Consider the following 288,358-nt stretch of genomic DNA (forward strand, 5'->3'; position numbering starts at 1 on the left):
AATCTTAAAAAAAAAAAAAAAAAGAAATAACAGGATCGCCGGGGATTGCTGCGAGCCTCCTGAAGGCCACTCCAGGTAAAACGTGCTGGTAGTCCCAGGAGTCCTGCTTAGGGCAGAAGCAACCCAGAACTTCTGTGAAAGAACGGACAGGGGATCGGAACAGGAAGTGGGGACAGTGAAGCAGAGAGGGAGACACAAGTCCACCCTAGGGACAGAAAACTGTGCCTGCTTGTCAGCCTGGGCTCAGGGCTCCGGACACCGCCGGAAGATTGAGTAATCATGGCTCCTTGCGAGCTCGGAGCATTTTACAGATAAGAAAACTGAGGCCCACGAGGGACCCTAGGCAGTGATTAACTGAATCAGATTCAAGCCTAGGACTGTCTGACTCCGGCGTCCAGGCTTTCCTACAACTCTGTGGTCTGTCACGAACGGCCTCAGAGCTGCAGGCAGCCCTGCTTTGGGTCCACGCTGGACCCAGGCCGGCTGTTCGTGACTTGTGATTTTGAAAATAACCGTCATGCAAAAAAAAATGTTTTAAATCGTAAAGTTAGGTTGATATCTACGGACAGGGTAGATGAAACAGGAGCCCAAGTCACAGTGGTTTAAAGAACCGAAGTTTCCGGGCACCGGGGTGGCTCAGTGGGTTAAGCCGCTGCCTTCGGCTCAGGTCATGATCGCAGCGTCCTGGGATTGAGCCCCACATCGGGCTCTCTGCTTGGCAGGGAGCCTGCTTCCCCCTCTCTCTCTAGCTGCCTCTTGTGATCTCTGTCTGTCAAATAAATAAATAAATTTAAAAAAAAAAAAAAAAGAGAAGTTTCCGTCTCTCTGGGAGCCATCCTCGGTCTCCAGGATCCTGGCTCCTTCTGTCTTGTTGCTGTCCCCTCCCGAGGGCATGGCTCAAGGCGGCTCAACTGGCAGCAGAAAGGGAATAAAGGGGAGGGGGAGGCACACGTTTCCCGAGGGCACAACCCGGGGGTTGAACACGTCATTTCTCCCCACATTTTATAGATCAGACTGTAGTCATAACAGCCACACATCGGGGCAAAGGGACGACGGGTGAGTCTGAAACACTGTGGAGAAGCCAGGGAGGCCGGGTGTGGCAAATGTCTCCCACCCCAAGCAGCCTGCTTCATCTCCCCAAATTTTCTAGGGGTGCCTGATTGGCTAAGTCTGTGAAGCGTGTGACTCTTGATTTTGGGGTGGTGAGTTCGAGGCCTACGTTCAGCATAGTTTACTTAAAAAAAAAAAAAAATCAAAGGGGGACGCCTGGGTGGCTCAGTCGGTTAAGCGTCTGCCTTCGGCTCAGGTCATGATCCCAGCGTCCTGGGATCAAGTCCCACATCGGGGTCCTTGCTCTGCGGGGAGCCTGCTTCCCCCTCTGCCTCTGCATGCCTCTCTGCCTGCCTGTGCTCTGTCTCTCTGACAAATATAAAAAAATCTTAAAAAGAAAAAAATCAAAGGTATGACATTCTGTCTGTATTATTATGTGCAAAGGTTGGGCTCTGCTGACCTATAAGACCAGAACTGAGTGCCCAGGGTCTGGAAAAAGGCGGGGAAATACTCCCATGGTATTGTACGGAGGAGGAACAGATACCAAGGACAAGAACATCAAGGGGAACTCCATCACCTCGCAGAGAATCATCAGTGGCACAAGGACATTTCTTCCAAAACTAACCACAACTGGGGAAACCCTTCCTTTAGTTGGCTAGAAAATAACAACAGATTTAAACATCTTAACAGTGTATTTGCCAAATGAATTTACTGGGGAATAAAAATGAAATTAAAAGGATCAAAGGACAGGCGCCTGGGTGCCTGGCTCAGTCGGTTAAGTGCCTGCCTTTGGGTCAGGTCATGATCCTGGGGTCCTGGGATCAAGCCCCTTGTTGGGCTCCCTGCTCAGCGGGGAGCCTGCTTCTCCCTCTTCTTCTGCCCCTCCCCCATCTTGTGCATGTGCTCTCTCTCTAATAAATAAAATCTTTTTTAAACTAAAACAAAAAAATGATCAAGTAAGATTTATCTCTGGACTTCAAAGATTATTAAACATCAAAATTATAATAAGAGCCTTGCTGGACATTTGCCTCTCCAAATCCGCTCTTCACCTTCCCCCATCCTTGCTGTCTGTCCTTGGAGGTTGTCCTGTCAGTGGGCCATCCTGCTCTGGCTTCTGATAATCTCAGCCAATGGGGCGCCAAGAGAAGAGAGGAGGCAGGGAGGAGCGCACAGGTGGGGCTCTGATTTCTGCAGCAGCCTGCAGGCTTGCCACTGGGCAGCTGCATCCCTTGCCAGAAGGTCAGGTCTCCTATCAGACCTCTCCACCCCTGAATTTCAGTGAGCACTCCTGCCCTTCCCCCTCAGGCCAGACATGGCAAAGAAGGCATTCCACTGTTCCCAGCTTTGGCATTCTGTCCTATCCCTTGTTGTTTTTCTCACCTTTCCTCTCATCAAACTCTCCTCCCGTTGCCCAGTTTGAATGTGCACCTGTTCCCTGCTGGTAATTGGGATCAAGGGCAGCCCCTTGGTCCTACAATCTAATCCCGAGATTAGATGCTCATATATTTGCGGAAAGCAGCCACAACCTCCTTGTACTCCCTGGGAGCGGCAGACACAGGATGGGTCCCTGTGAAATCCGTGGCATTTTCATCGCTCAGCTTATCGGCAGTAGCAAGGAATGAGGGGCAGGTGGAGGATAAGGCACTTGGGTTCGGAGTGACTTGGGCCCTTAGTTACGATAGCAATTCTGGTCATTTCTCCAGTTGTGGTCACTTGGCCTCTTCTGGCAGCCCTGGACAGGACACACAGGGAAAAGGAAAAATCGAAAGCCACGGGTGTCACACTAAGAAGGCAGTGGCCAGTGAGAAAGGCTTGGTGGCAGCTTTGAAGAGACCCTTGCCTTCTGTCCTTGCAGAGTAGATGTGGTGGAAGCCTGAGCCCAGGGCCTCACTGTACATGTAGCAGAGATCCTTGAACACTCAAATTCCCCTGAACCTCTCCTATCAGCACGGGTGGTCCCTTCCCTGTCTGGGGGAACGGACTTTTCCCTGCCTTGGAGGCCCTCAGTGACTGCACCCAGGAAGGAAATCTCCTCGATCTCCCAGGCCTGAAGGGAGAGTTAGATCCCAGCACAATCCAGATGGGGAAGTACAAATCCCCAGAAGCTTCAGAAGGCAATGGCCTAGACACAGAAAGAGTTCAGGACCTTTCCAGTTCAAATCAGGAGTCTTAGGAGCATGTATGGGAATGGATTCTACACACCATAGCACAAGGAGGGTAAGTAAAAGCTTCCTTGGACTGAATTCACTTGATGTGAAGATACTCAACCAGATTTGGGCTTTGGAGTTTGGGATGAATAATCTCCTACAAGGCTAATTCAGACCAGATTCAATAGCGACCTAAAGTTAATGAGGGTGAGGTGCCAAAAAGTCCCTGGCATGCTGAATGTGTAGAGGAAGGAGTCTGAAAGCCCAAAGGAACAGGAATGTTCTAGCGAATGGGTTATGTGTGACCTCTTGGCCACTCCCAGCCATATCTCCCCTCCTTCACCCTAAGCCCTGGAGGGCATTCTTTTCACCAAGATGTTAACAAATGCATTCTGTCAGAGGCACCACTGTCTTGCAGGAGCTCTGTGGTGACTGTCACTGTAGGCTGGAGATGAGGCCTGGGATGCTACGAAGACGAGTCCTTGATCTCAATGAGAATAGCCAAATTCCAGAAGGGCAGAGGTGGGGGCGGGGGGGTGTTTGTCAGACATGACCTGGCACAATTTCTTCGTAAACAGCAGAGAGGAGTGGGAATGAGACTGTACTGACCAGTGAGAGCCAAGTGATCACAGGGTTCCTGGGAATTACATAGAAAAGCACCGGTAAGATGCCACTTGACACGTAAGGAGGAAAAATTCTCTAATTTGGGGAGCGGAACTCTAACTTATGTTGCCATGATAGGGATTCACGGCTTCCTATGCAGTTCTCAGATCGACCAGGTCACACACCCAAGTCCCACTGACAGAGGGAGAGACTGAGACCTTTGGAGGAGAGATCTGCAAGACAGTCACATGTATATACTGTGACTCTTTCCCCAAACCCTCCTAGAGAGTCTCAGGGCCACTTACCAGAGTGGCTGTGCACTGGGGAAAAGGAAACACCCAGATTTTCTAGGGGTTCTTAGATACTGGGTCTAAATTGCTATCTCTAGAGACTGAAAATACCACTGTGGTCTACGGGTCAGAAGAGTTTCTGGAGACCAGGTGCAAATGGAATCTTGCCCCAAGTCTGGTTTCCTGTGGTTATGTCCCTAGTCCTGGAATGTACACACGAAGACACACTTAGTGTGGAAGGTGGAATAGAAGTCCCCACAAAGATGTCTACGGTCTAATCCCCAGAACCTGGGAATATGTTACCGTTCATGGCAAAGGAGAATCAGGGCAGCAGATGGACGGAAGCCCACTAATCAGATTACCTTCAAATAGGGAGATTATCCTAGATAATGTGGCCCCAATGTAAACACAGGTGCCCTTAAATGTGGAGGCGAGAGGCAGAAGAGTCAACATCAGAGTGACGGGACCTGACGTGCCCAGCCATTGTTGGCTTTGAAGATGAAGAGGTCACAAGCCAAATAATGCACATGGCCTCTAGGAGCTACAAAAGGTAAGACATGGATTTCCACAGGGGTGACTGTCTGGCTCAGTCGGTAGACCGTGCAACTCTTGAGCTCAGAATTGTGAGTTTGAGTGCCATGTTGGGTGTAGAGATTACTTAAAAATAAAATCTTTAAAAATAAAAGAAAAAATTGGGACACCTGGGTGGCTCAGTGGGGTAAGCCTCTGCCTTCGGTTCAGGTCGTGATCTCAGGGTCCTGGGATGGAGCCCTGCATCGGGCTCTCTGCTCAGGAGGGAGCCTGTTTCCCTGTCTCTCTCTGCCTGCCTCTCTGCCTACTTGTGATCTCTCTCTGTCAAATAAATAAATAAAATATTTTTAAAAATAAAGTAAAATAAAAAAATAAATAAAACCAAACTTTTTTTGGAAGGAAGGAATGGACTTCCCTTAGAGCTTCCAGAAAGAAATGCAGCCCTATCAACACCTTGATTTTAGCTCAGTGAGACCATCTCACACCTCTGATCTCTAAAACTGTAGGAAAACAAATATGTGTTGTTTTAAGCCACACAGTTTTTTCTTCAGCCACAGAATATTACACTCAGCAAAGGGCAGAATCCCCACATTGGTGCTCTGACCTGTGCAATGAGGATATTCGGATAAGAATGGCTGCATAGATGGGGCACCTGGGTGGCTCAGTGGGTTAAAGCCTCTGTCTTCCGCTCAGGTCATGATCTCAGGGTCTGGGATTGAGCCCCGCATTCAGCTCCCTGTTGCTTCCCCCTCTCTCTCTGCCTGCCTCTCTGCCTACTTGTGATCTGTCAAATAAATTTTAAAAATTAAAAAAAAAACCCTTAAAAAAAAAAAAAAGAGAATGGCTGCGTAGAACTTCCCCCGTTCCCAATACCCCACCAAGATATCAAACCCAAACCAGCTCTAAACCCCCAAAGAGAGGACAATAATCATGCTTCCATCAATGACCTGGAAGACGCCGGGACAGCTGTTCTCACCCCAGGCCCATGCATCCTGTCTGAATGGCATAAGCCCCCTGTGGTCGCCGAGGATGTCTGGAGACGAGCACGTGCCAGTTGTGCCCATCACAGCTGCGACACTATGCACCTAATACACGGCCACTCAGCAGAGGAACACTTTAAAAAAACAAAAAAAACTGAAGTTCAGTCGACCTGCCGCGTTATATTAGCTTCAGATGTACAACATAGCAGTTCAACAATTCTCTACTCAGTGCTCACGGCCACAAGTAGGGTCACCAGTGGTCACCATATGACCCTATTACATTTTTGATTATGTTCTCCATGCTGTACTTTTCATTTCTCTGATGGGTTTATTTTATAACTGAAAGTTACTACTTCTTTTTGGCGGGGGGTTGGGGGGGAGCAGCAGAGGGAGAAAGAGAAAGATCATCTCAAGCCCAGCACCGAGCCTGACTCAAGGCTCAATCTCATGACTCTGGGATCATGACCTGAGCTGAAATCAAGAATCGGACCCTTAACTGAGGGGGCCACCCAGGCGCCCCTGGAAGTTTATACTTCTTAATCCCCCTCACCAATATCATCATCTTCCTACCCCCTTTGTCCTCTGGCAACCACCCCCTCTGTTTTCGGTATTTATGAGTCTATTTCTGGTGGGATTTTTGTTGTTGGTGTTTGCAGGAAAACTCCCCCCCCCCCCCATGCCCATCAGTAAAGAAACTTAGAAGCAGGGGTGGATACAGACGATCTTTACTGTTTTGCCTGAGGGCTCCACCAGCTATGTGTCTCCCATCTTCATCTAGTCCAGGAGGCTTTCCTTATCTTGATAACCTACAGAATGTCGTGCTGGTCCATGACAGAGGTGAGCCCAGATAGCCCAGTAAGCTCAGCCCAGATAGCTCAGTAAGCCACATGCCTCCGACGGGGTGGGAGAGGAACCCCACAGACGCTCAAAGCCTGCCATACTGGGAAGTGTTTAGGACCCAACAGAACATCTCTTCCAAAGTAAGAGACAAGTTGTTGTGCTTTGCTTTGCCCACCCCATGAAGAAAAAGGAGCAACCCTGGTGGGCTGAACTTCTGAATATTGGAGATGGCATAAATCACGTGTGAGCATACTCTCCTGGGCGACCGGCAAGGCTGCTGGTGTTGATGGGGACTGGAGAAAGAAGGGGCTCTGTGGCCGTCCAGGCCACCTTGCATAATGCCCAGTCTTTGGGCATTTTGACCTACCCCACCTAATGCCACCAGAAGTATCTCTGGCCAAAGCAGACACTAGAAGGAGTGCTGACAAGGCCCGACAAAAGAATATTATATGTGCTGCCGAAGCGAGCACGACCGACAAAAGAATGACACATTGGAGAAGGTCATGCACTCATTGACCAATAAATCAACCTCCATTTGAAAAGCAGGTCCTGTTTTGTTCCTGAGCCCAAGTACGGGGTGACCAGCTGACCACAGCACACCAGATGACATGGACAGCAGCTTCCCAGCGTCCTGTTACAAAATGCAGTTGGTACATCTGGGTCCAGGCCCGAGACGATCCAGAAGGCACAGGCAAGCCATACAAGCAGGTGACCAAGAGCTCCTACCGCTCCGCCCTCTCTCCCTCTACCAGCACCTACGGACTCACAGCAAGTCCCTCATGACCGGTTAGCAGTGGAGGAAGAAGAACCCGTAGGCCTGGTTCCTGGCTGAGTCGTGGGGGGGGGGGGGCGGGGGGGCAGGCTGACGTCAGCAGGAAGCAGAGAACACGGCGCAGCCTCCCGCCCAAGCACGGCTCTGCCCCACGGTGGAGAAGGACAACCTTCCCGGTGGGCCGAACTCCACATCAAATACGTGGTTGTCCACTTTGTGCGGCACGGAATGGAGCATGGAGTGTGGTACAAATCCACGCTGACTCACTGGCGGGGGCTGATGGGTTGGCTGGCTGGTCAGGGGGCTTGGAAAGAACAAGACTGGAGAACTGGGGACAAGGAGATTCTGGAGGAGAGAGAGATGTGGATGGACCCTTGGAATGGGCCTCGCACGTGAAGCCATCCATGTCCCACATGTGTGCCCGTAAACGAGGTAGACGGGATGACTCATCCCATGGGTTTCATTTGGGCTCTTTCCCGAGCGTCCCAGGACTTCCTGACTAGACCATAGCCAAAGGGCTCGAGGCCAAAGGGCTGACAAAGCCATGGCAGCTGGGCTGGAGACCACGCATGGGCTCAACAACATCCACGTCCCCTTCCCCAACACACTGATCTGGCTACTGCCCCTGCTAAGGAAAGGTCCCTTCCGCAAGCAGAAGTCAACCCTGACCTTCTGACACGGCATCATTTCCAGGGTGGAGGGACCAGCCAGCCACCTGGCAACGTGTTAAGGACATGGGCCTCGTGGACAGAGCTGTGCTTTGTCCTCACAGGAACAGGTGCCCATTCCAGGTCCAGATTATCTTCCTGCTCGCGGTTCCGCTGCCAGCACCATCATCTGTGGCTCTGCGGAGAGCTTATGCATCACTATCTAGGACACACAAGGGCGTCTTCAACCAAGGCACCCTTGTAAGAGGCTCACATCCACGGAATTCACTGGCCTTAACACGTTCCACTGCCCAGCAGCAGCTGGCTTGGAGGAGGGTGGAACGGCCTGCTGAAGGCTCAGTTACAGGTCAGCTAGGAGATAACGCCTGCGGGGTTAGAGGGCTGCCTACGGGATGTGATTTTTAGCTTTAAAATCTATCAGATGACTACAGTTCACCCTGTTGTGTAGTATATTCGAAAGTTGTTTAGGGGCGCCTGAGGGACTCAGTTGGTTAAGCATCTGCCTCCAGCTCAGGCTGAGATCTCAGGGCCCTGGAATCGAGTTCCGCATGGGGCTCCCTGCTTAGCAAGGAGTCTGCTTCTCCCTCTCTCTGCTGCTCCCTCTGCTGTACTTTCGCACTCTCTCTCTCTCAAATAAACAAATAAAAAAATTTTTTTTTAAGTTGTTTAAATAGTAGATCCAGGGGCACCTGGGTGGCTCAGTCAGTTGAGAACCCGACTCTTGGTTTCGGCTCAGGTCATGATCTCAGGGTCATGAGATCCAGCCCCAAATCAGGGCTCTGTGCTCAGCAAGGAGTCTGCTTGAGATTCCCTCTCACTGCCCCTCCCCTTATGCTCTCCTCCCTCTGTAAAAATAAATAAATCTTAAAAAAAAAAAAAAGGTAGGCCCAAAGAGTTCGCATCACTAGGGGAAAAAAAAAACCTTCTTTGCCTTTTTTTTCTATCTATACGAGATGGTGGGTGTTAACACACTTACGGTGGTGACCAGTTCCCAATGTCGAACTAAGTCATTCTGCTGCACTCCTTCCATGCATACAGCGCAACACTAGCTCTAAGATACTTAAGCATAAACCTAACAAAATACATTGAAACGCTCTATGGAGGAAAAAAATCTCCAACCACTATTGAAGGACGTAAGGAGACCTATATCCAGAACCGGTTCAGAGATAGGAAGACTCAAAATTGTAAAGATGCCATTCCCCCCCCCCACCCAAATTAATTTATAATCTATAATGCAACTTCAACAAAAATCCAAATAGGTTTTCTTCCTTTTTTAAAAAAGATTTTATTTATTTATTTGAGAGAGAGACAGAGATCACAAGTAGGCAGAGAGGCAGGCAGAGAGAGAGAGGAGGAAGCAGGCTCCCCACTGAGAAGAGAGCCCGATGTAGGGCTCGATCCCAGCACCCTGGGATCATGACCTGAGCCGAAGGCAGATGCTTAACGACTGAGCCACCCAGGTGCTCCCCAAATAGGTTTTCTTATTGAATTTTATGAAGAACAAAGGCTAAGAAATATCTGAAGAACAAAGTAACAGCAACTGCCCTTGCAAATACTGTCATACTATTATGATAAAGACAATGTGGTGTTTGTGCACAGAGAAGCAGAGATTAAGGGAACGAATGGAAGAGAGAGGCCAGAAACTGCCCGGGCCTTATGAAAACACTATACAGCAGAGGGAACATTACAAATCCGTGAAAAAAGTTAACTGGACTATTCAAATGTGGGGCTGGTAGGATCAGTTACCCACGTGGGAGAAAAGAGTTAGATCCTCACTGCATAGTATACACAAATATAAATTCTAGATGGATTGGAGACCGACCTGTGGAAGCAAAACTTGAAAACTTTTAGAAAAAAAAATAGGATTATTTTTATAGCATTGGGTAGAAGATTTCTCAACTAAGACACAAATAGGAGAAACTATAAAATTTAAAAAAAGAAAAAACCTTCTGTACCAAAAGAAAGAAAATAAGAAAAGAAAACAAAAGACTGTATTCACAGAGGAAAAAGAACCCCACAGATTTTAGGATTCATTTTCAGAAGATATAAAGGACTCCTATAAATGCAAGAAGAAATGACAAACAACCCAAAGAGAAAATGGGGAAAGGATTTTAACAGGAAACCCAGAGAATGGTCAAAGGCATGTGGAAAGAGTCCCCAGACTCATTAACGGGGAAACGCAGATTGAAACAGTCCCAAGAGACCACTTGACATCCTTCAGGTTGGCAGGAACTTAAAAGCCTGGCGACATCAGGCATTGGCAAAAGATGGGCAGAAATGGGAACAGAGGAGTCTTCTCACACTTGCCCAGAGAGGGATAAATGAGAATGCCCATTGCCACTCTGTCTCGTAAGAGCAAAAAGCTGCAAACAACTTAAATACTCATTCAACTGTAGACTGGATAAATAAATTGTAGCAGAAATAGCATACAGGAGCTTAAAGAAGAAGAAGAAGAAGAGCTAGAGCTACATATATCACTAGGGAAAAAATTCAAAAGCATGAATTTGCAAGCATGTTGAAGCATAATTCATATACATCATAATTTTTTAAAAAGATTTTATTTATTTATTTGGCAGAGAAAAAGACAGCAAGAGAGAGGGAACAGAAGCACGGGGAGTGGGAGAGGGAGAAGCAGACTCCTTGCAGAACAAGGAGCTCGACGTGAGGCTTGATCCCAGGACCCAGGGATCATGACCTGAGCTGAAGGCAGACGCCCAATGCCCAACGACTGAGCCACCCAGGTGCCCCTACCATTGTCATTTAAATAGAGTTAATAAATAACCTAAACATCAACTCTAGGTATTATTTGCAGATGCCGTACATATTGTAAAATTATGAGGACATCCTAACTATTCAGGAGAGTAGTTTCTCTAGAGAAAAGAAGAAGATTGGTGAGGGTTATCCAGCAGGAGTAATGGTGGGGAATTCTCTCTGCAATGCTTCATTTCTTTAAAAATAAGCAATAACACAGAAGTAAATATGTCAAAATATTAAAAGTTGCTCAAATAGATGATGGGTGCAAAGGAGGCTATATGTATTAAATTCTCAACTTTTGCTTGATATATTCTATGATTAACAAAACAGAGGGACTCCTGGGTGGCTCAGTCGGTTAAGCATCCAACTCTTGATTTTGGCTCAAGTCATGATCTAAGGGTCATGGGATCGAGCCCCACATCAGGATCCGTGCTGGACAGGGAGTCTGCTTGTCTGTCTCCCTCTGCTCCTCCCCCTGCTCTCTCTCTCAAATAAATTTTTTTAAATATTTTACTTATTTATTTGACAGAGAGAGATCGCAAGTAGGCAGAGAGGCAGGCAGAGAGAGGAGAGGAGGAAGCAGGCTCCCTGCCGAGCAGAGAGCCCGATGTGGGGCTCGATCCCAGGACCCTGAGATCACGACCCAAGCCGAAGGCAGAGGCTTAACCCACTGAGCCACCCAAGTGCCCTCAAATAAATTCTTAAAAAAAATCTATTCTCATAAAAACCTGTACACAAATGCTCATAGCAGCATTATTCATAACAGTCATAAAAGCAGAGAAGGCCCAAGTGCCCATCCGCTGATGAATGGATGAACAAAATATGCTCTATCCATGTCATAGTATTTGGCAATAAAAATGAACCACGTGCTGGTCCCTGCTACAGCATGACTGAGCCTAGAGAGCATTTTGCGAAGTGAAAGGAGACAGACATGACAGTCCACCTAGGACATGACCCCATTTGTATGAAACATACAGAATAGGCAAAGCCATAGACACAGAGAGCACATGGTGGGGGCTCTCTGTGGCCGGGGAGGAGGCGGAAATGGGGAGAGACTGCTGGTGGGTGGGTATGGTGTTTCTTTCTGGAGTGATGAAACGTTCTGAAATTAGGGGTGGTGGTTGCCAAACTCTGAATAATACTGAATAATACAAATTCCGAATATACTAGAAGAATTGAATCATATGCTTTTAAAGGGTCAATTTTATGGTGCATGAATTACACTTCAGTTAAATCCACACAAACACACACACAATGAAGACGCTACAACGAGGGTGTGGCCAGCTCCACCCCACCCCCATCCTCTGCCTGGAGGAGGTTCAGGACAGTGTACGGGAGCGTGACTCGGAGACTGCTCAGCTGCTTGTCCTCCCACGACGACCAGAGAGCCCTGTGTCAGAAATCCAGTTCTGCCGGCTGCTGTGTGGCATCAAGAGTGTTTACCACTTTATCCTATAGCCAAGCAAAACACATGCTTGACTGCCGAGAACAACTGAGCTCTGGAGTAAATGGGAGGCTTTCAGAGGCTCCTCCATATTTGAGACCTGCATAATTGCTTCAAATTGACTTAGAAGACAGCCGTCGTCACGGCATGATAACCGGTCCTTGGATGCGCAATCATTTCCGCTCCTTTTGCAAAGAGACAGGAATACGGGTCGTATTTCAAATAACTAAAATATGTGTAAACAAAAATCGGTGTCTTTTATACAGTCGTTCATTTATCCACCCAACTAACAAACAGATGCACCTAACGAATGAGCCCCCACCACTTGCCAGGCACTGTTCTAGGCACTGAGGAGTCAAGAAGAACAAAATAGAAAAAGCCCCTACTCTATGGGAGATTACGTTCCAGTCACAGAGACCAAAAATGAGCATAGAGCGCAGAAGGCAGATGGTGACAAATGCTGTATTGACAAGGAGAGCAGGCCCAGGGGGTCAAGTGTCTGGCTCACAGGTAGGACATTCACGGTAGGGTTCTCCAAGAAGGAGACACCGAAGCAGAGATCCAGAGGAGGGAAGGGGAAGCCAGTAACATGCTCTGCATACACCAAACAAACATAAATATCCAGAGGTGGGAGCAAGCTGGGGGTAGGAAGTTGAGCCAGAGCAGAGAGAATGAGGAAGAGATGAGTAGAACATGCTCCAGCCATGCCTAGATGCCAATGTCCGCACTGGCATAAATACAAAGTGAGATGGGAGGCCCATGGAGGGTTCCAGGCGGGGAAACCAGATGTTTTGCTTTGTGTTAAGAGGCCTCCTGTGCAGGGACTGGGGTACGGGGTGCGCAGGAATGGAGAGGGAGACACAGCCTTCCGTGTATAAACACAGATGACGATCAGACGGGTCCCCTCAATGCAGTTCCTCCAAAGAACATGTAACTTTCAATTCTTACGGTTCGGATTATTATAATGGGTATGCATTAATGTGGAAGTTAGAATAAAGATGTTTTCAAAGGAACCTCTCCGGGCATCTAGGGCACTCAGTTGGTTAAGTGTCCGAATTGATTTCCGCTCAGGGCATGCTCTCAGAGTCGTGAGATCGAGCCCCATGTCAGGCCCTGTGCCCTATGTTTAAGATTCTCCCTCTCCCTCTCCGTGCGCTCATGCATGCTCTCTCTCTTAAAAAAAAAAAACGTGGGGGTGGGGGCACCTGGTTGGCTCAGTGGGTTAAAGCCTCTGCCTTTGGCTCAGCTCATGATCTCAGGGTCCTGGGATCGAGCCCTGCATTGGGCTCTCTGCCCGGCGGGGAGCCTGCTTCCCCCTCTCTCTCTGCCTGCCTCTCTGCCTACTTGTGATCTCTCTCTCTCTCTCTCTCTCTGTCAAATAAATAAATAAAATCTTTAAAAAAGGGGGGGTTACAAATATTTATCCTACTCCCAGGAAACAGATAATATAGAGTCAACTGTTCCCCTGCTTATACAATAAAGGTGATTGGTAGACTCCAGCATGATAACATAAAGCCAGAAAGTTCATTCAGTTAAATGTCTGATTGAATCTACTTAACACTAAAATGCAATGTGTTAAAATTGTAGTGGTAGGTGGGGCGCCTGGGTGGCACAGTCAGTCAGGGACCCAGCTCTTGGTTTCAGCTCACAGAGGGAGCTCAGATTCATCGCCCTCTTCTCCAGGAAAAAGAAAAAAGCCTCAGAGCCACCTGTCACTGACTTATGGGTATACAGACCCCAAAGGACAAATGGTTATACTTGCTGTGTACAGAGATTTTTCTCGCAGGCTCTAAGAGGATATTTCTCAAAGGAAGGAGCTCGGAGCTTCCTTGTTGATGAATTTTTCTTTATTTTATTGAAGAGCCTCGGCTGTTTCCTGACGGTGCACAAACGGAGACTCGGGCCCCAGCGGGGCTGACCACGAGCCAGACCCGGAGTAAGCTTCATCCCACGCTTCCTGTTGAGTCCGGCAGCCTGAGCTTCCTGGTGACCCTTCCCTGCACCCAGCTGATTCAAAGGCCTGGCAAGACCCAGTGCCAGCCAAGAAAATCGGAGGCAGCCAGGTTTGTTATTTCAAACCTCTAACCCTGCAGACCCTGTATTTGGCCAATAAACCCAAAAGTTGAGATGAGGATACGTGGGACACCATTAGAACTCAAGGGGCAGGGCACCTGGGTGGCTCAGTCGGTTGAGCCTCGGACTCTTGGTTCTGGCTCAAATCAGGACCTCAGGCTTGTGGGATTGAGCCCCACGTCAGGCTCCGTTCTCAGCACAGAGTCTGCTTGGGATTCTCTCCCTCTGCCTCTGCTCCCCGCCCCCCATACATGCATGCTCTACCCCCAAAGAAACAAATAAGTAATTGTGAAAAAAAAAAAGAATTCAAGTAGGCAAAAATCCCTGTGTGACCAGCTTTCAAAATGTCAGCCCAATTTCAAAGTCAACTAATTTAGTCAATATAGTAAAATCACAAAAATGACAAACAGCAGGAATGTAAAACGGCACAATTATTCTAGAAAACAACTTGGCAGTTTCTTCTACAATTAAACATACACATACTACAAGACCCAGAATTGCCCTCCTGGGTATTGATCCCAGAAAAATGAAAATTCACATTTATTCAAAATCCTGGATAACAGTATTTACTGCAGATGTATTTTTTTAAATATTTTATTTATTTGATAGAGAGAAATCACAACTAGGCAGAGAGGCAGGCAGAGAGAGAGGAGGAAGCAGGCTCCCCGCGGAGCAGAGAGCCCGATGTGGGGCTCAATCCCAGGACCCTGGGATCATGACCTGAGCCGAAGGCAGAGACTTTAACCCACTGAGCCACCCAGGCACCCCCTGCAGATGTATTTTTAATAGTCACATATTAGGGTTCTCCAGAGAAAAAGAACAAATAGGATATGTGTTGGTTTATATTGATTACAAGGAATTGACTCACGTGATCATGGAGGCTGAAAGTCCCAAAATCTGCAGTCCGTAGGCTGGAAACCGAAGAGAACCAAACGTGTAATTCCAGTCTGAGTCCAAAGTCCTGAAACCCAGAAAGAGATGATGCTTTAGTTTGAGTCTGAAGGATGGAAAAGACTGATATCCCACCTCAAGGCAGTCCAAAGAAATTCTCCCTAATTTAGGGTAGGGCCAGCCTTTTTTTTTTTTTTTCTCTTAAGGCCTGCTTGGCTTGGCCTTGGATGAGGACCACCCTCATAGGGAGAGTGATCTGCTTCACTCAGTCGATTTATTTATTTATTTGTTTATCAATTAAAGAATTATTTATTTATTTGAGAGAGAGGAAGGACAAACAGGAGGGGCAGAGGGAGAGGGAGAGTCTCAAACAGACTCCCCGCTGAGTGTGGGCCCTGACAAGGGGCTCGATCCCAGGACCCTGAGATCACAACCTGAGCCAAAACCAATAGTTGGGCACCCAGCTAACCACACCACCCAGGTGCCCTCAATTGATTGATTTCAATGTTAACTCATGGGGCGCCCAGCTAGGTCGGTCAGAAAAACATGCAACTCAATCTTGGGGTCATGAGTTCGAGCCCACGTTTGGTGTAGAGATTATTTCAAAATAAATAAATAATAAATAAACTCTAAACTCATTCAGAAATACCCTCAGAAAAATCCAGGATAACATTTGCCCAAGTATCTGGGCAACATGTGGCCCAGTCAAGTTGACATATAAAATTAACCACCACAAGTCAGAAACTGGAAACAAGTCAAATGTTCTTCAACAGGTGAACGGATAAAACAAACTGTGGTATATCCATACAAGGAAGTATTACTCAGCAGTAAAAAAGAATGAGCTATTGCTACTTGGGACAGCTTGAGTGGATGTCAGGGCTTTCTGCTGAGTGAAAAAAGCCAATCTCAAAAGGTTACATGGAGGTGAGGGCTATGTTCACGTGGGGTGTGCTAACTTCACAGTGTATACACGTATCAGATCATCACAGTGTAGGCCTTAAAACATACAACTTTTTAAAGATTTTGTTTATCTCTTTGATAGAGAGATCACAAGTAGGCAGAGAGGCAGGCAGAGAAAGAGGGGGAAGCAGGCTCCCTGCTGAGCAGAGAGCCCAATGCAAGCCTTGATCCCAGGACCCTGAGATCATGACCTGAGCCGAAGGCAGAGGCTTAACCCACTGAAACACCCAGGCGCCCCAGCAATTTTCATTTGTTAATTGTACTTCTATAAAGCTGTGGGGTGGTTAGAAATAAGATTAGACCCTGCTCAACGCTGTTTTTGTCCCTTTTTTCCTGGTATTGATACACATTTTTAAAATAGCGCCTTTTTTTGCATAAAAAATAGTAATATATGTTGATTGCAAAAGAAAAAAAGGGTTGCGTGCAACTTGATTTTTGAAGTGACAGAATTATAGTGTTGGACAATCGATCAGTGGTTGCCACAGGGTTAGGGTTTGGAGAGGGTGTGGCTAGGAAGGGGTAAACCAAAGGGTTTCTTTTTTCCCTTTTTAAAGATTTTATCTATTTATTTATTTGTCAGAGAGAGAGCACAAGCAAGGGGAGTGGCAGGCAGAGGGAGAAGCAGGCTCCCCACTGAGCAAGAAGCCCAAAGCAGGACTTGATCGCAGGACCCTGGGATCATGACCTGAGCCAAAGGCAGACGCCCAACAGACTGAGCCACCCAAGCGTCCCAAACAAATGTTTCTTAGTAGTGATGGAACAGTTTTGTATCCAGTTGTGGGGATAGTTACTTGACTCTGCACATGTGATAAAATTTCATAGAATTATATACCAACAAAACAAAAAACAAACAAAAAAGGGTGGATTTAAAAAAAAAAGTTTGCTAAGTACCATGTTCCAAACCAAAGTCTTGGAACCTTATGTACATAGTACCGGATATTGACAGCAACCTTGTGATTAAAATCCATGGCCCCCATTTGAAAGAGGAGCCCACACACACCTGAGGAGGGTAATTAACTACACACACTCACATAGCAGGTAAGTGGCAAAACCAGGACTTTACCAGATCTGACTCCAAGTCTTCTGCCCCTGCCCTGCCTCACGAAACCTCTGAATACACAAACAAACCCCAAAGCATGGAGCCTCCATCGCTCACACGCTAGGCCATTCTGGCCCCAATGTCACCTAACATCACAGCTGGGTGCCCTGCACTTGTCCCTCTCACACTTTCTGGAGCCTCTCACAGCTGCGGCGGGGTCCCGACATAAACACAGAAAAGGAGAAGCTATTGGAGAGAGGCAGGAAAAATTAGCAGAGAGATGAAGCCCCATTAAAAGTCAACCACAGGACAAGTCCAGACCAACAGATGGTTCAGCCAGGGGCCAGGGGTCCCAGAGTAAAGAAAGCAGCTTTCCCCTAAAAACCTCCCTTGAATTTAGAGGGTGAATTCAAGGATACGCGTCTCCCACAGGATACCTCCCCTGACTCCCTCCAGGCTGAGCTAGGGGGCACTACTTCAACACTCCCACATCAACAGGATTTATCTTAGCAAGGACTTCCCATGCAGTTCTAGAATCACCAGGGTAGATGCTGTTGATCTTGGAGTCCGGGAGAGAACGGGGTCTGGGTCAGGGGCTCAGTCAGGGTAGCATGAATGAATGACCTGCAAGAATCTAACAGAATTGTGGACTCAGATGTCCCGCAAGCCCAGGCAGACGATACAAATGAATGGGGCTGGGGAGAGTAATGTAGGGAACGGCAAGAAAGAGAGTGAACGGGCGCACGTGTCCACGTTTGAAAGCGACAGCCACTACTCAGCCCTGGCCATTTGCTGCCATGTAGGAATGTTTGCCCATCCGATTTTTCAAGAGAGGCCCAAATCCGGCTCTTACGGTGAGCTCCTGATTTTTTCATGTTGTGAACTAATTTTAAACTTTTCCAGACAACACACATATGCTGGTTGACCGCTGCCCGGAAGACTTGTTTGAAACATTCACTCTGAACGTTCAGGCTGTTTCGGGGTTTCTGAAGCAGGGATTTCATTGATAACTGCTAGGCACAGAGCTCAAGAGCAGGCAAAGGGAAGTCAGCGTCACCAACATCCATAAGCTAATTCCCTTTGACCGCCTCTTCTGTAAGCAAACCACCGGGAGAGGCCCAGAGAATAGGCAGGAACTCTGGAGGGGGGTTATGGAGACAGATGACCACATGACTGCTAGCTGGTTTGGTGATAGGATTCTTGTATAACTTGAACCCTTATGAAAAACGCATCTTTTTTGAATTATCAGATTATTTCCATCCCAGGCCTAGAGGCACAGAGAAGACAGTCTCATCTAATGGACAAAAGATGGTCTTGCCAGATCTATTTGAAGAGGAGCCCTCGTTGCTGCTTGCACAAGACAGAGGGAATTTAAGACAAGACTGGACAGGGTCCCGGGGAAGAGGCCACGGGTGGTGAATCAGCCCTGGCCCGAGGACATCATATGGACGTAAAGTCTCCCCACCGTCCACCCTTGACTTGAACACCAGGGGCCTTTTGTCGTCTTCTGTACTGGCCAGTCCTTCCTCTCAAACTCAGGAAATCGGTGCAAGGCTCAGAGACCAGCCCAGCTTCTAACCCTCCCTCGTCAGTGACAGCTTTGGAAACTCAGTTTCCCCATCTTTTTTTTTTTTTTAAGATTTTATTTATTTGACAGACAGAGATTACAAGTAGGCAGAGAGGCAGGCAGAGAGAGAGGGGGAAGCAGGCTCCCCGCCGAGCAGAGAGCCTGATGCAGGGCTCCATCCCAGGACCCTGGGATTACAATCCGAGCCAAAGGCAGAGGCTTTAACCCACTGAGCCACCCAGGCGCCCCCAGTTTCCCCATCTTTAAAAGGTAACCAGCACATGGTGACACCACACTCCCCTTCACATGATTGAATGGAAAGGGCACTTTATCTCTTTGGTATTCCTCCCCAAAATCTATATCCCCAGTCTAGTCATGAGAAAACATCAAATGAGCTCAAATTGGGCGCCTGGGTGGCTCAGTGGGTTAAGCCGCTGCCTTCGGCTCAGGTCATGATCTCAGGGTCCTGGGATCGAGTCCCGCATCGGGCTCTCTGCTTGGCGGCGAGCCTGCTTCCCTCTCTCTCTCTCTCTCTCTCCCCGCCTGCCTCTCTATCTACTAAAAAAAAAAAAAAAAAAAAAAAAAAAAGAGCTCAAATTGAGGAACAGTATACAAAATATCAGAGTATACTCTTCAAAAGTATATCAAGATACAGAAACACAAGGATTGATTCAGAAACTGTCACAGGTTGGAGGAGACTGGACAACTCAGTGCAACATGGTATCCTGGATTGGATCCCGTGATGGAAAAAGGCCAGTGGTCATCTGATGAGAACTGAATGAAGTCTGTATCATCTAGTTTAAAAATCATGGGACTGGGGCGCTTGGGTGGCTTAGTTGGTTGAGTGTCCCACTCTTGATTTCGGCTCAGGTCATGATCTCAGGGTCTTGAGATCAAACCCCGAGTTTGGTTCCACACTGGGCATGGAGCCTGCTTAGGATTCTCTCTCTCCTTCTCCCTTTGCCCCTCCCATGCCGCGCTCTCTCTCTCTCTCTCTCAAATAAATAAATAATTCTTTAAAATGATGGGACTAATAGCTCTTCTTTATATCCCTTTCCCCTTCTCCTTCCTTTCTGGAACAATTCAATCCTAAACCTTAGGTGAGACAGAGCTAGGTTGGTATCCCTAGTGGAAGGGGGTGGGAGCCTTGATGACCCTGAGTGGGTGCCCACACAGTGTGCGGGTGGCCTGACATATGGACTCAGAGCCCGAGAAGGATAGGAAGACTGTCCGTGCAGGATACAGCCTGGAGTAGAGAGTCAGAGCCCATGCGGGGAGGGGAAAGCCTCACTGTCCAAGAATAGAGTTATAAATACAGAAAGGGAAGAAGGCTGGGACAGAGCCTGTGAACTCCTATTGGTGTGACACGGTGTGAACTCATATTGGTGGGAACTCTTTCAGTATATGGAGACGTAAAAGGAATTATAGAGATGAGCATTTACTAGATAGAGTTTTGGTGTTGCAAGATGAGATCTGGGAAGGGATGGTGGAGAGGCTTATACAAGGGTTATACAAGAGGGTTCTTAATGCCCCTGAAAATGGTTAAGATGGTAAACTTTATGTTCTGAGTATTTTTCCGTAATTTGTTTAAACAAGTAGATGTCAATATACCTGGTTGTCATGTCGTATGTGTTCTGCTGTGTCTGGACGTGTATACACACCTACATTCCCTCGTTTTCTCCCCCAAGAGGGACAAAGAGGCCTCACCCTGGCAGCAATGGCCACACCCAGCACTGAGATCTCGACTCCTCAACACCATCCGCCCTAAAATGAACCAGGGTCCTTGGAGGAATGACTGATTTCCCAGGGCTGGGACAGGAAAAGCATGAGATGAGCCTAGAACATCTTGTGCTAGAAAGCTCAGAGAATGACAGGCCTGGCAAAAGGACACAGCAATTAGCTTGAGGGCTCCCGCTGGCCACACCGGGAATAATTATCAAAATTAGTAATGAGAGGAACAGATTACAACCTCCCCGAATCCACGAGCACATACAGACACGACATTTCTTGGCCAAGATCAAGAGAAGGTAAGGGAGCCCTGGGGAGAAGGACACTCACTCTTATTTTCCTTTTTCCTATTTTTTTTTTTTTTAAGTGCTGAGTGGAAAGGACATGACACACAGAGCAAACTAGAGGCCCAGAAAATTCCTAGAGAGACTGTCCAAGACATATGGGCTTTTGAGATCTGTCCAGGGTCATTTCCTGTTGGAGGGGAGGGAAGAGGCCGGGGGTGCCATGAGGAATGGAATTGGGGGGGGCGCAAGGAGCAGGAGGGAGGAAAAGGGGCGGGTTACCAACCGCTGCTTCCAGTGAGCCCCCTCCCCAGGTGCTGAGGGGCTGGGGGGCCGGGTGGTCAGGGGCCTCCAGGAGTGGCCTCTGCCCTGCAGAGCGGAGGTGCCCCACATCTGGTTCACATTGACGGGTAAAAGCAAATGGGTTTCTGAGCTGGAAGGAGCCCAGCAGACTTGGCCAAGCCCTGCTGCTTGGACACCGGGGCACAGCATCACCCCTTCCACGGGTCACCGGGCCTGGCCAGCTCCCAAGGGCCTGCAGAGAGGATGTGGTTGGAAGGAGGCCATCTTCTCGGCTTAGAACCACATTATCTGGGCCCAGCTCTGCCTAATGTACAAAACAGCCGTGGGTCCAGAGGGGCTGGTTCTGGGACGTGCAGATGACTCACTTCGGGCCTGGAATGAGGCTGGAGCTCCACACACAGCAGATGTAACCACCCCCGCCCACGCGGGTTGTTTGCTCTTCTCATGGTGCCTCCCTTGGCTGGGAAGGGACAACTGATTGCTGGGGAATCTTAAGCAACTTTCTTCACTTCTCTGAGACCCAGTGGCCCCACCTGTAAAATGGGAACGATGACTTCTTCCTCACAGGGCCATGGTTAGCCAATGAGAGTCACTGAATGAAAAGCAGAGTCAGCTCCAGAAAGTTCTTGACCAAAGCCTGTCATTCCTGTTGGTCATTTGGATATCAGGCTCAGCTCTTCGACACTAAAAGTCTTGGGGGTGGGGTGCGGGGGTCACAGCTATTTTTCTTGCAGGCTTTGTACCCCAGCAATTGGTCCCATCCCTGGCAGTATTAAGCAGGGGACAGACAGAGGACAGACAGTTCACTTTCCAGTATTGCTATTTGGTGGCTGTGTGACTCTAGGAAGTTTCCTCAACCTCTCTGAAACTCCATTTCTTTCTCTCTAGAGGTGGAATCCTTGCCCCTGCCTCCCAGGTGTTTGAGGGAATTGAGAGAGGTAATGCATGTCAGGGGATGTTTGTGGTCTCAACTAGTTTCCTTCCCATAGGCATTTAAAAGCCTCAAAAAACAGTGTTGGCTTAAAGGGACGCATCTCAGGGAAGCAGCTTTTTAAAAACTCAATGAGGCTCCTGAGTGGCTCAGTGGGTTAAGCCTCTGCCTTCGCTCATGGTGTGATCCCAGGGTCCTGGGATCGAGCCCCACATCGGGCTCTCTGCTCACCGGGGAGCCTGCTTCCCCCTCCCTCTCTCTGCCTGCCTCTCTGCCTACTTGTGATCTCTGTCTGTCAAATAAATAAATAAAATCTTAAAAAAAAACCACACACACAAAAAAACAAAAACGGTCAGCTCCAGTCCTTCCTCTGCCCAGCATTAGATCTTTCCTCTTCAAAATTACCAGCTGCTGGAAGAGAGCTGATTCATTCTGGGGAGAGTTCTGAGGCCCAGCATCCCGGCTAATGGCCCTCAGCTTCCCCGCCCGGCCTCCCTATTGGTGCCCTCCCACTACAGAAAGGACATGGCTTCTTCACCGGATGCCACCAGCCTGTGCTTCCCCACACCCTCCCGGGTATCCACGGGGAGCCACCCAGCTCTGCTGGGCATGCTTGTCCATTGCAGAGCCCACACCAGGAGCCAGGTCTGCAGAGCCAGAGTCTGGGCTCTGGGACACCACCTCCTTGGTCCTTTGGAGATGCTGAAACCGGAGAAGGCGGCTGCCCCTTGGCAGATCACGTGCCCTCCCTGTGCCTTCATTTTCGCATCCGTAAAAATGGACCCCACCCACCTCATAGAGTGTGATGAGGCTTTCCTGAGAGGTTCGAGTATATAATGGCTGTACTTGGTGCAGGAGAAATGCTGAGTGGATGTTCACTATAAGGAATATTAGCTCTCATTTGGAATCTCTCCAGCCCTAAAAAATTCCTGCTAAGCAGCTGAGAAGTTGCCAGGATTCAAGGTCAACCTTGATCTACCCAAGCTACTGGGGGAGAGACAGAATCTCCCACTTGGTTTCTCTCACTTCCTTTCACAAGTGCACTCCTAACAACCAGCCAACCTGTAGATGGAACCATGATCCAATCAGGTAATTAAGCCTTAATTCCTCTCCTCTGATCCCCCAGATCCCACCACACCTAATTAGCCTTCTCCTTCTCCTCAAGTGTTATCAATCACCCACTTGATCACCAGCCACGATCCAACTCCCCCCTCACCCCCACTTGGACCCTACTCAATGTGATCAACACCGAAAGCTTTCACTTTAAGCTCTTTTTCTGAAACCTTGAACAACAGCAACGACCAAAAAAAAAAAAAAAGCAGAAAAAGTAGCCTTCTCAGCTCTGTGAAATCCTAAATTTAAAAAGATAAAATTGGGAGCACCTGGGTGGCTCAGTGGGTTGGGCTGCTGCCTTAGGCTCAGGTCATGGTCTCAGGGTCCCGGGATCGACTCCCGCATCAGTCTCTCTGCTTAGCGGGGAGACTGCTTCCCCCATTCTCTCTCTCTGCCTGCCTCTCTGCATATTTGTGATCTCTGTCTGTCAAATAAATAATCTTTTTTTAAAAAAGATAAAATTGATATGTAATTTTAATGTATCATATTATATCATAACTATATTACATATAACAAGACAATTATATAAATTATTTCTGTGTGTGTGTGTGTACACTCAACCAGGGCTAAGAAGAATGCTTATCACACTCAAGAGTGAAATAGAACAAATTATACATCCTTTGCTTGACAAGGAAGCTAGAAGAAGAACATTGTGGGGGGTTGTGGCGACTCTGAAGCCATTCTTGAGATCTGCTTCATGACCAGAAAGGGATGTGATTGTAGGTGAGGACTGGGGACAGGCTCCTTGAGTAACTGTTTGGAGATTTTGAGATTAAAGCATTTTACACAGCCTTAAAAATATTGCACTCTCAAAAACAAAACAAAACCAAAAAATGCCTATCTATGCATCGACCTATTTGAATTTTTTAGCCCCCCCCTCTTAAACTCCTGCTTTTTAAAACTAATTGAGAGCTTACTTGTTAAGCTGTTTAGCTTACTCACCCTTAAAACATCCTTCGGGTTTAGATGGTAGTTTCCTCCCATTTTGCTGAGGTGGAAATCGAGGCACAGAGCAGTTAAGTAACTTTCAGGAGGTCACACAGCTATTAAGTCCTAGAGTCAGGTATCTAGCTCCAACCCGTCAGCTTTCAGAGCCCACACTTTTAACCACTGAGCTCTACTGCCTCCCTGTGGTGGTTTTTCCTTCTGGGTGGAAGCCCGGGGCTTTCCACAAACACCTCCCTCGGCTGCAACGCACAGAACTCAGTACCTGGCTGTTTTAAATAGCCAGCCCCACGCCCTGTATCCACATTCAAAATATTAACCCACCATGAGAAAAAACAAACAAACAAACAAACAAAAAACCACACGTTTTTAACCAATAACTTCCTTTTCTCTGATTTTAGACCATTATAAGAACTGCGGGATTTTTCCTCACTTCCTATGTAAAACCAAAAGAATTAATTGTCAACTCACGGTGCATCTTTAGAAGCCCTGGGGGTTGAGTCCATTTGGAGGAACGTGGTGACACGTGGCGCGGTTTGGGGGTCTGGATCGCTTTCACAGCCCAATCTGGAACCCCGAGGTAGGTGACATGTCGGAAGTTTGAAAAACGCCGTTGTTCTGCACCTTGGTGTTTTAGATGTTTCAGGGAGCAGGGAGGTGTGTTTTTTCCTGTTAAAACTTTCAGAGCTCAAGTGTCTGGCCTCAGAGGCTGGTTTCGGGGTGCAGTGAGTGAGGTGTGGGGTGGCGGCAGGTCCTGGCAGGCGGGAGGTTCGAGCCTTCTGATGGGATGAGGAACTGTAGCCCCTTTAATTGGAGAATTAGGACCGAGCTGATGGGGTCTGGGCGGGATGGGTTCAATTGAGGCCTGATTGGGCGTTTTGTTCCTGGCTATTTACTAAGTGGTGTGGGGACGGTGCCAGAAGAGTCTGAGAAGAGGACAAAGGAGAGAGTAGGGAAGATGACCCACAGCCGGGAAACTGAGGCCCAGAATAAGTGTCAGAACAAGGGCAAATGGGCTTGCAAATAAGGAAAATAAAATTATTAAAAGGACAGAGACACTTGTTTCCTTTACCTTTTGCAAACATGTCTGCCTCGGAACCCAGGCTTTCCAGAGGCAAAAGATGGCCCGACAAGGCTGATAATGGCCAAGCTCCCCGAGGCACTCAGTGGGCGCCGGGCAGTCCTCCCGTCCCCTCGCCTACAGCAAGCCCTCTGCCCCTCGCAGCAGCTCCTGGGCTGGGGATCACTGGTTGTGTTAACAGGGAGGCAGAGCGAGTTCTGGAGAGGATGAATGACCTACCCAAGGTCCCGGCATGTAGGTGATCCCGCCGGGAACCCAGGGTGTCCCTTCCAGCCCCTGCACCCGACGCCAGACACCCTCCCAGGTGCCAGTGTTGGGAATTTGTCTCCTGCAGGGCTGACTCCCTGGCCAATACGTGCCTTCCCTTCATGACTCCCAAAATGATTACAAAAATGGTAGCATTGTGTGTGTGTGTGTATGTGTGTGTGTGTTGTGTCTAGTGTGTGAATGATTACTTTGTGCATATCATGTGCCTGGCACTGTTGTAGGTACTGGGTGAGGGCAAAGTAAAACACCGTGCATGCCAATGTCTGTGTTCTCCTCTTCTTCCCGGACACACCGCTCAGCTACACTTCCCAGACCCCTGGGGAGTAAGAAGAGCCAGTCATGGAGTTCTGGCCGGTGAAATGTGGGCAGAGGTGAGGAACGGGACTGCCAGGCCTGGTCCATAAAAACCTACCTGTGGTCACCCATGTGCTTTTTCTCTTCCCTCTTTGCTTCATCAGATGAGAAACCTCTAGAAAGTGATGGAGCCAATAGATGGAAGAAGCCTGATTCCCTCCATGAGAATGTGGAGCACAACTCCTACACACACACACACACACACACACACACACTCTCTCTCTCTCTCTCTCCAACCTGCATCAGAAAGTGATATGAGCAAGAACTAATCCTTTTTGTGTTACGCCACTGAGATTTTTTTTTTTTTAAGATTTTATTTATCTATTTGACAGAGGGAGACACAGGGAGAGAGGGAACTCGGGCAAGGGGAGTGGGAGAGGGAGAAGCAGGCTTCCCGCTGAGCAGGGATCCTGATGTGGGGCTCGATCCCAGGACCCTGAGATCATGACCTGAGTCGAAGGCAGACACTTAAAAACTGAGACACCCGGGTGCCCAAGCTAATGAGATTTTTATATTTGGCCTATAAATAAGACCTTTTCCAGAGTGCCTGGGTGGCTCAGCTGGGTAAGCATCTGCCTTTGGCTCAGGTCATGATCCCAGGGTCCTGGGATCGAGCCCCACATCGGGCTCTCTCCTCAGCGGGGAGCTGCTTCCTCCTCTCTCTCTGCCTGCCTCTCTGCCTACTTGTGATCTCTGTGTCTGTCAAATAAGAAAATAAAAATCTTAAAAATAAATAAAAATTAAAAAGTCTTTTTCTAATAAGAGGAGTAAGTAGTATTGCAAAATGAAACAAAGCAGAGAGAGCGATTAGGGAAAGGGGTGATGTCATGGAAGGCCTTTGGAGGAGGTAACATTTGAGGCAAGACCTAATGAATAGAAGAAATGAGCTACAAGAAGATATGAGCAGAGAATCCTGCAGGAATAGGAAACAGCATGAGCAAAGATCCCGTGGCAACAACAAGGTTGGACAGTTTGAGGACTAGAAATGAGGCCAGTAGAGCTAGAGCAGAGTGAGCTTGGGAAAGTATGTGAGAAGAGGGAGTACACACGTACCAGATGAGAGCCAGTTTATGGACAGCCTCACAGGCTATAGTGAGTTTCATTCTAAGTGTGACAAAAAGCCATGGAAAGTATTAAACAGTGGATAGGGTGCGATTTGTGATTTAAAAAGATCCCTCTGAGGGTGCCTGGTGACTTAGTGGATTAAGGGTCTGACCCTTGATTTCCCCATGGCTCCTTGTGATTTCCTAGGCCTCTTAGCTCAGATTACAGAATGAATGAAGCCCCCAGGGGTTACCCCAGGAGAACCACCACCTCTGAGAAGGTGACCCAAGGATTTAAGGCGTTCAGCTCATCTCCCTACTGCCCACTGCCCTTATGAAAGCCCGAAGTTTTGCAGTGCAGGTCACTGTCCCCACGAGGTGGGCAGAGGAGTGCATACCAGCCCAGTGTAATGTCCCAGCTTGGGAAGTTGGCCATGACGGGTCAGGAGCCCAGGTTGTGGGTGGCCACCATCCTCCCCAGACACATCACTCCGCCTCCCAGCAAGGCCACCCTGTGCGGGGTTGGGCAGGGGCCAGTCTGTGCCCGGGGCCCTCCATCAATGTCTTACTACCAAATGGAAAACCAGGGTACCAAGAAGTCTTCATTTTTCAGAAGCAAAACTATGAGCTTCCTGGTTGAGAATGAACAACGTTCACCTCCTAAAATTCTACGTGCAGAGAGCTCGGAATAATCTGGAGAGAAGAAAAGGACCTACCTGCTGTAAAGAAAGTCAACCACAGTAGTGTTGGTTTGGGTTTTTTTTTCCTTTCAATTTTTAATCTTGAATTAATTCTAAATTTAGAAGAATAATACAAAGACCATTTTGCCACATTAGTGCAAATTATATATGTTTATAATTTATATATATAATTTTATATACTACACATAACATATAGTATATATGTTTGCTATATATGAGTATATAATTTATGATGTGGACACCAAAGACAAAAGGAATGCAGAAGAAATTAAATTTCTTTTTTTTTTTTTCATCTTAAAGATTTTATTTATTTGACAGAGAGAAATCACAAGTAGGGAGAAAGGCAGGCAGAGGGGGAAGGGAGGGGGAATCAGGCTCCCTGCTGAGCAGACAGTCCGATTCCCGATTCCGACCTCAATCCCAGGACCCGGGGATCATGACCTGAGCTGAAGGCAGAGACTTTAACCCATTGAGCCACCCAGGCACTCCCAAAATTAAATTTCTTTTGCAGCCCATTGACAAGTCCTTGAGACAAGTCCTCAAGGACCGAAATTGCCTCAATGTTGTTAGTATGTTGCTGGAGGCAAAAGGCAACCTTAGCTTGACATTAAACCAACCTCCAGGATCCTATAAAAATCCCTTTGGAAATTTCCCTTATCTCTACCCCCCAAGACACATGTTGGCAATCATCCTCCAAGCATATGGCCCACTGATATATGTCTGAAGAGTCTCAAGACTAAGGTTTTACTAGACTGTAGTAAATGATATTTTCCTAACAACACCTAGACCCTCGAGGTCCTGGGAACCTTGTTCCAAATTCCTTAGAGACTTAGGCTATCCCTGACCCCCTCCCAACTTGAAAGTACATAATGGGCTCTTTCTGCCCATGGGTCCTGCCCCTGTGCTTTAATCAAACCACCCAAGAATTGTTTCTTGATCATTGGCTTCCAAACGCCAACATTTTACATCAGTACACATGTTTATATTTATAATTTTTTAAAGATTTCTAAAATGTTTTTAAGTAATCTCTACAGTGAACATGGGGCTCGAAGTCATAACCCTGAGATCAAGAGTCACATGTTCTACCAACTAAACTAGCCAGGCGTCCCTTATAGATCCATAATTTTAACAGTTTTCCTCTGAATTACTTTAGGGTGCGAGATGCACGCTCCTTTATCCCTAAACACTGCCATGTTGTCTCCTAACGGAAGAAGACTTTTTTTTTTTTAAGATTTTATTTATTTATTTGACAGAGATCACAAGTAGGCAGAGAGGCAGGCAAAGAGAGAGGGCCGGGTGGGGGGGGGGGGGAGCAGGCTCCCTGCTGAGCAGAGAGCCTGAGTCGGGGCTCGATCCCAGGACTCTGGGATCATGACCTGAGCCGAAGGCAGAGGCTTTAACCCACTGAGCCACCCAGGTGCCCCAAAAAGACTTTTCTCTACAACCACAGTACAATTTCCAAACAAGAGATGTAACACTGATATTATCTAACACAGAGTCCATATTCAAATTTTGCTAATTGCCTCAATAATCTCTTTCCTGTCATTTTTTTTTTTCCTCAGTCAAGGATCCAATCCCAGATCATGGACTGTGTTCAGTTGTTGTTACGGGTTGAATCGTTTCTCCCCCAAAACGTCATGGAGGACCTCAGCACGCGGCTTCCTCCAGAGAGAGGGGGCCTTACAGAAGCAATCAAGTTAAAATGAGGTCATTAGAGTGGGCACGGGTCCAGTCTGACCGGTGTCATTATGAAAAGGGACAGTCAGAAGCAGAGAATGCACAGAGGGAAGCCGCCGTGAAGAGACGCAGGGAGAAGACGGCCATCTACTGTCACCGTCTCCAGTCCCGAGACATTCTCGAGAGGCCTGGGACAGACACTTCCCTGCCGGCCTCAGAAGGAGCGCACCCACCCCTGGATCTCACATCTGTAGCCTCCAGAACGGAGACAACACATTTCTGTTGTTGAAGCCACTGGTTAGTGGCGACAGGTTACAGCAACCTGAGAAATGAACACAGCTGTCAGGCCGCCTTTAGGAGCCCGTTTGTCTTGATTAACGATAGCAGGTGACCCACCGGGACAGCCACCCAGGGAAAGAGCTCCTTCTCCAAGGCACCACCGGCTGCCTGGCTTTCGGAGCGAGTTTTCAGAGTCCACAGCACCCATGAGATGAGATCTAGGTGGATTTTCTCCTTTTCAAGGTCGATGGGTGGCATGAGGCGGGCTTGCACCCAGAGCTGGGCCCCAGGGCTCACCCAGGGCGCACCAGGACTTGGAGGAGGAAGCCAAGGCGGGGAGGGTGGCAAGGGGAAGGGGAGGCTGCACGGGGTTGTCCCGGGGGCTCTCCGATGAGGTTAGGGTTTCCTAGGGGTTCCCCCCCCAAGAAAAGACAGTTGTTTTTTTGTTTTTTGTTTTTTGTTTTTTTTATTTGACAGAGAGAGACCACAAGTAGACAGAGAGGCAGGCAGAGAGAGAGAGAGGGAAGCAGGCTCGCTGCCGAGCAGAGGGCCCGATGCGGGACTCGATCCCAGGACCCTGAGATCATGACCTGAGTCGAAGGCAGCGGCTTAACCCACTGAGCCACCCAGGCGCCCCAGAAAAGACAGTTTTTAAGTTTTTAAGATAAGGAAAGGTTGAATTGAAGTTCCTTGGTATTTTTCTATTGGCTGAGCATGACTGTGGCCTTGTCCCGCGGACGACTGGACAAACAGCCACAGCCTGGGGTCTCCCTGGCAGTAGGGCCTTGAGGAGGGAGGAAACAAACAGGCACTCGTGAAATCGGAGGAAAACGAATGCCTCACTCTCCTCACGGAAGGGAAAACAGGACTTCCGAGCTCGGGGGCCCACCCGGGAACCCTGCCAAAAGTGGATCCTCGGGCGCCTGGGTGGCTCAGTGGGTTAAGCCGCTGCCTTCAGCTCAGGTCATGATCTCAGGGTCCTGGGATCGAGCCCTGCATCAGGCTCTCTGCTCAGCGGGGAGCCTGCTTCCCTCTCTCTCTCAGCCTGCCTCTCTGCCTACTTGTGATCTCTGTCAAATAAATAAATAAAATCTTTAAAAAAAAAAGTGGTTCCTCTTTTGGAAGGACCACGCGCTAGAGGCACAACGCATCTGATTGCCAGGGAACATTCGGGGCGGTGACAGGTGTGTCTCCAACCCCCCACAGCTTAGGAGAACGTCATCACCAGCAGATATATCTAGAACAGGGCTGAGCCAGGAACCCATGGTGCTCCCAGGAGCTGGGATCCTAATTTGAATGGGCTGAAAGGTCACCAACATAAGATTTAAGGCTGAGAGGACACAAGCCGACGGTGAATCATTTTGAAACTTGAGACCAGAGGTTTTCCATCTCAGACTTACTGATGTTTTGGACCAGATAATTCTTTATTGTGGGGGTCTGTTCTGCATGTTACGGAATCAAACATCCTTGACCTCTCCCCACGGAGATGCCGGCAGCATTCCTCTCCCCAAGATGTGACAATCAAGAACGTCTCCAGGGGCTCCTGGGTGGCTCAGTGGGTTAAGCCGCTGCCTTCGGCTCAGGTCATGATCTCAGGGTCCTGGGATCAAGCCCCACATCAGGCTCTCTGCTCAGTGGGGAGCCTGCTTCCCCCTCTCTCTCTGCCTGCCTCTCTGCCTACTTGTGATCTCTCTGTGTCAAATATATAAAATCTTTTAAAAAAAAAAAGATTTATTTGAGAGAAAGACAGAGAGAGAGAAAGAGCACAAGCAGGGGGAAGAAGAGGGAGGCCGAGGGAAAGAGAGAGAGAATCCTCAAGCAGATCCCCCCCCCCACCCTGAGTGCCGAGCCCAACACGGGGCTCCATCTCACAACCCTGAGATCAGGACCTGAGCCACTTAATCTTCAGAGCCACGACTAGACAAAAATTAAATCTTAACACTTGCTTTTTTTTTTTGCAATTACCTGGAATCTAGCTCAAAAGTTTTAATGACTCCGGGGCGCCTGGGTGGTTCAGTGGTTTAAAGCCTCTGCCTTCGGCTCAGGTCATGGTCCCAGGGTCCTGGAATCGAGCCCCGCATCGGGCTCTCTGCTCAGCAGGGAGTCTGCTTCCACTTCTCTCTCTCTGCCTGCCTCTCTGCCTACTTGTGATCTCTGCCTGTCAAATAAATAAATAAAATCTTTAAAAAAAAAAAGTTTTAATGACCCCATTGAAACCCCAGTATCTGAACCCCACTGGATGTGGCAAAAAAGCAAGTGAAAGGGCAGTTCATGACGTGGTGTCGGACTTGCTTTCTCCTTGCAGTGTCGGTGACCTCAGGTGGTCAGCTTTGCTCGCTGCCTCCGTTTGCAAACTGCTGTGTGCCTGCCGGACGGGCCTAAACGGCCGGTCCACCTCAGAGCTGGCTGCGGGTCCCTAACGGCCGGAGCCCTCTCTGGGGCTTTCCAAGCTTCATTAGGGCTTATTTGTAAAGTCCCTTACAAAGTTCAGGCCCAGGGGCGCCTGGGTGGCTCAGTGGGGTAAAGCCCCTGCCTTTGGCTCAGGTCATGATCCCAGGGTCCTGGGATCGAGCCCCACATCGGGCTCTCTGTTTCGCAGGGAGCCTGCTTCCCTTCCTCTCTCTGCCTCCCTCTCTGCCTACTTGTGATCTCTGTCTGTCAAATAAATAAAAAAATCTTTTAAAAAAACAAAGTTCAGGCCCAGATGCTCTGGGAAGTCCAAGTGACGAGGATTCTTGCCACCCTCTTAAAAAGAACATTCCTGAGTGGAAGGGCTGCGGGAGCCAGAGCAGGACGTTCAGGAGTGCGGCGTGTGGGGAGGTCGTGAAGGAGTCGAGGAGGGCATCTGAGACCATAAAGAAAGGGAGTTAAGACTCTCCAACTTGCTGGGCCTCCTCCTATTCTCTAGAGCAGGAAATTACGTCAAGTGTTTCCCGAACAGCTGAAGTATGTTCGAAACCTGCTAGCATTCTCCACATTATCTCCAGGAAGTAGACGCTGAAGAATTTCTTTGCAGCAAGAAACTGCGTGAGCTCTGGTTGCCCATTGTCACCTGGGAAGGGAAGACTAGGACCTTAGCTCATTTGGATGTCCTGTTCAGTGTCCTAAAGGACATATCCTGAAGACGGGGCGCTTGGATGGCTCAGTGGGTTAAAGCCTCTGCCTTCGGCTCAGGTCATGATCTCGGGGTCCTGGGATCGAGCCCCGCATCGGGCTCTCTGCTCGGCAGGGAGCCTGCTTCCCCCTCTCTCTCTCTCTGCCTCCCTCTCTGCCTGCTTGTGATCTTTCTCTGTCAAATAAAGAAATAAAATCTTTAAAAAAAAACAAAAACATATCCTGAAGAGCACTCTTCTGGGGTGTGTGTGAGAGAGACAGAGAGAGAGAACGTGAAGAACATTCTTTGCCAGGTAATTTAGCCACGTCAGCAACAGCTTGCTAGTTACCTACTTATCCTCACTTAATCCTCGGGTGGGGTAAGGATGAGGTCAGCCTCTTGTGTTTTAGGCATCATTCTAGAACACGCAACTGAGGGAAAGTGAGAGCCACAGCCCACCTCTAGAGACTCGCCCTCTCCAAGGCCGGAGCCGGTAAATCTCCCAGGGCGGGGGTCTACAGGCGTCGCGCCGCAGCCAGCCAAGTGGAAGCCTCCCGAGCACGTCCGCTTTGGGATGCCAGTGGAGTCACAGAACCACAGCCACCTGGGAGCCGCCTGCGACTCCAGCGAGGAAATTCCCCCGGTCTCCTTCGAGAAAGGGCAAGCACGATTACTGCTGCAGAAATCCCAGCGGGAAATGACGGTTGTTACCTCCAGAGCCAGCAACAAAGCCTAGAAAGGAAGCTAGCTCCCGAAGACAGTGACAGCTGATGATGCTGGTGACAGCCGCCACGGTTCCCTGCGTCCTAATCACAGCGAGGAACCATGCCCCCTGCGGCAGCGCGGCCTGGGATCCGACACTTGCCAAGTGTGGGATTTGCCTTGCAGGGATCTGGCTGTCAGCAGGGGGACGAGGACACCGCCCACCCTCTGGGGCCACAGGGAAGCTGGACGTGAGGCCAGAGTGAAGCCCCGCCTGCCATCTTCTCTCCCGGGGGGGGGGGGGGGGGGCAGCACCACGTTCCCGGTGTGCGTCATCACGCTTTTGGAATGAATGTCAACCAAATGCCATTGTTTAGGGACAGCCGTTACAACTCCTGTTCAGCACAGTCCTGCAGTCAAACCACAGCCAACGCCACTGGTCTGAGGTCTTAAACTACCGCATGAATTGGGCCACTGGCGGGCTCAGTCCATGGAGTGTGCGACCCTTGATCTCAAGGTCATGTGTCTGCACCCCACCTTGGGTGTAAAGATTAAGGGGAGGGGTAAGCCAAACTACTACATGAAGCAAATTCCGATGGTGACATTAGAAGGGGGGTGGCACCTGGGTGGCTCAGCCGGTTAAGAGTCTCACGTCAGCTCAGGTCATGATCTCAGGGTCCTGGGATAGAGCCCTGGCTCAGCGGGGAGTCTGCTTCTCCCTCCCCTAAGTAAATAAACAAAATCTTAACAACAACAAAAAAGCCACTACAGTGTGTAGAGAGTAAGCTGTAAAGATCTATACCTCAAGTATCTAGTATTTTGAAGATGGCTGCACTTCTGAGAACCCAATTTTCATCAGGCTATGAGCTCCTTTTCCTGAAAAGCTCACAAGCATGCATTATATACAATTTTCAGGGTTCATGGGCTCCATTAAGGTCTATCCTGCATTTCAGGCTACTCAGGTTAAGGATTCCTATTTGTGAAAAAATGTACAATGAAATGGTGAGATTTTATTTTAATCTACCTGGTATCCTGTATTTGTAAATTTTCCAAAATTAGCTATTACTTCTATAACCAGGAAACATTATTTTACAAAGTTACCAAAAAGAAAGAAAAGGAGAAAGCTTCATATTCACTAAATCTTTTCCCCAGAGGGGCAGACGAAATTGGTTGAGAGGATGGGCAGGAAAGGCGCCGGGTCACTAGTCACCTAAAACTTTGGTCTAAATCAGAGTTTGATTCTACAGGTTTCCTGGTTTCTACATGTTTCCTCACTTTTCTCCTGTATTCCAACAGTTCTGCCTCCCCAATTTTTTTTTTTTTTTAACTTTTGTAGCTACCATCAGGAACTACCGTCTATACATCAGACTTTGACTTCTCATTCAGTCTGAGTTCAAAGTTTAGTTCTCCATCCAACCCTTCCTCGTCTTCCCTTGTTTTTATGGTAAGTTTCCAGTATTTCTGCCTGAACCTATTCAAGTTCTAAACATCAAGACTTGTTCAGAGAAGAAAATACAGTTCTGTTTTGCTGCCTCAGTGCGTTCAAGGAGCTTCCCATTCCTGGGAAAGGCCCATCCGTTGTTTGTAGTGACAAGTTGCCAAGCAAACCATGGCCAGGCTGGACTTGGGTGGCTCAGGTGGCTGTTCTCCCAGCCAGTGAGAAGTTCCATGAGGAGGTGCTCCCAACTCTGCGAAACGGTGGGGGCAGGAAGAGAACGCAGAGCTCTCCCTGCAGAGGCTATGCGGGCTCCCCTCGGGTGGGAGGCACCGTTGGCAAAGCTAAAACCAGCCTTGAAAGGCCCGAGGGCTCATGAAACATCCAATTTTTGGATTGAATCCTATTGTTGAGTATAGAAATGTATGCATGGGGCGTCTCATGTTTGCATACAGCTGTGAACGATGAGAAACAAAACAGAAGGTTGGCTAGCTCAGTCTGTAGAGCGCGTGACTCTCGATCTCGGGGTTGTTAAGTTCGAGCCCCAACTGAGTGCAGAGATTACCTAAAAATAAAATCTTAGGGGCACCTAGGTGGCTCAGTCTGTTGGGCGTCTGCCTTCGGCTCAGGTCACCATCCCAGGGTCCTGGGATTGATCCCCATGTTGGGCTCCTTGTTCTGCGGGGAGCCTGCTTCTCCTTCTTCCCCTGCTTGGGCTCGGTCGCTCGCTCACTCTGTCAAATAAAATCTCAAAAAATAAAATAAAATCTTAAAAAACAGTAATACTAAACTCACCCTAGAAGGTAAAATCTGTTCTATGGCTAGAATACTACCTGACATGTCAGTATTAATATAGTATTCACTATCTGTAGAGAACTTATTTTATACTAGGGAGTGTGCTATTTTGATGGCCAAGGGTCACGCATTCGGAAGAGGCAGCATTTGAACTCAGGCAGAGCGGACTCCTAATGACTGGTCCTTTCCACTGCCCATCCTGGAACTAGGCTGGGGAAGGACATTCCCGGTTGTGAAAAGCCTGGGAGGAGTGCATGACTGATCGATAGGAGAGGGTTTGACGCATACAACTCCTACACAGTGTTAGGAAACTGTCCCAAATATTTAGGAGGAACTGGGCGTTTTAAGACACCAGAATAATGCTTTCAAGCTATGCCAGCAACGGGCCATTTAACATACAAATGCTCAAAATTAAATTGCTCTTCTGCCCTCGGGAAAAAAAAAACCCAAAACCCTATTTGATAGCTTGAGTGTCTTTTATCATCTTTATTAGCTGGGGTTATGAGACTTAGTGATTTTGCTAAACACTTTTCAGGACACGTTCTCTTGGGGGGGGGGGGGCGCTGCAGGATTTGGCCAGGTTTTGTTCATCACAAATTAGGTCAACAGCCTGATCTCAAAAGAAAGCACCATTAATGACATGTTTCAAGGGCTTTCCAAATTCAGCCAGCTCGGTTTTGGCAAGCTCCAGCAGGGTGGAGGGATGCAAGGAGTAGCCAGCTTCACTTTTCTTAATGGCCCTTCTGAACTTGGGGTTCTGTAATCTCACAAGGGGTCCGACAGCCCCACAAATTTAAGATTTTGCTCCTAGAACTATTGGTAAGATAAAGAGGAACATACCGCTTTGGAGAACACCATTTTGGTTTTAACTGACCTGGTTCTTGGAAGCTCAAAAAAAAAAAAAGTAATTGGAGGCCAAATGCTTAAGTAAAATCCTATTTAACACCGAAGATCTGCTGTAACAAGAAATTACCCAGTTTTTATTTTTTCAGTAATGACGCAGCCACAGAAAGATTGAGGGTGAGGAAATTATCCAACAACCTTAAGAAATGGAATGTTTATGTCCCAGTTTGTTCCAGAAACAGTAGCTTGATAGGAGTTAAAGCTGATGCAATGTAGGAAAGTAAAGAATCAACACTGGTACAGTTTTAACACTGACCTTCAACCTCCACCCGTAGTTTAACTCTTAAGGATTTTTGCAACAAGCAAAATTAAGTGCTAGATTTTCCCTTGATGTTTGCCTCATGAAAATTTAAGTGCGATCTTCCCACCCCTACTTACCTACTACAAATACAAAATTGAAAGTTAGGGGCAAAGGGGGTTTATTAAAGTTTTAAATGGGATTTAAAACTGATAGGAGCTACAAAATGTGGTGCATTAATAAAGCTGTTTAGACAACACTTTGTGAAAGAGGAAAAGGTTAGCGGCTGTAGAGCATTTTATCAGATTTTCAAAAATCAAGCTGAATATGAAACTCGTTCTCAGAAAATTTTATCCAGTTAAGTTCAATAAAAACATCCAAATGCCTCCGTGGATTTGAACTCCAAGGAAACCAGCATGCTAAAAATGCTATCTAAGATAGGAGAATGTATTTCTGGCGATCAGCTGTCTCCTGTTACTTCTGACCCTCTGAAAACGACAGACCTTACCCTTCTTACCAGCGTGTGTTCCAGTGGTCCCTCAGCCCACTAAGCCCTACGCGTCTCTTACAACAAAAACCTCCGGTCTACCTCGTTTACAACAAAAACTACCGATCTCCAGGTTTACTTCCATGTTCTTTTTTCTCACATTCACGACTTTGGGGTCCAGCATCTAAGGGACTTACCTTGGAGCAAGGGTAGGTGAAAAGGGCAGTGGGGCCAGTAGGTGGGACAGGGCAGGTGTCTGTGTAGTTCTCGGACTCCTCTTCTGCCTCCCCTTTAGGGAAGCCCTTGTATACAAAGAGCCGAGAAGATGACCAGGCCTCCCAGGAGCGCTGAGCTTGGGAGGACCAGGTGCAACATGGCTTGGTGCTCCAAATTAAAAAACTGGGCTGCAGGAGGTGTTTCAAATAAGCATTAGCCAAGGTATTGTCTATTTCTCCACCTAAGCAAGCATTAAATGGATGCATTTCGTAGCGGCCACTTTAAAAGCTTGTTACCTGCAAAAGGGAAAACGTGCTCAGGCGCAGGTTGAACTTGAAGGGGCTGAGACTATCCTTACGTTCCTTTGCACTGAGACAAAGTAAATGGATATCTGTTGCGTTATACTACCACTGACTTGCAAAACTAGCTTATTTACTGAATACAGTAGCCCTTTGTGGTCCTAACTCACTTCTCGTTTTCGTCCCAAATGCCCACCCCCACCCCCTAGCTCTGGAGCTTCTCTGGGAGAACAAGCCGGCAGAGCTGGCCCGTTTCAGCTGCGGAGGCCGGCTCCTCGCTTTCCCGCCAGCAGCGGAGGAACGGACAGGAGAGCTTTCAGGGTGCATTTCATTTGTCCTGACCTCTTGGGCACTTTGGCTAACCCTCCCTCTCCCCCGAATCCATTTCCTACACTAATAGCATAACCAATCTTTAGATTAGTGGCTTAACACCTGGACTGGACAGAAAGGGCAGATGGGGAATAGAGAGAAGCCACTTGGACCCCACCCCTTAAGCAGAACTCCTGGGTAAACCAACGTACTCCTCTGAAACCAAGTTCAGCCTTACAGTTTGGGAGAAATGAATGCTACCTGTAGCTCGACGAGACCTGCGATTAAATTTAATGTACATATATAGGGGTGCCTGGGTGGCTCAGTGGGCTAAGCCTCTGCCTTTGGCTTCGGTCATGATCTCAGGGTCCTGGGATCAAGTCCCGCACCGGGCTCTGTTCAGCAGAGACCCAGCTTCCCCCAACTCGCTGCCTGTCTCTCTGCCTAGGTGTGATCTCTGTCAAATAAATAGCTAAAGTCTTTTAAAAAAATAATAAACATATACATTTTTAATCCCATCTCTCTGGCCAGCGAGATTTAAAGATTTTTTTTTTTTTTTTTGACAGAGAGAGATCACAAGTAGACAGAGAGGCAGGCAGAGAGAGAGAGAGAGAGGGAAGCAGGCTCCCTGCTGAGCAGAGAACCCAATGCGGGACTCGATCCCAGGACCCCGTGATCACGACCTGAGCCGAAGGCAGCGGCTTAACCCACTGAGCCACCCAGGCGCCCCTGGCCAGCGAGATTTAAGACGACCCCGGCTGAGGGTTTCTAGGAATTTTTATTCATTTTTCTATGAAAACTTCTGAAAAATTCTGACTAGTGTGTACAGAATATGACACCTGGAAGCGTGCACAGCCATTATTTGCAAAGAATGGAAGAAGCCTAGAGCAAAGCCAGAACTCAGAAGTGGGCAGGAAGTCGGCATCACGCCGGTATCCTTGATGGCTTCACAAAACTGACATCAAACGATGTCTGCAACAGAACCACACCTCCGCTTACTCGAAAGGGGGTGGGTCCTGCACCTTTCACCTGCAATCTTAACTCCAAATCAGGGACTCCTGGGCAGCTCAGTGGGTTAAGCTTCTGCCTTCGGCTCCGGTCATGATCTCAGGGTCCTAGGGTCGAGCCCCACATCGGGCTCTCTGCTCAGCGGGGAGCCTGCTTCCCCCTCTCTCTCTGGCTGCCTCTCTGCCTACTTGTGGTCTGTCAAATAAATAAATAAAATCTTAAAAACACACACACACACAAAACTCCAAGTCAGAAAGCAGGACATAGGAACGGTGAAGTAAAGAAAAGGGTGGAATTTAATCTTTATTTACAGACACTGCAAGAGAGGAGATTCCACATAGAAATAAGAAACCCACTGGGAGGAGGAGCTTCATACAGTTTGTACAGTTTGGAACTGGTCAAGTAGAGTTTTGTTGTAAAAAGTGCTACAATAACAAAACACATTTAAAAAGAGTTCTTAGTAGAGAAACAGTAAGACAAACTTCTACCAAACAGAGCACACCACAAACAACGTTCTGTGTCGGCTGTACAAGCTAAAAGTTAAAGGTCCCAGCGGTGCCATCCTGAACCTGGAACGTATAGCCTTCAGAGGTAGTTTCTGGCACAACATTCTGATCTTCCTCTTCCTGGAAGTATTAAAAAACAAAACCAAACAATGTAATTCCGCAAACACAGCACATTTCCAGGCGGTAGTCGGCTGAGAAGTCTGTATTTACTAAGGTCTTCACCTGCTTATCACACCTTTGATGCTGAACCACATTTCAGTATTTGGAATAGGGGAGGGAGGGCTGCTAAAACTTGCCAATTCTGGAGCAGCTGGGAAAGGAAGATTCTGAACGGGCGAAGCAACGCTAGCACAACAGACATTTTCTTACCCACCCGGCACTTTTCAGTAGGAAATGGGAGGATGGCCTAGGCGTGGGGTGGGCCCACTTCTCCATCAACTCCTACACAAACTTACTGTGGAGATATTAAGTCACTAATAACACTATTCATTTGAAGCAGAGTGGGGATTTTAAAAAAATCTTTAAAATTTCTAGTTAAAGATTATATGACCATCAAACCAAACATTTAAGGAGCAACTATGTACACCATGTCTTACTCACACTGATATTTGGCCATATTTAACAAGGGCACAGGACTCATTTAAAAAATATAATTAAAAAAATCTTAGGGGCTTGCCTTGTGTACTTTCCAAAATCTCGTTAACGTTATCATGTCACTCACCTCTACAGAAAAATACTTCTCAATCAAGTTTAATGAAGCTTTGTACACAGACTCATTTTCATGGTTTTGTAGAGCCTCGATTTTGTCCAAACCTCCACATTCTTCGATCATTATACTAAGTTTCTCGGTTTCACCTAATTTCTCAGCAGCCTAAAAAAAGGTCCAAGTTTACTGGAATTTACTGAAAGTTCTATTTTAATAAAAACAATGTTCATGTTTGCATATTGATGTACATCAGACAAGCACTGGAAAGTTCCTCCGACAATCCTATGAGATGGTTTTATCTCCAGTTTGCATTTTCTAAAAATTCAAGATGAGATCACTCGCTCAGCCAGATCGGACAGTAGTTCTCTCATTTCTGTGCATCAGAATCACCTGCAACTTTAAAAACACCACCACGTCCAGGTTCAGTGTGTCTGTGATGGGAAGTAAAATTCCTCTTTTATAAGAGCGCCTCAGAGGCACCTGGGTGGCTCAGCTGGTTAAGCATCTGACTCTTGGTTTCAGCTCATCATCTCAGGGGTCCTGGAACTGTGCCCCACGGTGCGCTCAGCACTCAGTCCGTTGAGATTCTCTCTCTCCCCCTCCCTCCCCCACAGGCTCTGTCTCATAAATGAACAAATGAGTAAACTAATACATAAATAGAATCCTTTTTATGTATTTATTTTTAAAGATTTTATTTATTTATTTGACAGATCACAAGTACGCAGAGAGGCAGGCGGGGGTGGGGATGGGGAAGCAGGCTCCCTGCTGAGCAGAGAGCCCCATGTGGGGCTTGATCCCAGGACACTGGGATCATGACCTGAGCCGAAGGCAGAGGCTTAACCCACTGAGCCACCCAGGCGCCCCAATAGAATCCTTTTTAAAAAGCACCTCAGATAACACCAAAGTGTAGTCAAGGCAGAGAACCATCGTCTAAGGGCAAATATGGCCTAAGGCGTATAAAAATAAATTTTCCTGATTGGATTACTTGCTGATATCAAGAATGTATTAAGTATAAAAATGGTATTGTGGTTAGCCTTATTCATTTATTTTTTTTTTAAAGATTTTATTTATTTGACAGGAGTGAGAGACACCAAGAGAGGGAACACAAGCAGGGGGAGTGGGAGAGGGAGAAGCAGACTCCCCAATGAGCAGGGAGCCTGATGCTGGACTCCATCCGAAGACCCTGGGATCATGACCTGAGCTGAAGGCAGACGCTTAACGACAGGTGCCCCGCCTTTTTCACTGTCCTCAAACTTTAGGGTACATAAATATTTACATATGAAATAATTTATTTGCTTCAAAATAATTTAGAGGGTTTAAATAAGGGGGAGGAGGAAAATGGGTCAAATGCTGACAAACTATTTACACTGGGTAACGGATACACCAAGTATCATTATTCTAGACTCGACTTGACTCTTCTAGGTAAAATGTCCATAATCAGGAATTTAAAGCCATTAGGTAGGACCTACTTAACTCCAACCACTGTGACATAAGTGCCACACGCTAGCATACTCGGGTTAATAGGAAGGGAACCAGAAGAAAAATAAAATTAGATAACTAAGTCATCAAAATTTAATTGCACCAAAATTCAGTAGGACACTGGAGAATTCAAGATTTTTGGCAAAATAGATAGGAATGAATCGTGTCCACATATAGACTTGATTTCAATTCAGGTCACCCACGTGTCATCTCCTTTAAATCTCTTATAATCCCTTGTCACGTCTTACCAAGAGTGTGCCCCACATTAACAGCCTTTCTAATTCTGTGGCTACTAAATAAACTTAGCTGCCCTACCCTGAGTCTGGATATCATCAACTACCACCAAACCCCAATTCAAACGCTACCTTATGACTTACCTGAAAGATATTGGAAATGGCATCCAGAATGACCAAAATAATTTTGGTATCCTTCGCAGTTAAGAGGTTCATCAATGGTTCTATTATGCCACAATGGACGAGGTATACAATCTGTTCAACTGTCCCACCACTTGTATAGTTGGTCACAGCCCAGACAGCTTCCTTTTGTGTCTTAAAGTCTGCCTAATAAACATAAGGAAACAAGTTTACTTCAGAACAATTGTAAAAATAAGATCCCAAAAGTGCGCTTACAGAAAAACAAGGACTAAAACTACTGGTTCCTTCTAACCTTAAGTGAAAGGGGTTACCGGCCACTATTTAACAAAGGACTTAGAACCCAACACTAGTTCATTAAGAATCTTATCAAGCACAGCTCTACCAGATGTCCATCCGTAAGTACTAACAACCTTTGACTAAGTACTAAGACTTCATTACCTTAGAGAGAACACCAACGAGGAATGGGACTAATCCATGATTTACAACTTGCTGAATCTGGTCCTGGCGGCCAGCTGTGATGTTTGACATTGTCCACGTGGCTTCCTTCTGAATATTAGTTTTGGGGTTCGTTAGCAGGCTGGGAAAGACAGCAAGCGCTCCGGCATCTATTACAACCTGAGTCTGTTCATCTGTCCCAGTAACAATATTTCCTATGGCTCTTAGCGCAGGAGTCTGAAAAGGAAAAAAAAAATGTTGATGCCAATGGTTATCTTTTATTTTTTCCAGCACTGCTCAAAAACTCTATACCCTAAAGGCTCTTTTTTTTTTTTTTTTAAGATTATTTATTTATTTCACAGACAGAGATAGGCAGAGAGGCAGGCAGAGAGAGAGAGAAGCAGGCTCCCTGATGAGCAGAAAGCCCGTTGTGGGGCTCGATTCCAGGACCCTGGGATCATGACCTGAGCTGAAGGCAGAGACTTAACCCACTGAGCCACCCAGGCGCCCCACACTCTAAAGGTTTTGACAAGTCAGAGGCTCTTTGTGGCCTAAAACCGACAATGTGTCGACACTAGTATCAACTGACTGTGCTTCCTATGGTTTGTATTCTCATCTAAAAGTTACGACTTACCACAATGGGCAATTCAGTAGCTCCTAGAAGCTTTACAAGCTGGGGCACAACTCCTGTTTTCACAACCATCTCAATCCGTTCATTTGGACCATCCGTCAGGTAGGAGATGGCCCAGCAGGTATCTGCCAAGACCTCTGGATCGTCGTGATGCAGGAGACGAACTAAGGTAGGAAGAATCTGCTCGACGGCATCTAGCGGGGGTGCGGGGTTCTTATTGCGACAAAGGTTTGAAAGTGTCCAAGTAAGGTTCCGTAAGTAGCCACACTAAGGGGGAAAAAAAATGCAATGAGAGGTCCCTCTATACTTTGAGAGGGTGCGAAAAATCAGAATCAAGAAGTGAGTAACCTGACTTTAGTCGTAACTTACTGCTAACGATGACATATCAGGAACTGCAAGGAGAGCCAGAAGTGGTTCAACTGCACCATACTTGATAACCAAGTCTCGAAAAACTGAACCGTCACCTAAAACAAAGAGGCAAGGTCAATCAGAATCTACTTGTCTAGCGCCACCCATGTTCAGTGACGGAGTGCACCAGCGTCCTCACACAAAGAAAATACTCCCGGAAACCCCTTAATCTACTTATGAGATGCCACGGGCACCCCTCACAAGCACTAGAAGCAAGCAAGCTTACGTCTTAACACACAGGTCCTTATTACTTATGACAACTTCAGTGTGATTAGAGACAGAAGAATTTTAAACCCAAGTACCTGCAATGTTTCCTAGAGCCCACACAGCCTGTTCGCTGATGTGAGCGTGGGAAGATGCCAACAGGGAAATGAATGCTGGGATAGCGCCTCCATCCACCACAGCCTTGGTCTGTTCTGATGTCCCGGAAGCAATGTTAGTGAGAGCCCAAGCGGATTCAAACTGAATGGGACTACAATCGGTTCTGCCCAAGAAGGACACAAATTTTGGAATCAAACCAGCCCGGATTATGTTGTCTATGGGGGGCTGCTTTTCCCGAGAAAGCAGTTTCCTAAGGGTAAGCAAAAAGAAAAACAAAAGTTGAAGATGATTAACAAGAGAAGTCTGTTAACTTTAAAAATCAATTTAAAGTGCAATTCAAGACTTCAGAACTTGAGACAGCCTCTTAGTAACGTACTGAATGTTGAGATCTCCTGGGATTTGAGCGGAGATGAACGGACTGGTTGCACAGTGCTGCCACACGTGGTGTCCTGAACTATCTTCTTTCCAGAATTGAAATATTACCAATCATGTAAATTAGCCTCCTCTCTGCATCCCCATAAACTTTCGATCTTGCCACTTTAAAACTCTGACACAATTACACTACCATTGTTAATTTGTGTTTCCCTAACTACCAGTGAGTTGAAGTATCTTTTCCTTTATCACTTGTTAACTTGGATTTGTCTTTCAGCACACTGTCAATCTATACAAACTATTAATTCTTTGTTATGGATGTCACAAATGTTTGTATTTGACAGAAGAGTAAATGCACCATTTTAAATGAATGTGCCAACCCCACCTACTGAATAATTCTTCCATTCTCTGATGCCAAGTGGAAATGCCACCTTGACAAAAACCTTGTAATCTACCTAAAAAGCACACCAAAAGGTTAACAGCGATTATCACTGGGGGAGAGCAGGACTTCTGGCAACTGTGATTTATGCAAAATCACAGTTTCACCCACGGGAAGAGTCTAATGAAAACAGACCTATGGGCAATTAACTTTTACTTTTCCCATGCTCTCTGTCTCTTTCCCACCAAAAAAAATCCAAAAGGGCTGCTATCTTAGGTTACCCATGCTTTGGCAGAAAAGACTTACCTAGCAGCTTGAGTAGCCTGGAGCTGGCTTTCCAAATTGTTGCTATTTATGCCCTTGACAATGTCATCAACAGACCAATTTACAGTGCCCTGCGAGGACAGCAGTATTAATTTCACAAATCATTTTTAAGATTAAATACAAACAATAAACTCCCTACTTGCCATTGTGAAGACATTTTTAGGTTTATAATCAGTTACTAGAAGTTTACCCTTATGTTTAATTTTAGCTATTAAATATTTGTTCTTTCATATACGCAACAGGGCTCAAGCTTGGTGTATGACTCACTGGAATCTCCAGTTAAGGAGAACCATCCTAGCATTCTGTCACTAAGAGAGGAGACGGTGAACAATTTAGTAAATGAAATTAGAGCGGAATGAAGGTTGTTCCTATATTAGTCTCAATCATTTGCTTTCAGATATGCTGTTAGGGAGGAAGGGATGGAGTTATGTGGGCAACGTGCTGGGGATTTTCCTATCTCAGCTTACAATCTATGCATTTCCACAGTGCGGTGCTACAAAAATGTTTCATGTTGTAATCGTAGTAGAAGGGTTTAAGAATCAGTGCTATAGTTGACTCAAAAAGACAGCAGCCCCTTTTCCATAGGAAAAGTTGTTACAACTTAACAAGGAAAATGCGAAAAAACAGATAACCATAAAACAAATGGTGAATATTCATGTTCCGTTAGCATTTACTCTCCATCTTTCGTGCACAGCTGGGATGCTTTGGGAATTCTGAAAAGGGAACATTTTCCCTGCTAGGTTGACCAAGGAGTGCTATAAGAAGACAGGATCTGAATGTAATACTCTAGAAATAGCACTTAGGTACTATTCAGTGGGGAAAAACAAATTGAGGCACTAAAGGTTCCCAGTATCTCTGAAAGATAAAAAAGATAAACTGAAAATCTAAGATTGATCTAATTTACAAAAAAAATTGTTTTTCAAACAATATGGATTTTTAAAAAAAGATTTTACTTAGTTATTTGACAGAGAGAGATCACAAGTAGGCAGAGAGGCAGGCGGGGTGTTGGGGGGGGGCAGGCTCCCTGCTGAGCAGAGAGCCCGATGTGAGGCTCAATCCCAGGACCCTGGGATCATGACCTGAGTGGAAGGCAGAGGGTTTAATCCACTGAGCCACCCAGGCACCCAAGAATATGGATTTAAAACTACCAAAGTTTTTAAGCAAAGAAGAGGTCTAAAGCAATATTTTGTTTTATTTAAGATTTTATCTTTTTGACAGAGATAACAAGTAGGCAGAGAGACAGACAGAGAGAGAGGAGGAAGCAGGCTCCCCACAGAGCAGAGAACCCGATGTGGGACTCGATCCCAGGACCCTGAGATCATGACCTGAGCCGGAGGCAGAAGCTTTAACGCACTGAGCCACCCAAGTGCCCTTAAAGCAGTATTTTAAGACTATATTTAGGTAAATAGTATGTAGCACAGAACAAAAGGAAAAGATAAATTAGAAGAACACTGAAAATATTTCAGGAGGGAAAGATTTGAACAGAGCTGGTTGACAAGCACAAAAAATAGGGTACACCAAGGGGTGCCTGGGTGGATCCATAGATTAAGCCTCTGCCTTCAGCTCAGGTCACGGTCTCGGGGTCCTGGAATCGAGTCCCGCATTGGGCTCTCTGCTCTGCGGGGAGCCTGCTTCCCCCTCTCTCTCTGCCTACTTGTGATCTCTCTCTCTGTCAAATAAATAAATAAAATCTTTGAAGAAAAAAAAAAATAGGGTACACCAAAAAAAGCCAGAAAATGATTGGTTCCAGACACACTAACTTTCAGTTAACACTGGAATGACCAGTTGCGGACTAAACTGGTGGCTAGAAATGCAGGGAAACCTGAAGGGAGTTTAGAGCTAAAGGAGACCTGGGAATCAGCTTCAGCAGATTATGGAGAGTGGGCAGGAAAGAAGACAACATAACAGAATTATTGACTGGGAACATAAAAAAAGCTCTTCACAGAGTCCATAGTTAAAACCATTAGGCTAGGAATGTTATTTAAATTTCTTTCTTTTAGTAGGCTCCATACCCAGTGTGGAGCCCAGTGCGGGGCTCGGGGCTCACAAGCCTTAGATCAAGACCTGAGCTGAGATAGAGTGAGATTCTTAAGAGGCTGGGCCAGCCAGGCATCCTTTATTATTTAAATTTCTAAGAAAAGCACCACATTGATTTTGTGGGTTTGCCGTAATTCATCATCTAAAGTATATATTTACCTGGTTGTTGCGGTTTTCCTGCAGTGGAGAGGTAGCATCATCGGGAAATGAGCTTACGTTTCTCCTTTTCAGCATCTGGTCATCCTTCTTAGCTTTCCTCAGCTCCACATTAACTTCTATTCGACGCCGCCTCATTTCCTTGGAGAAAGATAAACCACTTCACCTACTGTACCAGTTTTTGTTGCCAAGTGAGGACATTTATTTCAAATTTCCTCAAGGTTCTGATCCCTTCCCAAATAGCTTTGCATTTAAAAAATACCACAGGAAAGCAACAGAAGGTACTCACTGTACTGTCTTTCCCCTTGTTCTTGAATCTATTAAGGCGGGCAGCTGGTGAATTAGCATTCTCGTTGGTGGACATGGTTATGAGACAAAGGGAGAAAGCTGTAAGATGCAGAGAAAAAAAATTTCCCTTTTATCATTCTGCTTTGTCAATAAAAGCATTCGCAGAATTATCAAGCATATACTGGACCCACACTTGTCTATTAGAGGAGCAACTTTCTTTTTCAGCACCACGAAATAGTGAACTGGCCAGACAGTATTCGCCCCCTCCCTTCTGAAGGACTTTACTTCCTGGAGCAGTGCTGTCCATCAGAAACAGAAAGCACACGGTATAAATTTAAAATTTCCTAGTAAGCACATTTTCCAAAAAAGCAAAAAGAAACTAGTGAAACTAATTTTAATCTATTTTATTTAACCCAACACATCCAATAATGTTCTCATTTCAACATGTTATAGTACTTGGAGTTACTGAGATATTTTACACTTTTTTCATACTAATTCTCTGAAATCCTGTGTGTACTTTAGGCTTATAGTATATCCCAGTCCGGACTAGCCACATCGGCTGGGTGACTACCATACTGGACAGTGCAACTGGACTATTTCAATTAAGTAGTTACTTTTAGGAAAAGCGGGGGAACTGAGCTCACAGTTAAAACCTATGTCCTAGCAGCAATAAATCCATATCCCGGAGGCTCTCTCTATTGTCTTTAAATGGCCAAAATAGGTAGGTTCTCCACGCCTGAAAATGAAACATTTGACTCATCATCACATTATGGAGTCTCCCCCAACATTTTGTGTCAGCACTGAAAACTCGAGACACAGTTCTGCATCCGCTGCATCTCGCCAACATCTTCATTCGCAGGAATTTCGAGCGAATGCATTTAATCAGACTGATGAGATCAACTGTCCTTCCTTCAGACTGAGATCTTTAAGAGCGATCGCCAAAAGGGGACAAAGTACAAATCCTCCTTTTAATTCGTTAGCTTTCATTCCGTGATGTTCTTTTCCGACGCTGTGTCACAGCCAGCCCTGGGCCTACGTGTTACGAGACAGTTCTTCCAACTGCCACCACCCCCCCATCTCCAGGCCCTTCCCCTGCCCCCCACCCGGGAAGATGCAGCGGGGAAACCGGCGGAGGACGGGCCGGAGGGTGCCGGGCCGCCTCCCGGGACTCTCGCCCTCGGGCCTCACGGATTTTCCCGGTCGCGACGCGCCAAAGGTCTCGCCGCTGTTCGCAGAGCCTCGGCGCCCTAAAACCCAAGCACTCGCACCGCGGAACACCCGCCTCGTCAACGAACGACGCCCCCGGGGCCTCGCCAACCAGGGAGGCCGGGAGCCAAGTCGGGCGTGTGCTCCCGGCCTCCCCTCCCGCCACCCGCGAGCCGAGGGCGGCCTGCACGTCTGCCGTTATCACTCGGGCCGGGCTCCGGCCTGAGTTCGTACCTACACGGCCGGCTCAGGCTTCCACGGGAGGTGGTCCGGGACGCGCAGGCTGCAGGTCAGCTGCCCTCAAAACGTCCACCACGGATCACCCCAAAGACGGTGTGGCTCGTGCAGCCGGCCGGCGCGATTTAAATTTCCCGGTGTCCCCGCATTCGGATTGGCTAGTTCGAGCCTACGCTGCATGCCCATTGGCGAATTTAAAAAACACGTTAAGTTGGGGGGGGTTACAGGGCCAAGAAGAAGAGATGATAGCATCGCGAGATAAGGGAGCGGCCGGGCAATCCCAGAAGGCTTTGCAGTTGGGTGAAGAAAGACTCCAGATCCCGGCATGCAGCGGGTCAGTTCTCAGCATTCCCTGGGGCCTAGGAAGAAAGCTTCTGTTAGGGACGTCGCTTGTAGGTTCTTTGCCTAGGCGGCTGCTTTAACCACAGCACCACAGCTGACTTCCAAAATAATTCTTAAAAAATATTGATAAAGAGAAGGTGGGTTTAAAAAAAAAATCTTGATATGGAAACATATTGGTAAGCGTTTTCTCCCTGAGAGGACACAGTAGGAACTTGGTAGGGGTTTCTGGGCCATTATGGAAGGAAAGGTTAAGGCAGGTTTGTGTTGCATTTTTTAGTTCTTTTATTTTTTTTAGCTTGTGTCATAAAAGACTGCATAGAAGCCACAAATCTGGTAATAAAAAGTTTCTTATGCCTGTTTCTCCACTCTTATTTTTAAATACTTTCAAATACAGAATAGCTGCAAATCATTACCCACATTTGCCAAATGTTAACATTTTGCCACATTTGCTATTTCTCATGTATACACACACATACACACAAGCGTGGGTGTGTAAAAGTATTATGTAAAAGACCTATATGTATATACATTTGAACCAACTGAGTATAACTTGCAGAAATTCTGTCCCTTAACCACTGAATACTGCAGCGTGTATCTTCTGATGACATTCTCTTATATGACCAACCACAATCATCAAATTCAGGACAAATGTCCTTTTTTTTGTTTTAAGTATTTTTTTAAGGTTTTATTTATTTACTTGAGAGAGAGAGACCACATAAGGAGAGGTAGAAGCAAACCCCAGCTGAGCAGGGAGCCTGTTGCAGAACTCGATCCCAGGACCCTGGGATCAAGACCTGAGCTGAAGGCAGACGCTTAACTGACTGAGCCACCCAGGTGCCCCTTTAAGGATTTTTTTTAAAGGTTTTTTGTTTTTCTGTGTGTGTGTGTGTGTGTGTGTGTGTGTGTGTGTGTGTGTGTGTGTGTTAGTAATCTCTACACCCATCCTGAGGCTCAAACTCATGACCCTGAGATCAAGAGTTGCATGCTCTACTCACTAAGCCAGCCAGGGACCCTAAGACAACTGAATTTTGATGCTATTATTTATTATATGGTCTGTATTCAAGTTTTGCCAATTGCTCTTATATGTTCTATGCTGTATTTTACACTTTTCTGAAAATGTTTGCATTTTCTTGCATCACAAATGGTTATCAGAACTTCAGACTTAAAGATCTGTTTGTTTTCTTTCTGCAATTTTTCTGTATTCTAAAAATGGTATTTTTAGAAATGTATTGGTTGTATTTATTACTATAAATAAATTCAAACACTGAACTTTGTCCATTATTGTAGGCATTTTTGCAAGCCTCACTCATTGTGTAGCAGCTGTGGGGCTCACTGGGAATTGATTCTACTCCCACATACTCAGTATGATCCCATCCCCCTAACTGCAAAACTGTGGAAAGAATTCACTCCTAAACCAGTCCTTGCTTGGGATTCTCTTGGCTACTATGAATGGTTCAGGGAAGCATATGACCTAAATTCATTCAGTTGGGAAGCCTATGTCTTTTGTTTAATGACTCGAGATAGGAAAGCAGGCTCTGTTCTTCTGGGCTGGGGGATGTGAGTCCTAGAAATTTGAATAGGACAATTGTAGAGAAACCATGAAAGCTCTGATCAACAGCCTGCCCTACCCCTGAAGGTTGTAATTACATAACTTTGCAATTATGTCACCCGACAAACTTCGTTTTTTAAGCTAGTTATATTGAGCTTTCTTTTGCTTGAAAATGTGGAGCACTATTTGCCCAGAAGTGTTCTAAGTGTTTTACGTATATTAATACATCTAATCTTCACAACTCTGTGTTGCAGTATTATTAGTGCCTGTACCATTTCACAGAAGAGAAGACTGAATTAGGAGTGGTTAACTCACTTGTCCACATTCACACAGCCGGGAAATGGCAGACAGCAGTCAGACCCAGGCTGCCATGCTCTCAGCCACTATTCTGTACCCTCACCTGAAAACACCTGAAACAGAAATAAGATGTCCAAAGTGAAATTTGCCTTTGAAAGACACAATGTTGTCCTGGGGGTACCATAAACCCTCTACTCTTAGCTATTATAGTTTGGAGGGAGATTCAGGAGAGGGCCTAGGCCAATCAGTACATTCCATCCCCAGACCCAGGGATTAGTTTGGTGATGAAGACGGAACACAATAAAATAAAATGTTTACTGAGGCCTTCGTGTATGAGATATCATGTCTCTTCCATAGGACTGTGTGTGCTGGTGGCTCGAGCCTGAAACTTTGCTGCTTTCAGAGAAGGAAATCCAAGTGTGTCTATGGCTAAATAATCATAGTTTGTCTCTCAGTCATTCTTTCAAGTAAAAACCATTTTCCACGGAAAAAGCAGTTACTTTAGCTTGCAACTCAACATCACGCAATTTCTTTCCCTCAAAAGTCTGCCATTGTGGGGTGCCTGCCTGGATCAGTCTCTGGAGCTTGCAAATCTTGATCCCAGGGTCCTGAGTTCCAGTCCCACCATGGGGTAGACATTACCTTTCATTAAAAATGAAATGTCTTTTTAAAAAGGGGGGGGGGCAGGCCCCGCATCCGGGCTCTCTGCTCAGCAGGGAGCCTGCCTCCCCCCCCACCTCTGCCTGCCTCTCTGCCTACTTGTGATCTCTGTCAAATAAATAAAATCTTAAAAAAAAAAAAAAAGTGTGGGGGACAATTCTATTTTGGTATGTGATAGAAGTGATTCATGTATACTTCCCATTTTGTCATACAAAATTATTAAAAAGATACATCCTCAATTGTTAATACAATTGACATTTCTTACAGCATCATCAAGGCCGTTCTGAAGCAAACCTGCTACCTCCACACCCTTCGCCAGTGTGCAAACATGAAGGATGACTATTACTAGTTTGTTCCACTGCCTTGAGTCACTGAGGTATCAATTTTATCCACTGTCATTTCTGTACCACCAGTGCTAAATGATTAGTGAATTGTTATTTACAAATAACGTTCTAATTTTCATTAAGAGCACTTCCTTAATGACTCAGGGTTTACAAGTACGAAAACGTGACATATGACACACAGATATGGAAGATTTGAAAGATACACACCTAAATGTTAACAGTGGAAAGCTCCACGTGGTAGAATTCTGGTCAATTTCAATTTTCATCGTTTGGCTCACGCATGCTTTATAAAATTCTGCAACGAACAGACGTTCAGTGTCTAAGGGGAAAACGAAATTATGCATTTTTTAAAATCACGAATACAGCACCTTCACATGCTGTGGAACCCAAAAGTCTCTGAGTCTTTATCCAAGATCCAGGGTAGGATAAAAACAAAATCCCTATTGTTTTGTATTGACGGACCCTTTAAACCGGAGGTAAAGAAGAGACAGGGGAGAAAAATGGACGTTAAACGAGTGAGGAAGCAGGGCAGATTTGGAGGAGGGAAAAAAAAAAAAAGCTTGCTCCCCTGGGATCCCCCAACAGTCCCCAGCATATAATAGTTTATGACAACGCTGCACGCAGAGTAACTGCGGGAAAGAAAGCGAAGGAGGGGCAGTAAGGATCGGGAAGGTAGTGGGGTGTGTAGGTGCGGAAGGAGCTCAGGCTCCGCGAGAAGGGGCAGCAGGCCGTCCCAGGAACTTTGCAAAATGAGGACGCCCGGGCTCAGATAAACAGAATTAGAACACAGGTGAGACAGGCGTTGTAATTTCGTCCAAGCTCCCCCAAGTGCGCCTAAAGCACAGCCAGGACAGAGAACCTTCCGAGGAGAACCCCGCGCGCAAAAAGTCGCCCAGAAGTTTCCGCGCGCCGACCACGCAGCCCACGGCCGGATACGGCCACGCGCACACGCACGGGGACGCGGGCGACGGGCGACGGGGTGGGCGGAGAGAGCAGAGGGGCGGGCGGAGGGAGCAGAGAGGCGCAGGCGCGCGCTGCAGCCGCTGGGGGCGGCTCCCAAATCGCTCGGCTTCCGACGCGAGGCCGCGGAGCGCGGGGCGGGGCGGGGCGAGATGATCGCATCGCGTAAGGAGACAGTGTGAGAACCCGGATCCTGTGGTGACCCAGTGGCCTAATGGATAAGGCATCAGCCTCCGGAGCTGGGGATTGTGGGTTCGAGTCCCATCTGGGTCGCACAATGATTAATTTTGGTGGAGGGAGAGGCGGTAATGGGCAATGACGGCAGTGAAGTAGATTTTGAATTGTGGTTCTTTCGCGTCCTTAACAGCGATCTTGAGAACAGTGTTTACAAATTAGGAAATGCATGTACGGGTTTTAAAAATACTACGATTGAGACCCTGCAAGTGAAGGCGGAGGTTTGGCACAAAACACGAGCGTCTAATTCTTGGCTTAACTTACACTTTTTTTTAAAAAAGTAAAAAAAATCCTTAGGGGGGCGCCTGGGTGGCTCAGTGGGTTAAAGCCTCTGCCTTCGGCTCAGGTCATGATCCCAGGGTCCTGAGATCGAGCCCCACATCGGGGTCTCTGCTCTGCAGGGAGCCTGCTTCCTCCTCTCTCTCTGCCTGCCTCTCTGCCTACTTGGGATTTCTGTCAAATAAATAAATAAAATATTTAAAAAAAAATCCTTAGGAAGCACGAACTGCCGACAGAACAGATGGCATGCCCCCATTTTGTTTACCTTTTCAAGCTTAGCTTCCCGGTGGGCAGCCACACCTGCAAAACTTTCTCCCCATCCTTGTCCTTAGGGCTGGCTCCGAACATTTATTTTCAGTACTAAGAAGAGTTTATAGGGAAACAACCATGCTGTTGCAACGGACATATGTAATAAACATATGTCTTGCTTTCTACCCTAAGGCTTCGTGAACAACACACTGTAGTTAGGATATATGGTTTGAGGGTATGCGTAGGTGCGCATGTGTTTGACTTGCAAATTAACGTAATAAAAGAAACGCAGACTTTAAGCTTTTCAGACCAGTTCAGTTGACCATCTTGAAAAGTTTAAACTCTTCTTGCAAAACTCGTGCAAGAGGACCATCCCTGAGTGAATTCCTACTCTTTAAAAACAACTAAATACAAAACGCAATATGCTATCCTGGATTTGAACCTGAAAGAGAAAAAGGACGTCAGGAGGGAAAACAGTGTGGAGCTTAGTTACTTAGTAATATGCCCACGTTGATTCCTTCCTTATGTCGAATACACATGGCGATGTAAGATGTTAACATCAGAGGACACTGGCTGAAGGGTATATGGGAGCCTTCTGTTCTGTCTTTGCAACTTCTCTGTAAATCTGACATTATTCCAAAATTAAAATTTTGTTTTTTTTTTTAAATTAAAATAGAAAGTATTTATTTGAGAGAAGGAGAGCACGTGGGAACACAGATGAGAGGGGCAGAGGGAGGGGAAGAGAGAATCTCAAGCAGACTCTATGCTGAGTGTGGAGCCCAGTGGGGGCTCGATTTCATGACCCTGAGATCAGGACTTGAGCTGAAACCAACCCACTGTGCCACCCAGATGCCCCCCAAATTAAAATTTTATTAAAAACTAAACAATCAGTGGAGAAAGGTAACTGATATCCTTACACCCTAAGATTAGGAATGTATGCTGAATTTTAATTTTTTATCTTTTTTTTAAAGTTTGACTTGTCCATCTGAGAGAGATACACATAGAGAGGGCGAACAGGGGGAGGGACAGAGGGAGTGGAGACGGGAGGCAGACTCCCCCATAGGGCCCAATCCCGAGATCTGAGATCAAAGTCAGAGTCAAAGTCAGACTCTTAACCAATGGAGCCACCCAGGAGCCCCCCTAATACTGAATTTTTAAACCAGAACACATTGAGAAATAAAGAAGATCAGGGAATAACTCAGCATCTGGGGACATTGAATAGTGACAATACCCCCCTGGTTCCCAGAGGCAAGATCACTCTCCTAACAGAATACCCATGCCCAGGACTGGGCAGGACAAACTTCTCACTGGTTCTCTGCCCTTTGGACTTTTGAGTGGCCTGCTTAGGCCTCCGGTGTGCTCCCCTGATTCTCCCACCCCACTCCTCTCCTCCAACCTCCTCAGCCTCGCTCCTTCTCTAAGGTAGATGTTTTGGGGCTCACTCACCAGGGTTCATTCAGCTCAGGTCATGATCCCGGGATCCTGGGATTGAGCCCCACATCGGGTTCTCTGCTCCGCAGGGAGCCTGCTTCCTCCTCTCTCTCTGCCTGCCTCTCTGCCTAGTTGTGATTTCTCTCTGTCAAATAAATAAAATATTAAAAAAAAAAAAGATGTAAGCCCATTAATTGCCTTCTCCCCTGTGCCTTTAGCTTCCTGTATTACCTCCACGGAGCCCAGAAACACTCTACAGTTTCTCCATTCCTTAAAAAGCTCACCCTTGGTCCTCGGCATCTCATGTGAGTCCTGGGCGTCCTCCCTCCCTATAGCCAGGGGTCTTCCAGAATGGTCTCCATGTGTCCAGGTTCTCCGTTTACCCCACCTGCCATACTCTGCTCACTCTCCTGCTGATGGGCAAACTTCTTCTCAAAAGTGACCTCTTAATTGGCACTTTTTTAAAGATTTATTTTTATTTAGTTGAGAGAGAGAGAGAGAGCACATGCACACGGGGTGGGGGGGGGCAGGCAGAGTGAGAGAGAGAATCTCAAGCAGACTCCCCTGCTGAGCAGGGAGCCCGACACGGGGCTCAATCTTACGACCCCAAGATCATGACCTGAGCCGCAATCAAGAGTTGGATCCTCAACCACCAGGCGCCCCATTTACTGGCAAATTTAAGAAACACCTTTCCCGTCCTTATCTTGCTTAACTTTACCCCAAAGTTTGAAGTTCCTGACCAGTCCTTCCTTTTTTTTTTTTAATATGAATAATTGTTTTTTCTTTTTACATAAAGTATTTGCCCAACATGGGGCTTGAACTCACAACCTTGGCATGCTCTACAGACTGAGCCAGCCAGGTGCCCCAATCCAATCAGTCCTTCCTTGTTGAAACACACTCTTTGTCCAGGCTTCCAGAAAATCCCGTTGCCTCTGTTCTCCAAACAACTTCCATTCAATCTCCTTTGCTAGTTCCCTCTAGGTGCCAACAATGGAAACAAACCAGCTCAACTGAGGCAAAACAAATGATAATTCATTGGAAAGACACGGGGGAAGGGAGCCACTCACTAAGTAGCAGGGCAAAGCTGGACAGCCAGGCTCAGGGACTGGCAAGAGTCAAGGATGCACCAAAGGCCCCCCAAGTCCCCAAGGAACTGAGAACACGGCGACTCTGAGAACCAGAAACCTCTGGTCAGGAGGCCACCACTGCTGTCATTGGGGGCACTTGTCACACAGCTAGAGCCTCTGACAGTTCTCTTTGTCCACTTGCCCCAGGATCAAGGTTCCGGCCAAACATTTACAGCTGCCCAGCTTGGATCAAGGACCTTTCTCCTGTTGACCCATGGGGCCACAGAGGAATTAACACTCCCACCAATTTTTCCCTTAATGCGAAAGGTAATTCCTTAAAAGGAAAAGAGACATGGGTGCTACATAGCCATTGAAACACCAGCACCTCTCCTCACCAAGAATTTGGTACATTTTGTTCCTAGTGATCCTTATTAATTGGTCTATCCATACTGTTGATTTTAGGTGATGAGACCAGGATTTTTTTTTTTCCTCATTGAACTTTGTTGAAGTGGATCTCCAAATCCTGTGACAGATTTTTTTGGTCAAGTTGTTTCCATTAAAAATTACTGATTTTCATGGTACCTGGGTGACTCAGTGGGTTAAGGGACTGGCTCTTGATTCCAGATCAGGTCATGATCTCAGAGTCATGAAATTGAGCCCCGCAACAGTAAAAAAAAAAAAAAAAAAAAAAAAAAGCTGATTTGATTTGATTGTAAAGATTTTATTTATTTATTTGAGAGGGCGGGGGAGGAGCACTGGGAGAGGGAGAAGCTTCAGTTATACTTCTGTTGTAGCACTGACTGCTACAAAGAGTTGCAAAGGCAACCACCATGCTAGGTTTGAAAACACCAGTGTCCACATGGCCCGCAGGGACAGGACCCATAGCCCTAGTTTTGTAGACGTCCCGAGCGGGGGCAGACACAAGAGCTCGTCAGTTGCACAAGCTGGTGACAGGATGCAGTCTGGAGCGTCAAGCATAATGGTTCTACTGGTATTGCCTTTTTACAGGGGATTTTCCATCCCTCGAACCAAAGCATGTTAGCACTTGGCTCCAGCGTGCTGTCGCCATTCTAACCAGAAACTGGCACAAAGGCCACTGTGTTAGGGTTGTAACCAATTTCCTTAATGTAGATGTAGCTTTCCTGAACGTCTTCCTCATATCTCTTCTGGCTGTCGGGAGGCCCCAGTAGAATCCACTTTGTTGACACCAACAATTAGTGGGTTTGCACTCCATGTGGAATCCGGAAGCGCTTGTGCGCGGCTCTGCCCACTCTTGGAAGTACCTGGTGCAAATTCACCAACCTCAGCAGCAGCAATCAGGGTGGCAGAGTCAGCCCATGAGATATGTCTGTGATCGTGTTTTTGATAAAGTCTGTGTGTCCTGGGGCATTAGTGATGCTAACATGCACTTGCTGTTCTTGAATATTCCACAGACAGATCAATGACAATACCACACTCAGCTGCCCGTTTATCCACGACCCAGGCAGGGTTGAAGGACTCCTTTCCCACCTCAGCAGCCTGCTTCTCAAATTTTTCATTGGTTCTTTTGTGGATCCCACCACGTTTGTAGATGGCCGGTAGCGGTACACCTGCCCAGGTCTACACATCCAGTGAAGGGGATGTTGATGTCTTTTCCTTTCCTATTGTGGCCTGGATTTAGTGGTGGATTTCAGGACATCTGTTTCCTGGCAGTGAACCTGTTGCAAATAAATAAATAGATTGTGAATTTTTAAGAATCACAGACTCTCATTACATTTCAGTATACAAAGTGTGTCCTTGACATTAAACAAAAATAATCTGGCCCCAAATGTTAGTATTGCCCAAATCTCGCCTTAGAGGCTTGACAAACAGAGATGGTCTGAATATATTATTGATGGGCCTCAAGAAAAACATTTCAAGGTCCCATCCATTGTCCTTGTTTCTATCATTTTTCCTTTGTCCCCAAGCAGTCTCAGGGACAAACTGAAGAGTATGTCAAAGGGTGCTTTCAAGTAGACACCTGGGTGCAGGGGGTGCCTGGGTGGCTCAGTTCGTTAAGTGTTTTACTCTTGATCTCAACTCAGGTTTTGATCTCATGGTCATGAGTTCGAGTTCCGTATCTCACAGTAGCTGCTGAGCCCACTTAAAAACAAAACAAAATAAGAAAACAAGAAGATCAACAATGAAAAAACCACCACCCTGAACACGCCCGATCTCGTCTGATCTCGGAAGCTAAGCAGGGTCGGGCCTGGTTAGTACTTGGATGGGAAAAAACCCAAATAGACACCTAGGGATCCTCAAGGTCAAATCAAGTGTCTGAGTCAAGTGCCTGACCCTGGAGCCCTAGCCCCGCCATGGGAGGCCGGCTGGTGTATGAGGAGACAATGACATATCCCCCAAATGCTAGAATTCATTGTACGGTGTATGGGTGTTTGTCCCCACTAGCATTGTATCACTAGGGACCCAGTTATTTGGAGAAAACCATTTTCCCCACAGGAAAGATACATTATCCCTACCATCAAAGATAGCATCCTTGGGGCGCCTGGGTGGCTCAGTGGGTTAAAGCCTCTGCCTTCAGCTCAGGTCATGATCCCAGGTCCTGGGATCGAGCCCCGCATCGGGCTCTCTGCTCAGCAGGGAGCCTGCTTCCTCCCTTCTCTCTCCCTGCCTGCCTATCTGCCTACTTGTGATTTGTCTGTCAAATAAATAAGTAAAATCTTTAAAAAAAAAAAAAAAAAAGATAGCATCCTTAATAAATAGAAGAATATGGCAAAACTCAGATATTTGAATTTTTTTGCATAAAATTCTCCCTTTTCTTTTTTTTTTTAAAGATTTTATTTATTTATTTGACAGGCAGAGATCACAAGTAAGCCAAGAAGCAGGCAGAGAGAGAGGAGGAAGCAGGCTCCCTGCCGAGCAGAAAGCCTGATGCGGGGCTCGATCCCAGGACCCTGGGATCATGACCTGAGCCGAAGGCAGAGGCTTAACCCACTGAGCCACCCAGGTGCCCCTCTCCCTTTTCTTTTAATTGAGCTAGATAAATATCAGGCATTTACCAAGGTCATAGATTTTTTTTTAAAGTAATTTCTATACTCAGTGTGGGGCTTGAACCCACAACCCCGAGATCAGCAGTTAAATGCTGCACCAACTGAGCCAGCAGGCATCCTGATTTATTTTTAATTGTAGGCTGTTTTACTTTGCGGTTAAAAAAGAAATTATTACCGATATATAACGTAGATACAGGAAAGTCAGGCGTCAGAAGCATGCAGTTCAATTATGTTCACAAACTGAACACACTTGTTAAACCAGCACCCATATCAAGAAATAGGATCTCATTCACTGCCGAAACCCCCCCTTGACCCTTGACCCCTCCCAATCACTTCCTCCTCCAGGGCGACCAGTATTTTCATTTCTAACAGTGTTGGTAGGTTTTGCCTCTCTTTATACTGGATCACTTTGGAATTTTATTTTTTTTTAAGATTTTATTTATTCATTTATTTGTCAGAGAGAGAGTACACACAAGCAGGCAGAGCGGCAAGCAGAGGGAGAGGGAGAAGCAGGCTCCCCGCCGAGCAAGGAGCCCGATGCGAGACTCGATCCCAGGACCCCTGGATCATGACCCTAGCTGAAGGCAGCGGTTCAACCAACTGAGCCACCCAGGCGTCCCTGGAATTTTGATTTTTAAAGGTTTGACTAAATACAGACATTTATTAGTATTGCATCAGTCCAGATTTTCAAAATTCATTTAAGAATGTCAGAATACGTGCCAGAATTAACATTAAAATGCAATCTGATAATATTAACATTCAGAATTGTTATACTTTGAAACTTACCAGATTCCAGTATTAAAACTACAGTAAAGTTGACATTTCTCTCTACTCTTCTTGGAAATCCCACAAAAGCAACAAGAGTAATGAGAAGTAGAACCACAAACATCATCATCAATGACACTAGGAGGAGACATCTGAAACTCCTCAAATAAAAGGAGCAAGGGCTACCGAAAGCAGGGTGGAACTAAAGGGCAGATTAGATGCTTGTGGCCGCAGATGTTAGGAAAGGCCAGCAGAGGGCGCGTCTCCAAGGGGAGGGTCATAACTCAGGGGCAAAACAATAATCCCTTGTTTGCGATGACAAGACTGGGGTGTGTGGACAGCGCCTTGTCACAGGGACAGACCCGTGTTCTGGGTATGGATTTGTCTTTCTCGCCTGGAGGGCTTCTACTAACACCACCGTTTCCAGATTTAGACACTGCCAGGACTTCCCGGTCCAGGAACCAAGGAGAGATGGGAATGGTCCTTCCCACTATGACCCTTAAAAACTCACCGGAAGAACTTTTTGCTTTCCTGGCCAGTCACCGGGGACTCAGTGGGTCCAGAGGTCCCCGTGCCCAAGGGAGAAATGTTTAGACAGGGAAACACCATCATGGATCCCTTCATTTGTAGGCTGAGACTGCCTCTTGGCCATTTGGGATTCCTCATGCTGCTGAAGACAAAGGAACCACTGTTGTGGGCTGAATGTTTATGTCACTCCAAAAATCTATATATTGAAGCTCTGACCCACAATGTTATGGTATGAGGAGGGGGCCTTTGAGAAGTAAGCAGATTTAGATGATGTCATAAAGATGGAGTCTCTCCCTCTCTTGTCCTCTCTCTCTCTCAGATACAGCACAAGGTTTCTGCAAGCCAGGAAGAGAGCTCTCATCAGAACCCCAAACATGCTGGCACCCTGATCTCAGACTTTCAGCCCCAGAACTGCAGAACTCTGAGAAATAAATGTCTATTGCTTAAGCCACCCAGTCTACGGTAGTCTGTTAGAGCAGCCCCAGCTATGACTGTCACTGAATTAGCCTGTGTGATTAATACGATTACCAAGAGGAAAATGGCCCTGCCAGACAATGTCTGGAGCCCAGGAACTTACCAGGGGCACTTCTCAGTGTGCTCTTGTCCCAACTGGTTAATGGGAAAGTACAGCAACCTGCTAAAGACAGGACTGCCAAGGGGAACCTGGGTGGCTCAGTGGGTTAAAGCCTCTGCCTTTGGCTCAGGTCATGATCTCAGGGTCCTGGGATCGAGTCCCGCATCGGGCTCTCTGCTCAGCAGGGAGCCTGCTTCCTCCTCTCTCTCTCTCTCTCTCTGCCTGCCTCTCTGCCTGCTTTTGATCTCTGTCCGTCAAATAAATCAATAAAATCTTAAAAAAAAAAAAAAAAAGACAGGACTGCCAAGAACTCGGGTCCCACAGGAAGAAAGTTTGGGGTTTTGCTACCAGGCATAGGGCTCTGTCCAGCTGTGGGTAAGGGGAGTATGGAATAAGGACTGGAGATGCAGCTATTATGGCCACTTGTAGAGGAGGCCTCTAGCACCATGTGTTATGTTAATGTGCTCTTTTTCCTTTTTTTTTTTTTTTCTTTCTACCTTATATGAAGAGCACTAGAAGTGGCTACAAGTTTTGGTATCATTTGAGTACTTGCTGACTAACCTCGGGCAAGCTGTTAGCCTTTCTGTGTCTTAGTTATTGATCTGTAAAACTGGGGTAATAAAATCATCAACTCCTAGGTTGATGTAAAGATGTAGTACTTGGAATACTGCTCAGTGGGTACCGGCTATTATTATAACTATCATTATTATTAACAACAGATGTTCTTTTTTATTTCCTTGTAACATTAGACAGGAAAGTCCCCAAATCAAGAAAGGAAATGTTTCCCAATTTTAGAATCAGTAATTTAAAAGACTATTTATTGAAGTACAAGTACCTGTTTATACCGGATGTTCCAAAATTTGGAAGTAGAATTTATTTTTTTATTTTTTTTTTTAAGATTTTATTTATTTATTTGACAGATAGAGATCACAAGCAGGCAGAGAGAGAGAGAGAGGAGGAAACAGGCCTCCCGCTGAGCAGAGAGCCCGATGTGGGGCTCGATCCCAGGACCCTGGGATCATGACCTGAGCCGAAGGCAGCGGCTTAACCCACTGAGCCACCCAGGTGCCCCGGAAGTAGAATTTAAAAAAAAAAAAACCTTCAAAATCAATTCATAAGACTTTTTTTTTTTTTTAACAATGGTAGTTGCTATAGTAATAGGAGAAAACATCCAAGATACTGATAGAAATCCCAAGTCCAGCATAAAAATTATCTCTAGGAAGGGAACAAAATTGGGTTTGGGAGGACATAAGGGCTTTGGCTGTGTAGTAGTTGTCTATTCCTGCAAGACAAATTACCCCCAAATTTGGCAGCTTAAAATGCTAAACATTATTAATGACCCATTCTGTGGCCCAGGAATCAGGGAATGCTTTAGCTGGGTGGTTCTGCTCAAGTCTCTCAAAGGTTTCTTTCAGTCAGTCTGTGGGTTGGGGCTGTGGTCTCATCTGAAGACTCAAGTGGGAAGGATCTGCTTTCAAGCCCACTTTTTGGCTGTTGACTGAAGCCCTCAGTTCCTTGTCACATGAGCTCTCATAGACTGCCTGAGTGTCCTCCCAGCTTAGCAGCTGACCTGCCCCAGAGTAAGTGATCTAAGAGAAACGGAGAATGCACACCTGAGATAAGAGTTCAGACTCTTTGAAACCGACTCTTCCATATGCCTTTGATGACTCACACCAGTCCTGCTACAATGTGAGCGGGGACCACATGGAGTATGAATACCAGGAAGTGGGGGTCATTGGGGGCCAGCCACCTTGGAGACTGACTACTACCAACTACATGTATAATTTTTAAAAATTAAATGTTTACTCTGAAATTATGGCACCTTAATTATATTGACTAACCAGTAATTTCTTTTTTTTAAAGTATTTTATGTATTTATATGACAGAGAGAGCACAAGCAGGGGGAGTAGCAGGCAGAGGGAGAGAGAGAAGCAGACTTCCCCCTGAGCAGGGAGCCCAATGCAGTGTTCTGGGAGCCCAGTGCAGGGCTTGACCCAAGGACCCTGGGATCACGACCTGATCCAAAGGAAGACATTTAGCTGACTGAGCCATCCAGGTGTCCTAGTAGTTTCTTTTTTAATTAGACCCTGTTTTGACAGTAAAATTTTTAGAATAATGGAAAAAGAGTAATTTTTTAATACTAATAAAACATGAAGCAAATACATAAAAAATGGTAAGATTTTACAAAATTGGGTCATACTTATCCAAATATTAACTCTATTATTCTCAATAAATCTCTAAATGCTTGTAATATTCATAATTAAAAGTATCTTCTGGGGCGCCTGGGTAGCTCAGTGGATTAAGCCGCTGCCTTCGGCTCAGGTCGTGATCTCAGGGTCCTGGGATCGAGCCCCACATCAGGCTCATCAGGGAGCCTGCTTCCCCGATCCCCACCTCTCTCTGCCTGCCTCTCTGCCTACTTGTGATCTCTCTCCCTGTCAAATAAATAAATAAAATCTTAAAAAAAAAAAAATCTTCCCTTAAAAATGTTCAGAGGAAGAGCACACCTCAAATAATGATGACAAAGAATACTGAAGGGAATTTCAAGAAACCGTTAGCCATTCTCAGATAAATAAGAGAAGACATGGTCCTTGCAATCAGGAAGTTATAAGAAGGGAGTAGGATGAGGTGAAAGAACAGCAGGATGAACCCCAAAAGAAGCCAACTACTAAGAATTCCTTAGCCTTAAAATCCTGTTGGAAGGAGCCAAAGGCAGAGAAGACAGTACTGAACATGAAATCAGTGACATGAAATACAGAGTCAAGAAAGTCTCCTAGGATGAAAAGGAGAAAGGAGTGCTCGGCTGGTTGAGTCAGAGGAGTGTGTAACTCTTGATCTTGGACTTACGGGTTTGAGCACCACGTTGAGTGTAGAGATTACTTTAGAAAAATAAAACTAGGGGCGCCTGTGTGGCTGAGTGGGTTAAGCCTCTGCCTTCAGCTCTGGTCATGATCCCAGGGTCTTGGGATCGAGCTCCGCATTGTGCTCTCTGCTTGGCTGGGAGCCTGCATCCCTTCCTTTCTCTCTGCCTGCCTCTCTGCTTACTTGTGATCTCTGTCAAATAAACAAATAAAATCTTTTTTTTTTTAAATATTTGATTTATTTATTTGACAGACAGAGACCACAAGCAGGCAGAGAGGCAGGCAGAGAAAGAGGAGGAAGCAGGCTCCCCGCCAAGCAGAGAGCCCGATGCGGGGCTCAATCCCAAGACCCTGGGATCGTGACCTGAGCCGAAGGCAGAGGCCTTATAACCCACTGAGCCACCCAGGCGCCCCTAAATAAATAAAATCTTAAAAAAAAAATTGTGGGGGCACCTGGGTGGCTCAGTGGGTTAAGCCTCTGCCTTTGGCTCAGGTCATGATCTCAGAGTCCTGGGATCGAGCCCCACATCAGGCTCATCAGGGAGCCTGCTTCCCCGACCCCCACCTCTCTCTGCCTGCCTCTCTGCCTACTTGTGATCTCTCTCTCTCTGTCAAATAAATAAATAAAATCTTTTAAAAAAAATTGTGTGGAGCACCTGGGTGGCTCAGTTGGTTAAGCGTCTGCCTTCAGTTCAAGTCATGATGCCAGGCTCCTGGGGTCAAGCCCCACGTTGGGCTCCCTGCTCATCCGAAGGCTGCTTCTCCGATTCGTCTGCCGTGCCCTCTGCTTGTGCTCACTTGCTTCCTTTCTTTCTATCAAATAAATAAAATCTTTTTAAAATAAATAAATAAGTAAGTAAATTGTGGGGTGCCTGGGTGGCTGGCTCAGTTTGCTAAACCTCTGCCTTCAGCTCAGGTCATGATCCCAGGGTCTCGGGGTCGAGACCCTTGTAGGGCTCCCTGCTCAATAGGGAGTCTGCTTCTCCCTCCCCCTGCTATTTTGTGCATGTTCTCTTTCTCTCAAATAAAATCTTTTTTTAATGAAACATTTGAGGTCTTCTCTATACATGAGGAAATATTAGTAAAACAAAGGTGATGATTGATTGATATTATTCAACAAGGTTTGGAAAGTTCTCGTCAATGCAATAAAAAAGTTAAAGGTTTGGGAAGAGGAGGCAAAATATTTTTTAGATTACACAGTTTCCTTTGGGAAAACTCCATTGAAAATAGTTTGGGGTGTGCCTGGCTGGCTCAGGGAAGAGCATGTGGCTCTTGTTCTCAGGGTCATGAGTTCAAGCCCCATGTGGGGTGTAGAGATAACTTAAAATAAATGAATAAATAAAAACTTAAAAAAAAAGATAGTTTGGAATATTTTGAGAAATACACAAACTGGGATATACAAAATGTATGGATATACAAATTAGTAACTTTTCTATACATCTACCAAAGCAGTTAGAAAATATAAAAGACAAAAAGATCTTTTCTACGTTACATCAAAAGTACAAAATACCCGGGGCGCCTGGGTGACTCAGTGGATTAAGTCCCTGCCTTCGGCTCAGGTCATGATCCCAGGGTCCTGGAATCGAGCCCTGCATCAGGCTCTCTGCTCAGCAGGGAGCCTGCTTCCTCCTTTCTCTCTGCCTCTCTGCCTACTTGTGATCTCTGTCTGTCAAATAAATAAATAAATAATCTTAAAAAATAAAAAAAAAATACCCAGGAAATAAATTTAACATAAAGATGTGTTTAGAGCTTAGATCAAGAAAATGATAATATCCTTATGGGGGGAAAGAAGACTCAAAGAAATATAGAGATACGCCATTTTCATGGACAGAAAGAAAATATGGGACAACTGTCAATTCCTTTACAAATAAACCTATCCATTTAACCTAAATTCAAAACATCCAACAGAATTTTTTAAATTTAGCAGAGTACGCTAGGGAAAACAAAACACTGCAATAGGCAATTTTTAAAAAGAAAGGTGTGTTATAATTACTCTAATTATAACAATGTCTGAATATAAACATGGAGTAGACAGAGGGAGTAAGAGAAAATCTAGAAATAGACCTAAATTTTTTAGAAGTTAATACTGTTTATGTCAAAGGTAACATCTCAAATTTAGGAAAGGATGGATTTATTTGGCAAATGGGTTAGACAACTTTCTAGCTATTTTAGAAAAAAATAAATTAGATTCTTACCTCATACTACGTATCCAAATAAATTCCAGATGGAATCAAGTTTTAACTACAAGCACTAGAAAAATAGAGGCTGATATATATTCAAAATTATATACACAATTTTGAGTTGGAGAACATCTAAGCATGATACAAAGACACTGGGGACGTTATTAAACAAAAGATTGATGGATTTTACTGTACAAAATTTAAAAATTTGATAGCCAATAAATCACTAACACGTTAAAAATCAACAAAATTTTGTGAGGAAATATCTGCAATATATATAATGGACAGAGAGTTAAAATTCTAAGACAAAGACTAAGACAAAAACTAAGAACAGGCACTTACTCAAAAAAGAAATCCAAATGGCCAATAAATCCATGAGAAAATTTACAATGTCACCAGCAATTAAAGAAATGCAAATTAAAACATTTCTTTCTTTATTTTTTAAAAGGTTTTTATTTTTAAGTACTCTCTGCCCAGTGTGGGGCTCAAAGTCACAACTCTGAAGATCAAGAGTTGAAGGCTCTTCTGACTGAGACAGCCAGGCATTCCAGAAACCCTTTCAAAAAGAAATAAAACTTTTTGGAACAGCAAGGATATCAAATAATGATAATTTGATACCACAATGTGGAGAAATAGGCATTATTACATACCTACATTGACTGCTGGTCAGTGTGAACTGGTACAACGTATTTGGGGGACAAATCAGCAATATGTAGCAAAAACATTGAAATTATCATATATTTGGCCCAGCAATACAATGTCTAGGAATTCAGTCATTAAGAACGACCATGGGAGTCATTTTCAGTCATTAAAAATGACCTGGCTGGCTCAGTCAGAAGAGCATGGGATTCTTGATCTTGGGATCATGAGTTCGAACTCCACATTGGGTATAGAGATTACGTAAAAATAAAAAATCTTACAAAAATATTCTAAATACAAATGTACATACATACATATGATGGAATCATGTACTGAATGAAACAGAAAAATGTTAACATATCATTAATATTTTTTTAAAGATTTTGTTTATTTGTTTGACAGACAGAGATCACAAGTAGACAGAGAGGCAGGCAGAGAGAGAGGGGGAAGCAGGCTCCCTGCTGAGGAGAGAGCCCTATGTGAGGTTGATCCCAGGACCCTGGGATCATGACCCCAGCGGAAGGCAGAGGCTTAACCCACTGAGCCACACAGGCGCCCTATTATTAACATTTTTTTTTTAGATTTTATTTACTTATTTGACAGACAGAAATCACAAGCATGTAGAGAGGCAGGCAGAGAGAGGGGAGGAAGCAAGCTCCCTGCCAAGCAGAGAGCCCGATGTGGGGCTCGATTCCAGGACTCCGGGATCATGACCCCAGCCAAAGGCAGAGGCTCAATCCACTGAGCCACCCAGCCACCCCTATCATTAACATTTTTTTAAAAAAGATTTTATTTATTTATTTGAGAGAGAGAGAGCCACAGCTCACAGGCAGGGGGAAGGGGAAGAGGAAAAGGGAGAAGTAGGCTCCCCACAGAGAACAGAGCTGGCCGCAGAACCCTGGAATCATGACCTGAGCTGGCTTCACTGAATCATCCAGGTACCCCATTAGCATTTTAAAAATCATCTTAAAAGTATCTATATACCATGCTCCCACTTTTATATAAAGAAACTATGTGGGGCACCTTGATGGCTCTGTGGGGTAAGCCTTTGCCTTCTGCTCTGGTCAAGACCCCAGGGTCTTGGGATCGAGCCCCGCATCGGGCTCTCTGCTTGGCGGGGGATCCTGTTTCCTCCCTCTCTCTCTGCCTGCCTCTCTGCCTGCTTGTGATCTCCCTCTCTCTCTCTGTCAAATGAATAAATAAAAAATCTTTAAAAAAAAGGAAACTATGTAACATATTTACACGCACATATATGTGTAGAAAAAAGTCAGGAAACTGATACACCAAAATATCCATAGTAGTTATTTCTAGATAATAAGATTGTTGTTGATTTTTCTTTTTTCTTTTGTATTATCTATTCTGCAAAGAATATGTATTATTTACACACATTTTAAAGGATTTTATAAAGGGATGGAAAATATCACAAAAAAGCAGCCAACAGATTTGACTAATAATATAAACTAGTAACATTTCTTATGCAAAATATCAAAAATTATTAGGTCAATCAATAGAACACTCCAACACATCAGAAACCACCACCCAGCCCCTGCCACACGCTTTCCAGTACCAACTCCCAAGAATATCCTGACTTTTTTTTTTTTAAAGATTTTATTTTTTTTTTATTTATGACAGAGAGAGATCACAAGTAGGCAGAGAGGCAGGCAGAGAGAGTGAGAGGGAAGCAGGCTCCCTGCCGAGCAGAGAGCCCGATGCGGGACTCGATCCCAGGACCCTGAGATCATGACCTGAGCCGAAGGCAGCGGCTTAAACCACTGAGCCACCCAGGCACCCCTGACTTTTTGCACCCTGAATTAGTTTTGTCTATTTATGAACCTACAGAAATGAAATTACAGAGTATAAGGTGTTTTGTGTCGGACTTTTTTTTTTACTTGAGATCATTTTTATGAGACTGATCTATATTTTGCTTTTGTAATTGTAACTCATTTATCTTCCTTGGTTTATGGCAAGAAATGTGGTTCACAATTTTGTCCCCAGGACACATCTCGCATTGCTGGAAGACAGTGGATTGTCAAAACCGCAGGCAGAGGGCACTACTAGTACCCAGTGGGTAAGGTGGGGGAAACTGGTCACAATCCTGCAGTGCACAGCAAAGAATCTTCTCAGCCTCAATGTTAGTAGTGCTGAGGCCAAGAAACCCTGCTCTGGGGGCATCTGGCTGGCTCAGTTGAGAAAGCATGCAACTCCTGATCTCCAGGTTGTAAGTTCAAGCCCCATTGTGGGTGTAGAGATCACATAAAATTAAAATCTGCCTTCAGCTCAGGTTGTGATCTCGGGGTCCTGGGATCGAGTCCCGAGTCCGACTCTGCTTGGCGGGGAGCCTGCTTCCTCCTCTCTCTCTCTGCCTGCCTCTCTGCCTACTTGTGATCTCTGTCAAATAAATAAATAAAATCTTTTAAAATAAACTAAAATAAAATCTTTAAAAAAACAAAAACAAGGGCGCCTGGGTGGCTCAGTGGGTTAGGCCACTGCCTTCGGCTCAGGTCATGATCTCAGGGTCCTGGGATCGAGTCCCACATCAGGCGCTCTGCTCAGCAGCAAGCCTGCTTCCCTCTCTCTCTCTCTGCCTACTTGTGATCTCTGTCAAATAAATAAATAAAATCTTTAAAAAAAAACAAAAACAAAAACAAACCAAAACCCTGCTCTGTTGTATTCCAGTATGTCACAATATATCCATTCCTCAAATGATGGGGACACAGAAAGGTTTACAATAGTTCAGATTGTGAACAGCCTGAAATGTTCACAACTTAGGGTTTGTCCAAATGACAACGTATTATGCAGTTAGGAGATTTCACATTTACAAAGAGTGTTTTTTTTAAGATTTTATTATTTATTTATTTGACAGAAAGAGTTCACAAGCAGGCAGAGAGGCAGGCACAGAGAGTGAGGGGGAAGCAGGTTCCCCGCTGAGCAAAGAGCCCAGCATGGGGCTCGATCCTAGGACCTGGGATCATGACCTGAGCTGAAGGCAGAGGCTTAACCAACTGAGTCACCCAGGTGCCCCGCAAAGAGTTTTTAATAGTATTTTGAACAGTTTTAATTGAATAAGAGCTGGATCCAAAAACTGTACGCACAAAACATAAATGGGGCAGCCTTTTTGACATGGTGTCATGCAAACAACACAGGATCTAAAGCAGTGTAGACACTGACCACCCCCGTGTAGCAATGATAGCCAAGAAGGAGCTGGGAAAGAAATATATGGAGATGTTGTAAGGATGGCGAGGCGTAGTGGTAGTGAAGCGAGGCCTATATTCTACAGTTCTTGTGTCTACCCTTTTATTTTCCAAATGTTCCGTTACAATAATGTAGAGTGATAGGAAAACATAGCAAAGAGTTAAAACAACAACAACACAAAAACCCAGCTACTCACTTCTCCTGGACTCAGCATTGTCTGTGGGAGAGTTTGCTCATAGGGCACTGAGGCTTTCCAGCACTTTCTCCCATGGGGGGGGCTTCCCTTGGGTGCCATCATGCTTCTGGGGCCTGGGTGGACTCAGGATCGCTCACACCTCCCCAGCCGTGGGTGCTGCTGTCGGCCTGCAGCGCCCGTCCTCCTTGGCTGAGACTGAACCATGGTATTTTTTCAAACCAGAGTTTACGTGGCCTCCCCTTTCTCTCTAACAGGTACAGCTTCTTAATAATTGAGCTCAACGCTGTAATTGAATGTTATTTTCCACAGTAGCCTGTGAGCCACGTGAGGGGAAGATCGATGTCCTAACATCCCAGGATGGAGTCCGGTCCCTATGGGAGTAAACCTCAGGGTTGTCTTTGAAAGTCTGAAGAATCTGGGAAGACCCTGCTCGCCATCAAGATGGTCCTGAAATCGTGACCCCGATCTACTGCATGGGAAACAAAGCAAATATTGTACTCTTGTCAAAGGATGAGTGTGACCGAGATTTCTGGCTCCTAAAACAGTGTCCAGAATATAGTATTTTGATGCCAGCTGGTGGACTAGAGTTCAGTTCTGGCCGTAACCACCCAGAGTTGGCGCAGACCCTACTGTTTAAAGGGGGCGCCCCACAGCAATACCACTCCTATTTCCTACTGCCTGGCTGCAGACCCCGGGGGTTCTCTTGATTCCCTCAGGTGTGCTAATTTTCTGTAACCAAGCACAGAACTCAGGAAAGCGTTACACTTAATGATCACAATGTTATGATACAGGAGACAAATCAGGACCAGCTACACGAAGAGACTTATAGGATGAGATTTGGGAAAGGTTCCAAATGCATAGCTTCTGTGTGCTCTTTCCACGGATTAGGCAACATCACTCCCCTAGCACGTCACCAACCAGGAAGCTCACTGAGTTTTCATTGGGATTTCCTTACGTAGGCCAGATGGATTAAATCATTGGCCATCCAATTGAACCTAATCTACAGCCTCTTTCCTCTCCTTGGAGGTCAGGTGGGCTTGAAGTTCTGCCTCTCTAATTGCATGGTTGGTCCTTTTTGTGACCAGCTCCCTTCCTGAAGCTACCCAGGAGCCCTCCAAGAGTCACCTCGCTAGCAAAACTCAGGTGTCATCCGGAAAGCTCATGAGTAACTACGACACTTCTATCCCCTGGGAAATTTCAAGGCTTTTAGAAGCTCCATGCCAGGAACCTGGCACAAATTCTTTATTCTACAACACATAGTAGACACTCAATAAATATTTGCTAAGTGGAAAGAGACACTAAAAATGCCAGAAATTGGCAGGGGAGAGGAAGGCAGTTAGGCTCTTAGCTTCTTCCACGTGACAAGTGTATATGCCTATTATGAAGACAGACACATTAGGTTACAAAAAACCAATACCGTCGAACATTCCAATCCTATGACAAACTCCTTCTGCTCTGGTTTACATTACCAAGCACCCTGATGATCATTTGACTTCCCATGTGACTTGTGTATAGGAAGACAAGGCTAGACGGGCAGACATGAGCATGCCCGTCTGCCTGAGTCAGTTTCTTGTTGCAAATTAATAAAGCGGCATTCTGGCTTACGTGGATCTGTCTCTTTGTGCCTTCCACCTCTAGTGTGGTTGCTGAGCCAGATGCTGCCCAAGACTCAACCCCGGACTCTGGCAAGTTCGTCCAGGCTGGTGCCACCCGGGAAATGCCTAAGAGCCCGTGGGAGCCATCCAGCCGGCTCTCTGCCTCTACATTTCAGGGTGTGGGCTTCGGGGCATTCACAACATTCCTGCAACAGAAGAGTTTCGGGAACACCCCACATTGGATCTGAGTGACTTGAATATAATCTCAAGCAAGCAGGTATGTCTGAGATGTGGCTGTAAATGAGACAGCTTAAGCCTAATTAATTTTATTCCACTTGACTTAAAGAAAGAGCATGTGAAAGAAGGGGATCTGAGGACATCTGTAAACTGGGCCTCGAGAACACAAGCCTCCAGAGGCTGGAGGCACTGACTCTGGCATACACACGCTTTGCAGTGACTGGAGAGTTTTACTCTTTGGAAGGAAATAGAGAACTCACTCCTCTAAAACCCGAATGAGGAAGATTAGCCCACCATGAGCTGCAATGCAATTTAGTGCTCAACAAGCAAACTTCTGGTTAATAATCAGATTGATGAATCATCTTTGCTATAGCCTCTCCATTGCAAATTAATAAGTAATGGTCTGGTTTATACATCTTCTTCTTATGAGTTTGTTTAATATGAGTCAGTCCCACAAATCTGATGCATTGACATAAGTGAGTTTCAAGCGCAAGAAAGCTGAGGATCAGACTACAGAGGATAGTGACTCCCCCCAACATAAAATCAGCCTGTGACTAGTCAGCCAGCTCCTCTCTGGATGAATATATTTGCTTCACTGTATCTCTCAAACCACAGCACACCTAATTCAGGAAACTCTTCTTCAGTACTTTTAATTAAAAGTTTTTTATTTCTAGTCATCTCTACACCCCATATGGGGCTCAAACTAACACCCAGAGATCAAGAGTTGCTTGAGCTTCCAACTGAGCCAGCCAGGCACGGCTGCCCTAGGGTGAATGACAGACATTCTCTTTGGAGCCCCACTCTGGCTCCTGTTTTCCCAAGGAAGGATACTTTCCTTCAAAGCAGCCTGCTTCCTTGGAGATCTCGGCTGTTAGAATATCTTTTCTTAAATTGGAATTAAACATGTCACCTTATAACTTATGACTGGTTCTTTCACAAAATATCTGCTTAGCCTCAGTTCCTGTGAAGGAACTTGGTGATGGAGCCAAGCCTTCTCACTCCCCTATTGTTCTCCAAGCTTTCCAGTGTCTTTCTTGAAAACATGATCCCCCCTGAATCTGGTCAGTCCACTAGCATTATTATTTTTGAGACATAAGATATTGCTGCAGCAGAAGTTTGTTATTTCTTTTAGCAGCTGCATCTCACTCTGGGCTCATATATTTCAGATAAAATGCCTTCACCTCAGTGCATTTCCCCTTCCTTTTGGGTTTGAGGCTGCTGAAATGAGATACACGTTGGTAAGGCTGTGGTGAGCTTATTTCCCCCCCTGGGTGAATGCTATTTCTGTTCAACCTCAGGAAAAGGGTCCTTCGCTCAGGACTCATATACAGAATCATTTCAAGAATTCACACCTAAGCAGTGAATGAGTTTATTTTTCTTAGAAAGAAAGAGAGAGAGAAAAACAAAAGACCTACCTTTCTCTAGGAGAGGAGCCATCACGAGAGAGCTGGGGAGGTGTTTTTCTCATTTTTATCTTCTAGCACCTGGTTGGGTAGAAGGCACTCAGCATGGGCTTGATGAATCTAGCTAACGAGATACTAATTTCAACTGAGAGAGGAAAGAAAAAAGAAGAAGGAAAGAAAGAAGGGAAGGAAGGAGAAAGAAAGAAGAAAGAAAAAATGGAAGGCAGCTATGCTCACCACTATACCACCAACGCAGAAAGAAAAAATGGGAAGGAGAAGAGAGACTACTTTGCTCAAGGCTGTTTTTCCTTCTGGTTCTAGAATATAAATTGGCATATATAGTAAAATAGCTTAGCCAGACCTAGGCTTGGTTTCTCTCAGAACCCCTGACACATTCCGGGATGAATTTTCCTGTCATCTTGAATCCCTTCCACAAGCCCAAGTTGTCTTCAGCACTAATCCGCCTATTTGTTGTTGACTTAATCTGGAAAAAACTTCCTATCACTCCTTCTCCCCCACCCTGTCCCTCAGCCCCTCAACACCCTTATTCTCTCCACTTGCCCCACCCTCCCCTCCCCCCCGCCCCACTCCAGTCCGCAAACCCACACGGGTTTCAAGTTTAGGATTTGATGTTGTCACTGCCCACAGACGTTCGCTGGGACAACTTCAAGAGGCCATGTGCTTGTCCCCCTTAGGAAGTGGGAGAAATCCCTGCAGCTCGGTTTTGTTCCAATGGTCTGTTCAGTGAGTGATTCCCGTTTCCCCAAAGGCTGCCCCTCATTAGCATGAACGGGGGTGGGGGTGTGGAGAAGGGGTGGGGGGAGAGAAAGAGCAAAAGCCCAGGCTCCGTTTTAGAGCCTGGGAACCGTGTCTACGAAAATGACAGCTAGAGCTTTCTGGCTCCTCTGTTTGATCGTTGGATCATCTCCCGAAGCCCCAGTGGCGGAGAGAAAAGGTAAGATCGGGGAAATGCTGAGTCCTGGGAGAGGAGCAGGGGTGGGGTGGGGTGGGGGACGGGGGAGAAGGCGCGCTGAAGGGCGGGACGAGAAAGGGGTCAGAGTGTGCAGGAGAGGGGACTCCGGGTCCGTGTTCGTGTTCGAAAGGAGCAAACTGTGTCCCCAAGATTTTGTGTGTCCTGGCAGCCTTTTCGGAAAGAAGCCAGTTCAGCTACTGAAATGATCTCGAGCGAGCCGGGCAGGCTGGGGAAAACTTTGCATGTTAAGTAGTTGCTCCATCACAGAGGAGGGAAAGTGTCAAAAGGGGTCGCGGCATGCCTTTCGGGCGCCGTGCGGGCCGGGCTCGCAGGACGCGGCGGGCGCCGGGAGAAGCGCGGGGTCCGCCCTGCGCCGGGGCCCGGGTCCCGCGGGCGATCCGAAGCGCTGGGTGCGCCCGCCGCGGCTGAGGGCGAAAAGGGAGCCCAAATCGGACATCTCTCCCCTCTCGCTGCAAGCTCCAGCGAATGGCCCGTGGGGGCTGGGGGTGGGGTGGGGTGTGACGTACCTGAGTCTTTAAAACACGCACACGCAGAGTTTCATGCATGAGATGAAAATAAGTTACTGAGGGAATGAAATAATGAAATCAGGGATTCTCTGCGGGGAGAGGTTTTTGTTTTGCTTTTCTTTGGATGTTCTTTCTGATTCCCTATCTCTGGGAAAAACAGCTTCCGCACCTCACAGGGCAATTTACTTTGGGTTATTTTTCCACATGGAAATTGAATGACTTCAGTGGCATTTAACCCAAATATGAGACAATCTTTCCCATGACAACAGATGGTGATATCAATGGGGAAGCAGTTGTGAGGTCAACAGTTGTCAGGAATTGGATATCTACCAGAACTTTATTCAGCTGTGAATGGGACAACGTTGGACATAATGAGTCAGAATCAACCTCTCTGCAAAAACACGAACTAGAACCAGCTATTACTGCTGGGGGAAAGCTGATTTTAAAGGAGATTGTCAATTGGGCAAGATAAATCCCTTTAAATGAAGTGTTGCAGGAGCTGCACGTGGGCAGACCCCGCTCTTCCATGCAAGAGAGAAATGAGGAAAACCAGTCGTTGAGACCACAGAAAAAGAAAAAGAAAGACAGGTTCTTGTGCCTCTTTGGAGGGCACTGGGACCCAGGCAAACGGGGAGGTGATATTGTGTAACGGGGCATGGAAAGTTGCCCAGCTTCCAAGCTGGCTGAAGTTTGCTCACCAACCTGTCTGCAGAGCTGGGGAAAATCATTAATAATTAAAAAAAAATTGTTTTCATGTCATATCATTTAAGAGATTTTTCGCCACAAGGGAAGGGGAACTCTAAGTGGTGTGCGTGTACTTTTATACTCAACCAGGGACCTCGGCCTCCCAGCCATGCTTTAAAAATCTTTCTTAGCTGTAGTTTACTAGTAAGCGGTGTCCAAGAAGCCAGATAAAAATCCACTCACAGAGACCAAGATGACAGTGTAAACACGGATGGGAAAACCAAATAGTTCTGTTGTCAGGGGCGCTTAAACAATTAGGAGAACCTGTAATATGAGACCTTTCCCCCTGGGGTTTGCTCTTGGTACTTTCTCAACAAACTGTACATAGCAAAAAGGCGGATGTTTATATATATATTAAAGAAACGGCAAAAAAGAGTTTGTTATTTAACCACAGTTGACCGTTGTGTTTAGTCCTAGAGCAAACAGGTTGTTGCGATTTTAAAAGCTTCCTTAATGAGATGTTCCCATATGGTGAGAACATTTTTTCTTAGTTGGCCTCATTTTTAGAGGGCAAGACCCTCATCTCAGTCTTCCCCCGGGGCCTAGGAAACCTGTGCTCTACTCGGACCTGAAGCTGAGGCTTCCCTCCCCTTACCACAGGGGCGCCTTCCTCTCCCCCCTCCCGTTCCCTGGCCTTCACTTCCACGTCTCCCGGCCCGCCCCCCCCCCCCCCCCCCGCCATCGCTCCTCTCGCAGGTGCTTGCTAAGTTTACATTGTCCCCATCCCCTCTCCCCTCCCAGGGCCTTTTCTTCTCCCGCCCCTCACGCCTCCCCCCGCCCGCCTTCCCACCCCTCTCAACCTCTCCCGCTTCTCCTCTCCTCCCCATTCCGCCTCCCCTGCCCTCTCCACAGGGTCTCCCCTCCCCTCCTCAAGCGTCCCCTCCCCCGCGCCTCTGCCCTCCCACTCGGCTTCTCCCCTCCCCGCCTCTCCTTCCCTGACGGCCACCCCGGCCTCTCTTTTTTCCCTACAGCGTCACCGCCCCACAACAGGAAGCCCGACCCCGGCGACGGCCCGAGTGCGGAGGAGACGCCGGGACCCCGGGCGCAGCCGGTCCCTGAGGGGCCGCGGCGGCCGCGCGCGGCCGAGGCCGCTCCCCGCGCTTGGTCCGACCCGCGACGCCGGAAGCCCCCGCCGCCCGCCGAGAACCGGGCCGGCTTCCGGGAGGCTGCGCGCGCGCCCGCCGGCCCGCCGAGCCCCCGCCTCGGGCAGGCAGAGAACCGCGCTTCGCCGCGCCGCGTGCCCGCGCCAGAGGACTCCCCGCGGCGCTCACGCGCCCGGGCCCTGCGCTTCCCCGCCGCGCGGTCGCTCGCGCGCGCCGCCGAGGCTCCGGCCGGCCCCGCCCACCCAAACCGGCCGCGCGCCGCCGCGCCGCCCCCGGGGCCCGAGCCCGAGCCCGCGCCCGTACCGCCCCCGCGCCTCAGCTCGCCGCGGAGGGACGCGGATCCCGGCGCCGAGGCCTGCGCGCGCCCCTGCAGGGTGGACCTGGACGAGCGCGAGTCCTACTGCGCTAGCGAATTCGGTGAGCCTCGCCCCGCAGCACCTCCCGGGCCCGGGCTCTGCCGCGAGCGAGCCTTTCCGAGCCCAGGAGCGGGCTGTGCTCGCAGACTGCCTTAGGGGAGACCCTAGAGAAACCCAGTCAGTCAATTCTGCGGTCCCCAGACCCATGTGGACTATTTCGTGATGTGTGCAAAACTCACTGGGGAAAGAGAGGAAATGAGCGTTCTGCATTTCTCCAAACTCTTTGTTTTTTGAAAGCAGCAGTGAACGGAATCGTGCATGACGTGGACGTGCTCGGCACAGGGATCCGGCTGGTGACTCTGCTGGTGGACCGGGATGGGCTGTACAAGATGAATCGCCTGTACATCACTCCGGACGGGTTTTTCTTCCGAATCCACATACTAGTCCTAGACTCCTCCAGCTGCAATAAGCCATGCCCAGAGTTTAAACCTGGTATTGAACACTTTATATACGGATTTTGTGCCACCACTTCTAACTTGGATGCCACAGCCTGGTCTGTTCATTATCCCAATACCGTTTTGGGCGGGGGAGTAGTATTCTCAAATGAATAGAATTTAGACGACAGGTATTTCTGCCACTCCAATTTCCACTCCGTCAGTCTCCCCGTGCCTCTGGTTTAAGGTGGGAACGCATGGATTGACACAAGCGGGCACTCAGATATTTGTTGATACATGGAGTGACGAAACAACGTTGCTAGAGGGGCACCGAAGAGGCTTTTAGAAAAAGTTTAGAATGTCTTTTGGGGCGGGGGGGCGGAATACCCACTCCCACCTCTTTCTAGAGGTGTGCTCTGGAAAATCCTCCTGATTACATTGTGGTTAGTTTAGGACCTTCGTACTGGGGCATTGGCTGGTAATAATAGGCTGATAAACTGATTATCTTCTAAAGGTCCCTAGACTGTTTCCACCTGTTGTTTGAGGGTGAAACGTCTGAGATTTAACAGGCGCAGCAAGGTAACAGATTGAAGCTTAGGCATTCCTTGACAGCCTTGCATGCGCTTACTGTTTCTTGGCATTTAAAAGACACTACGAATTTACATTTTGGTTACTTTTTTTTTCAGGAAGCAGGTATATTGTGATGGGCCACATCTACCATAAGAGACGCCAGCTTCCTACAGCTCTGCTCCAGGTCCTGAGAGGACGGCTCCGACCAGGAGATGGATTGCTCAGGAGCGGCAGCAGCTACGTGAAGAGATTTAACCGTAAAAGGAACGGGCAAGTTCAAAGTGCCGTTCACACCCAGTGCGTTTGAAATGGACTACCCTTGCGCTGCTGGATTTTAAGGGACGTGTCGCATTCAGCAACAAGACAGGAGAGGTCTGTCTTCACAGAATGGGGTCTTCCTGTGGAGGAGGGCACACAGCTCCTTCTGGAACAGATTGTGTAGTTCCAACTCTAATCTCGAAGTCGCCACTTTCTTATTTGCAAAATGCCTCTTCAGTGGTATGCTTCTGAGGTCCCTGGCAAAGTTACTGGAGTCTAGTGGCATTTATTCACACAGCTCAGATAACTGACCTGTCCAGTTAGCAGATCACTGCTTCATGTGGTTTATTTTTAATTATTTTAATTTAAATACATTCTTCAGTAGAAATAGTTCACAAAAAAGCATTTCCTTGATTTTAAATATACAACTTTGAATAGGTTATATCACATTATCAAACCAAGTTTCATCCTAAAACCATCACATTTAAAATTCTGTACATAACAGCACACTAGTCAAAAGACATGTATGAAATGTCATTTGATCAAAACACTAGGGTCAGAAGACAAGTATTCAAGTTTTACACTTAGAGTACTAACGGGCTTAATTCAAGCAAAATATTATTCAAACAAGTGTTCCTGATGTACCAAAATGTAAGAAATAGTTTATTCTCTTCCCTCCCTGCTCCTAAAAACAATGTGCCAAACTGGCTACTGTCCCAATGCTAAACACATTCTGGGTGTATCTGATGTCATTTTTCTATTAAGACTGAGTATCGTGTTTGTGTTTGTAAAGTAGTAAATCTTGCCTTGAAATCAGATCTTGGATGCACCTGGTTTTTTTAGCCTCATGGAGCTCTAAAGGTTTAGGAAAAAGCCTTTCTCAAACTTACTCCAAAAACCCTGGAATGGATATTCAATGACAGCTTGCAAGTATGTGAATTTTAAACATTTTTCCAGTTGGTTTGGAGAAGGTTTAATCACTAGCTGAATTTAAGATTCATTTTATACTTGAGTCCACAAGACAGTTTAACAGTTTTTTTTTCCCAGAAGACCAAGCTGTACATCAGTTAATTTGAAACACGTGAATAGAGACATGGATAATCCACAGCTGAAGATAATAGCCTAAGGAAAGACAAACAGGAACTGCACCAAAGAGAAAAAAACCAACCCAGCCTATCCTGGTCTCAGAGGAGAGGTGCTCAGGGAGCTCATGATGTGTCTTTAGACAGTCTTTAATGGCCACATAGAACAGAAGCACAATACGTCCTAAAAGATGTTTAGGACAGAAGAGCATCCACAAGGAAGCAAGAGTGTAAGACATGACATCTGCCTGTGATGGGAGATACTCTTACCTTATTTGCTCCAAACAGAGGGCAAAGAGATAAAATAACACGTGAGAGCTCCTGACTCTTCTGTGGTAAGGCATCACTGAGGGAGTTTTGGAGAATTTTCCAAAAATGAGTTTTGCCCAAACTTACTAAAAATCATTCTAGGATTGCTTCTTGGGAATCAATCAACTGCATTAATTATTGGCAATAGAGTAAACCGAGACTGAAGAGCTTCTGGCTTGCGTGTGTGTGTGTGTGTGTTTAGGATAAAAATTAATTTATGAGACATAAATAACACCAGTCACAAAAACCAAAGATGAATTTTTAAATGTGAAAAGGCTAAGTGGCGATCTTGAATAACACAGTGATAAAAACTGCAAAATGGCCAAATAGATAAATTACTGGTTGGATGGGTCCTGAGTTAGAATGTGAAAAGTTAAATCACTTTTACATAAGCCTGAGGGTTAGGGTTTGATTAGAGCACTTTGATGATACTAAGTTTCTGAAGAGTTTTGGGAGCACACCCGATGTCAGAATCGTGTAATCTGTATGATAGATAGAGGTCATACGGTTAGTGTGTACACATGGGGAGGGCAAACAAGCAGGCCAGCTTTACAGAAACTGCCCAGAATTATGGCCGTCATTCAAAATCAGGTCTCGATGAGAGACAGGTGAGGCTCAAACAAGGTAGAACAGTGCTGGGCAAGGGGGTCTGTGCACTGGAGTGAGCGACCAAACGGATCATCCTGCGAAAAAGGTTACAAAGATTCACATTTTCAATATTCAATCAGTAGCTGGGATACAGTCTTAACTTTATGCAAAACTGTAAGTAGCAAGTTCATTGTAGTTCCTAATCCTTTTGTCCTACTGGAAGATTTTTCTTAGCACATGGATTTGTGCTCCAAAGACCATAAAAGGCTGTGTGCACGTGTAAGTCCCTCATCAGTAAAATACTCCACTGCCTTCCAGAGGAACCCTGCAGCATCCCTCCTTTGAATTAAGCTCTTAGAACTCAAGAAAAAAAAGTACTTGTTTTAATTTTAGGCTTATAAAAACATATACTCTTATTTGGTACAAACATTTAAGTTTTTAAAGATACCAACTGGCACTGTTTATATTTCCCTTCTATCAATTTTAAGGTTGATCAAACACACGTATACACAAACATCTAAAAATTGACCCAGCAAATGCCACCCAATTTCGGGTCCAGAACTTTATCATTTAAAGCTTTACTTTAAATTTGAATTTGGTCCAAACTGGATCACATGGGGGTGTGATCATATAAGAAACATCTTTTCCAGTAGCTTACTCAAAGTATCCCAAAGTATCTCAGAATATTTCATATTATTAAAAATACTCAGCTGGCTCTCTCCAACCCCCCTGCCACCCCCCCTCCTCCCCTGCCCAAGCATTCACAAGACACTGCTCTGTCCATGAGATCGCACCATTCTCACTTTCAGGACGAGACATTGGAGGCTTCCAAGAGTGGCCTCAGTCACGGAGAGTGGGAGCTACAGTAACTGTGCAGCTAGCCCTGTCTAGCTCAGCCTGTCCGTATGTGCACGTTTAAAAGGTCACCACCAGGCTGGCTCTCTAATATCAGAAACACACACAGATGAATACAAATAAGGAAAGAACCTCAATTTACAGATTCTGGGAAAGTAGATTATGAACAACAGCAAATCTCAGGGTCTCTAAATAACACTCCAGACCATTTGAAATATAAAAAGAATTGTTTTACTTTGGAAAAGATCTCTGGAAGTTCACAAAATTTTTTTTTTTTTTTAACCTATTGCAGGACATTAACTAACATACAAATCCTGCAGACTCTGGATGGGAGAAAAAAGCTTTACCAATATTATGAAAATACTTATTAGGAAAGGTTTTCAAGGATTGTGAACTTGGCAGATGAAACATAACAAGCACCGATAAAACTTTTAGCCAAGGAAATCTACTAATGCAAATTACATGTATTTACAAGCTTAAAGACTGGGTAGAAAATCCTAAGCACGTATCACAAATATACAGTCTATTACTTGGATTATTCAAAGTAAAAGAGCTGTGATATGTTTATCTTATTGGATAGCAGGAGCTTGTCAAAGAATACTCCTTGAAAAGCAGCTTTTGAAACTCAGGTGCTATAAGAATGTTTTTCAAAAATTACTTCTGAAACAAGACTAAAGCTCTGTAGTTGATAAAACTATAAAATGTCTATACAGTGATCGAAATTGCAAAATACTTTATACTATTAAATACACATATGAAATTAGTATCTTCCTGGTCTGAGGATTCCCATAAAATTTATCTTTTTTGGTACAATTTGGCAATGCCAACGGCTACAGAAAATATATCAACCAACCAAACCACTATTTCATTAGAAACTGCACCAAATCCAATGTCAAAAACATTACTTTATTTTTCTAGGATGAAATGTCCTATTACGTACAAAAGGAATTGCTGTTTAGAATTTGCTACAATCTGTTAAAAACACAGCAATCTATTGCCTACAGGTAGGAAAGTTCTTGCCGCAACAAGTTTTAAATGATTAAGCCCATATATATCTCTATCTCTATTATGAATAAATAGTACAGAAATACTGTGACGTGACGAGATGCAGAGTGATTTTGTAATTCATTAAAATGTAGGATACTTGCATCAGCACAGTGCATACAATAGGTAACATTTTTTTTTAAAGTAAAAGGACAAAATAACCTGTATTTGACTACTTCCATGTTAGTTATTTTCAGCAAAACTTTGTTTCCATGTTTTCATATTGAGCAGTTAGTCTCTTTAAGTCTGTAAGCATAGGTTTGTAAGTGACATTTGTATGTACAAAAAGGATGGGCTTCATGAGATAAAATTAACCCAGAATAACCTGCACACCTGAGTCTGTGATAAGGAAGAACCGGGAACTGGAGCAACATTGTTCGTTCTTTTAAGAAACTAAGGTCCGGGAAAGGTTTTGCATAGCAGGGTGGTATTAAACAGAAGGAAACTTTTTAAAAACATGATTTGACAAATTCCAGAAACTGGCAGGACAAAGCTGACATGAATTAGTGCAAAATCTAGTAAAATTTTTGCAAAGCTGCATCAACCAAGTATGCAGATCTTGCAGAAGCTATGACTACAATGCGGCAGGTAACACGATGCGTAAGGTTAGAACACTGAAAGACATGCAAAATACACCATCCTCTGCTGTTTCTCCATTTCCCCCCTACTGCTTACACTACTTTTTCTTATGTGGGAAAAAAACCCACGAACAACCCAACCAACTAACAAAAAAATACAAAATGGATGAAGTCATTTAAAAAATGCCCCATATAAAGTGTAAGTAGCTGTCTGTAACTGATAATTGGCCTGGTATTATGTAATGCACAGATGAAGGCAATGTGTATTTTGCCACATTACCTTTCAGTACGATTAACTGATGCAACAGGATTAGCACCCCTGAAGATTCTTCTCTGATGTGATGACAGTGGGCTGGGAACTAGGAAATGAAGGGCCACGACTGCCCTGGGGAAACCCAGGTGCCATTAGATTCTCCAGCCTGTTATGTACCTGGCAGCCCTCCCTTTCCCCTCAAAGACTTACTGATAATCATGAGCGCACATTCAAAGACACCATCTGTGGGAGAAAAATGATCTCCATTTATTTTGTTTCATATACATCCATAGTTGAATTTTAATACAAAAAGAAAAAAATTAGAATCTGACAAATGTTTACAAACAAGATACCTTCAAATAGATTTTACTCAGTTTAGCCTGGTGCAGAGTAAATGACAAATTGTACTGTTATATTCAAGGCAACAGAGTCTGTAGTCCAGGACCACTTAGCCCAACCTTTATGCAAGCTTAATTTTTATCTACCATGAACAATAAACTCATTGTTGATTCCCAGTTGTGTGTGTGTGTGTGTGTGTGTGTGCGCACATGTGTACATAGCAGCTCCTTTCATAGAAAGAAAAGACATCTAGAGGTCGTCTTGTACTTTTACCTACAGGAATCATGATAAGATACAGAATGGATTACATGTAACCGGGGCTGGATTTTATAAGAAAAAATAATTAGCTGACAAATGAGGGCAGCAATAAAAAAGCGTCTTTTTTGCAACAATAAATAAATACAGTCAAAAGTTTTCTGTGAGACTCTAAACCAGCTTCTTCACTGAAGAGCAGACGTGGCATTTCCATGGAGTTACACTTGACCCCATATTATCTTTTTTTCTTGCTTTCTTTTTTCTTTTTTTTTTTCAATAAACAAAGTTTTCCCGCTTCTGCCACAATAGTAAAACCATTTGATCTTGACAAGATAATGGTGTCGTTGACTTTGCTTTTCCCTTGTCCGTTGGACAAAATTGGCCAAGAGTATAATTGGACTGTTATGACCAATAAAAACGAAGTTTAGGTCAAGTCTTGTCAGGATAACCTGACTAAAAACATCTGGCTCCTTACTTTAAAATAGTTCAGACAACCAGATTCTTGCTGTGTTTTATGTTAGGTTAACACGCTGAACTTTAAGAAGCTGTAGACTGCAGTTTGTTGTTATGAGACCTACAGAATACAGAAAAAAGGGAACAATTAAGCACCCTTCATTTTTTAAAACAATGATGCTTTATGTGGATGCCAAGGTTGGTTTGTCTGGGGGAAGCAGCCATGTTCTTTCATTCACCCTTGGCAAGCAAATATATGTGAAGGAGTAAGAAATTTTTAAACCTAAAATAGAAATTTTCACTGTACAAAGAAACATGATAGTTCACTGGGAAAGGCCATTATTAAAATATATATATATGTGTGTATGTATATATATATATATATATATTCATCTAATAAGATTACACATTTTTAGCCAGAGGGACAGATAGAAACACGTACAGAAGCATTACCATTGTGGTAAAGACGTGTGTGTATGTGTGTGTGTGTGTGTGTGTGGCACGCTTATTTACACTGACTTGGGGGAATATAAAGAAAAAATTATATTAAAAAAAGAGAAATAGCAGTATTAAAAATCACATTTGCCTATTAAAGCCCAGAAAGTCTCCTTTCTAGTTTCACAGTTTTATTCACAACTTTCGTTAGTAAAACCAAATTACTGTACAGTTACCAGGACTAAGTCAAAGTATGGTCTATTGCAATAGTGTATATAAATACAGTATTCCGGGAGTTTACAATTCTTAAATACATTGTTCAACATGGCTGCTAGAATAAAGTGTTCACTACTATACATATATTTTTAACATTAAAAAATTATATTAACTAATATGAACTTATAGGGGGCAATTTTGAATTAGGTAATCACGTGGTACAATAAAAGATAGAGTGACCCCAACATCCAGTTCTGATTCCAGTTAAAAATTCAGACTAAAGATATCAGAATCTGTAAGAAAAGAAAGAACATGGATGGTATAAATGAATTATAACAAAGTACAGTAATGAAAATAATGTGCAAACAATGCTGGAGATCATAAATTAAAAATGGGAAAAATATGGCAAAGAAAAAAACCCGATAAATCAATTAAATTTCAATGAATGGCTACATATGTGTCTCATTCTGCCTTAACCCTGGAAATCAACAAAAATTCCCTAAAATTTCACATTTCATAGAATTGGGCAAACTTCTCAATTTGTTCCAATATTTCTCAATGAAAATGATGTAAACTCAAATAAAATAAAAATCTATAAGAAATAACCAGATGGCAGGCTCTCCTAAGTGGCCCCTCTACTGTGCAGAGACTCAGCCCCTGGGCCTTCTCTCCTTTCCCCAATTCCCTCGTTCTGTCACAGGCCCACAGACGCTCTCCTCTCCGTCGGCAGCTGCTGCCAACCCCACTCTGAGTTCTGCCTGCAAGCCTGGCAGCGGGATGGGATTCAAATTCCCCAGCTTCCACCTCACAGTCACCAAGGGCTAAAACTTTTCCAATTAAAAAAAAAAAAAAAAAAAGCGGTTTTAGAAATTTAATTGGAGGAAGAAACGCATGAGGTACAAATAAAAAAGCAGGGGAGACTTAAAATGAGTTGTGGTCCTCTACGCTAACCTTGACCTCACCTGAAGTCCAGGCTCCCTAGGACCAATTACTTTGAACTTCTTGGGTAGGGAGATTTCTTACACTGCTATTTCTTTTTTAATCAACTTTGCATCACTTCAGTCCTGCTGTGGCAAATGAGAACTAAGCTCACATACTCATTTTCTCACCTCCTTTCTTTAATTCAAGTCTCACTTCTAATTTTAAATTACATCTTTCTGTGCTTTGTCTACAGGTTGTTTCTAAAAGCTGAAAATCAATGTACTGTTTACACTATGAGGACTGTGTAAATATTTTTCCCTTCTGGCACCTACTCGGTTGCTAAGAAGGCATTCTTAGCATTCCTATTCAACTCTAGTTTTTCATGGAATCTTGAACTGCCTTTCATTTTTCCTCTTACATTCTTAAGCTAATTATCTAATGTACGAATCACTTCTCCTCCCAGACACCTTCCTCTTGGGAGAGTTCCACTCTCCTGCTCTGGTCTGGATGGCTTGCGGCATTGGCCTACTGCACACACGACATCCTGGGTCAGAAGAACTCACATTGTTTTCTTGAACCTCTTGTTTCTTGGATCCAAGACTTTTTGTTTTCTTGATTTGCTTCTTTATTTTGCTAGTGCACATCTTAAAATAACTTGCTAAGGAAGGACACACCGGAAGGAGTGCCTTTCTGAGCCCACGACTGAAGATGTGCTTTTTCTGTCTCTGCACTGGACTGTTTGGCTGGACACAGAATTCTAGGCTGAAAATCGTGTTTCTTCAGACTTTTAGACTTATTCCGCCCAAGTCCTCTAGCATTCCATGTTGTTAGAGAAAAGGGTGACACCAGTCTAGTTCTTGTTACTTTTTAAGTTCTTCCACCTTATTTAGAAACTCTGAGAGGGGCTTCTTTCAACCTCGGCATCTAGGAATTTTAAGTGATTATATGTGGGATGGACTTTCTCCCTTTGTCCAGCTGGCTTATTATGTTTATCAACTGTCCTCATCATTCCATTCCCCACTCCATCTCCTTACTCCACAAGAATGTAAGCTCCAGAGGGATTCAGTATCGCACACACAGCAGGGTCTCAACAACCATTTGCTGAATGAATGAATATGTTTCCCTTCGGTTTGAAGTCTTGTGCCTCTCATCAGCTCAGGGAGTTTTTTTCCCTATTAGTGTTTTTTTTTTTTTTTTTTTTTTTTTTTAAATTTATTTGCGCCTGGGTGGCTCAGTGGTTTAGGCCGCTGCCTTCGGCTCAGGTCATGATCTCAGGGTCCTGGGATCGAGTCCCACATCGGGCTCTCTGCTCGGCAGGGAGCCTGCTTCCCTCTCACTCTCTCTGCCTGCCTCTCTGCCTACTTGTGATCTCTCGCTGTCAAATAAATAAATAAAATCTTTAAAAAAAAAAAATTTATTTATTTGACAGAGAGAGATCACAAGTAAGCAGAGAGGCAGGCGGAGAGAGAGGAGGAAGCAGGCTCCCCGCTGAGCAGAGAGCCCGATGCGGGCTCGATCCCAGGACCCTGAGACCATGACCTGAGCTGAAGGCAGAGGCTTTAACCCACTGAGCCACCCAGGCACCCCTCTCTATTAGTGTTTTGATGGTTTCTTCTCCTCAGTCCTCTTTATTCTTTCTTTTTGGAATTTCCACTAAGTGAATACTGGATATGCTACAGTATATTTTTTCCTTTCATATTTTTCATCTACTTGTCTTTTTGTTCTTTACATTGAGAAAGTCTTTGATTTTAACTTTCACTGCTTATAGTTTAGATTTTTTAGATTTGTTTTTCCTAGCCCCTCTTTCTGATTTTTCTTTATTTCTAATATCCTGTTAGTCATTTTGTAGATTCAAGATCTTTTTCTTCTTTTTTTAAATAAACTCTACCTCCAATGTGGGCCTTGACCCCAAGATCAAGAATTGCAAGCTCTACAGACCGAGCCAGTCAGGCGCCCCTAAATTCAATTACCTTCTAAAATTTCTCTTGGGACATGATTGAGAGTCTTGCTTTGTCTTTTTCAAGTTCTCTTTTTTGTTTTCTCTGGAATTTATTCTTCTGCTATACCCGACCTTTCTCTTTTACACTGCAAGCTTTCCTTATACATCTGGCTATCCCTTGCTAGCTGTTCACACTTAAGAAGACTAAGTTAAGGGTACCTGGAGCCCCGCATCGGGCTCCCTGCTCTCTCCCTCTCTCACTCCCCCTGCTTGTGTTTCCTCTCTCGCTGTGTCTCTCTCTGTCAAATAAATAAAATCTTAAAAAAAAAGAAAAGTAAGTTAGGTAAGTTAACGAATAAGACAGGTGCCTGCAGAGCCCACCTGCAGGGCTGACTGGCAGGTGTTGCCTTAGATCAGGGCTCCTCAGTCTCAACACTACTGACATTCTGGGGCTGCAGAGTTCTTTGCTGCAGGGGCTGTCCTGTGCCCTGCAGATGTTTAGTAGCATCTCTGACCTCTACCTATTAGATGCCAGCACTACTTCCCACCTCTCAGTATGACCAAAAAAAAGTCTCCAGGCACTGCTAAGTATCCTGTGGGGGTATGGGTGCGGGCAAATTATCCCCATCGAGAGCCACATCTTTAGGGTGACAGGGCTGTGGACCTAAGCAACCTCTAAAAAAAAAAAAATCTCATCAGCTAACTTTTACCGTGTTCTTTTCTTATTCTGAGTTCATCCCTTTTTACTTTCCTTTTTTTTTTTTTTAAAGATTTTATTTATTTATTTGTCAGAGAGCGAGAGAGCACACACGCAGGAGAGGCAGAGAGAGAAACAGGATCCCCACCGAGCAAGGAGCCCGATGTGGGATTCCATCCCAGGACCCTGGGATCATGACCTGAGCCAAAGGCAGCAGCTTAACTGACTGAGCCACCCAGGTGTCCCGCATCCCTTTTTATTTATTATTATTTTACTAGGGGCTTCACCATATTGAGTAAATCCTCTTCCACCTTAGGTTTTACAGCTAATGGGTTAACAGGAGATGATACAAATGGGAAAGTATTACAGATTTTGTAAAATCTCTTCGTCCTTGATCTAGAGGCTGCCTACCTACCTGGTTTCCTTCCTTCCTTGCCTACACTTTTTGATTGCTGAGCATGTCCCTCACCTTTACTTTATGTAAAGTGGTGCTAAAACACAGCTCTTGATCTACCTTGCTGCAGGACAAGGACAGAGACAACACCCTATGGACTGTCCTGAGAGGAAAATAATGAAGCTGAGCACCGCCTCTTACACTTTGGTATGCAGAGCTCGCTAGGTAAGAGAGATGGCCAGGTCCCAAACTAGCCAAGATCTACCTAGTCTATCTAGGGAGGGTCAAGCATGCGAGCTGGTGGATGGGGGATGGTGACCAGTGACTCTCAGGGCTTCGAGGGGTGGCAGTTATCGCCAGAAGGAGAATAGGCTTCTGTTGGAAGGAAGGATGTCATGGGCTTGAGAAGCAGGGACTGAAGTTCAGACACTGGAGGTTCAAAGGAAAGGTCTAGTTTTGCCCACAGAAAAATATCCACAGAAATAAACCATTTTATGACTTCAAAGATATAGCAAACATAAATTAAGAAGAAAGTACTTAAATCCCTCTTCCGGGTCTTCCCCTTACTCCACCCTCTACAACAGTCATTTTTATCCTTTTGCAAACTCAATGTGGGCAAGGGCTTGGGCCTACTACTACCTCTGTATGTGCCCCATGGCATTTCCTTAAATAAATAAATAAATTTCATTAAGTAGACTCTATGCCCAATGTGGGGCTCAAATTCGTGACCCTGAGATCCAGAGTCGCAAGCTCCACTGACCGAGCCAGCTGGGCGCTCCTGCCCCACAGCACCTCACATTCCACACGCATCTGATAAGTGTTTTATTTTAAAAAATAGCTTTTAAATTTTAAGCAAATCACAAACTCAACAATGTCTCATTACTGAGTCTGTCTTCTTGTCCTTGGCGGTATGTCATAATGCTAGAGTCTTTTGATTTTTTTTTCCCTTAAAGATTCTTGATTTCAAGGTTCAAATTTACCATAAACAGCACTAATTCTCTAGACAAAACAGTACAGAATTTGAGAAACTGGATTACTTTAGAACACTGAAGACACATGCTCACCTGCTAGCCTTGAACCCTTTCAATTTCTGTACAAAGAAGGACTCAAGAACTTCTGCACACTGGTAAAAAGGCGAGTCACTTGGATTGTAGTAACGACAGTTATCAAAAATTTTGGTCATATCTGCCACAAATTCCGTCAGTTTTTCATAATACCGTCTTTGTACTCTTTCTTCCATGGTGGCAAGGTCTTAAAAACACAAAATGTAAAAACATTTTCAAAGCTTTAAGGTAGATCCAATGTGAATATTGCCCACAGTTCTGACTCATGAGAATACAGATTTCCTGCCCAAATAGTCCAGGAAACCTAGTTGATACACCAATGGAAACTACTTAACAATTCATGAAGAAAATAGGAGCACTTCTCCAATTTTGTTTTTGATTGGGGATTCTAAAATATAAATCTTGGCTACTGTTAAGAAGGTACTTTTATTTTCAGTTAACTACAGAAAACAGCCCTTTATTCAGCTGGGTTGAAATAAAAGAAGCTACACCAACACCATCAATATAATCTAAGTATATTTTTACATGCAAACAATTACGTATATACACTACATGTACAAAGAGAAAGAGGGAATCCAAATTTACAAACAAAAAATCTTTGTGGTTTTTGTGGTATCTGCATATCTGTATCAGATTTTAATAACATAATTTTTTCATTGCTTATTTTTATTGTTACTGTATATTGGTAACAAGTATAATGATTTAACATTTAAGGTGGCAAGGACGTTAAATGTCTTCTTAAATTAAAGGGAAAAGTATTAGCTGATATGAATAAAAATACTATGTTAATAGTAAAGGTAGTATGCCGAAATGACTAAAATAATTCAGGTGGCACACAGGTAAGTGCTTTTGAATATACTGAACTAAATCTACCTGAAATAACATGACATCCTAGGAGAAAGTTGTGGTTGAAGGAAAATTCCATATACATATGGAATATACATATATATATATAAATATAATATATATGGATATATATTATATATAATATATATGTATAATATATATGTATAATATACACATAATATATATGGAATATACATACATATACAATCTTTTTTTTTTTAAAGATTTACTCATTTGAAAGAGAGAGAGTGAGAGAGAGCATGAGAAGGTCAGAGGGAGAAGCAGACTCCTGTAGAGCTGGGAGCCTGATGTGGGACTCCATCTGAGAACTCCAGGATCATGACCTGAGCTGAAGGCAATTTAACCAACTGAGCCACCCAGGTGCCCTCCATATACAATTTTACATAAAAAGCTGGTGATCGCAAATCAATCCAGGATTGACAAACTCATAGGTAACAGTTCTAAATAAATCTCAATAATTATTTTGGAATTTGAGAAAATGACTTTTTTAAAGATTTGAGAGCAAGAGAAAGAGAGAAGGAGAGAGAGAGAGGGTGTCTGCAAGTTGGGGGAGGGGCAGGAGAGAGAATCTTCAAGCAGATTTGGTGCTGAACAGGTAGCCCGACACAGGGCTCAATCTCACAGCCCTGAGATCTGGACCTGAGCCAAAACCAAGAGTCAGCTGCCCAACCGACTGAGTCAAGCAGGTGTCCTGAGAAAATAATTTTCAAGTCTAAGAAACACTGAACAATAAAAGCAGTAGGAGAGAAGTTAATCTATCAGACATTAAACATATAAAGCTATGATAACGGACAGTGCGGCACGTGCAGGACAACACCAATAGTAATGGAACCGTACTCAAAATGGGAACAGACCTAACTGCATTCAGTATAAGAACTGTACGTATGTTGACTGTGTCATTTCAAACAAGCAGCAGAATAAAAAAAAAATTTCTTAATGAAGTGGGTTGAGGCAACCTTCTACATATCTGAAGAAAAAATTCCAACTCATACTAATGCCAAAATAATTCTAGGTGGATTAAAATTTAAGGACAACAATGAAAACAGCTAAAAGGTACTAAAAGGGGCACCTGGGTGGCTCAATGGGTTAAAGCCTCTGCCTTCAACTCAGGTCATGATTCCAGGGTCCTGGGATCGAGCCCCGCATTGGGTTCTCTGCTCAGCAGGGAGCCTGCTTCCCCTCTCTCTCTGCCTGCCTCTCTGCCTACTTGTGATTTTTCTCTCTCTGTCAAATAAATAAATAAAATCTTTTAAAAAAGTAAAGAAAAATAAAAGGTACTAAAAGACACAACATTGTGAATGTGATTAATCATTGAACTGTGCATATTAAACAGTTTTATACATATATATATATATTTTTTAAAGATTTATTTATTTGAGAGAGGGAAAGAGAGAAAGTGCAAGCTGGAGGCGATGGAGGAGGAGGAACCAGACGCCTGCTGAACATGGAGCCTGACATGGGGCTCGATCTCACAACCCTGAGATCATGACCCAGTATCAAGAGTTAGATACTTAACCAACTGAGCCACCAAGGCTACCCCTGTTACATGTATCTTAACACACCCACGCACACATCTTTGATAATTCCAGTTTATGTAGATAAGGGAAAAAACATCTACAAATATGCTCCTAGCCTAATGAAATTTCAAGCAAGGCTTGGGCACATCTGCTGTGTGCAGTAGGTCCAGTAAGCTATACAGGGAAGAGTAAACACTTAACATAGCACTTAAGTTCTGCGTACTTACCGCCTGGCTAATTTTAATAATGTATGTGAATAGTGCTTGGACATTTTGTGATTCCAACTTAATGAGACAGCCATGAAAAAGAAATTACTAGAGGGGCACCTGAGTGGCACAGTCTGTTAAGTGTATGAATCTTGGTTTTGGCCCAGGTCATGATCTCAGGTTGTGGTGCAGAGCCTCGCATCAGGCCCTGGGCTTGGTGCGGAGTCCGCTTGAGATGCTCTCTCTCAAAGAAACAAAGAATGAACGATCTAGGAGAACATATAACTCAGTATTTATAAATCTGGGGAAGGGCAGAGGACTCAACTATGACTCCAGAAGCAGAATTTATAATGGTGAATAGATTTAAATCCAAAAGCGTTAAAAATGTTCATATGCTGGGGTGCCTTGGTAGCTCAGTGGGTTAAGTGTCCGACTCTTGGTTTCAGCTCACTTCATGATTTCAGGGTTATGGAATTGAGCCCAGTGGTGAGTTCTGCGCTCAGCAGAGTCTGCTTGGCCCTGTCCCTCTGCCCCTCCCTGGGCTCACACATTCTCTCTCTCAAAATCAATCAATCAATCAATCAATCCGTATAGGACTTCATTTTGAAGTAGGCTTCACAGTGATCTCATGATCCTGAGACCAAGACTTGAGCTCAAATCAAGAATCCAATGCCCAACTGACTGAGCCACCTACGTAAGTCCTTGGTATATAAAAGAGTCCTTAAGAAACAGTGACAACAATATGAGTATCTAGAGAAAAAAATGCAAAATACATAAGTAGGAAACTCACATAAAATTCAGACAATAAGTACACATCACTAGTTACTGAAGTCATGCAAAGCCAAAGAACCACTTTCTTTATCCAAGTTAGCAGAAATTCAAAGTGACACATCGGCCTCTCTTCAACAATTACCTCCAAGTAAGAGTATGAGTGGCAATACATTTTATACTTTCCTGAACCTCTATAACACCTGTATACTAAACATATTGTTTTGTAAATAATTTTGAAAATAAATGTAAATGTAAAATAATTTTGAAAATAAATGTAAATGTAAAAAATTTTGAAAATAAATATTTTCAAAGAAAAATTTTGAAAAAATATTTTCAAAGAAAATATTTTCAAAGAAAATATTTCCTCTCAAAAGTATAGTAATACTCAGTGTTTTCAAGAGTAGAGAGGGAAGGATACATATATATGCTATTACTGGAAACTGGTTCAATCTGCAGAAGTGATATTTGAAAATATTTATCAAAAGCCTAAAAAGTATATGTATATTCCTTGACCCAGAAATTCTAACTCTAGAAAATCTACTTCTAGGAATTTCTTCTCAGGAAAAAAACAAGTGCAGGCAAATGCATAAACAAAGATGTTCGCAGAAGTGTTGCTTACAGCAGCAAAAACTGCACACAAGTGAAAAACCCATTAACTGGGGGTGATTAAATCAATCACTTTACTGGGATACGATTAACAACGATGTAGGTCTATACCACGTATTTTCACATGGTATGAAAACATGTACTGACAAGTTTATAAAGTATGTTATAAAACTTGGTCTATTCATATAACCCCTTTTCTGTTCAGAAAATTTATAAAAGCTGCTAATCTTGTTGGCTCCCTCATTCCCTGAAAAGAAACTACGATCTTCAACTTAGCCTCTGTCTTTGTACATATATGTGGCCTAGAAAATACAGAATTGTTTGCTGCTTGAAACCCAGGTATTTTTCTGTGACTTTGATTCTCCTTTCACTAGTATGTCTTGGAGATCTGTATTATCTTTGTATACATACCTACTACATAAGAGGCTGTTTATATTTTGCTGGTATTAAAAAAAGGAGGAGGTGGGGAGAAAAAGGACAGAAAATAATCCAGCTCTTTAAGAAAAGAATTATGGTTAAATAAGTTAAGGTATATTCAATTCACAGATTACTGAAAGCCCTTAAAGTCATGTTATTGAAGGTTAACAACACAAGGAGATGTTTGTTAAACAGATGATTATACAAATATATTTTTAAGTTTATTTATTTAAATAATCTCTACACCCAACATGGGGCTCGAACTCACAACGCTGAGATCAAGAGTTCCATGCTCCTGGGCGCCTGGGTGGCTCAGTGGGTTAAGCCGCTGCCTTCGGCTCAGGTCATGATCTCAGGGTCCTGGGATCGAGTCCCGCATCGGGCTCTCTGCTCAGCAGCGAGCCTGCTTCCCTCTCTCTCTCTCTGCCTGCCTCTCTGTCTACTTGTGATCTCTCTCTGTCAAATAAATTTAAAAAATCTTAAAAAAAAAAAAAAGAGTCCCATGCTCCCCTTACTGAACCATCCAGTTGTCCCTCAAACAAATCATATGGTCTCAATTTTAATACACACACACACACACACACACACAGCACACCAAAATGGGATTCAGCAAGGAAAAGATAAAGGTACATTTTATCTTTTCTTACTTCTTTTCTTTATTTCCTAGATTTTCTATGTTATGTTTAAAAGCAGAATTATCTGTCTAAATAAATATCCCAGATACTCTCTCAAAAGAGATTATACAAATCTAAAATAAGTACACAGATTAGCTTCTTCTACCTTCGACATCAGAACAGAGGTAACGGCTACTTGTTTAATTTAGTTTTAATTAAGCTTCACTTATTTCCCCTTCACGTTTTCTCCCCCTCTTTGAAGTTGGGTCAAACACAAACCCTCCTCATTTAAAAAAATTGAGATATAACAGACATATAACATTGTATCAGTTTTAGGTGTACAACATAATTACTTGGTAAATCAATATACTGCAAAGTGACTGATTACCCAATAAGTTTAATTAACACCCGTTGCCAACCACATATAGTAAAAAAGCCCTTTTTTTTCTTGTGATGAGAACTTTTCAGGTAACTCTCTTAGCAACTTTCAAATACACAGCAAAATCCTTCCCATTTAAAAAACGCTTAGCTGGCTTTTGAACTACTTCTTTCATTAGCTGGAGCTAATCCTTACTTTGGCAATTTTAGAAGCTTTTATCTACATTTTAATTTTTATAATTTCATTTGCAGATAAACCATTTTTAGCACAAACACCTGAAACTGTTCATCACAATACAGTCACTTGTGGCTGTTACTTATTACCATTTTTTTTTTTTTTTGTCCTAGGAAATAAGGGTATAGTCTCTTGGCTCTCAGGCCCACCGAACGTGCTTTCCTTCAGGAAAAGATGAGGAAAAGGTGACAGGAAGTGATGAGAGGCTCAGACAGACCCTGATCTGTGCACTGATTTAATTCATCTTTTATACAGCTGCATAGTACTCTGCTCATGTAACATCTGATTCAGCTGTTCCTCTACAGATTTACTGATGGCCCCTGATTTCATTTCTGGTTTTTTTGGACTTACAGTCTGCGATGGACAACATACTTTTGCACATGTAAATCCTAAGAAATGAAATTGCTGGGTCCAAGGAAATGCAGATTTAAACTTTCATACACACTCCCCAGTTATCCTACAAGTTACCACACCAATTTATTCTTCCACCGGCCTTGCTCAACATATCCTCACAATATACCAGTTTCATGGATGACAAGTAACTGCTGAGATATCTGAAAACACTCCAGATTCAACTCAAGTACCTACCCATAGGTTCCTTAATAACACCGTAATAATCTGGTGCATCATTAGGATCCACTGGTTCAAGGAAAGGCCAGGCCATCTTATGGGCCTATAAGGGGGGGGGCAGAAAACAACATTATTGTCAGGTGGAAATACTCATTTCATTTAAGTTTCCCAACTGAGTTATTCTATCAATCAACCCCTAAACTCCAGAAGTCAGCTTTAAACCTGAGAGATGAAATGATTTTATAATTATTTTATACTAGAGTTTCACTCTAGTCATCAATCATCTTGGGTGAGCATACTCCGTACTAAGGGCTCTCGAAGGGTGGGCTGAGGACCTCAGTTGGGGCGAGTGGAGCACTAGCTTAGAAGTCAGAAGCTTGTACTCTCAACCCTACGTGACAACCTGTTACCTGTACAGCTGGAGGGAATAGGTTCCAAGTGTGGAATGGTTCCCACTGCTAATGAGGTGACAGAGACACGCTATTAAATAACTTCATCCACATACTGAGACCACTGTTCTCTTTTCAGTTCTCTTTTAAAAATCTCTATTTTCCTTGAAAGATTTTATTTTTGAGTAATCTTTACACCCAAGGCAGGCTCAGACTCATGACCTCAAGATCAAGAGTCGCGTGCTCTTTTGACGGAGCTCGCCGGGTGCCCCCTCACTAGAATTTAATAAAATTGTTTTTCAATTTACAGTGGTGAGGTAAACTTGTCTTTAAAAATTAAACCTAGGTTAAAAAAGTGAGTCATTTTAAAACCGAGTGTTAGATAAACAACTATGTTCCTGTGTGGCTATGGTTAACCTCATGATATCGGCATGTGAAGGACTGAAGTCTGAAGTACTTCACCAAGCTAGCCAGGAGTCAGGAAATAATCACAGACTCTGTAATGGGAAGGTTTGAACCCTAGAAACGTCTCCAAAGTCCCGCTGGTTGACTTCCTCTTCAAACGCTGTGCACAGAGCGGTTTCTCACCTGTAAAGAACGAAGCACCCTTTTTAAACCCTCATAATCTTTCTCTGTCAGCGGCGTGAGCACTGTCATGGCATCCTCTGTTGACTGGCACTGTGGACAGACATACTCGTCAATGAGCTCTGCCTCACTCTGCAAGATGCCCACGCAGCGCCCATGGTACCAATTCTGACACCGATCACAGCCAATATAAAATCTGCAAGATCCGAAATGGAAATGTGAGTTCAAAACAGATGGGACCACAGTACACAATTTATTTTAAAGAACACTAAAACATGCACCTGAAAGGACTCTAACTCTGGGTATAAAATAGTTTTAGTATTACAACTGTTTTAATACTTTTGCAGCTTGGCATTCAACTGTGTTAATTTAGTGTTTCTGATGTTAAGAACAAGCAATAAAAGTTTATTAAGAACACTGTGTAGCGGCGCCTGGGTGGCTCAGCTGTTAAGTGTCTGCCTTCGGCTCAGGTCTTGATCCCAGAGTCCTGGGATCAGGCCCGCATCAGGCTCCCTGCTCGGCGGAAAGCATGCTTCTCCCTCTCCCACTCCCCCTCTCTCGCTGTGTCTCTCTCTGTCAAATAAATAAAATCTTTACCGAAAAAAAAAAAAAAGAAAGAAAGAAAAAATAAAGAGAGAAAGAAAAAAGAACACTGTGTAACAGTGGAGAATTAATACGAAGAAAAATGCAAAATATTTAATTGACTTTAAAACTCAAAACAAAATAAACCAAAAATCTTTCAGCTAGTACTGTATCAAATGGGAAGCTGGTACTGGCCACCCAACCGGGAGTTCAAAATCCTATAAGCTAATAACAGAGTCTCAGAAATTACACCCAAATTAGTGTTTTTTCCCCCTAACCTATAGTAAGCGCCATTTCAAACACTGATAAAGTCCAAACAAGTCAGGCTATTTTAATCTCATTAATTTCTGTTACATATTGAAGAATCAAGTCGACCATTAAACCATATTTTCCCCCAATGCATCTCAAACATTCACTATGAAGCAACATAAATTTTGAAGGGGAGGTAAAGAGGGAAAAAAAGAGAAAAAAAATTGAAAAGGAATTTGTAATGTAAGTGTATAATATATGCAGAAAAAGACCTTGCTTTTTATTTTAAAATAAATAAGTAACCAGTCAGAGCAATTTGGCTTCCTAAATTATTAAATATGATGCTCTTATCAGAACTCACTGTGACTCATCATAAGGTGTTCTGCAGATACAGTACAATTCCTCACTGCTGCCCTCTTGTGCCCGTTTACAATCATTACAGATGTACACATCCATTTTCTTAGCCTCCTTTTCTGTGATGCCAACACATTCTCCATGATACCAGTTAGTACAAAGATCACAGCCAATATAGAACCTAAAAGTATTCACAATGAAAATGACAATGTAATTGTCATTTTGAGCTGCATGATACTTAAATCTGTCTTCCCTGTCCTGATTCACTTTCTTACAGGATTACTTTCTGCAATGAGTCAGCTAAACATCCTGCATCCGACCATTCTACCCCTGGCAAACTACAGCATCTGACACTATATCGAGTGTAGAAACATAAAATCACTCACATCAATTTCAACAAATACACTGTTTAGTGAAATATGGGTCTTTAAAAACATACTGGAATTTGAAAAAATAAACAACACACTGATGGTAATGTCTCCCTCTTAATGAATGTGTATAAAACTGTAACAGGCACAAAAACCAAAGCCAAAGAATCAAAGACTTACATCTGTCAAACCTATGCCACAGAAGCCATTTCAAATTCAGGGCTATTTCTTAGATAGGTTTGAAAATGTATCTCACAGTTTAAATTTGAAAACAAAGCAAAGCGCAAACACCAAGAAGTTACACTACAAGGAACATGCAAGTCAGCCAGGTGTAGAAGATAAATGGTCAAAATGTGATATGAAGAAGAAATCCAAGAAAAGTATATGTGGTTAATTCAATTTCTACGAAGTTTTCTAAATTAACATGGGAATTTAATCTAATTTTAACAGATTACGACATGGGCCAGTTTTTCAATGTAATGTATGTGACAATGTGGAGAGTGACTAGGTTAATTAACTGGTGAGGAACTACTTCAACTCAAAACGGGGGAGAGACACAGTGTGAGTGTGGTATGAGAGAGAACAGGTAGCCAAAACAGCAAGCAATTGGCGAGCTGGGGCTCTGTGGGTACGTAACTGAGGGTAATCACATGCAGTTAACCCTCAAGGCTTTTGTAATATAAGATCCCAAATGACAGAATGAATGAAAAGCATCTCTACGACAAACAGAGTGTATCGAAAAGTGCTGGCAGCGCGATGTAGGAACGCCTTGTAAAAATCACAGCAAGAATTAGCGTGGACCCTAACGGATCTGACTGGCTTGCTGATGTGGTTCTACCCAAGTCTTTCCTGGTAGATTCACCTGGAGAAATGGAACTGATCCTCAAACTAACCTGCCAACTGACTGTGAAGGAGTCATAATATAAGACTGTGTAGTTCATCCTAGTCCCACTAATTTTTTTATTTTGAGAAGTGAGACTCCTGCATGATTTTCACTAGGGACTGGGCCTTCAGGGTGTTTCTGGATATGGCCTTCACTGGATGGCAGGCAATATATTCTGCAAGTGAGCTCACGACTTGAATTTCAAGTGTTAGTCACTCTCACTAGATTCCCAAACCAGCCTAGTTTGGTACAAGAGATTACAAAATATTCCTAAAAAACACTAACTCATCACGACTACAACAGGGAGTGGATGAACTTGGTCTACTGAAATTTTAATAACAAGAAACTGAAAAATAGGAAATACATACGAGACGATGAGGCGATCACAGTAGAATGAGGACATGTTCATGCGTGCCTCATTTTAGGCAACGTAAGTATGACAAAAACATGTGTGAGGTGAATCTCTGTGATCTGAATATTTTAAATAAGCCAAAGAAGTCTGATTATTTAAATGAAGTCCACAGCGGATATTTTTGTAAAGAAAGTAAATCATGTTCTGTTTTGTTCTGTACATCGCTGAGTATTCTTGTGCTTAAAGGGAGGCGCGCTTGTTTTAGACTAAAGGCAAAATCAGTTAGCAGGCCCCACTTTCCACATTATCTGTCATTTCCAATAAAGACAATGAAAAGGGAAGACGCCAAAACTGAGGTGCTTAATTCAACACACAGCTAAATCTAGCAATAGAAAGTGTTGAACTAGCACCTGGTTATAATTTTAAATAGCACCGTCAAAGCAGCTTCAAAGTTGCAACTTAAAAGTCATTGAAAAGATCACTATTTTATTTTATAAATTGATTAGGCATCCACTGAAGGTAGATACTAAGCATGGCTAAGTCTAAATAATCATATATTTGTAGCACAAACTTCTTGGTACTGCAAAAAACACTAGTTGACCTTGACTTTAAAAAGCTGGCCTACATTTAAATACTCAAAATTAAAGCTAAATACTTCGTTGAATGATAATGATAAAAAAAAATGAAACTGCATTCATGGATTAGTGTTTTTAAAATCTTGTATATATCACCAAATACAAGTCACAACAGCCAAAAACAGCTTCCAGCTGCCATGCTTTATTATCACATTTTTGAGTGTCATTCTTGAAGACTGAGTGAAAAGAACACTCCAGCTTTTGTCCCCAAAAAGAAAGTGGGAACTTTGACAAAAATAATATTGTCAGTATTACAATACCAAAAACATAGAGTTGCTTAAAATTAAACAATAAAAAATCAAAACCACTCAAACTTGAAACCTTGTGCACCATTCTTATCAGATAGTGGCTAAGATCTGATGTAACCATAAGGTAGTGAACAGGTTCCAGAAAGGTGGCTCTCAGCTTTTGGGCAGCAGTAATAATAGACCTCCTTCTCCAGACAACATTACTAATTGATTTGGAGTTAATCCAGAGAGAAGAGGAGAAAGCAAAAGAGCAACAGAAAGCTTGTTTTTGACAGAAAAGAATACGATGAAGAACAAACATGAATCATGAACATGTAAAATACAGAAACTTTTGCTTATCTCGTGTCAAGTTTAAGAACATCAGCTACAAGACCACAGACGAAACATCATTTACTTTCCACTACTTCCACTGACACTGCTACCAATACGCTCATTTTCTTCGCAACTCTGGAAATTTAACAGCTCAACTTCTAAGAAAATAAACTAGAGCCCAAAGATCTACTCACTTAGATTCATCATAAGGCGTTTTACAGATACAGTAAAGCTTTGTGTCCTTCTTAGTTTCCTTTGAGGTAGTAGAGATCATTTTCTTCTTCTTGGACTTGGAGCTTGAGTCTCTTTCTTCTTCTCGCTTCCTCTTCTGGGAAGCCGCAGGCAGTGTGGCCGTGGCCGTGGCCATGGCCGTGGCCGTGGCCAGGGGGCCTGTGTGCTGCGGGGGAGGCGGAGGCGGGGGTGAAGGCGGAGGGGCTGGAGGCGCAGGCGGCGCTGCAGGCGAGGTGGCCGCCACTGCTGTGGCCTGCACCATGTCTTTCTCTTTCTTAATTTTCAAGTCTCTCTTGAGTTCTTCCTGTTGTCAATTAAAGACAATACAAGACTGTCATTGGACTTAATGTAAATGCACGACATGGTCAGAGGACTTTACATGACCTTCCTTCTTGCCTTACCTCCCTTGTCGGAGCGGCTCCACAGTTCAGCCTAGTGTGAGGGAGGTGAGTCATGGGTGTCTAACCAGACTCTGAACCCAATCAAATCCACGAGAAATGTAAAGGGAAGATTATGCAACAACTGGAAAGCTGCTATCTTCAAAGAAGATCTGACAGAAAGATGACCAAGTTTCTGAAAACAATGCCCCTCCTGGCTTGCCCGTGTTGTGTCTTGGTTATTTCAGTTGTTGCTCAGAATGGGTGTCAAGTGTCCTCACCCACTGGCTGCTTCCTTCCGGCTGCTCTCGGTCTGCATCCTTGGAGCGAGACCCACCAAGAACTGAGTATGACACTCACGATGTGGTCTCTGACCAGCCCAAAAACTGAATGAGAGACATTCATTCATGCCTTGTTACTATGTTCCTATGTCTAGAACTGAAGCATGCAGGGAAAGCTATTTTAGCAATAAGCATTTTGACATAAATTAATATCCTTACTTCTCTTCATGTGAAATACTTTATAGATACACCTCTGTTACCTAGTGCTACAACTTATTCTTTGAAATGTTTATCTCCCCAGAGGAAAAAAAGCTATTGTCATTGGCTTCCATGTATAAACTTGGGTGTGAATAAGTCACTGTTATGACCAAGCTTTTAAACATCACACACACAAAAATTTAAGTAATCTCTACATCCAATGTGGGACCCGAACTTCACCCCGAGATCAAGAGATCAACAGTCACATACTCCAGTGACTCAGCCAGCCAGGCACCCCCGGTAAACATCACAAAATTCTAACAAATAAATCTGAATGGTCTTGGTTTAATGAATTTTTTTTCTATCTAACATCTAGATAGTCTTGTGAGAAGGTAAAGCTGTATGACTATTCGGCAACCCTTCTCTATTTTTTTTTTTTAAGATTTTATTTATTTATTTGACAGAGATCACAAGTAGGCAGAGAGGAAGGCAGAGAGAGATGGAGAAGCAGGCTCCCCGCTGAGCAGACAGCCCAGGACCCTGGGATTATGACCTGAGCCCAAGGCAGAGGCTTAACCAACTGAGCCACCTAGGGGCTCCTCAAGTTGCTTTTTAAAAGAAATCCTTGGTAATTTTTTTTTAATTTTTAAGGATTTTATTTATTTATTTGCAACAGAAAGATGCAGAGGGAGAGAGCATGAGCAGGGGGAGAGGCAGATGGAGAGGAAAAAGCAGACTCCCTGCTGAGCCAGAAGCCTGATGTGGGGCTTGGTCCCAGGACCCCAGGATCATGACCTGAGTCGAAGGCAGACGCTCATCTGAGCCACCCAGGTGCCCCAACCCTTCTCTCTGGGTGGCTCAGTGCGTTGGGACTCTGCCTTCGGCTCGGGTCGTGGTCTCGGGGTCCTGGGATCGAGCCTCGCGTCGGGCTCCCTGCTCAGGGAGCCTGCTTCCCCTTCTCTCTCTGCCTGCCTCTCTGCCTACTTGTGGTCTTTCTCTGTCAAATAAATAAATAAAATCTTTAAAAAAAAAAAAAATAAAGCCTAAACTTCTGAGGGAAGAAAGTAAATTGTGGGTGCCATTTTCCCAGTTAATATGATGTGTTATAACATAATGAAATAGATTTTAGAAAGATCAAGATGGTGTAGTGGGGTGGGGTGCCTGGCTAGCTCAGCTGGTAGAGCATGCGACTCTAGACCTCACGGCGCTGCCCTCGGCTCAGGTCATGATCTCAGGGTCCTGGGATCGAGTCCCGCATCGGGCTCTCTGCTCAGCGGGGAGCCTGCTTCCCTCTCTCTCTCTGCCTGCCTCTCTGCCTACTTGTGATCTCTCTCTGTCAAATAAATAAATAAAATCTTTAAAAAAAAAAAAGAAAAAAAAAGTTACAGTGCTTACACACTTTGATCCCCTGCTCCAGGAACATACCGATGATAGCAAAATATAAAACGGAGAAGACTGAAAAGACAGCCCCATGCTTGGATGACATATAAACGTCTCTATGAAATGGAAACACAAAACTGTGCACAGGGCTAAAACTGCAGGCCCACGGGATTCCAGATTCAGAACTTGGATGTGGAACCCCAACAACAACCCACTTCTGTAGAGAGAAGGGGACTCGCACGCTTCGTGGGAGTGGGCCTCAAGAACAGGCTCCCGGCTTGATGGAAGGGCTGGCTGATCTACACTGGGCCTCCAGAGAGGAAACAAAAAGAAAACTCTCACTTCAGTGCCAGATGCTGTGGCACCTGGGTGGCTCAGTCGGTTGAGTGTCTGAACCTTGACTTTGGCTCAGGTCATGATCTAGGGCTGTGAGATGGAACCCCACATCGGGCTCTGTGCTGGGGGTGAAACCTGCTTAAGATTCTCACTCTCCTTCTCCCCCTGCACCCCACTAACCCGCTCCCACTCTCTCGAAAAGAGAAATAACTGAATCTGAATTCATTCTAAATGCAATTTTATAGAACAATTTGACAAAAACTTTGTAATAATTATGTTTGAGATGTTCAAAGAGCTAAATGAAGGTTTAATTTAATAAGAAATTATTTTAACTTAATAAGAAATTATTTTATCGGGGAGCCTGGGTGGCTTAGTGGGTTAAAGCCTCTGCCTTCGGCTCAGGTCATGATCCCAGGATCCTGGGATCGAGCCCCACATCGGGCTCTCTGCTCAGCAGGGAGCCTACTTCCCCACTTTCTCTGCCTGCCTCTGCCTACTTGTCATTTCTGTCTGTCAACTAAATAAATAAAATCTTAAAAAAAAAAAAAAAGAAATATTTTTAAATGGCTATAAAGTATAATGAATGCAGAAAAATGTTCAGTATATGTTGTCTCCACTGTGATTCTATTTCTGTATAAATTACGTTTATACAAGAATATATCTATTAAAAATAATATATACAAGATACATTCTAAGAATTATTTTAAAACGGTCATCTTTGGAGGGGGGCACACTGACTTACACATTATTTTTACTTGTTGGCCAAGCTAATTACTTTGAAATACAACTGAATGCACATGTCCAATTTGTTTTCTTATATGTAAAGAACACAGACTACTAGCAGAACACAGAGTGGGAATAGCGTATGACACACGTCAGATATTAAATAAAAAGCTGCTGAGTGAACTGAATGGATAAGTCACATTATACATCCAATTCCACAACCTGAATTTTTCATTTAGGCATTTATCACTGAGAATTTCCCCCAAAGAATTAAAAACAAAAAGGACCAATCCTACACACACCCTTTTGTTAGAATGGGAGTCCACTGTGTGGACAGTCCCAGACGTATTTAATCCAGGGGTTCCTAGCTGAGGTGATGCTGGAGCCGCAAGTGTGCGAGAACGTAGGTGGAGGAGACAAGGTCATTTCTTGGGCTGAAGGCGATGATACTAGCATTTAGTACCCAATCTTATACTTTCTACAATATGTAAAACTCTGGCCTGTGGAAAAGGCCTGAAGTACTTCTGCTGAGAAATACTGATTACCAATCTCTTCTCTGTGGATTTCAGACTCATTCCAAATTTCTGTTATAATGATTGGCATTCATTATGCCCTTGTTCATGTATCTTGCCTGTTTCTTAGATGAGTTTCTAGAACTGAAATTATGGAGTATCAGAATATCCACATTTTAGAGTCTTTTTTGCTACACACTGATGTAATGTTTTCCAGAAATACATGATATTTTCTCTAGAAAAAGTCTTTTCATTTCACTCCTTAGTATTTAGATTGATTATCCTTTTTTAAAAAAATCCCTCCCCCCCAGATTTTATTTATTTGACAGAAAGAGTGCACAAGCAGAAGGAGAGGGAGAAGTAGGCCTCCCGCTGAGCAGGGAATCCAACGTGGGGCTCCATCCTAGGATCACCTGAGCCGAATCAGGCACTTAACCAACTGAGCCACCCACGTATCCCTAGGTTGACTATCTTTTTATGTGTTTACTGGTATCTGGCATTTTAAAATTTGAAAACTGCTTATTTGTATGTCTTACACATTCTTGTACTAAAGTGTTCTTTTCTCTTTAATTGCAAGGTATTTAAAGTACACATTATACTAATGATATATGTATATATTGTGATAGGATTCTCCTTATCTAGTTAAGTGATATTCGTTTTCTTACTGACCTTAAGTCGGTAAGGTCAGTAAGACCTCACTCTTTAAATTTTAGTAATACTAATTGTCATCAATGTCACAAAACTTTTTTCCTGTTTGTTACCTGTTTTTCAATATTGTTTATGGTATTTTCTTTTTTCCTAAATAAAGCTTTTTCTTCTGTCATCAAATCTTTTTCCTCTGTGGCATGCGCAAAAGTGGTCTGCCCCACCCTGAGATCACAAAAATGACAATCTTGTTTTCTTCTATTATTTCTGTGGTTTCCTTGTGCACATTAGAATTTTTGATCTGAAGCAGATCTTAAGTTAGGGTGAGGGGTAATATTTGCTACTATGAATTGGCTCTTTTGTTTGACACTTTTCGCAGCGCCTATAGTCTCAACATGTCTAGTGTGTGACCACCTCACTGAAATCTCTAATAAAATTTTTCTTTTGGGGTTTTGATAATAATAATCCTACCATCTACAGTAAGAATTTTATCTCCTTTTTTTCCCTTTTCTTGACTTAATGCCCCAGAAATTTTTGGAGGTGATAACTCATGATGTTGGTTTTGGACACATCTGGTTTCTAACTTTAGTGGGAAGATACCTCATGTCTCAGAGTTTGTGTAATGTTGGTTGGTGGGCTGATCAGTTTTTAAAAAATATGTCTCATCTTCTTAAAACATACAAGGTACTTCTAGGGATGCTTTAAATAGCCTACTTCTCTTTATGAAGCTGTTCAAATATATGCGAGGAGATGTCTTCTTTCACTTTTCAATAAATCCCCTAAGGAAGCAGAGGACTAGCAATGCCTGCACCATCAGTTACACGTTAAGGAGGAACTGTCTTATTTAATGGGCAACTCCTTATTTTCCATTCTTCCAACACTCGTTTGCAGTTCTTGGTCTACGTTTCTCATGAAACATGGCTCCTGATAACTACTGGCGAGACGATGTCATAGAGCATAAAAACTATCTATCCCCAAGAGGATTCTCAAAATGTTTTTCTTTAAATCGATAGATTGACCTCTTAGAGTGGCTACATTAGAGATTACGATATACCTTCAGATATAAAACCTCTGTCCTGTTTCAAAAGACACGTCCCACTGTTTTTAGTCTCTGTACAAAAATGTAAGTTCTAGACACAAGCTGACATTTAAAGCTTAACCGAAGTTGCAGGGGGAAAAAAGAAAAGAATAAAGTTAAATGCTAAATGTTGGACACCGAAGGAAAGGAAATACCTTCTTACCTGCACTTCAATCTGTAGGTCTTTGTCCAGGAGCGCTCGCTTTTTTAGTATTTCAGCTTTGAGTTGTTCTTTGTGTTTGAAGAGCAGCGCAGAGAGCTTGGTGGCATTCTGCTTGCTACGTTTCTGTTCCACGCTCTCTTCACGCTTCCGTTTTTTTGCTGCCTGTTTTTCTTCTTTATCTATCTTATCCAAAATATACTTCATCACCTGGTTACACACAATCATTCTAGAGAGAAATATACAATCCATGTGATGCCGGGCATTTCATTCTGAAATGGCTTAAGAAATCATTTTTCTGTATCTCTATGGCTGATACACAAACTTCTATGATTGGAAAGTTTCAAGGCGTGATTCGAACCAGTTATGAGCAGCTAGTAGTGCCAAGTGTTCTCACTGAACGAACTTGAGCCAAGATTAAAAAACACAACAACTGTAAACTCAGACCTCATGTGCATGTGCACGCTAAGGAGGAAAGGCTGGTATTCAACGAGTCCCTGTGTTCCTGGGTTTTAACATTTCTCCCTACCTTTGATTCTCTTCTCTTTCGGCTGGAGTCATGGTCTTTTTCTGCTTTAAATGTTCTATTACAGCATTATGCTTCATCACCACCTTCAGGACAGAACAAAATCCCAAAGTGCACATTTTATATAATGACTGCAAGTTGGTATACAGAAAACAACAGCAGAAATCTGAGCACGTGTATGTTTCCCAAAGAAACTGTAAGAATTTTATATCCTAATACAAATAAGATTAGAGCTACAACAACATGGCCTGGATGCTTACCGTGTACTGGGCACTGTGCTAAGTAAGCACTGGACATTACCTCAATTAGTCCTCCTAACAACACTGAAGGGGATCGTTTTATAGAAGAGATTCTGAGACATGAAAAACCTAATTCACTTGTTTGAGATTAAGTACTATAAGCTGTAAGTTTTACCCAGCTATCATTCTCCAACAGCCATTTTTTTTTAACATTACGCTCTCTTCCTTGGAATCAATTTCGGATTATTTCCCCTCCTTCCCATCCCACTTTGCACAGAGATTAGAATAAAGACAGACATTGTAATAATTCTCAATTTACAGACTATACAATACTAAAAGCTGGGTAATGATGCATTTGAACATATACATGACATCAAGTTGTAAGAATATTACCATACACGTTTAAAATCCCTTTGCTGTTTAAAAAGTGCTTCTAACCACGTTGTATTAGAATCACCAAACGTGCTAAGAGACCGGGTCTGAACTATTCCCCCCCGCCCCCGCCCCGCAAAATGAAATGATGCTCCTATGACGTGACAGAGTGATATGGCCACAACGGCGATCGTGTTCCAAGTATTCGTCCATCAAATCAACATATTGTACACCTTAAACTTATACAATGCTACACGTTGAACATATCCCAATAAAGAATAAAAAATGCTTCTACATACATGACCTCATTCAATCATTACAATAATCCTGTATGGCTGGAAAGAGAGGGAGTATTAATGAGGATTTAGAGCTCAGAGGGGAGAGATGAGTTTCACAGACTGTGAATGGAAGACCCCGGAACTGAACGCAGGTCTCATTGACTTGGGAACACTTGAAATCCATACTCAAACTCCTCACATAAGGCTGTCGATGCAAAGACAGTTTTCTCCAGTGATGCTAGAGGATCTTACACGTGTGACTTCGCTTTAAGTAGAATAAGTCTAACTCCTCTAAATGGCCTTATTACTTAGCTAAGACGCTACTGGAGTACGCCACTTTTTATTTAAGCTACTGAACCTTTTACGAGGGTGTGGTTAGAAATGCAAATGAGTTCCCACTGTCTATAATTTGCTTGGCCTGCATGCACACTAAGGAGCGACAATTGCAAATAACTTCAAACAAAGGGCTATGATGCCTAAAGTGGCTTTGAGGCTTGGCAGACCTTCAAGTTTTGTATTCAGGGGTACTTAACCTCCTAACTCCAGTTCTCCTGGAATACAGGTAGTTCTTCTAATAAGCACTGATTGTTTACATCCAACCAAGAGTTCCAAGCCAGGTAGTCTTTCGTTATTCCTTGTCAATCCAGTGCTGCTTCTAAATTGAACCATCAATGCCTTTGGTCTCATGTCGGAAACCTAACACAGCCAACACTAGGTCTACTGCACAGCACAACCATTCAAGCTACTGAACATGCTGCTTTTACTTAATAACTTTACCTGTTTCTGAATGATTTCACTTTGATTAGAAGCTTGGAGGGTGTGTTCCCGCTTAATTTCTATCTGTTGCTGCTTCTTCTTTTGCTGCTGATCCCTGAGTTGCTGAACCCTTTGCAACTGCTCTTGCACACTGGCTGCCTGCACTGTAACCACATTCTGAATCTGGTGAGTCTGCACAGGACTGCTTTGCTGAATGTGAATAGGTAACTGGAGTTTGATTTGCTGGGGCACACCACCTTGCTGAGCCTGTATCTGAGCCACAACCTGCGACTGGATCTGAGAGAGAACCTGGACTTGTTGCAGCTGAGGCACAGCAATGACTTGGGGCTGTGGCTGCTGTATCTGGAGCTGAGGACGGGATGGGGATGAAACAGTAACTTGACTTAACGTCTGTCCTGATGAAAGAGTTTGAGTTGGAGACTGTACCTGGGGTTGTGATTGTGGCTGGCCCTGGGAAGGTATCGGTAGAGATGTATGTGGCTGAATTGGAATCGGTTGTGAGGTTGTAGTCTGAACCTGGGATTGCTGTCCAGGAGACACTTGGGATGGAGTCGATGGACGTATTCGAGTCTGTGGTGGACTTTGGACGCGAGCAGGAGACTGTCCTTGGACATGACTTTGAGGCTGACACTGTACTGCGACCTGGGGTTTGGATGACTGTGCTTGGGTGGGTTGTGCTTCAGAAGGGACATGGGATGCAACAGTTGTTTGGGTCTGAACTTCAGGCTGAGTCTGAACTTCAGGCTGAGCTGGGGACGGGGGCTGGGTTTGGGGCTGGGGCTGAGCTGAAGGCTGAGCAGTCTGTGGCTGGGCTTCTGGAGGACTCACACTTGAGGACTGAGCTGGCGGCAGGGTTTGGGCTTGCTGCACCTGTGTCGGGGGTGATAATTTACTCTGTCTTTGTTCACTTGTACCTGTGAAAAAGAAAGACCAAATATTTCTATTACTCTAGAACACGGGACCTTGGTAAAGAAGAATTTGAAGGGGGTTTTCTAAAGGTGAGGATTCTGAATTTCAGTATAGAAGACTGATGCCTTAGAAATGCATTCCACAAACACACCTGAGTTAGGACTCTCCTAACTGGGGAGCCAGGTCCTGCTTCAAGGCTGCCCTCTGCACATGCTGCTAACTCTCCAGAGCGCTGGGTTTTAAAGCAAGGTGCCATCTCTGGAAATCAGCCAGGACTTCTGGCACAGGCTAATGCTAAACCCTCATTTTTCTACTATGGCACGGTGAGGGCAGCTTGTAGGAGACGGCTAAAGAAGTGGTTCCGGACCTGCAGCTCTCAGATGTAGGCTATGAGCTGGACAGACAGACCCAGCTTCCCTGAGATTATCTGCTGATTAAGATTCAATCAGTGCCTACAAGGCTGGGCAAGAAGCAAGTGTGGGCATAGTTACCATGACAGCCACTATTTTTTTGCTCCGCACCCCAATTTTCTGTATTTTTTATGGGGGGATGGAGGGGACAGGGAGGAATATGAGACACTGTAGGGTGACCAGTCATCTCATAAGCTCACTGGCTTGAGGCATATCCCCCCAAAGATAAGCAGTGGCCTCCCATCCCTCTATCAGCCCAGCCGCTGGAGTAAGAACATGCAGCACTGCCGGTAACCCCAAGTTCTACCTGCTGCTGTCGTGGAAACGGTGGTGGTGGTGGTGCTGGCTGCTGTGGCTGTCGTTGCCAAAGGTGTAAAGAGGAACCGCTGAACGGTACCATTTGGCATGGCAGCTTGCATCAGCTGTTGCCCTGGACCCGGAAGTATGGTCACCCCCTGAGGTATCAACTGCAACTGTCCAGTCGTTTGACCTTGTCCTTGAATTACTACTGTCAAACCTTGATTGCCACCCTGTGGAGAAGAGGAGACAACATATGAACACCGTTCATGGCATCAATCTGTAAGTATACCACTTTTATAGTGGAAAGATCCTTTAACATAATGAAAACATATATGTGGATGTCTACTCAACAGCATCAGAAGGAATTCATCTAAGCTAAAATAAGAATATTTATGTGGAAAGACTGATGTTGTATAGTGGAAAAAATATGAACTAACAACCCAGAGTTCCAGCCCAACCTCTCCAAATGGACAGCCAGGTATCTGTCCACAAATAACATTACTCTTCCAGACCTGAATTTCCCCAATCTGTAAAATAAGGGCACTGAAGTAAATGGCTAACACCTCCACAAAATTCCGATTATTTATATCATGTTATTATATGATATATTATATCATATTATTTTATAATTTTCAAAGCATCTTTATAGATACTGTCTTGTTTGATCTTCACGATCGACTTGTGACTTTGTGGAGTAGGGAGAGAATATATTACTATGATCTTATCATTAATTAAAAATTCAAGGTTACAAAGCTCAAGTCACTTGCCCAAAGTTAGAGACCAAGTTAAAGGTAAGATAAAATGAGGAGCCCAGGCCTCCTAGTTTCAGTTTTTCAGCATGTACCAGATGACCCATGGTGTGTGTCTGTGTGCACTTGGGGTATAGACAGGGAATGCTAACACCAAGTCAGGAGGCTGCTAATGTCTACACAGCTGTCCAAATGGGGACCAGGAAGTAAAAACTCTGCATACACTACCTCCCGGACATGCGTGTGCACGTATCCTGCTTTGCTAGATAATGCTAGGAGTTTTCCAAATGACTAAACCAGTTTATACTATCAGCAGTTGTGCAGGAAAGTTCATTTTGTTTCACGTCTTTGCCAATTCTTGATCCTGACATTTTAATTTATACCAAGCTCTTAGGTACTTAGTTTTAATATGCATTTCCCTCATTACTAATAGAGTTCAGTACTTTTTTTCATTTTGAACAGTTAGATTTCCACTTGCCTCTTCAAGTTTGTCTTTTTCTTTAAACTGAACTTTCTTTTTGCCTCGATTTTTAGTAATTCTTCATGTATTTTGTATAATAGTCTTTATTTGACTGTATTTGTATTTTCTCATTCTTTTCACTTTTATAATGTTTGCCGAACTGAAGTTCTTATTCTTGATGTAGATGAATTTATAAATCTTTTCCTTTACCATTAGTGGTTTTTTGTGTTTTTTTTTTAAAGTAAGAAAGCCTTTCTTTTCCTACCTTAGGTTATGAAGGTTTTCTTCTATCATATCTTCTGAAATTATTATAGCTTTACCTTTCACAGGTAGGGCTTTTATCCTCCTGGAATTGAGTTTATGCATGAGGTAGAGGTCTAGTTTCACAGCTTCCCATATAAACTTAATTGTCCCAACACCATTTACGGAACAGTCTATCCTTTTCTCAGTGACCTGCAATGACACCTCTACCATAGGAAAAGTGTCCACATATGTATGGGTCACTTTCTGTATTCTCTATTGGGCTACGGTATGTCTTTGTTGTCTGTACCTTTCTCTGTTCACGAGGAGGGATCATAAGGAGTTTTGGTATCAGGTTATCACTTAAGACAAAGCCTCCTGTTCTTCCAAAGTGTTATAAGCTATTCCTTCTCCTTTGCATTTTCACATAAATTTTTAAACATCAGCCTGTCAAGTTCCACCAAAAAAAAAAAAATCTCCTGGGATTTTTATAGGAACTGTATTCAATGGATTACTGCTAGAAGAACTGATAACGGTAGCAATCTTACAAGATAGCCACTTATGTAGTCAAATCTTATTTTTCCCATGGAAACTGGTCAACTAGTAATGAAATGTTTAGGTAGTTAAAAAGATTATCCATCTGGCTGTTTTAGTTTATAGTCTAAGGACTCTAGATAACTGAAATCTATTGTATCTCTTCTTTGAGAAGTATTTTTGTTCGACTCTAGGAAGCAGCCATTTCTTTAAAAAGTGCATTACAGGGGCGCCTAGGTGGCTCAGTGGGTTAAAGCCTCTGCCTTCGGCTCAGGTCATGATCCCAGGGTCCTGGCATCGAGCCCTGCATCAGGCTCTCTGCTCTGTGGGGAGCCCGTTTTCTCCTCTCTCTCTGTCTGCCTCTCTGCCTCCTTGTGATCTCTGTCTGTCAAATAAATAAATAAAATCTTTTTTTTAAAATATTTTATTTATTTATTTGACAGGCAAAGATCACAAGGAGGCAGAGAGAGGAGGAAGCAGGCTCCCCACTGAGCAGAGAGCCCCATTCGGGGCTGGATCCCAGGAGCCTGGGATCATGACCTGAGCAGAAGGCAGAGGCTCAACTCACTGAGCCACCCAGGTGCCCCATAAATAAAATCTTTAAAAAAAGAAAAAGTGCATTACAAACTTCTGAGAATAAGTACGTGGCTGTTTTTGTTTTAAATATATTTGAGAGAGAGAGAGAGACAGAGAGAGAGGGGAAGCAAGGGGAGGGAAAGAGGGAGGAGAGAGAGAATCTCAAGCAGATTCCCCACTGAATGCGGAGCCTGCCCCAAGGATCAATCTCACCATCCCTGAGATCATGACCTGAGCCAAAACCAAGAGTTGGAGGCTTAACCAACTGAGTCACACAAACGCCCCAAGTACATGTTTTTAAACTTACTGCGAGAATAAATAAATGATCAGCTCTAAAATTAAAATGAACGTTAACTAAGTGGAATTAAAAACTTAAAGAAAAAAAAAAAAGTTAAAATGAAGCTGCGTTACTTACGTGGCCCTGTGTTAACTGAGTGAGCTGAGCCATGGTGAGCTTCACCTGTCCCTGCTGGGGGCGAGGGGACTGTGAGGCTGAAGACTGCAGGTTTGTGCTGGGTGTTCCGGAGGTTAATCCCTTCTGCGCTGGCGTTGAGGAAACTGCACTCGGGGCAGAGATGGCGGTGGAGACAGGCTGCCCTCGAATGATCTGAGTCACCACCTGCTGAGGGGCACCTATGGGCACAGCAAAATGCTCTGAATGCTCAGATGCCCTGCGGCAGCATTCTGAGTTGAAGTGTTGTTCAACATGTCAGATGAGTGCGTACTTTTCAATTTTCAGAAAGACCTATGTGCCGCTGTCAGCCCAAGGATGCACTCAGACATAAACCCACCCCCGGAGTCCCACCTGGCTGTCAGTGAACCTGTTTTCGCTTGGCTCACTGACAACCGTTCCCCAGTTCTTGCTATCTGCAGTAGAGTAAAAACACAGTCAATATTCTTCCTGCGAGTCTAAAGCTAAAATGACAAATAGGGAAGACTGAAGAAAAAAAATACATATTAAGAGCCATTTTATGAGGCTGCCTTTCCTTAGAAATATTTACAATAAGAAGATGATCTAATATAGAATGAATGCATATGAATTTCATATGAATTTTAAACATAACAAACAGAACAGGACTATTCTGAACCAATTATGTTTATAAATGAGCTTTTCTTATAGCTCTTCACCAGTCTGGGAGAACCATGAGGTCAAGGATCACTTTATCTTCAGTATCAGGGCAAAATGGTCAAAGAATACTTCCAATGCTTACTGTTTAGAATCTACTGAATGAATTTAAACTAGAACGGCTCTATAGCCTTCCAAAAAACTTCCACTTCTCATTTAACTTGCTGAAACCAGAAGAAAAAACAGGTGGAATTTTTCCCTTGTGGAACAACTGCAAAGAGTAATTCCTTAGCTAATTTTATATTTACAATGTCCTAATTCGTTATTAGTGACTACCACCACATTTCTGAGGTTTTACATTCATTTCCTGTCTTTTTTTCATTGTTGAATATACGTTCCTGTAAATACAGACATTTCTATTAATAAATGGTGCTTATGTATCACGTTGCGCATGTGTAACATTTGAAAGTCTGACATTCAGAATACTCTCCCTTTGTATTTTTTTTTTTTAAATAATGCTATGGTGAAATCCCTGTTTATAAATTTTTTTATGCTTCTAGTTATTTGAAAGTCTGACATTCAGAATATCTCCCTTTGTATTTTTTTTTTTTAAAATAATGCTATGGTGAAATCCCTGTTTATAAATTTTTATATGCTTCTAGTTATTTCCTTAAAATAAACTCCCCCTTACATTACTGGGTTTCTAGCAGGAAAACAGTACTGAATTGGATTTTAGATAGGTCATACCAACACATACTCTCACCGTCACTGAGTTTCTGTTTCAGTGAACGCTTGCCAACCCTCGGTACTATCATTGAAGTACAATATTCCAGCAACCAGAAATGGTATGACAGCATCATAGTCTCCCAATTTCTTCAATTACTATAAAGGGTCAGCACTTAAATCCCTGTCAAGTCATTATGCCTCATCTGTGAACTCTCTCTCCACACTCTTCCCATTTCCCTTCTTTCCTACTTATTTACAGGTTGTTTTTTTTAATAGATTAAAGGTATAAATTACAACTATGTAGTCTTCCTACTTTGCATTCTGCCTTTTATTTCTTTCTAGATCTCAAAATTTCCCCCCAATATGTATGTGTGTGTGTTTTTCTTGTTCTGGCTTTAATTTTGTAAAGATTTCCTGCATTCTCTAATCAGGTATATCCTCCCAAGTACGTTCTCAGTCATGGAATGTGCTGGCAGAGGTCTAATGCCCCAACAAAACTATAAACTGATTATTTCAGTATCACTTGCTGTAAGTCCAGTCTCTCCTTCCTAATTCAAAATGATGCCTTTGTGACACTGCAGATTCTCAGGGATAATGCCTCTTTACTAGCTCTCACTGGTCTAGTTTCCTCTGGTGTCACGGTGCTAATTCTGTGGTGTGCGATGTGCTCTAACAACTAGCAGTGCACGTTTTCCATCACTACTTTATCTTCTAAATTTTTCTCAATTAATCTCTCGCATTTATTATTATGATGAACCAAAACACGGTACACCATCTAAAGTCAAGTGCTTTAATTTGAGAATTTCGGGAACCCACATTATGTCCTTATACTGCAGTTCGAGGAACAATGCATGAAAAATTGCTTTAGTTGATCCTCTGGTACAGGTATGATGCCATCATAAACACAGACAGATTAAAGGGTTGGTGCTGCTCATTCAGATGACCCCCAACATGTACATGTTAATCTGAGATTATCACTGAAATGTAAATTGAAAAATTAAAAAAATACTGTTATATCCAGGAAGTCTGTGGATTCCATTTTGGGAAAGGCTAGTGTGATAGTAGGAACAGGGTAAGCTGTTCTACACATAATCAGAGACACACTACACACATCCACCTACCCTCCACCTCTCTGGCCACAAGTCCCAAGATTCTTCCACATCTTCACTGGGCCCCACCAGACCCACTGGCCATCTTGCTTTTCTTTGACACATGAGACACACTCATATGTGTAACTACGGATTCACATACGCAAGTCAAACACATAACTGGAGCAACATTAAGGCAATACCGAACAAAGGCTCTATATATCTTGCGATCACCAAATTTTTTCAGTTTTTTATGTATATTATTATTTGTGATCTACAATTTTTTCTCCTTTACATTACTTTTATTGTTCTCTTTAGTTACCTGATAGCTATTTTTAAACAGTAATAGATACTAGACTCTATCAACGGCCCCTACAGCATTAAGTGAAATAACTGATCTTACTTTTTTTTCCGGGGTAAATCCTGTTTAGACTTTAGAAAATTGCTTTTATTTAAATAAAAAACCAGTGCTTTCATTTTAGAACTGTGCTAAAATTATAAAATGAATGGAAAAGATTTAATCTTTTCTTTGCCCTGTGCCCTGGAACTTCTTCTTATAAGAAGGAAATTGCTTCCTAATCATTTCAAAGAATTTTACCCATAAAACCATGAGGTCTGGAATTTTCTGTAGGAAATACTATGGCAACTTTCCAAATTTCTTGATATGAGTCACTGAGACTTGAAATTTATAAGCACACTGTATGCTTATATTATATATATGTGTGTGTGTGTGTGTGTGTATATATATATATACACACACACTAAACTACATACATAGTATATACCTCATTATTCCAATAGATTTAGTTCCATCTAAAAAAAAAAAAAAGTATGGGGAGTGAGAATTCTCCGAGGCCTTGCTACAAGGACTCCTATACACAATTCTCTCTCTCTCTCACTTTTTTTAAAAGATGTTATTTATTTATTTGACACACAGAGATCACAAGTAGGCAGAAAGGCAGGCAGAGAGAGAGGAGGGGAAGCAGGCTCCCTGCCAAGCAGAGAGTCGATGCTCTCCTAGGGTCCTTGATCCCAGGACCCTAGGATCATGACCTGAGCCGAAGGCAGAGGCTTTAACCCACTGAGCCACCCAGGCGCCCCATAATCCTCTTTTGATTAAAAAAGTTCATTCTAGGGGCATATGGATAGCTCAGTCGGTTTAAGCATCTGACTTTGGCTCAGATCATAATCTTGGGGTCCTGGGATCTAGCCCTGCATCAGGCTCCCCGCTGAGCTGGGAGCCTGCCTGTCCCTCTCTCTGACCTTCCCTCTGCTGATGTTTTTTCTCTAATACATAAAGTCTTAAAAAGAAGTTCATTCTATTTTTATAGCACTTTCTCATTACTAATTCTGTAAACTAGCATTTTGTTCCCATTTCTCAAGATTAGACTTGCAAAAGAATGGTTTATTTTATTAACATTTGCCCTTTTCTCTTTTCTTTAAAGATTTTATTTTTTTAAAGCATTTTTGAAAAAAATTTTAAACATTTTTATTTATTTATTTGACAGACAGAGAGAGCTCACAAGTAGGCAGAGAGGCAGGCAGAAAGAGAGAGAGAGAGAGAGAGAAAGAGGGAAGCAGGCTTCCTGCTGAGCAGAGAGCCCAATGCGAGGCTCGATCTCAGGACCCTGAGATCACGACCTGAGCTGAAGGCAGAGGCCCAACCCACTGAGCTACCCAGGTGCCCCTAAGATTTTATTTTTAAGTCATCTCTACACCCAACATGGGGCTTGACTCTCAACTCCCAGATGAAGAGTCACATGCTCTACTGACCAAGTCGGCCAGGCACCTGCCCTTTTCTAATTATTACTTATATTTTTATTTCCTGTTTTCTTTAAGACTTGTTTTATATATTTTTCTAACTACTGATTAAGACTTAAGAATATGGGTTTTGGTCTGTTTTATCCTCCAGTGTATTTCAACTGCCTGGAGTAGATGCTCAGGAAGTTATTGAAGAGATCTGCCTCTGAGTCCTGCTCTGGCAGAATGACTTAGTTACTACTCGATAATCTGCGTGAACCTACGCATCTGACGTTCCCTTAACTCAAAAAAGTTACTTATGAGAACATACTTTTTAAAATTTTCAAGCAAGTAAAAATTAGAAGAATAACTTAATTAACTTCTAGCTTTACTACACAGAACGTGGCCTACACACATTCTACTTTTTTGGAAGGAATTCACCAGGTTTTACTTATGACTCATTATGTGACTGTTTTTGTACAGGGTCCACATGGACCTAAAACCAATGTGTACTCCTGCAGGTTTAATAGCTGACACAATCTGCTTCTGGTCTACCATGCTTCTGTTGATCCCTCCCTGATATCAAATAGTTCTTGCTTTAAACACACCAATGAAATATTTTTTTAAGGGTTTTTTTTTTAAATAAAAAAAAGATTTTATTTGACAGAGAGAGACACAGCAAGAGAGGAAACACAAGCAAGGGGAATGAGAGAGGGAGAAGCAGACTTCTGGCTGAGCAGGAAGCCTGACATGGGGCTTGATCCCAGAACTCTTGGGATCATGACCTGAGCTGAAGGCAGACGCTTAATGACTGAGCCAGCCAGGCGCCCCAAAGATTTTATTTTTAAGTAATCTCTACACATAATGTGGGGCTTGAACCTATAAGCCCAAGATCAAGAGTCACCTGCTCCACCAACTGAGCCAGTCATGTGCCCCTTAATTGTTCTTAAAGATTCCAAATGGCATCTTCACTTCAACTTTTTAATCTTTAAGACAATGTAAAAATCATTGACTTTTGCTCTGTTCAATATTAGTAGGATAATTTTTGTCCTCCTCACCCACACCCCATCTCCCTCTTTTCTTACTTGCTATTTTTGGTCTTTATTTCATGTACCTTTGCCCATCTTTTTATTAACTTTTTGTGGTAATTCAACTTTAGATATGTTCCTTATTAATATACAGTTGGATTTCTTTCTTCTATCTTTACAGTATTCAACTTGTAAATATGGGAAGTTTAACCTGTTCATATTAACAGAGGGCTGATAATGCCTTTGTAATCTTTTTTTATGCTTTCTGTTTAAATCTTTCTTAGCGGTTTCCTTGATTTTGTCTGTCTTTTGCCATACAGAGTATTGTCTTCACTCATTCTCTTTACTCCAGTGATTTGAATTAATTTATCTTCTATTTGTTACAGGTTTTTAGAACATTTTTATTAAGCATAGCTGGATCTATTTTTCCCTTACTGGCAATGCCAGAAATGAAATAATATGGATGTACCCCACAGTGGATTAGAAATTTAGTGTGCCTTGAAGTATTCATCCAAATCGGTATTTTTCAGTATGCAGAGTGGCCACTACAGAGTATTACAGATTTCCTAGACCGCGTGTATAGGTGTAAAAGGAAAATGCTGGCGGGATGAGTACCTGGCTGCACCATCACAGGTGTTCGAATAATTGCCTTTCCTAGTGTGGACTGTTGGAGCGGTGTTCTAATTACCGTCATACCAGGGCGGATCTGAGGCCCTGTGATTACCTATAAATGACACAAAGGACAATGAGTTAAAATGTTTTTAAAAGACTAAGAGCATGATGGACTTCGAACACAGATCTTTAAACATTCTCAATTGATAAACAGGTCTACAGAAATGACAAAGGCTCTTGGACATTACATTTTAAGTTACATTAAGCATCAGAATAAAGATGGAATTCTGAGGGGGAGAAAATTTAATTCAAATGAGATCATACAAAATTCCTTGTCACTGATACCAAGTACTGCTCTATGGGCTAGAAGGGAGGGACAAGACCCAGTGAAGCTTTGTCCTATAACCACCATGGCTGCTCGCAAGAAAATGTTGAGTCCTATTTTCCCTGAGGTCCAATACGTATCTGTCATCCACAGAATATAATAGTAAGAGTGGAAACCCAATGGTCTTTCATAGTTTTAGAGGAGAGACTCCAGAGCATCTTATTTTCAGGTCTATAAAACTTCAAACCTTTTCCATGATACTTAGAGCCAAAGAAACGGCTACACATATCTAATACGTATGCATATCAGCTGATAACAAACTAGATATAATGCCATAGATTCTATTTTCATTCTACTCTTAGTTGCACAGCAAGTTTCCCTGGGGGCTCCAATGCTGCCCATTGTGTTGTATGAAGGAATTTTCTTTACAAAATCCTAGAAAGCATTTATTATGATTCATAACATATAAAAATGTGCTATGAACTAAATGATAAAAATTAACACTTCGCATATGATTTATGCTTAGAAATATGAAAGATTTTTTAAAAAATCAGTACTTTGTCACAGATTACACAAAAGGCAAAGGAAAATTAGAAGCTGGATTAATCCTGGAAGAGGTTGTTCGAAAAACTTCAACTTGGTGTGCTTAACACTTCAAAGCAAAATAAGCCTGTAAAGAAGTCTTACTTGTGAAGTGCTTGTGGTTCCTCCAGAGCCTGAGGTATTGGGCCTAATTGTGACTGTTGCTGTCCTGGGCTGGAATGAAGTAAAGGTCTGCTGACTTGTACCTGTACTTGATGGAATGATACCCAGGACTTTCTGCTGTACTTGAACAACGCCTTAAAGAAAGATGGAGAAGTCATTAACAACTGCCCTTTTAATAAAAAGCATCGGGTGTTGCTGGGTTTCTGAGGAGAAACTACGTGTGGCAGGGTTTTATAGTGGGCTACATAGAATGTGAGATCCGAGGACTGAAATCAGTGAAAAGGAAATGAAAAATAATGGCGACAGTATGATCTGGCAAATGTGAATTAAAACTCTTCACATTTCCCTTACCTCCTTGCGTTGCTGGCACATTTACAGCGACAATCTTGCTGTTTGCAGGAAGTGGCAGTTTGGTAATTACTTTTCCTGCCATAGTGACTGGATTGCCTGTAATTTGGAACGTCTGACCTGTGCTGGCAATGGTTGTAGCAGATGTGGCAGCTGTGCTGGTGGCTAATGGGGTATAAGACATTTGATAAGCTTTAGATTTAAAATAACCAGCAACGTAGTGACTTATAGGAAGGGCACCAATGCATGAAATGTGGCTCATTTTGTATTTTTAAGACAAACATTCCTCTCCACTCAAGTGAACTATGTAAATGTTGAAAGTGAAATAATGTAAGAGAGGAGTTTCGCTAATGTAAAAATAATGAATACTATTTGTAACAAACCAACTGTTATAGCTTGTTCGCTCAATCAGCTGCAGAAGAAAAACAATTTTCTAAAGAAATGCTCCATTTCAGTAAAGGAATGAAAATTTTTTTCCCTGAATGAAAATAATCTTTTCTTTAATAACAGTTGTGTACCTGAATTTGATTGGCCTTGCTTAACCCACGTAGCAAAGGTCTGATGGAAGTTCTTGTTTTGCTGGAATGTTACTGTAGCTGGAGATCCAACTTTAGTAGTGAGTACCATTTTAGTTCCAGTTGTTACTGAGCCACTTATGGGGGCCACCATAACTTTTTGTGCTGGAGAAATGGTACTAGTTGTACTGTTTGTTGGGGAAGTGGTGGAAGCTGCAATTACTGTAGGCTTCTGCTGTTCCAATCGTTTCTAGAAAAGCCAGGGACAGAAAACATGAACCAAATAGTTCTCAATAAAAATGAGACCATTCTGCAAGAAGTCCAGCCATAATTTCTCCAAATTTAAGAAACTGGATCAAATTTCTAAAATACTTCTGAAAATATGTTCATATAAATTTGCCCTTAATTTCCTGAAGAAGGCCATATTTTAAGGACTCTAAATCACAGCCTGTACAAATGTCCAAGCTTTCATAATGCAAATAAAAGAGACATCGATAATCGCAGTAGAGACAGAAACACCTTGTTGCTTGGCGGCAGAACTTAGAGAACAGAGGCAAATGGTAGGAACTGTAAAAGGTTTCCAATTTACTATAATGTTAACTTATCCAATTATAAAAAAAAAAGTAAATATTTAAATGCCACTATTCAAGTTGACAAACAGGTAAGCAAGCTGAAAATTATAGTAAAATATCTTCTCCAAACTTCTTACACTACTCACCTCACACATTCTTATAGAAAAATATTTTAGACTATTTTATGCAGAGAGGTATAATCTATCAGACTATAAGGTTTTTAAAGACACAGACACATAAAAGATACACAAGTCTGTGTATCTTTTATCATACATTGCTAACACTTCCTGACCTTACCAACACAACAATATAAGCTTCCGCAAGTCAGAACAAGGGCAGCACTCATTTCAAACCTGGTGGCAAATGCTTTATCATCATTATCTTATTTAATGCTCAGACCAACCCAACAGAGTTACTGGTCATTTTAACTTAAAGATGACAAAACTGAGATTCAGAGAGATTGTGTAAGTGGCCTAGACAGAGCTAGTTAACGGTGGGGCTGACATGTGAAACTGTAATGCTCAACAATCTCCTGCCATTGGAAACTGCTCACCAGTGACATCCCAGCCGAACAATATAGGACTGCTTTTGTAAACATCCTATATGCCTGAATATAATGTGAGGTATTTCACATAGTTTCTCATTCCTCAGAAGAAAAGGAGTTTAGTTTTGGATACTTTGGAGATGTCATCTGACTGAATCAGTTAAAAAAAAAAAAAAAAAAAAAAAAAGGAGGCAGGGAAACAAAGAAACTGAACACGTATTTAGTAGTTATCTCCTGAGGGTATGCCTTCAAAATTGGAAATGTTGACTTTTTTTGTAAATAAACATTTTACATAAATGTTTAAAAGTAGAACATTAGTTTTCACTATAGAGATGACAAAACATACCCATAAAATGAAAAACAAAACAACTAGCTATTTTTCCTGAATGGACAGACATGAAAAATCCAACAGTGTTGTTATCTAAAACTCTGATGTAAGGGAAGACAATGCCCTACAGTATTCAAAAGTAAAAGATGCACAAAAATTTAAAGGAATGTTTTATAAAATGTAAGAGTAAAAAAGTAGCTTGAAATGAATACTTCGGTTGATATAATATGTAATTTTTAAATATATATAACTAAGTTAGTGATATTGCAAATAGACCTTTATTGATTTCACCTATATCCTAAAAGTTTGCATATTTAAGTTGACTAAAAACTCTAATAGTATTTTCTCAAGAGAAAATATGTGAGCCCCTGATATTCAGGAACATATATTATTTATAGTGTGGAAAAGCAAAGAAACCATCGGTAGCTTAATTATCCTCAACTACAGCAAACTCTTAAGAGATTTAGTACAACTTGTTTTTTCATGGCCTACAATTAGAACTTGACAGGACAACATTATCTTTGAAAATTACCCACAAACACCTCAAGCTAATGTTAACACTGTGTACCGACAATATGTTAATAACAAAAACTTACCCATTGAATTCTAGAGATCATAAATAAAACCACATGAATATATTACTGTGCTTTTGGTGTGCATGAATTTGGCTAAAAATGTCAATTTGCTGCCAGGTGGGACTAGTACCAACTCCCCCACCTGCTGGACAGCCAAGCGCTGCTGTCTGAGGTGAGCCTCCATTTGGGCCTTGAGGTCCTCAGCCTTCTTCTGTTCACTAACCTTAGCCTGTTGCTCAACTGCTTGTGCCTTTTCTTTCTCCACTCTGCAGGGGGAAAAAAAAAAGGAGGAATTTTATCAGAAACGACACTACTAGACACCGGTATCAAATATTAAATGAAATCGGGTCGATTTTCATATTATAAAAAGATAAGAAATTATTTCCGTTTAAAAATAAACATTAAATGTTAAGATAATCAGAAACTGACAAATGGATAAAACACATTAAAATTAGAAACAGGACTTTAAAAAATGATCTACAGCTAGCACTTAAAATCAAGAGGTGAAATAAAATTAACTAGGATATACTGAAGTTAAGCTTCAAATATCTGCTTACATGTGAACCAACTCCTTACCTTTCAGCAAACGCCCTGATCTCCCATAATTCCAACTCTTCCTCTGCTACCCAAGTTTCGATAATAACAGGGCCAGTTTGCTTGGGCGTTTCTGGTCTCTTTGGCCGCAATGCACTTGATCGAAGGCCTTTCCTCTGAGGTGTAGGTGTTTCTTTGGAAAAGAAATCAGAGCATTTTAAGCAAATAGAGCTTCTAAAATTACAATACTTCTGGCATCTCCTCTTATGGCATAAGAAACAGGAGTTGGCAAACTTTTTCTTAAAGGGCCAGATGGTAAATACTTATATGTGGGCCAGATGGTCTCTGTTACAACTATTCAACTGAGCCTTTGTAGCATGAAGAGTCAGAAACAATACCTAAGTGAGTATGTACGGCTGTGTTCCAATCAAGCTTTATTAACAAAACCAGGTGGTGGGTCAGAGCTCATGGGCCAGGTTTGTAAAGGCCTATGAGCCTTTATGTAGCCTGTTCTATCTGGCTGTGATCCATTCCTCGCCTCCGTCCCCCTCACTTGACTAATGCCTATTTATCCTTCAGACGCCAACATGGATACGTGTCCTTCAAGAAGCCTACTGTACTCCTCCCACACAGTTGGGCCGGGTGTCCTTGGCATGTACTATTCTGGCAATGCGTATATTCCATCACAGCACTGAGAAGGGGGATTTGAAAGTTGCCTGTGTGAAGAACGGATCTGAAATTATTTAGTAGAGGTCAAATCTAATGCTAAGATCTTAAAAATAAAAAGTAGAAAGAGGCAAGCACTGAACCATCCCATTTGTTCAGGGAGCAAGGAAGCAGCCAAAGAGAGCAGAAACAGCAGTAGGACCAAGGTTATCCAAAGTGGTAAGAGGCGAAGAAATGTGATCCAAAGAGACTACAGTGATTTGAAACCTCTGGGGTCAAGACTGAAGACAGGTCAGAAACCACTTCTTCTATCTGTTTCTCTGCCCATCAACCGCTGTCTCAGTTCCATGACAACACTGTTTTACTTATGCTAATTTTCATCCTCTGCTAGGACCAGTACCTCTTATTGAAGTTCTTTTTAAAAAATCTATTCTCATTTATTCTGCAAGAGGAACTTTTGAATTTAATCAGATTTCAAAATGTAAACCACATACATTTGGAGACAATTAGCTTCTATTATTAAGTAGTATGTTTCTAAGGACAGCATTCTCTTTTTACCCATTTCTTTTCTTTTTTTTTTTTTTTTTAAAGATTTATTTATTCGACAGATAGAGATCACAAGTAGGCAGAGAGGCAGGCAGAGAGAGAGAGAGAGAGAGAGGAGGAAGCAGGCCCCCAGCCAAGCAGAGAGCCCGATGCGGGGCTCGATCCCAGGACCCTGGGATCATGACCTGAGCTGAAGGCAGAGGCTTTAACCCACTGAGCCACCCAGGTGCCCCTCTTTTTACCCATTTCATAACAGGTTTTTTCCCTAAAATTTTTTTGCACATATGAAATAAAATTATTGATTTTAATCTATCTATATCTCTTGAATCTGGTCACCACACTGAACTCTTTTTAGCATTAATGGTTTTGATTCTCATGTTATAGAATTTTAATACTGTAACCTTTTCTTCACTTCCGTGAGAACAGGGGCTCGATCCCAATCTTCCATGTATTTGCGGTCTAGTTCTTATCATGTAGTTGCTCTGTAACTGTTACGTTATAAATGAATCACTCTTTATGCCTCTTAGGTTATTTCTACCTGAGAACTGAAGTATTTCACAACAGCTTTAACCCTTGAATCAACAGATGTTCAGTGACCACTCATGTGTCAGAGTCTACAACAGGTGTCAGGACAACAACAAACCAGACAGACTCAGCAGCTGCCCTCTTAGGGCTGAAAATCTGGTATCAGTCACTGCTCCACATCTTAATTATAAGAGACATTATTACTTTTTAAGATTTACTTGAGAGAGAGAGAGCTCTCATGCACAAGCATGAGCATGAGCAGATAGAGGGGCAGAGGGAGAGAAGAATCTTTCAAGGACTTCTTGCTGAGCTACAGCCTGACATGGAACTCGATCCCACAACCCATGGGATTGGGAAACCAAGTCAGACACTCAACCAACTGAGCCACCCAGGTGCCCCTAGAAGAGGTATTATAGTTCTCTGCACCCTCCCTGTACTTGGAACAATGCCTATAGATATGTTTATCTCGTGAAATCCTGTTATGTTTATTACTTAAATACCATTTAAAAAACTGTAATGCAAAGATATGTAATGAAAAGATATCGTTTTGTAATGGTATCGTTCATGTAATGAAAAGATACCTTTTTCATAAGTGGAATAAAGAGTTAAGGAAATGATTACAATCAAAAAAATTTTTGAAGATTTTATTTTATTTATTTGTCACAGAGAGAGAAGAGAGCACGCACAAGCAGGGGCAGGAGCAGAGGTAGAGAGAGAAGCAGGCTCCCCGCTGAGTGAAGAGCCCGCTACAGGACTCGAACCCAGGACCCTGGGATCATGAACTGAGCCGAAGGCAGACACTTAACCGACTGAGCCATCCAAATGTCCCTATAATCAAATTTTAATTGCTAAAAGATGTGGTTAACAGGTCAATAACAAAAGAACTATTAAATAAAAGAATTATTTATATTCCTTACCTTTTGGTGCTTCTGGAACTCCAATGGGGCAAATGATTTTCCGGATACAATATTCAGATCGAATGCCATATGGACCAACATCTCGCCTTTTAATTATCTCTGTTGTTGTGATTTCAGTTTCAGTTGTTTCTATGGTGATTTAATCCACACAGTATTAATAACCACCTAAAATATTCAGAAACTAAAAAGGTACAACCTCTGGTGCTTTAAAAAGGAGACACACATGGAATAAACTTTTGAAAACATTTGATTAATTAAGGACTTCAGGATCATTGCTAGAGAACAACAGTAATACTGACTTTCTACCTCACTGAAAATTTCTAAACTGAGCAAAATACTATCTGGGGGCAGCTTAGCTTCTGGCAGAGAAACAGTCAAAATACTAAGAGAAGAAAGCAGCAGCAAACATAGGATTCCAGATGTCCCAGTTTAACTGACTTATACTCTACAATAATAAAAATCTTTTTATAAAAAAAGATTTATATTTCAACTTTTTAGATGATTTTTCTGGTTTTGTCATCATGCACATCCACTCAATTTTTTAAATCATACTATGTCAATTTTTAAAAATTATATACGTTTTCCAGTTCCATTTATCAACTAAAAAAGAGGAAGAAAGAACCAGGAGAAAGAGAAAAATATAAACACATAGAACTCTCTAGAAAATATACACTACATGTCAGTGAAAGAAGGCTGCTCAGTAGTTTCACAAGGAGAAAAGGGGGAGTGATAACAAAGGGCCATGAGTGGACTTTTTTTTTTAAAGATTTATTTATTTATTTGACAGAGAGAGAGAGAGAGAAAACACAAAAGCAGAGAGAGAGGGAGAAGCAAGCTTCCCACTGAGCAGAGAGCCTGATGCGGGACCCAATCCTAGGACCCTGCTATCAAGACCTGGGTCAAAGGCAGCCACTTAATAACTGAGCCACCCCATGAGTCTGAAAACTTATCAGAATGTGTGTCTTATATATGTGTGCAGTTTGTTTTATGTAAATTATACCATAATAAATCCGTTAAAACTGTACTTATGAGAATACAAAGAAAATAAAGACCAGAATGGGGGGGGGGACTTAATATCGTGAGAGCGTGAGCGAGCACATGCATTCAAGTGATCGGGTATGGCGAGTTGGGAGGGCTAGGGGCTAGATATGGAGGGAGAAACCGAAACTCAAGCAGATTCCCTGCTGAGTGTGGAGCCCAACAAGGGGCTTGATTCATGGCCCCAAGATCATGATCTGAGCTAAAATCAAGAGTCAGATGTTTTCTGACAGCCACCCAGGTGCCCCAATAAAGATCTTTTTAAAAATCCAGACTGGGGTCACCTGGGTGGCTCAGTGGGTTAAAGCCTCTGCCTTCAGCTCGGTCCAGATCCCAGGGTCCTGGGATCGAGCCCCACATCGGGCTCTCTGCTCAGCAGGGAGCCTACTTCCCTTCCTCTCTCTCTTCCTGCCTCTCTGCCTACTTGTGATCTCTGTCAAATAAATAAATAAAAATCTTTAAAAAAATATTATAAAAAAAAAAATAAAAATCCAGACTGGTTCACATATAAAAGTGACTCACCTTTTAATCTGACCCCCCTATTCCCTGCCTGCCCCCAGGATCTTACAGCACATGCTGCCCAACTTCAGCAAAGCTGTGTTTTTATACACAAGTGTTGTATTTTAATAAATAACAGGAAAGCTTAAAATTAAGTGAACTGTCAAGTGATTTTTTTTCTCTTTTCAACTTCAAATAGAAAATAAGAAACCCTTACCTGTCCGTGTAGTCCCTCCTCCTGGAGGAGCCTTGGCTGCCATGTCATCCCATCTCAGGCTTGCCCACAGTAACCGTAACATAAGGCTCACTCCAGCTAAGGACTTCACAGTCTGAAGCCTATACCTGAAAGAAAAACCCAAGAAAAACTACATATGTATTGTGTACGTACACGCACAGGTGCGCACACACACTGACACTCACATTCTATTATTAAACTGAACGGCTGGTTTCTTGTCTTCATTATGATTTTAATAATGATGATTTTGTAAGTACTTTGGCTATTACATGTCCCTTAATAAAATAACCCTTTTGTTCCTAGGTGTAACATGCATCTAACAACTTAAAAAGGGTCTACAGTTGCTTCAAACGCCATATAAACTTGTAAAGTGAGCACGTTTCATTTCAAGACTGACATGGCAAGAATTTACGAAGATTTTATACATTTAGCCCAATTCCAAAATATGTGCTAGAGAAATTACAAAGAACAAATACAGGGAAATAATTGTGTTACTAAGGGTGATAAAAGAGTTTTGAAAAAGGATAAAATCATAACTGATTTATTTGTGCTGAAACAAAATGAAATTGTTTGAATTTTCTCAAAACACAAAACAGGAAAAAAAAAAAAAAGACACCCTGCAAATCCAATAAGGCCTTTCCAAATGGACAGAAATTCTGTATCCAAATGGTAGTTCTGCAAAACACGAACTACTGGATGATGAACACCTGCTAATACTAATAAACACTCTAGTCACATTAGTTAATAGTTTTAGAATTCTGTAGCACAATCAGTAAGAAAAAAGGATAATATGAGATTAGTTACTGAACAGGAGACACAGGAATCTCTGTGTTCAGGTTTTTTCTAAGTTACCGAACATTCTAGATATTTTTTTAAAAGTAATATTAAAGATATATTTCAAAATGAGTTTACAGCTGCAGTGAATGTTATGTCCCAAGAGGGAACTAACCATGAAATACTGTAAAGCAGCCCTAGGGTATCAATTCTCTGTTAGTGTGTAATTAAACGCTACACGTACTTAAATAAATATACTGGCTGATTGCAGTATACAGAAAAATCTATAAAACTAAAATAATTTCCTCCTCTAAGAGACGCAGAAGGTAAACCTTAAGACAATTTGTATTTGAGAGGCAATGCTTTCTGTACTAAACATTAAGCTGGGAAAATGACCAATGAGAGAAAGGGAATGCTTCAACCAAAACGTTGCAGCAGCTTCTTAAATTCCCACCTCCACCTGTGACACCAGGATTTCCTTTCTTGTGCTTTCGCCCTGTGTATCCTCTAACCTGGACAGAACAATTTTTTTTTTAAGATTTTATTTATTTATTTGACAGAGAGAGAGAGAGAATGACAGCGAGAGAAGGAACACAAGCAGAGGGGACAGGACAGGGAGAAGCAGGTCTCCCGCTGAGCAGGGAGCCCGATGCGGGGCCCCATCCCAGAAGTCTGGGATCATGACGTGAGCGGAAGGCAGATGCTTATTAACGACTGAGCCACCCAGGCACCCCTAGACAGAACCATTCTTAAATGGGAGGGGGGGGACGTTATCCAGTGTAGGGATGTCCTGAGAAGGGGGAAAGTATGTGTCACTTTCAGACGATACCCTACAGAAATGCCTAGGGAACTCTGGACACACCAAATGGATATGTCTTTGGGAAAAGAAATGCTTCTTATTCTCTCTCTTCTTCCTCGGCTCACTCTTTACTGTCAAATAGCAACTTCAGTACACCTCTATTTTGCAACGGAAACACCAGGAGGAGGGGAACACACCAAAAGCCTGTTCGTTTACGTATTCATTCAAAAAATTCTTGAGTGCCTTCTACGTGTGTTAGACTGACTGAAAGGAGCCTGAGACGGAAATGAATCACGATCCGTCCTTGCTTCCTCAGGAGCTGTAACAGAGGGAAGTGTGAGTGGCACCTGACTCGGCCCTGGTTTGGGGATCAGAGCCTTGCCTGGGTCTCAAAGGACAAAGATGGGGAGGTGGCTACAGCAGGGCAAAGGGCACACATCCGCTCAGGAGGAAGGTGTACAACAGCACACTCTTCTTCCCAGCAGCCACATCTGCTGTGCTCTGACTGGAGGGAAGGGGCTGGAAGCGTAGCAAGAGATGAAGCCGGCAGGAGAGGACGGCAGAGCCAGAACGCGCTGCCACAGGGGAGGAGAGAAGAGCATTAAAGGTGAGCTGTTGAAGGCTTCTGAAACGTATCCAGTGTAGGATGGGTTGTAAAGGGAAGTACTTCCCACGGACGTGGTGCACAGATGACAAACCCTTTCCCCCGCCCAGCCCTGCAGTTGTAGTTAACACGTGGAAAGATATTCACAGGATAGATCTGCCTTTCAGGAGAATCCTTTGTTCCGACGGCACCGTGGAGACCACTACTGGTTCAAAGTGGTAATGAAAGAGAATTAGGGCCCCGGAAAAAGGAGGTGAGGGAAGGGACAGTGTGGAGGGTAAAAGAGGCCTAAGGAGTTGACAAGTTTCCCTTTTCGCTACTGCTCAGCCTTAACATGAATAAAGCTCAAACAAACACCTCTTGGCATTCTTAATGTCTATTCTAAGCATCAGACGTATCTTATTCAAGTGTGAGTATAAAAATGCATTTCATATCCATGGTTTTTATAGCAATACACCTTTTAAAAATGCATTCTAAAGTCAAGAATATTTTACATATTCACCCACGCTTCTGTTAGATACAAGGGATTCTTGTATCTTCCCTCAGCTTCAGCAAACTGAGCCATTAGCACATATTTGACAGCAATATCTGTTTAAAATGTACAGGACGGTATTTCCTTCCATTAACAGATGAGAAATTAACTACACAGGTACCAACTGTGCCCACAGCGCATATTAAAACAATACAAGGCTCCTGAAACCCGGCCGTGCAGATAAGAGCCCTGGGTAACACTTGATCGGAACGGGTTCAGAGAAAAGTGCTTCCCAGTTGAGCCTACCTTCCACTTCGGAAAAGAAAAGAGCAGAAAGGTCGGACTCCACAACTGCCAGGTCATTTTAATTAAAGTATTTGTACATAGTAACTTTTCCAGTGGGAAAGAAGTTACCTGCAGGATAGTCAAGGATACATTTTGGGACCGCTCTCAATGAAGAAAGCAGAAAAGTGCAGAGTAATCCTATAAATCCATGAACTGTAATGAAGAGTTCCTTGATTCCCTGCAGGATTCTGCAAATCCTTCATTGCAGGCCCTGCAGAGAAATTGTACTTTTCAGCTGTCTCTATTGAATGTGTAATGGAGTGATGATATTTTAATTCAAATCAAAAGATGAGATATAAAAACCTTCGTCAAACCAACTATGACTGGCCATGTTAGTAAGTTAATTCCTTTAGAGAGAATACTCATTTACACTTCGCCTTTTTTTTTGTTTTATAATACTAATTATAATATAAAAGAAACCCAAAAAGGTATGATTTTAACTTAAAGAAACTGGAACCGTAATAAAGACACACAAAAATGAAGCCTAGAGTGAAATGAAGTCTGCTCATTTGTTGAAATAACTTCAGGTTCCTATCAAAATCTAGAAGCACCTATCAAAATCTAGAAGCAATCAAGATTGTTCCTGACTTCCGAGCATGCCCCCATAGAACTCTTATGTTTTCAGTCTTCATGTTCCGTCCTTTCCAGTTGTGAGGATGAAAAGATAAAAAGACAAGGACATGAAAAAGGACAAAGCAAGGACAGATATGTGAAATGTGACAGAGCAGATATAGTACTGGACTGGGATTTAGGAAAACCGGGAACTATTCCTAACTCTGTCCCTCTGTGGCCAGAGACAAATTATTACACATCTATAAAAGATAAGAATTTCTAAGATCCTTTCCCAATATAAAACTACACGATCTGACAACTGCCAACACTATGTACTTATGACTCATCCCCAAAGCTTAATGCCCAGAAAATTTTAAATTAAGACTACTTCTGGGTTTTAAAAAAATCCCTACGGAATCTCAGAGACTACCTCTTCTCATATAAATAACAGAGAACTCCAAAATAAATGTTTATCATGCAAATAAATTACATTAGGAAGATTTCCATGTTATAATGAACTTTGTGTGATTCACAGGCATGTTTCCTATGTCTTATGTTTCTATGAATTACCTAATAGAAATAAAATACAAACATTCCAGAAAGGTGATTATCCAAGTCTGTAATTCTCTCATTCCCAAGGCAAACACATGGCAATAATATGGAAAGGTACAGCACAAAAACAATTATATTTGACATGTTTCTTCTGTCTTGTGATAAGTAAAACTGAATTTCATTTTAAAGAATTCCCTTACATTTTTTTCAGTTTTTTTACATTTTTCCTTAAGAAACTTGAGTACCTCCCAGCTGGCCCAAATTCAAGATTCTCTGTATCCTATTTCCATTACTAACTTGGCCCATTAAACTTCTGCTCCCCTATCTCATCTCTTATTATCTCATTTTTTCCTGTAAAAAATGAGATATGCTTACTAGATAACGCTTTTTAAGAGTTTCTCCTTTCCCCAAATACATTTTAAAGTACATACCTCCAAGTGATACCAAACGTTGGTCTAGGAGAAGGATATGGCCATATATCCAAGGCAGGTTTTGCATTATAATTAAAATAAGGGACTTCTCGAATTCCTCCTTTTCTGGCCAACTTTTTTAAGTCATCATTAGGCAAAACAAATATGCTCTTCTTGCTGCTCTTGGTGATAAACTTTCTATAAGATGGCAGGGCTGTACCTGAACGAGTCTTCTTGGGTCTGGAGAATTTCATGAGTTTCACTTTGTCTCTTGTGGAATATTCTTTGCTCACCGTCATCGATGTCACCAGAGTGCCCCCTGCAGTGGTCAGTGAGTCTGTCACCGTTGTGGTGACCACAGTCTTACTCTGCTCCTTCACGGAGATGATGTCCACACTGCTGCCTGTGGAGGGTGTGGAAAGCTTTGTTACAGTTGTAGTGGTGGTTTTAACAGTGGATTTGGCACAATTTTCTGTGGAAGAGACCACAGTCTGCTTATCACCTTTCGCTACTTTGATTACGGTTTTTGATTCTGTGGCCACTGTGGATGTCATGGTGGTGACTTCTGTGATGACTGTTTTTCTCTTGGACTCTCCGTTGACATTTTCATCTTTGTGGGCAGGCAGACCATTTTCATCAACAAAATCATTACTCAGGTTAGATTCCTCTCCAGAAGTAACAGGTGAGGGAGTAACTTTCTTAACTTCTGAGGTTTCAACTTCCATATCTTCTACCTGATTCACTGAACTGCTTTCTGGACAAGCCAGTGAAGGCATGGTAGTGTGTGCACTCTCACACTCTTTGGTTGATGGCAGGGTCTCCAGGCCATCCTGGTAGTTGCCTTCACCAGCTGAAGATCTCCGTAAACATGATTTTGTTTCCAAGTTGTTTTTTTCATTGAAATCTTCCATGATGACATCACCGTTCATGAATGGCTTTACAGCTGATTCTTTAACAGTCAAAGGCTTAATATCATTTTCAGGAATTATTTTATTTATATTATTAAGCTTTGGTTCAATGTCACCACTTGCTTCTTTACTCTCAGAGATTTCTTTCAAGCATTCCCCTTTTAAATATGTTTTGGGTTTATTATCTTTTCCATTTATTTGAAAGGTACTTGCTTTCTGTCCTTTCTTTTCAGACTCTCGATTTTCATTATTCTTCTTGTCAGCGCTACTTTTTAGACTGACTTGATCAATACATTTATTAACGGTTCTCTCCTCTAATTTCTGTTCTTGACTTGGCTTTCTACCATTTGCTTCAGTTACCTTACCCTGTGGTCTTTTATCATAGTTTCCAGGGGACTTATCTAGAACAAACTCCCGTTTCAATGACTCCAAGCCTTCAAGACCTTGTTCTTGAGTTATGAACTGCTCAGAAAGACTTTCATTGCTATTCTGAACAATCATATCTTCTTCACTGCTGTCCTGAATAGACATAGTATCAGAACTATTTTCCAAAGTGCTGTTATATTCAGAGACACATCCTAGTTTTCCTTCAAAGTCCACTGCTTTTGACAGAGACGAGAGATCTTTATCATCAGTACTTTTAGGTACTGATGGAAGAGAAGGGCTCTGGGAAGGAGAAACAATGGTGTCATTATCCTCCTGTATGAGTGGCTTTTTATTTTTATAGATCAAAGTACCAATTTCATCTGTGCAGGCTAGTTTGGAGTCACCAATGAGAAAGTCACTTCCTCTTGTTTTAATCTTACTAGTAGGTTCCTGGCCTTGACTTGTAGGTTCAGAGAGATTCTCATCTATGTCATTTCCAACAGAATTTTGTTTCTGACAGTTTGTGTCTGGGCTCTGAATGGAGACATCATCTAACATTTGATCTTTTGGATAAAGTCTCTCGGTTGTATGATCAGGATCACCGATTCCAAGAACCGAGGAATCACTTTGTGAGCATCCCCGAATCACATCTTCAGATTTACCGTTACTTGCATTAGGGCTTTGTTCTTGTCTAAGTGAGTCACTCTGACACCCTTCTTTTGCTTTCATTGTTACTGGTGACTCAGAAAGGCTTTTCAAAGAACTTGCAGAGGTCTTTCCTATACCCTTAATTCCACCCTCCAACTTCATTTTCTCGAGGCGCTGTTTTTCTTCCAGTGTAAACTGTTTAATTCTCCTTTCAAGAAGTCCATCTAGTTTGGATGATTTAATTTTCTTTTTATAACTAGTCCTTAAATGGAAGCCCTCACTGACATTGACCACATCTACTTGAGAACCTTCGTGACAATTTATACGTGGCTCTGTTTTCACATCATCATCTATCTCCATTGGTTCTTCCTTAAAGGGTTTCTCACTGTCAGAATCTAAAATTTCTTGTACATCTGTGAAACAAAGACATTTATGTAAGTGTAACTTTTAGTCTCCAATGTGGAATTCACAATATTTTTATTTTAAAAACTAGCAACGTTTTTTATTTTCACTCAAGGGCTTCAATTATAAATTAAACTTTATAAAAGGTTTAAAAGCATCTAGTAAATATTTAAATATTCTGATTCTAAGTATCTGAAATTGGAATGTCACAGTGAAAAATTACTTCGCATGTGACAGTTACCCCATACACCGTACCTTCATGAAGATTTTGTTTAGAATGTTTTGTGGTCATAAAATATCTTAGGGCTCATACATTATCTAGCTTTATCTAGTTTTTAAAAAAGGACTTTTCACAAAAGACAACGGAAGTTCCTCAGAAGGCTGGACCCAGTAATTCCACTACTAGGTGTTTACCCAAGAGGGATGAAAGTATATATCCGTATAAGAACTTGTACACAAATGTCCTTAACAGTATTTGTAACAGCCAAAAAGTAGAAACCCAAATGTCCACCAACTGATGACTGGATAAACAAAATGTGGCACAACCAAAAAATGGACTGTTACTCGGAAATAAAAATGACAAAATGCTGACACATGCTTACAACATGGGCGAACCTTGAAAACATTACACCAAGTCAAAGAAACCAGTCCCAAAGGACCACATATTACATGACTCCATTTATATGAAATGTCCAAAACAGGGCAAATTCACAGAGACAGAAAGTAGACTAGTAGGCTGAGGGGGATTCAGGGAGGACTGGAGACTAACTGCTAATGAGTATGAGGTTTCTTTTGGGGTGATGAGAATGTTGTAAAACTGATAATGGTGACAGTTGAACAGCTCTGTGAAATACTAAAAACCACTGAACAGTGCATTTTAAATGGGTGAGTTATAAAGCACATGAGTTATGATTCAATAAAGCTGTCAAAGAAAGACAAGGCAGTACCTCTTCCGCTGTGCGAGTCTGATCCAGTGCAATCTTATCACCCCCAGGCTGCCCTCCACACCGGATGTTCTCCTTACCTTGGTCCTTCTTCTCAGTAATCTTGGAAATGTCCATTTCATTTTGGTCTGCTCCTTTGGCAGCATCTGAATCTTTTACCTCGCCTTTCTCAGAATCAGGCTCTGTTTTTATTTTTTTTGGACTCCGTGGACTTTTTCTTCTATCTGATTCATCCATATTTTCATCCACATTATTTTTGGCTAAAAAGAATTGAGTGTGTGCATATGTGTGTATATATATTACACATATATATATACACATATATGTAATTATTGGTATTCTGAATATTAGCAATTTACTTTAACAAATCTAGTTTAGTGGAAATTATCAAGTAATTTCCAGCATTTATACCATTTTTTAAATAAAAAAACAGACCACAAAAGTTGACGATAGTCTATACTTTCCTAATATGCTCAGCTGACCGAAAGCATAAAAGGAATGAGTGCATTTTAGAAGTTCTTTAGAATCCTTCACATGTGAGGCTATTTCAACTGCTCAATGACTCCACTAAGTCTACATCAGTGTTTCTAACATACTTCGTGTTAAAGAATCACATCAGAAGGATAAATACCTAAGTATTTTCACCCAGAGTCCATGGATAGACTTCAAGGCTATCCATGAGCCAGTGAAATTAATTACAGAAGTTTGTTTACATACTTCCCCCCCCTCCCGGTAGGGAATCAGCATTTATCACAGAATAAAAGAGACTTCAGAGAAATAACCAAATGCAATGTTTGGCCCTGTCTGAATCTAATTTATTGCCAACAGTAAAATGGTGTCTCTGGCACAACTCGGTTAATTGGAATAGGAACTGAGACTCTCAAGATGGATGTGTTAAATACTGTTAGTTCGTTGAACGGGTAATGTCATGATGGTTATGGAATGTCTACTCTAATTAGAGCTATATATGGAACTGGTAAATAGCATGATTTCTAGAATTTGCTCTAAATACATGGGAAAAAAGAACTCCAGGAAACAAAGTAGACGATAACTAACAGGAGAGGGACAGAAGTTGAATGATAGTTGCCTGGAAGTTCATTGTTCTCTTCTCTTTTTACTCTTACGTAGTTTCAAATTTTCCACAAGGGAAAACAAACAAACAAAAACAAGCCCACGATATGAAACTATTGTCCAGATGAATTTTCTTGGGCCTTACAGGCATTTTCTACCTTTTATTTTCTTTACTTGATCCCAAATATCCCAAGGACTTCTCAACATATACCTACTTCTTATTTAAATAAATGATTCCTTCCAGAAAGATTTGGCTGAGGAAAGGGAAAAGAGTGTAAAATACAAACTCAGTATCTGTCAAGACAGTAGGATACTGGTGAAAGAAGAAAAAAATCACAGAAAATAGTGAGAGGATGTGTCTGGACCCCCAGGTACCACAGGACAGAAACTAAGCTGATACTCTCCTTACTCAATGCTTCTTTAAGTTGTTTCAGAATAGCTGAGCAATATGTTTTCGATGATTTCAAGTTGCTCAAAGAGAGCTTTAATATGATGGCACTAGCCCATTTAAAAGCTTTAAGAATCCAGATACTTAGACAATTGTAAAATATTTGCAATTTCCTCTCCATTAAAGGTCTTCTTGACATACAGACTACTAATTAAGATCCTGTTAATCCCTGCACATCAATACCTTTGACACTTATAAACTAATATGCAAAACAAATGCATCCAGTCTGAGTTAGAATGGAGGTTAGAGATAAGGGACACACACAGTCAGAAGTCAAACAAGTTGAACACTCTAGTCTTCTCATGCTAAGTCAAGGTCCCTGAACTGCATTTCTCTCTGGTTTTCTCCAACACATCTGTGCTTCTGTCATATGATCAGACTAGATTAGCCATTCTTATAGGGACCAGTAGTTCTGAGATTATAAATTGGGGGTTACTAGGCCTTCACTGTAATTCCTATTCTGTACTTAAATCAAGCTAACAATGTGCACTGGGCACTTCTACCACCTAAGAGGAAAGGCATAAAAGATGCTGGAAGACCAACCTGGTACCTGACTGGATGAAAGCCCAGCACCTGGACAACAGAAACTGGATGCTAAGGAAAGTGGTTATAAGATAAACCTACAAAAACGTAAATGTTTTGTTTATTGATAATCTGGATTTTACTACACAAGACAAACCAGATCAGGCACCACTGACCAAAAATTCTCTGTAATTCTGAGTGCTATCTGAGTAACTGGAGCAACAAAATGGCAATAAAAAAGTTAACAATCTTTTAGAATTTATTATAAAGGACACTCAGCTTGAATATAATCAGATCAAGATAGAATTTAATGTTGAAAAGTTCTATTTGGCAAACAAATACTCATTGAACATCTACTGTGTGCAAGATACTCAACAGTCCATATAAAGTCCAGTGAGCCTTATGAAATACATGTTTCTTCTGTTAAAGGGTAATCCAAAATGATAACTTTACCACATTAACAGTTTCAAATATCTAGCCAGTCCAGGATTCACCAGAAACATTCACAGAAGTCAAATTAGTTCGCTACGTACACACGCAGCAGTCACTATAGCACAGGTTTCATAGGAGAGAACACATCATCACACCACACACGAACAAATTATACTGCAGAGTGAGAACTGCTTTTGAAAACTGCTCAGGTAACAAAAGAGAGATGGCAATGTAGCATGCAAAGAGGACGGTGGGAGCGAGGAGACACGGATTCTGGTCAGGGCTCTGTCCTCTGTATCTATGTGAACTGTATGTAATGTCACATCTTTAGGAAATAATCTGCTCATGGAATGTGAGATTCAAAATAGATGGTCTTTTACTAGGGCAGTTCCCCTCTGGAATTCTGTGATTCTGAATACCAAAGCTGTTAGTGAATAACACAAATGGAGTTAATACCTCCCTCATTTATGTGGAGGGGTCACGGAAGTCTCTATCACTTCCTTTCTGGCTTTGTCATGTGCTGTAACATTGAGATAAACAGACAGGTGGTTCCTTAGGAAGTAAGGTAATACTGAATTTAAGATTTCAGAAAAACAAATAGGTGGCTCAGGCCTTTTCTCTCTTTTTTAAATAAGTTCTATTCTGTCCTCTTTAGCTGAAATCCTAGATATGAAAACCCCAAGAATAAAGCCAATTTAAAGTATTTTAGGGAGCGCCTGGGTGGCTCAGTGGGTTAAGCCTCTACCTTCAGCTCAGGTCATGATCTCAGGGTCCTGGGATCGAGCCCCACATCGGGCTCTCTGCTCAGTGGGGAGCCTGCTTCCCCCTCTCTCTCTGCCTGCCTCTCTGCCTACTTGTGATCTCTGTCTGTCAAATAAATAAATAACATCTTTAAAAAAATATTTTAGAGTTTATTATTAATAAACTACATTGGCAGTTCTGTATGTTCTATTAAAAATTCCAGAAAAAGCACTTTTATCCAAAATATGTACAATGTTCTACAAATTTATAAGAAATAGTACAAAATCAGAAACTATAACAGAGAAAAAAATAACTTCAATTACTTACTTCCTTCTAATGACTTTCTGTAATTCACATTAGTATTGCCTGGCAATTTAGGAACAAACCTATAAACATGAGTTTTACTAATCCAGCTCCAACCACCATATCCTGTTACTCTGTATTCCTCTCCTTTTTGTTTCCAAACCTGGTATAAATGAAAACATTCTGATTAAATGAGAATGAGAATGCTTATAAAGCACATTTGCTTTTATATATTTTTACCAAACAAGATCAACAGTCAGGCAAATAAGTTTACCAATCAATTTTATTTTCAACAGGAATCAAAAATTTATGAAAAAACTGATTACAGCTGACCCCTGAACAACATGCAGTCAAAAATCCACGTATAAAAACTTAACTACCGAAAGCCTCCTGTTGACCAAAGTATTACCAATAACATAAACGGCTAATTAACACATATTCTGTTGTTATACGTATTACATACTGAATTCTTTACAACAGAGTAAGCTAGAGAGAAGAAAATGTCATTAAGAAAATCATAAGGAAGGGGGCACCTGGATGGTGCAGTCTCTTACTTTTGATTCAGGTCATGATCTCAGGGTCATGAGATCAAGCCCAGTGATGGACTCCATGCTCAGAGTGGAGTCAGCTTAAGACTCTCTCTGCCCCTCCACCCCTACCCTTTCTCTAAAATAAATAAAGTCTTAAAAAAAAGAATCATCAGAAGAAGAAAAATACACTTACAGTATTATACTACATTTACCAGAAAAAAATCTCTGCGTAAGTGGACCCATGCAGTTCAAACCCGTGTTTTCCCAAAGTCAACTGTACCCCTTTGTAATATGAAAAATATAACACACTTTTACACTTTTCTAACAATTTCAACAGATTAGTCTAACGGCCCACCTATATTCTAATAAGATAAATTTATGCTTATAAAATTGCCAGAAAGATTTACTTTGTTCCAACTAGATTAAATAAAAGATTGGGTCAAAAGTAAAACACAACTTAGATATTCAAAGTTGTAAAATACAAGTCTCAGAAATGGCTAAACCTATTCTAAATGACTACTAGAAAAATTACCTGATGTTTAACTGGAAATGTGTATTTTACCCATGTGGCTTGCTGCATCGTTTCTTCCTCTTCCTGTTTTTTCTCTTTTTTCTTGACTTTCTCCTTTTCTTCTCTTTCAATTGATGTCATCCTGTGTAGCCTAAGAGTATATGAACGGAAAGACAAAGTGCATTTAACTTTGAAAAATAAATTAAAAAGACAAAAATATAGTACTGCAAATTAGGAAGACAGAACTGAAGGATGGTTAGCTATAGTCCCATGACCTGGACAACTCCAACTCACAAAAATCAATAGATATATAATTCCATAACAGGAAAAATCAAACAGCAGAAAAGCAAAAATATCCCATCCTTCCCATATGGGTCCCTATGAGAATTACACTCACTTATGGCTTATTCCTGAAACTATATATATACACCAACATCACATTTACACAAAGGGGATACTACATTACAATCACAACCACACAGATTTTAATCAATGATTAACTGCACTAGAAGATCTTTTCAAACTGGAAGATACAGATCATTTTAAAGAATTAAATAATATACCCCACTGCATGGACATACTATAATTTATGGAACCAGTCCCCTGTTAAAGAATACATTATTTCTTTCCCACCAAAAAGACCAATAAATCCAAAACTTTTATTTTAACAACCAATATTTCTAATTCTATCTAGCACTGGGGGTTTTAAAGCCATCACGGGGCCCACTAATATAGAATTCAGGCTTTCTACATCCATAGAGAAAAAAGCCCACAAGTCTCCTGCTTTTGGGTGAGGGGAAGGGCTGGAGAAGAAGGACCCACGCTGATTCATGTCCGTCATTAAACACAGGGCACAGGCCACACTCCTGTTTAAGGACGGGAAATGGCTATCATTGCACCCAGCAGCAGGCAAACAGGTGGGTCTGTCGTGAGGCTCTACATTAAGAAGATTCGACTGGATTCTTGTGAATGAGAGTATTTCCTATAAACAAGGACATTGACCAAAACCCAGGAAGAGAAGAGTCTGTCTCTAGGAGCTGCAGTGGTAGAAAAACTGCTTTACCACACCCTGTCCAGATGCAGTCCATCTTGCATGCATAGCTATGTGAAAAACACAAGAGATCTTTTGTCAGCTTGGGGGAAGCAGTGGTGCTGCAAAGATGTGCAAGGGGATTTAATTCTTTTTATCTCTATCCTCCCACTAAAAACTCCTTATTTATCTTTTTTATCATTTTATCATTTTCAAGAAAGCTTTGTGTATCTGTGAACATAGGACCCACAATCTAGCTTACCCCAGGCCAAGAGTGCTCATGCTTACTGGCTGCACAGCCACTAGTAGAGCGAAGGATCTTCACTGTCTCACAACTGATGGGAGGAGGGGAAAGGGAGTGGATTCTCACCGCGGACTAACTTAATACCAACCACCACCAACTTGCCACTACTCTTGGAACCAGGGAGTGGGGCAAGCCCTGTAGGTACAGCTTGGTGGATGACCTGACAGCCTCAGCCAGCTCGAGAAAGGAAAGAGGGACTGAGCCAGAATCAAGTAGTATTTCTGAACACAGTTTTTGTGGGTCACGCTTTAAAACCCTCTGAAAGTTCTCACACAGCGACTGAGCCATCTTCGCTGACAGTGGCCGGGAACGGAGCACTGTGTGGGGAGACCACTGGAGCACCGACACTCTGGGAGCTCACAGCTGGGCTGCGCGCTCGCACTCTTAGTGTTCACATGGGAAACAGAAATATTTCCAACACCAAATACAAAGGCTTCACTTTGCTGGGATGCCAGGCCAGTGAGTTAGTACTGTAGCTAATCTGCGATGTTTGCTACTCCAGAGTAAATTCTGTTGTTCTCACCGCCACCAAGGTAATCCCTACGTTCTGGCAGCAACAAAGCTCAGCTCCCATTTGCTTGGGAGGAAATCTTGGCTACTGCTGGCAGCCTCGAGGCCCAGGAAAGAGGGCCGATCGGGCTGGTACTGTGCAGCTTCTAGCTGCTGCGTTACACCGGCAGGTGCACTGGGTGGCAAGTGTTCCTTCCACACCGCCACGGTTCAACTGAGAGCATGACCAGGAGTAGGGACCAAACTTCAACTCCACTCCTAATCTCCACATGGTGCCCAGGGTCTTGTGCTTGTTTTGCTGTTATAAACAAAGCTATAAGAAAAAATGTTTTGTGTCCATCTTGGTAAACTTGGAGAGCACCTCCAATGTCCCCCAGTGGTGGGGTAGCTAGGTCCAAAGGTTCTTGCACTTAAAATGCTGACAAGTAAAGCCACAAAGTTCTTCAGAATTGAACACTTCCCACCGCCATCAATTAAAAAGCCACCCTGCCTTCCCACACCTTCACTCAAGTTAGTACCAAACTTCTAAATTATTAGCCCAACTGAGAGGTAAGAAATTATAGCCCACTGTTTTGATTTACATTTCCTTAATTATGAGAAAAGTAAACATTTCTTTTTTATGTCCACTGGCCTTTCATATTTATTTTTCTGTAAAATGCCTGTTCAAATCCTTTGTCTTGTCTGTACTGGACTATTAGTCCTTTTCATTTATAAAAGATCTTTGTCAATTAAGGTAACTTCCCATTTGTGGTGCAAATATTTTTCCTCAGTTTGTCATCTGTCTTTTGAGTTTGATTATAATATTATTTTTCCACTCAGAATTTTAAATACATATATCCACTCTTTTCCTCTATGGCATCTGGGTTTTACATCTGTTTAAAAAGAAAGTATCACAACAAAAACATAATTAATCCATGGTTTCTTAGTGAAGCTTTTTAATTTTTTTTTTTTTTTAATCTTATTGATCTGAATGTTTTTGCTGAGGCAGGGATCTGGGTAATATTCCCTCCAAAGTATGTCCTCTTCCCTTCTCTTACATGTAATGCTGTCATTGCTAGATGCTCACATGGGTTTAGATCCATTTCTGGGTTCTTTCTACTATCCCGCTACCATAAATCTTATTTTTTATTGTAGCTTCAAAAATGTTCTAATATCCATTCCCTTTTTTTCTCATATCCACTTCCCTTTTCTTGCAATTAATTTTTCTATCTGAAATGTTAGTATCATTTTGATCAAGCCTGTCTGCCCCGCAAGGAGGGGAAATCCTACTCATAATGCAAATGAATATGAAGTTTGATAGATGAAATTAAAATAATCATAATGGATGGTTTTCAAAAATGTAGTATACATATCTAAACACATGATGCATCTTTATCTTTTCATTTTTTAAAAAAAAAACTTTATTTATTTATTTATTTGAGAGAGTGTAAGTGAGAAAGCAGAACCAGGGGGAACAGCAAAGGGATTGCGAGAAGCAGAGTCCCTGCCGAGCAGAGAACCCAATGTGAGGCTCGATCCCAGGACCCTGGGAACATGACCTGAGCTGAAGGCAGATGATAAACTGACTGAGCCACCCAAGTGTCCCTCTTCACCCTTTCATTTACTGAGTATCCTTTGCATCTTTAGTGAAGTTTTAATGATTTCTTTACATGGTCCTAAACATTTCTTGTTAAATTTATTCCTAGTTATTTGAGAGTTTTTTGTTGTTATGGGCATCTTTTCTTTCATTACAAAATATTTTTTAAATATGTAAGATGTAACCAGGTTAAGAAAGAGGACTTTGTATCACTACCCAAATACATCAGAAGCTAGTATGTCCCACTCCCAGGCTGTCATTATCCTGACTTTTGGGTTATCGTCTCCATGCTTTTCTTTATAGTTTTATCACCATGTGTATATCCCAAACAGTATAAAGTTTGGCCTTTGAAAATTCAGTAACAAGAATAAAAGTAGCTGCATGAGCAAAACAGCGATACTGTTACCATTAAAAGACGGTTCCCAGGAAAAAATAAACTTGTCACTGGGTTACATTAGCCTCTTCTGTTGGAATCTGAGGGTAAGGGTCTGAGTAAGGCCGGAAGACTCTGGGCTCATCATACTCACGGCCATCCGGCAGGACCGTGTGGAAGCAGGGACACTGCACAGATACGATCCCAAATGGACGGCGATGGACCTCCTGTCCTGCTCCTATGCCTTCGGCTGATTCTCTGGGGAGACTTGTGAAAATTCTCCCTTTTCCCCACTGACTTGGGCTTCTTGGGTAGGTTACTATTTGTCCACGGATATTATTGCTTCCAGAGTTTTACTGCTGCTGTATTATCTGTTGTTCCCCTTTGCTCTGGGGTTATGCTTTAAAAAAATCCCCTTGCCATGGTTTTCAGGGAGTTACGCAGGGAACAAAATTAAATGTATTTAGACAATATGTTATTTTAACTCAGAACTCCCACAGTATTTTCCACATGGTTACTGTTACACAGAATGTATTGCTCAGGAGACAGGGTGGACTAGTTGGTTAAGCGTCTGACTGCGGCTATGGTCACCCTGGGACTGAGCCCCACATTCAGTTCCCTGCTCAGCACGGAGTCTGCTTCTTCCTCTCCCCTGCCCCCAACTCTCGCACACGTGCATGTTCTCTCTCTCAAATAAATAAATAAAATCTTTATTTAGTTTTCAGATTGTTTCTGGCAGTTTTTCTATTTTCTTGGGGGTTTCTAAGCATCTAATTAGGTCAACTGCATATAATAATTATGCCTTATCTGCCAACATGTCCATACATACACATATACACACACGTGTGTGCTTTATTTCTCTTGACAAACTACAGTAGGTATTACTTTTAAGAAAAGTTAAAAGACAGCATTGAAAGTGAGCAATTTTGGTTTGTTCCACTTGAATGTTAATGGGAACGTGTCAAGAAAGCATGATGGTCCAATTTAGAATACATCTTTATGGGGGTAAAAAAAAAGACCATTCTCTATCTGTATTTAATAAGATTTTTTAAATTAAAATTAATTAATGGACTTAGACCTTCTAGGTATCTAATGAAATGATCAAAGTTTTTGCTCTTTGGCTTCTTAAAACACCATGATATTAATAATCTCCTAAGAGTGGACAAGTCTTCCATGTCTAGGGAAAGCCAATTTAGCCATGGTTTGTCATTTTAAAAGAATTTACTCCTGAATATATCTGCTAATGTTGCTAGAGTACCTGAATGCACACCTACATGCCATTATTAACCAACGATAAACAAGTTTTCTTGTTATGATTTTCTAGTTATCTTTTGTCCACTTCTATATATCAAGTTTTAGAACAGTGTTATACTAACGAGTAACAATCTGCAAGATTTCCTTCTTTGTCCATTTTACAGAAAAGTTTGAGAAGAATTATCTATTACCTGAAATCTGAAGAACTTCTTTTATGAAGTCATCTGGTCCTGCCCACCTCCTTATGGTAGGTACAGTGATACCCTTTAAACAGAACCAGAAATCCTTTTCCTGCTTGAGAAGAGAGCCTGGCCTATGCCCTATTGTCCAGTAACTGAGAAGGGGTTGGGGGACCCTCTTCCCAATCCTTCTACCCAAAACTAGAAGCCCAATGGGCCCTTCCTCTATGGATGTAGGAAGCCTGAATACTATGTTAGCAGACCCTCTCAAGGTTTAAAATCCCTAGTGCCAGCGAGACCAAATCAGAAATACTGATTTGCATAGCCCCTTTTCTATTTTTGATGGTTATTTGTGTATTCCCCCTTATTTTTTCTTTCCTGATAATCTCATCAGAGGTTTATAAATTATAATGGGATCGAAGATATGTTCTCTATTTCATTAAATATTAAATATTCAACAGTTCTTAATATTTCCAGTCTTCAGGGTGACTTCCTGAGATGTGTGCCTAGCTAATTAATCTGTGCTTCTTTTCTAATGTAAGCACTGAAGCCTACCAATTTCCCTCTGGGTACTCTTTAGTGGCAGCCTACAAATTTCAATATTATATAGGAGTCTCGAGAACATTCAATTCAAAGTATTTTCTAGTCTCCATTACGATTTTTCTATGAACTTTTTTTTTAAAGATTTTATTTATTTATTTGACAGAGACACACAGTGAGATAGGGAACACAAGCAGGGGGAGTGGGAGACGGAGAAGCACGCTTCCTGCCGGGTAGGGAGCCTGACGCCGGGCTCGATCCCAGGACCCTGGGATCATGACCTGAGCCGAAGGCAGACACTTAACGACTGAGCCACCCAGGCGGCCCTGAACATTTGTTATTTATTTAAGTGTACTTCTTGGGTTTCAAGCATATAGCTCTTACATTTCTTTAAACTTCTACCACAGATGTCTATCCACAAACAGTATTTTTAACATACTAGAATATATGCTTTTAAACTTAAATAAACAGACTCATACACTACATGTATTTTTAAGAAAAGAACTGGTTTTACTCTGTTGTACATTTATGAGATTCAATCTCGTTCACACTTGCTCTAGTTTTGCAGCTGTGTAACAGCCCATTATAGAACCACACCATAACTTAAATGGGTCTAATTATGGACAGTTAGGGATCGTTACCAAATTTCCCCATTATAAAATACTGTAAGAAACATCTTGGGGTGCCTTGGTGGCTCAGTCAGTTAAGCGGTTGAGTCTTCATCTCAGCTCAGGTCTTGATCTCAGGGTGAGTTCAAGCCCTGCACTGGGCTCCACAATGGGTGTGGAACTTACTTTAAAAAAAAAAAAAAAAATCTACATGTCTTCTCATGTACACATGTAAGGTCTCTTTTAAGGTACTGAGTTAGGAGTAAGTAGAACTGCATTTTCAACTTTTCTTTCTACCAAATGATTCTTTAACATGGGTGCGGCAACCGCTTCACTCCTTGTTCTATCAGCAGTGTGTCAGAATTCTCTTTCTATTATGTGACATACCTGCCTATATTTTTAACATTTGTAACAATCCGATGAGTGTGAAATAATAGTCCCTAGTTTTAATGTGCATTTACCTCACCTTACTGGGAAATTTTCATGTTTTTGGCTATTTGTGTCTCCTGTGTATTGTATTTGTATCTTTGGTCTTTTCTCCTACGAAATGGTTTGATTTTTTTCTTACTGAACTATAGAAGTTCTTGAATATATTGTGAATACTAACACTCTTATGATTATAGTATGATAAAAAAATCTTTAATCAGTCTATGACTTGATTTTTTAGGATGACACATTATTATAAAACTCAAACAGAAAACAATCCACCATTCACTGATCTATATGTCATAAAACTACATAGTTAAAGAAAGGGTATAACAAAACACAAACTTAAAAATTATGGTTATCTCTCAGGGGAGGCAAGGTAATGTGAATAGAAAGTAGACCCAATAATGATAATGTTCTTATTTTTTAAACTGGTTGATGAATTCACAGGTGTTATTTTATTATGACCCATTCTTGTTTCATACTACAATCTTATGTATGTATCACAGTATTAAACATGAAGAAGTCAAGTCACCTGTACTAACAGCAGACACACAGACACATATATGCACACTCATTCTTATCTGATAGATTAACAGCTTATAAACAAAGAAATAATGCCACACTTTGGTATGTTCTGAAACATAATGAATCAGGAAGGGAAGAAAAGAATCAAGAGTAAGAGAAAAGAATGAAGTATGGGAGGATGTGGAGGGAGAAGAAAACAATACAAGAAGGAGAGGCCAAGAGGAAAAGGGAAATGGGATAAAAGAAAGAAGGAAGGAAGTGGAGGAAATAGGATGGGAGGAAAAGAGGGAACTTTCTTCATTCCAAAAACATAATCTCGTATTTTCTTCCTGGGAGTTCTGCTTTTCACATTTAGGATTCACTCTACCTGGAACGGACTACTGGATCCAATTTTCCCCATACAGATAACTCAAACTGTGTCATCAGGCCTGCTACTGAAGAGTTCATCCTTTTTAAAATGCTACTCTGTCATCTATTACATGTCTATACGTGGGCTGGTCTCTTCCTGGATGGCTTATTCTGTACCACTCGTCCATTTATCTTTGCATCTATACCACAGTATTATTATAGCTACTGAGTAAGTTTTGTTATGTAGTAGGACAAGTCTTTCTATCCTGTCCTTTTTTTTTTTTTTTTTTAAGATTTTATTTGTCAGAGAGATAGAGAGAGAGAGATAAAGCACAGGCAAGGAGAGTGGCAGACTTCCCTCCAAGCAGGAAGGCTGATGTGGGACTCAATCCCAGGACCCTGGGATAATGACCTGAGCCGTAGGCAGACGCTTAACTGACTGAGCCACCCAGGCATCCCTCTACCCTGTTCTTTAGATATAAACCCTACTATTGCCCTTTTTCATATAAAATTTTTTTAAATCATCTTGTCAAATTCTACAGAAAACCCAATGATAATTTCTAATGCTACTGGAATTAATTTATGTAGTAACATGAGAAAAATTAACACTCTTAGGACACTGAACATTCCTATACATGAACATGAGATATATTTCTATTTACTTAGGTATTCTTCCATACCTAATGTTGTTTTTCAATAAAGACTTTGTAATTTTCTCAAAAAAAAAATCTTAGCTTACTACTATTTTTAAAATGTTGTGTAACCGTTATTTAGAAGGCTCTCAAAGCTTCATTGTTGACTATCATAATAAACTATCATTTAATGAATGAAGTAGCTGGCTGAATTTGTAAACAGTTCTTAGGGTCAAGTTTTAGAAGGCTGTAACCTGGAAGTTTTTGACCACAGTACTGACAGAAGTTAGAGTCCTATTTTTTTTTTTTTAATTTTTTTTTTTTAATTTTACACAGAGAGAAGGATCACAAGTAGGCAGAGGGGCAGACAGAGAGAGAGAGGGGAAAGCAGGCTTCCCGCGGAGCAGAGAGCCTGATGCAGGGCTCAATCCCAGGACCCTGAGATCTTGACCTGAGCCGAAGGCAGAGGCTTAACCCACTGAGCCACCCAGGCGCCCCTAGAGTTCTATTATTAATCTCTAATTTTTCTGAATCTCAGTCTCTAATTTTTTAAAAATTCAGAGCATTGGGGCGCCTGGGTGGCTCAGTGGGTTAAAGCCTCTGCCTTCGGCTCGGGTCAGATCCCAGGGTCCTGGGATTGAGCCCCGCGTCGGGCTTTCTGCTTGGCAGGGAGCCTGCTTCCGTTCCTCTTTCTCTGCCTGCCTCTCTGCCTACTTCTGATCTCTGTCTGTCAAGTAAATAAATAAAATCTTAAAAAAAAAAAAAAAAAAAATTCAGAGCATTCTATTTTACTTCATCATATTAAAAAAGACTTCTTTAATCTATATCACCAGACATGTCATACTAATACAATTCATGATATAATTTTATAACTCTTAACGAACACGTTTAGAAAGCTAGTCATAATGACAAACCAAGAAGAAAAAAAACCAAACTAGATTTAAAAAAGAAAAGGTGAATTGCATCTTCCATTGGAATGCTTAAAATTGAGAAATGGGGCGCCCGCGTGGCTCAGTTGGTTGAGCAACTGCTTTCGGCTCAGGTCATGGTCCCAGGTCCCTGCTCCACGGGGAGTCTGCTTCTCCCTCTGACCCTCTCCCCTTTCATGCTCTCTCTCACTGTCTCTCTCGCAAATAAATAAATAAAATCTTTTTTTTAATTGAGAAATGAATTTATAAAAGGTATGATTTAGTTACTTTAAGTTATGTTTGAGTATTAGAGTTTATTTACCAACATTTAGCTAAGCTTCAGTTCTCGAAGTACTGATCTCTGTCACCAGAGACATGGCTGTGTGGTCCACCAACATTAGGTTTCAGGATTATCACTGACATGTTTGGTATGTCTGGAGGTAAATGCAGAAGGAGCAACAGAAACTCAAAGAGTATTGCTTCACAACTGCCTCTGACTCTCTCCTTGCTCTACACTGATAAAAGAGATCAGTAAGAAATAGAATAGAGGTATGCCAGCCATTCAGCTCTCCTCTCCTAGCAGGCACTGTGTAGCACCTGAACTTAACCCTCCTTTCTTAATCCTAGGAAGAATTAAGTCCTTTCCACTTATGGGAGCCTCTACTGGTAGCAGCAATTACATTCAAAACAGGAGGTAGGAAAGAGAGAAAACAAAGTATCTATAAGATTTACATAAGGAGAACACACAAAAAAAACCCTGAGAGCAATCCCTGGCAGATGAAAATTTAGCAGGTGTAAGTTACTTTTCTTTTAAAAAAACTTTTCATTATAAAATAAAACACAGATGTGGGAAGCAACACAAAATATATTTGTATTAACAAAATAACAGTGTCATACCTTCAGAATGGGCTCCATAGAGGGGCAGGGAAGGTAAAATGATTCTTTTCACTCTGAATAGTAATTTACACTTTTTACCATAAGCTTCTATTAGTTTTTATAGTAACAACTTTTTAAAGACTAAATAAAGTTAAACAAATCCATCAGAATTAAAAAGTAGATTCAAGTCACAAAATTTATCAATTTTTTTAACTGTCTGCTGAAGTCCCACAACTCTGGGGCTGCTCAGGAGCTGAATGATGTTTTAACATTCAAGTCTAAGTAAATCAGATCCCTACCACAGTAACCGCAACATTTTAGAATATTCAAAAAATGTGAGTACTCTTTCTATTCAAGAAAATGCTTTTTACTTTAATAGGAAATATTTATTCATGTTACATCTCGTAGAGAAGGGAAAAAAAAGCCAGAAGAGTTTAATTTGACACATAACATGGCCTCTTAAATACATTAACTTTCATTATTAACCGGCTAATCGTATTCTAAAAGGGAGTACAGGACAGCATTTATGAGGCTCAGAACTCACTTACCTGGTGTGTCCTAAAGATTCTCGCCATATTGGTAGCATCACAACAGGTTTGACTGCACACTCCAAAATCGCTAAAGCCAGGGCAAATTCTCTGGGTTTGCTACACATCTGAACTGCTTTGATCCAATTTGCTCTGTATTTCAGAGGGAGGGGAAAAAGAAGTTACTTCACTTGCTGGTCTTAAATTAAAAGCACAAGAGCTATCATTTCTGTCTCCAGCTCACAGGATGTACATTTCTAGGCTAAGCAGGCTTGAATATATTGCTACTGGGTTCCTACCTCACAGAGTCAGATTTTTTCTCTTATTTATTCATCTTTTGGGGTGCAAAATGGTGCTTTTAATAAAGCATGGGGACAGGACCCATGAATCACAGATTTTCAACACTAGAGGAATCCCAGAGATCAATTACTCTTCCAACGCCTTAAACCTTCTACCGTGTTCTGGAACTTTGACTAGCCTCCTCCTGACTCCAGGGATGAAGATTCTGCTTTCCAGATGCTAATGCTGGCCCAGTAACTTAGAAGTATCCTCACATCCCTAATGTCCTCAGTGTTTTGCTAACTAAAGTGACTTCATTCATCGGTAATGAGTTTCAAGTGAGCACCTGCAATAATCATTTCATAAATGTATATTCACAGCAATAAATGAACCTAAGTTTCCTTTACCTGTGTGAAGCCCAATTTGGATGAAGAAAGGATGAAGGGATATTGTTTTCTAGTTGGGTGATAGTCAGTCTCAGAGTAGATATGGTAAGAACTTTGGACCCATGGACAGAACCATTCCATTTGAACTCTCCTGCTGGAGTCAGACAAAATTTATGTGCAAGATGTCTTCTCTTATCATGATCTTCTCTGTGCTGGTGCTTATTCAAAGCAAATGAATTGGTGGAGTACTGATTGTGGTAGACACGATACTTCCCTTCTTGACCCAACTTAAAGTAATTGTTGATATTTCCTTTCATGACCACTTCCTTTTTGGTGCTCAACCGTGAAATTTCTCCTTGAGAGTTAACTACCAGTACCTGCCCAAGAAAATAAAAAGACTCATTATTCATATCAAATATGTAAACCTGATTAACTGTCTTTCAATAATCTGTAATTTATCATTCCAAATAAAGTTCAGGTATATCTTATGACTAAACTTTTGAAATTTGTAAGTGAAGTTAAAACTGTTTATAATTAACGAACCAAGATTTTCCCATAAAAAGAACCTCTACTAAGTGCCTACTGTATATCAGACATTATGAAGTATTTTTGTGTGTCTCAAATATCAACACAAAACCACATGTGTACATCATTCACCAATCATTACTTCAAGCTTATAATATAAAGGTAGGGAAAAAAGAAGGCATTACATGTACTATTCCCCAAAAAATATATCCCTAAAAATATTTTTTTTTCTGCTCCTTTTATCATTCCAGCTTTCGTATGAGAGTCCATGGATACTTTAAAAGCATGTTTTCAAACAGCTGATCCCAATCCTTTCGTAAACCATGAGATCAACAGTGGATCTTTTTCAATTAAAAAACAAAAACAAGGGGCGCCTGGGTGGCTCAGTGGATTAAGCCGCTGCCTTCGGCTCAGGTCATGATCTCAGGGTCCTGGGATCGAGCCCCGCATCGGGCTCTCTGCTCCGTGGGGAGCCTGCTTCCTCCTCTCTCTCTGCCTGCCTCTCTGCCTACTTGTGATCTCTCTCTGTCAAATAAATAAATAAAATCTTAAAAAAAAAAAAAAATATAATCAACTAGAAGAGAAAATACCAGAGTGCTTCCCACATGGTAAGGCAAAATACTATTTCAGGAAACTTCTGAATGTGTGTACGGGGTTGCTATGAAAAATATACAAAAATCAGCTTAGAAGCTACTGCTTTCAATAAATTCCTAAGAGGGGCACCTGGGTGGCTCAGTGGGTTAAAGCCTCTGCCTTCGGCTCAGGTCATGATCCCAGGGTCCTGGGATTGAGCCCTGCATCGGGCTCTCTGCTCAGCAGGGAGCTTGCTTGCTCCTCCTCCTCTCTCTCTGCCTGCTTCTCTGCCTACTTGTGATCTGTCTGTCAAGTAAATGAACAAAATCTTAAAAAAAAAAAAAAAAAAATTCCTAAGATGTTTAGAAAAGGACATTATACATTCTTGCATATCTACCTTGCAAATAATTCTTAAATATGGGAGACACCACTGTGGCATTGTGTGACTCTTGATCTTTGGGTTGTGAGTCCGAGCCCCACACTGGGTGTAGAGATTACTTAAGAAATAAAAAATAAAAATAAAAATACTAGTGGCGGCTGAGTGGCTCAATCGGTTAAGTGTCCAACTCTTGATTTCAGCTCAGGTCATGATTTCAGGGTTGTAAGATCGAGCCCCTCATTGGGTTCCCTGCTCAGTGAGGAGTCTGCTTGAGATGCTCTCTCTCCCCTTCCCTCTGGCCCCCAAGTATGCATACTCTGTCTCTAAAATAAAAAATAAAACTTTAAAAAGGCGGGGGGGGGGAGGGGGCCACGGGCACCTGGTGACTCAGTCAGTTAAACGTCTGCCTTTGGCTCAGGTTATAATCTCAGGGTCCAGGGATGCAGCCTGTGTCAGGCTTCCCTGCTCAGCAGGGAGTCTGCTTCTCCCTCTCCCTCTGGCCCTCCTCCCTGCTCATGCTCTCTTTCTCATAAACAAATAAAATCTTTAAAAAAATCATTATGGGGGGGGCGCCTGGGTGGCTCAGTGGGTTAAAGCCTCTCCCTTCGGCTCAGGTCATGATCCCAGGGTCCTGGGATCGAGCCCCGCATCGGGCTCTCTGCTCAGTAGGAAGCCTGCTTCCCTTCCTCTCTCTCTGCCTACTTGTGATCTCTGTCTGTCAAATAAATAAATAAAAATCTTTGAAAAAAAAAAAGTCATTATAGGGGCGCCTGGGTTGCTCAGTGGGTTAAAGCCTCCGCCTTCGGCTCAGGTCATGATCCCAGGGTCCTGGGATCAAGCCCCATGTTGGGCTCTCCGCTCAGCGGGGAGCCTGCTTCCCCCTCTCTCTCTGCCTGCCTCTCTGCCTACTTGTGATCTCTCTGTCAAATAAATAAATAATCTTTTAAAAAACTATTACAGCTAGAACCGAGCATTAAATTACCCGTAACTCTTTATTGAAGCCTACAAATAGTGTACTTTTTACCATATGTGAAAAAGAAGCCTCTATCTCTTTAGAACTGTATACAATAAAACTAACCATATAGTAAGAAAGTAAACACCCAATTACAGCATTTCCCTGCATGAACTGAAATTTGGGTAGGCAACTATACTTATTGTATAAAACATGTATTATAAACCTAACCACTTTTTTTTTAAGATTTTATTTATTTATTTGACACAGAGAGAGAGAGATTAACAGCAGGCAGAGAGGCAGGCAGAGAGAGAGGAAGGGAAGCAGGCTCCCTGCTGAGCAGAGAGCCTGATGTGGGGCTCCATCCCAGGACCCTGAGATCATGACCTGGGCCGAAGGCAGAGGCTTTAACCCACTGAGCCACCCAGGTGCCCCAAAACCTAACCACTTTTAATCTGCTACCCATCACACTCTTGGAAGTAGGAAAATACAATTCAAAAGTAGGTCTACAAACTTCCTGCTCTGAGGTCTGATAAATAAAATTATTTCACATTCCAGAGATTTTTGTTTTAAACAGAAAGAACATACCTCTTTGCCCTCCTTAAATAATTTATTTGCTTCATGGGCTGCAGCTGCCACCTGCTGGCTCTTCAGCTGGCTAAGTTTGCTGTCTGGATTCCGTAATCTGGTGATAATTCGAGTTGACCCAGATGCCCCTCTTCCAGCTCCAGAAGACTCACTTATCTCCCCATTAGATTTCTCTGATTTGAAATCACCTGTTGTCAGATGAAAAGCCAAAAGTAATTGCTAACAGTAAGTTATTTATAACAACATCTTATCCAAAATGCTTATCTCACTCACATCTAAGATCCAGAAAGTAAACAAGAAGTCCTTGAATAGCCAAAGCAAATATATTAATTCTTAAAGGTTCTACTTAAAAGAAATTTACTGTGAATCACTCATTATTTTGCAGAAAATTCAAACATGCCAGGTTATCTGTTTCAAAGCTCATCTCTGAGAAAACATGAAAGGCTACTAAAAATGTATAAGCAACAACATCATAACTCAAAATGCGCACTAATAAAACATTGCCTTATATATTCAATATGGATCCTGTACAAAAAGGGTATAATTAATTTTAGAAAGATTTCCATTGAACCTGTTTAAATATCTAATGGTTTAAAGCTTATAAACATAAATGCGAAGTGAATTTTCACCTAAGGAACCTAGAATTATCTGTGTATGCAAGTAATTAGACATGTGAAATCAACTAAATTAGTTTTTTTTATTATAATAAAGACCTCTCATTTTCATAACAACTTATTTTTTAAAGTGACAGACTGCACCACCAAGGGACAGTTACTGCTTTGCCATGAATCTCACTTTGGCTGAAAATTTCTCTACATTCTTAAAACTGTCATATCACTATCTAATTTCCACTGGCCAGAAAGTTGAACAAGAGTTCTCTGTTTAATTTAAACCTCTTTAAAATGAAGAATAATATGTCACTGTCAAATGAAAGGCCAAACATTAAATTTATTATATATTATAAAGATGGGATTTTGAGTAGGGAGAAAAAATTAGATTAAGGAAACTGGCTATTTTGAAAAATATAAAAGACAATTCAGGAAACATTTCTTAATTTTATCTGACCAACACCCTTTCTTTCCTTTGGGAAGATGCTTTTCCTCCACTATAATCATGACTCAATGAGGGCTACAAATCAAGATATCCTACCATACTGGGTGAACAACGTGATCTAGCTTAGCCAGACAGAGCACATCACTGCCTGGTCACAGTGACTGTCCCAGATCTGGCCAAGCCATTCCGCATACTACTCTAATTTGTAAAATGTGGAGAAGGATAAAGGGTCTTGTTTTTTTCTTTTTAAAGTTAAGTTTATTTATTATTTATTTAAGTAATCTCTATACCCAACATGGGGCTTGAACTCACAATCTCGACACCAAGGGTTGTATGCTCTTCCAACTGAGCTAGCCAGGTGCCCTTTTGGTTTTTGTGTTAGTGAACAAAAAGAGTATAAATTAGAGGCTGTCTACTTTTTATCCCACAACATGGGAAAAAACTTTTAATAACACAAGACAATAAGCTCATCGTGGGGAAAAGCGGGGGTGAGGGGAGGGTATGGGCATAAGAGGAAGACCTGTGATAACCTCATTTGACACCCAGGTCTAATAATGCACCTGAAGCTGTCTGTCACTACCTCTAGACTTCCCAATCTAGAATTCCCAAATGAACCAATAAAATTCCCTTTTTTATTTTAAGGGAGTCTGACAGATTTCTGTCACTTACAACCAAAAAATTCTAAATAATCCATAGCATTTTAAGATTTCTGACCCCAAAATATGGCACTGACTGAATCAAGATAGGTAAGGGATATCAGGGGTTTTTCCATTCCAACCTGGAAAGCTAGAAACCTTCAATGTGTGACAGAAAAGCAATTTAATCAGACTATTGACAATTTTCTCTTGGGTCTCAGACCATGAGTCTACCCATGCTTAAATTTTATGCCAAGATACTGAACTATGGTGGCTACTTCATGGGACCATCTATACGGCCCTACAATAAAGACTTTTGGGACAGCATCTGACCTAAGCTGGACTTTCTAAAAGCAGAAAGGGAAGGCACAGTTTAAAAGCCCTTCAATTTAGAGCCAATCCATCCAGTACAGCTGGGAGTCAATCCTTTGACACTTGCTAAGGTGTTTTATTTTAAAATTTATTTATTTATTTATTTAAGTAATCTCTACCCTCAACGTGGGGCTCGAACTCTTGACCCAGAGATCAAGAGTTGCATGCTCTTTTGACTGAGCCACTCAGGCACCCTGACACTTGCTAAGTTTAAAAAAATAAGGGAAAAGAGGCAGAAAATTTATCCTTAGAGGTAAGACTTAAAAGGGCCGGGAAAGGGAACAAGGCTTATCTAACACCCCCTGCCCAAAGGCCACATTCCTCCTATTATAAAGGACTGAATCACTACCATGCAGTCTGGAGGCAGAGTACAGAGTGCTTTACTCCAGCCCCTACAGCTCATTGTTTAAGGATGGCAGGAGGCAGAATTCTGCCCAAGCAGGACTTTATTCACCTGAAGTCTAGGAAATTGGGTCTGCAAAGCAGACCAACAGAACAAGTAGAGGGGCTTTACCCTCAGAGACGCTAAGCAGAGTTTTTGGGTATTGGGCATTAGGCTGGGTACCCAAGCAATCTATGAAGGAGTCCTACAGCCAGATCCCCAGCAAACCATCCCTGACAACAGCCAGCAGGAACTAAGCTGCTAAAGCAGAATGGCCTCCAGAAGGGGGATCTTCCCAAATACTCCTCACATTTCACCCACAGCCATCCTCCCAAATAAACAAGGGCAGCCAGACGTATCAAAAAACACCCACCACTATCAAGATAACAAGTGTGACAGGCAGTTAAGTTCATAATTTGGTTCATGGATTGTGAGATTGAGAGAAGCTATATCCAGACCTAATCAGAAATAATACACAACACACAGAAATTCTAAAGTTATAACTACCAGAGGTAATTTTGGGAAGTTTTTGGAAAAAACCTCCAGTTGTAGGTGAGATCTTTGCACTGTTAGGCAGAAGCATTTTTGAATTTAGGTAAATATGTTTGTGCTGAGCTACCAAAGGGTGTAACTGTGGGGGTATTTGTTTCCTATATCTGTAGCATTCCTCTTTCTTTGGAAAACCATTCCTACCCACTTCAATCATAAACTTTTGCTGGAGCCATCAATTATAATACCTTGCCTGCCCTGGCCACAGGGGTGGGAACAATATGTCCAAGATAGGCCACTCAAATTCCTTCCTCAAGGACTTTTGATTTGGAGCAGGAGTAGGGGCCTTGCCTTTGGGTCACAGACCTTGGAAAGATAGGAATACAAACCGCTGATGCCATCTTCCCTGCCACTTGGAAAAAGCCTGTCTGTATTAGGAGAGAATGAAGTTAACACACAAACATATGCACATCAAAAGGTGGAGAGAAAGAGAGGAAGACAGAAAAGCTTTGATACCTGGGGGTCCAGTTATGCCTCATGATGGTCTGGACTTCCCAATTACATGAGCTAGTTAATTCCCCTTTTCACTTAAGCTAGTTTAAGCTGGTTTGGTAGCTTGCGACTGAAAACAAGTTCTAATTAAAACAGATCTCCATCTCCTACCATACACAAAATTATACAGCAGAATTAAAAACAAAGTTACACAGTATTATGTGAAATTACTGTAAAACATATGTATGTGCTTGGGATAGGATCTTCCTTAGTAAGACACAAAATCCAGACAAACCCTGAAGAAAAAGATTAATAAATTTAACTACATAAAAATATAAAAATTTCTGTGTAACAAGATAACAGGAAGAGTTAAAACAAGCAATGACTGTATAAGTATATACATAAAAACAAAAGATAGCAGCCATAATACACAAAGCATTCCTAAGACTCATCAAGAAAAACTATCAAAACGCAACAGGAAAAAATGAGCAAAAGATATGAATAAGCAATTCAGTGAAAATTCAACAAACACATAACGAGAAACTAAACACATTAGTAAGCAGAGATAAGCACATTTTTAAATGAAATACTTTTCATCATTAGCAAAAAAGAGACCGATGTTGAATTCAGGTGAGAGTATGAAAAAACAGGTATGTAAATTATTGGTATAAATCCTTTTTAATGTAAAACTAAGCAGCAGTCATCGCTATTTTAAAAATGTACCTACCATTTGACCCAGCAATTCCACTTACTGTTCCTACAGTGCCAGAAATACTTGCATAAGAAATACTTGCATAAGTACAGAGTTATATGCTGAGGATGTTCCAAAAAAAAAAAAAAAAAGGGCACCACTATAAAAACTGTTAACAGCCTGTATGTCCACTAACAGAGAAATGGTAATGAATTAATGTTCATCCATACTGTGGAGTACCATGCAGCAGTTAAAAAAAAAAAAGGAATGAATTCAATTTATATCATGAAAGATCCCCTACATACATTACTGAGTGAAAAAAAGCAAGATGCAGAACAATGCATGCAGAATGATTCCATTTATGTTAAAAAAAAAATTAAAAAAAAAAACCTTTTGGTAAACATACATACATTAATGTAACCACATGGAGAAAGACAGAAAATGTTACACACCAAATTGTTGACGGTGGTTACCTTTGGGGAGGGGGTACTAAAAAGATTTGTTTCTTCCTGTGCATTTGCATTTTTTAAAATAAAAACAATGACAAGTGCTACTTGTGTTCAAAAAAAGAAAAAAAAAAGGAAAAGAAAATCTAAGTCTTCCCACCCCATCAAACATTTATTTAAAAAATTAAAAATCAAAAAAATTAAAAAGTTTCGCTTTAATGGATGAAGTGCATTCTTACCTATCTCTTCTTGAATAGAGACAGGTGTATGAGACTCTCTTTCTCCATTTTCAGGCTCATCAGCTGCCTTAGCAGATTCACTCTGGGAGGAATTTAGTTCACTGCTGCTGCTACTGTTTTCCAGATTAGGCTGGATGGAGGTAGTGGTAGCACTAGTGTTACTGCTGTCACATGTCTTGTTAGCTTCTTCTAGAAAAATAGAATATCTGATTTTTAGATTAGAAATCACATGAAAAGTAACTACTTTGTCAGAAGACATTTAACTGTTTGAGGACTGCATTACAGAGCTAGGATTTAAAAAGGAAAGCTGCTGATGTATGAAGAATGCAATGTCTGAGATCTATAAGCAACACCCTGTGAGTTATTTTTGAAGTCTCTCAGTCTACCAAACTCAGACTCTTATCATCTCAGTCTCTACACAAGGCAGAAAATCTTTCAGAAACTCCAGAGCTGAAGAAGAATAATAAAGTGATATAATTATCCCACAAAACATAGCAGTGGTTTTGAGACAATCCCTCAAAATCTGAAATTTATACTCTCCCTTCAAAAAAGTAGTCAAACAGTATTAGAAATAGCATTAAACTGCATTATTTATCTCTAAGATTTTCTGCTTGAATTCTGTGCTCCCAAATTAACTAGAAGGTAATGCTGAAATCACTGTCAATTTTAAGAACAATTTAATAGTTATCACTAAGAAAACTTAGCAATAACTAAGTAATCACTAAGAATACTTAGTGATAGCTAAGTATATCCCTAAAAATATATAAAAATGAACACGACCATTAACTGAAAGCCTAGGTTTTTCCATGGTAGTTCAGAAATTAAGGCCCTCCTTCCTTCTGTATTTCATTTTGTTACTAATATCTTAGTGACACCTTTAAATCTTTCAATCACCTAAGTTAAAAAGTGGTTGGCGGTATATCACAAAGGCTATCCCTAATGTATAGTGAGCTCCTATTATTTTTTTAAGGAAAAAAGTCTCAATAACCTGATAGAAAAATCAAAAAATCTGTAAGAAGTCACAAAGAAATGAAAATGTCTTTAAAGATTTGGGAAAATGCTCACTAATTCAAACCAAAAGAAATGCAAAGTAGAACTATATGGAGTTTCCCAGCTATGTGGTTGGCAAAAATCCAAGATTCACAATACACTCAGGTAAAGAGGCAATTTGTTAATAGGCACCTCCCCACAATACAGCAGGAGTGAAAAATGGGGCAAAGTGGATTAAAAAGGAACTGACAATATATCCATACATGCACTCCCAACCTACCAATCCCATGTCCTAAAATCTATCCCAAAATACACTGGTAAAAATACAGAGCTATTCACTGCAGAATTATTTTTAATGGCAAAAAACCTACACAAAATGTCCATCAATGGGGGCACTCACTAAATAAAAGGTGATATACACAACGAGATATCATGCACCATAACAAGGAGTGGGGAGAGCACCAGATCCACACATGAATAATTAAATGTAAAAAGTGCAGAAGCAGTTACAGTATCCTAGCTTCTGTGTGAGAAGGGGAGAGAAATATAAATTTATAGGTAGATTATGACTCTGTTAACAAAAATTTTAAAACACTGGAAAAATAAGCAAAAATTAACAAATGTGGCTACCTATGAGGGAAGGAAAGGAAATGATTACCTAGAAGGAAAGTATGGATATGAAAACTCTCTGTATACAGTTACAGTGTGATTTTGGAATCATGTAGATGTTTTACATTTTTCTAAAAATTAAAATTAGGAATGTAATCCCTAAAAACTAAAAACTGAAACAAATTAACCTATTTGTATATCAAGCTGTTGGTATAACCACACAGAGAAAAAAATTATTTTAAGTGACTTTGGAACACAGTATTTTGACTGTATGTCCTTACTAGAAATATGGCATAAGGATGAATAAAGAACTATAAAAATCATCTTAAATGCTATTCAGTAGTCGTACTGTCAGCAGTAATATTGGTATTACAAAATTACTATAATATATAAGATCATTTCTTATTAATGTACACCAAGATGTTAATAAGATATATATTAATGATATATTGTTATTAACGACATCTGTATCAGGACAAAGTAAATGTGTAATTAAGTTACTACTCTGTTAGGGACTAAAGTTTTCAGTGTCAGGGAAGAGATACAAGTTTAAAACCAAGGGGGGAAAAAGAGAGAAAAAGAAAAAACAGAACACCCAATACAATCCTCAATCTGAATATGAAATGTCAATATGAACTGATGACCTTTTTCTTTTCAAAAATACATATTTCCTAATACCACCTACCAAAAAAGCCTAAAGGCAATGACAGCCCAAGAGCAGTAAATATCTCGGCCCAGACTGTGGTCTCTAAATATCGTTCCCCACTAAAAAAAACCAGGACTTCTTGGAGTAATGACTGATTCCAGGTCTGGGGCAGGAAATATGTAAGATAAGCCTCATACATCTTACTTTGTCAAAAAGCAGGGAAGCTATCTAAGACTACCAGGGTCATGAAAAAAGGACTCAAAAGCCAACATGAGTTCAAATGGATATTTAAAACGAGAAAGCCATGCTCCTGTATAGAAGTCCCTAACTCATGAATCAACACTGAAAGTAACTGGACACCAACTCCTGATTCTGAAAAATAATTCAGCATTTATTCCTGCTCTAACTAGATTTCAAGTATTCAAACAGTCTCAGCTAACAAGGGAAAATTCTTCACAGAATTCCAGTTAAACAAATTCAGAAAAAAGACAGAATTAAAAACTACCACATTATAATCTTCAAACAAGGAACTGATCCTGAAATGATCATCAATTAATGAGAGGTTAACAGGAAACTTTACCATGTCACTACCTGAACTCACTGACCAACTTCAGCATTTATAAAGGCAAACCATAAAAAGACATCACGAGGCTTTTGATGCCTTATAATACGAAGTACCCAGCACAAAGTTATGGAATATTCTTGCCAAAAATAGTTTAAAATGATTTTAATCAAGATTTTGAATAAATTGAAGAACACTAAGAGGAAGGGAACAGACAAATCCCAAATGTAGGATATCCCATAGGAAGATACACTGTGATTCTTCAACAAGTCAACAGTGTACAGAGGAAGAATGTCGGCGAAGGTGAGAACACTCTAGACTAAGAGACTCAAAAGATAACAATAGCAACAGACATGTCATATGGGAACCTTATCTGAAGTTACTACAAACACAACAAATGTAAAAAAAAAAAAATTTTTTTAAAGAGAGCAAATTTTGTGCTCGCTTCGGCAGCACATATATTAAAGAGAGCAAATTTTAAATAACAGAACAGTAGATGATACTAAGGAATCGCTATCAATTTTATTAAAATGACAATGTAATTATGTAGAAAATGTTCATATTTCTCTTATGTTTTAGAGATGTATGTAAGATTGATATAACTCAATGTCTGGGATTTGCTTTAAAATACTGCAGTCGGAAAAGAACCCAAAATCAAATTAATGAGAAAGGGGGAGAAAAAAAACAAACCTGTGGTATAGTTGCACAGAGGAATATTACAATGCAATTAGCAACATACAATATTATATTATTACTATAATATAAAGTGAAAAACTGAAGTTCCAAAAAGTTACACTTAACACAATACACTGAAAAATACACATTTAACACTATACACTCGTAGTAAAGTTTAAAACTAAAAACAGAAATACATAGTTTTTAGAAAATTATGTAAATCAACTCAATGAAGCAAAAGCATGTGAATTATATATCACTTTGACTTCCAGTATCAACAGTCTTGATTCTACTGTGTATCCCTTATAAAAACAAAAGAAGATGTTAGTGAACACAGGATTCAAAGTGACAACTACTTCAGGTAGGGGAGAAGGAGGCAGGGGACGAACTTGGGGAAGTGATTAAAGATGCAGGTTAGTATCAAAGCAGGACTTAGTTTTGTCTGGGTGACAAGTTCCTAGGTGTTTAGTTTCATTATTAAGTAATTTAAAACCTGAATGAATAAATTAAGGGATTCTATGCAATGACCAATGATGAATACTATTAACTAAGGACTGTGATTTATCTGACAATGTACGCCTCGAATCAAAGAGGAAAATATTTTTTGAGCCAAAAAAAGAAAAAACAAGGAGTTAAAAAAAAACACGGGTGAAGCAAGTATGACAAATCTTGATAATTCTTTTTTACATAAGTATTAGATATACGGTAATGTGGATGTGGTCATTATACTATTCTCTTAACTTTTATGTAGTTTGAAAATGTCTCTAGTATAAAAATTTTTTATGAAGGATTTCAAAATGTCAAATTTAACATCTGACAGCTCTAAACCAGTAGTAAAATCAACTCAGAAAAATCTGAACAAAAGAAGTCTCTCACAAATAGTATCAAATTCTTCACTAACCATTCTTTTCACAGCTATAAGATCTGTATTTGTGAAGTGTAGTAGTCCTAATGTATAATGGTTTAAATATCATCTTCTCAATATATATAATATATATAAACTAATATATATATAAAGATAATATATAAATAACAATATAAAAAGATATCCCCTCGTGACCTCAGAGTGCACTGTCCCATAGAATCATAAGAAAAATTGTAGACCAGCCCACCAAAACTTTTTTAGTATATAATATACTCCAAGTATGGTAAACTAAGAAAATTCTGGGATAGGAACTTAAGAGATTCTGACTATACACATCTTAAAATACTTTAGAGAAAGTGTTTTCTGCTATTGGGGAGATAATGGTACTTCATACAAGAACAGGCAATCAATCCCTTACCAGGTATTCTCATCTAAAAAAGCCAAAAACCCACTGAAAGCAAACTGAATTCAGAATGTATCTATTTAAACTCTCAAGGTAATAATAAACTAAAGACTACCACAAATTCATAAAACATAGTTTTGTTAGTTCATCCAAAGTTAATCTGTCTTAAGTGGAAAACAGTGTTTTCCTCCATTTCAGTTTAGAATACTGATTTTGGTTGTCGGTTTTTGCTTTTTTTCTAAAGTAGGCTCCATGCCCAGTGTGGAGCACAAGGCACAGCTCAAACTCGTAACTTCAGATCAGACCTGAGCTGAGATCCAAAGTTGAATGATTAACCTACTGAGCCACCCAGATGCCCTGGCTGTTGTTGTTGTTTTGAATAATTGTTCTAGGGGAGCCTGGCTGGCTCAATCAGAAGAGCATGTGACTCCTGTTCTTGGGGCCATGGGATTGAGCCCCACCTTGGGTGTAGAAATTACTATAAATAAATAAATAAACAAAAAAGCGAACTTTAAGCTGTTCTATAACTCTTTACTTCTTTACTTCATTTGGCTACAGACTGAGGAAATCTGAAGCAGTTGCTTCAAAATACCACCAAGAAGGTTATCACCTACCAAGATGTATATTTTAAACTTCAAAGTCCAAATTTCTAGCCATATGGCAAATATTATGGGTTTTGGCATTTACAATACTATTTTCATTAGACATGACACTGTCAACGAATCAATTACAGGGTAAGTTTTATAGTTATCCCTCAAACCAAAATTACATGTAGATCTTGATCTTCAACTTCTGAACAGTAACACCAAAACCTAAAAAACAAAATTCTAAGCAAAAAAACTACAAAGAAAAAAAGTAATTTTTCTATCTGGTTAAAAGGGGAATTTTTTTAACGGAAAAAATTGAGGTAAAATAGCTAATCAGAAAGTATACAACTATAAACTAAAACCAAACCTACTAAAAAGGATAAGAAAGAAAAGATTATTTAACTGCAGAAGCTCAAAAGCTTATGGATCAACTCAGTGAGGCTAATACACTGGTTTAGCATCAACTTCCAATAGCCTATCAACTGAATTTCCCTTAAAAAAAAGGGGGGGGGGCGCCTGGGTGGCTCAGTGGGTTAAGCTGCTGCCTTCGGCTCAGGTCATGATCTCAGGGTCCTGGGATCGAGTCCCGCATCGGGCTCTCCGCTCAGCGGGGAGCCTGTTTCCCTCTCTCTCTCTCTGCCTGCCTCTCTGTCTACTTGTGATCTCTCTCTGTCAAATAAATAAATAAAATCTTTTAAAAAATAAATAAATTTTTTAAAAAAAGGATTTTATTCATTCATTTGAGAGTGCGTGAGCACGAGCTGGAGGGGCAGAGGGAGAAAGAGAAGCAGGCTCCCCATGGAGCAGAGCGCCCAATGCAGGCCTTGATCCCAGCACCCCGGGATCATGACCTGAGCTGAAGGCAGATGCTTAACTGACTGAGCCATCCAGGCACCTCCAACAAATTTCCCTTGTAGTAAAATTCAAAACTAAAGCAAAGTCCCTATCTTTTAAGATGTCATTATTCCCAAAAGTTAATCGTTTAAATCAGTATGTTCCTTTAGTTTAACTTTATAGCAGTTAGAGTTTCAGAATGTCCATGGAAACATTTTCAGAACAATTATATGGAAATGAAGCCAGTTTTATCTACTGCTGATATGTTCTTTAATCCCAGGCATTAAATCTGGAGGCATTAACTTAAAACAAATGCTATCTGCATTGTTTGAATATAAACTCTCAGGAGTGAATTTGACTTTAAGATGCTAGCAAGTCATGTGTTCTTTTCTCCACTTTTAAATTTAAAACTCGACATTCTGGTACAAAAAGATTCTAATCTAAAATCCAGGACAAAAGTGTAATTCTGAAACTAAACCTCTAGTTAATTACAAAGAAGTAATACTAAACAGCATACTTGCTACATGGGGATGTTTTTGGCAACATAACCATTTTCATGAACTGAAGTGAAATGTCTGGAACACAGATACAAGAAAAAAAATCTAAGGAATATTAGAGAATATAAGGATATTAAAAGATTAGTATTTTTAAGTGATGGCTACTAACCTTCCCCAAAATATGGCCCAACTTTTCAGTTTAATCTTCAATCTTTGCCACATAAAAATCTGATCACTGATCATACCCAATATGAAATCACATCTGCGTGTTGTTTCTCATGTTCTCACTCCCATAGATTTTTTTACCATGAATTTATAATTTTTCCTTTACATAATATCATTTACTGTATCACATCAAAATGACAGTACTCTCTGATAAGATGATAAGATTTATGTCAAAATATAGCTTGAAATAATATACATTTACTTCTTTTCTTCTGAAGATTTCTTTAAATTTTTTTTTTAAACAATCTCTACACCCAACACAGGGCTTGAACCCACAACCCCAAGATCAAGAGAGACACTCTTCACTGGGCCAGCCAGGCTCCCCGATATACATTTACTTCTAAAGAAATCTGAAAGTAGATGTATTTTTTTTTTTAAGATTTTATTTATTTGACAGAGTGCATGGGTGGGGGCAGAGGTAGAGAGAGAAGGTAAAGCAGAGTCCCCACTGAGGAGGGAGCCCAACCAGGGACTCGATCCCAGGTGTCCCAAGATCACAACCCCAGCTGAAGATAGACGCTCAACCAACGAGCCACCCAAGTGCCCTAAAAGTAGATGTATTTCTAAAAAGATTCTGGATATATTTCTAAAGAAATTCTAGGGGTGCCTGGGTGGCTCAGTCAGTAAAGCATCTGCTTTCAGCTCAGGTCATGATCCCAGGGTCCTGGAATGGATTAAAAGCAAGCTGTTGTAGCTTAGAAATTTTACTAAAGATAAAGGACATTTTATGGGACACCTGGGTGGTTCAGTCAGTTGAGTGTCCAACTCTTGATTTCCCCTCAGTTCACAATCTTAGGGTTGTGAGTTCGAACCCTACATCAGGTTCTGCACTCAGCAGGGAGACGGCTTGAGATTCTATTCCTCTTCTCTGGCCCCTCCCCCCACTTGCATGCGTGTCCTCTCTCTAAAATCAATAAATAAATCTTACCAAAAAATAAAGATAAATGATATTTTGCAATAATAAAGTTAATTCAACAAGAAATATAAAGACTATGTGCACCTAATTAGATAGCCTCAAAGTATATAATGCAAAAACTGAAAAAAAATTAAGAGAAAAAGGCAACTCCACAGTAAACTGAAGTAATTTTAAAGTGTCTTACAGAGAAGAAAGAGGAAAAAAAATAGCAAGGATAGAGATCTGAACAACACAATTCAAAACCTTGATCTGACTGCCCAATATTGTACCCAACAACTAAAAATACATATTGATAAATAAGACATTTCTCAATATTAATCATAAACTGAACCATAAAAACCTCAACAACTACTCTGACTGCAGTAAGTTAAGCTAAAAATCAATAGCAAAAAAAAGATAACCAGAATGGGTTAAAAAGGAAACTATCTCATAATGAGAATCAGAAAACATTTTAAACTGAATGACAAAGACAATATATAAAAGTTTGCAGGATGCAGCTATGGCAGTACATAAAGGGAAAATCATAGCCTTGACAGACTAGAAAAAATAAGTAAAAACTAAAAATTATCAAAGCATCCATCTTAAGGAGCCAGAGGAGAAATAATATTGCATCTAAATGTAAGTATCAACTAGGATACCCTTTTGGAGGAGCTCTTTTTTTTTAATACAACCAAAAACAATGATAAAAATTAAAAATTTTAGGAGCACCTGGGTGGCTCAGTCATTAAATGTCTGCCATTGGCTCAGGTCATGATCTCAGGGTCCTGGGATGGAGCCCCACAACGGGCTCTTTACTCAGGAAGAAGCCTGCTTCCCCCCCCCCCCCCGCCTACTTGTGATCTCTGTCTGTCAAATAAATAAATAAAATCTTAAAAAAAAAATCAGGGATGACTTGGTGGCTCCGTCGTTAAACGTCTGCCTTCGGCTCAGGTCATGATCCCAGGGTCCTGGGATCAAGTCCCATATCAGGCTCCTTGCTCAGCAGGGAGCCTGCTTCTTCCTCTGCCTGCTGTTCTCCCTGCTTGTGCTCTCTCTCTTCTCTCTCTCTCTCTCTGACAAATAAATAAGTAAATTAAAAAATCAATGTAAGGGGGTGCCTGGGTGGCTCAGTGGGTTAGGGCCTCTGCCTTCAGCTCGGGTCATGATCCCGGAGTTCTGGGATCAAGCCCCGCATCGGGCTCTCTGCTCAATGCGGAGCCTGCTTCCTCCTCTCTCTACCTGCTTGTGATCTCTCTCTGTCAAATAAATAAGTAAAATCTTAAAAAAAAAAAAAAAAAATCAATGTAAGTACTTCTGCTTCCAGATGGAGCAGAGGGACTGGAATTAACCCTCTGTCATGAAAACAACCACAAACGAAAAAGACACCACAAAAGAGAAAACAAAGGAACTGACAGGTAGTTTACCAAAAAAGGTAGCCAAATGGCCTGTGTATACATATAGTTAACAAATATGTGCATATACACATAGCATACACACAGACACACACAAAAGTGCTCAACATCCTTAGTCACAAGTTCAAACCAGATATCCCTATAATGCCATCAGAATGACTAAAATAAAGGAGAAAAAAACGAATGACACTGATGATACCAAGTTTTAGCAAGGTTGCAGAGGAGCGAGAACTCTCACAGACCACTGATGAGTGGGAACTTGCATAACCACTCTAGAAAGCTACCCATTTCTATTAAGATGAGCATACACAACCTGAATGACCCGGGAAATCCAGCTAGACTTATACCTCCAGAAAGGCACATATAGGAGCATAAAAAACATGTAAAAGAATATTCACTGTAGCATTATTCACAATTGTCCCCAAATGGGAAACCACTCAAATGCCTATCAACACAGAAAACGAATAATCATAATTAATTAGTAATTGGTCACTATATATCTCTGTAATAGAATATCACACTGCAATAAAACAGAATGTCCTACTATTACAAGCAACATCTGGATGGCTCTCATATATTGCTGAGGTAAAAAAAATGGACATCAAAAAGTACATACTGTTTCATACCATTTATGATCTTTTTAAAAGGCAATCCTAACTGCTGTAGAAGTCAAGACATAATTGCTTTTGTGAGGATGGGCATAGTGGTGGCTACGGGGGACATGATGTGGTTACAGAGGTATGTTTTATCAAACTGTTTACTTAACACTTACGCACTTTACCATGTTATATTTTAATGAAAAAGTTTACCAAAAAAATATTTCCATAAAAAACAACCTTCCAATCTGACAGTCTTCTATTGATAAGCCTGAGTCATTAAATCAGGTGTCTGACGACATTTTGAGGTTTAGGAAAGAAAACCAATGAGATGCTTTCTATCACAGTTATTGTTTCTCATCTACCTAGAATAATCCCCCTCTCCAGTTCTTGTAATACCACATCTCATGTATGGCCCAAAGAGAGTGGTCCAGGGATACCACAAAGTACCCAGCACACTGCCAGGCATCTGGCACTCCATAAATACTTGTTGAATAAATGAGTGCATGGAGAAAGAGACAGAAACAGAAGGAAGCAGGGAGTCTTCTATGTAACTACATTACGGTCTTCTATGAGGATCAGAACTCTACCATTAGGCCCATCTACTGCCCACTGGAAAGGAGAATCCTCAAGGGCCTTGACTTTGTCTGTTTTGGTCACTGATACATTCCCACTAGTGTTGTAAATTTTAAAGTCAGGGAGCTACTAAAATGTTTGTCTACATTAAATATACCAAACTCCTCTTTAAAAACTGGTGTGGTGTGTTTAATGTATGTCTTTAAAAATGCTTTTCACATTGTTTTGGAAACAAGTATGAGACTACCAGGTTTTTAGGTTTAGTTTCATTTTCTAGTCTAGTCAAGGAGAGGGCTGTAATTTACTAAATGGTCAGGTTTTGAATTTATAGCCTCCAGCTCTCTGGCACTCTGATCCCGCTAATGAACCCAATCAACTTCTTACAGCAACTGACAATTGCTATTTGCTCCCACTTCTTGTTCAGGATCTCATCTAAATCGATTTTTTGTGACCTACACATGAAAAAACCAACTGAACGCAAAGTTTAAATACGAAGTTTAAATACTATACTGAAAAAACCAATTGAACGCAAAGTTTAAACACCAAGTTTAAATACTACTACTGAACCTTAAATGTATAATTCAACTCACTCACTGTTATTTTTTACTGGCTAGGCCTTCTCCCTCTTTCAAAGCCTTGACTGTTTACAGCAATAACAACAATAGCCAGCATTTACTGAGCAATCAACACGTCGGGTACTACCCTAAGTCTTGTAAGTCTTGTAGATAATAGTATTTCATCTGGCATCCCTTAAAAGTATACCAAGATAAGAGTTTCTCCCTTAAACCATTCTGGTAGCAAAAGAACAAATGTCTCAGAGACATTAATAAACTGGTAATAAATAATGTAAAAGCAAATGTCTGCTAAAATCTGTGCATAGCTGTTACTCTACTGTGTTTGGTTTAAGAACCAAACAACTAACCAGTATATAAACCTACTAGTAAGAATGAGGTTCATGGGAGCCTGGGTGGCTCAGTGGGTTAAGCCGCTGCCTTCAGCTCAGGTCATGATCTCAGGGTCCTGGGATCGAGTCCTGCATCAGGCTCTCTGCTCAGCAGGGAACCTGCTTCCTCCTCTCTCCCTCTCTCTACCTGCCTCTTTATCTACTTGTGATCTCTCTCTGTCAAATAAATAAATAAAAATCTTAAAAAAAAAAAAAAAAGAATGAGGTTCACAATAACTATCAATCTAAAAGCATAAAGAATATTTTAATAAGTATTTACCAAGGATGTAATCATAATTCCAATAAAAATGAAATTCTCTTCACAATTTTGGGGGTCTAGTACTCTGGCTTCCAAATTCTGATTCATAAAGATATTAAGTTGTAATACTGTAATATTTTAATTGGACAGGACCTAGAGATCTAATCACAGAATTATAGATCTCTGATTCTCCAGTCCATTCAATAAAGGACTTGTGCTGAAATCATCTCTGATAGGTCAGGCAGGTATCAACATTACTTATTCCTTAATGAAATGATCTCTGATACGTATTTACTAAATGAATCAAGTAAAAGGGAATTTATTACTTCTATTTTCTAAACAGCTGTAGTTTAAAGTGGTTAATATTTACTCATAATATTCCTATTATTTCTACTTATTTGACTTAATATCCTACATCACAAAGAGAAGTCTAATCCCCCAGCCAACTTCTCAGTGGACAATTACATTATTTCCAATCTAGCTTTCTCTTGATACCAAGTTTAGTCTTTTCTAGGCTCAAAATTTTGTTGTATTTCACCAGTTAGCACAGTTTCCAGACTTTTCTTCATCTTAATCAACAATCTCTCATTAGGATAAAATACGGTGACCTTATTATTGTGATTCTTTTGGACCCTACACATACATCTGTACATGTAATCTAATGTTACATTTGTTACTAATTTAATGTTACTGGTGTTTTCAGCAATAGTTCACTGTTTATAAGTACTCAGTTGAAAGCAGTCACACAAGAACTGTTAATCATCAAAATCCTTCAAATTACAAAACAGGGACATTGAGTCCTTACTAGATTAAATACGACATTAACTTAATGGCAGAAGTGGATCTAGAATCAAGCCTTCCAACTGTTAACTAATGCTGTCGTTCTTCTCAACACATCAGAATCCTACCCCCAGGAGCAATGACAGTACCACAAGTTGGAAAATACACGATATTCTTATAATATATAGAAAAAAATCATTAAGGACTTCCAGCAAGGTATTAGCTACGATTCTTAATTTGCGGTGGGATTACCAGTGTTTATTTTGTTTTGCTCACCTAAATTTTCTAGTTTGCTTTTCAAAAAATACATATAGCTCCTATAATAAAAATTATTTTTCGTTAAAAAAAAAAAGGCACAAGGAAAGGCATAATGACATTCTTTGCATGTGATATAACTTACTTCAAGTACAATTTTAATTTTAAAAAGCTTAAAATATGGATTATTGATTAACTTAACATTTTCAATGTCAAAATATATCTTGCAAAAAATGTTTTGTGACAATGGTTTTCTATCATAACATTATGGTTTGAAATGTTTAAAAAACTACACAAGCACATGCAAACATAAATTAATTTGTTAGTACATACAGAACTGGAATGGTCAAATCATTCAACACGGAGCCATTAGTATGTAAGTACTTAAAACCAAAATATCTGCCACTATGATCTGATGATAAAATATACAAATAAGTCTATTAGTCAAAACCAGCTAAATGAACTTTAAGAAGCATGAAGAGTATGATGAGTTTCAAGCACTAACTGCAAGAACATGTGTCAAACTCCAAATGTTAGGTGACAATTTAGCAATCAGGGATGGCACTTATATAAGCAAGCAGCATGAATGAACACATACTTTAAAATTTCAGGTGACATTCAGCTTTTACTACAAAAGGGAACGATTCCCCCCATTACAGAGGCATTGATACACTGCCCTCTGTACCTGGCACATCCTGGGGGAGCTCAGATGCCACCTTCTTCTCTGCCATGTTGCTGCTATCGTGGGTTTCTGAGAGACACCCCACGGGACTCCTCCCTTCAGAGGGACTAGTCTCTTCTGAAGAAGCATTTGCTGTGTTGTCGCCAAGATTTGCTGACACAGAGTTACCTTTATCCCCAACTTCTGTTGGCTCTACAGTAAAATGCACAACAAAACTTTAAAGATATCCTTTAAAATTGCTTAAGGACAAATGGCCACATTCAATCAACTACTAAAAATGAACGATCACCAAGAAAACGTGCTTTTATTTGATGGCCATTTTGAAGCAATTAGATTCTGGGATACTTCTGCAGTAAGTAATCCAAAGAGTATTTACGAATATTTAAAATACTAAGAATGTTTAATTAATATAAAAATGAACATATCACATACAAAAGTGCATATTCTGCTATAAAAATAGGGATTTTTCACCAACAAATCTCATAGGAAAATGGCACCTTATTAGGAAGTATAAACAGAGATATATATTATAACCAACCCACCAATATGTAAAACTCATTACAGTGATTATACATGTTACAAGGGGAAATGATATCCTACTTCCTTTAGAAATATAAATTTAAATAAGTATTAGTAATAAAAAGAGATTCATTTTCATTTTGAAAGTAAAACTGAAGGTTTCATATATAATTACACTGATTAAATATCACTTTCTAGCCAAGTAATTTTTTTACCCTCAGATTTTCCTTGCTCAGGATCATCATCCGCTGTTTTGTCATCACTGTCTTTTTCAAGGGACTGGTCTTCAAACTCCTCTCTACTTTTCTCAACATCTTTGGAGTTATTATTCTCAGTCTCGTTCTTGTCCTTTTCTACTTCTTCTGGGCTTTTAACAATATCAATATCTCCTTTTTTGGCTCTTATGGATTCCAAAATTTCTTCTGTAATAAAAAACAAAAAGTTTTGCTTCCATATATACCAAATATAAAAGTACTACAGATGCCACTTAAGAGTTTCAATATAAGTTATTAAAATTAAACATGTTAAAACATTAGAACTATGAAATAAGGATAAAGATTACCAATACAATGTCAATGCTTATAGAATCCAACCAATTTGGTTATCTTCATTTCTAGAAAATATATGGTAATTACAACTACTTTCTTTTTTTAAAAAAGAAAATCAGTCTAACCTTTGAAGCTGACATGATAGAGATTACTGTCATCTCTTCTACCATATGAGGAAAACTGCAAGCTGCACAGATCCACAGTGCAGGCAGTCTGGCACAGCGGTCAAAACCAAGGTACCCGTGACCCAGTGCACACCTGACTTGAACTAGCTGTTTAGGCTTACAGTCGCCAAGCTATCTAACCTTCAGTCTCTACTGCAAAATGAGAAAACAAAGTCCCATTTCTCTCTGAAGTCCCGTGACTGTTTTGAAAGTCAATAAATCCCTAAGGGCTCTAATCCTCTTTCAATTTGGGCAGAACGATATTACAGCATGATGTAGACCACAAGTATATTGGCATAGACTCTCAGGTATTAATGATATTCTTTGGATTATGATCCAATACTATCATTTTTTATTCTGTTCCTCAAGTTTGTTCCAGCTTTGGCCACTGGGAGCTGAGAGAGAGGCCTGTGTTCTCTGAACACACTTCAATCATTCAGTTGTTCATTCGTTCATTCATTTAGCATTTCCTTACTTTCTAGTACGACAAGACGCTACACGCTTACCTTGTATTTTCCCTGCCCCAACCCTAGAATCCATGATCTCTGTAAGGACTCTTGGTTCTTTTTCTTATTGGAGAATGATATTCAGAAGACATGATCTAGGCTCAGGTGTAATTGTTACTATTACAGTGTCACTATTTCCATACTCAGCCGGAAATGTTATGTATATGCATACTAAACAATGTATGTCATACATCTATATTTTTTCTCTATCTTCGTGCGGTGGTTTGAGTGGTCCATTCAAGCGTTGCCCTGTTGCTTCTTTGTAACTTCTAACAAGAGAAACCTTGTTCTCGTTATAATGTATCTATTTGTTTGGTCAACTCTAGTACACACAGTAATGTCAGAACTGTTAAACTGTACCCTCATGAGAAATAAATTTACCAACTAGAGTACAGTGTGAACAAGAAGAAACATTTTTAATGCCATGTAACATGGCATGTTTTTTTAAATTTTTGAATTTCCTTGTTTACATTTCCTTTGTTTAAATCTTCTGTACCTGCATTTTCATCCATGCTTCTCAAGTTGTAGGTATCTAGAATGTTTCCTAGGACTAAAAAAAAAACCTAAAAAGTCATCACTGGAAAACACTCATCTTTCTGGTAAAGGGATGACAGCTGAGCTGGCTGGAGTTAATTCCTCACACTCTGTCTCACCCTCCCTATTCCGAATTCCTGTAAGAACTCAGAGCCAATCAATATATGAACATCTAGGATAGGTACAGGACAATTTCATATGGAAGAAATTCCAACTGGCATGTTTTCTGTCCTCCTCATCATCCAAGTCTTCCCAGGATCCTTCTGACCTATCTCTTCATATCCCTTTACCTACCACTTTCAGTTCAATTCACCAAAGTTGTGGTTACTCTTGCTAATAAGTACACTAAACTTATCAATGGAAGTATCTCATTTTTTTTAAAGAACTTTTTATTTAGAAGTCTAGTTTCTAATCACTTGCTCTTCTTAGAGCCATATTACTTCTCTTTCAAACATAGCTCCACCCTGATTTTCAACTGCCAGCTCTTCTTATTCCTTTTTTCAAGGAATCTCTATGCCCAATGTGGGGCTTGAACTCATGACCTGAGATCAAGAGTCACCAGCTCTACCGACTGAGCCAGCCAGGTGCCCCCAACTGCTAGCTTTTCTTCACCTAACTAGTTTAAGTTCCTCCCAACTTTCCTAGTGCCATTTAATGAGAATAAAACATTAAAAACAAGACAAAACAAAACAAAAAACAACTACTACCAGGGTGAATGGGTGGCGCAGTCAGCCAGTTAAGCATCTGACTCTCGATTGCGGCTCAGGTCATGATCTCAGGGTCGTGAGATTAAGCCCTATGTGGGGTTCTGTGATGGGCATGGAACCTGCTTAAGATTCTCTCTCTCCCTCTTTCTTTGCCCCTCCCCTCCACTCTTTCTCTCTCGCTCTAAAATAAAATAAAAACCATCTCTACTTAGAAAAGTGTATTCCAAAAATAAACTTCCTTCAAAAACACCAAAATAATTATAAAATACAATTACCATAAAGGTATATGATAAAGCAAATATAGCAAACTATTTACAACTAAAAATATACAGTAAACTGTATAATCATGATGGACGTAAAGGTGTTTACTGTACCATTCTTTTGATCTTTCCATATATTTGAAAATTTTCATAAACTATTAGAAAAAAACAGAAAAGGAAAACTGAACTACCAAAGTAGAATTAAACTCTCCTAAAGTATACATATAAGTATATAAAAACCAATGGGCTTGGGGAGCCTGAGTGGCTCAGTGGGTTAAAGCCTCTGCCTTCGGCTCAGGTCATGATCCCAGGGTCCTGGATCGAGCCCCGCATCGGGCTCTCTGCTCAGCAGGGAGCCTGCCTCCCCCTCTCTCTCTGCCTGCCTCTCTGCCTACTTATGCTCTGTCATATAAATAAAATCTTTAAAAAAATAAAAAATAATAAAAACCAAAGGGCTAAACTTGAAAGGATTTATGCTATTTGCAAGGTTAAGAATGTCAAGTCATTAGAACACACTGCGATGCTGAAACTGATGTCATGATAATGCAAATTACTCCTGGCTATTTCAGAACCCAGTAGTTTCTGCTGTTTTCCTCTCATAAAATCCCAAGTTAAAAACACCACAAGAAATTATTCTAGATTTTTACCTGGCCTGGATGCTCCTAAATGGACTACCATAGCTCACATTTTGGTTCCCAGGGAGAACAATTAAACTTAACGGTGGCAGACCAGCATTTTAATGGGGAATTCTTCTGTCTGAATGTTTAATTCACTGCCAGTACACCCCCTTACAAAGCTGTTGAGAGGATTAAAGGCTTGTAAAACATCTAGTTGAACACCAAAGCAGGTGTACTCAAAAATGCCAGTTTTCAGGATGCTTGGGTGGCTCAGCTGGTTAAACTTCTACCTTCAGCTCAAGTCATGATCCCAAGGTCCTGGGATCAAGCTCTGCACCAGGCTCTTTGCTCAGTGGGGAGCACTGATTCTCCTTCTGCCTGCCACTCCCTATGCTTGTGCTCTCTTTCTCTCTGACAAAATCTTAAAAAAAAAAAAAAAAGTCAGTTTTCTCTCCTCTTCCCCATCAATTTTCAGTTCTTTTGAGTAAGAGTACCATGTTGGGTGAACCTTAGCAAAGAAGGAGAAGAAGAGAAAAGAAAAGTGTCACTTTTTGTCTAGATCTCCCCATGAAATAAATCCAAGCCGCAGTCACTCTTACTTAAATGAACTCCACACTGTAGTAAGAAGGTAACTACAGGATCAAGACAGTCCCACAGCACATAAACATTAGCCACCTTACTGTCTAAGAATATATTCTGGCCTAATGCTCAAAGCTTTCTCTGCTGTTCCTGATTACATAAAAAAGTTTAATTTTTAAAAGTACATTATATGCTGGGCGCCTGAGTGACTCAGTTGGTTGAGCACCTGACTCTAGGTTTCAGCTTCAGGTCATGATCTCAGAGTCGTGGGACTGAGCAAGCCCCCATCAGGCTCCACACTCAGTGGGGAGTCTGCTTGAGATTCTGTTTCTCCTTCTCCTTCTGCCTCTCTCTCCCCCTAAAAATAAACAAATCTTTAAAAAACAAAAATAAAGCAAAAAAATGCTCATTGTAGGAAATTTGAAAAATATAAATAGGATACCAATTATAATCCTACTATGCTAATTGTTTTTTGTTTTTTTTTTTTAATAAAAGCTGGTGTATTTACCACGTTGTTTATTTAGAGAAAGAGAATTTAAGTACGTCAAAGACCCAGTACTGTTCTGGCATGGTACCTTATGTAATTCTCCAAATCTCCAGTCTTCTACCACATGATAATCCAATTCTTCTATATTGGGCATTTCTAGTTTTTCACATTCCCCTGTATCAGACCACTAAACATTTTGATTACCAATTCCTACTTTGGTTTTGTTCTTTAGTTAAGATGATACTGGGGCGCATGGGTGCCTCAGTTGGTGGAGCATCTGACTTTGGCTCAGGTCATGACCTCAGGGTCCTGTGATGGATCCCCATGTCATACTCTGCACATCAGGCTCTGTGCTCAGAGGGAAGTCGACAGTCCCCTTCCCCTGCTCAAGTGTACCTCCTGGTCTCTCTCTCATAAGTAAATAAATCTTGAAAAAAAAAAAAAAGATGATACCATCTCTACAATTTTGTACACAGGCAAGCTCACTCTAGAAAATATTTCTAATTCAACATGCTCGATAAAAACATACATAATACTGTTTTTTAGGGGACTGGACATAGTTCATTATTATTGTACTAAAAGCTAAGGATGCAAGAAAGTAAAAATGGATTTGTCAATTTTAATGCCATGATTCATGAAAGAAAACCAAAAGGAAAGTAACCTGTCTAAAATTAATAAACTTCCTATTATCTGACCTATACCATGGAGAAAAAGAAATCAAAAGGGGATACAAACTCCCCCCAAAATTCTAATAACTAAAATTATCTGATAAAAAAGTTACCTATTTTTCTAAACAGATCTAATAGAAAAATACTTCCAACGATCAGATTTGAAGAAACACAATCCTTGGTAATTAGTCTGCTAGTTTCTGAAGATGAAGTGCATGTGTATGCAACAGCGTTTATACAGGACAGTATGACTATCATCCACAAGAAAAGACAGGTGAATTCAAGTGACTACTGATGCAGAGTATGTGAGAACAAGCTGGGAAATAGCTTAACTCAATATATTTATTAAGTATAGACATTCTATTTTAAGCAAAAGGGAGAATGGGGAAATTTTTTCAGTAAATGGAGACTCGAGAACATTAAAAGGATTTTACATATAGCAGATAATGTATATAGAAAAGCAAAACCAGGCAGTTAAAGTGTACTTTCAGAGTCTTACCTAATCATTTTACCCAAGATTTAAAGAAAACACAGGTGATACTTATTAAACACAAAAAAGTGGGGAAAAGAGGTGAAACTGGAGATTACAAAGGAAGTTCACTTTTCATTCTACACATTATTGTACTATTTAAACTTTCTTTAAAAAATCATATTTATTCTGTTACACTGAAAAGAAATTAAATTTTTTAAAATCGTATTTATTTATTATCTTTTTTATAAAGCAAAAAGTTAAGCAACAAAGTAAATCAGGTACTACTGAAATATAATCCAAAGTATAAAATAGATATCCATGAGTCCACACTGATATAAATAAATAAACTAGGAGAAGAGACAAATCTCCTAAGCAGAAAAGTCCCAAATAATTTGTGTAGATAGCTGCTACCCCGGAGTGGAGCCTAAACCCTTCCCACCTGAGTGCAGGCGGTGCACAGTGACTTTCTTCCGAAAAGCACAACACAGGTAGGAGCAGTAATCTTACAGGGCAGAAACCCAACAAATGCCACCTGAACCAGATGAACATCATCAGTGACAAGTCATGTGATGGCATGTAGTACTGATAGGAGGAGAGTGATGTGGTCTTCCGTCCAGAATCCGTATCTCAGTTCTGAGAAGAACATGAGACAAATCCATTTGAGGGCCCTCTATTAAATATCTGACCAGTACTCCTCAAAACCGTCAAAGTCATCAAAAATATGAAGTCTGGGGCGCCTGGGTGGCTCAGTGGGTTAAAGCCTCTGCCTTCGGCTCAGGTCATGATCCCAGGGTCCTGGGATTGAGCCCCGCATCAGGCTCTCTGCTCAGCAGGGAGCCTGCTTCCCTTCCTCTCTCTCTGGCTGTCTCTCTGCCTACCTGTGATCTCTGTCTGTCAAATAAATAAATAAAATCTCTAAAAAAAAAATATGAAAAGTCTGAGAAAATGTGACAGTCTAGAGGAACCTAAACAGACATAAGTAAACACAGTGTGGTAGCCTGGATGGGATCGAGACAGAAAAAGGTAACCAGGAAAAATAAGAAAATCAGAATGAAGTATAAATTAAGGTATCATAATGTATCAATATAGGTTCACTACTTATGACAAATGTGCCGCACCAACGTAAGATGCTAATAATAGGGGAAACCTGGTGCAGGGAATCTGGAACCCTCTGTATTACCTCAGCAACCTTTCTGTAACTATAAAACTATTCTAAAATTTAAATTTTACTTAAAAAAAAAAGCAAAGACTATCTTTTAAAAGAATACTCTTTCTCATAATTAAAAGTAGGATTCACGGGGAGCCTGGGTCGCCCAGTAAGTTGAGCATCTGCCTTTGGCTCGGGTCACAATCCCGGAGTTCCCAGATTGAGCCCTGAGTCTGGATCCCTGCTCAGTGGGGAGCCTACTTCTCCCTCGCTGCTCCTCACCCCACCCGTGCTTTCTTTCTCTCTCTCACTCTGCCTCTCCAATAAATAAAATATTTACATAAATAAATAAATAAATAAATAAATAGAAGTAGGATTCTCAATAAGATACCCGAATTAAAGAAAAAAAAAAAAAACAACAAAAAACAATTTAGTAATGACCAAGGCAACATACTAAAGGCTAAAATGCATAAAATCCCCTAATTTATGTTGGGATGAACAAGATTCCTTAGGAAAAAGAAAACAGAGAACTAAGGTGCCTGGGTGGCTCAGTCAGTTAAATGGCTGCCTTCGCTCAGGTCTTCATCCCAGGGTTCTGGGATCGAGCCTCATACTGGGTTCCCTGCTTAGTGGGGGGGGGGCGGTGGGGGGTGGTCTGCTTCTCCCTGTCCCTCTGCTCCCCTGCTTGCGTTTTCTTGCTCACTCTCTCAAATAAATAAAATCTTTAAAAAGAAAAAACACATAGAATTAAAGTATATATAACTTGAAATTATTAACGTTTCAAGTTTTACAGTGATTTCATAGCAAGAGTTAATCCTAAATTTAGTAACAAGCAAATTGAGAAAATTTCCCTCTCACCATTAGCTGCCGCCAGAAAGGATTTGTTACTGCCCCGAGCCTTGTTGGTCAAGTCTTCAGTTATGTCCATGTGCCGGTGGATTTCTTCCCGCATTTCTTCCAGAATTTTGCAAAGTTCTGCTTCCCAGTAATCTTTATCTAGACAGTCAATTAATTCTGCAAGTTGGACCTTTGTGCTGTAGTACCAAATTTTCTTCTCATTCTCATTTTCTGTATCTTCTTCTCTGTTTAAAAGAAGTACAAAAACACTCTCTGTGTTAGACATAACGGCACTGATCTGACAACTGCCATCTATCCAGTGAAGGTTAAAATATGTAACACAAAGTCTGCCCACTAAAGCTCAGTATATTTGCGTACAAGAAATCCCCTCAAGTCTCATTCAAACTCAAGTTACTTTTACTTTAATTGAGCAAGCTCTAGTTATTTTGATTTCCTAGCCCACAGTAGCTTAAGATAAAATAATCTGTGAGAAATAGTGGCGAGAGAGGATGGAGCGCCTGGGTCGCTCAGTCGGTTGAACATCCAACTCTTGATTTCATCTCAGGTCATGATCTCAGGGTCATGAGATGGAGCCCCACATTGGGTTCAGTGCTCAGTATGGAGTCTGCTTGGGATATGGTCTCTTTCCCTCTCTCTCTCTGCCCCTCCCCGCTCGTTCTCACAAAATAAAAATAAAAATTAAATAAAACCTTTAAAGAACAAAAATAGGGGAAAGAGAGGAATTAGCATAGCAGCAAAGGAAGAATATCTATGGGTGGTTCAGTGAGTTCGGCAGTCAATTCTTGATTTCAGCTCAGGATATGATCTCAGGGTCCTGGGACTGAGGCTTGTGTCAGGCTCCTTGCCCACTGGGGAGTTTGATGAAAGATTCTCTCTCCCCTCTCCCTTTGCTACTCCCCCCACTCACGCGTGCTCTCCCTCTAAAATAAATAAATAAATCTTGAAAAAAGAAAGAAAGAGGGGCCCCTGGGTGGCACAGTGGGTTAAGCCTCTGCCTTCGGCTCAGGTCATTGTCTCAGGGTCCTGGAATCGAGCCCCGCATTGGGCTCTCTGCTCAGCAGGGAGCCTGCTCCCCTCCCCCTGCCCTCTGCCTGCCTCTCTGCCTACTTATAATCTTTTTCTCTCTGTGTCAAATAAAGAAAATCTTGAAAGAAAGAAAGAAAAGAAAGGTAGGTAAATAGATATGTAGAAACACACAGAAACAGGACCTCACACTGCAGAGTGTGTAAGTACTTGCTGGAAGACAGTCTTGTTTATACGTCAGTTGACTCTGAGATCATCACTGAACCACATGAATGGAATCTGAACCAGAAATATTTAAGTTCTGGTCAGTGCATGGCAGGAACAGAGCAGGCTGACATTACAATCCAGTTTAGAACATTTCCATCAACATGATATACATGCTCTGCTAAATTCTGGTCCTTGAAGGAGTCAACTCTGTGAGTGATAATGTCTCCTCTCTCTTCCTTTCTTATGGACAAAGTTCAAATTGGAGAGAAGAGCAACTTCCTGTCCTGCTTGCATCTCTCCAAAGGTCCCAATCACTTGTAATGTAGCTGTAGATGTCAACTAAAAACACAAGGTAAAAGCATGGCTAGGACTGGACTTTCAGAAATACGTGTGACAGTATTTCTTCTCACATTCAAAAGGAATTCAGGAGCATGTGTGAGTTACCTGATGAGAGAGTCTAACTTTCCTGTCTATTCAACAGCAAACCCACAGAACTGAAAGAACTGGGCTTTAAGAAAGATCTGGTTTCAGGGGCTCCTGGGTGGCTCCAGTCTTTAAGTGTCTGCCTCCCACTCAGGTCCCAGAACCCTGGGATGGAGCTCTGCAACAGGCTCGCTCAGCGGGAAGCCTGCTTCTCCCTTTGCCATTCCCCGGGGTCTCTCTCTGTCAAATAAATAAAATCTAAAAAAAAATAAAAATAAAAAATAAAATAAAATCAGAAAGAAAGAGAAAGGAAAAAAAAAAAGAAAGAGAAAGGAAAGAAAAAAGAAAAGAAAAGAAAAAGAAAAATCTGGCTTTAAAATACTCAGGCATTTATAAGATATGCAAATATGGACAAGACACAACTCTCTGGGTTTCTGAGACATTTTATTTACCTTGTTGATAAAATGGGGATAATGGTAACTCTTTCAGGGCCACTGTAAGAGTTAAAGGTATTATAATAAGGCACAGATTGGGGGTGCCTGGGTGGCTCAGTGGGTTAAGCCGCTGCCTTCGGCTCAGGTCATGATCTCAGGGTCCTGGGATCGAGCCCACATCGGGCTCTCTGCTCGGCGGCGAGCCTGCTTCCCTCTCTCTCTCTCTGCCTGCCTTTCTGTCTACTTGTGGTCTCTCTCTCTCTGTCAAATAAATAAATAAATAAATAAATAAAATCTTTAAAAAAAAAAAATAAGGCACAGATTGTAAAAAAATAAAATAAGGCATAGATTGTAGCACCCAGGCACATTGTTAGTAATCAATAAAAATAAAATATTGTTACTATTATGGTAGTAAGTAAATAAAAATTGAGTAGAATTCCAGGAATGAGTCACTCAGTAATTCTGAAGAAAGGAGAGACATATTAAGTCATGGATAAATAAATGGATATCAAAACTATCAAAAATGAAAAAAAAAGGATTAATGAATGTTATCTCACTTTGCTTTTTAAAAAATTTTTTTTTTATTTAAGTAATCTCTACCCCCGAGGTGGGGCTCAAACTCAATCTCAAGATCAAGAGTCGCATGCACTCCCAAGGTAGCCCCTCATTTTCTGCTTTCAAATCAGCATCTGCTGACATATGAAATTAGCATATTGTTCTGTTAGAAGCTTTCTTAAAAAACTGCTGAAAATCATTTTTTTTAATCTGCTTTCAATTTCTCTCTATAATTGGTATTTCTGACTTCTTATGACTGAGTGATGACAGAAGTCTTATTCCAACTTACAGTGTTAAAGATGTGAGAGTCCTCTAATCAAAAAGACTAATAAAATACTTTTAAAAGGCAATACTGCATCAAAAATGTAATTAAGTGACGATATCAGATCAGAAAGTACTTAAGTGAGCTTTGACTGAGTGTAAGAGTTACAGGACAGCCTGGTTATTTTCTAAAAAATTAATCTTAAGGATTCACTTGTTATAAAGATGTTGAATTCTTTCTTTTACTACTTCCTTTTTCTTTTTCACTCAGGAAAATCTACCAAATTTCAATGAAATAAGAAAAACATTCTTGGTAGAAAACATAACTTACAAATATAAGATTTCAACATGAAAATGAGATGGTATGGGAACGAACTTTAACTAAATGGACATTCTATCTTCTCAAGTAACTCATATACTATTGAAAGGGTTCCTAACATACCTGATTTAATCCATACCGTCACTTGCATAATTTCTATCTAAACAGAGAATACGGGTGCCTAGGTGGTTCAGTGGGTTAAGTCTCTGCCTTTGGCTCGGGGCGTGGTCTCGGGGTCCTGGGATCGAGGCCCACATCAGGCTCTCTGCTTTGCAGAGAGCCTGCTTCTCCCTCTCTCTCTGCCTGCTTGTGATCTCTCTCTCTGTCAAATAAATAAAATATTTTAAAAAAATAAAGAATACTTAATTTCAATTTTTTTTTTTAAAGATTTTATTTATTTACTTGAGAGAGAGGGAGAGAGTGAGCAACTGAGAGAGCACAAGCCAGGGGGGTGAAGCAAAGGGAAAAGCGAATACCCTGCCTAGCAGGGAACCATGACCTAAGCCAAAGTCAGATGCCCAACCAACTGAGCCACCCAGGCACGCCTTAATTTCAATTTTAATCTTAATTTTCATCTTAAAAGAGAACTCACTACTTCATATAGAAGAAAGCTCTTCCTTCCCCCCCCCCCTTTTTTTTAAAGGTCATGAGGCATGAACTTCCAACCCTGAGGTCAAGACCTGAGATGAGATCAAGAGTCAGACTCTTAACCTACTGAGCCGCCCAGGCACCCCAGAAAGTTCTTCCTTTTAATGAGATAACACAAACCTAGTGTTTCTATCAATTAGTCCTGATTCTGCCTGCTGGAGTTATGTGAAATAAACTTAACACCTCCTCCACACACAATCCTTCAAATTGTTCACAACATCTACAATTTTACTCTCTCTTTTCAGGCCAAACATGCTCAAATACTTTAATCATTTCTTTATAGCACATTTTCCAGTCTTCACAAATCTGGTATTCTTCACCTCAATGTCCCTCTGTACGTGTGGTACCCGAAAACTATTTTTGATTCTGTTCAACGGTCATATACAACATTGACAATTTTTTGCTTCTTAAAGCTGTAGAAGGATAAATTTGTTAAAAGCATAAAGTAACAAAACAGAGTGAACAACTGCTAATGTTTTCAAAGAAAAGCTTTTTTTTTTTCTTTTTTTTTTTTTTAAATAACATCTGTACCCAATATGGGGTTCAAAGGAGTCTCATGCTCTAATGACTGAGCCAGTCAGGTACCCCATGAAAAGCTGTCCCAATCCTTATGGACTTAGGCACATTAACGTAGTTTATATAATCAAAATTATTTGTTCTAATCATAAAAGTGACAAAAGCTGGGTGCCTGGGTGCCTCAGTGGTTTAGGCCACTGCCTTCAGCTTAGGTCATGATCTCAGGAGCTCAGGTCATGATCTCAGGGTCCTGGGATCGAGTCCTGCATCGGGCTCTTTGCTCAGCAGGGAGCCTGTTTCCCTCTCACTCTCTCTGCCTGCCTCTCTGCCTACTTGGGATCTCTCTCTGTCAAATAAATAAATAAAATCTTTAACCAAAAAAAAGTGACAAAAGCTTTCCTATACAAATATACATTGATTTGTACATATATATATTTGGTTTGGGGTTAGAATGTGGTTTCTGTAGAAGCTCTGTTCCTACAGTGCCTACAATGTTCCTTCTGTACACCCAAACTGGCCTGGCTTTCAGAAAGACACTAACCAGCTCAAAGGAGCTCACAGATGGCAGGAGAAGACAGGTTGGAATGAAAACGTTTGCCAAAAATATAACTAACAGCAAACATAAATATTAAAGGTCTCCATTTTAAAGTTTGTTTGGCTTTTACTCATGCAAGATAAGTAGGAAGTTAATGACTAACAGTAAGTTTCAAGTTTCGTTTAAAAAAAAAAAAAAAAACATAGAAACTTAAGAGTAAGGAACACTAGCAGTGGGTTGAATAGTATCCCTCCCAAATTCATGTCCACCTGAACCTCAGAATGTGACCTTATTTGGAAAAAGGGTCTTTGAAATGTAACTAACTAAAGATCTTAAAATGAAATCTGGTATCTTTGGGAAGCCTAGGTGGTTCAGCCAATTAAGCATTGGACTCAATTTCAGTTTGGGTCATGATCTCAGTCAGGGTCATGAGATCGAGCCCCGCTGAGTCTGCATGAGATTCTCTCTCTCTCCCTCTCCCTCTGCCCTTCTCCCTTCTTGGGCATACACACTCTCTCTAAAATAAATCCTTAAAAAAAAAAACAAACAACAGAAAACAAAAAACAGAGGGGACAACTGGGTGGCTCAGTCAGTTAGGCATTCAACTCCTCATTTTGGCTCACATCATGATCTCAGGGTCATGAGATAGAGGCCTATGTGGGGCTCTGTACTAAACAAGGAGTCTGCTTGGGATTCTCTCTCCCTCTCCCTGTACCTCCCTATTCTTCTCTCTCTCTCTCTCTCAAATAAATAAATAAAAAATACAAGAAAAATAAATAAATCCTGAGCACCTGGGTGGCTCAGTCAGTTAAGCCTCTGCCTTCAGTTCTGGTCATGGTCTCAGGATCCTGGGATTGAGCCCCACGTTGGGCTCTCTGCTTGGTGGGGAGTCTGCTTCTCCTTCTCCCGCTCTGTGAGTCTGAACATGTGCTCTCTCTCTCAAATAAGTAAATAAAATCTTTTTTAAAAAGAAAGAAAATCCTTAAAAAAAAAAAAAAAAGAAAGAAATCAGGTATCCTTGTAAGTGGAAGAGAGGACACAGAGAAACACACAGGAAAGGTGCCGTGAAGGTGCAGGCAGAGATTCATGTGATCCATCTGTCTACAAGCCAAGAAATGTCAAGGATAGCCAGCGACCACTAGAGCTTGGAACAGTCTCCCTGAGAGTATCCAGAAAGAATCAATCCTGCTGACACTGAGGTTTTAAACTTCTGGCCTTCAAAACTGAGAGAGAACAAATTCCTATTGTTTTTAAAGTGACTCCGTTTACGGTAGTTTGTTACGGCAGCCCTAGGAAACTCAGATTCGGGTGTCAGGGAAATGGGAGTGCTGTTCTAACAAGTACCTAAGAATGTGAAAGTGGCTTTCGAACCGGGTGATGGGAAGAGGCTGGAAGAATCTGGAGGTACCGAAAAGAAAGGGCTCAGACCGCCTCAAAGAGACAGAGGTAGGCAGAGATTGGAATTATGCTGCTAAGAAGCTGAGAAACATTTGGGCCACTAGAAGCTGGAAAAGACAAGAGCGGATTCTTTCCTAGAACCTCCAGAAGGAACATGGCCCCACTGATGCCTTGATTTTAGATTTCTAGCCTCCATAACTATGAGGGAGTAAGTTTCTACCACATTGTCCGTGGTCCTTTGTTACTGCAGCCACAAGAAACTAATGCAGGTATCGATTTAGCAATGAAAGCAACAGCCAAGTTGGGCAGCCTGAGTGGGTTAGAACCATACATTCTGGAGCCAGAATCCCTGGGACTGAATCCTGACTCTGCTGCTTACTATTAATTGTGTGGTGCTGAATAAATTATTTAACCTCTCTATGCCTCAACTTCTCCATCTGAATAATGGGGTTACACTACTTATATCAAAATGCTGTTGTGAGGATTAGGTAAATCCAAATACTTAAAGCACTTAAAACCCTGGCGGCACCTACGCCTATGGGATGCAATACACAGAGTTGCTATTATTTTCCTCATCTTATGAAGTATGTGATAATCTACCTTAAAACAAATAATTACAGGGCACCTGGGTGGCTCAGTCGGTTAAGTGTCTGCCTTGCCTCGGGTCCTGATCCCAGAGTCCTGGGATGGACCACACATCAGGTTCCCTGCTCAGCAGGGAGTCAGTCTACTTCTCCCTCTGGCCCTCCCCCTGCCTCTCCCCCTATCTCCTCTCCCCCTCCTCGTGTGCACTCTCTCTCACTCTCACACAAAAATAAACTCTTAAAAATAACAATAATAGGGCGCCTGGGTGGCTCAGTGGATTAGGCCTCTGCCTTCGGCTCGGGTCATGATCTCAGGGTCCTGGGATCGAGTCCCGCATTGGGCTCTCTGCTCAGCAGGGAGCCTGCTTCCCCTCTCTCTCTGCCTGTCTCTCTGCCTACTTGTGATCTCTCTCTGTCAAATAAATAAATAAAATCTTTAAAAAAAAATAACAATAATAATTACAAGTGGGATGGGGGTTTTTGTTTTGTTTTTTTGTTTTTTTAAAAACGGAGAAGTCTTTTAGGGTGCAAGAGGGAAAGAGATTCAGAGAGAGAAAGCCCTAGGAAATGGCATACATGGGCCAGGATGTGAAGGATAAGTGAGCCAAAAAAAGTTGAATGTTTTAGTTTGGTTTTTACTTATTGTGTTTTGAGTGGTGGAAAGCAAAAGAATTAAATGTACATACAGAATTAGGGAACTGTGAACTTTCTGTTAACAGCAAATCGAAGTAACTAAAAGGTTTTTCAACTTGAGGGAAAAAGAAACCTGATCAAAACTGCTCCTTTAAAATATCACCCAGAGGTGCCTGGGTGGCTCAGTCAGTTAAGCATCTGCCTTCAGCTCAAGTCATGATCCCAGGGTCCTGGGATCAAGGCCCGCAACAGGCTCTGCTCTCAGTGGGTTGTCTGCTTCTCCTTTTCACCTCCCCCTACCCTGCTCATGCTTGAGCACACTCTCCTCTCTCTCTCATAAATAAATAAAATCTTAAAAAATAAAATAAAATAAATCATCCAGCTATGAAAAAGAGACTAGAACTGGGGAATGGGGAGTTACATATAGACCAGTTTGGAGGTCTATATGTAATCGAGATCATGTTGGCTTGTATTACAGCAAGGATAGTGAGAATGGAGAAAATCAGATTCAACAGTTAAGAGGCAATAAAAAGATGGGGCGCCTGGGTGGCTCAGTAGGTTAAGCATCGGCCTTCCGCCCAGGTCATGATATCGGTGTCCTGGGATAGAGTTCCTAGTCAGGCTCCCTGCTCAGCAGGAAGTCTGCATCTCCCTCTCCCTCTGCAGTTACCCCTGCTTGCACTCTCTCACTTTTTCTAATAAATAAACAAATCTTAAAAAAAAAAAAAAGAGGTAATGAAAAGGTATAACAAACAATACTGGACGAAAGCCTATCCCCGAGTTTCTTGCTTGAACAGCTGGTACAATGGTGGTCCCATCTACCATGACGAGATCCATGGATGAAAGGTAGGTAAGGGGTGGAAGTGACGAGTTCAGTTTTGGACAAGTTGTATTTGAGGTGGCTGCTCTGTGAACATGTCCGGAGACTTGGAATATACAGAACTGGACATGGGCAGAAGGCTTACGGATATAGGTTTGATGGCAACTAAGCCAGCAAGTAAATAGGTGGCTTACAGCTAGAATGGGGAGGTACAGGTGCAAAGCAGCATTGGTTTAAGAGTATAATTTAGTCTATTTGAAAAATGAAAAAAAAAAAAGTTTTTAAGTTTATTTACTTATTTAAGTAATCTCTACCCCCAATGTGGGGCTCAAACCCACGACCCTGAGATCAAGAGTCACATGTGATTCGACTGAGCCAGCCAGGTGCCCCCCTTCAAAACAGCTTTAGTGTTGTGTTCAAGATAATTTTATCCAGAATGAATAGTGACAAGAAAAGGTGCTAATCTAATCTGGCAATTCCTGTTTTACTAATAGTCCCAATTTTAGAGCAAAGGATAGGATGGATGCCATAATTAAGAAAGACTGGCCTTCTAAGGTGCCTGGGTGGCCCAGTCGGTTAAGCATCTGCCTTCAGCTCACGCCATGATCTCAGAGTCCTGGGATGGAGCCCTACATGGGGCTCTCTGCTCAACAGGGAACCTGCTTCTCCCTCTGTGCTCCATCTCTCAAATAAATAAATAAAATCTTTAAAAAAAGAAAAAGGAAAGATTGGCCTTTTTATATATATTGGGTTAAAAGTGATCTCTAAGTTGATTGCTCAGCGTTTTGGTTCCTTAGGTAGATTCATGTAAGAACCCTTCTTTTATTATATGCTTCACTAACCTATACAAATAACATATTTTTAAATGAGTATTAAACAAATAAAAGCAGTAGCAGAAAAACTTAGTTTGTATAAACTACTAGCAATGCAACTGAGAACTGTTCACTACTGGAGCACGTGGGTGGCGTGGCTGGTTGAGCGTCCAACTCTTGGTTTCAGCTCAGGTTGTGATCTCAGGGCTGGGAGATCAAGCCCTGAGTTGGGCTCCGTGCTCAGCAGAGTCTGCATGAGTTTCTCTCTCCCTTTCCCTCTGCCCCTCCCACCACACATGCATGTGGGAAACATGCTCTACGCTCTCTCAAATAAATCAATCAATCCTCATAAAAATATTGTTCACACTACACACTTTATTTTTGGGTATGCCCCCCTCGGGGAATAGGTCTGTTGACTCATCATTTTAAGCTTCCAGGGAGAGGATACAGCAAATCTCCATCCAGTCAACTGAACAATTTACATGACTTCAAGTTTCACCGGGAGTCCACATATAATCTACCACAAGAGGGCATCAAACTGAAATTGTTTTAATCTAACTTTTTTTTTTTAAGATTTTATTTATTTATTTGACAGAGATGACAAGTAGGCAGAGAGGCAGGCAGAGAGAGAGAGAGAGAGAGAGGAGGAAGCAGGTTCCCTGCCGAGCAGAGAGCCCGAGGCGGGGCTCGATCCCAGGACCCTGGGATCATGACCTGATCTGAAGGCAGAGGCTTTAACCCACTGAGCTACCCAGGCGCCTCCTGAGTGTTGTTTTAAATACTAATACTGATTTATCAGGGAACAGAACTTCTTTGGAATGCCACTTACATTTTCAAAAAATGCCTCTGTCTCAAATTTTTAAAGGTCTCAGAAATACCCAGCCCAGGTAGAGCAAAAGTCACTACACTATCTCCACCCACACATTATCTCCACCCACCCCCAACCACAGTCCTAAGCACTGATTTTAACAACCAAAACAATGTAAGTTGCAGACATCTCAAGAGGATGCCTTGGAAATTACACAATAGTATACAATTAATTAAATGAAAATATTCTAATAGGTTCTGAGAAAAAATTCCAGGTCCCACTTACTTGGGCAAGCCCTAGAGCAAGTTATTTAACCTGTATGAGCTTTAGTCTCTTCATCTATAAATGCAGACAAAAATAATACCCACATTACCGGGTTGTTGCAAGGATTAATGAAAAACTATATATATAATGCTTAGAACACTATGAGGCACATATTAGTACTCAATAAATGTTTCTGGCTATTCACTACTAGTTCAGCACCTACTGGTTCCACCTTTGGGTCCCTAAAACCCTAGGTCTAGACCTTGCAATTATTTGTAATAAATCTTATCAATGTCAAGGCCAATCAATATTTGAACAAAGCTGGGGGACCTGGGTGGCTCAGAGGGTTAAGCCTCTGCCTTCAGCTCAGGTCATGATCTCAGGGTTCTGGGATCAAGCCCCGCACTGAGCTCTCTGCTTGGCAGGGAGCCTGTTTCCCCCTCTCTCTGCCTTCCTGCTTGTGATCTCTCTCTCTCTCTCTCTCTCTCTCTCTGTCTCTCTCTGTCAAATAAATAAATAAAATCTTTAAAAAAAATTTTTTTTTTGTACAAAGAACCTTTCGCATGTCTCTGGCCCAAAAGGGCAGGACAGAGAAGGAAGTGAGAAGCAGGGAGAATGAACATCCAAGAGGATGAGGGAGGGCAGGATAGGGAAGGGAAGTATAAGGAGGGAAAATAGGACAACAGAATACATTTCACTTACTTCCTAATTTGTTCAAAGAGATTCCAAGGACTCTGAGGCCTTTTGAGAGGGCATTTGAGACAGAGTCTGAACATAGCCTGTTGAGGCATTTGAGACAGAGTCTGAACATGGCCTGTTAACTACTTAATGTCTATAGAAAAGGACATGCACTAGGCTCCCTAATGGGCAGTGTCACTGACTTTTTACTTAAAATGAAATATAGCATTAAACTTCAACCCAAAACATGGTTATAGTGATCTCACCAGCAGTAATGACCTTGCCAACAAAAAGCTTCCATGCTACTACCTCCACAGCAAGAGGTCAAAAAGATGGTACAATAACCAACATGACCAGGTATGTGGGAGATAAGGGGAGCAAGACAAAAATATATACATATTTTAAAAAATCATTAATCCAAATCAAAAGATGCAAAATAAGGGTGCCTGGGTGGCTCAGTGTGTTAGAGCCTCTGCCTTCTGCTCGGGTCATGATCTCAGGTCCTGGGATCAAGCCCCGCATCGGGCTCTCTGCTCGGCAGGGAGCCTGCTTCCCCCTCTCTCTCAGTCTGCCTTTCTGCCTGCTTGTGATCTCTCTCTCTCTGTTAAATAAATAAATAAAATCTTTTAAAAAAAAAAAGATGCAAAATATACATTTTAAAACTTCATATACTTTTTCTCTTACCAGTCTTCAATTAAGATAATTAAGAATTAATTAAGACAATTAAGAATTAAGGTAATAGACTAAATCCAAACATCTCATTTTATTCCCTCTTGAAACGCTTAGAACTGCTAAAGAAATATTTGCTAAAACAGGATATTTGCTAAAAAGGATAGAGAAAATAGCAGAGACAACAAACAAAATTTGGAAGCGGGAGAAAGCAAATGAATGAATGATAACTGCCGTTAGCAGAGCCAAGAAAGCCCAAGCCCAAACCAAAAGGGTGATACTGAGAACCAATAATCACAATCCCCCAAAGACACTGAAAATGGAAAAGGGAGCATCTACAGCAAAGAACTGCTTGAAAGCTGCCTAACGAGCAGATCCCTAGACCATCTATATCCATCCTCTTCAGCCACTACATGCTTAGTCTCTAAAGGAGGGAACACTGAAGTTCTCTGGACTAGGGCTTACCAGTTCTCTGCTTAGGTGTGAACAAAGGTACTAACTGTAGAGAAAATCAAACACTGAGGGACTACACCAGTCAGATCCTCATGCTCCAGGCAGGACGCCAGAAAGGCCTCTCTGGGCCATCTGTCCAGTTCAAAAGGATTAAAAACAGTGAGTGCATCAGTGATGCCCAATAAAATAGATTAAGGAAATCACCCAGTGGTTAAGCTCAAAATTGGTAAGGCCTACCCCCTTGCTCAGAGCCTCCAATCAGCTGTATAACCCCACAATGTTAATTAGGGTTAGAAAATTAAGAATTGGGGCGCCTGGGTGGCTCAGTGGATTAAGCCGCTGCCTTCGGCTCAGGTCATGATCTCAGGGTCCTGGGATCGAGCCCCGCATCGGGCGCTCTGCTCAGCAGGGAGCCTGCTTCCTCCTCTCTCTCTGCCTGCCTCTCTGCCTACTTGTGATCTCTCTCTCTGTCAAATGAATAAATAAAATCTTTAAAAAAAAAAAAAAAAGAAAATTAAGAATTAATAATCTGAGGATGGAAGAGACCAAAACAAATCCCAGGAAGAAGCAACTGAGAAGAAAGAGAGACTATGCACAGAGGGGGGAAAAACACACACACTCATACATACAAAAGTATCATTAATATCCTCAGAAAGAGAAAAAATCATTCTATCTATGAAACAAAAATAAAATTTTATTACCTTTTTAAAGGAAAAAGATTCTAAGAACAAAAGAGCTCTTAGAAAATAAAATTATGATAGCAAAAAAAAAAAAAAAAGAAGAAGAAGAAGAAACAAACAAAAAAAAAAAACCAACCAACCTAAATAATAGGACTGGAAGACTAAGATAAGGAAATCTAGAAAAACTGAGCAACACCCCCATACACATATGCACACACACACTTCTCTCTCTCTCTCTCACACCCCAAAGAACAAAGACAAAGAGGAAAACTGGAGAAAAAAGATAAGAAAATCAGAAGACCAAAATAGGAAGTCCGGTGTTCAATAAAATAGTGGCACAAGCTAAATACAACAGGGAGAAGGGGAGGAGGAAGTCCTCAAGAGAAGTTCTCAACTGAAGGACTCAACTGCCAGATTCAAAGCACCCACCAAACAACCAGTGGATGAGAAAAGACTCACACAACACCATACCACTCTAAAACTACAAAACACTACAACCAAAGAGGAGATTCCATAAGCTTCCAGATTAAGTCCAAACCAGTCACACACAATCTATGAACAGATTCAGATTTCTCAACAGCAACACTTCAAGAAGACAACTGCAAAAAACTCGGAGGATCTCTGCTTACTCTGTACTATCTTTATAATCAAAGGCTCAGCCACCTAAGATTCTTCTCTCTAGCTGGCTTGGCCTGCCCAGGTATTGCTGAAGCTTCCGCTCCCTGCTCCATGCCCTGCTCTAATGTTTCATTTCATCCCACCACAGATTTTCTGACTGGACCTAATTCTGAGAGCTAAAAGAAGGCTTTGAAGATTTCAGAAGCTGAAAATACAAAGTAGTCCAATAACTCTGATTATATTTCTACAAGATGTCAAAACCAGGTCCACACTACAAGCCTGCCCAACATCTGACTGAGAGACAAGCTGTGCTCTTCCAGACTGCCTCCTGACCTTCCCACTGACCTGCCTGGAAGAGCCTCTTGAAAATCCTCAGAAAAGCAGAAGCCTACGATCAACCAACCAACCATGAGTCTGTTGAGCTTATCTCCTCCTGCAAGACTACAACCAATAATGACCTAACTGATCTTTCATAAGACAGCTGGTTTAGGGATTGAGTCCCACCTGGGGCTCTCTGCTGAGCAGGGAGCCTGCTTCCTCTCTCCCCTTCTCTCTGCCTGCCTACTTGTGATCTCTGTCAAATAATTAAATAAAATCTCTTAAAAAAAAAAAAAAGACAGCTGGTTTAATCTTGTCAGCCCATTTTATGTATAGATATAACAAAACTAAAAAGAGAATCAAGAAAATCCTAACATCAAAATTAGGGTGGGGATTACCTCAGGGTAGGCTGTAGGGAACATAACCAGGGAAGGGCCCACAGTGGCATCTGCCTTGTAATATTCTAACTCCTAATTCCTATCCCAGGAAATTAATACACTGGTGTGTAATTTTTCTTTTTTTTCATACATTTTTCTTTCTTTGCAATTTAAGAAACTTTTTTTTTAAATTTTTTTAAGAAGATTTTATTTATTTATTTGTCAGAGAGAGAGAGAGCACAAGCAGGCAAAGTGGCAGGCAGAAGCAGAAAGAGAAGCAGGCTCCCCGCTGAGCAAGGAGCCCGATGGGGGACTCAATCCCAGAACCCTGGGATCAGACACCAGCCAAAGGCAGCGGCTTAACCAACTGAGCCACCCAGGTGTCCCAATTTAAGGAACTTTTAATGTACGTATTCCTTCGAGTTACAAATTGTTTAACTAGGTAACTCATTACTAAATCATAAAGGTTTATGTTATATCAGCAGCATAGCTCTGTTTTATCAGTCATGATGGAAACTGGCTTAATTCTAAATACACACAAAAAGTTAAGACCAGATTTACTTACATTATGAGTCTTCGGTTTAAGAACCAGTATTTCCTCCGACTCCTGTCATATCCAATAGGTTCATGTCGAATATATGGTTTGTTTTTTTGGATTTCAGCAACACAGTCAGTCACACCAGGCACCTTATGTGCTACGCAGACTTCACACTGCCACTCATCCTCCGGGACCTCCTCAAGAGGTGGTTTCACACACTCCAAATGGTACACTGCCGAACACGTCTCACAGCAAAGCAAATCCCCAAGTTTGTGACAAACCCGACAGTGGTCGTCATACTGGATCACCCCCTCAGACATCAATTCCTCACGAGCAATATTTGTGGTAAGAAACTGATCAACCAAGAACTGCAGAACTTTGATTTTGTTCTCCACGGGTCCATAGGGATAGTCCTCTGCTTCTTGGTAAGGAAGAACATGATGGTACTCCTTATCACTCTCACAGTACACCCGCAGCACCTCTGGCCACGTCATCCCATCTATGAAATACAGCGTGGAATTAACGCTATCTTTCAGATCAGCAGGTCCAAAGGTAGTATTGGAAGTGTCTTCTTCACGCAAAACCGCTTTCAAAAGCACAACGTGCATCTCCGCCATCAGCGTGCACTGCTCTTGACTCACGAGAGCTGCACAAAAGTCCTCAAAGCGAAAAGGAGATAACCTTAAAACAGTGCCAAAGTTCCGCAGTACCTCATAGATAGCAATAACATTCATTATATGCTCATTAGGCACCATTAAATCCTCAGAGGACTTGGGAAATTCAAGGGGTGGGATGTCTTTTTCTTCCAATATCGGAGAACGAGGCCGATGTACTCTTGGTTTTCGCCTACCTGTTAAAAAAAGAAAAGGCATAATTACATCAGTACGTTGTCGCTGTTTTTTTTTAAAATATTTATTTATTTAAGTAATCTTTACACCCAAAGAGGGGCTCAAACTCACAACCCCGAGATCAAGTGTCACGCGCCCCTCCCACTGAGCTAGCCAGGTGTGCCACAAAATCAGTACATGGTTTCTAAAAACAAGTTTTCTAGTTTTTCCTACCTGGACCTCGAAACATAGCTAAGCATACTTTTATTTTTCTAGTAACTGTCAAATAAAAATAATACCAATGAGGAACGATTTAGTTCTAATTTTTACATCTATAAAAAATCTGAATTCAAAGTTTTCCCATTACATTACAAACTACAAGTAAAAAAAATTGCAATTATAATCAGTTTTCAATTACCTAGAGCGGTTAACTGGCGTAGAGGTAACCATGACAAGAAATAACTGTTTATGAAAGACCTCAAAGATCATAAACGAGAAAAAAACGTCCCCATGTAAAAGAAGAGACGCAACAGAGCGCATACTGTGCCCATTGTGATTCACAAATGCCTCTCAGCAACCAGACAGGAAGTCCTCTGGTGAAGCACCCCTTTTCCTCTGCCAGAAATGCTTCCTGAGGGCCACGTAGCAGGGGAGTTCCACAATGAAGCACAAAGTTAGGGCTGAAACAGAAAGGAAGGAGGAAGGAGGAGAGGAGGAGAGTCCCAGTGCTAGGAGAAGGAAAAAGGGAGGCTTAGGCAGGAAACAGACAACAGACTATGTACATTTTTTAGCAGTCAGCTGTAGTCAACTGTAGGTGCCTGTTCCCAATTTTTGAGATGTGATGTCCAAGAATATATATGTATACATATAAACGTATCAATATACAGCACATTTGAGAGCGCAGTTTGTACCATACCGTTCTCATTTAATTCTCTGAATGAGTCTATGAGGTATTTTTTTTAAGATTTTATTTATTTATTTGAGAGAGAGAGAGAGTGAGAGAGAGAGAACATGAGAGAGGAGAACGTCAGAAGGAGAAGGAGACTCCCCATGGAGCTGGGAGTCCGATGTGGGACTCAATCCCGGGATTCCAGGATCATGACCTGAGCCGAAGGCAGTTGCCTAACCAACTGAGCCACCCAGGCACCCACTATGAGGTATTTTAATAAGCCATGCTATATAAATAAGAAAACTTGTTGAAAGAAACAAGTTTCTGGGGCCCCTGGGTGGCTCTGTCAGTTGAGCGTCTGCCTTTGACTCAGGTCATGGTCCCGGGGTCCTAGAATCGAGCCAAGTCGGGTGGGGTCCATGCTCCACAGAAGCCTGCTTCTCCCTCTCCTGCCTGTTTGTGCTCTCTTGCTGTCATTATCTGTCTCTCTCAAATAAACAAAGAAAATCTTTTTTTAAAAAAGAAACAAGTTTCTGCTAAATTGCTATGCCTGAATTACTATTATTATTATACTTTCCAATGATGTTTACCGAACAGGAAATGTATTTTTTAAATATCAGGAAAAGGGATGCCTGGGTGGCTCAGTCGGGTAAGAGTCTACCTTTGGCTCAGGTCACGGTTGCAGGGTCCTGGGATCAAGTCCAGCATTGGGCTCCTTGCTTAGTGGGGAGCCTGCTTCTCCCTCTACCTGCTTCTCCCTCTATCTGTTGCTCCCCCTGCTTGTGAGTGCTCTGACAAATAAGTAAATAAAATATTTAAGATTAAAAAATATCAGAAATAATTCTAACAAAATCAATTAACATTAAATTCAATTTTGTACAATTCATTTTTATCAATCATGATTTTGGGTTACTGGTAAACTCCTAACTGCCTGCTCCCTCCCCTACTCCTGAGCCCTCTGGCTTTGTCTCATTACCTGCAAACTAAAAGCGTATATGGTTCAGGAGAAAAAAGAATCTAAAAGGTCAAGGTATTTTAATGTATACAATGCACACCCAATATTCATTCACTGAAAAAATTTTCCAAGTAAAAATATATCCATTACTTTCTGCAGAAAAATGTCCAAGAGATCACCCTGGGCCAGAGATTGCTGGTGAGCCTATATAGTGAGAAAGGAGCCTACATCTCAGCAAACTTCCCAAAAGTGACACCAGGTACACAGATGCAGTTTTCACAGATTCAATTAAATCACAGAATCACCATGACAGTAGGCATCATGGTGGGTAATTCAGTCCATTTTCCTGCTCCCGGAAATTATTTGGGACTTATCTACATAAATATAAATGAGAAAGTCGTAAATAGAAGACTAAGCCTAGAGGAATTCCCTCAAATAAGAGAAGAAGCAAAAGTCAGCAGAGACAAAAGTGCTTATAAAACAGTCTCTGCATTCCTCTCAGATGTTTATGCAAAAGGTTGTCAAAGAGCATCCAAGTAAAGAATCTCAGAAGGAAAGGCTGGAAAAACAGTTCTAGGACCGGAAGAACGTAGATGTCCTTAAATGTTAGGGTTAGGAGTCTGCATAACACGTTATACTGGCAGTTATGAGGGTTGTTACAGGCTTTCTAAACAGGGCAAGGAAAAGGGTAGAATGTTCCAGAGAGACTTCTCTGGCTTCACTGCATAGAATGAGACCAGAAGGGGCGCCTGGGTGGCTCAGTGGGTTAAAGCCTCTGCCTTCGGCTCAGGTCATGATCCCAGGGTCCTGGGATCGAGCCCCGCATCGGGCTCTCTGCTCCGCAGGGAGCCTGCTTCCTCCTCTCTCTCTGCCTGCCTCTGTGCCTAGTTGTGATTTCTCTCTGTCAGATAAATAAAATATTTAAAAAAAAAAAAAAAAAAAAAAAAGAATGAGACCAGAAGCAGGACATCTTCTGCAATTAACCACAAGATGAAGACTGGGATTCAGAGTCTGGCGGTGGGAACAACAAAAAGATGGATACAAGCGACCTTAAGAAGAAAGAAATCAACTGGTGTGGAATATACCACCATCACCTTGGGATGTAACTCCACATGTTATCATTTCCTGCAAAAGCTTATTCTAACCTCCCCAGGCTCTTCTGAATTCCTGTAGCCTTCTTCAAACCATGTTACCTTGTATTATATTATATTACCTTAAAATATAAGGTAACATAATGGGGGAGGGAGCAGGCAGTTAAGGGTTTACCAGTAACACAAAATCATGACTGATAAAAGTGAATTGTACCTGGTTACCTTTTCATGGTATGCCATCTCCCCAGCTGAATATCTAACTCTTATTACAAAGAGAATCTGGCATATTTCTTTTATTAGTAAGTATTTGCCCAGCATCATTCCCTATAGAAAATGTCCCTTCCCCCACACCATGTGATGCTGATGGGGCCCCCAATCACAGTATTCCATCTCCTCATCACTGGTATGGAGATATGACCCAGGGCAGCCCAGCAAAACTCTCTGCCTAGGATCTTATATTCAGATGATAAGTGAGAAGCGTCTGAAGCCCTTTTTTTCCATGAAGGAGGGCAGAGTTGTCCGTGGCTAACCCAACTCTACTTCCCTCATGGACCAAGGGAATAAGGATGACAGAAGTAAGATATGATAATTCTGGAGCCCTTGGTGGAAAGTATTCTTCGATTTTCCCAGCTACAGAAACCAAAATCATTTCCCTTGTGCTTAAGTGAACACATTGGTTTTCTATCACTTGCAAATAAGAGCACTCATGAAAAAGTATCTGACACTGGGGCGCCTGGGTGGCTCAGTCAGTTAAGCGGCTGCCTTCGGCTCGGGTCATGGTCTCAGGGTCCTGGGATCAAGCCCCGCATCGGGCTCCCTGCTCAGCGAGGAATCTGCTTCTCCCTCTCCCTGCTGCTCTGCCTACTTGTATTCTCTACCTGTCAAATAAATAAATAAAATCTTAAAAAACAAAAAAGTATCTGACACTGTATCCACTAGGCTTTTTATGAGAAACACAATAATTTACTATTTAAATTTAGTCTATCAATGAAAGTAGTTAATGTTAAAAAAAAAAACTGCTGCTAGTAATCTATTTGTAAAGCAGTAACAGAAATATTGTCTAAATTAATGTCTAATTTTATTTTTTAAATTATTTTTTTAGGAGGGGGGGAGAGTGGGAGAGGGAGAGAGAATCCTAAGCAGGCTCCACGCCCGGCACGGAGCCCAATGCAGGGCTTGATCTCACGACTCTGAAGTCATTACCTGAGCCAAAATCAAGAGTCCAAGAGCCACCCACACATCCCTAATGTCTAAATTTAAAGCATCAGCTTTCACACATTCTGAAAGAGTTGGATAACCATTGTACAGATGTGATCTTTAACAGTTCATTTAACTTTATATAATAAGCTAAAGTCTGTTCATTTTCTGTTGGTATTAGAGGTAAAAGGAAAAAAGCCAAAAAAGGTCCATAAATTCTACACTCTACACATCTAGCTGAAAACCACAAAATACCTTCTATTCGATATATGACCACAGTTATATACATACTGAGAGTGTGAGCACTTTTGAAAGTTAAATTAAACAGAGGTCAGTTCCCTCTGAAGCATTACTGGAAAAGTATAAATTGTTTCATTTTTTTACAGCAATTTGGCAAAATCTATCTGAATGTATAACCCTTTGGCCCAACAACTCAACCTCCTAGAATTTATCCTACAGAACACACACACACAAACACACATTTAAGTAAGTACAAAAAATTTAATGCAACAGCTTGTAGGAGTTGAAGTTCTGTGGTTTTTTTTTCTTTTTAATCTAAATAGATATCAATACTTATATGAATTATGAAAATCTACAATGGAATCTAATCAGGCAACTGAAAAGACCAATGTATAATTCATGTAAGTTGAAATGAAAAATCTTAAAGATACATTATTAAGTGAAGGAAAAAACCAGCAATGGAGAAAACAGAACAATGAATAGAATGTCAATAAGGAACCCTTGGCTGGCTTAGTCTGTAGAGCATAAGGCTCTTGATCTCAGGGTTGTGAGTTCGAGTCCCACATTGGGCATAAAGCTTCCTTAATTTAAAAAAAAAAAAAAAATGGAATGTCACTGAGAAAAGAAATTAGAAACAAAAAGAAAAAAAAAATACAAGGGAACAAGGATAATATATTATTTATCTAAGAAGTCATTTAGCGGCACCTGGCCAGCTCAGTCAGTTAAGTATTGGATTCTGGGTTTCAGCTCAGGTTGTGATCTCATGGGTAGTGAGATCCAGCTCTGCCACAGTCTCCACACTCAGCAGGGAGTCTGCTTGAAGATGCTCTCCCTTCTGCACCTACCCCTGCTCGCACATGCACATGCACACACACTCTCTAAAATAAATCTTGGCGGGGCGCCTGGGTGGCTCAGTGGATTAAGCCGCTGCCTTCGGCTCAGGTCATGATCTCAGGGTCCTGGGATCGAGCCCCGCATCGGGTTCTCTGCTCCGCAGGGAGCCTGCTTCCTCCTCTCTCTCTGCCTGCCTCTCTGCCTACTTGTGATCTCTCTCTCTGTCAAATAAATAAATAAATAAAATCTTAAAAAAAAAAAATAATAAAATAAAATAAATCTTGGGGCGCTTGGGTGGCTCAGTGGGTTAAGCCACTGCCTTCAGCTCAATTAATGATCCCAGGGTCCTGGATTGAGCCCCAAGTCGGGCTCTTTGCTCAGTGGGGAGCCTGCTTCTCTCTTTCTCTGCCTGCCTTTCTGCCTACTTGTGATCTTTCTCTGTCAAATAAATAAATAAAATCTTTAAAAAAATTAAAATTAAAATTAAATAAATCTTTAAAAAATCTTTTTAAAGTAGTAGTTTCTAAGAACTGGGGGACAGAAAAAGGCGATTTTTTTTTCACTTTTTTGTAACTTTCAGTATCATGTGCATGTAATTTTATTTTAATAATTTAAAAAATATTGGGCAGTTATCTACACACACATATAAAATATTCAAATCAATAAAATGATGCTGCTACAAATGGCTTACTGATGGTCTTATATGAACACAAATATAACATCATTATGCCAAATTCAAAGATTTAGGTTTACAGAACTGAGCACAGGTAAGAATATATAAAAAGAAAACTCAAACCACATAAGTCCCTCAACTATCAATCATTAGTATTAGTGAGTCATTTCAACTATTCATAAATATGTACTTATAATGTGCCATTGAAGATGACACTATCGTTTTCAACACTGATCTAATATCTATACGTGTATGTGTGTGATACACACACACACACACACACACACACACACACCCCACATCTTTATCCATCCATCTGTTGATGGACGTCTGGGCTCTTTCCACAGTTTGGCTATTGTGGACATTACTGCTAAGAACATTGGGGTGCAGGTGCCCCTTTGGATCACTACATTTGTATTTCTGGGTTAAGTACCCAGTGGTGCAACTGCTGAGTCACAGGGTAGCTCTATTTTCAACTTTCTGAGGAACCTCCATGCTGTTTTCCAGAGTGGCTGCACCAACTTGCATTCCCACCAACAGTGTAGGAGGGTTCCCCTTTCTATGCATCCTCACCAGCATCTGTCTTTTCCTGACTTGTTAATTTTAGCCATTCTGACTGGTGTGAGGTGGTATCTCATTGTGGTTTCGATTTGTATTTCCCTGATGCCAAGTGATGTTGAGCACTTTATCATGTGTGTGTTGGCCATTTGGATGTCTTCTGCCCATTTCTTAATCAGATTGTTTATTCCTTGGGTGCTGAGTTTGATAAGTTCTTTATATATTTTGGACACTAGCCCTTTGTCTGATATGTCACTTGCAAATATCTTCTCCCATTCTGTTGGCTGTCTTTTGGTTTTATTGCTATGCAAAAGCTTTTTATCTTGATGAAGTCCCAATAGTTCATTTTTGCCCTTGCTTCCCTTGCCTAGGAAGAGGCTGTTGCGGCTCAGATCACAGACTGCTTCCTGTGCTCTCCTCAAGGATTCTTTTTTTTTTTTTTTTTTTTTTTTTTTTTTTTATTTATTTGACAGCGAGAGACAGGAGATCACAAGTAGGCAGAGAGGCAGGCAGAGAGAGAGAGAGGGAAGCAGGCTCCCTGCGGAGCAGAGAGCCCGATGCGGGACTCGATCCCAGGACCCTGAGATCATGACCTGAGCCGAAGGCAGCGGCTCAACCCACTGAGCCACCCAGGCGCCCCCTCCTCAAGGATTCTGATGGATTCCTGTCTAAAATTGAAGTCTTTCATCCATTTTTTTAAAAAGATTTTACTGGGGCCCTGGGTGGTTCAGTGGGTTGATCCTCTGCCTTCAGCTCAGGTCATGATCTCAGGTACTGGGATGGAGCCCCTCGTCGGCTCTCTGCTCGGCTGGGAGCCTGCTTCCCCCCTCTCTCTGCCTACTTGTGGTCTCTCTCTCTCTCTGACAACTAAATAGATAAATCTTAAAAAAAAAAAAAAAAAAGATTTTTATTCATTTGACAGAGAGAAACAGCGAGAGAGGGAACACAAGCAGGCGGAGTGGGAGAGGGAGAAGAGAAGCAGGCTCCTTGCAGAGCAAGGAGCCCAGTGCGGGGCTGGATCCCAGGACCCTGGGATCATGACCTGAGTCGAAGGCAGACGCTTAGCAATTGAGCCACCCAGGTGCCCCTGGGGTCTTTCATCCATTTTGAGTCTATTTTTGTGTATGGTGTAAGGAATTGGTCCAGTTTCATTCTTCTGCATGTGGCTGTCCAATTTTCCCAACACCATTTATTGAACAGACTGTCTTTTTTCCCATTGGATATTCTTTCCTTCTTTGTCAAAGATTAGTTGACCACAGAGCTGAGGGTCCATTTCTGAGTTCTCTATTTTGTTCTACTGATCTATGCTTCTGTTTTTGTGCTAGTACCATACTGTCTTGATGATTACAGCTTTGTAACAGAGCCTAATCTGTCAGATTTTAAAACATGCTGCTTGCAGTCCACAGTTTGAAAATCACTTCTCTAGAGAAACTTTACTCATGCCTATGCAGAATACTCGATACTGTTTAAAAAGCAAACTAGAAACAACCAACATATGCATCAACAGGGGGAAAATTACATTATGGAACATTCATTTGATAGGATTCTAGAGAGCAGTCTTTAGTAATTAAAGGCTTCATAGGTCAGCATGAATCAATCTTAAAAAAAAAAACCATGAAACAAACAATAAAATTGCTACAAAAGGATAAACAACTTGAAACAATGCCATACAGTTTTAGCTACTGCTTATGGGGAGATACATAAATACACATACATACATACATATACCTACATGAAGTAGTATTTAACATTACCACAAGAATGTAATCTCCTTAAAGACGGGAAGTTTTCTTTATGTTGTTTGCTACTGGATAGTAGCTGGCACCCAGTAAGATAACTAATGTTTACTGAAAAAATTAGTAGTTTTTAAGTGCTAGCCCATATAATTATACAAGAAAATTGTGTCTCTGCAATTATTCGCAGATGTTACAAATGTGCTTTTTTTTTAAATATTTTATTTATTTATTTGACAGAGATCACAAATAGGCAGAGAGGCAGGCAGAGAGAGAAAGGAGGAGGAAGCAGGCTCCTTGCTGAGCAGAGAGCCCAACGTGGGACTCAATCCCAGGATCCTGAGATCATGACCTGAGCCAAAGGCAGAGGCTTAACCTGCTGAACCACCCAGGCACCCTAGAAATATGCTTTTAATCCTCACTAAGTAAGTAAACAGAAGACTACAATGAGAACTCCTAAAAACAGTGCTCCTCAAACTTTGTACAGCAGAATCACCTAGAGAGCTGATTCTGATTAAAATAGTTTAATAGGTCTCAGAATGTGCATTTCCCAGGTGGTGGTAACTGTGCTGGTCTGAGGCTACACTTTAAGAACCACTGCCCTAGAACTTAGAAAGGCTACCCCTCTGAGATCCAGACGAGCAATAATTAATACACATCAGATGAAATTCACTAATTCCAAAAAAGCACCTTCAAGCCTTGCTTCTCAAAATGTGACTGGCATCATCTATGATGCTTGCAAGAAATTCAGAAGCTCAGGCCCCAGGCCTACTACAGAAGGATTTGCAGTTTCTCATAATCTTCAGGTGATTCGTATGTTCGTTGACGTTTGAGAAGCTGCCTGAAATAGACCGTCATAAAACTGGAGATGCAGCAAAGTCACATGTAAAAGTAGAGGGTTAGCATGCTACCCAAATTTACAGAACCCCAAGTTTAGCTCAGTAATCTGTATTTTTATCTTTATATCCAGGTAATTCCTTTGCACAGTGAAGTTTGAAAACTACTGCTTTTAAGAAATTGGATATTTGAAAACCACTGCTTTACAGAAATTGGATATTTCTCATATCAAACAGAGAATAAGGCCTTTGTGGAAACTCAGGCAAGAAAATGAAGACATGACTAGAATAGGACTGATGTGAAAGAAAGCTGAAGCCTAATAATCAAAGACATTACTAAGCCTACAAAAAAGAAAATGCTAAAAGCAGAAAGTGGTCTGTGTGAATTCTAGTGGGAAAAAAAGAGAACCAAAGAGCAAGAATCTGTCCATGAATATCCAGCACAGACAAGGGAGAGAATCTTTTTTTTTTTTTAAAGATTTTATTTATTTATTTATTTGACTGAAAGAGAGGGATCACAAGTAGGCAGAGAGACAGGCGGGGGGGGGGGGGGGGGGGGGAAGCAGGCTCCCACTGAGCAGAGGGCCTGATGCAGGACTCGATCCCAGGATCCTGAGATCATGACCTGAGCCGAAGGCAGAGACTTAACCCACTAAGCCACCCAGGCGCCCCAGGAGAGAATCTCTTGACTGAATAACAAAGATTCTGGCCCATTAGATATGTTACTACTGTAAGAGAAGAATTGTGTTACTATGTATAGATACTTTAAAAATAAATAAATAAATAAACCTGGCACTTGCAAAACTTTCCACTCTTCTGTATTGCATAACAGAAGTCTAACTTACTAGGGTCTGTAGAGATGCTCTCTTCTTCTAACTCTTCTAACTCTTCAGAAGAACTGGTGAGCAGTACTCACCAAGTGCGAACTGTTGCTCAAGGGCCCTTTTCTACATTTCTAGGTTTTTAAAATATGCATGTGGGTACCATCTGCATTTGTTTGGCTAATTTCTCTCTCTTTTTAAAAAGATTTTAAGTGATCTCAGGGATGTCTGGATGGCTCCGTTGGTTAAACGGCTGCCTTTGACTCAGATCATGATCTCAGGGTCCTGGGATCGAGCCCAGCCGGGGAGCCTGCTTCCCTTCCCCTCTCTCTGTCTGCCTCTCTGCCTACTTGTGATATCTTCAAATAAATATATAAATAAAATCTAAAAACAAAAACAAAAAACACACACACACAACCTTCTCTATACATTCTAAAGAGAAAATGCCTTAATTTGCTCAAGTTGTAAGAAATCCCCGACCTTTTCTAAGGCTCTGATCAAAAATCACCACTTCTCCTCTGTGCCTGCTGGAGCTGTGCTTCTCTGGCACTCTGTAGAGCTCTTCATTACAGCTGGCATATATCTGTATCACAGGCAATCATCCATGCGCCCCCAGCTCAGTTGTTAACTTCCTTAGAGCACAAACGTACTAAAACGTATTTTTTCAACTAATGAAACCCAGAAGCAATACTACTTGTAGAAGGTGGAGGTCCAGAGGCAAAGTCATGCTAAGATTAAACCCTAATGTCACTGTAGATTTTTCAAAACTTGGTTTATAAATTTTTATCATATTAATTCTAAGAAGAACATTTACAGAGTGTTTTCAGACTTTAGATCTCATAACTATACAATGTGTGTTTCTGGAGAAAGAAAATATAATATTGTCTCCCTATTTCTAATCAGCAAATCTGAGAGAAAGACAGACACTCAGTATTAGTATAGGGGGTGAAGGAAGATTGCTTTCATCAGAAGTTAATACTCTAGATCTAAAAAAATCTAATTATTGGGGCGCCTGGATGGTTCAGTGGGTTAAGCCTCTGCCTTCGGCACAAGTCATGATCTCGGGGTCCTGGGATGGAGTTCCACACTGGGCTCTCTGCTCAGCAGGGAGCCTGCTTCTCTCTCTCTCTCTCTGCCAGTCTCTCTGCCTACTTGTGATCTCTCTCTCTGTCAAATAAATAAATAAGATCTTTAAAAAAAAAATCTAATTATTTAATCTACAGTTACTCATACATAAACTACGAATGGCTTAACAAAAATAAGTCACCTAAAATACATTCACTAGTCGTCTTTTAAAAATGATGAAACGTATTTGTCATAAGGAACAAGGATTCCCCCTTTCATCTGGAATAGTGTCCCGTTCTGGTTCAGTCGGTTGAGCATGTGATTTTCCATCTCAAGGTCATGAGTTCAAGCTCCATACTGGGTACAGAGCTTACTTTAAAAAGGGTGGGGGGGGCACAACTAGCTAGTTCCGGTTGGAAGAGTGTCCCAACCCAGTTTCAAGGTTATTAGGCACAAGGTCATGCTCTTCCAGTGAGTACATTCCATTTGTCTCCATCCCCTATTCTTTCGTGACGTTAATAATACGAAAAACAGCAGCTAGCTTTCAGAGGGCTTCCAATATGGCAGGAAATCGTGCTAATAAGCACATTTAAATGCATTATATCATTTTATCTTCAGATCACCTCCATGAAATAGGTACTAAATTTTATCCTTTTAAAGATGCATACAGGGAAGCCTGGGTGGCTCAGCTGGTTAAGCATCTGCCTTTGGTTCGGGTCATATGAACCCTGCCTTTGGTCCCAGGGTCCTAGGATCAAATCCCACATCAGGCTCCTTGCTCACAGGGAGCCTGTCTCTCCCTCTGCCTACTGTTCCCTCTGCTTGTGCTCGCTCTCTCTGACAGGTGAATAAATAAAATCTTTTAAAAAATTAAAAAATAAAGTGCACACAGAGGGGTGCCTGGCTGGCTTTTGGTGGAGCATGTGACTCTTGGTCTCAGGGCTGTGAGTCTGAACCCCACCTTGGGTGTAGAGATTACTTAAAAAGAAAATCTTTTTAAAAAACTTAATACAAATAAAAATAATTTAAAAAATTAAAAATAAAGATGCATACAGAAAGGCTAATCACTTGTCCAAGGTAACACAACAAGTATCACTAAAAGATAAAACTAAAACAAATCTACCTCCGGGCAGCTGGCGCCTCAGTCAGTTAAGCATCCGACTTGATTTCAGCTCAGGTCATGATCAGGATCGTGGGATTGAGCCCCACATCAGGCTCCATGCTCAGAAAGGAGTTTGCTTGTCCCTCTATCTCGGTCCCTCCCCCATCCCCATCCCCCCCTACATGTGTGTGCACACATTCTCTCTCTCTCTCTCTCTCTTGCTCTCAGGTAAATAAAATCTTAAAAAACAAACAAATAAACCACAAATCCACCTGTCTCCTAAGCTTGTGCTCTTTACATTGACTCTCTCTCTTGTTAAAAACCACCTGAGTTGACCTCCCAGCAGAAGTGTATTTGAGAAGTAACAGATGTTCTTTGTGCAGGTGGGAGAACAGCAGATAAAGGAGATCAATGACAAGGTTAGAAAGTATGAGCCCTGAGGGCAAAAGTTTTAACAAGAGCGAACATTTCGAGTGCTTAATAGCCGCAGGTAGGTGGTGGCTACCACACTGGACAGTACAGATAAGGAACATTCTCATCATCACAGAAAGTTCCATTGGTCAGCCTTGGTCTAGAAATTCATCTAGGGACTACCGCACAATGACTGGATTTCAAACAACAACCGCACCAGGTTACTGACACAGAGCTAGCATATATTTAGTACCCTCTCTCTTTAAACAACTGCAAAGTACTAAAAACACTTTCTATGGATTTCTAACAAAATAAGAATTCCAGTAAAACTGATATAAAAGGGTGCCTGGGTGGCTCAGTGGGTTAAAGCCTCTGCCTTCAGCTCAGGTCATGATCCCAGGGTCCTGGGATTGAGCATCCATCCTGGGATGGGCTCTCTGCTCAGCAGGGAACCTGCTTCCTCCTCTCTCTCTGCCTGCCTCTCTGCATATTTGTGATCTCTGTCTGTCAAATAAATAAATAAAAATCTTTAAAAAAAACAAAAACTAGAAGTAACCTAAATATTCATCAGTACTAAATGGATAAATATAATGAAATGTCACAGAGTATTTAAAAATTAACAGGGGTGCTTGGCTAACTCAGCCAGCAGAGCATATGACTCTTGATCTCAGGATTATGAGTTCAAGCCCCAAGATGGGCACAGAGATTACTTAATTAAAAAACAAAAACAAAACAAAACAAAACAAAAACACCTAAAAAGGTGTAAAAAAATTGTTCTAAATTCCTTATTTTTAATTATTTCAATTACTTGGTTTAATTTTTTCAGTATTTATAGCTAACAGCCTGAATACAGAACAAGATAAAATAAAAAATATTCTATGGGTGCCTGGGTGGCTCAGTTGGTTAAGCATACAACTCGGATCTCAGCTTGGGTCTCGATCTCAGGGTCATGAGGTCAAGCCCTGTGTTGGGCTCCACACTAGGCATAGAGCCTACTTAAAAAATATATACAATATTAACTGTAAAAACTGACAAAACTTGAAAACATCAACTGATACGTGAGCTATAAATCACTATAACAATTCACCTATTTCACCTAGCCTTGCTGAAAACATCTGCCACCTCGGGGTACAACATCCTTCTTCAACTTCCTACTCTCACCTAGGACTCAATTTTCTTGAGCAGTTGTTCCTCTGCCATACACTGCTCTTCCACGTGGGCATTGCCCCAAGTTTAGTTCTCAACAGATTCTCTCACTTTCCCTCAATTATCAGTGGGCTCAATTACCACCAAAATATCAATGATTTCTAAATGGATTTCTCTACCCAGAAAGACCGCTCTTCTAAACCCAATATATTATTTCCAACTGCCTATTAGCTACATGCAACAGGATGTCCCAGGTAAACTTCCACGATAGGAAATGAAAATGAAAATGAGTCATAAGGGGCACCTGGGTGGCTCAGTGGTTTAAAGCCTCTGCCTTCAGCTCAGGTCATGATCCCAGGGTCCTGGGATCGAGTCCCGCATCGGGCTCTCTGCTCAGCAGGAAGCCTGCTCCCCCTTCTCTCTCTCCCTGCCTCTCTGCCTACTTGTGATCTCTCTCTGTCAAATAAATAAATAAAATCTTTAAAAAAAAAAAAAAGAAAGAAAGAAAATGAGTCATAAAAATTTAATTCAGGGGTGCTTGAGTGGCTCACTGGGTTAAAGCCTCTCCCTTCGGCTCGGGTCATGATCCCAGGGCCCTGGGATCCAGCCCCACATAAGGCTCTCTGCTCAGCGGGGAGCCTGCTTCCTCCTCTCTCTCTCTGCCTGCCTCTCTGCCTACTTGTGATCTCTGTCAAATAAATAAATAAAATATTTAAAAAAGAAATTTCTATTAAAAATTTAATTCAAAGCAAAATTGAAAATGGAACAAAGATTTTGTAATAATTAATGATGCAGTCCATATTAGGTGCCTGGATGGCTCAGATAGTTAAGTGCCTGCCTCAGCTCAGGTCATGATCTCCAGGTCCTAGGATCAAGCCCCACATCGGGCTCCCAGCTCAGTGGGGAGTCTGCTTCTCCCTCTCCCTCTCCTTCTGCCTCTCTCCCTGCTTGTGCTCTCTCTTTCTCTCTCTCATATGAATAAATAAAATCTTCACCCCTCAAAAAAAGGACGCAGTCCATAATGAAGATAGAAAAGTTATAAACCTGGGGCACCTGCGTGGCTCAGTGGGTTAAGGCTCTGCCTTCGGCTCGGGTCACGGTCTCAGGGTCCTGGGATCGAGCCCCGAGTTGGGCTCTCTCTGCTCAGCGGGGAGCCTTCTTCCCTCCCTCTCTGCCTGCCTCTCTGCCTACTTGTGATCTCTGTCAAATGAATAAATAAAATCCTAAAAAAAAAAAAAGTTATAAACCTGTTTATAAAACATAAATGTGGGACTCCTGGGTGGCTTAAGTCAGTTAGGCATCTGCCTTAGGCTCAGGTCATGATCGCAGGGTTCTGGGACTGAGTCCCAAATAGGGTTCCTTGCTCAGCAGGAAGCCTGCTCTCCCTTTGCCTGCCACTCCTCCTGCTTGTGCTCGTTCTCTCTCTCTCTCTCTCTGGCAAATAAATAAAAAAAATATTTTTATTTCTTTTAAAGACTTTATTTATTTGACAGAGAGAGAGAGAGAGAGATCACAAGTAGGCAGGGAGGCAGGCAGAGAGAGAAAGAGAGAGAGGAAGGGAAGCAGGCTCCCTGCTGAGCAGGGAGCCCAACTCGGGGCTCAATCCCAGGACCCTGGGATCATGACCTGAGCTGAAGGCTGAGGCTTTAACCCACTGAGCCACACGGGCGCCTAAATAAAATATTTTAAAAAATAAATAAATGGGGCACCAGGATGGCTCAGTCGTTAAGCATCTGCCTTCGGCTCAGGTCATGATCCCAGGGTCCTGGGATCAAGGCCCTGCTTTGCAGGAAGCCTGCTTCTCCCTCTCCTAATCCCCTTGCATGTGTTCCCTCTCTCGCTGCTTTCTCTCTGTCAAATAAATAAACAAAATCTAATAAATAAATAAATGTGATTGTTCCAGTTCCCAACTTTAAGCCTTTCAATGACTCCCCATCACACTTGCTTTAAAATCCAAATTACCTTCTGAGGCCTAAAGGCCCTGCCCACTGCTCCAACCTCAGCACCTTGCCTCCCTTCTGCGTCAGCCACACTGGCCTCCTTGACCATGCAAAGCTCTCTGCCTCCCCACAGCTCCACTGCCTCCCCAAGGCTGTTCTCCCTGCCCAGACTACTCTTTCACCCACTCTCAGATGCCGACTTGTAATTCATTCAGATCTAAAATTAAATGACATTTCCGCACAACTGAGAAAATATAACCCTGGGGAGGGTGAGATACAGGCTTCCAGCTATGGAATGAAAAAGCCACAGAGATGAAAGGTACAGCACAGGGAATATAGTCAATGGTATTATCATAGTGTTATACGGACAGATGGTAGCTGTGCTTGTGGTGAGCCCTGCAGAAGGTAGAGCTGTCCAATCACTATGCTGTACGCCTGAAACTAATGCAACATTGTATGTCAACTGGACTTCAACCTTAAAAAGGTACCTATCATAAATTTTCCTCCAAAGTACCTGTTCTTTTCCCTCATAGAATTTTATCACATTTATAATACTTATATTATCATTCAATTAACATATGCTTCCACTAGACTGCAGCTTCCACAATGGACAGAACAATTTACGTTTTACTTAACAGGTCCTAGTATTTATTACGGTGCCTGACACAAGGTAGATTACTGAATACATAGTTGCTGCCACAGGGTGCCTGGCTGGTTCAGTCAGTGAAGCATGCAATTCTTGATCTTAGGGGTTGTTAAGTTCGAGCCCCACACTGGGTGTAGAGATTACTTAAAATTAAAAAAAAAAAAGTTGCCGCATGAAGCAATAAACCAAATAAATTGGTATCAAACTATATAAAGCTAAACTGTAAGAAATCCACGAAGTGGAAACAGAAGGAGACTTAAGACATTTCTTTAAAAATAAAATAAAAATTTTTTAAAAAGCACTTCTTTATGTCCTTAACGGATCTGGAAGACTGAGTAAATAAACAGTTACATGGAATGCAAGTTGCAAATTCAGAAGTGTACAAAGAGGAAGTACAAGAAGAGTGAGTAGAGGACAGAGGTAATCCATACAGTCTATTTAAACTAGAACTAACCCGATCAAGAAAAAAGTAGGATATTATTCAGCCATAAAAAGGAATGAAATCTTGCCATTTGCAATAAAATGGATGTATTTAGAGAGTGAAATAAGTCAGAGAAAGACAAATACCATGATTTCACTCATGTAGAATTTAAGAAACAAAACAAAAAAGGGGTACCTGGATGGCTGGCTCCTGATTTTAGCTCAGGTCATGATCTCAAGGTTGTGAGATCAAGACCCCAGTCAGCTCCAAGCCCACCGTGGAGCCTGCTTAAGATTCTCTCTCTCATTGTACCTCTGCCCTCCTCTTTCTCTCTCTAATAAAAAATAATTAACTATTGAGAACAAACTAATGCTGACAAGAGGAGAGGTGAGAGGTGCCTGGGTGACTCAGTGGGTGAAGCCTCTGCCTTCAGCTCAGGCCATGATCTCAGGGTCCTGGGATCGAGCCCCGCATCAGGCTCTCTGCTCAGCAGGAGAGCCTGCTTCCCCCCACCCCCCGCCTGCCTACCTGTGATCTCTCTCTCTCTCTGTCAAATAAATAAGTCTTTAAAAAAAAACAAAAAATAGGGAAGGTAAATGATGGGATGGATGAAACAAGTGACAGGAATTAAGGAGTACACTTACCAATGAGCACTGGGTGACGTATGGAAGAGCTGAATCACTATATTATACACTGGAAACTAATATAACACTGTATGTTAACTATACTAGAATTAGAATTAAAAATAAAAATAAGGGGTGCCTAGGTTAAGTCTCTGCCTTCGGCTCAGGTCATGGTCTCAGGGTCCTGGGATGGACCCCCTGCATCAGGCTCTCTGCTCAGCAGGAAGTCTGCTTCCCCCTCTCTCTCTGCCTGCCTCTCTGCCTACTTGTGATCTCTCTCTGTCAAATAAATAAAATCTTTAATAATAATAATAATAAAGAAAGAATAAAAAAAGGAAAAAGTAGGACAGAGCACAATAAATTACACTGGTGATGACAAAGGGGAACTTGCCATAGGTACAAAGGCTTTTTAAAAAATGCTAATAAAGTGTAAATCCTGGATGAAGGAATGTTTGTTACAAAATTGCTAATCACCAAAACTAAATTTAAAAAATAGAAAATGAACTAATAATGAGAAATTACATGCCTATCTCAAAAGAAGCTAGGAGGACATCGAGAAAATACAAGAGCTACATCTGATATTAAAAAAAAAAAAAAAAAAAAAAAAAATCCCAGAGAGAAAGCAGAGAGAAATAGGTGAATATACGCAACACCAAGGTCTCAATCCAGCAGTCAGCATAACAATTAGAAGTAAGGTATTAGTATCAATCCATTAAGTTTGGAAAGCACAAAGATGCCCAGCATCACAACATTGTTTTGGAAGTAGGAGACAATGCGATTTGAAAACAAAAAAGGGAGATATAAACATAAAAGATTTCTGCACGATTCATTTCTAGAAAATCCAACTCAATCAATAAATAAGTTATTATATACAAAAAAGAATATGTGGGTAAATGCAAAATTAACTTTTAAAGTGCATGGGTCTCTCAAAGTTCCATGGGAGCAAATATTTTTATAGACAATTTAATAGACAATTTAATTTAGATATCGAAGATTCCATAGTGTAAGTGAAAAGATTTACAAAACCAATTACAGATACAACAATATGTATGTTTCTACACGTGGGTAGTCACTCATATATACACACACATTCAAAGATGATCACCAAAGGAGAGTGACCAAAATATTAACATAATCTTCTGAATTTTAAAATTTTCTCTATTTCTTTTCTAATACATGGGAAAAGCAAAAATAAAGTTCTTACTAGATTTTCAGAAATGTTAGGTAAAATTCAAAGCTTTCTTCCTGATTATCCAAATCACAGGTTAATGAATGCCAAAAGCTCGAAAAAAGGGGGTTGAAAAACCATGGCCAGTCACATCCTGTTTTTGTAAACAAAGTTTTATTCAAATACGGCCATTCTCACTTGTTTCCTTTTGCGCTACAATAGCAGAGTTGAGTAGTTACAACACAGTCTGGCTCACAAAAAGTAAAATATTTACTATCTGACAATTTAAGAGAAAGTGTACCAATCCCCCAACCCACTAGATTATCTAGTCCAGCCAACAGTTGACAGATGAATAAACTGAGGCCCACAGGAGGATGAATTTTCTAAGGTCAAACTCAAGTTAAGAAGCAATAAAGTGGGGTGCCTGGGTGGCTCAGTCAGTTAATCATCCTACTCGATTTTGGTTCAGGTCATGATCTCAGGATGGGGCTGCCTCCTTGCTGGGCATGGAGCCTGCTTAAGATTCTCTCTCTCTAGGGGCGCCTGGGTGGCTCAGTGGGTTAAAGCCTCTGCCTTCGGCTCAGGTCATGATCCCAGGGTCCTGGGATAGAGCCCCGCATCGCGCTCTCTGCTCGATGAGAAGCCTGCTTCTCATCCTCTCTCTCTCTGCCTGCCTCTCTGCCTACTTGTTATCTCTGTCAAATAAATAAATAAAATCTTAAAAAAAAAAAAAGATTCTCTCTCTCCAGGGCGCCTAGGTGGCTCAGTCAGGTAAGCATCTGACCTTGGATTTGGTCATGATCTCAGGTTGTGGGATCAAGCCCCACACGGGGCCCCATACTCAGTGGGGAGTCTCCTTGTCCTTCTCCCTCTCCCTCTGCCCCTAATCCTGCTTGTGCTCTCTCTCAAATAAATAAAATTGCTAAAAAAAAAAAAAAAAAAAAAAAAAAAAAAAAAGATTCTCTCTCCTATCCCTTTGCTCCTCCTCACCACCTCTTTCCCTCTCTCAAAAAAACAAAAACAAAAACCAAAAACCAAAAACCAAAAACTATAAAGAACTCCATTCTAACCCAGCCAGAAAATTCTCAAAAAAAACATCGCCTCCAACTCCTCAGTCTGAAGCTCAACCTCAACTCAAATCACATTATATTTACCAACAAAATGATGAGAAGAGGATGTGGGGCCAAATCTATATCCAACACCAACTACTAAAGGTCTGAGTAAACTCTGGTACATTCTAGAAAAAAAATTTATAAACCACATAAGCCTGAGGATGTAATGTACAGCATGGTGACCTTATTCAATGATACTATATTATATACTTAAAAGGTACTAAGAGAATAGATCTTAAAAGTTCTCATCACAAGGAAAAAAACTGAACTATATGTCCTGATAGATGTTAAACTTAATGTGGTAATCATTTTGCCATATATACATGTATCAAATAATTATGTTATATACCCAGAATCCATAATATGTCACATCAATGATACCTTAGAAGTAAAAATAAGTGATTAATTTTTAAGAACCATAAGCACAGATTAGGGAAAGTTTAAAAACCACTAGGTGATGGTCGAATAATCTAGTTTAGCCTATTAAAAATATCACCCAACAAGGGGCGCCTACATGGCTCAATCATTAAGCATTTGCTTTCGGCTCGGGTCATAATCCCTGGGGTCCTGGGGTCCCTGCTTGGCAGGGATCCTGCTTCTCCCTCTCCCTCTGCCCACCCCTACTCTCTCTGTCAAATACATAAAAAAAAAACAAAAAAAAAAAAAACAAAGCACCCAACAATCCCACTCTTGGAATCTACAGAAACACCTACAGAAACACCTACCCTACAGAAAGCCTGAGTGAGTCCAGATACATCTCTAGCACATTTACACATTTACTGTGTGTAAAAGCACAAAGGGGCTACAATTTCAATAGGGCTAGTTGTTTATTTTTCATTTCATTTTATTTATTTTTAAGTAAGCTCTACTCCCAATGTGGCCTTGAACTCACAACCCCAAGATCAAGAGTTGTATGCTCTACCAACTTCACCAGCCAGGTGCCCATAAATATGGCTAACTTTTTTGGGGGGTGGGGCAGGGAATGGGGATTGACAGAGAAAGAAAGAGAGCGCACTCCGGTGGGGAAGGGCAGAGGGAGGGAGAGATTCCCAGGCAGGGTGTCCAGCACACGACTCGAGTCGATGACCCTGGGTGCATGACCCACCCAAGCGTAAATCAAGAAGTCAGACACTCAAATAACTGAGCCACCCAGGCACCCCTCAATATGGTTATTTCTTTAAGGCAAATAATATTAATAGCAAATGCAGTTATGCTTTAATAAAGAAAAAAAGGCTATCTCAAGTCTTACATCCTTGCATCCTGTAGGCATTTGAGATTGTGACCCTGCCATAAACAATCTCCACCATTAGGTTTCTTCTAAGACACAGGGAAGATTCATAATTCAAACAAGGATAATATATCTGGAAGGAGGTAATTTTCTAAGTTTACAGAAAATCGGAAATCAAAGGCATTTCACCTGGACAATTTCAGACCAATAAGTTCAAATACATATCTGAAATTACAGTAAAATGGGGTTTTTAATTTTTTATTATTTTTTAAAAGATTTTATTTATTTGACAGACAGAGATCACAAGTAGGCAGAAAGGCAGGCAGAGAGAGAGGAGGAAGCAGGCTCCCTGCTGAGCAGAGAGCCCATGAGGGGCTCAATCCCAGGACCCTGGGATCATGACCTGAGCCAAAGGCAGAGGCTTTAACCCACTGAGCCACCCAGGAGCCCTAAATTTTTTATTATTTGCATAGCACTTTCAAAGCAGAATATGGTCAAGAGTCAGAGAAAGAGGTAATTTACTAAATAAGGCTTCAAGGAGTATGTGAAATTATTTCACTGTCTAGAAGAACAGTGAAAATTGCACTGATAGGAGGTGCTAAAATTTTACTAGCTATTTTAAATATTGGAATATTTCCTCAGGCAAGTCTTGATATCGCTGTGCAAGCATTAGAAGGAATAAGGACAAGAAGAGAAATTCCACACAGATTAATATGTGCATTTCTGAAATACTTTTTAAGCTCCATAAATAGAATATACTATAAACAGACAGACCTCAAAAGGAGGCAGTGTTAACATACTGAAATCAAGCAGGAAGCCATGACAGGAAAATATAGAAATTGAACCTACTGAACACTGCCATTTGGTATGAATCACTTGGCTCTGCAGTCTTCCAAGTACGTGCATTCTAGAAAACATCCGTGAGTAGAGAGGTCTAGGCACTCACTTTCTTAGCAAATCTCAGGTCTCACAGTTGCAATTTAACAACGATTAAGTAACAAAAGAATTCCACTCAAAAAAAGGGGGGGTATATTTTCCTTGAAAACTATTAGTTAAATAATTTGGCCAGACACTCCTGAGAAGAGGTTTAATAGAAGAGAACAGACACACTGGAACACACTAGTATCTCACAAGTCAGCCCATATACCAACTGTTAAATTTTGTAACACTGGAATACTCTTTTTATTTTTTTAAGATTTTATTTATTTATTTGACAGAGAGAGATCACAAGTAGGCAGAGAGGCAGGCAGAGAGAGAAGGGGAAACAGGTTCCCTGCTGAGCAGAAAGCCCGATGTGGGGCTCGATCCCAGGACCCTGGGACCGTGACCCGAGCGGAAGGCAGAGGCTTTAACCCACTGAGCCACCCAGAAACCCCTCTTTTTTTTTTTTTTAAGAGTTATTTTATTTTATTTATTTGAGAGAGAAAGAGAGAGCATGAGAAGGTGGAGATCAGAGGGAGAAGCAGACTCCCTGCTGATCAGGGAGCCCGAAGAGGGACTCAATCTTGGGACACCAGGGTCATGACCCAAGCAGAAGGCAGTCGCCCAACCAACTAAGCCACCCAGGTACCCAACACTGGAATACTCTTAAGTTACCAAATTAAACTTCCCAACCAAAAGCCTCTAAAATTGTAATCCTTCTTTCCCTTCTGACCCACATCTATGACTCTTAGCTTAATTTTATCAGGACTATGGCAGATTTTCTAAAACTACGTTATTAACTGCTACCTCTAACAACAAGCACCTCCATATGCAGCTACTGGAGATGCCTATGGCTGACTCAGTCCACATAGCATGTGACTCTTGATCTCAGGGTTATAAGTTCAAGCCCCATGTTAGGTGCAGAAATTACTTAAAAATAAAATCTTTAAAAAAAAATTTTAGGTGGTGAGTGCTGTGAAGTGTGTAAACCTGGCGATTCACAGACCTGTACCCCTGGGGATTAAAAATACATTATATGTTTACAAAAAAATAAAAAATAAATTTTAGGGACACGTGGGTGGCTCAGTTGTTTAAGCATCTACCTTCCACTCAGGGGATGGTCAAGTCCCACATCTGGCTCCCTGCTCTGCAGAGAGGGGAGTCTGCTTCTCCCTCTGTCCCTCCTCCTTGCTCGTGTTCTCTCTCTCTCTCAAATAAATAGAATCTAAGCAAAACAAAAAAATTTTTAGGGCGCCTGAGTGGCTCAGTCAGTTAAGCGTCTGCCTTTGGTTCAGGTCATGATCCAGGGGTCCCGGCATCAAGTCCCACATCTGGCTCCCTGCTCAGCAGGGAGCCTGCTTCTCCCTCTGTCCCTCCTCCCACTCGTTCTCTCAATCTCTCTCTCAAATATGTAAATAAAATCTTTTTTAAAAAATAAAAATAAAATATATTTTTAAATCAATCAATAAATAATACCACATGTGGCTAGGGGTTGCCATATTGGATGGCACAGAACTAAGAGTGAAAAGGATCCAGAGACCCTTTGACTCTTATACTCTACACCTGTGCTGCCGACTACAAACCGGAAATTGAGCGAGGCACTAAGGAGAAGGAGATGAATGAGACCCTGCCCTAATGGTAGGGTCTCATGAAGGAAACAACCAGGTAATTAACAGCGCATTTCAGTACAGTATCTTAACAAATAAAGATTTCATGATAAAGGGGTCAAATAATCTAGAGAATAAGATAATCCCTCCTAAATATTTATGTACCTAATAACAGAGCCTCAAAATATATGAAGACTAACAAAACTCCCAGGAGAAATAGGCAAATCCATAACAGCAATTGTAGATTTCAACATTCCTCTGTTAATAATCAATAAAACAAGTAGATGAAAAATCAGCAAGGATACAGAAGACCTTAATAGCCCTGTAACCAACTTAACCTAACTGGTATTCATGGAACATTCCACCCAATAACAGAATGCACCTTCTTTCCAAGTACAAATTGGAAACTTCACCTACAAAGACAATATTTTAGAGCACAAAATAAAACCTCTAAAAATGTTTTACAAAATTAAAGTCATACAAAGTATATTTTCTGACCATAACGGAATTAAATTAAAATCAGTCACAGAAAGATCTCTAGAGGGGCAGGGGGTGGGTCAGTCTGTTAAACATCCGCTCGTGATTTTGTCCTAGGTCATGGTATCAGGGTTGTGAGATCCAGCCCTGCATGAGGCTTCCCGCTCAGGCGGAAGTCTGCTTGCAATTTTCTCTCTCCCTCTCCCTCTGCCCCTACCTCAGCTGCCTCTCTCTCTCAAATAAATAAATAAAACCTTAAAAAAAAAAAAAGACACTAGAAATTTCCCAAACATCTGGAAACTAAACATGTACGTATACAAGGTTCTGCAGAGTGAAAGGAGAGGTCAAAGAACTGAGCCCTACTTGGGGAAAAGAGATCAGTGATCAGAGAAGATAAGCTGGACAAGGTGCTGGCTGGGAGACTAGGAGTTAATCATCACAGCAGTGAAGAACTATAAAGTATGTGAGGAGAACTACAAAGAATTCAGTATTACTTGATGATCACATTCAAGGTGAAAAGAAGTATGTTGTAAATAAATAGAAACAAGGGAGATTCAGAAGTCATCCTTGACCATTCTCTCCTACATCACACCCTACCTAATCAATATCACTAAGATGGGTCATTCTAAGTCCTAAATTATGTTTTTCAATTCTTTCTCTTCATTCCCACAGATACCAATCTAGTACAGGTCTGTCAAGTGGTTTACTTCAACCACCGAACTCCCTTTCTCCATTATCTTACCCCACTCCAATTCATTCTTCTTTCTATAGCCAGAGAAACTGCTTTAAAAGCAGTCTGATCACATTACTCCTTATAAAATCCTTCATGGTTTTCCCGCCAGTCCACTGCATGTGATGATCCTAGAGCCTACAATCTGCTTTCCTCTCTTTAATTCTGAGCTTAACTGTCATCTTGTCAGGGAAGCTTTCTATGACCCCTACAGACTAGACCATATTTACATACCCCCCTTCAGAACACTCCTCTCTTCCTGATACACTCGATGCCTTCCCCGCCACATGAGGGCAGGGGCCTTTATCTGACTTATTCCTGGCTCCACTCCAGATAGTGCCTGAACAGAACAGGTACTCAATAGCTTTTTTTTAAATAGATACATAATAAATGAACAAATCAATGAAGCAACAGAGGATAAGACTGGGCATAAATGAAAGGAAGCCAGGCAGGCAAGCTGGTTTCTTCAAGAGGCCAAGTGAGGGATGAAGAGGGCCCGATTTAGGGAACACTTAGCATAAATGAACAAAATGAATAGGGCCTGGTAACAGTCCTGCATATGCAGGGTGAGGCACAGGGAGCAGTTTCTTACTTCCTCACTTGTGACTTGGGCAATTCAGTGGGCAGTGCCATTATTTGCTGAGCAAGGAAATGGGAGGTTGGGAGTGGTCAGTAAAGTATGAATTTTATCTGGAACACGCTCAATACACGATGTGCCTATAGGACATCTAAGTGGAGGGCTTCAAGAAGTATTCCTCCATTACTAAGTTAAAATACAGGAAAGAAATCATGACTACAAATAAGAGATTTGGACATCAGAGGTCATAATAGTATTAAAATTTTATTAGCAAAGAAATGCAAATTCAAACAAAAGCGCTTTTAACCCACTGAATGAAAGATGCTTTATAAAAGTGTTGGCAGGGGCGCCTGGGTGGCTCAGTGGGTTAAGCCTCTGCCTTCAGCCCAGGTCATGATCTCAGGGTCCTGGGATAGAGCCCCGCATCGGGCTCTCTGCTCAGCAGGGAGCCTGCTTACCCTCCGTCTCTGCCTGCCTCTCTGCCTACTTGTGATCTCTCTCTCTATCAAATAAATAAATAAAATCTTTAAAAAAATAATAAAATAAAATAAAAGTGTTGGCAAAATGGAAGCTGGTGAAATATGTATTTGTATACTTCTGGTGAAAATATATTTACTGTACTTTTAATACAATGGCATATCATGTTATATATAATATACATACTGTTATATATATTATGTATGTTATATATTACATATGTATGTGTATTAGTGTGACGTGTAGTGAAGCCTTAAAAAAAAAAAATCAGGGATGTGAACCAAGACTGACCTAAAAGAACAGCCACTAAATGTAATCACAGCAAACAGATTACAGCTTAACTATTTTGGTAAAGCCTTAGGATGGAATCTTACATAGCTATTAAAAGTCATATTCTAGAGCACCTGAGTGGCTCAGTCAGTTAAGCGTCTGACTCTTAATCTTAGCTCAGGTGTTGATTTCAGGGCTGTGAGTTCAAGCCCCACATCTGGGTCTGTGCTGGTAGTGGAGCCTACTTTAAAAAAAAAAAGTCCTGGGGGTGCCTGGGTGACTCAGTGAGTTAAGCCTCTGCCTTTGGCTCAGGTCATGATCTCAGGGTCCTGGGATAGAGCCCCACATCGGGCTCTCTGCTCAGCAGGGAGCCTGCTTCCCCCCTGCCCCGTCAAATAAATAAATAAAATCTTATAAAAAAAAAAATTCAACCTTCTTGACACTGCTTCTGGTCTTTAATAGAATGCAGCTTCTCTCTCTAATTTCTCTCTTCCCATACAGCACTTACTACAGTCTGCCCTATGTTAAGAGTTATTCATGCACTGTGCTATTACTCTTCAAAAGAATAAAGACACTGAAAGCAAGGGCCATTTCTTTTTTTTTTTTTTAAAGATTTATTTGAGAGAGAGTATGCATATGCACAGTGCAGGGGAGGGGTGGGCAGCGAGCAGAGGGAGGGAGCTGTTGAGCACAGAGCCCAACAGCGGGACTCGATCTCATGACCTGGAGATCCTGACCTGAGATGAACCTAGAGTTGGACACCTTACTGAATGCATCACCCAGGCCCCCCAGCAGGTACCATTTCTTACCCATCTTTGTATCTCTCTGAAGCTTTTTTTTTTTTTTTTTTTTAAGATTTATTTATTTATTTATTTTAGAGAGAGCAAGAGCACACAAGCAGACAGGGCAGGGGGAGAGAGAATCTCAGGCAAGACACCGAGCTCAGCACAGAGCCCAATACCGGGCTTGATCTCATGATCCCAAGATCATCACCCCAGCCAAAGACAAGAGTCAGAAGTATAATGGACTATGCCACCCAGGCACCACTATCTCTTTAAAGCTTTTAACATAGTACCCTACACACTAAGTAAGTATTAGATAAATTACTTTTGAATTTTTTAATCAAACTGTAAATAAATAGAGACTTCAGTTTAATTTTTTTTTTTAAGATTTTATTTACTGATTTGAGCGAGAGAGAGGGAGAGAGCACAAGCTGGGGAGAGAGGCAAAGGAAGAGGGAGAAGCAGACTCCCCCACTGAGCAGGAAGCCAGATGTGTAAGACCCTGGGATCATGACCTGAGCCAAAGGCAAATGCTTAACTGACTGAGCCCATCAAGGAACCCCAAGACTTCAGTTTTGTTTGATTTTTTAAAGATTTTATTTATTTATTTAAGAGAGAGAGAGCATGAGCAGGAGAAGCAGCTGAGGGAGGAGAAGCAGGCCTGCTGCTGTGCAGGGAGCCTGATGCGGGGGCTCAATGTCAGGAACCTGGGATCATGACCCAAGCCAAAGGCAGACAGACGCCTAACTGACCAAGCCACCCAGGCACCCCAAGACTTCAGTTATATATGATAAAAATCATAGCACGAATTAATATGCTTTTCCTCCTAACACCTGGAAAATTGACAGGGAAGAAATACGAAAGGCAAAAACATACTAGAACAAAGACGAAACAAAACCACAATGAGATAACACCCTCACACCTGTAGAATGGCCATTATTAAAAAGGGAAGAAATAACAAACGTTGGCAAGAGTGTGGAGAAAGGAGAGGGGCGCCTGGGTGGCTCAGTGGGTTAAAGCCTCTGCCTTTGGCTCAGATCATGATCTCAGGGTCCTGGGATCAAGCCCCGCATCGGGCTCCCTGCTCAGCGGGAAGCCTGCTTCTCCCTCTCTCTCTCTGCCTACTTGTGATCTCTGTCTGTCAAATAATTAAATAAAATCTTAAAAAAAAAAAAAAGTGTGGAGAAAGGGGAAACCTTGTGCACTGTTACTAGAAATGTAAATCAGTGAAGCCACTATGGGAAACAACATGGAGGTTCCTTAAAAAATTAAAAACAAAACTACCACATGATCCAGCAATTCCATTTCTGGGTCTTAATCCAAAGGAAAAGAAATCACTGTCTCAAAGAGGTATCTACATCCCCATGTTCACTGAACATTATTTACACTAGCCAAAACATGGAAACAACCTGTGTTCATCAACAAGTGAATAAAGAAAATGTAATGTTTACATGTATGTGTGCACACAGACACACCAAAGAAAATACAGATTATTATTAAGCCATAAAAGAGGAAATCCTGCAACAACATGGATAAACCCTGGGGACACCAAGCCAAGTGGAGTAAGTCAAGGAGAGAAAGACAAATATTGTAGGATCTCACTTACATTTAGAATCTAAAAAAAAAACAACAAACTCAAAGACACAGAAAACAGATGGGTGTGGGGAAAATGAGTGAAGAGAGTAAAAAAGCACAAACTTCGAGTTATAAGGTAAATAAGTTCTGGGGATATAATATATAGCATGCAACTATAGTTAATAATATTGTATATCTGGAAGTTGCTAAAAGAGTTGATCTTAGGGGCCCTTGGATGGCTCAGTCAGTTAAGCACCTGCCTTCAGCTCAGGTCATGATCTCACAGTCCTAGAACTGAGCCTGGAATAGGGCTCCCTGCTCAACAGAGTCTGTTTCTCCCTCTCCTTCTGCCCCTCTGCCCACTCATGTGCACATACACGGTCTCTCTCAATAAATAAAAATCTTTCAAAAAAAGCATATCTTATGGGGCGCCCGGGTGGCTCAGTGGGCTAAAGCCTCTGCCTTCGGCTCAGGTCATGGTCTAAAGGTCCTGGGAGTGAGCCCCACATCGGGCTCCCTGCTCAGCAGGGAGCCTGCTTCCTCCTTTCTCTGCCTGCTTCTCTGCCTATTTGTGATCTCTGTCTGTCGAATAAATAAATAAAATCTTAAAAAAAAAAAAGCATATCTTAGAAGAAAAAGAAGCTTTAACTATATTAAATGATGGTTATTAACTTACTGCAGATATCACTTTGCAATATCTATCAAATCATTATGTTGTACACAACTAATATAATGTTATGTGTCAATTTTATCTCAAAAGTGGTGGGAAGAAGAGATTAAAAAAAAAGAGAGAGAGAGAGAGAGAAAAGGAGCACCTGGGTGGCTCAGTTGGTTAAGTGTCTGCATTCAGCTAAGGTCATGATCTCCAGATCCTGGGATGAGCCCCACATCGGACTCCCTGCTCAGCAGTCTGCTTCTCTCTCTTGCGCCTCCCCCCGGACCCTCCCTACTGCTTGTCCTCTCAAATAAATAACATCTTTAAAAAAGAGAGAGGGGAGAGGAGACATAGCAATCAAGCAATTACATTGACTTTGTAGAACGTGGAAACTGGGAAAAGAGGTATCTGACCTTGCAGAGAGAACTCTCCCTTCTAAGAACTTTCAGAAGCAGAGGGGAAGAACAAGAAAACTAATGACCTGGAGACCCCAGGACTCCTGGACCATCAGGCTTAGAAGGCTCAGGGTTCCTGATGGGAAAGGTGTGAGCCCTACCTACCTTCCTTTATTTAACTTCCTAAGATACTGGGCATACACTCTCTCTCAGACCCCTAAATTCCAGCCCCAGGCAAAAAATTAAAGAAATCTTCCCTTAAGACATCAAACAGACTCACAGGAGAAAAATAAAAGAGTGAGAGACAAAAACAAAAATACACAAAAATAACAAATACTGATATCTGGCGTTCCACCAAAGACAAGGTTGGCTCACTGCCCAACGACCTCACGGTGAAACCTACCAGTTGGGAAACCACAGCCACCTACTACTATCCAGCACCTCACTCCATGAAAAACTAAGGATCACGACGTGTTTAAAAAAAAAAGCCTCCACTGTTAGTACTAAAAAAGCAAAATGGAATCTGGGGGAGCCTGGTTGGCTCAGTCAGTAGAGCATGCAACTCTTGATCTAAGGGTTGTGATTTCAAGCCACACACTGCGTGTGAAGCCTACCTAAAAAACAAAATAAAAACAAAAACCAGAAAAAGAACAGAATCTGAGGTAACAAAAAAAAGCTTTAAAAACGAATAAATGGGGGCGCCTGGGTGGCTCAGTGGGTTAAAGCCTCTGTCTTCGGCTCAGGTCATGATCTCAGGGTCCTGGGATCGAGCCCCATATCGGGCTTTCTGCTCAGCAGGGAGCCTGCTTCCCTTCCTTTCTCTCTGCCTGCCTATCTGCCTACTTGTGGTCTCTGTCTGTCAAATAAATAAATAAAATCTTAAAAAAAAAACAAAAAAAAAAAACGAATAAATGTCCTCAGAGAAATAAAGAAAGGTATTGCATCCAAGAAGAGGATGGTTTGAAAAAGGAACAGAGAAAAGAGCTCTGGGAAATTATATGACATAAATAATTATTGTAAGCTAAATTTCCAAATTCAAGAATAAGAAAACAAACACACCCAATTAAAAATTGGGCAAAATATTTTGACAGACACTTCACCAAAGATTGGCTTCAGAGACAAGCAAATAAGCACATAATAAGATGCTCAACATCATTAATCATTAGGGAAATCAAAATTAAAGTAATAATGAAATATACCACTAGGGGCACCTGGGTGGCTCTGTGGGTTGAGTCTGCCTTTGGCTCAGGTCATTATCCCAGAGTCCCAGGATGGAGCCCCATATTGGACTCCCTGCACAGGCAGAGTCTGCTTCTCCCTCTCCCTCTGCTCCTCACTCTCTCTCTCTCTTTCAAATAAATAAGTAAAATTTTAAAAAAATTTTCAAAAAAAGATAAACACACCACTACACACCTATTACAATGGCCAAAATCCTCATCCATTGTGGGTGGGAACGCAAAATGATAAAATCACTTTGAAAAACAGTTTGGCAGTTTCTTTTTTTCCTAATTTTTTTTTTTTAAGATTTTATTTATTTATCTGAGAGGCTGAGAATGAATGGGGCGGTGGGGAAGGCAAGAGACAGGGAGAGAGAAGCAGACTCCCCACTGAGCAGGAATCCCAACTTGGGGCTCAATCCCAGAACACCAGGATCATGACCTGAGCCTAAGGCAGAGGCTTAACCGACTGAGCCACTCTGGTGCCCCTTGCAGTTTCTTATATGGTTAAAATATACATGGCATAAAACCCACCAATTCCACCTCTAGGTATTTTCCCAACAGAAATAAAAATTTGTGTTCACATAAAAACCTATAAGTAAATGTTTACATCAACTTTATTTATAACCTCCAAAACCTGGAAACAATTCAAGTGTTCTTGAACTGGTGAGTGGATAAGTCAACTGTGGTACGTCCATATAATGGACTACCTACTCCATGATAAAAAGCAATGAACTATTAATAAAAACAGTATTTTGGATGAATCTCAAATTCACTATGCTAGGTAAAAGAAGCCAGACTCAAAAAGCTAAATAGCTTATCTATATAATACTCAGAAAAAGACAAAACTACAGGAACAGCAAATACATTGGTGGTGGCCTGACTAAAGGAACACCAGTGAATTTGGGGCAGATAATGGGACTGTTCTGTACTCATGGTGGTGGTGGTTACATGGCTATGTGTGTATGCCAAAACTTAAGAGTCAAAATTGGGTGAATTTTACTGTATATGTAAGGTGCACTTCAATAATTCTTTTAATTAGCATTAATAAGAAATATAAAAAGATATTACATCATTAAATAGGATGCTATGCAAAGAAACAAAGAAAACAGCTTATAGAAATTAAGTATCTGATAGCTAAAATAAAAACAGAAGACTTAGAAGAGGAAAAGAAAGAAATCTCCCAGAAGGCAGATTAAAAGGACAAGACAACAAGAATTTAAAATGACAAAAAACTCAGTAAGATCAGTCTATAAGACCAAACATCTAAGTTCAAGAAGAGAACTGAACGAATTTGGGGGAAAAATGAGAAAATAATAAAAAAACAATTCCCAGAACTAAAGAACACAAATTTCCGTATTAAAAGGGTCCACCAAGGGGCACCTGGTGGCTGGCTCAGTTGGTGGAATGTGAGACTCCTGATCTGGAGGTTATGAGTCTGAACCCCACATGTAGCATTTTTACTTAAAAAAAATTTTTTTAATTTTAGTTAGGAAAAAAGGGAGGGGGGAGCTACTCAGCACCCAGCACAATGAATGAAAAAAAGGGCCATGTCAAGGGATATGATATCACTGCAAAACTTCACAATACTGGAGGCCATAAAAAGAGCCTAAATGCTTTAGAAAGGAAAAAAACAGATCACACGTGAAGGAAGTAATCAAAATGGCCCTAAACTTCTCAACTGCAACACTAGATGCTGGAACATGATACAACAAATCTTTCCAGTGAAACTGATTTTTAAATTTAGGATCCTATACCCAGCCAAACTATCTATCAATATTAGGGTCACAAAGAGCATTTTCTTTTCTTTTTTATTAATTTTTTTTTAAGATTTTTTATTTATTTGACAGACAGCGATCGCAGGTAGGCAGGCAGACAGGGGGCAGGGGGCGCAGGGAGAAGCAGGCTCCCAGCTGAAAAGAGAGCCCGATATGGGGCTTGATCCCAGGACCCTGAGATCATGACCTGAGCTGAAGGCAGACACTCAACCCACTGAGCCACCCAGGCGTCCCTATTATTTTTATTATTAACATATAATGCATTATTTGTTTCAGGAGTACAGGTCTATAATTCATCAGTCTTACATAATACACAGTGCTCACTAGCAAAGAGCATTTCCAAACATATTTTTTATAAGTTCATTTCTCATGCACCCATTCTTAGGAAGCAACTAGAAGTTGGTTTTGCTGAAAAAGATGAGTAAATCAGGAAAAATGTAGGACTCAAGAAAGAATATACATGGGGAAGCAGCAAAAAGAAGTTCCAGTGTGATGACCAACAGACCTACAGAGCAATCAGTTCAGGTGAAAGCAGAAATGGGGAGGGATGCAGAAGGGAAACCAACAAGAAAAAAAAAAGAAAAAAAAACTGTTACATTTAAGAGTTTGGCAAAGAGTAAGTGATAAGGCATTCTAGACTTGACAGTGCATCGGGCTAATACATAGAACATTAAGCAAGTACTAGTTATAATAATCATATAAATAAATCATATTTATAGTTACGAACATGTAACCAATCCCTCAACATTTATCCAAAAATCATGCTGTAACTATAATGAAAGGATAAGAAAGTAATTATAAAAAGGCTAACTCTTCATCTACCATAAACAAAGTCAAAAGAATGTCTAAAACTGATAAAGCAAATATAAGCATATTATTTTAAAACACTGTGGTAAATGCCAAGGGGAGAAAGCTGGGCACCTGGGTGACTCTGCCTTCGGCTCAGGTCATGATCTCAGGGTCCTGGGATCAAGCCCCACATCAGGCTCTCTGCTCAGCAGAGAGCCTGCTTCCCCCTCTCTCTCTGCCTGCCTCCTCTACCTGTGAGCTCTCTGTCAAATAAATAAATAAAATCTTAAAAAAAAAAAAAAAGGAAGCCACTGCCTCTAGAGAGGTCTCGGGTAGAAACACGTACATCAGGGAACTGCTTTTGTTAACTATGAGCCTTTAATACAATTTTAATTTGTTACCTATGTTCACATATTACCTTGATAAAGACAATTATAGGAGAAAATTTTGCTATATATCAAGTAAAAACAATTAGTTTGTTTATCATAATCCTAGTTGCATCTTTAAAAAAAAAAAGATTAACTTATTTCAGAGAGAGAGCAGGCACACATGCACAAGCAGGGAGAGGGAGAGAGAGAATCCCTAAGCAGACTCCCTGCTGAGCACAGAGCCAGATGTGGGGCTCAATCCCAGGACCCTGAGATCATGACCTGAGCTGAAACCAAGAGCCAGACGCTCAACCAACTGAGCCACCCAGGCACACCTAGTTGTACCTTTTTAAAAATACACAGGTAAAAACATGTTATAGGAATGGAAACATCCTCAAGAATTATCTTTGGGAGGCGCCTAAGTGGCTCAGGGGGTTAAGCCTCTGCCTTAGGCTCGGGTCATGATCTCAGGGTCCTGGGATCCAGCCCCACATCGGGCTCTCTGCTCGGCGGGGAGTCTGCTTCCTCCCTCTCTCTCTGCCTGCCTCTCTGCCTACTTGTGATCTCTCTCTCTGTCAAATAAATAAATAAAATCTTAAAAAAAAAAAAGTTATCTTTGGTTGGTGAGATCACAGATTTTCATTTTCATCTTTGTATTATGAGTATTTTTCCAAAAAATTAAATCCCTACTATTTTTATTATATTTCATTGCAATTCTTTTTTTTTAAGATTTTATTTATTTATTTGACAGACAGAGATCACAAATAGGCAGAGAGGCAGGCAGAGAGAGAGGGGAGGAAGCAGGTTCCCTGATGAGCAGAGAGCCCGACATGGGGCTCGATCCCAGGACCCCGAGACCATGACCCGAGCTGAAGGCAGAGGCTTTAACCCACTGAGCCACCCAACAACTTGAAAACAGATGAGCTTTCTGAGAAAGGAGGAAGAATGAGAAGGCCATGTACAGGCTGTTTTGAAAACCTGGAACACTGGTGTTGGAGGAACAGGGAGAGAAAGATAACATGAACTACCAAGAGTTAAAAGTGTCACAAGTGCTTTCTCTACTCTAACTGATCACTGTGAATAACTGAAGTAAATTTATTATTTATCACAGTTCTAGAATAAGTCAGATGGTAGCTAAACTAAACGTTTTAAGTGGGTAAGTTAAATATTTAATATTTCTTTCAAAGGGGGAAAATAAAGCTCTGGGGTGTTTTTTTTTTTAAGATTTTATTTATTTGGGGCGCCTGGGTGGCTCAGTGGGTTAAGCCTCTGCCTTCCGTTCAGGTCACGGTCTCAGGGTCCTGGGATCGAGCCCTGCATCGGGGTCTCTGCTCAGCAGGGAGCCTGCTTCCCCCTCTCTCTCTTCCTGCCTCTCTGCCTACTTGTGATCTCGCTGTCAAATAAATAAATAAAATCTTAAAAAAAAAAGATTTTATTTATTTGACAGAGAGACATGGAGAAAGGGAATACAAGTAAGGGGGGTGGAAGAGGGAGAAGCAGGCTTCCCGCTGAGCAGGGAGCCCGATACAGGCTTGATTCCAGGACCCTGAGGCCACAACCTGAGCCGAAGGCAGACGCTTAACCGACTAAGCCACCCAGGCGCCCCTAAATCTGTTTTAACACATATTTTTACTTAAATATGGTCCTTAAAATATGTTTATACCTTATGAATCAAATGACATCTTTTTTTTTTTTTTTTTGAAGGTTCCATGCCCAGTGTGGAACCCAGTGTGGGGTTGAATTCACAACTCTGAGATCAAGACCTGAGCTGAGAACAAGAGCAGAACATTTAACAACTGAGACACGCCAGCGCCCCTAAATGACATTTTCTCACTATACTCGAAGTAAGGTCCCTATATCTTCATAGAATCTCCATCTTCAGGGGAGATTCCCCCGGGAATCCTGGGATCAAGCGTCCTGGGATCAAGTCCTGCAACAGGCTCCTTGCTCAATGGGGAGCCTGCTTCCCCCTCTCCCTCTGCCTATCACTCCCCCTGCTGTGCTCTCCCCTCTGTGTCATACAAATAAAATCTAAAAAAAAAAAAAAAAAGAAGAATCTCCATCTTCAGGAGCAAATCAACAGGTAATCATAGCCTAATATTTGTTGAATCTTCACTATGTGCCAGGCACTGTTCTCGGCATTTCGTGTATATTAACCATTTAACCCTCACACCTCAAACTGAATACTAAGATATCTCCATTTTACAAATGAGGAAAGTGAGACACCAAGTGTTAAGCAAACAGCCCATCATCACAGAGCCCAGATTCAAACTCATGAAGTCTGGTCCAGATTCTCCACTTTAAATCTCTGTGCTACATGCTATCTCTCTAAATTTTTGACGCACACAAAAGATGTATATAGACTCCTCAGATTCTCATACATCATGATAACCTAAAATGTTGTAGTGGGCTTCCATACACAGGTGCCTCCAATACCTGCCACAAGTCCCCACTCTGACAGTGTGGAAATCAATGGTAGGACTCCACTTACACTAGTCCTTCTTTGACAAATCCTTCTGGAATAAATTCTCCAAACTGGCCTAAGGCATTCCAAAAATCAGAGATAATTTGGGGAGACTTATAACCCAGCTCTCATTCATCCTAAGAAAACTATTGTTGCTTAAAAAAAAAAAAAAAAAGATTTTATATATTTGAGAGAGAGACAAAGATAGTGACAGAGATAGCACAAGCCGGGAGAAGAGGGAGAAACAGGCTCCTCACTGAGCAGGGAGCCCCACACAGGGCTCGATCCAGGACCCTGAGCTGAAATCAGATGCTTAATTGACTGAGACACCCAGGTGCCCCTCAATAAAGCTATTTTTTAAATGGAATTATTAAATATTACTTGAGACTGATTATTGATTGATTTCTATTTAGTAGGCTCCCTGATCAGTGGGGAGCCTGCTTCTCCCTCTCCCTCTGCCACTTCCCCTCCTTGTGTTCCTCTTTCACTCTCTCAAATAAAATCTTTAAAAAGGGGGGGGGGGCGCACCTGGGTGGCTCAATGGGTTAAACCCTCTGCCTTCGGCTCAGGTCATTCTCAGGGTCCTGGGATCGAGCCCCACATCAGGCTCTCTGCTCATCAGGGAACCTGCTTCCTCCTCTCTCTCTCTGCCTGCCTCTCTAACTACTTGTGATCTCCATCTGTCAAATAAATAAATAAAATCTTTTTTAAAAATTTAAATTTAAATTTAAAAATTAAAAAAAAAAAAAGGCATTCGAATAGAAAAAAGACCAAGAAGGGAGGAAGGGAGTAATCTATTCAATGCAAGGAGGGCATCTGCTAGGATTGGCTCCTGTCCATGTCACCCAGATTATCAGTCTCCCACCACAACTACCACCTTCTCATCCCCTACACGCCCCCTCCAAGGATCTGCAGTCACAGGGTAATAAGAAAAGAATCTAACAGAAGAAATCAGAGTTCCTGGCCTCAACATCCCCAGTGCTCCTGCGCCTACACATTTCGACCCAGCTCCAACCCCAAGTACACATGGACAAGGAGTCGAACATGAACTGTACACAGACTACTCTTCACCACACGCATCAGACGTACTTCTCCACCACTCACAGAGCATGTTGCCCAACTTCTTAATAACTCTTCGGGGCCTTCATTTTCTTTCTTCCAATTCTCATGTTTAACCTCTTCAGATACAGATACCCGAAAACAGATCTCACTCATTTCCTTATAATCCTGAATTCCTAGTACCACTCAAAGCACTACCATTCCTGCGGAAGCACATGGGATACATTCTTCTCTCCACCTACACTCCTGACGTTGTCAAGGCCTGGGGAACCTGAAGTACCTCCTGAATTGATCTGCCACTCAGTGCTTCAAAACCCATCCAGGGGCGCCTGGGTGGCTCAGTCGTTAAGCGTCTGCCTTCGACTTGGGTCATGATCCCAGCATCCTGGGAACGAGCCCCGCATAGGGCTCCCTGCTCAGCGGGAAGCCTGCTTCTCCCTCTCCCACTCCCCCTGCTTGTGTTCCCCCTCTCGCTGTGTTGCTCTCTGTCAAATAAATAAATAAATAAATCTTTAAAAAAAAAAAACAAAACCCATCCAGATACCCACTAGCTATCTCATCTTCCAATCCATCCTCAGAACAGAAGCTATGCTAAACTTGCTAACATCCCACTGAAATCATATTCCACTTGTTCCCCAATCTTCCGATTCATCATCAATACCCACAAATGAAACAGATTTGAAATAGATTGGGGGGAGGCTTCAGAAACCACCTCCTCCAGCTCTTCCAGTAATCCTCTCAATTTGAGGGGAACGAACGGTCTGCAATAGTGGCCTAACTGTATCTCCATGAGTCGATTTGGTTTTGTTTCACTCTCTTGCATGCTGCTGATGGGAATACTGCATATCCCTTGGGTGCTGAAGAGTGAAAAATGAGGATCACTGATCTAGCGCAGTATTTACCTACAGACGAGAGACAGAAAGTTATAGCTTGGTTCTCTAGATACAGCCCAACAAACAGACCTTTATAGCTTCTTTTTTTTTTTTTTAAGATTTTATTTATTTATTTGACAGAGAGATCACAAGTAGTCAGAGAGGCAGGCAGAGAGAGAGAGGAGGAAGCAGGCTCTCCACGGAGCAGAGAGCCCAATGTGGGACTCGATCCCAGGACTCTGAGATCATGACCTGAGTCAAAGGCAGAGGCTTAACCCACTGAGCCACCCAGGAGCCCATTTATAGCTTATTTCTTACTCACATACTCAGGTTCTTGCTAAACCAGGACACTCAAGACTGCCCACACTTTAAAATCAGTACCTTAGGGGCACCGGGCTGGAGGCCAGGTTGGTGGGGCATGTGACTCTTGATCTCAGGGTTTGGGGTTCAAGTCCCACACTGGGTGTAGAGATTACGTAAAAAAGAAAATCTTAAAAAAGAAAACCAGGGTTTCAGTTCATGCTGCTCCCTCCCTTGAACCACCCATCCTCATCCTGCACATGCCCATCCAAGAAATACAGAGGCACACCCGACTCCCCCAAACAGGGTATAAACTTGTCCTTCTCTAAATCTCGACTGTACTTTGTCCTTCACCTGTAGCAATCCAGAATTACACAAATACCAAAAAGACATCTGGTTGACACTGGTGGCAATAAATGCTGCCAAACCGGTAACAAATTCTGCTTCAGATAAAGCTACAGTTCATGGCATCTATGCCACTGTTCTCCTCTGTCATAATCCTTAGAGGATATAAATCACTAACTCTACCAGGAAAACATCAGGGCTTTGGCTTTCTTAAGTGATCAGAGGTTCCAAATTTCAAAATTCCAGCTAAGTATAATACCTCAGAAGTCCCACACAAGTTAAAAGCAAAAACTATCCAGTTTCTGGGGCGCCTGGGTGGCTCAGTTACTAAGCGTCTGCCTTTGGCTCAGGTCATGATCCCTGGGTCCTGGGATGGAGGCCCACATCGGGCTCCCTGCTCAGCAAGACTGCTTCTCCCTCTCCCTCTGCCTGCTGTTCCCCCTTCTGTTCTTTCTGTCAAATAAATAATAAAATAAAATAAAATCTTTACAAAATTTAAAAAAAAAAACTGTCCAGTTTCAGGTATGATTTGTTTTTATTTAGCAAATGCTTGATTTCAAAGTGCTGTCAGAGCACCAAACACCTACTCAAAACAGATTTTCTGTATAATCTCTCTCAATGCATTGACAACACATGTCATAAAACCGGGGCGTCTGGGTGGCTTAGTCGGTTAAGTGCCCAACTCTTGGTTTCAGCTCAGGTCATGATCTCAAGGTCCTGGGATCCAGCCCTGTGTCAGGCTCCAAGCTCAATGTGGAATCTGCTTGAGATTCTCTCCCTCTCCCTCTGTCCCTTCCCCAGTTCACACACGCACATGCACCTCTCCCTCAAATAAATAAATAAATCTAAAAAATATGTCATAAAGGGGTGTCTGGAAGCCTGTCTCAGTCAGTTAAGCATCTGCCTTTGGCTCAGATCATAACCTCAGGGTACTGGGATCAAGCCCTAGTCAGGCTCTCTGGTCAGCAGGGAGTCTGCTTCTCCCTCTCCCTCTATGCTCCTATTCTCTCTCTCCCAAATAAATAGAAGCTTTTTTAAAAAATATGTCATAGGAAGCCTGGGTGGCTCAATCGGTTGAGCCACTGCCTTTGGCTCAGGTCATGATACCAGGTCCTGGGATCGAGTCCTGCATTGGGCTCCTTGCTCGGTGGAGAGCCTGCTTCTCCCTCTGCCTGTACTACCGGCTATACCTGCCTGCTTGGGTTCTCTCTATGTCATAAAACCTATGGGCTGAAATAACTCTAAATAATAAAAATAAATAAAAACCTTTTTCAGCCAAATCCCACTGGCTAAAGCAAAACTAGATGATTTCAATTTTGAGTTAATAAACTGTCATTTCTATTGTATTATTTGTAATGTGAATGTCTTAAGCACCCATTTAAAATTTTTCTCCTTAAAAGAAAAACTTTTAATTTCCAATGAAAATACTTTTTAAAATCTATGATTTTAGGGGTGCCTGGCTGGCTCAGTCGGAGGAGCGTGTGACTCTTGATCTTGGGGTCATGACTCTGAGCCCCATAATGGGTGTAAAGATTACTAAAAAAACCAGGGGCGCCTGGGTGGCTCAGTGACTCCATCATGATGCCAGGGTACTGGGATCGAGTCCCATATCCGGCTCACTGCTCAACGGGAAGACTGCTTCTCTCTCTCCTGATGCTGCTCCCCCTGCTTATGCTTACTGTCTCTCTCAAGTTAATAAATAAAAATCTTAAAAAAAATTAGTAAAAAAATAAAATTTTGGGGGGGCGCCTGGGTGGTTCAGTGGGTTAAGCCACTGCCTTCGGCTCGGGTCATGAGCTCAGGATCCTGGGATCGAGTCCCACATCGGGCTCTGTGCTCAGCAGGGAGCCTGCTTCCCTCTCTCTCTCTCTCTCTCTGCCTACTTGTGATCTCTCTTTCTCGCTGTCAAATAAATAAATAAAAATCTTAAAAAAAAATAAAATAAAAATTTTTTAAACTATGATTTTAGAAAAGCTCATAATATCAACCAACATCCCTGCACCATGAACAGTCGTATTACCTACAAACCACTCAACAGATGAATAGAAGAACGAATAATTTTTTATGGTAGGAATTTAATATGTTAGTACTTAAGTCAACAGTAGTACTGCCTCCAAAAATTAATCAAATTATTCTAAATTCCCAATAAAGCATAATCCTTTTTTAGCCTTGAAAGTACAGGATTCAAATACACCAATCATATTTCTTTCTGTGCTCTTGGGTTATCAGTCCCAGAGTATTTTTTTCTCCCCAAGCATACACACACATACACATTTACCTGACAGCCTTCTCCCTGCCTTTACTGTCTGGAAATACAGACAATAAAACCAGTGACATTGGTGCTTAGCCTCAACAACTCACTGTCACGCACTGTTACTCATTCTAGCCAAGTGGACATATTCTCAAAGCTCAGAACACAAAATGCATGATCCATTTTACCATCATCTTGAGAAATAAAGTGTTTCAAAAAGTCAAACATCCGACAAGTTAACACCACATCCAACAAAGAAAGGCAAATGCCTGGCAAGTAAGTAACAGGAAAGAGCAGCTTAAAACACACTAACTCCGCTACTAAAAACACTCACTGGTCAAACCACCAAAATCTAATTAAATCAATGTTTAGTTTCCCAAATCCAAAATATTTAGGAGCTAGGGCAACCACTGCAGAATTATCAAAACTCCATCTATTACAAGCTCTCACTTAACTAACAGTCATTTATCCCAACAATCTTTGATGAGCAGCTGCTATGTGCAAGGCACTATACTAGCAACCGCAGGAGACAAGATTAACATAAGGATACATAATCCTTAACTTCATATAAAGAGAGGACAAGTATCCACAAGGTAGTCTACAAGTATCATTAATAAAAACAAAATGTCACGGAAGTACATAAATATACAAGTGTTTTTTTTTTTAAGGGAAACTTAAGCACAAATTGTAATTTAACTCAGCATATACACAGCTATCAATCCTAAGTATTATTTGCTAGTCCCTCAAAGAAGTTTAAGTTAGCTGAACTGCCCTGCCAAAAGGCCTCAGCTCTGTCTAGCCCCAAAAAAACTTCCTCAGATAGTGTGTATCAGTCTCTATGGGTCTTTCAGTTCTGGGCAGAAAGAACCACGTATGATTTCTTAACATAAAAAGTATTACAATAAAAGATACTATACTGGCTAAGAAATGAAAAGTGGTGTGCAGTTCCTTCTACACACAAGACATAAATACTTGACACTTGATTCATTCCCTTCACTCTCCTGCCACCATCCTCTCCTCCCTCCCTCCCCGCCCCCCACTGGGCAAAGGCAGACAGATATTGTCAGGCAAAAGAAAATTACCTTTTGCATCTGTTAGGACAACATAAATGAGTCTCCATTTGGCTTAATACTCAAACTCCTCCATAAATCGGTAAGCATTTATAAAAAATAGAAACATCTAAATTTTTTTCAACACCAGCCTCCATCAAAAACAAGTGACAGACCTTGATTACTTTCCTAAGATCCCATTTCCTCATAAACTTCACTCTGTAAATACTCCTAAAATTGGAATCTAGGGGCGCCCGGGTAGCTCAGTGGATTAAGCCTCTGCCTTCGGCTCAGGTCAAGATCTCAGGGTCCTGGGATCGAGCCCCACATTGGGCTCCCTGCTCAGCTGGAGCCTGCTTCCCCTCTCTCTGGGCCTGCCTCTTTTGCCAACTTGCGATCTCTCTGTCAAATAAATAAAATCTTAAAAAAAACACAAAACACTGGAATGTAATTTAGTTAACCCAGATTAACAAAAATATAAAGGAAAAATCTTGTAGGTTATTGCTACAAGTTACTTTTTTTGCCCACAATTTAGTAATCTGCAACTACGTATTTAATAGAAAGCAGCAATTGTGTGTTTAAAAAAAAATGCATCTCAGCACCAGCCTAGAGAAACTTTCTGTGAGAAAATAGGAGAAAAGTCACCCTGGAGAAATTCATTACAGATCCAGATAAGACTTTCATCCTTAGAATCAAGAAAAAAAGTCATTTTGTAATAAATCCCCATGTACTTCTGCCATGTGACTAAGAAGCTCATCCAAAAGTTCACCTTCAGCCATCCTGTCTGCAGGATCAACTATACATCTTCTGCAACAGGTGACACGAAGCTGCATTTCTCAGGCAAAGCAAAGGGATCGAATTAGTTAAGACGCACGCTGCTGCAGTTTCTTGTTTTTTTCGCCCTTTGGATTTTACCAAAATGATCTAGAATCGAATGAATTGCCAAATTTGTTTTGGTCTTGTTTGATTTCCTACTTTGGTTTTTAATCAGCCATTTACCAGCAACTGTTGCACGAGCCCATTAGCACTCAAGAGTAAAAACAAACACACAGGACCAGATAAGGCTCTCCGACTAACCCAACTGATCCATTTCCTTAACACAATTTTTAAAAACCACACTGCTAGGGGTGTGAAGAGAAGGATGTTTTTGCGTGTGTTTGTGTGCCACAATCTGTCTAAATCCTCAATTCCCTTTTAAGGAACAGATATATAATAAAAATCTAAAAGAAGCCACATTAGAAATGCAAAGAGGTTTGCAAAACAAGAGGCTTCTTTCATTCCAAAAACCAAACCAAAAACAAGGGGAGAAAAATGAATGCAATGGATATGCGTGTGCCAAAGTTTCAATCCTGCCCGGTGGAGACACTGCACTGGCACAAATTTTGAAGAGGAAAAAGAGGGGGTTGGGGGGAGAGAAAGAGCGAGTGTGTGGCCTGCAAACTGCAACAATGCAATCTCCATTTTGAACAATGCGCCTCTTTCCTCTGGTAAATCTAGTTTTTTGCCACTTGATGTGCCGTCGCGTTTCCCCTCTGTCTGGGGGGGAGGTGGGGGTGGGGGGAGACCAGAGAGGGAGTGAGCAAGGGGGGAGGGCAGAGGAGGTGGGGAAGGAGTCTGCAGCGACTGGGCTGGGTGGGTACCTGGAGTGCTGCTATAGGTGCTATGGCTCCTGAAGCTGCTTTCCGTGCAATAACTGGCGTCGTCGTCGTCGTCTTCCATCTCCTCCGGATAATCGGAATCATCGTCGTCCTCCTCCATCTCATCCTCCTCGTCGTCCTCGGAATCTTGGGTCTCCTCGGCGTCGCCGTCCTCCTCCTCCTCCTCCTCCTCCTCGGAGACCATGTCCTCCTCCTCCTCCTCCTCCTCCTCGCTCTCGTGGTCATCGTACACCACTTTGTTGACGGCCCTCCGGGCCGGGGTGGTCCGGGCCAGGTGGCCGCCGCCGCCCCCGCCCCCCGTCCTGCCGCCCCCGCCTCCTCGCCCCCCCCGGCCCGGGGCGCTGGTGCTGGGGGGGGCCGGCGGCGGCGGCGGCGGCGGCGGCGGCGGCGGCTTCCTCCGGCTACTGCTGCCCCCCCTGGGCGAGCTCAGCCGCGTCTTGGGCGCCACCTCAGCCTGGGCGGCGGCCCACCTGCCCCGGCTGCTGCCGCGGTGCCGCGAACGGAGCCCCCCGATGGGTCCGGACGTGGGCGGAGGCGGCGGCGGCGGCGGCGGGGCCGGGGTGCAGCGCTCCGCAGCGGGAGCCGCGGGCTGCTTGGGCGGCCTGCCCCGCCGGCCCCTCATGTCGGAGCCGAGACGGGGGGAGAAGGGAAAGCGGAGGGGGGAGGGGCGGGCGGAGGGGTGGCGGTGGGGGGCGCCGGGGCCGGGTGGGGAGGCCCGCGGGGCCGGGCGGGAGGGGCCCGGCCGGCGGAAGCGGGTGGAGGGAGAAGGCTCAATCCGAATTGCTGGGGCCCCACTCCGGATCGCCTTCAGCCGCCATCTTGTTTCTTCCCTCTCGCTCGGTGACTGGGGGAACCGACAGCGGCCGCAGGCCCGGAGCGCGGTCACGTGAGCTGCGCCGCCGACGAGCCTGGGACGGAGCGAGGCTGCGCGGCGCCCGCTAGGGGGAGCGCGGGAGCGCCGGGTCGGGGGCGGGGAGCCCGGGGCGCCTCCGCGCGGCGCGGCTGGACCGCGGACGCTGGCGGCGCGGGGGAGAGGGGCGCTCTGCGCGCGGAGGGGCGCTCTGCTCGCGGAGTGCCGTGGGCCACAGGCCTGGGGAGCCAGCTGCTTCCGCAGAGCGCCCGCTGAAGCCCGGACTCGGCAGATCCTGCCTCCCGCGTCTCTTCTTCCGCGGCTTGGAGAGGAGGGCAGGAGCGGCCCCATACTTGTACCCCTCCCGGCCCCTTGGAGGAAACTGATGCTGAAAGAGCCGAGGATGTCGCGGAGGGGGACCGCCTGCACCAGCGCGGGAGGGAAATTGACTGGGGTAGGGGAGACGAGCTCCCAGAAATGTGAAACTCCGAAGGCTTGGTTCTAGAGAGTCCTAAAATTGATCCCAATGACAACTGCTGGGGGGGGGGGGGCTGTTCCAGGATCTACACTCTGGGCTGCCAGACCCCGAGGGAAAGTCACTCTGAGACTCCTTGGATAAAATCCCCATACGAAAAGCCTCAGATAAACTCCAGAACGCACCTACATTCCAGTCCTTCTCCACCTTTCCCAGTGTCCCAGATAGAAACTCGACCACCTCAGCGAGAACTTTTCCCCAGTTTCTCATAAGTAGTAGAAAGACTCTCTAAAACCTACTTCGAAATGCTGTGTGTTCGTGTTATCTTATGGGGAATTTAATTTCTTTACCTGACAAGTCACCAGGTCTCAGTGCAGCCCAGAGAACGAATCATGATGACAAAATGTCAGGCACCGCCAGACCAAATCAGGTATTCAGCTCGCAGGGGTCAAGGTCAACTGGAGATTTGAGAAAGGTTTTATAAACGCATGAATATTTATCGAGTATGTGACAACTAAAAAGTGATTTAAAGAAAGACAGTAAGCGGGATTCTGTACACCAAGTGGCTTATTACAATCTAGTTAGAAGGAGAGAACCCGGGGAGCCTGGGTGGCTCAGTGTGTTAAAGCCTCTGCCTCTGGCTTGGATCATGGTCCTAGGGTCCTGGGATCGAGCCCCGCTTGCATCATGGTCCTGGGGTCCTGGGATCGAGCCCCGCTTTGGGCTCCCCGCTCAGCGGGGAGCCTGCTTCCTCCTTTCTGCCTACTTGTGATCTCTGTCTGTCAAATAAATATATAAATCTTTTTTTAAAAAAGGGAGAGAACCCAAGTGAAATGAAAATACAAGCGTTAATTGCCAAGTAAACTTCGTATAATCCGATTGTATCAAGAGTGGCAAATAGACATGTCAGTCAGTAAGAAAAGTAAATAAAGTGGGCAAGGCGAAGACTGAAGGGCCTGTGTTTTGCTTAGAGAGGGCAGTGGTAGGAATATGGATGTGAAATAGCCAGATCTTCAAATTCTTTTTTTTTTTTTTTAAGATTTTATTTATTTATTTGACAGCCAGAGATCACAAGAAGGCAGAGCCCCAGGCAGAGAGAGGAGGAAGCAGGCTCCTGCTCAGCAGAGAGCCCGATGTGGGGCTGGATTCCAGGACCCTGGGATCATGACCTGAGCCAAAGGCAGAGGCTTTAACCCACTGAGCCACCCAGGCACCCCCAGATCTTCAAATTCTTAAAGAGAAGGTGGAGATGTGCATTTCACTTGAAATCTCTTAGTTTCTATTCGGCAACCAAGTTGATTTAAAAACAAACAAAACTTCAGATGGGCCCAAATAAATGCAGTTCAGTTACAGCCCAGAGTCTACAAGTTTGCCACCTGTATCCTGCACTATTTACAGCACAGTGTTCTGGGGCCCCTGATGGCTGGGTGGGAAAAGCCACTCCTGATCTCTGGGTTGTGAGTTCCAGCCCCATGTTGGGTGTAGAGATTGCTTAAAAATAAAATCTTTACAGAAAAATAAATAAATAAAATCCTTTAAAAAATTTTTTTTAAATAAAAGCACAGGCACCTGGGTGTCTCAGTCAGTTAAGCGTCTGCCTTCAGCTGGAGTCATGATCCCAGGGTCCTGGAATGGAGCCCCACCTTGGGCTCTCTGGTCAGCGGGGAGCTTGCTTCTTCCTCTCCTCCCCGCTTGTGCTCTCTGTCGCCATCTCCGTCTCTCTCAAATAAATAAAATCTTAAAAATATAAAATAAAAACAGAGTTCTATATGCCATAGGGAATACAAAGATACTGGTGACAGACTCTGGAGTCTGCAAACTAGTAGTGGAGGAAGACGTTTTAGGGAGGTTTTATAAACGCATTAATTTTATTAAAATTAAAATTTAATAAAAGTAATAAAAATTAAAAATTTATTATTTTATTAAGAACAAAAAAGGGGGGGCCTGGGTGGCTCGGTCATTGGGCGTCTGCCTTCGGTTCGGTCATAATCCCAGGGTCCTGGGATCGAGCCCCGCATCCGGCTCTCTGCTCAGCGGAAAGCCTGCTTCTCCCTCTCCCACTCCCCTTGTTTGTGTTCCCCCTTTCACTGTCTCTTTCTCTGTCAAATAAATAAATAAAATCTTTTTAAAAAATACAATAGATGGCACAAAGAGAGGTGTTTGTTTTTTCTATGTAGGCTCTGTGCCTAATGTGGGGTTTGAACTCACAACCTTGGGATGGAGAGTCATATGCTTTACCAGCTGAGCCAGCCAGGGAGCCGAAAGAAGTATCTTTCTATTACTTGGAGTTTTTAGTTGCAAACAACAGAAACTGACTCTGGCTCATGTAAACAGAAAAGGAACTCATGAGAAAGATACAGACACCTCCAGAATCGTTGGGTCGGAGTATAAATGGAATCCAAGCTCTCAAGCTGTTGTCTTCCAGCTGGTCCAGTAGCTGTCTTCCATGGGCCATTCTGCTACAAAGCCAGCTGCTTCCAGCTGTTGGGGTCCACAATAGGGCTAGTGAATCTGATAGGACTGCCAGTTTCTTTACTCCTTTCACTGTAAAGTTAGTTCCTTAATCAGATGCTGTTATGGACCCAGTGTCTGCGTACCCAGGAAATTCGTATGTTGAAACCCTACATCCTAATGTGATATCCGGAGGTGGGGTCTTTGGGAGGTAATTAGGATTAGACAAGGTCATGAGGGTGAAGCCATCAAGGGTAGGATTAGTGCTCTTTTTTTTTTTTTAAGGTTTTATTTATCTATTTGACAGAGAGAGATCACAAGTAGGCACAGAGGCAGGCAGAGAGAGTGAGAGGGAAGCAGGCTCCCCACCGAGCAGAGAGCCCGATGCGGGACTCGATCCCAGGACCCTGAGATCATGACCTGAGCTGAAGGCAGCGGCCTAAACCACTGAGCCACCCAGGCGCCCCAGGATTAGTGCTCTTATAAAGTCATGAGAGAGCGTGCTTTCCCTTTCTGCTCCCCACCATGTGAGGATATAATGAGAAGTCAAGAGCTGCCAACCCAGAAGAGGTCTCTCACTAGAACCTAATATGCGGGCACCTGATCCTAGACTCCCAGGTTCCGGAACTATGAGAAATAAATTTCTGTTGTTTAAAAGCTACCCAGGCTACGGTAATCTGTTCTAACAGCCCAAATTGACTCAGACAGGTGCCATGATGTGTGTATAAGATACTGTGATGGCGAGAGGCACCTGGGTGGCTCAGTTGGCTAAGTGTCTGACTTGGGCTCAGGTCCTGAACTCAGGGTCCTGAGATAGAGCCCCAAGTCAGGCTCCGCACTCAGTGTGGAGTCTACATCTTTCTCTGCCTCTGCCCCTCCCCTGCGCTCATCCTCTCTTTCTCTCTCCCTCAAATAAATAAATAAAATCTTTAAAAAAGAAGATACTGTGATGTCAAATAAGGTCTTCGTTAAAGCCGCATAGGAGGATGGTGATGGTAAAAGCATCACTGGTTGGGAAAAAGAAGTACAAATTTGGGTGACTGGGTGACTCAGATGGTTGGGTGTCTACCTTCGGCTCAGGTCATGATCTCCAGGTCCTGGGATCAAATCCCTCATCTGAGCTCCTCAGCTCTGTGGGGAGTCTGCGTCTCCTTCTCCCTCTGCCTCTCCCCTTGCTTGTGATCTCTCTCTCTCTCTCTCTGTCTCTCAGATGAATGAATAAAATCTTAAAAAGAAAAAAGAAAGTCCAAATTCAGTATAAACATCTTCCCAAAGAGATTGACTCACTGTAGCTACCACGGTAGATAGAATCCATTATAATGATTCCTTCCCAAATGGGCACCCAGCAATAGCCAGGTCAGCCTCTCCTTGGAGAAGCCCATGCTGAGCATATGATCCTAAATTAAACAGGCACTGGCTTGGCTAGGGAAGGAGCTTGACCTACATTCACAAGGTAGGGCTTCTTCTGTAACTTAAATATTCTTTCACAGAGGGGGCATTTTGGTTAGGACTCGTATAGGACACAAATAGTCTTACTTTCTTACTTTCTGCTCTGAGAGGTTCATCTATGTCCTCTCTCCCAAACCTTGTCACCAGTCGAAGTCCCTGACCACTTGGCCCATGAACTGGTAATAGGGTCTTTCTCAAGGCAAAGAGAACGGTAAGAACAACTCAGAACTCTACCCATTGGGAGATTTCCTCTTGCCATTATCCTTTCAAGATCATTTGCAAGTGCAATTATAACAGCTCCTCCCGGCTGATACCATTTGTAAACTAGGCTCAAATGTCCTCCTTAGTCACCTGGTCATGGGAGCTTTCCAGAAGGCCCGGGCTGTGAACTAAGGAAGGGATGGTAGAGAGATGCGAGGAAACATACCAGGAGTTGCGTGACTGTGTCTTCTCCAAGAAATGCTCAGGCCTGCTCTTATATATTCCATGCCCTCTTGAGGAACCAGGCATGACTGGGCCCTTTATGGCCAAGTGGGACAGATACTCACTGATGATAAGCCACATAGGTCATGTGGTCACTGGTACTCCACGGCCAGGCTCTCAATCTTGCCAGGGCCTGGGAGAAATTTAAGAACAGTTTCTAAAAAAGAGAAGAGTTGTTCGCCAAAGAGCAAAGCTTTGCTCCAAACCTGTAAACACAACGTGGGGATGCTCTCTTGGGGGCTTGCCACGAGCTCTGTTCAGCATCCCAGCAGCTGGCTGTGCACACAGCCCAACCAGATCCCCTGGGGCATGGGGACCATTTAGCAGAAATCCTTGCACTGGAGCCGGGACCTGCTGAGGAACCTTTGCCTGCTCTGTGCTGTTGCTCAATGTTAGCAAGCTTTCGGGTCATTTGGAAAATGCGTTAAAGCAGCATATATACAAATGTGGTGTATATTTGCATATATGTAGTCTTGTAAATCTAAGAGAGCTGCCAAGGATCCGGCACTGTTGGAAGAAGCACCACACCCCACAGTCAAATTTCTCACATCCTTTTATGTTCTATGGCTACAGCCATTCACTCTTCAGAAGACTTGCCTTTCCTTCCAGGTGACACGTATCTGGTTGAATTATTTTGCCTCTAATTGCCGTGGCATTTCCCAATCTCCAACCTCAGTATTAGATGCATTTTCTCTGCCATCCACCTCAAAAGACTATACAGTCACAACCACCATCGCCCCATTTCCCTGAGAGTCTACAGCCTACAACCAGCCTGGTTCCGACTTCTTTATCAGTTGGGTTCTTGGTTGTAAGCAACAGAAACCAACTTTGCCTGCTTTAAGCGCACGGAATCTTTGGGAGTGCCCCAGAACCAGCCTCTGATTCTGCAGCCAGAAAGTGCTACAAAATCAAGCTCCCAAACCCGTGAAGACAGCACGGCTGTCGCTGCCTGGCACGAGGCCCAGCTTGTCCTGGTAACACACCAACGCTAGGCGCTGGGCACGGCTCCATCACCCTGCTAGCTTCCGGTTCCAAGGCTGAGGTGTCGGAGCCTGAGTGCAGAGTCCTAGCCGCAGGGAAGGCCAGGATGGGAGGACCTGGGTTTCACTCCCATCATGTGGAGGGTTCCTCCACCCTGGGAGGGGACAGAGGTTGAGTGACATACAGAGAAATAAGTCAATGTGAGTTGACTTGGACTTGAGTGACTCAGAGAGTGAAGGGTCACAGACCCACAGTGAAGACTAAGAAAGCCAGCCCAGGAGCTGGGTTAGGAAGCAAGTGATTAGCTCTGTGACCTTGACCCTGATAGATCCCCAGGTTCCTTACAAATAAATGAAGGGGGCTGGGGCAGATCTATACTTTCCATGCTTTTGAAATTATAGCATCTAATGGAAACTAGAGGATAAGGGCATGTGGGTGGCTCCCTCCGTTAACTGTCTGACTTGATTTTGGCTCAGGTCGTGATCCCAAAGTCGTGAGATCCAGCCATGTCAGGCTCCTTGCTGGGTGTGGAACCTGCTTAGGATTCTCTCTTCCCCTCTGGCACTCCCCCCACCACTTGCATGCACGCTCCTGTGCTCTCTCTCTCTCAAATAACTTTCCTGACTCTAAAATCGAAAAAAGAAAATTACCATGATTAAAAAACAACAACAACAACAACAACAACAAAAAGAGGGGCACCTGGGTGGGTGGCTCAGTCAGTTAAGCATCTGCCTTTGGCTCAGGTCATGATCCCAGAGCTCTGGGATCAAGTCCCCTATCAGGTTCCCTGCTGAGCGGGGAGCCTGCTTCTCCCTCTCCCTCTGCCTGTTACCCTGAGAAACCTGCTTGGATCTCTCTCTCTCTCTCTAAGTAAATAAATAAAATATTTACTTGAGAGAGAGTTAGCAGGAGATAGAGCACAAGTCAGTGGGGAGGGGGGTGGGGAGGGAGAAGCAGGCTCCCGCTGAGCAGGGAGCCTGCCGTGGGGTTCCATGCCAGGACCCTGGGATCATGACCTAAGCCGAAGGCAGCTGCTTAATTGACTGAGCCACCCAGGCGCCCCAGCTCTTTTTTACTGAATGAGAAACTTGAACTTGAATACCCAATTTTATATCCTCAGCTTTGTGTCTTAAATAGCTCATGCAATTCCTGATCCAGACTCTTTAGCAGCGATCTCTTTAAATGACAAGAAACTGTTTGCAGTCGTAGGTGATAAAAAAAAAAAAAATTGAAAGGACTTTTATAACCACTGGAACATTTACAACAGTAGAGATTATATTTAAGTTATATTTAAAGCTCTTCTTTTTCTTTCATTGACAAATGTGCTTAAAAAATTTCTTGTGGATTTTAGAGCCAATCAAACATTTTCATAGCTCGTCATTCAAAATAACGATGAGGCTCTAATTTGCAGAACACACAGGCGTGTTTAGAAGGGTCACCTCAGGGGTGCCTGGGTGGCTCAGGGGTTAAGCGTCTGCCTTTGGCTCAGGTCATGATCTCAGGGTCCAGGAATCGAGCCCCACATGGGGCTCTCTGCTCATCAAGGAGACTGCTTCCTCCTGTCTGTCTGCCTGCTTGTGCTTTCTCTCTCTGTGTGTCAAATAAATTAACTAAATTTTAAAAATACAATGGTCACCTCAGTTCTTAGACATCATTTGCGGCACACCAGTCACAGACAAAATTTTTTTTTAAATATTTTATTTATTCATTTGACAGAGATCACAAGCAGGCAGAGAGGCAGGCAGAGAGAGAGGAGAAAGCAGGCTCCCTGCTGAGCAGAGAGCCCGATGTGGGGCTGGATCCCAGGAGCCTGGGATCATGACCTGAGCCGAGGGCAGAGGCTTTAACCCACTGAGCCACCCAGGCACCCCCAGACAAAATTTTCTAATATAAAATATGCAAAGACCGAGTTTCTGACTGGCCTGCACCAGAACCCCCACCCCCTACCCCTGTCCAAACACACACACACACACACACACACTCACTCATGCCTCCCTCTCCACTGGATTGCTCCTCTTGACCGTTGGCCACCTGGGACACAAATTCCACCAGCATCCCTACACAGCCAGGGACGTGCCCTGCAGCTGACTGCCAATGGCGGCCTTTCGCTCACTATCAGACCCCATCTCATAGGGCCATCAGAGGATGAGGCCGTAGTGGACAGAGGTAAAGGCCCCTCTAGAGGCCCCAGCCACTCTGAGGGCTGGGAGGATGGCCGTCTGCACCCATCCAGATCTCATTCACTGTGCGCTAGTGCGTGACACAGCTCTCTGGTTTGGCAGGTCTGGATTAGGTCACCTCTCTGGTTCCTCCCAAGGCTAATGTCTGTGATTATGATCCCGCCCTGTTTCATCTTGGGCAGGCTGAATTTGGTTTGTCAGTGGGGAAACGAAGGTGGAAATGTCCAGAAGACAGTTGGAAATGTGGACAAGCTCTGGAGAAATTGATGCTGGAGGAACAATCTGAGAACCAGCCTCTCTGAGAGGAAAGTGGGTGCTACATGGACGAATTATACTGTTGTGGAAGGAACGGCACCTGGGTGGCGCAGTCGGTTAAGCGGCCGACTCTTGGTTTTGGCTGGGGTTATGATCTTAGGGTGCTGGGATCGAGCCCCGAGTCAGCACACGGTCTGCTTCAGGATTCTCACTCTCCCTCTGCCCCTTCCCCAGCTCACTTGGGCTCTCCAGCACTCTCTCTAAAATAAATAAATGAACCTCAAAAAAAAAAAAAAAAAAAGAGAGAGAGAGAGAGAGAAAACTGTCATGGAAGAGAGTGCAGAGAGGAAAGAGTACCTCATAGGGAACTTGGGGAATCACTTCCACTTCAGGAACTGGAAGAAAAAGAAGAGAAGTCTAGGGAATGATCAGACAATACTCACCCTAGCTCGGGGGTAAGACACGGTCAGATGGATGGTGGAAACTGTGCCCCAAAGCTGGAAACCTCGAATCTTACTTTTCTTCCTATCTCTTTAGCCACTCGCCTCATTTCCTTCATGGACTTGTGTCCTTCTACCCATTGGCTCGGATGTCATGATTTTCAAGCTTTTGCCCTACTTAACAAATCTCCTGGATCCTCCAGTCCCTCCCATGACCTCAGCTGCCACCGTGAGTTCATGTTCCCCAGACCAGCATCTCTTGTCCAGACCTGCACTCTGATCACTTGTTTCTCAAGCAACCTTTTTTTTTTTTTTTTTTTTTTTTTTTTTTTTTTTTTTAAGATTTTATTTATTTATTTGACAGAGAGAAATCACAAGTAGGCAGAGAGGTAGGCAGAGAGAGTGAGAAGGAAGCAGGCTCCCTGCCAAGCAGAGAGCCCGATGCGGGACTCGATCCCAGGATCCCGAGATCATGACCCGAGCCGAAGGCAGCAGCTTAAACCACTGAGCCACCCAGGCGCCCTCAAGCAACCTTTTGATTAGTTGTCTCGCTTCCCTGGGACCAGGGATAAAAGTCCCCCGAATTCAAGCCTGAATATTCTGCTCACCCCATCCTCTGGGCAGTCCATCAGTCTTTATCTTGGTTGGGGGGGGGGGGAGGAACAGAGCCTGGCTCCTGCTGAGAAAACAAACCCCATTTGGGGACCTAAAGACTTTGCAACTTTTGAAGTCCCCTGCCCAGGGAGCTAGGGTGGCCAGTCTATCCCAGTTGTAAGGACTTTGCCAGTTTGGGCACTAAAAGTCTGGCACTCCAGGGAACGTCTCAGGAGCAGGCAAACCAGATGGTTTGTCCCCCTAGAGGGAGGTGTCCTTGTGAGGTTGGCAAGGGCAAAGGCCTGGAAAAAGAGTAGCGATGCCTACCAAGTACCTACATTTTGAATATTGCGGTGGTGGGACAAGGAGCAAATATGTTCTAGCTACTCCCTGGGGACCCTAGGGCCTTTGCAGAGGTCTGCAGGAGCAGGTGGGGGCACTGAGGCGGAGAAATTTGAATACAAGGTGAATGTAGTCTCATGTAAACCCACAGGCTGGAGAGGCCCAGGGACTTTGGGGATGTAGTTACATAGCCAAGATGACACCATATACAGCAGTTTGCCCCGTGTCTATGACTCTACAATACATGCTCTCAAGTTAATGGTTGCAGAATGTTCCATCAAGAAGATTTTGCTCACTTCAAAATTTTTCCTGTGATCAACAGCACTTCACGAACAACTTTGTACTAAAAGCCTTTTTTTAAAAGATTTTATTTATTTATTGGAGAGAGAGAGAGAGAGAGCATGAGTGGGGAGAGGGGCAGAGGGGCAGAGAGAAGCAGAATCCCCACTGGGCAGGGACCCCGGGATCATGAGCCAAGCCAAGGGCAGATGTTTCACCAACTGACCCACCTAGGTGCCCCCCATGCTAAAAGCCTTTTCCCCTGTATTTAAAATGTTTATTGGGGCACCTGGCTGGCTCAGTTGGTAGACCATGCAACTCTTGATCTCCGGGTCATGAATTTGAGCTCCACATTGGGGGTAGAGACATAAAAAACAAATTAAAATGTTGATCGGCAGTAATTTAAAAGTGTCACTGATTAAGTGGGTACCTTGTGAAATGTTATCTCATTTAATCCTCACAGCACTGCTCTGAACTAGGTATTATTTTCCCAAGGTAGAAACGAAATCCCAGAGTTTACATAATTTGCCAAGTTCACCTAGCTAGTGCATGGAGCCAGGATTTGAAACCAGCAGCGCCCTATGTATTTTTTTTTTAAGATTTTATTTTATTTATTTGACAGAGATCACAAGTAGGCAGAGAGGCAGGCAGAGAGGGGGAAGCAGGCTCCCTGCTGAGCAGAGAGCCCAATGTGGGGCTCGATCCCAGGACTCTGAGACCATGACCTGAGCAGGAGGCACAGGCTTTAACCCACTGAGCCACCCAGGCTCCCCACCCTATGTATTTTAAAACATGTTGACGGTGAATTTTCATTTGATCAGAGCTGCATCACCTCTTGCCTCCATTTGCTCTACTCAGCCTCCCTCAAGCCTTACATTTACATCTCTTTATTTTATTTTATTTTTGAGAGAGAGAGCATGAGGTGGGGGGTGGGGAAGGGGACAGATGGAGTGGAGGAGAGAGAATCTTAAGCAGGCTCCATGCTCAGCACGGTGTCTGAAGCAGGGCTGGATCCTCTCACCCTGAGATCATCGACTGAGCCGAAATTGAGAGGCAGATGCTTAACTGACTGAGCCACCCAGGAGCCCTGCATCTCCTTATTTTTGATTACCATCACCATCAACATATTTTAAAATACATAGGGTGGGGCTGCCTGGGTGGCTCAGTCGTTGGGCATCTGCCTTTGGCTCAGGTCATGATCCCAGGATCCTGAGATCGAGCCCCACTTCCGGCTTCCTGCTCGGTGGGAAGCCTGCTTCTCCCTCTCCCACTCGCCCTGCTTGTGTTTCCTCTCTCGCTGTGTCTCCCTCTCTGTCAAATAAATAAATAAGTAAAATATTTTTTAAAATAAAATAAAATAAAATACATAGGGTGCTGCTGGTTTCAAATCCTGGCTCCATGCACTAGCTGGATGAACTTGGCAAATTATGTAACCTCTGGGATCTCGTTTCCACCTTGGGAAAATACTACCTAGCCCAGAGCAGCGCCTCTGTTCCGCAGTTTTCCCACTGTGTTGTATTTGCTTGCTCACACATCTGTTCTGCCTCCAAGTGGAGAAAGCTCCTTGAGGGTAGAACTGCATGTCACTGGTCCCCTTCCAGCACCTCTAGCATGTTGGAGGAGAGAGACTAAGGGAGACCCGTGGTGGAATGTGCACAAAGAGACATCAACTGGTCGCTTGGGAGTGAAGGGAAGGACTATTTCAGGGTTGAAGGGCCTGGAACCACTTGATGCGTGAGGGCTGGTGCTTTTGTACGTGCTCAGAGAAGGAGGTACCATTGGGGGGAAGGACTTGAGCCAAGCAGGCAAGCTACCCTGGCCTCTGGGACTGGGGGAAGCAAACCCAGGGGTCTGGGAATGTCCTTGGGGTGCCTTCATTTATTCAGTGGATATCTATTAAGCACCTACTGTATACAGGTAATACCTACAATGCTACTTTGGATAGGGTGAGGAGGGAAGGTATCTATGAAGAGGTGACATTCTAGCTCAAATCTGAACATTACAGAAACCCTCTAGGTGAAGATCTGGGAAAGAATATTCTGGACATAGTGGACCCAGCATATTTGGGAAATAAGACGACTATTTGTATTGGGGGAGGAGCAATTCTGTGGTTTTGGGCAGCTTTCTTGACCTCTGTTTCATCATATGTGAAATGGGAATGACTATAGTACCTACCTCATTGGGCTATTATGAGTATTAAATAAAAGAATGCACAGGGGCGCCTGGGTGGCTCGGTGGGTTGGGCCGCTGCCTTCGGCTCAGGTCATGATCTCGGGGTCCTGGGATCGAGTCCTGCATCGGGCTCTCTGCTCAGCAGGGAGCCTGCTTCCCTCTCTCTCTCTCTCTGCCTGCCTCTCTGTCTACTTGTGATCTCTCTCTGTCAAGTAAATAAATAATAAAATCTTAAATAAATAAAAGAATGCACAGAAGGAGCTGAGTACGGTACCTGAAACTCAGCTGACGCTTAATAAAGCTTAGTGATAATGACATGGTCACAATTTTATTATTATTTATTTATTAGAAAATATATACTTTATATTATTAGAAAATCTTCTAATAGGAGAACACTGAGAATTGTGTGGAAAGTAACACAAAATAGCCCAGTGTTAATACTCAATGCCCCAGGGCTTGGGTGGTTCAGTTTGTTAAGCAACCAGCTCTTGATTCTGGCTCAGGTCACAATCTCAGGGTCGTGAGATCAGGCGGGCTCTGTGCTCAGCGGGGATTCTGCTTCTCTCCTTCTCCCCCTGTGCCTCCCCCACAACTTGCTCTCTCTCTCAAATAAATAAATCTCAAAAAAAAAAAAAAACCACAAAAAACAAAACAAAAAAACCCCGAAACCCCCCAAAGGGTTAAAGAATGCCTGGGTGGTTTAGTCGGTTAGTGTCTAACTTTGGCTCAGGCTGTGATCTCAGGGTCCTGGGTTTGAGCCCTGCTTGGGGCTCCCTGATCAGTGGGGAGTTTGCTTCTCCTTCTCCTTCTGCCCCTTGCCCTGATTGTGTGTTTTCTCTCTTTCAAATACATAAATAACATCTAAGAGAAAAAAGGAAAAAGGAGGGGGGATAAAAAGTGGCGGTAAATACAGGGACGCTGGAACTGGAAGCCTTACACATTTTTGTATAAAACGGGGCAGCACTGCTGAAGACACCTTGGCAATTTCCGAAAAGGTTCAACGTGAATTACCACAAGAGGCAGCAATTCTTCTCCAGGAGAACTGAAAATACACGTTCCTGCAAAAACTTGGACACAGATGTTCAAGGTAGCATTCCAATCGCCAGCAAATGAGAACAACCCCATGCCCATCAACTGATGAGTGGACAGCTTAAATGTGATCTATCCATACGATGCAATATTATTCAGTCTTTAAAAAAAAAAAAGGAAATCATGACACAGGCTACAGCATGGGCAGACCTTGAAGACATCATGCCAAGTGAAACGAGCAGACACAAAAGGACAAGTACTGTATGATTCTGTTTGTAGGACATCCCTAGAGTGGTCAAATTCATAGAGACAGGACGTAGAGGGGTGTTTGTCAGGGGCTGGGGGAGGGGATAATGGACAGCTAGTTTTTAAATGGGTACGGGGTTTCTGTTGTGGAAGATGAAGAAGTTCTGGAGACGGATGGTGGTGATGCTTGCACCACAATGAATGTACGGAATGCCACTGAACTGTACACTTTTTTTTTAAAGATCTTATTTTGAAGTAATCTCTACCCCCAACGTGGGGCTGGAACTCGAAAACCCGAGATCAAGAGTTACATGCTCCACTAACTAAGCCAGCCAGGTGCTCCTGAACTAGACACTTTAAAATGCCTAAAATGGGGGCACGTGGGTGGCTCAGTGGGTTAAAGCCTCTGCCTTCGGCTCAGGTCATGATCCCAGAGATCCTGGGATCGAGTCCCACATCAGGCTCTCTGCTCAGCAGGGAGCCTGCTCCCCCCCCCCACCTGTGATCTCTGTCAGTCAAATAAACAAATAAAATCTTTAAAAAAATAAATAAATAAAATCCCTAAAATGGGGGTGAGGGCGTGCCTGGGTGGCTTAGTTGGTTAGGCATCCAGCTCTTGAATTTGGCTCAGATCATGATCTCAGGGCCATGAGATCAAGCCCGGAGTCAGGCTCTGTGCTCTGAGGGGAGTCTGCTTGAGATTCTCTCTCTCTCCTCTCCCTGCTCCTCCCCACCATGGTCTCTTTCTCTCTCTCTCTCTCTCAAATAAATAACTCTTGAAAAATAAATAAAATTTCTAAAATGGTATATGAATTTTATATTATGAATATTTTTCCACAATTAAAAAACTTTTGCTTAGTGAAAGAAGCCAATCACAAAAAGCCACATATGACATGATTGCATTTATATGAAGTGTCCACAATAGGCAAATTCACAGAAACAGAAAGCAGATTAGTGGTTGCCAGGAAATAAGAGTGGGGAGAATGGGGAGTGACTGCTAGTGGTCACGAGGCTTCTTTTTGCGGTGCTGAAAAATGTTCTGGAAGCAGATAGCAGTGATGGTTGCACACCCTTGTGACTACACGCAAACCCACTAACTTGTACACTCATTTAAAAGGGTGAATTTCATCGTATGCAAATCATATCAATAAAAATTAGTAAGAAATACATAAGTGGTATAATGAATGGAGAAAAAATTATAAATACACCATAACACTTCTTTTTAAAATTAAAAAAAAAAATTTTTAAGATTTTATTTATTTATTTGACAGAGAGATCACAAGTAGGCAGAGAGGCAGGCAGAGAGAGAGAGGAGGAAGCAGGCTCCCTGCTGAGCAGAGAGCCCGACGCGGGGCTCGATCCCACGATGCTGGGATCATGACCCGAGCTGAAGGCAGAGGCTTTAACTCACTGAGCCACCCAGGCACACTTAAAATTTTTTATTTATTATTATCTTTACTGTATTTTTGAGTGGCCTCTATATCCAGAGTAGGGCTCAAACTTAAAACTGAGATCAAGGGTTGTGTGCCCTGCTAACTAAGCCAGCCAGTCACCATGGCTTCAGCCTTCCTTAATCAGTTTGTCTCACCCTTTCAGCAATAAACTTACCCTCAGTGGTGCCTGCCTGGGTGGCTCAGTCCGTTAAGTCTGTCTTCAGCTCAGGTCATGATCTCAGGGTCCCGGGATCAAGCCCCACATCAGGCTCTCTGCTCAGTGCAGAGCTGGCTTCTCCCTCTCTCTGCCTGCCTCTCTGCCTACTTGTATTCTCTCTTTGTCAAATACATAAAATCTTAAAAAATAAATAAATAAAAGTTACCCTCAGCTGATAGTTGTTTTATTTTTGGGTTTTGTTTTTTTTTTTTTTTTAAGTAAACTCTACCCCCAACTTGGGGCTTGAAGTTACCACCCAGAGATCAAGAGTCACATGCTCTTCTAAGCCAGCTCGGCACCCATGATACTATTATTATCCAGTAGTAAGGTTTCTAGGCCCTTTTCTAACATTTAGAGACAAATACAGACATAGAGAGACAGAGGAAAAATATGCAAGGTGATTTGTGGATTTTTCTTTGTGATTTTCATACTTTTCAATTTTTTTCTTTTACTGTGTCTATGATTCCACGCCTTCCTCCCACCCCCACCCCCTACCATCACCACCCCACCCCAGCCCGGCCCCACCCATGGGCTTTCTTTCTGACTCCTTGGGACCTGGCTTAAATCGACCTAGTTTTGTCTTTAATCAAATCTTCAGGAACCAACTCATTACCATTAGAAATGATCTAACAAGTTTTATTTTGATCATTGTTAAAAATCCTCTTTTATTTTTGGATAACGCAATCACAAAGTGAAGACTGTTAGCATTTCTTTGACCAGTAAAAGACAACGCTTCTGAATAAAATTTGAAAAAACAGACGCCAGCAGGTTTACCGTGATGATAAAAACGATCACGGCTGAAAGCGGGGCCGCCAGACAATGGTTTTAGATTCGCAGGGCGCTCTGAAAGCCATGAAAAATGTATCTCCCGGCATCTTGATAAGGAAATCAATTACCTATCTCATTCTGAGGGAAGGGAATGAAAAGATTAGAAAAAAAAAAAATAATAACCCAAGGGCAAGAATGAAACAAACTGGGAAGAGGCACACATTTCAATCTCCAGGCTTTGCCTGGAAATAGTCTTTAGGCTCCCAACTCTTCGTGGTGGTTTCTGTTCCCTCATTCCTGAGTCCTTCAAAGGCACTGGGAACACCATCCTGGAGGAGCCAGCTGCCAGCCTTCAGCCACACCTGGTGCCATTCTTCGCAGCTTGTCCAGACAGTGACAATGTGGTCTCCCATCCTCCCCAGCCCAGGCACACCATTCAAGAATTCACAGCCCCTGCTGGCCTGGCAACAGAGAACAAATCTCGTTTCCAGGGGACAGTTACACACAAGCTTATTTTCTGAACAGGGTTTCCTCAGGCCCTTTATTTTTTTAAGATTTTATTTATTTGGGGAGCCTGGGTGGCTCAGTGGGTTAAAACCTCTGCCTTCAGCTCAGGTCATGATCCCAGGGTCCTAGGATGGAGCCCCACATCTGGCTTTCTGCTCAGCAGGGAGCCTGCTTCCCTTCCTCTCTCTACCTGCCTCTCTGCCTACTTGTGATCTCCGTCAAATAAATAAATAAATACAATCTTAAAAAAAAAAGATTTTATTTATTTGACAGACAGAGATCACAAGTAGGCAGAGAGGCAAAGACAGAGAGAGGGGAAGCAGGCTCCCCGCTGAGCAGAGAGCCCAACTCAGGGCTGGATCCCAGGACCCTGAGATCATGACCTGAGCCGAAGTCAGAGGCTCTCTCACTGAGCCCCCCAGGAGCCCCTCCTCATACACTTTTAGCCCTCCCTGCTCCCTGGAAAGTGCTGGCAAATAGGAAGTGAAGCAAGAACGCTATAGCAAAGCCCCAGGGGGTCCTTCTAACTGGTCATTTTCACCGAGCCAGACCAGGACGGAATAGTTCTATTTCCTGACCCTCCAAAGCCCACCCGGAGTTACTGTAGCCTTCATTATCTCCTCACTCGTACAAATGCAGCTTTTCTCAGCCAGGAAGCTGTTGGGCCAATGTCTTAGGAGATTCCAAATTTTATTAAACAGTTATTTGCTTTACTCAAAAGTGAATATATGTTAGCTTGATCATAAAAACGAATGACCTTTTTTTCTAGCGGAAGGGAAGTGGTAAATGAAGCATGGGATTCTTTTGTCAGCTGATGCTGAAGACATAGAACAAATAAGGTTTCTGGAAAGCATCCCACACCTCGGCTGGACGGTGTATCCACGGACTTACAGTGGAAGGAAAGGCTCTGCTTTGCCCTGCCCTGGGCATACACGCGCGCATGCGCACAGACACTGGATTGCCCCTAGGGCAGTCACACTCCTGGCCCGGAAGGACCTCATTTCATAGGCTCTACCCTCAGCCGGGACTACTGTCATCTAAAAGCAGTCACCACCCAGGCCCGTGCCTTGCTTTGCTGATTCTCCACTCTGTGTCCTGTTGAGAAACTAGAAGCAGATCACAGAGGTAAGGAATGGAAGGCAGAATCTTACCGACATGCCTCAGCCTGTTTGCAGAGATTGGATCCCTTGGCCAGAACAGAGACCCAGAGCTGAAGAAACTGAACCCCGTCTAGCAAGGGGCCTCGGACTTCCTGTAGTTCTGCCTCCTTCCTGACCCCTCTGCTAGGGGAGCCTGGGCTCAACATAACTGAGGAAGGGGTTGGCCAGGCTGTTACTGGCTTCTCAGTCTAGCCCTGCTTGCAATCCTTTTCTTTCTTTTTTTTTTTTTTTTAAGATTTTATTTATTTGACAGAGAGAGAGATCACAAGTAGGCAGAGAGGCAGGCAGAGAGAGAAGGAAGCAGGCTCCCTGCGGAGCAGAGAGCCGGATGTGGGGCTCGATCCCAGGACCCTGAGATCATGACCTGACCTGACCATGACCTAAGCCGAAGGCAGTGGCTTAATCCACTGAGCCACCCAGGCGCCCCTTGCAATCCTTTTCTCAAGGAGGTCTCCTGTATCTTTGCTCTTTAAACATTCAGAGTGCATTTTGGTCAGGAGAATTTTTTTGTTATATTTATATTTATTATATATTTATTTAAGTAGTCTCTATACCTGATGTGGGACTTGAACTCATGACCCCCCGATCGAGAGTCACATGTTCTTCCAACTAAGCCGGCCAGTTGCCCCTTGATCAGAATTTTTAAGGTGTGTCATGGAAGGATTCGTGGTTAGGCTAGATTTGAAATAGTTTACAAAGAAATCGGGTTGTAGTATTTAAAACCTAGATCACTCTGGATCTGAGGGGGTGGGATTTAAAAACAGATTTCAGGTTAAGTCTTGAGCGGTTGGAAGATATGGCAGTGCTCTTAGGCTTGGGCAGTGTCCCTGTTCTTTTCCAGGAGCTGATGAAAGGCACCAGCCTTGGAGAGCCTGGGATGTCCAGTCAGGTAAACGTGGGACTCTTGACTTTGGCTCAGGCCATGATCTCACGGTCATGAGATCGAGCCCTGCTTCCATGGACCACTTGGGATTCTCTCTCTCCCTCTGTGCCTCTCCCCCTCTACCGCCCCCAACACCCCTTCTCTCTTTCTCTCAAAAAAGAAAGAAAGAAAGAAAGAAAGAAAGAAAGAAAGAAAGAAAGAAAGAAAGAAAGAAAGAAAGAAAGAAAGAAAGAAAAGGACTAACCTTCTGGGCATCTTCCACTGGGTAAGAACCTCATCTCTTTGCCAGACCCGCCGGAGTCTTGGGTCCAGGGGCTCCAGACCAACAGCAGGGGCGCCACCTCCAGGCCAATCCCGAGAAGTGTAGTTTTGTGAGCCAGACCACTATTCCTGGACACCTTCAGCCCAGGCAGTGTGTATCTGCAAATGAAGGGCAAAGGGTCTGGGCTCCTGGCTTAGGAACACCTTAACCCAGGCAATTCTAGAATGGGGTTTCTTAGGGATCAAGAATCTGATCAGTCCATGCCCTACTTTCCTACCCTGATTGCCCCCAAGTGACCCCAGAAAAGAGATGGGACTCCTCCTGTACCAGCCTCACTGTGTGTTTTCTTTCAGGGATTACTCTTTATTTCTAATTTGTCCTTGACCTTCTTCCAAATCAGTCCTCTAACTTACTTCCTTTTTTTTTTTAAGATTTATTTATTTGACAGATAGAGATAATAAGTAGGCAGAGGCAGACAGAGAGAGAGAGAGAGAGAGGAGGAAGCAGGCTCCCCGCAGAGCAGAGAGCCCGACGCAGGGCTCAATCCCAGGACCCTGGGATCATGACCTGAGCTGAAGGCAGAGGCTTTAACCCGCTGAGCCACCCAGGCGCCCCTCTAACTTACTTCCTTAAAGCCAACTCTTCCAGCCTGTTTCAGGAAGTCCCTAGACTCAGTGACGTCTGCTGTGACACTATGTGAAAAAACCTGCGATGGCTAATATATGTGACTTTGGCCGGGGGGGGGGGGAGACGTTGCTACTGAGCTAGGCGGTTTGCAGGGAGGGGAGTTCCCATCACCTGACAGCCAGCAGTGCCTGGAGCGCACTTGGTTCAGCTCCCACCTGCTCAGTCTTCCAAGGGCTGGATATTCACTTTTGCCAGTTAAGCAGCCTGAAGTGTCCAGCAGATAGCCTGTCACATTAGCTGAGGACGGCAGGAGAGACCCCCCTCCAAAGCCCCATGGCCTGAGAACTTTGCAGTCATGCCAGCTTTATTGCTGCTGGTCTAAGCAATCCTGTAAGACCATCACCAGGTTGCCAGAAATTCATGTCTGCCCAAAGGTAAGGAATGAACAGGATCCAGTTCCCCTTGAACAGCCATCCATTCCCTGGCAGCTTGATACTGCAAACCAGTGTTGAGATCAGACACGGCATCACGGGGTCGAGGATCATTCAAAATCCTGAACATTACCATTCAAGGGGACTTTTGGTGACCCTGTGGTCTGGAAACTGCCCCTTAAGTCCATCAGCCCTTGAGTCACAAGTCCTCTGTCGATGCTCCTAAGGATTAACGGCCGCCTTGATGCCCATGGCCAACACGCCAACACGTCGTCATGGTGGGAAGCCGGTACGCTGACTAAGGTGGCATTGTTCACCCTCTACACTTGACCTTACTGCCGGATTCCTGGTGGAACACCTCAATCAAGCTCCAGAGAACTCTCTTTGCTGCTCCCTGCTCACCAGGAAACACAGTTGCACCACCCACCTCTGCAAAATTTGCATACAGCCCACTACATTCCCGTGTCCACAAGACACTGACACACACAGCCTGTTAAATCACCAGCCACCTCACCCACAAATGGCCAGGACCCCAAGGGTCTGTACTCTAAGGACGTGCACCAGAATCACTTGAGGAGCTTTTAAAAAACAGAGGTCCCACCAGAGACACTTCTACAGCGACTTGGTTTTCAACAACAGTGTGAAAGCAAACCAGTGGGAAGAGGAAAGTGCCTTCAGCAAATATTGCTTGGAAACTAGATATCCATATGGAGGTAAGGAAGCAAACCAACCCCAACCTCTTTACCTCACACCACGTATAAACATCAATCCACAATGGACCCTAGACCTAAACAGAAAAGCTAAAACTTTAGGGCGGCTCCATTAGTTAAGTGTTGGACTCTTGGTTTCTGCTCAGGTTGTGATCTCAGGGTCATGATCTCAGGGTCATGGGATTGAGCCCCGTGCTGGGGTCCACGTTCAGCAGGGAGTCGACTTGAGATTCTCCATCTCCCTCTGCCCCTCCCTCCCCACGTGCGTGTGTTCTCTCTCTCCCTCTCAAATAAATAAATAAATACATCATTTTAAAAAAGATTTTATTTATTTATTTGACAGAGAGAGAGATCACAAGCAGGCAGAGAGGCAGGCAGGGGGGGGGGGGAAGCATGCTCCCTGCCGAGCAGAGAGCACCATGCCAGGCTTGATCCCAGGACCCTGAGATCATGACGTGGACCGAAGGCAGAGGCTTTAACCCACTGAGCCACACAGGCGTCCCAATAAATAAATAAATCTTTTTTTAAAAAAAAAGAAAAAAAGCTAAAACTTTTAAAGTTTTTAGAAGAAAACATAGAGGGGTACCTGGGTGGCTCAGTGGGTTAAGCGTCTACCTTTGGCTCTGGTCATGATCCCAGGGTCCTGGGACTGAGCACCGCATCAGGCTCCCTGCTCAGCAGGGAGTCTGCTTTTCCCTCTCCCTCTCCCATTCCCCCTGCTTGTGCTCTCTCTCTCTCAAATAAATAAACAAAATCATAAAAAAAAGAAGAAAATATAGACTCATCATCACTCAGATATAGGTAAAGGTTTCTAGGACACAAAGAAACAACCATAAAAGAAAGAATTAATAAATTGGACTTAGTCAAAATTAAAAACTTATGGGGCGCCTGGGTGGCTCAGTGGGGGTTAAAGCCTCTGCCTTCGGCTCAGGTCATGATCCCAGGGTTCTGGGATTGAGCCCCGCATCGGGCTCTCTACTCCATGGGGAGCCTGCTTCCTCCTCTCTCTCTGCCTGCCTCTCTGCCTACTTGTGATCTCTGTCTGTCAAATTAATAAATAAAATCTTTTAAAAAAATTAAAAATTTATGCTTATCAAAAATATATCATTAAGAAAATAAATAGATGAAGGGCACCTAGGTTGTTCAGTGGGTTAAGCATCTGCCTTCAACTCAGGTCATGGTCTCAGGGTCCTGGGATTGAGCTCCCTGTTGGGCTCCACGACTCAGCGGGGAGTCTGCTTCTCCCTCTCCCCTCCCCTCACAAGTGCACTCTTGCTTTCTCTCAAGTAAATAAATAAAATTCAAGAAAGGAAGGAAGGAAGAGAGAAAGAAAGAAAGACAGACAGACAGACGGGGGGAGGGAGGGAAGAGGGAAAGAAGGAAGGAAGGGTAGGAAGGAAGTGAAGAGATGAGCCACGGACTAAGTAAAAGTACTCTCAAAATATAATCTCTGACAAAGGAAAGGCATCCAGGATATAAAAAGCATTCTTAAAACTCAAGAATGAAAACAATCCAATTTTTAAAACAGGCAAGGGATTTGAAAAGACACTTCACAGAGACAGACGGATAGTCAACATGCATATGGAAACTCCATCCCATCACTTGGTCATCAGGGACATGCAAGCTGAAATCCCAGGGAAATTCTTCTGCCCTGCCACCAAAATGGCTAAAATTCAACACCGAAAATACCAAATGTTGAAGGGTTTGGGCAAAAGTTTAAAATGGCACAACACACTTGGCAGGCTCAATCAGAAGAGCATGTGACTATTGATCTTGGAGTCATGAGTTTGAGCCCCACATTGGATGTAGAGATTATCTGAAATTGATCAGTCAGTCAATCAATCATCATCATTATTATTATTTTTAGAAATGGCATAGCTTGGGGCACCTTGGTGGCTCTGTCAGCTAAGCATCTACCTTTGACTCAGCTCATGATCCTGGAGTCCAGGGATCAAGCCCCGTATCTGGCTCCCTGCTCAGAGTGGAGCCTGCTTCTCCCTCTCCCTCTGCCCCTCCTCCCTGCTCTCTCTCTCTCTCACTTGCTCGCTCGCTCAAGTGAATAAATAAAATCTTTTAAGAAAAGAAAGAGAGAAAAGGAATGGCACAACTTTGGGAAAATGTGTGACAGTTCCTCCTAAAATTACCTTATGACCCAGCACATCATTTCCTGTGTAGTCACCCAAGAGAAATGAAAACGGATGATCACACACATACACAATGTTGCACAGAAATGCTTATGGAAGCTTTGTCTTTTGTTTGCTTTCCTTTAAGTCGCTCCACCCAATGTGGGGCTGGCCTGAGCTCACGACCCCCAGAGACCAAGAGGTGCACGTCCTACTGACTGAACCAGCCAGGGGCCCCTAGAAAGACACGTCTTCAGGCTCCTGCTTGAAACCAACCGCTTCAGCAAACTGCTGACCTGGACTCAGGGCCGGTGTAATTTACTTTGAAATGCTTGAAAAATGAGATGGGTTGAGGGATGGAGACATGGGTTGAGGAATGAACACTTGCGCGATAACACAAATAGTAAAATGTACATTATAGACTCTTGCGGTGGGTTTATCAGTCATTGCCACGCCATTTTTTTTTTTTTTTCAGTTTTTCTGAGGCCACAGGAATAGTAAATTAAATTGCCGGTGGCAAACATACGTGAATGTTTGTTATATGTCTGTCATATTTCTGTTATGAACATATTCCATAATAAAGACATTCATTAACAAATAAATCAAGAATGTCACCTGGTGATTCTGATGGCCACCCCGGGGGGTTCTGACAGCTCGTGAGTTTCAGGGGATGCCGAGGGGCTACACAACACGTATCTGGAAGGCTGGAGAGGTGGTTCCTCTGGCTGCTAGATCAAGACATCACGAACATGGTTTACAGTCACATACATTTACCACCTTCTGGTTCTGAGGTCCAGAGTCTGAAATGGGTCTCCCCGAATTAAACTCAAGGTGTTGGCAAGGCGGCTTCCTTCCGGAGACTCTAGAGAATCAATTTCCTTGCCCTTTCCGGTTTCTAGAGGCCGCCTGCGTTTTCTGGACTCACGGGGACTTCCTCTGCCTTCAAAGCCAGCAGCAGAGCACCTTCAGGTCTCTCCCTGACTCTGACGTTTCTGCCCCCCTCTTTCACATGGAGAGACCCCTTGTGATTCCACGGAGCCCACCCAGATCATCCAGAATGGCGCTTTGTTTTAAGGGCATCTGACTAGCAACCTTGCTTCCATTTGCAACTTTCATTCTCCCTGGTTCTGCAACGTGGCATAATCACAGACACAGACATCTCTGGGAGCCATTGTTCGGCCTCCCACAGGTTCTGCCCCAGCTGGAGGTGGCTCCCCAAGTAAGGGAAGTACTGTGACTCCTGACAGACATGTGACTCCCGACAGACATGTGCCCACCGGCCTCGATGGAAATGGATATGTCAGGTCTTGCAAAGCCATGGCATTGCTCTCCATTGCTCCCCACTACCCCCAGACTAACCTCCGCACCCCCACAACCAGCCTGGACAAGTCAGAAGGGGCAAGTGTGACCTGGGGTACAGGAAACACTGAATCCCCACTGGCGTGGGGACCGACTCCAGCATTTGGTGCTAAGAAAAGGCTATGAGTTGGAAGATTCTTGGCTCGCATCTCAAGATGTCAAGAACTTGTCTGAAGAAGTTAAGACATTCTACCAGGCAAGTGAAGAGATGCCGTTCCCTGCCTAGGGGACTTAGAAGGGTCTGGTCACTGCCTCAGTTCTGACCCTTTACTCGGCTTGCCCAGCCACCCCAAGGCCAGCCCTGATCCTCTGACATCTACAGGATGCCTGCCTCCACTTCCCCAGCTTGAGCCTCATCTGTTCCAACTCTTCTTTCCTCTTCCTAGTCTGGAACCTCGAACCTATGTTCCTTCCTAAGTGTCTTCTCACAGATGCGAACCCCAGTCCTCCTGTAGAATTTTTGACTCCTCCTCCTCCTCCTGCTTCAGTGAGGACTCCTTGATTCAAGCTACCACTTCTGAAGACTCTACTCTGCAATCTGGGGCCAGGGAAGATCCAAGCCCCAGCACCCCTGTAAGGAATATGGAATTAAATCCTCTTGTGCTGGACATTTGTCATTTTAAAGATTCTATTATTTATTTATTTATTTATTTATTTAATTTGACAGACAGAGATCACAAGTAGGCAGAGAGCCAGGCAGAGAGAGAGGAGGAAGTAGGCTCCCCACTGAGTAGAGAGCCCGATGTGGGGCTCGATCCCAGGACCCTCGGATCATGACCCGAGCTGAAGGCAGAGGCTTAAACCACTGAGCCACCCAGGTGCCCCAAGGTTTTATTTTTAAGTAATCTCTACACCCAACATGGGGCTCAAACTCACAACCCCTAGATCAAGAGTCACATGCCCTACCACTTAAGCCAGCCAGGAGCCGTGACATTTGTCATTTAACATTATTTCCTATACACAGTTCCATGTGTCAATGGGTCCATTCTATTGATAGACCATATTTTGCTTTGTTGCATCTATGTTTTAAGCTTTTGGGACATTGCCAATCTATCGCTATTATAAATATCTCTGCAATGAACATCCTTATTCAAATTACTTCAGTTTCCTTTTCTGTTATTTCCTTGGGACTAATTTGCAACCAAAAGATAATTGGGTTGAGGTATTCTTTGTCTGATGCACATCCCTTCCCACTGGGAACATCCCTCTCCACTTTATGGTTCTGATGTGCTTTCAAGCAGAAGTCCTCACCTGTCCTGTCCCAAGGGTTAGTGTTTGAGCCAATGTGTTCATGGTAGATTAGTAACAACAAACCACAAGTCTCAGTGGTAAAGGTTTTGGGGGCCACCATATTTCTTTGGTCAGAATTAGTCACATGCTTCCACTAGTTGTGAGAGCACGTAAGAAGTATATTCTTCTGTGCCAGGAAGAAATGAAACAGTGGTCAACACACAGCATTGTCTTTGTCAATTAGAGTACTCCATACTTGAACATGAGACTGCTCGATAATGGACATATGGCCTAGGTAGGTCTATCAGAGTCATTCTGGGGGATTGCTATGGATCCGGAGTCCAAGGACGAGAGCTACGCAGCCCTTGCTAACATGGGGTGGAAGGTCTTCTTTCCAGCAGAGTAAGGGAGGAAGTCTGCTGGAAAACCAAAGCTGGGGGCAGAGAGAACCAAGGAGCTCAGATCCCTGAGAGCTTTGAGCTTTTGGATCCAGGTCAACTCTTCTGGATAAATTCCCTGTGTTTGAGCCAGTCTACATTGGCTTTCTGTCACCTACAGCCGGAGGAGTGACTAATAATACATAGGTCGAGGCATAAAAAGATTTAACAATGCTTGAAATATATTTCTAGAATATTCTCTAAAACATCCTAGCCTTCGTGTAGGGCAGCTTGTTTCCCCAACTTTTCTTTTTATATCTTACAGTTTTTAAGTGAACCTTAATGTTGTTGTATTCAAATGTTTTATTGCTGAAAGAGCGGAGTCTTTTTTTTTTTTTTTCACAGTTTACATGCTGTGTTTCTTGAGTTTATCTCTTCTAACCATATGTTAAAGATATTGACTCTGTAAATCTGGATAAAAGCAGTTTTATGAGTCTTACCTTCCTTATATATTTTGAAGGGTGACTTGTTATTGGTTACATTCGTCATATAGAAATGTACACAAAGGCTTATGTGGATGGTTGTAGCTGGAATGCCTTTATTCTCTCAACAGAAATCTACTTCTTATTACGACAGTTAGTACAGCACAAGGGTTTAGAGCAGAGGCCCTGAGGCCAGACTTTCTGGGTCCAAAATCTGGTCCAGGTACTCCCCAGCTATGTAACCTTAGCGATAAGGTTAACCTCCTCTTCATCTCAGAAACACAGATAACACCTACCTTGCAAGTTTGGTTGTTGGTTTGTTTTGTTTTTTTTTTAATTCCCCTATGAGTTTTTTTTTAAGGATTTATTTATTTATTTGACAGAGATCACAAGTAGGCAGAGAGGCAGGCGGGGGGGAGCGGGGGGAACAGGCTCCCTGCTGAGCAGAGAGTCCAATGCGGGGCTCGATCCCAGGACTCTGGGATCATGACCTGAGCCGAAGGCAGAGGCTTTAATCCACTGAGCCACCCAGGCGCCTCCCTCACCCATGAGGTTTTTTAATGAGGATTGGATGAGGTAATGCATATAGAATGATCAGAACAATAACTAGCTTCAAGAAGCGTGCATTAAGATGCTGTTTTGGGGGATGCATGGGGGGGTTCAGTCATTAAGCATCTGCCTTTGGCTCCGGTCATGATCCCAGGGTCATGGGATTGAGCCCCGCATCAGGCACCCTACTCCATGGGAAGCCTGTTTTCTCTCTCCCCCCCGCTTGTGTTCCCTCTCTCACTGTATCTCTCTCTGTCAAATAAATAAATAAATAAATTTTTTTTTTTAAAGAAGCATGCATTAAGATGCTGTTTTGGGAGCTTTTGGGGGGCTCAGTTGGTTAAACATCTACCTTTGGTTCAGGTCATGATCCCAGAGTCCTGGGATCGAACCCCACATTGGGCTCCCTGCTCAGTGAGGAGTCTGCTTTTCCCTCTGCCTCTCCTCCGCTTGTTCTCTCTCTTGTTCTTTCTCTCTCTCAAATAAATAAAGTCTTTTCAAGATAAAGATGCTGTTTGGGGGGGCACCTGGGCAATTCAGTAAGTTATGTGTCTGCCTTCAGCTCAGGTCATGGTCCCAGCATCCTGGGATGGAGTCCCACGTTGGACTCCCTGCTCAGCGGGGAGCCATATCCTCCCTCTGCTTCCCCCTACCCCGTCCCCCTACCACTCATTCTCTCTCTTTCTCAAATAAATAAATAAATAAATACATCTTTAAAAGATGCTGTTTAATTATTATTATTATTACTGAGCACCTTGACTATGCCAGACACTGGCCTGGGCACCTGGGATAGAGCAGCAAAAAAACCAGATAAAACTCCTGATTGCCCTTATGGGGCTTACATTCATTTCTTTTTAAATTTTTCTTTTTAAAAAGATTTTTATTTATTTGACAAAGGGAGAACACAAGTAGGCAGAGAGGAAGGTAGGGTGTGGGGGGAAGCAGGCTCCATGCTGAGCAGAGAGCCCAATGCAGGGCTTGATCCCAGGACCCTGAGATCATGACCAGAGCCAAAGGCAGAGGCTTAACCCACTGAGCCACCCAGGTGCCCCTTCATTTTTCTTTTTTAAAAATAGGCTCTATGCCCAATGTGGGACTTGAATTCCCAACCCTGAAATCAAGAGCCACATGCCCTACAAGTTGAGCCATCCAGGCGCCCCTGGAGCTTACCTTCTGAAGAGACTCATTAAATAAGGGAAATCTAGGTGGTGGTGGGAAGTGTGGAGGTAGTGGAGGGAAATAAAGCCGGGAAAGGAGATACAGAGAAATGGGGAGAGATGGCATTTGAAAGATGATGTTCTGACAAAGCCATTGCTGAGAAGGCCACATTCAATAACACACCTGAAAAGGGGAGGAAATGAACTTCATGGTTATCTGGGAGAAAGGTTCTCCAGGCAGAGGGAGATGCAAACACAGAGACACTAAGGAAGGAACAGACCTAGACACACTGACCTCCATGTTGGTTGGAGCTGAGCGAGTGGTGGGAGAAGCCAAGGCAAGGGCGAGGGATGGGGCCAGATCATATAGGGCCTTGATGGCCTCCTTAGTAACACCTTGGATTTTGCTCGGAATAAGATGGGAACCACTGGAGGGTTTTGAGCCAGGGAGGGGCCTGAGATGGCACATTTTAAAGGCGCCCCTCTGGCAAAAACAGAGAGCTGAGCTAGGAGGCTGCTCAGTAATCCAACTGGAAAAGAATGGTGACAGTTTGGAACAGGCTGCCAGCCGTTGAAACCAGGAGTGGAGTCAGAGTCTAGATATCCATCACAGATAGAGAGGACGGGATTTGCAGGTGGGTAAGACAGAGGGACAAAGAGAAAGAGAGTCTTCGAGGTTAACTCCAAGAGGTGCCCAGGTGGCTCACCCAGTTAAGTATCTGACTCTTGATCTCAGGGTTGTGGGTTCAAGCCCTGGGTTGGGTTCCACATTGGGCAAGGAGCCTGCTTTTTTTTTTTTTTTTAAAAAAAGAAAGTTTCCTTAAAAAAAATAAATACAAATGGATGGCTCCAAAGTTTTGACCTGAACAACTAGGAGAGTTGCCATTAGCTGATGTGGGGAAGGCTGGGGGAGGAACAGCTTAGGGAAAAAGATCCGAGTTCAGTTTCAGAGTTAGTTGAGGTTACTACTAGTTATGTGTCTATTTGCTACATTTGTGCCAACTTTCACATAGCATGAGTGATAACTATTTCTGGTTAGTTATTAGTTTTTATTAGTTTCTGATTAGTTATATTTGTTGTAAATAAAACCTTTGTCTCAGTATTTTCCCTATGACACTGTTTGTGTTGATTGTTCAGAAGGCAGAGGACTGGGAGCCTTCACCACACTGTGCTAGATCCCAGTGATTTTTCTTGGAGGGCTTTGAAGTTCTCTCATTCTGTGTCCTTTTCCTGTTACCCACTAAGGGAATTTTTTTTTTTTTTTTTTTTTAAGTAATCTCTACACCCAATGGGGGGTGGGAACTCATAGACCCAAGATCAAGAGTCACATGTTCTGTTGACTGAGCCAGCCTGGCACTCCGGAGAATCTTTTATCTGGGCGAACAGGTAAGTTTTGCGGTAGACTAGCCACTTCTTTTTCTTTTTTTAAGATTTTATTTAAAGAGAGTGCACAAGCAGGCAGAGGGTGAAGCAGGCTCCTTTGTCAAGGAGACTGATGTAGGGCTCGATCCCAGGACCATGGGATTATGAACTGACGGAGCCATCAGCGCAGACTTGTGTCTCCTAAGCACTGTGCATTGTAAGATGCGTCAGAGAGGGGCGCCTGGCTGACTCTGTTGGTAGAGCATGTGGTGTTTGATCTTGGGGCTGTGAGTCTGAGCCCCACATTGGGTGGAGAGATTACGTTAAAAAAGTAAATAAAGCAAGATGCACCAGAGGATGATGGAAAAGAGCGCATTATTACAATGGAAATAAAGCTTTAGAAACTTTTGGCTTTGCCTTCGCTATAAAACTGCAAAGGTAAATGGGACTGATGGTAGATCTGACCTTTTCAGTTTAATCTCAGTGCAGCTTTAAAGCGCCATGAATAGGGGCGCCTGGGTGGCTCAGTGGATTAAGCCGCTGCCTTCGGCTCGGGTCATGATCTCAGGGTCCTGGGATCGAGCCCCGCATCGGGCTCTCTGCTCAGCGGGGAGCCTGCTTCCTCCTCTCTCTCTGCCTGCCTCTCTGCCTACTTGTGATCTCTCTCTGTCAAATAAATAAATAAAATCTTTAAAAAAAAAAAAAAAAAAAAAAAAAAAAAAAAAAAAGCGCCATGAATAGGAGGTCAAATATGTCAGATAATATTTATTGCTGGCTTTTAACCAGTGTTCCACGGAGATGTTTTACGGTCACTCTGTGTCCAAGGATGGGATGGGATGGGACTCTGGGGTCACTCTGTGTCCAAGGGAAGCTCACTCTTATATTACATGGACACTGTCTTATATATAAAGCTTCTGAATATGAAGGACCTCATATGAAACAAGTTCTTGTCATTTGAAAAAAACTGTGAAAATAATGTGGCTCCATATTATTATTTTTTTAAAGATTTTATTTATTTGACAGAGAGAGACACAGTGAGAAAGGGAACACGAGCAGGGGAGTGGGAGAGGAAGAAGCAGGCTTCCTGCTGGGCAGGGAGCCCAATGTGGGGCTTGATCCCAGGATCCTGGGATCATGACCTGAGCCAAAGGCAGATGCTTGACAACTGAGCCACCCAGGTGCCCCTGTGGCTCCATATTATTTCAAGAGTTAGGGTCACAGTGGGGTGCCCGGATGGCTCAGTTCTTTGAGCATCTGATTCTTGATGTTGGCTCAGGTCATGATCTCAGGGTCGTGGAATCAAGCCCTGCATTAGGCTCAGCACAGAATCTCCTTGTCCCCCTCGTCTGCTCCTCCCCCTGTGCTCACATGCTCTCTCTCTCAAATAAGTAAATAAATAAAATCTTTAAAAAAAAAGAAAAGAATTAGGGTCATAATCACATGACCTATCTCCCCAACCAGTGTTGGTTTATAACGGCTAAATTTGAGAAAAATCGAGTGGCTCTTATATGTCCAAAGTGAAATTAATTCCTAAATGTTTGCCGGTTGATTTGCATTTGCTGTTGTCTATGGGATGTTTTCCTCCCCACTGAATATTCCAGCTGTTTTTCCAGCATGGGTTCTTACAACCTAAAATCTTGCTGAACCCACTACCGAATTCCAGTAGTGTTTGGGATGATTTTCCCAAATACAAGCATCCTGACTGCCCAAAGTGACACATGTACTCCGTTCTTCTCAATTCTTGGGTATCGGACTTTTCCTTCTTAGAGGATTATGACAAGCGCTTCGCATATAGTGACTCCTAATCTAAATCATGTCAGGTACATGAATTAAACTACATTATGTTAGGGTATCTTGGTTTTGCACTTTGAGAAATTCAAGGTACGTACAGGTTTGAAAATTCAAAGTCGACAGATAATATAGCAAAGTGAAACATAAAGTCTTTCTTCCTTCCCCCCTGTCCTTCTCTCTAAAGGCAAATGATTATTTTTTTAAGATTTTATTTATTTATTCGACAGACAGCGATCACAACTAGGCAGAGAGGCAGGCAGAGAGAGAGAAGAGGGAAGCAGGCTCCCCACTGAGCAGAGAGCCCGAGAGGCTCGACCCCGGGACCCTGGGATCATGACCTGAGCCAAAGGCAAAGGCTTTAACCCACTGAGCCACCCAGGGGCCCCAAGGCAAATGATTTTTTGAGCGTCCCTCCCTAAAAGCAAATCATTGTATTTGTGAGCATGTGAGTGTGTGTGGGCACAAGTTCTTAATCATACTTCCTTTTACACCTGTCTTTAAGTGTAATGATTCTACTGCTTAGCAGTTACCAGAGGATGCCAGGTATGAGGGCATCTAGCCTCTTCAGCCAGGAAGCAGATGGGAAAGAATGCATTCACCTTGTGAGAGGTGGGATGCTTGGGGGGTGGGACGGGGAGGAGGGGCGTATTCCAAGAGGACCCTGCTCGAGCCAGGAGGACCTTTGAATGGGTTAACACGATTGATTCATGGACGATTTTGCAAGAATTCTGCTCTTTCCTTCTAGCTATGAGTTTTAGGTCCTCTTTTTTGCATTTGCCATTTTGTCAAGAAATTCTTTCTAGATTGTTGCATAGCCTCTCTTGTCATCTTTAGTATTTCTTTTCTGATTAAAAATACTCTGGTTAATGCTTTTTTTACAAGTCTTTTCATTTTGGAGATGCTTTCATTGGGAGCTCCTTGTCAGGTTCCCTTCCCTTTTGTGGTGGCTTACCGGGACTCCAGGGGGTGCGCACACCCCTGTGGTCTTGAAATGTGAACGGGAAGTCCCCCATGAGTCTAGGTGCCTCGAGGTATCTCCTGGGGAAGAACGCATCCTGAGGGAAAGCAGCTTCGTTCAGACAGACAAACCTGGCCTCAAGAATAAGCCTCGGGTGACAGGGTAGAGGGGGTGTTTGTCACTCTTAGCTGTCTCGTCCCCAACCCAGCCAACCAGAACCAGCGTCCCTGGTCCAAGCTGTCTCAGTCTCTAGGCTACACATGTAAGCGAAATCCAGAAGAGTTGTTTCCAGTACCAAGTCTATACAGGACCAGAAGGAAGGATGTTCCCCTTCATTCTGTCCACATGACAAAGTACGTTGGTAAAGGGAGGGAGAGTGGCCTTGCTCCCCACTTCTCCATGGACGCATCACAGAAGACAGCACCCCTGAATTTGCCAGAGAACATGAGACAGCTTTGCCTCCGGCTCTTCAACTTGACTAAGCTATACTGTCCAGTGATTCAATCAAATACGAATCAAAGTGTTGCAGTGAAGGTATCTTAGAGACACGATTAATACCTACAATCAACTGAGTTTCAATAAAGGAGATTATCCTTGATAATCTGAGTGGGTCTCATTCAATCCACCGAAAGGCCTTAAGAACAGAACCGAGATTTGCCTGAGGAAGAAGAAACTTGCCTATGGATTATAGCATCAGCCATAAAGTTCCTTGCTCAAGAATTTCCAGCCTAAAAAAAAAAAAAAAAAAAAAAAAAAGAATTTCCAGCCTATGTTTTTTTCACAAACTTGCCCTAATAAGAGATGAAATGTTAAAAAAAAAGAAAGAAAGAAAGAAAGAGTTTCCAGCCTGGCCTGCCCTACAAGGTTCAGACTTGCCAGCCCCCACAATGCCATAAACCAATTCCTTGCAATAAATCTTTTTCATTTTTTCCTTTTTAAGTAATCTCCACACTCAACGTGGGACTCAAGCTCATGACCCCAAGATCAAGAGTCACATGCTCTTTCCACTGAGCCAGCCAGGCTCCCCGACAATAAATCTCTTTAAATCTGTCCATCTATCCATCCATCCATGCATCCACCATACTGGTACTGTTTCTCTGGTAGAAGCTTGACGGGGATATATCACGCACACACGGCAGCGCCCCAGAAAGGCGGGGGTGAAGCATTTTGTGATAATGGCAGTGCCTGAGCGCCTGGCGGCTCAGTCGGGTGAGCATCTGCTTTTGGCTCTGGTCATAATCCCAGAGTTCCAGGATCGAGTCCTGCATCTGGCTCCCTTCTCAGCGGGAGTCTGCTCCCCCCTTTGCTTCTCCCCCGACTCATGCTCTCTCTCTCTCTCTCTCACCTTCTCTCTCAAATAAATGAAGAAAAAAATTTTAAAACATGGCCGTGCCTATGTGACATTGTCCTGACTGTGGTTGTCAGACAAAACGCCAAGATGAGCTCCCACACCTTCTCCCCGGTTAGCGAGTATCACTGAGAAAAGCCCGGGTAGGAGAAACAGCAGATGCCTCCTGGAAGAAGTCAGACGTGGTATCGGTGAACATGTTCAGAAGTATCTGGGGAAGACTTGGAGGTGGCTGGAGGTCCTGCCTCATCAACAGATGCAAGTGGGAGCCCAAACAACACAGTTAATCTTCATGTGACCCCATTTGTATTTCCAGAAGAATGTGGTGCAGAGAAACACAGGACTTGGGTTCCAGCAGGAAGTGGATGGCATACTCAAGTTTAAGATCGTGCCGGGGGTGGGGGACGGTGTTGACTAACAGAGTATTCACTCAAGGGCAGGCATGGCGTAAGGGTACCACAGAGACAGTCCAGTACTTCTGGGGCTGGTAACAGCTCAACTGTTACTTCTCCTGGGCTGAATGGCCAAGAGGAGGGAAGGATTCCCAGAACTGGAAACAGAGTCTTAGCCTTGCAAAGACCTGTCAGTGGGGGGAGAACCAGAGTCTAATCTCAGGAAGGGAGCTGATCTTATTTTCTTTCTTTCTTTGGTGTCTTGCCTGGGCTCCTCCTGACCAGAAGCTGGGGATACGAGGGGCGCCTTATGGGATCCGTATAGGTCAGCCTCTAGTTGGAAAGGCAGATGGAGAATGATGGAGAATCATCTGGAAGGGCAGAGAAATGCTGTCTGGCTTACACAGGTTATACTGGAATAGTGAACTTAGCTACATCTGTCTCCTCTCTGGAAGATGTTTCTTAGTGTTATGCTCTATTTAGAGTTTCTCTTCATTCTGGCAATTCTCAAGCAGGGGCAGCAGTGTTCCCTTAGAGGGCAAGAGAAACGCAAATGTGGGGGCTTTTCTTGGCTTGTCTCAATGACTTAGGGGCATAGTCGGCATTTGGTGGGCAGAGGCCAAGAATACTAAATGTTTTGCAAAACCAAGAAAGAGTGCGGAAGAATGAAGAACTTGTGGAAAGCCCGGAGGGCAGGAGGGGCTGAACCGGGTGAAGGGAGCAGGGGCCTTGGGGCTAGAAGCGGGGCATCTGGAAGAAGGTTGGTTGTGCCCAAGGGTCAGAGTCTTGGGTTGCTTTTGACTGCATGGGCAGCTGGAAGGGACAATGACTACCAGGAGATCGGGAGCTGGGACAGACACACACTGAACTTGCAGAGAAATGATCCACGGGCTCAATAAGCAAGACATTCGAAGTACAAAATCAGGTTAGCAGATACGTCCAGAACATCTGTAGGCCCACAGGGAGGCCCCTGGGTTCAAGGGGGAGGCCGCTGCCATAATGGAACGTCAGAGCCAGGGTAAGGAGTGCCCCCCACCGAGGTTCATGTGGTACCAGCATGGATGGACACTGTCGTGGGCTTCCATGGGGACCAACCAGCAGTTCATCTTCCCTAGTGTTCCTGTGGGGTTGTATCCCCCTTGTCCCATGAGTTCAGGTGAGAGGAGTGTGAGCGCCGGTCTGCTGTAGACGGTAGAGTCGCAGGCGGCTCTGGAAACGGGGGTGGGGGGGCATGGTGGAGTGTGTCCGTGGGGGCAGCAGGGGGTGCTGCTGGCCCTTCTAGAGGTGGGAAGTCAGGGAACTGAAAGAAAAGGGTTGGTTTCATACATACATGTATGTGTGAGATGCCACGGATGGTAAAGCACATCCCAATTTCAGACATAATATATGAAGAAAGTGTCTTAGACTCAGTGAAATAGTTCTTTTACTTGTTTCTCTCAGTAACTCTAAAAAAAATATAGGTGATACTATCTCCATGTACCACTGAGAAAATTGAGGCTCAGAGAGAGTAGGTAGCTTCCCAAATGTAAGGTTTTAGTCCAACAGGAACTTTCTTTCTTTCCTTCCTTTCTTTCTTCTTCCTTCCTTCCTGTCTTTCTTTCTCTCTCTCTTTTCCATTCTTTCTTTCTTCCGGATTTTTATTTCTTAATTTGGCAGAGAGATAGAGCACAAGTAGGGGGAGCAGCAGACAGAGGGAGAGGGAGAAGCAAGCTCCCCACTGAGCAGGGAGCCCGATGCAGGCCTCCAACCCAGGACCCCAAGATCATGACCTGAGTTGAAGGCAGATGCTTACTCGACTGAGTCACCCAGGTGCCCCAGGAACTTATTTCTTCCAGAGCTTTCTCTGGGGCCAGAGATGCTCTGAAACGTCCATTTATCAGGGATTTGGGAACAGCAAGTGGATTCGAAGAGGCTGGAGGCTAGCTTGTCTTGAAACCCATCTGGGAAAAGTCACAGGTTTCTTGGGGTGTGCTGGGGGGACTCAGATTTGGGTGGGGATTCAAATCTCCCCAAGGCTCTCCGTTGGGGCTGCGGCTGCCCAGAGATGTGAACGGTGCTATAGCAAGTCTTGTCTTATCTGTCAGATACCACCCATCCTGGCTGGGGACTCCACCGTGGCCAGGCCCTCTCAGGACACCGACTCCACCCTGCACACTGCCCCTCGGTTGACCGACACCATTGTGTATGTCCGCTTTCCTGGGACCAGGGCTGCCTCTAAAATGCTGAGGGTCTGTGGGGCCTCCACATAGGGCCACATAGCCCAGCCCAGGCCTACTCTCTGCCTGGGGGTTCCTCTGATTCCAGGCAGGCCCCTCTCTCCCTTGAGACCCCCTATCTCCTCCAGAACCCAGTCCAAAGTGTCTCAGTAACAAGGCCAGGACTCTGGGCCCCGACCCCAGAAGCTCCATCAGCTCCTGCTCAAAGAAAAGATGATCGCTCCAGGCTCTTGCCCTGACCCCGCATGTTAGCGAAGCTTCTGCTTGGATATAGAGCATATCTGAGAGAAAAACGGAGGCCTTAAGTGAGCCTCCCAATATGGATGGCTGCATTTCTGAAAAGATGTGTTGATGTAGCTTTTTTATGGATGAAGAGAAGACGTTAATCCCTCATCGGCTTATATTTTCAGCTAAGAATCTCGTTTTAAGAGGCTAATGTATTAAGAATCCTAGCAAATTGGCCTGCAGTAGGGGTCTTGTGGTTTCTTTATGGTTTGGGAAGCCAGTGTACCATTAAAGCAAATTTCAGGGCGCCTGGTTGGCCCAGTCAGCTAAGTGTCTGCCTCTGGCTCCAGGTCATGATCCCGGGTCCTGGGATCGAGCCCCACATCCCTGCTAAGCAGGGAGCCTGCTTCTCCCTCTGCCTCAGCCACTCCACCCCCATCCCCCCACTCCTGCTCACTCCCTCTCTCTGTCTCTCAAATCAATACATAAAATATTTTTTAAGATTTTATTTATTTGAGAGAGAGACAGAAGGAGAGAAAGAATGAGTGGGGGGTGGAGCAGAGAGGGAAGTAGACTCCCTGCGGAGCAGGAAGCCAAACACAGGGCTTGATCCCTGGACCCCGAGATTATGACCTGAGCCGAAGGCAGATGCTTCACAGATTGAGTCACCCAGGTGCCCCAATAAATAAAATCTTAAAAAAAAATAAAGCAGGGGCACCTGTGTGGCTCAGTGGGTTAAAGCCTCTGCCTTCGACTCAGGTCATGATCCCGGGTCCTGGGATCGAGCCCCACATCGGTCTCTCTGCTCAGCAGGGAGCCTGCTTCTGCCTCTCTCTCTCTGCCTGCCTCTCTGCCTACTTGTGATCTGTCTGTCAAATAAATAAATAAAATCTTTAAAAAAAAATAAAGCAAATTTCAAACAAAGAAAAAACTTCATCCCTAACTGCACAACCTCAGCACGGTTTCCATAGTCACACTTCCCTCCCATTACTTATTGATCGAGCATATACTAGGTACCAAGTACTGTACAGACGTCACACTGCATGGTGTCCTTAATTACAACCATCCTGATTCCATTATGCATTCTGCTAAAGATAACAGGCTCATAACTGATTCATAAATATGATTCACATTTTCATATAACCTTCATGATTTTTTTCATAATTATTTTAAAAGTAGAATACATTATAAAAATTTTGAAATCTGATTTGGAAAAATATCCCATTTTGGAATGGGATTTTGGTGCTCGCTTCGGCAGCACATATAACAAAATTGGAATGGGATTTTGGAATGGAATTTGGAAAAAATATCCCCAAAATATCCCAGTTGGCACCTAACAACTGATGACCTTTCCTATGTACGTCTCTCTGCACATCAGCATCAAATAGTAATCTTATGTGCTGATTTTCCTAACATTGGGTCATAAGCGTTTCTCCATCTTGTTACACAGTCCTCTTGCAAAATAGCCTTTGCTACAGAAATTTCCAGCTTACTGGCATTTTCCTGCAGCTGACTTCCTAAGCACCGCTGGAAAAGTGCCAAAATGATTGTCTGAGTTGGGATTTGTTCTAAGTGGTTTCTTGTGTCAGGAACTGTCTGGCTCTGTGGGAGTCAGTCCTGTCCACGCGTGAGCAAGGGCTCTCCTCCATAAGCCTCTTTCGGAAAGAGGCGGCAGGGGCGAGATTCAGCATCGCTTTGCAGCCTCTCCCTCTGTACCCCCCTAACCCTCTCTCTCCATCTCTGATGCCCATTTCCTCTGGTATCGGAGTCAGACAGAGCTGGGCTCAGTCACTCAGCAGAGTGACCACATCTCTAAACCCCTCTGTTCCCTTGGATGTGAGATGGTGCGCTGTCTTCACTGGAGATGTCTGTACTGGAGATGATACATGTAAAATGTGGAGCAGGATAGTTGCTATTATCTGCGCTCAGCAGTCATTCCGTGCCGGGCGTTTGATCTTCACCACGGAGTCCCTCTCTCTGGACCTGACCTGCAGACTCCCAACCGTGGAAGCCAACTGTGGGGGAGTCTGGCTCTCATGAACCAGGTCCTCTGGGTCTGAGATTCTACAACTTTGTTACCCCCACCTTCGACGTCCCGGCCTCTACCTTCAAGACTTGGCCCTTGTTTTGACTTCCTTATTAGAACAGTACTGCTCTTTTTTTTTTAATTTTTCTTAAAGATTCTTTTTAATATGATTTATTCACTTGACAGACAGAGATCATAAGTAGGCAGAGAGGCAGGCAGAAAGAGAGAGGAGGAGGCAGCAGGCTCCCTGCAGAGCAGAGAGCCTGATGTGGGGCTCGATCCCAGGACCCTGGGATCATGACCTGAGCCGAAGGCAGAGACTTTAACCCACTGAGCCACTCAGGCGCCCCTAGCACGGTACTGCTCTTACTGACCACCAGAAATGTCCCCAACCTCCCAACTTTAACAGTCCCGTTACGTCTCTGCTCCCCAACTCCTTCTCTGCTTTGGATACCCAGACACAAGCTCCCATCCATACACCCAAGCATTGTGACCAATTGATGTCCTCTGCTTTGAACCTTACTCTTTCTCTACCTAGATCACCTGTCACGTGGCTGCAGACAGCTAAGTGTCTTCAGCACGCACTCTGCTGTGTTAAAAAGCAGTCTGATTAAATGAGTTACTGAGATAAACACGTAAAAATAAAACCTTGCCTATGTGTGGCAGTGAACACTACATATAAGGCACTGGCTGGCAAGTTACCACCTTTGCTGATCACAACAGTCCCAGGAACGAAATAGGAATGGTTTCGCTCATTCTGAAGATGGCAGATCAAGGCACAGAGACGGGAATTGCCCAAGTTTGTAGACTTAGTAATGGCGCTGAAATGAGTATCCTGTATCTTCAAGTTAATGTTTTTCTCCCATTCCACTGCACTTCCAGAAATGATGACTAGCCCCTTGTCTCTCCCCAAGGTCTATGCCATGTAGAGGAAGATATTCATTAATGAATCCAAACATGTTTGTCTTTGCTGGCTGGCCACGAGAAAAAAGAACTTGAAACAGAGCAAGTTCTATAATATGGAAGATGCGTTCCTGTGGCTACATTGAAGGCAGCAGAAGTTAGCCGTCTCTACCACTTCAGTTTTAAAAGGAGTAGGAATGAGAGGAGAGTGACTTTGAGGGCAGCAAAGGGAGACATAGTGAAGGAGAGAGAACTTTGGTCCCAAGGGTAGGGACCCCCAAGCTTATACTTTGGCATGCTTTGGGGAAATGACAAGTGTTCAGATAGGAATGGCCCACTGGTGTCCCCAGGAGTCTAGATCCTGGGCTCGGGGTCCCCACCTACACTGTGGTGAGAATTCCTGGATTCCAGACATGGCACAAAAAACAGAGATATGCCAGACTTCAGGAAACCTCAGGGTTTTGGACAAAAACCATGGTGGACTGACTAACCCCCATATCCTTTTTATTTTATTTTATTTTTACCAACAAATTTTTTATTTATGTCTAGCACGTGTCTTTTTATTTTTTTAAAAGATCTTATTTATTTGAGAGGTAGAGAGAAAGAATGAGCAGAAAGAAGGGTAGAGGGGAGAAGCAGACTCCCTGGTGAGCGGGATGCCTTATACAGGGCTCGATCCCAGGACCCCAAGATTAACTGCTTAAGGGACTGAGCCATTCATGTGCCCCTGACCATCCCACCATCTTTGGCATCATATAAACCCTCTAATAGCTATGGAAGGTGAGGGGAAACCCAGTCATGACTAAGACTGTTGAAATTAGGACTCGAAGTAGGATTAAGTCGATTGGATTTAAAGAATATCATTAGGATGTTTCTTGGCCCCCTGTGGCTGTGGATGCATAGCCACCATTCCTCATTCATTCATTCATTAAGAATTTAGCTAATATTTACTGAGCTCTTGTTGATATTATTGCTACCCAATGAAGCAAATAAATGATGGTAAATAGGTGGGGCATCTGGCTGGCTCAGCTGGTAGAGCATATGGCTCTTGATCTTGAGGTTATGAGTTTGAGCCCCACATTGGGTGTAGGTTGCTTAAACAAACTTAAAAAATGGTAAATAGCAATGCATAGCAAAAAGAGAATTGAAGATGATGTTGAAGTGACAAAATATAAGGTGAGGAAAGGCATACCAACCCTACCGGGTGCCTGAGTGGCTCAGTGGGTTAAAGCCTCTGCCTTCAGCTCAGGTCATGATCCCAGGGTCCTGGGATCAAGCCCCACATCGGGCTCTCTGCTCAGCAGGAAGCCTGCTTTCTCCCCTCCCCCGCCTGCTTCTCTGCCTACTTGTGATCTGTGTCTGTCAAATAAATAAATAAAATCTTTAAAAAAGGAAAAAAAAAAAAAAAAACCAACCCTACCAACACAAGGAGGTCCAGGCACGCCTGGCTGGCTCAGTCCACGAAGGGTGAGACTCTTGATCTGGCGGTTGTGATTTTAAGCCCTACACTGGATATAGTGCTTACAAGAAGAAGAAGACGACGATGAAGACGAAGAAGACGACGACGAAGAAGACAAAGAAGAAGAAGAAATAAGGTGGTTAGGACAAGCTTTTCTGAGGAGGTGATAGCAAAGCTGAGATCTGAAAGAGAAGGAGCCAGTCATGTTCAGGCAGAGGGAAGTGCTTTGTGCAAATGCCCTGTGGTGGGAAAAAGCTTGATAGGTTCCAGGGGCTGCAAGAAGACCTGGATGCTCAGAGCACTGTGGGGTGAGAGAAATGCAATGACGCTGGAGGTAGATCATTCAGTTTTGTGGGCCACCACCTCTACTCTCAATGCAGTCTGATTTGACTTTGAAAAACACGGTGGTATATGCATTGGTGGAAACAAGTGTGGCCCCAGAGAGGCAGGAAGGATCATGTGGGAGATTCTAGAGGGTGGCTTACTCAACCACTTCTCCTTTGTCTTCCCTTGCCGTTCAGGCTGGAGAGCCAAACCTCACTTCCCCAGGCTCCCCTGCAGCAGGGTGTGGCCATGCCATGTGACACATACTTGGGGAAGGGCTTCCCTCCCAGAATAAAGAGACAAAGCCCAAGCGAGAAGGCTTTTATCCTTGACCCGTTCTTTGCCTTCCCTTTCCTTCCTCTGGAGCACAGATGTGGCTCTCAGAGCCAAGCAGCTCTCCTGTGACACATTGCAGATTACGGAACAGGAAGATAACCCTGGGCCCCTTTTCTCCATAGTTATTGTCACATTAGTAAAATATCCTTTCCTTATTTCATCTTCTATGATACGTTTTGCCTGTGTTTTTTTTTTTTTTTAAAGATTTACTTGAGAGAGAAAGAGAGATCACAAAAGCAGGGGAGAGGGGGCAGAGGACGTGGGAGAGGTGGACTCCCCACTGAACAGGGACCTGGACTTGGAGCTCCATCCCAGAACACCGGGATCGTGACCTGAGTCGAAGGCAGATGCTTAACCAACTGAGCCACCCCAGTGCCCCTATTTGTTTGTTTTTAAAGATTTTAAGTAATCTCCACACCCGACATGGGACTTGAACTCACAACCCCAGATCAAGAGTTGCATCCTCTACTCAATGAGCCAGTCGGGCATCCCTGTGTTAGGGCTTTTGGATACTTCTAGTCAGTTCTGACATGGATGCCTTCGCAGTTGTCCAGGAAAGAGGTCATGGTGGCTTGGACTACGGTGGTGATGGGTTTGAGACATACTGTGGAGGAGGGCCACCAGGCCTTGTTGGGGAACTGGAAATGGGGAGTGAGGGAAAGGGTAAGCTGTTTCTTCAAATAGACAGCTAGCAAGTGGCAGAGATGAAAGTCAAACCTAGCATTGCATTGTCTCTTTTGTACATGAGTCATTTGACAAATGCTGTTAATAGTGACCTCCCAGGACTCCAGGTCTTTTCTCCAATGCCAAACCCATGCCCACTGGGCTTCCTCTGACCTTGGGTTGCCTTTGGGAGCGGCTGTGGGTTTAGGGAAGTTGAACTGTCAGTGTTGGCTAAAACTGACAAACAATGTAGAGGCAAGGGCTCCTCAGAAAGCGGTCTTGAGGAGGAAAAGGTGGTATTCCCAAGACCCTGAATCCCTTAGGCTCCCTCAGATGCCCCCTCTCCATCTAGAGCCCAGAGTTTATTAAGCCCATGAGTCTACTTGGACTTGCCTGGATCTGGTCTTCCATCCAGTCTTTGTGAAGATGAGGTCTAAACTCATGTCAACATGAAGATCACAGAGTCAAGAGATTTTCTTCTAGCCCATAGACCAACTGGGAAGATCGGATAATGGAAGAGGGTTTTATTCTTCTTCAGTACACGGTTCTAGTGCTTTCCTAGGGTTGCCAGTTCAAAGTACCACAAACTGGGTGCTTAAAACAACATAAATGTATTCTCTCACAATTCTGGGGCCAGAAGTCTGAAGTCAAGGTGCTGACAGGCCTATGATCTCTCTGAATGTGCCAGAGGAAGATCCTTCCTGGCCTCTCCCAGCACCTACTGGTGGCTGCCAATCCTTGGCTTGTAGACCGGTCACTCTGAATCCGCCTCCATCTTCACTTGGCCTCTCAGTGAATGTCTGTGCCTACATCTCTTCTTGTGAGGACAACTGTGAATTTAGGACCCACTCTACTGCAGTATGACCTCATCTTCACCTGGTTACACCTGCAAAGACCTTTATGCCAAATAAGGTCACATTCACAGGTACTGGAGGCTACGGTTTCAACAAATCTTTTTGGGGACACAATTCAACCCACACCACATCACCGTATCTAAATAATGGCAGGAAATTGACAAACTATCCAAAGGGGACATTTTATCATTTTCTTTTGTTTCCCATATGAATGGAATAGTTTTCCTTGTAAATTACACTCCTTCCCCTCACCTTTTACGTTTTTAAAAAAGAAGAGTTCTTTTCTTTTCTTTTTAAGTAATCTCTACACCCAACATGGGGCTTGAACTCACAACCCTGAGATCACAAGTCACAGGCTCCACCAACTGAGCCAGCTGGGGGAGGGCCCCAAAAATAGTTGTTTTCTTAATTATAATAGGAAACAACTGCTCACTGTATAACACGTAGTAAAGAGAAAAGCACAAAGAAAACCACCCATAATCCTACCTATCAAAGATAATCATAATTTTTCCATGCATATGCAGTTTTTTTTGTATAAACAGTTATCACCCTCCATAAATTGTTTGACGCCTATTGATTTTTACTCAATATATTGCGTATATTTTTCTGTGCTAAGAAATATTCTTTTTTTCCCCCTAAGTAATATTCTTATACGATGTGCTTTTTAACGGTCGCATAGAACTTTTTTTTTAAAGATTTTACTTATTTGAGACAGAGAGCACGAGCAGGGGTGAGGGGAAGGAGGCAGAGGGAGTGGGACAAGCAGACTCCCTGTCGAGCAGGGAGCCTGATGCACAACCCCAAGGTCATGACCTGAGCCAAAGTCATGGAGAAACTCAACCAACTGAGCCACCCAGAGACCTGGTCACATATAATTTCTTATAAATTACCTAACGACACCTCTATTATTGGCTACTAAGCTTGCTTATACTTTTTGCTATGTGAGTAGCATTATGATGAACTTTTCACAAGTCTTCATACATATCTATGATAAAGTCCTAGGAATATAACTGTTGGATTAATGGTTATGCACATTTTAAGCTTTTTTTTTTTTTTAAGCTTTATTTATTTCTTTTCAGAGAGAGAGAGAGAGCAAGAGCAGGAGGGCAGAGGGAGAGAGAGAATCTCAACATGGGGCTCGATCTCACGACCTTGAGATCACAATCTGAGCCAAAACCAAGAATCAGATGCTTAACCAACTGCATCACCCAGGTGCCCCAATGCAATGTAAAGTTTTTGATGCATATTGATGAACTGCCTTCCAGAAAGACTATACAACCACAGCATATGAAAATGCCAACACCAGAAAAAGGGGTGGGGTAGGAGGGAGAGGCACAAAAGAAAAAACAAACAAACACAAAATGGGCAGGAGAGAATCTCAAGCAGACGCGGCGCTGAGCGAAGAGCCTGACAACCGGGCTTGATCTCATGAGCCACGAGATCATGACCTGAGCAGAAACCAAGAGTTGGATGTTTAACCAACTGAGCCACCCCCACCCCCGCCCCACTGGTCCTTCAGATGCACCTTACCTTCTAAGGTTCCTTCTTTCTTGCATTTGATTCCATCTTGGTCCTGACCTTTACATCTAGGCTGAATCCCTGGTTTTCAACTGTAGTTTTGAGAACACAAAATTCTGTCTTCCTTTAAGAGCTACAACGGTCTTGCCCTCATTCCTGTCCCCGTCCTTGGCCCAGCTCAGCTCCTTCACATCGAGTATCCTCTGCGCATCAACCTGGACCTGCTTTAAGTCCTTACCTACATCAGTTACAGCTGCAGATCCTTTCCCGTGGCCCAACCTCCAGCTTTTCCTACTCCGTGAAAGCTGGAGTTGTTGGCAATGAGAAGGAAGTATGTTTTCAAGAGGAAAGTAACTCCCTCAAAAATAATCGTTCCTTTCAAAGACTCCATATCATGTGTTCTATGATTCCTTCCAGTCTAAGGGTCTGGGTGTGAAGGCCCCCAGGGAAGTCCTCCATGCCAAACACTTTGGAACCACTTGATACTTAATTCCACCAGCAGCTCACTAAGGTTGTCCTGTGCGCCTAGGAAAGAAAACCCTGCGTGGAGTATCTCTGGGAGCTCCCGGACCACCTGGGAGGACCTGGGGAGAAGCAGAATTGAGAGAGGGCCGGGGCATGACAGTGGGCTCCCCAGCACATATGACATCTTTGTGATAGCTGATATCCATTGACGACATTGCCAATCACCCTCTGGGTCTCACCGACGACAGGAACGACACCTAGAATAATTCTAAGGACATTCCAAGGACAGTGGTTCAAGGGATCACTGCTCTCTCTGATTCCTTGAGAACTGTGAAATGTGACTATCTTAATTTTACCTCTGACCCACCCACTAGCCACGTGGGGGTGAGCCTGTTTTCAAGATGGAGGATTCTTTCCCAAACCAAGTCCCTTCAAACTATTCAACATAGGAGTATCCATCAATCTGCCTACTGTGCCACACCCAACTTCCTTTGCCCTGATTCTGACACCTTCTACTTGTCCTAAGTCCTCCGTGGATCTCCTGACCATCTCACCTTCACAGGAGCCGAGAGAGAGCCCCAGCAGTACAAGGTGAGGTGAGAGGTGGTCGTGACACAGAAGTAGGAATGGGGCCTGAATATTCTCACACAACTATGAAGACAAGGGAGAAATGAGGCAACACTTCTATCCTATCAATACTCTATTTCAGGGGCACCTGGGTGGTTCAGTCAGTAAGTGTCTGAGTTGGACCCCGGTCATGATCCCAGGGTCCTGGATTCGAGCCCTGCATTAGGCTCCCTGTTCTGCGGGAAGCCTGCTTCTCCCTCTCCCACGCCCCCTGCTTGTGTTCCCTCTCTCACGGTCTCTCTTTCTGTCAAATAAATAAATAAAATCTTTTAAAAAAAATACTCTATTTCAGGGGCTCTTGTGATATGTAAGCTCCTGGGGGCGGCTCTCTTGTCTGTAAGCTGTGTGTGAGCCAGGGGCCACATCTGTTTTGTTCAATGGTTGTATCCCTCGAACCTGGAACTACGCCTGGCACAAGCAGGCATTCACTTAATACGTGTTAAATGAGAAAGAGCCTTGGTGTTTTTTTTTTTTTTAAGATTTTATTTATTTGACAGAGAGAAATCACAACTAGGCAGAGAGGCAGGCAGAGAGGCAGGCAGAGAGAGAGGAGGAAGCAGGCTCCCCGAGGAGCAGAGAGCCTGATGTGGGGCTCGGTCCCAGGACCCTGGGATCATGATCTGAGCTGAAGGCAGAGGCTTTAACGCACTGAGCCACCCAGGTGCCCCAAAACTGCTGTTTTAAACACTGGCTGTGGTCTAAATTCCAAACACCTAATCACATCCATGGTGACAGCTGGCCCTCTCATAGAGCCCACAGCGCCCTGGGCGCTCATTCACTAGATGGCTCCAAAGCAACCTGCAAGGCAAGTCTTGTTATCCCACTTTCTAGATGGGCAAACCAGCTCTTAGAGGTTAAGTTCCTTAAGTTCCAGAGAGACTAGGAACTGGGGTTTGCAAAGAAAGGCTAGGGCATCGCATAATGCCTTCCTGTTCACGCACACTCCCTGGGATAAAACCTGCGTCCAGTTCCTACAGATACATCCTTTTACTAATTTTTTAAAAAAGTATTTTATTTATTTACTAATTTATTTTTATTTATTCAGTTCTCTGAGTCTGAAGGCTGAAGGCAGATACTTAATGACTGAGCCACCCAGGCACCCTAACACACTTTAGAAGTAGACTAGAATGAGCTAAAACCACCGAATATTTAGGAAGTATTTTGGGGCTCCTGGCTGGCTCAGTCTGTAGGGCATGCAACTCTCGATCTCGGGGTCCTAAGTTCAAGCCCCATGATGGGCGAAGAGCCTATTAAAAAAAAAAAAAATGCAAGTAGGATGTATTTTATATTGATTGACTATGTATGTGTATGAGTGTATTTAATTTCTTCTTTAAATCATTGTGGAAAATTAATTTCAAATGTAAACAAATGTAAAGACTAGTACAATGAATCCCATGAACTTATTTGTAGAAGTAACAATCATCAAACTCATGGCTAAGGGACATTTCATCTAAGCCTCCTCTTCCCCCTCTCTCTATATTATTTTGAAGCAAATACTAGAAATGACATACTTTCGTATATATTTTAGTATATATCTCTGAAAGAGGGACTTCCTTTTGAGAAATATAAAACAGCTAAAATGAAAATTAAAAATTCCTCTTACCATCAGGAATCTAATCAGAAACCCACCCCGTATGTTCATACTTAGCATGCATTTTTTAGATTCATTCAAACTGAGATCCAAATAAGGTTCCCATATTGCAATCGACTGATGTCTTTTAAGTCTCTTTATTTTTTTTTAAAGATTTTATTTATTTGACAGAGAGAGAAAGATCACAAGCAGACAGAGAGGCAGAGGGTGGGGGGGAAGCAGGCTTCCCGCTGAGCAGAGAGCCCGATGTGGGGCTCGGTCCCAGGACCCTGAGATCATGACCTGAGCTGAAGGCAGAGGCTTAACCCACTGAGCCACCCAGGCGTCCCTCAGTCTCTTTAAATGTATAGGTTACCCTTCCCCTTTTTATTACACTCTTGCAATTTGTTTTGTATTAGAAAACCTATTGTATTTTAAAGACTCTAAATTAAAAGTTGTGAGATCATACATTGGTCTTAAAGAAAAACAGTATCAATTAGAAGACAAGCATATACTTACTCTCTCCCTTTGGTAGTCCAACGTGGATTCATTCACAAGGTGGTAATCAGTTAAAAGACAGCATCACATTGTAATATTAAGGTACACAGGCTTACCTATTTAAGATAGTTTTTAAATTTAATAAATCAGTTTTTAAGCAATCTCAACTCTAGAGCTACTCCTTTCATTCGTGGTCTCTAGAAGGAAGAATAAAGTCACTGAGCACATTTTAGGTGAAAGAACACGGTATTTCGTTACTGCAAGGGCAAACACCTGGGGCAAGGGGCAGCGAGTGTTCTGCATGGATAAGAGCTTGAAAGTGCCTGAAGATCAGCTGCTCCTCATTAAGGGGCTCAAGGCTTCCAGAAACATGAAAGTTTAAACATACCTGGTTGCTATGGCTGCACAAAGTAGGCACAGAGAGGGGCGCCTGGGTGGCTCAGTGGATTAAGCCACTGCCTTCGGCTCAGGTCATGATCTCAGGGTCCTGGGATCGAGCCCCGCATCGGGCTCTCTGCTCCGCAGGGAGCCTGCTTCCTCCTCTCTCTCTCTCTGCCTGCCTCTCTGCCTGCTTGTGATCTCTCTCTGTCAAATAAATAAATAAAATCTTAAA

General features: G+C 42.7%; 3 protein-coding genes and 1 non-coding gene across 20 annotated transcripts; 2 read left to right on the forward strand and 2 right to left on the reverse strand.

Moving 5' to 3' along the window:
• Positions 1–23,106: 23,106 nt before the first annotated feature.
• Positions 23,107–48,897, reverse strand: KPNA2 (karyopherin subunit alpha 2). Of its 3 annotated transcripts, none has more exons than XM_045986655.1 (11): positions 48,658–48,885; positions 47,219–47,316; positions 46,933–47,070; positions 44,719–44,807; positions 43,643–43,911; positions 43,302–43,396; positions 42,936–43,199; positions 42,305–42,538; positions 41,870–42,052; positions 40,029–40,178; positions 23,107–23,116 (listed from the first exon to the last, which is right to left on the reverse strand). In XM_045986655.1, exons 2-11 carry the CDS (start codon positions 47,291–47,293, stop codon positions 23,114–23,116), a joined length of 1,500 nt encoding a protein of 499 aa, XP_045842611.1. In that variant the 5' UTR covers positions 47,294–47,316; positions 48,658–48,885; the 3' UTR covers positions 23,107–23,113. The 3 variants fall into 3 exon arrangements, with proteins under 3 accessions (XP_045842611.1, XP_045842610.1, XP_045842609.1); XM_045986654.1 differs by lacking the exon at positions 23,107–23,116 and adding an exon at positions 39,092–39,427 and having other exon boundaries at positions 48,662–48,897; XM_045986653.1 differs by lacking the exon at positions 23,107–23,116 and adding an exon at positions 39,092–39,427 and having other exon boundaries at positions 48,658–48,888.
• A 4,115-nt stretch (positions 48,898–53,012) lies between these two features.
• On the forward strand, positions 53,013–53,085 carry TRNAR-CCG. Its single transcript has one exon. It is a non-coding gene; the product is annotated as a tRNA-Arg (tRNA).
• A 20,792-nt stretch (positions 53,086–73,877) lies between these two features.
• C18H17orf58 (chromosome 18 C17orf58 homolog) lies at positions 73,878–80,895 on the forward strand. 4 transcript variants are annotated; one of them, XR_006815813.1, is made up of 6 exons: positions 73,878–74,012; positions 74,124–74,223; positions 76,484–77,032; positions 77,272–77,463; positions 77,920–77,984; positions 78,092–78,219. XR_006815813.1 is itself a non-coding variant. In XM_045983806.1 (5 exons), exons 1-5 carry the CDS (start codon positions 74,001–74,003, stop codon positions 78,126–78,128), a joined length of 951 nt encoding a protein of 316 aa, XP_045839762.1. In that variant the 5' UTR covers positions 73,878–74,000; the 3' UTR covers positions 78,129–78,261. The 4 variants fall into 4 exon arrangements, 3 of the variants coding, with proteins under 3 accessions (XP_045839762.1, XP_045839761.1, XP_045839760.1); XM_045983806.1 differs by lacking the exon at positions 77,920–77,984 and having other exon boundaries at positions 77,272–77,524; positions 78,092–78,261; XM_045983804.1 differs by lacking the exon at positions 77,920–77,984 and having other exon boundaries at positions 73,888–74,012; positions 78,092–80,895.
• A 105-nt stretch (positions 80,896–81,000) lies between these two features.
• Positions 81,001–240,568, reverse strand: BPTF (bromodomain PHD finger transcription factor). Of its 12 annotated transcripts, none has more exons than XM_045984104.1 (32): positions 239,692–240,568; positions 195,605–196,427; positions 181,007–181,230; positions 173,675–173,881; positions 172,944–173,132; positions 159,650–159,838; positions 154,851–155,038; positions 151,855–152,210; positions 151,190–151,321; positions 140,571–140,700; positions 139,533–139,671; positions 136,072–136,251; positions 132,745–135,058; positions 128,198–128,322; positions 126,445–126,573; positions 123,833–123,983; positions 123,399–123,522; positions 121,241–121,487; positions 120,726–120,887; positions 120,357–120,508; positions 119,348–119,456; positions 113,500–113,717; positions 110,533–110,755; positions 108,907–109,820; positions 107,244–107,326; positions 106,718–106,943; positions 100,988–101,328; positions 98,003–98,176; positions 96,814–97,006; positions 95,855–95,939; positions 89,656–89,842; positions 81,001–84,933 (listed from the first exon to the last, which is right to left on the reverse strand). In XM_045984104.1, exons 1-32 carry the CDS (start codon positions 240,329–240,331, stop codon positions 84,927–84,929), a joined length of 9,561 nt encoding a protein of 3,186 aa, XP_045840060.1. In that variant the 5' UTR covers positions 240,332–240,568; the 3' UTR covers positions 81,001–84,926. The 12 variants fall into 12 exon arrangements, with proteins under 12 accessions (XP_045840060.1, XP_045840059.1, XP_045840065.1 ...); XM_045984103.1 differs by having other exon boundaries at positions 81,002–84,110; XM_045984105.1 differs by having other exon boundaries at positions 81,003–84,110; positions 123,480–123,522.
• Positions 240,569–288,358: the final 47,790 nt, after the last annotated feature.

The sequence above is a fragment of the Meles meles genome, chromosome 18 (genome assembly GCF_922984935.1).
Source record: "Meles meles chromosome 18, mMelMel3.1 paternal haplotype, whole genome shotgun sequence".
In the NCBI taxonomy this organism is placed as follows: Eukaryota; Metazoa; Chordata; class Mammalia; order Carnivora; family Mustelidae; genus Meles; species Meles meles.

Excerpts from the sequence above, each read along its gene's own strand:
- KPNA2 (XM_045986654.1), bottom strand. The coding sequence starts at position 47,293 with ATGTCCACCAACGAGAATGCTAATTCACCAGCTGCCCGCCTTAATAGA. Across the intron at positions 44,808-46,932 it reads AGGAAAACCGCAACAACCAG|GGCACTGTAAATTGGTCTGT; the intron begins GTAAATATATAC and ends CTGTCCTCGCAG. Across the intron at positions 40,179-41,869 it reads CCATTTCCAATATCTTTCAG|GCTGCTGAGAAATTAGGTGA; the intron begins GTAAGTCATAAG and ends ACCTTTTTTTAG.
- BPTF (XM_045984103.1), bottom strand. The coding sequence starts at position 240,331 with ATGAGGGGCCGGCGGGGCAGGCCGCCCAAGCAGCCCGCGGCTCCCGCT. Across the intron at positions 139,672-140,570 it reads CATTTCCAGTTAAACATCAG|GTTTGGAAACAAAAAGGAGA; the intron begins GTAATTTTTCTA and ends CATTTATACCAG. Across the intron at positions 120,888-121,240 it reads GCAAGGCCAATCAAATTCAG|CCACCAGCACAGCTGCCACA; the intron begins GTACACAACTGT and ends ATACCCCATTAG.
- C18H17orf58 (XM_045983804.1), top strand. Across the intron at positions 74,224-76,483 it reads CCCAGTGGCGGAGAGAAAAG|CGTCACCGCCCCACAACAGG; the intron begins GTAAGATCGGGG and ends TTTTCCCTACAG. Across the intron at positions 77,033-77,271 it reads CTACTGCGCTAGCGAATTCG|CAGTGAACGGAATCGTGCAT; the intron begins GTGAGCCTCGCC and ends TTTTGAAAGCAG.